The following is a 264513-nucleotide window of genomic DNA, read 5'->3' on the forward strand; positions in this document are numbered from 1 at the left end:
GTTTACTAACAAAGGGAAAGATTTTTGTCATTTTTGTTGTTTTTTTTTTTAACGCGTAATGGCGGCGATCTGCGATTTTTTTTGCGGTACTGCGACATTGCGGCGGACAGATCGGACCCTTGACTGACATTTTTGACACTTTTGGGGTTACCAGTGACATTTCTACAGTAATCAGTGCTATACATATGCACTGTTACTGTAAAAATACACTGGTAGTGAAGGGGTTAACTTTATTTGGAAGGGAGGGGCTGTGTGTGTCCCTAGGGGCGTGGTTTCTACTGTGATTGGCTGTGGCTCTAGCTGTAAGGACACTGATCAACGGATCTACATACCAGATCCGTTTTATCAGTGTCTTTGCAGCGAGGAGAATGACAGGCAGTTTGTTTACACAAGCTGCCTGACATTCTCCCTCTCCCCCGCCGATCGCCGAGTGACCGGCGGACATCGGGTCCGCTGGTCACACGCGCGGGGGGGTCCGTGACCACGCGGGAGCGGGAGCGCGCCCCGGGGGGCGCGCGCTCGCTCCCTAGACCCTCACAAGCAAGCAACGTAGCCCTACGTTAGTTTGCCTGTGAGGGGCTGACCGCCGACGTAGATAGTCGTGCGGCGGTCGGCAAGTGGTTAAAGAAACCAATCAGCTTCTAGTTTTTTTTGTCAAAACTTAATTGAACAAGCTGAAGTTAGAAGCTGATTGGCTACCATGCAGAGGTAAATCAGCTTTTACATTCTCCAGTTTTAGTAAATCCCCCAAAGTATTTTTAGTTTGTTGTAAATTATGTTATTGTGAACAAGAAGAGACACATCTTAGTAGTAAAGAGATTAAAAGTGTTATGTATAGTCAAAACTTCTTTTTATTTTCAGTTTTGGATAGAGTAGGGAAAGTTAGAATCCCTGCCAGGTTTTTAATGCGGTCTTTGTAAATCCACCTTCCGTATTTCTTCAGTGACTACTGTGATTAGAGATGCCACCCCATCCCTTTAAACCAGGACACACATTAATTACACAGGTTCTGAGGCTGATTAAGGTGGTAATTAAACTCACTTAGTGCCTTATGTGCATTATATCAGCCTCAGAACCTGTGTAATTCATATGTGTCCTGGATTAAAGGGATGAGGTGGTCCTGGCTTCATGTACACGGGACGTTTAAAAACCTCTCCCGCAACACTGGAACTTGACAGCTAGCAACCGACGGGTAAAAACGTCAGATTTTTTGCATTTACATGCCATGTTTGCATTTAGAAGCTTTTTTACATTGTAAAATGGTCAGAAACATATCCCCATTGAAAACACCTATAACCGAAACGCTCAAAAATGCGAGTTACCGTGTTTAGACGTGTTTACACGCTGTTACAAGCATTTGGCATTTCAAATGCCAAAAAACTTACGCCTGAACGCATTTTTTTTGCTTTAACAAAAAATGCCACTAAACTCAACTGCCTCCAAACGACTTTAAATGTCTCAGTGTACATGGACAGATAAGATAACATAGAGGAGAGTTCAGGGGCTGCTGAAAAAAACGCCCAACTGCTCCTAAACATCCATTTACCATCAGCAGTGTACATGAGGCCTAACTGTGATGTGTGTGAAAGTGATGACACATCCAAATGTTATAGTTGTTGTCACTAGAACAGGAGGTGGGAGTTTGTCTTCCATTGGGGACATCTGTTTGGGTGACACCTGTCTAAGGGCTTAGTTACACCATTTCAGTAATGTACGCTATGTGCGTTGGTGTTCTGTGGTGCCATTCATTTTGAATGCCCACCCAAGTACCTCCACCTATGCGTGTTGTGGTGTGCTGCGTCAGAAAAAAATACTTTTTATAGCTTTTTCTGTCAGCCCTGGTGCATTTGCAGCACACTCAAAATGAATGGGCTGCCAAGTGGAAGTAAACTCCCTTGGTTGATTTTTACCTATAGGTAAGCCTATGATAAGGCTTACCTATAGGTTCAGTAAATATCTCCTAAACGTGCACCATTTAGGAGATATTTACTTGTGAAATCGATGGTGCTCCTGCTGTTCCTTCAGAGCCCTGTGCGGTGAACAGTGACTCCCATTCGCATGCATAGGAGTGATATCATGGCGGCTCGTCCATTTAGAGCAGGGGTCTTCAAACTATGACCCTCTAGTTGTTCAGGAACTACAGTTCCCATCATCCCTAGTCATGTCTGTGAATCTCAGAGTTTTCAATGCTTTTACAATGGGATGTGTAGTTCCGCAACAGCTGGAGGGCCGTAGTTTTAGGATCCCTGATTTAGAGGATCAGAATCAGAGCTGGCAAACCCAGAAGGGAGACGAGGTGAATATGGAAGCTCGCAGCAGTGACAGCAAGCCACGGGAGGGCTTCGTTTTAAGGTAGGTTTCACATAATGTGCCAGTATGAGATGCATACTAGCACATTATAACATTGCCTTGCAGGAGTAAACATTTTTTTTTGTTTACTGAGTTTACTACCACTTTAATGCAATGCAATGTCGTATGCAATAAAGCAATGTACCAAAGCAAACAGATATGAATCGGCCCTATGAAATTAGGGCTTCCTCTTACTTCCTGTTGTGCCTTAGGGACATAATGCAAAGGTAAATATCCTCAGCTGGACATAGGAAACAAAAGAAGAAACCAACAAGACTTTTTGCCCTTTCCTGTTCTATCAGAAAAAGGAAAAAAGTTTTGGCTATACATACACGATAATCATGAGCCGATGAAGGCCTCACTGTACTTGAAACATTGTACAGTTTTGGGTCCCTGATGTAGAATACATGAGATAGCCATCAAACAGCTGTGATGTACCCCTAGTTTTTAATTGGTATTACATTAGAGGCCTGAGCCCAATCTGGTCACAAACAGCTGGATCAGGGTCATCACATATCTATGGCTAAGATTATTCTTTTGATCTATGTCCTCTCTTAGTCTAATGCCCCGTACACACGCATCGATTATTGGCCGGGAATTTTCGGCCAACGTCCGATCGGCCGTTTTTCGGCTTGTTAGTATGATGCTTCCGACAACCGACTCCGACTTTTCGGCCGAAAAAAATCTGGTGTGCAGGCTATAAAATTTTTGTTGGCCATCAACACAACGGCCGATTTTCCGTCAGTCAGTACAGATTTCGGCAGACAAAAATCTGATGAGCAAGACTGGGCATGCTCAGAGAAGAAAAAACACATGGAAAGTAAACCATCACGTGACATCACTTCAGAAGTAGATTTTTGTTGGCTGAGAAAATTCGTGTGCAGTCTAGGCACATTCCAACCAACAAAACACCACTCTGGACAAAAGTCGTACGATCGGTCGGCCGATAATCGTTGCGTGAGTACGAGGCATTAGGCTGGCCATAGAAGAATAGAATTCCGAAAATTCATAGGAAAAGAATGTTCTAGGAAAGTTTGTTTGTTTTTATAATCATTAGCTAGGAAAAGTCTTAGCAACATTCATACGAAAATTCTCAGTACAATTTTCAAAAAATTCTAATGGCATTTAACATTTGATTTTTGGAATAAATGAACATTCATGAAAACCACATACATTGCTAGAAATTTGTTTGTTCAAGAAAAAATTTCCATCCTGCTCTTTCCAATGTTCTCATTGCAGTGGTCAAAAATAAGGCCCCTTTCACACCTGGCGGTCCGTCGGCGGACTTTGTTTTTCTCAGCGGGGGAATGATCTGCCGACCCCCCGCTGAGCAAGCAGATGGCAGCTCTGTCTCCGCGCTGTGTGTGGAGACAGAGCTGTCAGGTCCCCGCTGTTCTCTATGGGGGAATCGGATGGGAACAAACCGTCTGTCCGTTCTCATCCGATCCGATCCGCTTGACGGATGAAAAATAGGGTTTCCATCCATCCAGATTTCAGGGATCAGATGTCAGCGGAGACATGTCTCCGCTGACATCTGATGTCCCATAATAGTGATGCATGGGGCATCCGTTCAGATCCACCAAAAAAATGGACAGGCAGATCTGAACTGTGTGAAAGGGGCTTTCATGTCAATTTGACCAGCTAATGATTATAAAAACAAACAAACTTTCCTAGAACATTCTTTTCCTATGAATTTTCATTCCAAATTCTACCCATCTATCACCAGCTTTAGTCACCACTCTTACAGAACTTTCTAGTAATACAACTACCACGTCTGGTGTATTCAGTGCCGCAATACAAAGAGCATCAATGATGTTAAAGTGCATGTATAGCCAACACTTTTTTCTTTTAGTTTTGAATAGAATAGGAAATAGTTTGAAAACTTGCCAGGTTTTTATTGCTGTATTGACTCTGAAGAGATTCACCCTCTCTACTTGTCCTGGTGACCATTAACATCCGAAAAATCAAAAATTTTACACCTGTCACCTGAACAAGAGGTGTGGGTAAATCTTCCAATGGGGACATCTGTTCCGGTGACAATTAAGATTATAATTCTCTGTTTGTAGAGCTTTCCTCTCACTCTTCATCTCTGGGACAAGAAACAAAGAAAAATATCCCCAATGGGGCATAAAATGACAGGGTAACCCTTCCTTGCTCTATCAAAGACTAAAAAAATAAATTTTGTCTATACATGCACTTTAAAATATGACTTGCACTGTACAAATACCTGTTGTACTTTGTAGTGCTTATTAATCTAGCCTGTATGTTTTACTACTAGGTGTAATCTAGGTGTACTTGGATGTCAACTCAAGACTTCAACAACTGAGCATCCATACACTAGCTGCACCACCAGGGCTGCTGTTAGAAATCACTGAGCGCCATACAGTCTACCTGGCAGCCCCCCCCCCCAATTTATCAAGACAATATTTTTACTAAAAATACACTGAAATCATTATTAGCGGACACAAACATAACAGAGAACCTGTGTGAATTAGCCCTTTTTTAATTGTTTTTTACATTAAAAAAAAAATGTAAAACTTTTTTTTTTTAAATGTTAAAAAGTTTTACAATGATTTTATTTTACAATTTAAAAAAAAGGGGGCACATGGGAGGGGGGGGGTCAGAAGCAGGCAGAACAAGGAGGGGGATCGATGTCAGAGAAGGAATTACGGGTATGATGCCCTGTGTCTGTGTCTCTCCCTGTAGCAGGTGAAAACTGGCAGGAGGAGGGGAAAATGGCTTTCAGCTGCTGCAGAGATCCACACAGGGCTTCCTTCTGTAATTGCCCCTCTGCCCGACTGCACCGATTCCTAGTGCTGTTGGGGGAGCCCACTACAGGAGGACTGGTGGTTGCCCCCTATCAGTGGCAATGTGCACTGCCATCCCACTCTACTAGATGGGGAAAAAAAAAAGTGCTTTGGATCTCACAGTCCTTACTCCAAAACCCACAATGTAACTTACACTTTAAAGAAATATAAAGTGTGCAGCTTCCTAACACTCTTTATTTTCTATGGACAGAGCTTGATGCTCCAGGTGGCGAAAACTGCTCTAGAGAAAGAAGAGGCTGACGCAGCTGCTGACAAAGAACGTTACCTGTCTGAAAACTGCCCCCCTCTGAGCCTCCCAAGTTCCTTGCAAGATCTTCAGGTACCATAGGATTTAACACTCCTTATCTTTCCGTTAGGAAGTGGTTTCTCATAGGTTGCCATTGGTGATTTCTCTTTCTTAGTGAATAAGACTGACAGCGCCAGTCTTCATTAGCAAAGATATTGAGGAAATACAGTCTGCATTGTGCATTGAAATCAGTCAAATTCTCCTTCCATACCTATGTTACAGATTCATTTCTTCTAGGTTTTGATAAACTAGGCAAAGTGATCTGATTATTAACACAATGTGGTTTCTACGGGGTACAGAAGGTTGAACAGATCAACGTTCTATCAGTAGTAACAGCTCAAGCTAAAAGTAGATTTTACTATATGGTACTGGCTTGGATTATCTAAATTTAAAAGTACAGTCATAAGGAAAAGTAAGAACGCCCATAGAAATTGTTGACTTTGTTAACATATTGGAAGAGGTAAACATTAGATCTTGATTCAAGTAGTGCTTAAAGATAAAGGTGACATGCTTGAACAAAAAATGCATGCAATTGATATGGTATATTCATTTTAATTATCTAAATTAACAAAAGTGCAGATTTATCATATGGAATAAGTAAGTACATCCCTACATTTACCACCACTTCAAATCTATCCAAGTAGAACCCAGTGTTTCACACTGGATGTAAATGTTTAGAACCTCCTAATGTCCGCTGTTCTCATTTCTATTGACATGTGTGGTGTTATCATGCCAAGATCAATAGGGCTCTCTGGGTCCCTCAGAAAATAAGTTGTGGATGCCTAAAGTCAGCCATAGACGGATCAAAATTTGGCAGGTCCAGCAGAAACTGGCGGAATTTCATACCTGTCTATGGGCAGGCTTCTTGTACTGAAGTTGATCCATCAATCAACTTCAGCACAACTAACCTGTCTGGGTTTTTTTGCCTGATCACTGTCAGGTGGCTATGTCCACCAACAGTGGTCATTGTATTCTACCCATATGGAAGGCTTCCCAAGCTCCATGTCAGCAGAACACAATTGCGCTGTGGGGGGATTCAACACAGTCAGTGTTGATGGGGGAATCAAGCAATTTTCTTTTCTTCAACATGTAGTTGAAAAAAAGAAATCTGCATAATGTATGGCCTGTCTTAAGGCATTTTTCTCTCTCATGCTCAGCGATCATAACCATTTTTAGTTGACAATATATAATGTTCACGAAATTTCTCGTCCAATTTTTTTTGTTTTTTTTTGGGACGTTTGTTCCTAGACTTACGGGTCGTCAGCAACTTCAGATCATGCGCGGTCTTTTGTATCCAATTTTTTGCGGATGTACTGCATCCACATTAAACGAAAATTGGTCGTGCTGGGGACGGAAGATAAAAATTTTGGTGTTTGTCCCTCCGTTTTTTTTTTTTCGTTGAAAATGTCGGCATCGGCTGCTGAAAGTTGTGTACACACTAACCGAAAATCGTACAATTTTACCTCGGGCGGGAATTTTCGGCAGATTTTCTACTAGTGTGTACCCCACTTAAGAGTCTGGTATCAATCAATCAACTGCAAGGACAATACTCCGCAATCATCATAGATTTCAAACACCTGATAATTAAACCCAAGAGCTGACAGGTTCATTTTAAAAGAAGTCCCCAAAAATCCTAAAATATCATTTTAGGGTGGTCAGTCAAAGTGCATGCAATCAGAAAGAGATTGCACCAATGCAACTTTCATGAGAAGTGTGTTAAGAAAAAGAATTTGCTGTCCAAAAAGAACATTAGAGTAAGGCTGGTCATACATGGATATGTGGGTGAGGTGGAAGGGGGAATTCTTCCCGCAATGCTTTTGTATTCTGATAGCAGGGATTTTTCCATTGTCAAAATACATTGATCAGCACTGCAGCCTGTTCCAGTCTCTGCGATTGAAAATTAATATCGATTTGACCCCGCTAATGATTACAAAAATGAACAAAGGTTCTTACATCAAAAAATGTTGAAGTAAATTCTACTTGTGTATACCTAGCTTTAGAAATACATTTTGTACAGTAATAGCTTTTCTAACAGTTTAATCTATTATTAAGAATAAAAAAAAACATTTCTTGGTAAATCAGTTAGTGTCATGTAGATTTTGATTACCTGTTGTGTATAAATCTACAACAATTCAGTTAGTGCAGAGTTAACATAGTTTTTTTTATTTATTTTGTTTGTTAACTTCCTTATCTTCATCCAGGAATTCTGCAAGAAGTTACATGCCAAAATTGATGTGGTTGATGAGGAGAGGTACGACATGGAGGTCAAAGTCCAGAAGAGCTCCAAAGAGGTACATTTTTGACTTATAAAGTCATGACTTTCTTCATAACTTCGTTATTATCAGACAGACTGCCTCTGAACTCTTAGGGGAAAACGAGCAGTTAGAAGTGGTTGGTGATGTATACGTACAGTGGTTGATAATGTATACTAATCTATAAATCAGAGGAATTTATCGAAGAACTAACAAGGACTGCAGTGGGTTCCAATGACCAGGTGACTTAATCAAGGATGGCCAGATATGTCCTTACACCTTGTTCTTGGGGGATATTTGCATCTATATTTATGGTTAAGTTGCTTTGGTAACCTACTGGATATACATTGACATTTTCAGATTGTATTGATTAGGTTTTTAATGATACCACTGTGAAAAACCTAATTAACATGCAATGTTTATCTGTGTATATGATTGCTGGGGTACCACTGCTTAAAGCAAACCAGTGTTAGGGAAAACAGGACAGTGCCACGCATAGATCAGGCAACTCCAGAAACCTACACATTGGGTATGATTATTTTCAGAGAGTCCACAGTCCTGATAAAAAGGATCCTCTGAGATTTAGTAAGCACCCTGGTTGAATGTGTCTTGCCCACCCTGTGTGCATCACTATTAGTTGGTAAGGATGCCCATCTTTGATATGCCATAAGGGTGTTGGAAGGGGCAAGCAGTGCTGGTGGATACTTGTATTGGTCACTTTTTATTCAGTTTTGGGGCTATTGGGGCACTGTACAAAAAAGGAGACCTAGGTGGGCACATCTGATTGTAGAAGTGGGAGGGAGCAGGCAGAGCTATTAATTAAATTAATGGGTTTTGAGCACTATACAGAGAAGTAGACACAAGCCAATGCATCTGGGAGATGAAAAGGGGCAGGGAGAGCTGGTGCCCATATGATTTGGTTGTTTTTTTCTATCAATCTAGTTTATGGACAGCCTATAGCAGCCTTTCTCAACCATTCCAAATAACTTTCCAGGCTCAGGGAACCCCTTAAAAAATACTATATCTACAACTCATGATACATTTGTGTGATGGTCAGTGAGAAGAATGTTCTTTACACTTGGGATCATTGGGAAGAATTCCCCCTTACAGATCGCTAAAAAGATTAATGGTGTCAGTGGGAACTTATCTGAGAGGCAGAAATTGCTCATTGTTCACCCTCCTCCCTTGCAACCTCTGAAGGAACCCTAGGGATCCATGGAACCCTGGTCTACAGGGAAGCAGACCTAGGCAAGCCCATGCTGTTGTATCACCCACTGCTTCATTTATCTTGACGAGGTATCACTTTCATGCTGCTGGATTCCCCAATAGATCTTTTTTTTTGTGTTGTGGAAAATCTATAAAAGTAGTGTTAGCCCCCGTTCACATTAGGTCGCTCCGACTTCTGGGGCGACCTGTGAAGTCGCGTGCACCGCGACTTGCACGGACTTCATAAAATGAATGTCTATGCAGGTCGCCCCGAAGTAGTACAGGACCCTTTTTCTAAGTCGGAGCGACTTGTGTCGCTCCTATTAGAACCGGTCCTGTACTACTCAATGGACCCGACGGTGCGCGACTTGCCAGGCTGACCAAGTCGCCTGGCAAGTCGTAATAGTGTGAACCGGCTCTTAGACTCTTATTATCTTATTATATAACTTTGTAATGGACATGGGAACTAAGCAGAACTAAAAATTCTAGTGACGATATGTTGCCATTTAAAGGCTATATAAGAAGCCAGCATGTGTATCAATTTGCCAGCAGCCACACAAAATTAAAATATCAGTCACGTAAAAGAAATGTGGTCTTGGAAGAGGGTGAAGAAAAAATGTATTTGGGATCTATATGTTTTGAAGCACTTTAAGTTTATTGGTTTCTAGTGTTTTGTGGCTCAATACAATCTGCCTTTGTCCATGTGTCAAAGAGTAGCACAGGTACTAGGGGCAAACAGAGAGAAATTATGATATATAAAATCCAAATTTGCACAACACTTTAAGGGAAGGAAAAAAAGTACAGAACACGTTTAGTAAAGTGAACAGAAAAAAGCTTTGTGCACCTTAATATAACTTCATAAAAGAATGAAACGATCTTAAACTAAAACTTTCTTTGATTCTGTTCACAGCTGGAAGACTTAAACCAGAAAATCTTTGACCTGAGAGGTAAATTCAAGAGGCCGGCACTCAGACGTGTGCGTATGTCTGCTGACGCTATGCTCCGTGCCTTGTTGGGTTCCAAACACAAGGTCAACATGGAGCTCCGTGCCAACCTCAAGCAGGTCAAGAAAGAGGACACTGATAAGGTGAGACTTCAGCCAAACACATTCCACCATTTTACTGAAACAATTTTTCCCCGTGTCCAGTTATGGAGATTCACCCTCTCTATTTGTCCTGGTGACTACTGTCTCTGGAACAGCAATAGAGGGGAAATCTTCCAATGGGCACACATGTACCAGAGACTTGTTCGATTTCCTTTCACTTACAGATTTGTCTCAACACAAAAAAAGAAAGGAATTGAGATAATGATGGCAAAAAAACCTGAACAGGGTTGCCAACTTTGAGTAAATTTACAAACAGTTTGTAAAATCCCTAATTTTTGCATCTGTCCATGAACGTCCATTATGGACATGCAGACTGCATGTCTTTAATAGATATTCATGGACAGATGCAAAAAAAAAAATGGGATTTTACATACTGTTCATAAATGTAATGAAAGTTGGCTACCTTGAACCTGATAGGGGTTTTAACTATTCTCTACACAAGGAGTCTCCAACCTTTCTAAACAAAGGGCCAGTTTACTTCAGACTTTAGGGGGGGAAGACTGTGGTCATTGGAAGTTGAAATTGTCCTGGCATCAGTGGGAGTAAACAGTTCATCGTTGGCATTAGAGGAAGAAATAGTGCCCCATTGTTGAGGTCAGTGGGAGGAATAGTGCCCCATCCTTGATATCAGTAGGAGGAAAAATGCCCGATTGTTGGTGTCAGTGGGAGGAATAGTGCCCCATCATTGGTCTCAGTGGGAGGAATAGTGCCCCATCTTTGGTGTCAGTGGAAGGAATAATGCCCGATTGTTGGTGTGAGTGGGAGGAATAGTGTCTTGCAGAAGTGGGGAGGAAGAGTGCCCCAAGGGCCGGATACAAACTAGCAAAGGGCTGCAGTTTAAATACCACTGCTCTACACTTTTTCAAAATAGAAAACCATTTCTTGACTAAACTAGATATTCTGTAATGGGCCTTTAGGTATGGAAAGGACAAGTATAATGAAGACAACTGTGCAACCAGTCAGGACACATTCAGTAAATGGTTGGAGAAAATATAACGCTTGAATATTTCTCTGTCCACAGGAGAAGGATCTCCGTGATGTTGGTGACTGGCGTAAGAACATTGAAGAGAAATCCGGCATGGAAGGCAGAAAGAAGATGTTCGAGACAGAAGCTTAAGCCGCTTTACCATGACCATAGTTATCTTCAACCCCAAGCTGCCAAAGACACCCGCTTCACCATATCACAGCGTTTCCCTGGCAACCCGAGGGTTAACCCCTCTGCTGCTCGGCTTACACACACTTTACGGCAGCCAAGGGGTTAATGAAGTCTTACTTCTTCCTTCTACTCTCCTCAATTTAAACCCAAGAGAAAGTCTTACAGTATGTTTTGGACTGCTGAGGGGGGCTGCAGAGTTCCCCTCTGTTTTAGCCACAGTCTGGTTCTGCAGGTGCTGTGTTATGTGGACGTAAGAACCGTGTAAATAAAGCTTGTGACGTCCTTTATGGTTTGTGATACCTGATGCGTAGATGACGTCACTTCTAATTTTTCGGGGTCACTGGCCGTGTCTCCTCTTTTCATTTCTGTCTGATGTCAGATCTTACTGCTGGAACCACCACCACTGCCACTGGAAGGAGGAATTGATTCTGGGGATAAGAAAACTCTGGGGCTGGGAAGGTGTCTTTCCTGAGTACATCAGTAATTACCAGGGCAATGTTTTATGGACAGTTTGGCGTTTATATGTCAAAAGCATATGACGCACAGGGTAGAAGATATATATTAAAATGTAAACAATGTAGCATGGAGGGTCATAGTATAATAGTGATAAATAACACCCCTTTCTTGGAATATCTGAAAATGCTGTTTGTAAATGGCTCAATACCGGAGTGTGCACCTCCAAGCCTGAGGATCGCTTACATGGCTAATCTTATGGGCTGTGCACATCCAAGGGCCTAATGCATAACAGAATCCTGTACATATGTGAAAAAGCCGGGGTTAACGCTAGCACTTAGAAATTCAGCTCAATACTTCTTTTGCATGCAGTGTGCCCGGAAGCAATTATAAGCATCAAGAAAGTGCACCCAGTGCCCTTTTTGATGCCTTATTCTAATCACACTGTATGTTTAATTTCTTTGGTCTTTTTAAATTAGTCATAACATGTACTGACAATGTTCAGAGCGCTGATTTCAATGACAAGCACTTAGAATTTATTACTTACAGATCTGACTACAGTAAACTTTCATATTATTGGCATTGCCGAGTCATTCACAAGGCAGCCTAGGCAGGAGCCCAGGCCCTAGTTCAGTGGTCGCCAACCTTTTGGATCTCATGGACCACAAAACTTAAAATTTTGAATCCCGCGGACCACTAACAAGAATTTTACATGTCTTACACACACAATGCTTCAGCTCTCTGCCCCCCTCGCACTCTGCATCACAATGCTGCCTTACACAGACTTATTGGATCTCACCTCCTTATCCAGCCTTGGATCTCACCTCCTTATCCAACCATATGCTCAAGCTCTGTGCTCCCTTCCACAGTTTGTGATCAGCACTGCTTTTGGATGTCCCCTCCTTCTTCACCTCCCACTCTCTTCAGTACTCCCAGCACCTCCCTCTGAGTTTAAAGGTGCTGGAACTTCAGAGGAGGTATCAGGTATCAATGCGCTCTGACAGTATTGACTGTCAGCGCACATTGAGAACAACACTGAAAGCAACATTAGGCGGTATACATCTGCCACATTTTTGATTTGCGGTGGAACCTTTGGGGGCCACCAACATTTTCTCACAGACCATCAGTGGTTCACGGATCACTGGTTGGGGACTGCTGCTCTAGTGAATGTCCAGGGGGCCAGCTACAACCTCAGTCTCAGTAAACCAGGGGGATCAAAGCTGTGCATCCACTTTTAGGCACTTGTGACTGATGGGGCAAGCCATTCCAGTACAGAAGACACAGACAGGGCAGTTTCAATGTGCATTGTAAATCTCTTATCAATTTTATTCAAAGGGATATTGGGGTCAAAACTGTCACCTTGCCCAAGGACCCATTCTGCCTTAATCCATTTCTGCTTATAGAAAGCCTGTCATAATAAAAATATATGGACTGCAATTACTTACCTCCTTTTAAAATTGTTAGTTGATTAGTTATCAAGCTGATCCTCTGCGTATGAGTCACTGATCAAGAACAAATTTGCAGCAAGCGAAGTCATAGCTCCTTATAAGCATACTTGTTCCAGGTCAGTTGTCGTATTAAAATTAATCTTTACTATGAGAAATATGAAAGCTGCCATTGCTGATCTCCCTTTGAAAATGCTATTTACCTGGCTAAGGTATAACATTTTGCAAAGAGATATAACATTTTGCAAAGTGTGGTTAAATAATACTGCATATAAAGCTAGCTATTCTTGCTAGGCCAAAATGTAACTCATTAAACCTCCTCTAGAGGAAATACGCTGCTCTCATATAAAAAGAGACAATCACAAGTCAGAGAAAATGTTCTGCTCCGCGAGAACATAGATTTGTGTGTGGGAGAGAGGTGAGTAAATCTACAGGTTCAAGAAAATACCTCTACAGTATTGCACATATGTCAGTGAACCTTCCTGTACTCATGAATGACGATAGGACATGTACAAACATTACACACTGAGAACATAGGTGTGCACAGCCTATTGCATTAGGGTGTGCACTCCAAAGCTGTGTGTGTGTGTATAGGTATATACTGTATATATACACAGTAGGGCAATGGACAGTGTCACTAGGGCAGTGGACGATATCAGTAGGGCAGAGAATATTGTCTGTAGTTTAATTGTATTATTATTTTTTTATGATTACTTACCATTTTATTTTTATTATTTTTTACAATTTTTTTTACAATCATTTTTTATAATTTTTTAATTTTTTACAATTTTTTAGGAGCCCTATTGGGGAGCTTTGGTAAAATGTCAGGGCTCTAAACAGACCTGATGTCTCACTTTTCAAAAAGAGATTCCCCAGTCCCTTTCTCTGCAGCCAAGCAAGCAGCAGAGGAAATCTGTGCAGCACAGGGTGATTAGGGTGTGCCCAGGCACACCTGGCACACCCTGTGCGCACGCCTATGACTGAGAAGTAACTCAAAGTAATAAAAAGAAAGAAAACCAACAGTTTTTTAAAATATATATATATTTATTTATTACAATTGCTTATAATAGCGCCATCAATTTACACAGTGCTTTTTACATAAATATAGTACATTCACATCAGTTCCTGCCCTCAAGGATCCTACTATCTAAGGTCCCTAACTCAGCATTCATACATACACATACTAGGAAAAATTTAGACATGAGCCAATTACCCTACCAGCATGTCTTTGGAGTGTGGGAGGAAACCAGGGTACCCGGAGGAAACCCACACAGGCACAGGGAGAACATGCAAACCCTGGGCAGGTAGTGCTATATATATATATATATATAGATATACACACATGTATACACACACACACTGTTTTTTTTTTTACTAAAGGCAAACCCACTGTACACTACACTTGGAAGTGCAGTCGCTGTGGATCTGAGGGGGAGATGCAAGGAAAATAAAAAAAAAACAGCATTTTTGCTTGCACATGATTGGATGATAGAAATTAGCAGAACTTCCCCTCATTTCGATCTTCCCCTCAGATCTACAGCGACTGCATTTTCAAGTGCACTTGTAGTGCACAGTGGATTTGCCTTTAGTAAATCAACCCCACTGTATATATAATACTTGAGTAGAGTTAAGGGCATCCTGATAGCAACCAGCCTCATTCCATTTGACATTTTGATGATGCAAGTTACAAAATCAGGATATCCAATTTTTTTAATCTGGGCAACAAACACGAGGCCATTATGTAACCATAGAAACATAGAAACATAGAATGTGTCGGCAGATAAGAACCATTTGGCCCATCTAGTCTGCCCAATATATCTGAATCCTATGAATAGTCCCTGGCCCTATCTTGTATGAAGGATAGCCTTATGCCTATCCCATGCATGCTTAAACTCCTTCACTGTATTTGCAGCTACCACTTCTGCAGGAAGCATAAATGCTATTTACTTCCAAAATATTTTTAAGAAATTTTTAGAGGAATCTGACTGGCTGCTCTGGGCAGGAACCCAGTTCTTTCACTTTAATAAATTCCACTGGCTGAAGGTTCATAGAGCAGTAGTCTGCAGCCAAACTGCAACCCAGGGGCAAGATGCAACCCTTTGCTTGCTAATATCAGGCCCTTGGCACTATTCCTCCCACTGACACCAACAATGGGGTACTAATCCTCCCACTGACACCAATGACAGGGCATTATTCCTTCCCCTGATACCAACGATGGAGCACTATTCCTCCCACTAATACCAGTGATGGGGTCATGTTTACTCCCATTGACGCCAAGTCATTTTCTACTTTCACTGAAAGACTGGCCACCAAAAGTATGATAAACAGTAAACTGGCCCTTTGTTTGGTAAGTTTGGAGACCCCTGATCTAGAGCAGCCTTTCTCAACTAGAGTTGTTCCAGAGGTTGCTAGGGATTCCATGATCAATGAGCAATTCCTGCCTCTCAGATAAATAACCCTTGAAGGCAATGATGTTTTTAGACCCTTGTAAGAAGGGGATTCTTCCCAATGACCATCAAAGTATTGAGCTTTCTTCACACTGACCTCCATGATTATGTACCATACGTTGTAGATACAGTAAATTGTCAGGAGTTCCTCCATGTTAAAAAGGTTGAGAAAGGCTGATCTAGATATATTTTTGTCATTGAGTGAACATTTTGTTGAGGAACTGGGGAAGTTTACAACTCTGGGAGCTTGGAGACTGATAAATGTTAACATAAAATACATTATATTACCAAAAGTATTGGGACTTTACACACACATGAACTTTAATGGCATCCCAGTCTTAGTCCGTAGAGTTCAATATTGAGTTGGCCCATACTTTGCAGCTATAAAAGCTTCAGCACTTCTGGGAAGGCTGTCCACACGATTTAGGAGTGTGTCTATGGGAATGTTTGACCATTCTTCCAGAAGCGCATTGTGAGATCAGCCACTAATGTTGGATGAGAAGACCTGGCTCACCATCTCTGCTCTAATTCAAAGATGCTCTATCGGGTTGAGGTCAGGACTCTGTGCAGGCCAGTCAAGTTCCTCCACCCCAAATCCGCTCATCCATGTCTTTATGGACTGGTCCAAATCATTTGGTGGAGGTGGGGATTATGGTGTGGAGTTGTTTTTCAGAGGTTGGGCTTTGCCCCTTAATTCCAGTGAAGGGAACTCTTAAGGCAGCATACCAAGACATTTTGGACAATTTCATGCTCCCAAAATTGTGGGAATAGTTTGGGGATGGCCCTTCCTGTTTTAACATGACTGCGCACCAGTGCACAAAGCAAGATTAAAAAAGACATGGATGAGCAAGTTTGGGGTGGAGAAACCTGACTGTCCCTATGGAACACCATTAGAATGAATGAGAGCGGAGACTGTGAACCAGGCCTTCTCTCCAACAACAGTGCCTGACCTCTCAAATGCTCTTCTGGTCAAACATTCCCATAGGCACACTCCTAAACCTTGTGCACAGCCTTCCCATAAGAGTTGAAGCTGTTATAGCTGCAAAGGGTGGGTCAACTCAATTTTGAACCCTACAGACTTAAGCCCCGTACACAGGATCAGATTATTGAACGATCTGTCGTCCGTTTTTTGTGGCATGCTAGTCTGATGTGAAAAGTGAAGAGGTTATTTTCATACGAATTTTCCCGTACGACAGAATTCTACTTCAGAATTGATGTCATGTGTTGGATTGCTTTCTATGTGTTCTTTCGTCTCTGAGCATGCCTAGTCTTGCTCTTAATATTTTTTTCCATGGAAATCTGTACTAATGAGACGAAAATCGGACGTTGTTTTGACAGACGACAAAAATTTTATAGCCTGCACATCAGGATTTTGTCGGCCGAAAAGTCGAAGTCGGCTGTTCAAAGCACCATACTAACAATCCGAAAATCAACAGATCGGTTGTCGGACGAAATTTCCCTTCAGATTTTCTTATCGTGTGTACGGGCCTTAAGACTGGGATGCCAATAAATTTCATGTATGTGTAAAGGCAGGCGTCCCAATACTTTTGGTAATATAGGGTATATATTCCTCCATCATTAAATGTCAAAAAGGATACAGATCAAACAAAGTTCTCCAACTAGAAAGGCATAGTCGCTCATCCATCACATGACATGTGATACATATTTTTGTATATCTAGGGAAAAAAATAGGAACTGTGCTAAAATAAAAGATTATGTCATGTTAGGAAATGTTTGGTTGCTGAATAATCATATTTGCAGCAGCATATTGAGCTGGTTACAGTCACCAACTTTAGCGACTACAACTTTTATCGTTGTCTTTCAAGATTAAGACCGATGTCATGTAGGCTACATTTACACTTTAGTGTTTTTCATGCGGTACTATGACAATACAGCAAGTTTGTAGCGGTTTCAGATCATTGACACTAAATTGCATGTTTAAGGGGGTTTTAAAAATAAACGTAAAAAATGAAAACATAATATATAAAAAGAATAATGAGAAATGAATATGTAACAAAATATTTATATTCAAAGTAGAACTTAGAGCCGGTTCACATTCATGCGGCTGCGGCGTTCGCATGTAATGTCGGAGCGCACTGCTCCGACATTACATGCGATTGGCTGTGCGGTGCGAGTTTAGCCATACACTTTGTATGGCTAAATTCGCACCACACCCGCAGTAAACATGCACAGGACCCTTTTTTTGCTGCCGCATCAGGATCGGATCGCACAGCGGTTCACACTTGTGCGATCCGATCCCGTGCAAACTGCAAGATCGCACTGCGATATGCGATCAAACTGGGGGTGTCGTTAAGATTACATTGACACCCCCAGCGTATCGCATATGGCAGTGTGAACTGCCGGGGGTGCGTTTGCGATGCGGGAACAGGCTGCGAATTCGCAGCCTTCCCGCATCGCATAAGTGTGAACCGGGGCACAAAGTTGCACATTATGCAGCAAAATTAGCAAGATTAATTGATATAATCTTAAAGCTTAATGGATAAGTCCACCCTAAAACGAAAATCAATGCATCTATAGACCTCCACGTTGTAACACTAACCTATCTAGCCCTGTAAAGAAGAAATCAGTATACTTACCTTTTTTGAAGCCGATCCGACCCGATCCCACGCAGAGCTGTCAGCTGCGGCTTTACTGTGGAGGCGGGTGCAGAGGACACAGCCGACAACGGAAGCCCTATAGTAAGTCTATGGGTGACGTCACAACAACCCATTCATTTCACAGCCGTTGTCGGCCGTGTCCTCTGCAGAGCTTCTGCCGCTGGAAATTGGGTTGGATCGGCTTCAAAAAAGGTAAGTAGTACAGTACACTGATTTCTTCTTTACAGGGCTAGATAGGTTCGTGTTAGAACGTGGAGATCTATAGATGCAGGGATTTAGTTTTAGGGTGGACTTATCCTTTAATTTCAGACAAACAAATAATATACATACAGTAAACGCCCCTCCATTGCGGGGGTTACGTTCCGGACCCAGCCGCGAAAAGTGAAAATCCGCGAAATAGAAAAACCCTATTAAAATGCATTGTAGGCATGTCACTGTACGTGTAAAAGCATTTTAAGGTCTTTAAACACACTTTTAAAACAATAGAAACTCATTTGAACACATAAAAGATACTGAGAGACATAGCAAGAGCTATGGAAAACACAAAAATATTTCATTTTTAATGATTTATATAGTAAAATAACATTACAAAAAAAACCGCAATATACCGGGACCGCAAAAACTGAACCGCAATGCAGCGGGGGTTTACTGTAATGGGATATGTTTTACCTGAAAAAGGATTTGTGCTACTGTCCTGTTCTAGGTTTTCCACTGCTCTGCCACACAGTCCAGCCCTGTCTGAGTTTAACCAGTTGCAGTTCAAGAAGAAGCAGCAGACTGAAGAGCCCATCTCTTGGTCATTCTGCTCTATCCTTCTATCAGCACATGAGCACTGTGACCAGAAGAGGATTGGGTTGGAGGTCAGGGGGGCATTTGCTGCCTAGCCCAGTCCAACAAACATATATTTGGCTAGTTGCCCTAAGTAATGATACATTTCCATTTAACATTAAGTGACGCATGATGGAAATGATACAGCTCCTCTCTCCTTGTTCAGACCTGTGATGATGGCAGCTGGCACTGAGAAGCCTTCCAACTTGAACTTCCTTTGCAGCTCCGAAATAATTTGTGACTAATGCCAAGGACTGCAAGGGAAGCTGATCTTTGGAGATGTGATTTTGTATTATGAAAGAATCATCTAGAATGTATTTGACCTCAAATCAAACGTTTTCGGTCCTACCCTGAGGCCTGGTTTACACCTATGTGTTTTTCAGTGCGTTTTCAATTTTGCAGAAACACATTACAGTCCATTTAACATGGTTTCCTATGGGTCATATTCACATCTGTGCGTTTTCCACCGGTGCTTTTTTACACTGATCGTCGGCCGAACGATCGGGCGTCTTTTGTCCAGGGCTGTCGTGTCTGTTGAAAATTGCAAAAGACTGCACACGAATTTTGTCGGCCAACAACAGCCGACTGCAGAAGTGATGTCATGTGATGGTTAACTTTCCTTGTCTTTTTTCTTTTCTGAGCATGCCCAGTCTTGCAAATCTGCTGTCTGTCGGCCGAAATCTGTACTGACTGGCGAACAATCGGCCGTTCTGGTGTTGGCCAACAAACATTTTAATGCCTGCACGACAGATTCTGTTCGGCCGAAAATGCGCTTCATCATACTAACAAGCCTACAATTGGCCGATCGGTCGTCGGCCGAATATTTACGGCCGACAATCGGTACGTGTGTACGGGGCTTTAGACTTACCAAAACCATATAATATGAGGTCAAACCTAAACACTTTCAATTTGTATGCAATCTGACAGGCCCTTGCACTACATAGAAAAGGTAAATCTGAAGGAAATCTAACCACAAAAGTTGGATAGTGTGTATCCAGCTTTAGGAACAAAAAATGCAACCTGCTGCAGGCAAAAAAGTCCCTGAGGCCTAGTTCACACCTTTGCGTTCTTCAGTGCATTTTCATTTTTTGCAGAAACACACTACAGTCCATTTAACATGGTTTCCTAGAGGTCACATTCACATCTGTGCTTTTTCCACTGGTGCGTTTTTTAGAAAGGGTCAGGGACTTTTTTTTGCAGGTTACACTTTTTGTTCCATAGATTTCAATGGAAATGCAGCAGAAACATATCAGAAACGCAGTGCTTGCATTTTTAATGGATTTCTGCTGCATTTTTGCTGGTGACTCCCGCAAGACAGCAGACACCTCCCAAAAATGCAAAACACTTAAAAAATGCAATAAAAATGCATCAAAAATGTGTGTGAAAAATGTAAAACGCACCCGGAAAACGCATCAATTGCAGCCTGCATAGGTGTGAACTGGGCCTGATGGCAGAACAACTGATTGGCTCATGCTGCTTCTCTCTCTTCAAGTCTGAGAGCTTTCATACTTGGGACTGCAAGAGGTTGATATCAGGTTGAATTTTATTTATTTACACTGTTTTCCTAAAAAATGCATTTAATGACATATAAGTCAACACAGAATTTGCCTGGAGTTCAACTATATACTGTAGATACCGTCCAGTCAGAATTGCCAAATAAACCTTGAGGCCCAGGTTCACACTGGTACGACATACGCTCTGACTTTAAAAGCAGGTCGCATGATGTGTATAAATCAATGGTTCCTTATGAGAGCCATCTTAAAGCAGATCGTCACTGCATCTGAGCACCAAATACGCTATTCATTCAATTTTAATATTAAATGCAAGCTCCCCCATCCATCCCTGTCTCCATGCTTAATTTTGGTGAGAAATCACTTTGAAAACCCCCACCTAGCATTTCTGGCCATGGCAATCTTGAGTAAAGCCCCTTACACACGTACCGATCGTCGGCCGAAAAGCTTCGGCCGACGACCGATCTGCCGATTGTAGGCTTGTTAGTATGATGCCTCCGACAACCGACAGCGCACATTCGGCCGAAAAGAATCTGTCATGCAAGCATTAAAATTTTTGTATGCCGACACCAGAGCGGCCGATTGTTCGCCAGTCAGTACAGATTTCGGCCGACAGACCGCAGATTTGCAAGACTGGGCATGCTCAGAAAAGGAAAAACACAGGGAAAGTTAACCATTACATGACATCACTTCTGCAGTCGGCTGTAGTCGGCGGACAAAATTCTTGTGCAGTCTTTTGCACTTTTCAACCGACACCGACAGCCCTGGACAAAAGACGTCCGATCGTTCGCCGATGATCGGTACGTGTGTACGGGGCTTTAGGGCAGATGATTTATGTAGCATTTACTTCCTGCCCTTAGCTCAAGTATGCATACAGAAAAGTGTGCTTAGCTGAGAAAACCCCTCCTCCTCTCTTCACCTCCTGAAGACTCCTGGGATGTATGACATCATTTTCCTAGGCAGGAAACCAGGAAGTAGCTGAAAAAATGTAAAAATAAAGTTTAGAACAAGTAAATATGATATACTTTCCTATCTATTTACTAATGCTAGCAGCATGAAGGTTAAAAATAATCACTGTTAAGTGGGAGAGTGAAGTTCACCTTTAACTCGTCCAATACAAGTCGGTCCGACTTTAAAAAAAAGTTTGCTGCACTACTTTGGCCTGACTTTGGTCCATTTTCAGCCCATTGAACATCACTGAAGTCGGAACAAAGTCAGGTCATCATCCTAACCAATGTGACTTGTGGCATGCGACTTGTGCTCTGAGGATCTTGAACACCATGCCAAAATGTAAAAAGAAAGCGGCGTGGGGTTCCCCCCCCCCCCATTCCATACCAGGCCCTTTGAGTCTGGTATGGGTCTTGAGGGGAAACCCCACGCCAAAATAAAAAAAAAATGGCAAGGGGTCCCCCCCAAGACCATACTAGATCGAAGGGTCTGGTATAAATTTTAAGGGGAACCCCCATGCAAAAAAAGAGAAAATAAATGGCATGCCCCCCCCAAATCCATACCAAACCCTTATCTGAGTAAGCAGCCTGGCAGGTCAGGACAGGTGGGGGGAGAGTGAGCTCAAAGGGCCTGGTATTGTTGGATCAAAATCAGGTCCCGTTTATTGAAGTTGCATAGAAGTTGGACATGAAGTCGTAGGGCAAAATCGGATCAGAAGTCATCTGACTTCCATGTCGGAGCAGTGTGACTCCGGCCTGATATGCATACAGAGAGCTATACGTGTTCGCACAGGGTCTGGCTGCTGACAGAACATCCTGATGGAAGCCACTGAAGTTACTGAGATTGCTCAACCTGAAGGCCCAGGTCAGTGCAGTCCACCACCTGTTATAAAAAACACTCTTGACAGGAGAAAAGCAGCTTCAAAAACGTTCAAGTTTTTGCAAATGCATTTAGACACGTTTAGGCGTGTCAAGTGCTTGTGTGTTTTTATTGACTTAATTGGCCAGAATAATAATTTATTCTAGCCACTCCAATAAATAAAGGCTCAAACACTGGCACTTAGGCCTATTTACACGCGTTTAGGTGTTTTTACAGCCAAAAACGCTCCTCTCTTGAATGCACAAGTGATATTTTTTTTTCTGATGCTTAACTCTTGTAACACCTATGTGTGCATGAACACATAGACTAGCATGCAGAGGTGAAAAAAAAAAAAATTTCAAACGCCCTCAAAAAAGCCGTTTTTTTAAGCTCAAGTGTGCATGAGGCCTAAACATTCAGATTTCACCATGCCTATCATGTTAGCATAGGCGTGCTGAGGGGGTGTGCCTGGGCACACCCTAAGCACCCAGTGAGGCGCAGATTCCCCCTGCTGATTTTTCACCAAAGCCCCCCAACAGGGCTCCTAAAAATTTTTTAAAAATAATACGAAAATAAAATAATAAAAATAAAAAATGATTGACACCAACCGCTACCTTTCTGATACGTCCATGTTTTGATTTGAACATTTTAAAATGTTTTTTTACATGTATTCATAAGAGTGTGTGTGTGTGTATACGCATATGTTTCTGAGCTTCGGGGTGCACATCCTAATGCCTTAGGCTGCGCACACCTATGCATGTTAGTTAGATACATCTTACAGTATATCTCATGATCAAATTTGCTCAATTTCAGAGCACCTCCAATAACTTACTCACTACCATTAGGCCCCGTTCACATTGCAGCGACCCGACTTTGCCGGGCAACCTCATAGGTCACGGTGCGCTGCTCGCCCCACGACCTCGGAGCGGCCGGCACGGACTTCATAACATTGAAGTCTATGCAGGTCGCTCCGGGTCGCCCCAAAGAAGCTCCGGACCCTTTTTCTAAGTCAGAGCGACTTGTGTCGCTCCTATTAGAACGGGTCCGCAGCTTCTCTATGGAAGGCGACCTACGGCGACCTGTGAGGCGACCAGGTCGCCTCACAGGTCGCCCCAGTGTGAACGGGGGCTTATAGTTCTTTTTTTTTTTCTTTTATTCTTTATTTTTCCTTTTTCCAAGGGACGTGTGTGGAATCACAGTGCACATAGGCATGATACATTGATACATTGACAAAATGAATAATGCAAAGCACAGGACAACCTTCCATAGGTCTAAATAGGAAATCAGCAGAACGGTTCTCAAGTGGTAATCATTAGTAAACCACAGCAGTCCAATTCCAAGAATCAACTGTCAGGCTCCATTCACACTTGTACGACTCCAAAGTTGCAGCGACTTTAGAGTGCAACTTTGACACAACTTTGGATGGGTGCAACTTGGGTACATCTTTGGCTTTGACCTGTGATAATAGACAAATGTTGCACACAAGTTTTGTATAACATGCAGGTATGTATTTCATGCAACTTCTGAGGGTTAACATTAAAGTCTATGGTCCTCAGGTTGCATGAAAGTCAGACCAAAGTAGTGCATGAACTACTTTGAAGTTGCTGCAACTTTAAGCTGCGAATTTATGAATAGTTATCATTGGAAAACATGGGGAACGGCTTGTCATGCAACTTTGATGTCCAAAGTTACATGACAAGTCGCACAAGTGTGAATGGAGCCTTGACCAGTATCGCACATTCTTCAAGAGTTCTATTTTTTCCCCTTTCTCAAAATAATCTCAGTGTGATCACCCTGCCATAATTCCTAACCTTTTTCCTGTTCACCAGAGAGTTTCGGATCTTCCTGACTTCCTTTGCATGTTCTAACTTTTCCTGTTGTATTGTACAAAATGTAAACGTAGCGCACCCCACGTAGGAGCAGCTGGTGAATAGGGATTCCCCACCCTGCACAGCCAGGCACACCAAATGGCTACAGTATCCCAGAGTCAAGAAGCAGTTCAGTGCTTGTTTTTTTATGTTTTATTGAGAGGATAAAACTTGGATAGGGAATAGAGAATACATGGGATGCCCACTTGACTTCAGAATTCTTCACGGACATTTTTGCTATTTACAGTCTATATTCACTCCATTCCTCCAGCACATCACTTATTTGCAGAAAACAAAACAGACCCAGCTGGAACACTCTTTGATGAATCTGTCAAGGCACTCAGGGGCCCCTTTGGTTGTGTAGAGAAAAGTCCAGTGTCCAGCTACATTCCTGTGGCTACTAATCCCAGCACCACTGCTTCAGGCACTACCAGCCCCACCTGGCTGCAGCTGCCTCTCTCACTAGCCCTCCTGGCTACTTCCCACAGTCCTCCCAGACTGCACACTCACCAGCCCACCCTGCTGACTTCTCCTGGAGACCTTTATGGTTGTGCTGACTCTCTCCCGTTGTCCTCACACCTGCTCCTGTGCATCCAGGACAAGATTCCTCTGTGTGTTGTAGAAGACCCCTCCAGCACCTGAGTCCCAGACTTAAGCCCCCCCCCCCAGACTAGGAAGCACCCTCAAGGGCCACTGACAACCTCCTCAGCACTCCATCTTCAACTCTACTGCTCTTTGCTGGCATGACCCTAGAGTATTTAAAAGGTGCCTGCCCCCTGCCAGCCCACTTGCTGGGGATTGGCTGGACCCCTCCTCAATACTCCAAGCAGCTCCCCCTAACCTCCTACCTATTCTTCTGGAACCTTTTCCAAGGTTCCAGCAAGTAGGGGGAGGTACCAGATGTGCTGCCTGATGAGTCATCCAGCCTCCCCAAATCACTCACCCTGACCCAGATTTAACATAAGCTTGGCTGCCAGCCAAGCCAAATTTACTTACACTAGCATAACTATATGAAACTAGCACACTAAGCTAAGGTTGCTACATTAAATTATTTAAAAAAAAATCTAAAAGTGACTGTGTGAACCCCTCAGTTGTGCAGACACTGCAGACCCATGAAACTCAAGAGCAGAGATTGTATCAATAGAATCTCCATGCAATATAGAAAAACGTTTATGTGTTAAAGTGACTTTGCTGCCACCAACAGAATTTTTGAAAAAAGCTGCATGGAAAAGAAGACCTGTCCTGCTGCTTACAGCTCAGATTTTTCCTGTATTCAAAAGTTTCTGCTCCTGAAGAATCTTCTGTATGAGTACCTAGTCCCCTGCTGCACACTGTGGTTCTATTCCTTGGTCAATACATCCAGGGCCGTCCCTACCATGGGTCCCGGTGGGACCATGGGACCCAGGCGACCCTTAGAGAGGGGCGGCCCCCGGCCTTCTTTTCTTCGGCTAGCTAAAAAAAAAAAGGGTCCGCGGCCGGCCTGACATGCACACTGCGCACTGCGCATACGCCGCCGCCCCCGCTCAGAAAAGCCCATAAACGTTCAACTATTTCCGGGAATAGCCGAACATGTACGGACTTTACCGAGCGTCGGCGCAGTGTGCATGTCAGACCGGCAGCGGACCTTTTTTTTGTGGCGCCGGGCGGCGCCATTTTTAAATCCTAAGGCGCCTTTTAGGAACAGGTAAGTGAGACTGCTCCACACACAGCCACACTACCTGCCATTATGCAGGGCTGCAGGCATACTACAGAAGATGCAGTGCTGCGGGCATGGTACATGCCCACAGCACTGCATCTCCTGTAGTATGCCCGCAGACCTGCTTTCTCCTCTACCATGCCTGCAGCACTGAATTCTCTTGCACCATGCCCGCAGCCCCGCATTCTCCTGCACCATGCCCACAGCCCTGCATTCTCATGCACCATGCCCGCACCCTGCATTCTCCTGTACCATGCCCGCAGCCCCGCATTCTCATGCACCATGCCTGCAGCCCCACATTCTCCTGTACCATGCCCGCAGCCCCGCATACTTCTGTATCATGCCCGCAGCCCCGCATTCTCCTGTACCGTGCCCGCAGCCCCGCATTCTCCTATACCATGCCCGCAGCCCCGCATTCTCCTGTACCATGCCCGCAGCCCCGCATTCTCCTGTACCATGCCCACGGCCCCGCATTCTCCTGTACCATGCCCACGGCCCCGCATTCTTCTGTACCATGCCCGCAGTCCCGCATTCTCCTGTACCATGTCCGCAGCCCCGCATTCTCCTGTACCACGTCCGCAGCCCTACATTCTCCTGTACCATGCCCGCAGCCCTGCATTCTCCTGTACCATGCCCGCAGCACTGCATTCTCCTGTACCATGCTCGCAGCCCTGCAGGGCACTGTGGCACTATAGACAGTAGAAAGCCTGGTGCGCTCATCTGCCCAGTGTCTACTGCTCTGTCCTGCTCTTGCTGTCACTCCGTACACACTCACACTCCTCTGACTGCTTTCATAGTCCTATAGAATGTGGGGGCCTCTTGGAGGGCGTGAATTTTTATTTTTTTTTTTGGGGGGGCAGCATTTCATTCTCGGACCCAGGCAGCACAATGTCTTTGGCAAGCCCTGAATACATCCATACTCTGTCCTAGGATCAACAGATGGACCCACAGAGTATAGAGTAGACAACCAACTCTCCTAGAAGTGTCTAATGTAGAGGATCCTTTTGACAATGGTTTCTCTTGAATACAGGGAGCAGCATGGGGAGCACAATAGAAAAGTATTAAAAGTCTTCTTATTTGCAAGTTTTTTTTTCTCTCTCTCTTAGGTGGTACCAGGGTCTCTTTAAAGTGGTAGTAAAGTCTGTTACACCACTTATACCTACAGGTAAGCCTATAATAAGGTTTGCCTGTAAATATTGTAAATATCTCCTAAACTTGTACTATTTAGGAGATATTCTGAGTGCATGCAGCTGGTGACCTTCAGAGCCCCTGCCCTTGCACACAGGCCGGGAGGAAGACTGGGGGAAGATGGAACCCCTCACAGCGGTGACAGCGTGGCGCTGGAGGGCTTCGTTCTAAGTTTCTCATAATTTGCTAGTCTGCGATGCATACTAGCACATTATGACATCGCCTTGCAGAGAATTTTTTTCACCAGCTACGTTTTTTTACCGCTTTAACTTTCCAAACTGAAATATTAGCTTTTATTGAACTGACTGTATAAAAGAGAATCAAAGAAATCATATCTAGTGGTCTATCAACAATTGGACTTGCTTTCTTTAGTGCAGGGTTCAATCCTTCAGGTATCCTCAGTCTGTACAGATTGAGGATTAAAGCAGTATTAAACCCAAAAGCAAACACATATTTTATTACAGTTTACCAGTTCTTAGCTGCCTGGTATGGCTGCATTCATTTTCTTTTTCAAGCTTTCTTTCCTTTATTTGTATCTGGTGATCCTGTCAGTTTGTTGTTTTCCAACAGAAAAATCTCTCCTGCTCTATTCCCTCTGTTTCCATCCCATCCTCTCTCTTCTCCCTCCTTTATGGTCCCCTCTCCTCTCCTTCCCCTTACATCCCACCCTTCCTTCTTCCTTTTCTTCTATCTCTTCTATTCCCTCTGTTTTTATCCCATCCTGTCTCTTCTCCTCCTCGATAGTCCTCTCTCCCCCTCTTCCACTTCACGTCCACCCTGTCCTTCTTCCTCCTCCTCATCTCCCTCCTCTCCCCCCTCATAATCTCTCCATGCAATCTTCAAATGTACTGTATTCTTCTGTCAACCCCTTTGCCTCCTCCTTCTTACCCTCTACTTCCCTCATAGCCCCACCTTTCTTCTTCCACCTTTCTCCTTCCCTGTCCTTTATTGTCCACCCACTCCTTCATCTTCTTCTTCTATCTATTCTTTTTCCTTTGTTTCTATCCCATCCTCTCTCTTCTCCCTTTCTGATAGTCCCCTCTCCTCCCCTTCCCCTTCACATCCACCCTCTCGTATCTTCTTCTGTCTCTTCTATTCCCTCTGTCTCCATGCCATCCTCTCTCTTTTCCCCTTCGATAGTCCACACTCCTCCCCTTCTCCTTCAAGCCCACCTTCTCCTTCTTCCTCTTCTTTCATCTCTTCTATTCCCTCTGTTTCCATCCCACCCTCTTTCTTCTCCCTCCTTTATAGTCCCCTCTCCTCTCCTCCCCTTCCCCTTCACATCCATCCTCTTGTATCTTCTTCTGTCTCTTCTATTCCCTCTGTCTCCATGCCATCCTCTCTCTTTTCCCCTTCGATAGTCCACACTCCTCCCCTTCTCCTTCAAGCCCACCTTCCTCTTCTTTCATCTCTTCTATTCCCTCTGTTTCCATCCCACCCTCTTTCTTTTCCCTCCTTTATAGTCCCCTCTCCTCTCCTCTCCTCTCCTCCCCTTCCCCTTCAAGTCCACCCCTTCCCCTTCAAGTCCACCCCTTCCTTCTTCCTCTTCTTCTATCTCTCTTCTATTCCCTCTGTTTCCATCCCATCCTATCTCTTCTCCTCCCTTGAGAGTTCCTCTTTCCCCCTTTTCCACTTGACGTCCACCCTGTCCTTCTTCCTCCTCCTCATCCTCTCCCTTCTCTCCCTCCCCCCCCCCAATAATCTGCCCATGCAATCTTTAAATTAGTGATCGACCGATATAGTTTTTTTTAGTGCCAATACCAATACCTGATATTTTGGTCATCGGATATCGGTATCGGCCGATATTGGTCGATGTTTTTGGACATTTAAAAAAAAACATTTTTTATTTTTCACAGATACTCTGGTGGAGGGATCTGGGGGTCTAAAAGACCCCAAACCCCTCCTCTGTACTTAAAAGCATTCAAAACGCCAAGTTTGGCTGTTTTGAATGCTCACATTTTATTTAATTTGCCGCCGAGTACCCGGAAGTGATGTCATGACATCACTTCCGGGTTTTTTACATGGAGACCCGATCAGAGCCGAATTTGACTTTGATTGGATCTTATCTTCGGCGGGCGTGCAGGTAGGATGACCAGGTCTCCCGGTGGGACGGGAGACCCGGGCGAGCTGCGGAAGGCGGCGGGAGGGGGGGAGACGTCCCCTCCCGCTCCTTGTAATAACAGCCAAGCGGCTTCTCAGCCGCATCGAATGTCATTACAAGACAACCGACTGTCGACTATGGACGCCGGTATCGGGGTGATGCCTCTAGCTGCAGGCATCACTCCAGTACAAGCACTTTCCCGAAATATCGCCAATATCGGTAACCTCAGGGGCCGATTCTGATATATCGGGGAAAGTGCATATCGGCCCCCGATATATCGGCATTGCCGATAATCGGTCGATCCCTACTTCAAATGTACTCTATTCATCTGTCAACCCCTTCCCCCCTCCTTCTTTCCCTCTACTTCCCTCCACCCTCCTTTTTCTCTTTCCCCCATAGCCCCACCTTTCTCCTTCCACCCTTCTCCTTCCCTGTCCTTTATTGTCCACCCTCTCCTTCATCCTCTTCTTCTATCTCTTCTATTTTATTTGTTTCTATCCCCTCCTCTCTCTTTTCCCTTTCTGATAGTTGTAAAATGTAAATAACTGCGCTAAGCTAAACAAACAAGAAGCTGCAGCTGTAGTGGGAATCACTATAGATAAATATGTAGATGGAAAAGCTGCGCTACACAATTGATGCACTGAAAAGTCAATCAGCAATAGTTCAAATGTTCAAAAATCATAATAAAGTCCAGGCAAATAGCACAGATTGAACATGTGTATTAAAATAGGACAGTCCAAGAATAAGGATTCCAAAGTGTATATGAAGAGATGGTAAATCCGCCACCAAGGGTCACTTCTAACAGCCGCAGTGAAGCATGCTTATGGGTATGCGCTTACCAGATGGAAAAGGGTTAACAGCATTATGTACTCTCAGAATAACCAGCTGCAAAGGGGACACCTCTCCTGACTGGGTCCTGTTGTGTACAGGGAACCGCCACGTCCAGCAAGAAAAAGCATCAGCCACCTCGTCCAAATCAATGATTGGCCATAAATATGTAGAGAAAAAAGGGGGCCACAATAGTGCAGATGGTAGAGAAACAGTTGCGGGTAGCAATCCAACAGCGCCTGCAAGAAGAGGGCGGTTTGAACATGTGTTGGTCACTTCAGATATGAAATCATTCTTTCAGCCGACCCATCGACATCTGTACTCTGGATCCAGCATCAGGGAATGCCTAGACCGACAGGTGTGCGACTACATTAGGTTAACGGCCAATGTGGAGCAAAGGTAAGGATAGAAGCCAGGGTCAGTCTGGAACACACACTTAGGAAACAGGAACAAAGTCTGTCAAACAGGAACTATCTGGAACATAGATCAGCAACAAGGATCAGCAATGAATTGATCTATGTTCCAGATAGATCCTGTTTGACAGACTTTGTTCCTGTTTCCTAAGTGTGTGTTCCAGACTGACCCTGGCTTCCATCCTTACCTTTGCTCCACATTTGCCGTTAACCTAATGTAGTCGCACACCTGCCGGTCTAGGCATTCCCTGATGATGGGTCGGCTGAAAGAATGATTTCATATCTGAAGTGACCAACACATGTTCAAACCGCCCTCTTCTTGCAGGCGCTGTTGGATTGCTACCCGCAACTGTTTCTCTACCATCTGCACTATTGTGGCCCCCTTTTTTCTCTACATATTTATGGCCAATCATTGATTTGGACGAGGTGGCTGGTGCTTTTTCTTGCTGGACGTGGCGGTTCCCTGTACACAACAGGACCCAGTCAGGAGAGGTGTCCCCTTTGCAGCTGGTTATTCTGAGAGTACATAATGCTGTTAACCCTTTTCCATCTGGTAAGCGCATACCCATAAGCATGCTTCACTGCGGCTGTTAGAAGTGACCTTTGGTGGCGGATTTACCATCTCTTCATTTACACTTTGGAATCCTTATTCTTGGACTGTCCTATTTTAATACACATGTTCAATCTGTGCTATTTGCCTGGACTTTATTATGATTTTTGAACATTTGAACTATTGCTGATTGACTTTTCAGTGCATCAATTGTGTAGCGCAGCTTTTCCTTTCTGATAGTTTCCTTCTTCCTCTTCTTCTATCCCTTATATTCCCTCTGTTTCCATCCCATTCTGTCTCTTCTCCTTCCTCGATAGTCCTCTCTACTCCCCTTCCCCTTCCCATCCAACCTCATCCTCTCCCTTCTCCCCCCCCCCCCCCTCCCATAGTCTCCCCATGCAATCTACCATCAGTCTCCACATGTAATCTAATCTTTACCCTACTCTTCCCTCAACCTCTATTCTATTTCATCTGTTTCCATCCTATCCTCTCCCTTCTCCCCTTCCAATAGTCCCCTCTCCTCCCCTTCCACTTTACATTCCACCTCTTCTTCTTTCTCTTCTTCCGTCTCTTCTATTCCCTCTGTTTCCATCCCATCCTCTCTCTTCTCCCCCCTTAATAGTCCCCTCTCCTCCCCTTCTCCTTCCTGTCCACCGTCTACTTCTTCCTCCCACCCATCCTCTCCCTTCTCCCCTACCCCCCTCATAGGCTCCCCATGCAATCTTAAAATTTACTTTATTCTTTCCTCAACCATTTTGCTCCCTCCTTCTTTCCTTCTACTTCCCTCCACCCTCATTCTTCCCTTCCCCCCATAGCCTCACCTTTTTCCCTTCTTCCCTCCTCCTTCCCTGTCCCTCATTGTCCTCACTCCTCTTCTTCCTCTTCTTCTATTTCTTTTGTTTCCATCCCATCCCAAACCCCCATCCAAAAGTCCCTCCTCCCCATCCCTGTTAGGTCCATTCTTCCTCTTCTTCTATCTGTTCTACATACTTTGTTTCCCTCCCATCCTCTCTCTTCTCCCATTCCGATAGTCCCTTCTCCCCCGCTTCCACTTCATGTCCACTTTCTCCTCCTTCCTTAAGCTCAACCTCACCCTTCCCTTCCCTATAGTCTCCCCAATCCATGTTCAACCTTACTCTATTATTCCTTCATCCCCTTCACCCACTCATTTTTTCCCTCTACCTTCCTCCAGCCCCTCCTTCCCCCATAGCCCCACCCCCCACTCCTTCCATACCCCCCATTGTCCACTCTCTCCATATTCCTCCCCTCTCAATAGTCCCCTCTCTTTCCCTTCAACCCTACCAACCTAGTTCTTCCCTTACCCCCATTGTCAACAATCTCCTTCTTCCTATTCTTCCCTCTCAACTGATCCCTCCCCCCCATAGTCCCACCTCCTCCTCCCCCCCACCTTGCTTTTCCCTCTCCCTCATCATCCACCCTCTCCTTCTTCCTATTCTTCCCTCTCACCCACTCCATCGTCTTCTTCCCTTTCACTCTCTCCTTCATTCTATTTTCCACTCTCATCCTCTCTATTCTCCCCCTTCATTCTCCCCTCCCCTGACTTCCCCACCTTCTTCTCCCCCACTCATTCTTTCCTCTCCCTCTACTTCCTTCCATTTTTGCCTCAGTCTCTAAGCCCACTCCTTCTACCCTTCCCGTCCTTCTCCCTCCACCCCTTCTTCCTTCCCTCCCCCCTCCCCCCCCACCTTCTCCTTGCCTTACTCATTCCTTTCCCCATTGTCCACCTTCTCCTTTTACCTCCCTTACTTCCCCTTTTCCCCCCTACCGCTTCTTCCTTCCTCCATGACCACTTCCTCCCCTCTTTCACTTCTCCTTGTCTTCCATTCTTCTTCCCCCAATCCCTTTTTACCACCCCACAACTCCACTCTCCCCTCCAACATGCCTTAATTCCTCCGTACTTTCTCCACCCTTACCCCCACCCCCACTTCTCCCCCCTCCACCCCTTCTACCTCCTTCACTCTCCTTTCCATCCCCCTTTCCACCCACTTCTCCCCCCCCCCATAGACCCACCTCCTCCCCTCTTCCCCCCTCCTTCCCTCTCCCTCATCGCCCACCCTCTCCTTCTTCCTCTTCTTTTATTTCATCTGTTTCCATCCTATCCTCCCCTTCATGTCCACTCTCTTCTTCCTCCTCTTCTTCTGTCTCTTCTATTTTCCTCCTATCCTCTCTCTTTTCCCCTTCCACTTCACTTCCACCCTCTCCTTCTTCCTCTTCTATCTCTACTATCCCCTCTGTTTCCATCCTATCACTTCCCACCCCACCCTCTGGTAGTCCCCTTTCCTCTTTTTCATTTCCATCCTCTCTATCTACCTCTTCTTCTATCTTTTCTACTTCCTCTATTTCCTTTCCTTTCCCCTTCCAAAAGTCTGCTCTTCTCCCCTTCCACTTCACGTCCACCCTCTCCTTCTTCCTCAAGCTTAACCTCTCCTTTTCCTTCCCCCATAGTTTCCCTACCCAATCTTCAACATTACTCTATTCTTTCCTCAACCCCTGCTTTGCCCATTCTTTTTTTCCCTGTACCTCCCTTGACGCTCCTTCTTCCCTTCCCCCTGTTGCCTGCATGCAGGGGAAGGGGGGTGGGGGGAACCCACATCTTTTGAAAGAAAAGAAAAACTATATGAAATGCTCATAGTAAACAAAAACAATGTGGCATTATCCTCAACAATGGGTTCTCAAAGATGGTACTAAAGTACAGTACTATTGGTGATAGAGTCATCTCAATGTGTCTACAGGGAAGACCAATCAATGTCACCCTCATCCATGTGTATGCAACAACAACAGACGTTGAAGAGGAGGATGCAGTATTGTTTTATGAACAACTTCAAAATACAATGGATCAAACAGGGAATTAAGATCTACTGATCATCATATGGGACTTCAATGCAAAAGTAGAATGTGCATCTGAAGATGCAGTGGTTGGAAAGTGTGGGTTAGGAGAAAGAAATAAGGCTGGTGATAACTTTGTAGAGTTTTGTAAAACTAAAGCTGGATATACACTATCCAACTTTTGTGGTTAGATTTCTTTCAGATTTACCTTTTCTATGTAGTGCAAGGGCCTGCCAGACTGCATACAAATTGAAAGTGTTCAGGTTTAACCTCATATTATATGGTTTTGGTAAGTCTAAAGGAAAAAGTCTTCAGAAAATCTTATAGTGTGTATGGCCCATAAGAAACAGTCTGTCATGAATACACAACCCCAGCACCACAAGCATCGGCTATACATAGGAAACCTCTCCAAATGGCAAGCATTGTAATCAAATTGACTACATCTGCATAGGACAGAGGTGAAAATCTGCAGTTTTGACAGCAAAGACTAAATCAGGAGCTTTACGTTCACAAGCTTTTGACATGCAAGATCATGGTAAAGCTTCTTAAAAAGATAATTGAAAGCCCTACCAGATATAATATTGAAAATATTCCACAAGATTACTGGATTAAACTGAACAACAGATTTGCGGAATGACATCAAAACCATAATTAGTGAAGAAGCTGAAAGAACAATACAAATGAGGAAAAAAAGCCAAGCAGTCACCTTGGATTTCAATAGAAAAGTGTCAAAACAAAGAAGACAAGCAAAAAAAATTTCTGCCGATTGAGTAAAAATAGCTCAAATGAATTGAATGATGCAATGCCACATTCAGAAAGATAAAGAACGATAGCTCAAGAATAGCTGAGAATGTAAAAGGAAAATCCACACTAGTTTTTACGTGCACTGGCCCAGATACAGACAGTGTGCATTGAGAGCTACCCACCTGCACGCCTGTCAAATTAGGATCTGCGGCACACATCCAAAATTCCATGAGTGACCCCCCTTCCCGCTCTGAAATAGGGCAAAAGACATATAAAATTGCCAAATAAACATCAGATCTAGTTCTGCTGGACATAGTAGCGGGAGGTAAGGGTTTGGGGGATGCATACCTAAGATTCAATGGGTGATCCCCTACTTCTGAAACAAAAGAAAAAACACATTAAATGCGGTTGAAATATTGGCAGAGTAACTAGAAATGAGGGTCTGGGGTGCGCACCTAAAATTCTACGGGTTAACCCCCCTTCCCCCCCCCCCCCCCCGCTCTATATAAAAGACAAATTAAATGCCCAAGTAAACATAAGGTCTAGCTCTAAACATAGATGCAGCAGTAGCAGGGAGGAAGGGGGTAGGGGGACATGCACCTAAAATTCCACAAGTGACCTCCCCACTTCTGAAATAGAAGTGTAGCAATATTTCCAAGCATTGAGCCTGATGTGGGTCTGCCATTGTTACCGGGAACACTTCCAACACATTGAAGTTGAAAACCCAAGTGTGAGAGCTGAGACAATAACCATTCCGGCATCTTTGGTTTGTTTTGTTTATTTTATAATGGGGATGGGAGAAGGGAATGAGTGGGATACTCCTCCGGCTCAACTAGGTTTAACTGGGACACTTTGTAGAAAAGAAGCTTGTTAGCGCTGTCCTGATGCCAGCTGAGTGTTGACCAACGCTTCCTGGCACTTGAAATACCGTTCTGCTGAAAGTGCTGAAACTTCGACTTTAACTCCTTGGTTAACTCAGAAGATCCAGGACTGTAATAATCCTTGACTCTTGACACTCTGTCTAGCTCAAAAGTCCTGCGTATGACTCCCTCCAACCCTTCACTGACTGAGGTAGCTTCTTGTAACTGTTTGTGCTGCTGCAACTCCTAACACTGCACTCTTGACTCTTCAGGGCCCAACCGCTGGCGCCCCCTATACACTTCCAGGGTCCTCTCACTAGGCAACCCCCTTAACACTTCAGGGTCCTTTCACTAGGCAACCCCCTTGACACTTGCAGGCTCCAGGATCCCTAGGACCTTCACCGGAGTGGCCCCCTCTACACTAGGCAGACCCCCAGGGGCAGTCCACAGTACTCACGACCTTGAAAGGCTTTCCTGGAACTGAACCCCTCTTCCTCCGCTGGTCCTCGGCACACCGGATCCTCTCTGCAGCTCAGCTCTCTCTCCCGGATTCTCAGGCAGCCACCCGAGACACCTGATCCTTCTGACAGGAGGAGAGACAGCCGTACCCTCCCTCCTGGGACTCTGCTTCCCGCCAAAGGCGCTGCGTCATGCGTTCCCCTCAAACATATACCCACTCCCAGAATCCTCTGCAGCAGAATCTGCCTTCTGGGGTAGAAACAGGCTTGAATGGGCCAATGATTTGGTTTCCTCCACTGCCCAATGAGAATCCTCTCATGGAGCCAGTGGGGAGACTCCCCTCACAGCAGCCACACCTGGGAGAGATGACAGTCCAGCTAAAAATCATGGCCCTGCTGTTAGGCAGCCAAAGTTCATTCTGCTTTTACCTAGCACCTACCTTGTAGGGTGCCACAGAAGAAAAAAAACACATGAAATGCTCAGATGCTTCCAACATATTGACAAAGTAACAAGACATGTGGGGCGGGCATGGGCATCTAAAATTCCACAGGTGACCACCCCACTCCCCGTTCTGAAATAGGGCAAAAGTTTACTCTCGCAGTTGGCCGTCAAACATGCATTGGAAATCATATGAACCAAAAATCCCTGTTTTCATGCAGAGTTTGCTAGAATATGTAATGGGTAGAGGTGTTCAATCAGATTTTTGTGTCAATTGGAATTTCATTAGCTGCGGGGATCACTGAAAATTCATCGGAGAATAAAAAAAAAATTTTAAATTTAATTTTGTTGTCTGAAGTCTCCCTTTTATCCAGGTCAATGTATATCTTGTGGTGATTAATGTATAACTAAAGGCAAAACATTTTCTTTTCTTTCAATAGACTGGAGAGGGATTAAATCCCGGCTAGGTTCTTAATGCCGTCTTTGCCCCTGTTAGGGAGATCCATCCTCTCTGTTTGTTCTGTTTACAGTTATCACCAAAAGTGAAAGAAAATCCCAAATTTTGGGCTGTCGTCAGAACAAGAATTGAGAAGAAAACTTCCACTGGGGACACTAGTTCTAGTGACAACCAGGGATTCCATCACTTCTTTCACTTCCTGTTTTGGCAATGGGACAGGAGGTAAAGAGAAATCTCCCTAGTGGGGATACAGATGGCAAGAAATGGAGAATTTATATACAGAAAATGATTGGTCAAACCTACAAGTGTTTTTCATTCATCACTACTTTTCCTTTATGTCAGCTATTTACTGTAACAGATAGTAACCCCCCCCCCCCCCCCCCCCCGGTTCGCTCCAGAACTCTTGAACATCGCAAATGTCTATGGGACCCGAATTTGAAAAAACAAAAGTCACCATTTTGAAGGCTTATATGCAAGTTATTGGCCATAAAAAGGGTATGGGGGCCTGGGTACTGCCCTGGATGACATGTATCAATGCAAAAAAAAAAAAAAACTTTTAAAAAAGATTGTTTTTTGAGGAGCAGTGATTTTAATAATTGAAACAATAAAATTGAAAAATTCCAACTTCCGGTTCCGGCGCCCATGTAGGAGGCAGCGCGGGACATCGGCTCCAGGACAAACCGGCCACATAGCCTGCATACTTGCCCATCCGCACTCGCTCTTGCTGCCATCGGCCAGCCAGTGACCCGGGACCCCGATCGCTATGGATCGATTCCTCCATCACGGCGGCGCTCCGCCGGCGGCCCAAATCAAGCCCGCGGCTTCAATTGCGGCCTACTCTGAGGAAGACATGGCAGACGCCGCCCCCCCTCAGGCGCCACTGACACAGCCACACCAGACCACCACATCCATCCCCGAGGCACAGATATCCTCCCTGGCACAGGCTGTGGCCACCCTGCTGTCCCCCACGATCAAGGACGCTGTGGACAAAGCCATCTCTGAGGGGATTGCCCAGATAAAGAAGGAGATAGGAGACCATGCACATCGGCTGACAGAAATAGAACACAGAATGTCTGACCTGGAGGACGAGCTACAGGGTTCTTTTGCGATGGACCAGCAGGCCAGGCAGACACAGAGGTATCTCCTAGATAAAGTGGATGATCTGGAGAACAGATCTAGGAGAAATAACCTCCGGATCATAGGACTGCCAGAGACCTATGGAGCAGAAACTCTGTGTGACATAGCTTCAGCACGCCTCCCTGCGGCTCTGGGGATCCAGGTGCCATGCTCTGTGGAACGCGCTCATCGCCTGGGGGCCCCCTCCAATGACAGACGCACACCGCGATCGATCATCGTGCGATACCTGAATTATATGGACCGGCAGAATATTCTAAAATCCTTCCGCAACTCCAAGGCTCTGCAAGTCAATGGCCATAAGCTGCTGATATTCGCAGATTACTCCCAGGAGGTTTTCCGCCGCAGGAAGGCCTTTCAACCGATTTGTCAGGCCCTGTTCCACAAGTCTATTAAGTTTACACTGGCATACCCAGCCATACTTCGCCTAGCGGACCTATCCGGAGAACAGAAATCCTTCTCGGCACCCGACGAGGCCTACCACTTTCTGGAACGCCACTACAAACTCACCCTGGACCCCCCCGTCCACACCGTCACCTCAACGCCCCCAGGGGGCTAGGGGACAGCAGAGCCCCAGAAAGGATCCAGCAAAGAAGCAACGGATCTCTTACCGCCACAGACCACGCTGATGGCCCACCTGATGCCGGACTGATAACTGTCTACTATGCTCCAACGAACTCGCTCTGTGCATATCCTGTGCTTCCCAACGTCGGTACCCCAGTCTGGTACCTGGTAACTATACGTGTCTAATATGGTTACACACAACTGTCATTTTCTTTATTCTTTTACCAGTTACGCTAGGATGAGTCGTAGCTAGTTCAGTATACCTGTCATGGCTGTTTGACCCCTTACGGGTCTCTTTACTGCATATTTGTTATTAGATGCCGTTTTAAATGCATAGGCCCGACCCGCCTGCGTGGGATATACCGTGCACGCGGGTCGCCGCCATTCTGTAGCTTTCCCTCTCCAGTGTTGTGTGACCCTGCTACTACTTCGGGGACCTCCCGCGTTTGTTCTAAGCAGCATCCCTCAATTACTGCTTATTGATCATCCAAGGCGGGGCATACCACACTGGACCTGGTAACGCTGTCCGATGCGTGAGCTCATTTACATGAGGAAAAAAGTGAAGTTCTACATGTTTATCTTTTGTTCCTTGCTGGTTTACCCTTTGGCTCACGTTGGTCCTACCCTTCTACCTTTGCCTATTCCCTTGGCATCTACCTTCACCTACCGTTCGTTGTCCTCCTTATCTGACCTATTTGACCAGTTGGGCATCCCGTCACGAGGCATAACACTAGGGGCGCTCCCACAGATAACCCTTAATCGTCACGAGTTGTCTCTCCCGTGGGACCCTCCATGAGTGTCATATCTTGGAATGTTAAGGGACTTAGATCACCTAACCAAAGGATGGCAGTTCTCAGACACTTGAAGCGTTTGAAAGCTGACATTGCGATTTTACAGGAAACGCACTTGGAAGCAAAGGACTTCCATCGTATGCGCAAGTTGTGGGTGGGACAGGTTTTTGGCTCTCCGGCAGTGAAGGGCAAGGCAGGGGTCCTAATACTCGTTCACAAGAACTTACAAGCTACCATCAAACACACGGTATCTGACGCGGAGGGACGCATAGTGATACTACACCTAGACACAGCGCGCCGGGAATGGGCAATTGCGGGTGTCTACGCCCCGAACACGCCCTCGCCGCCTTTCTTTCAGTCTTTAACCCAGACATTAGCTCCCTTCCTTCATCTACCGCTTTTAGTAGCGGGAGACTTCAACCAACTAATGGACCCGGCAGAGGACAGATCCCTCGCCGCTAGAGCCCTCCAGAACCCAAGTTCACGTCACTCCTCGTTGCTGCGGGAATTTGCAGATAGCGTACACCTCTCCGATGTGTGGCGATTACACAACCCTGAAGGGAGAGAATACTCCTTTTATTCTCACCCCCACCAGTCGCTCTCCAGAATCGATTACATTTTTGCGAATCCCACTGTACTTGCTTATGTGACATCCCCTCTCATACATGACATAGCGATATCTGATCACGCCCCAGTCTCAGTTGGCATCACCCTATATAACTCCACTCCTGCTGCGAAATGTTGGCGCTTTCCCTTATATCTCGCTAAAGACCCGGGGGTCTCCTCCCTCATCAAAGCTGCCTGGACGGAATTTGTTACACAAAACGAATCTCCCTCGGTATCTCCCACCCTTCTTTGGGAGACAGGGAAAGCAGTCCTAAGAGGTCGTCTTATATCTTATGCCGCGGCATATAAGAAGACACTATCCAAATCTTTTGAGATGGCCAGCTCTTCACTGAGAGCGGCCCAGGCTGCGCTCCACAGCCGCAACTCCCCTGAAAACATAGTCCGCTGGCGGTCTGCTAAGGCAGTCTTTGATGAGTGGGCCGAGAAGAGGGAACAGCTATATAGATCACACCAGGAATGGAAATTCCACTGTTATGGTAACAAACCGGGAAAGCTCTTGGCCTCTCTGTGCCGAGGTCCCTTTACCCCTACTCAGGTATCTGCTCTCAGAGACACTGATGGCCAAATAGTGAACGACCCAAAAGACATCAATAAGGTTTTTGCTCAATTCTACCAAAACCTGTACAGCCATGAGCCTATGGACGAGAGGATGGCCTCAGAGTGGCTCTCCAGAATTGGCCTCCCGACTATTACTCAGGACCAACTATCGCAGCTCAATGCCCCATTGACTTTGGAAGAATTGACCAAAACCATCAAATCACTAACACCGGGGAAATCACCGGGCCCCGACGGGTACACGCCAGACTTTTACAAGCTAGCAATGGAATCGGTAGCACCGACACTGCTGTCTGTATTTAACCATATACTGGATGGCCATCCCTACCTTCCTACGGGCAGCCAAGCCCACATCAAACTGATACACAAAAAAGGTAAGGACCCACTAGACCCGGGCTCTTATAGGCCGATCTCACTACTTAATGTAGATTCCAAATTGCTATCCAAATTGATGGCAGACAGATTGGCATCCATAATGCCTACTCTCGTTCACCCCTCACAGGCGGGGTTCACGAAGGGTAGGTCAGCGACTTCCAACATCAGGAAAGTTCTTCTCGCACTGGAGAAGGCAAAATCAGACCCAGGCGCAGACACAGCGATCATAACTCTCGATGCCGAAAAGGTGTTCGATAACGTTAATATCCAATGGTTGGATCGCGTGCTTCTCCAATTGGGCTTCTCCGGTAAATTTCTCCACCTGATCCGCGCGATGTACACGTCCCCAGCAGCACAGGTGGTGATAGCGGGACATATGTCCCCGTCCTTTCGTCTATTCAAAGGGACGAGGCAGGGGTGCCCGCTTTCCCCGCTTTTGTTCAACTTGGCGCTGGAACCGCTATCTAGGGCCCTCTTGGCACACCCAGACTTACATGGTATTGGGGTGGGCACCGAAGAGCTTCGTATTGCAATGTTTGCTGATGACGTCCTTTTATTTACATCGGCTCCGGGCCAGGATATACCCACAGTCCAATCCATATTTGCTGACTATCGTCTGTGCTCGGGTCTGCGCATTAACTTTACCAAGAGCGAAGTCCTGCCCCTCAACACGACGAGTACCCCGTCGTGGGCAAACACCTCAACCCTCCGTATAGCAACATCTCACATAACTTACCTTGGGGTCAAAATAGGCCGTTTCCCCTCATCAATTTATCACTTAAATTTTACGCCAGTCCTCGATAAAATGATAGCTGAAATGAAAACTTGGGCCAACTTACCGCTGTCCTTCTTCGGAAGATGCCATCTTTACAAAATGACTACCTTCCCCAAGTTATTGTATCCGCTGCAAACCATTCCCTTGCTTTTAAAACACACTGATGTCACTAGACTACACAAAGCGCTGTCCACCTTCCTATGGAAGGGGAAGAGACCTCGCATCTCCCTCATCAAACTACACCTACCGAAAAGAGAGGGGGGAGTGGATCTACCTAATACGAGATTATACAACATAGTATGCCTCTTGAGGGGATGTCTAGATTGGCTCAGCCAGGATTCGCGTTACACCAACTCGTCGCTGGAGACGCAGATGGTGGCCCCATGTGACCTCATAGCGCTGCTGCACTGTGGGATGGGGGATATACCGCAACCCCTTCGCAACAACATCTTGATAAGAGACACAGTGGCGGCTTGGCGAGAAGTGCGGAAGAAGCTGGGGACCCCCCAGCGGTTGTCAAGGTATCTACCCATACACCGCCACCCCGGGTTCCCACAGGCGCAGCAGCACTCAATTTATGAAATGTGGTCATCTAAGGGGATCGAGCGGTTCCACCAACTGTTTGATGTGCACACGGGCAGACCGTTGGCTTTCGCCAGCTTTGCGGAAGCCTACGGCCTTCCTCCAGGGCATTACCTCTATTTCAGGCAATGTATAAGTTATGTATCTGACCTGTGTAATACTCCCTCACAACGTTTTCGCTCAAACCTTTTGGACACATGGATACAACAGGGAAAGCACAGGATATCACAGCTATACAAGCCTCTAAATCAGGAACTCTTGAAAGGGATTTCGGCTTCCATAGCCAAGCCCTGGAACAAGGCGCTCCACTCCTCTGACGCACATCGGAAGATCCTTCAAGGATACACCACCACCCGTTTGTACGTCTCCAACGAATTCTGGAGGGAACAACAATTTAAAATCCTACATGGTGCGTACCTCCCGCACATTCGGTGGTCCACTGACGCCGCCCACCACTTTTGTACTCTATGCAATGAATAATTCCCTTCCCTTCTTCACAAGCTATGGTCGTGTATCCACATATCATTCTTCTGGGATAAGGTGACTAGGTATGTTGCCAAAATGACCGGGGTACTACTCCCCCATGATATATACCCTCTACTTTTTAACTGCTTGAACAAAAACTCCACCTCCTTGTCTCAGTCAAATTGGAAGCTTTTGTCCTTGCACAAATCCTGGATAGTGTCCTGCCTAATGTCGGCCCGCAGGCTGATACTCCGTCATTGGCTTTTGGACTCTGCCCCCACAATTTCAGAATTGTCCACTGCCATGTCTGCATTGAGAACCACAGAATCTGTGGGTCTCTCCATCGACCCAAGTCTGTCTCACAAAAAATTTGACAACAAATGGAACTGTCTATCGTCCACCTGCCCCATGAGAGCTGAAGGATACTTAGCTCCCGTCTCTGTTCGATCTAAGATCCCACCACTACTGACTTAGTGGACTACAACGCACCGGTGTACAGCACTCTCCACAACTGTAATCTCCCTATGTAGTATGAATAAGTTTTAGCCTCTTTTTACTGCCTCACTGTATGTATAAGTCTGTTCAGGTGACAACGGGCTCCTCTGAGCTTTCATGACTGGGCCGCTCGACTACAGTGGGCAGCCCAGTCCCAAACGAATAGCAACGGCGGTCTTGATACCCTACCAATACTAAATATGATGCCTACCACCCATCCTCCCTCCCCTCTCCCTCATCTCCCCCCCCCCCCATGTCATTCCTTGACACCAGGCTATACTTTGCTCCTTTTCTGTAAAGCCTCCCCCCCCCCAGAGTTACACAAAACACCCTAGGCTTTGCAGAAAATTGATCCTGCGATTTCACCCAGGAAATTCCTTGCGACCAGCATTGGCACTTGGCAGAGCGCGTTGTCACTAGTATTATACCGTTTGAAGTACTTTTGCTCCACTGCTCACAGTTTTGTTACTTGTAATGCTTTGAATTTCAATAAAATATTGTTTAAAAAAAAAAAAAAAAAAATTGAAAAATTCCTTTAACCTTCCTAGCGGTATTCCCGAGTGTGACTCGGGGTAAGATTTTAGTGCCAAAAGCGGTAACCCCGAGTCACACTCGGGGTAGCGCTAAGAAGATAACAGATGACATTTCATCTGAAATTCGATCAAATTTGAAAATAAATTTGAAATATAAACATATTGCTGATTTCCTTCAACGGCTATGTGTATTAATGTTAGAATATAGCTGAAATTCTAATTTTGAAAAGCATAGAACATAATAATACAGAATAGAGTATAATATAAAAGAATAGAATAGAAAAGCAAAGAATAAAATAGAATAGAACAGAAAATAAAGACATAGAATAGAATAGAATAGAATAGAATAGAAAAAATAGAATAAAAAAAAATAGAATAGAACAGAATAGAATAAAAATTAAAGAATATAGCCATTTTCTGGAATTTGAATTTTGAAAAGAATAGAATAGAATAAAATAAAAAATAATAGATTAAGGGCCAGTTCACACCAAATTCAGTCTAGTGCTTTTTTTTCTGCATCAGAAACGCATGGATAGTAGGTTATATGGTTTTCTATAGCATAGTTCACACCAGTGGGGTCAATTCCAGTGCGTTCCAGCTCCAGAAAACAAAGTAGAACATGCTGCATTTTTACTGCACTGGATTGTACTGGAATTTTGTAAAACGCATCAAAAAATGCACCGGAACTAACCTAAATGCACCAAAAATGCACTGGAACACACATGTCCTTATTTACGGTTAACATCATCAAAAATGCACTAAAAACAAAAAAAAAAAAAACCCACTAAAAACGAATCACAAAAACACACTGGACACACCCGTGCCATCTTAAGAGCATTATAGGCCCCGGGCAATGCAGTGCACTAGGGCCCCGCCTTCACAATCACCCACGAGAATAAAAATGCAAATTATCGATAAGGCGACATTTATTGATACAGCAGTGCAAGGCTAATGACAGCTTCCAAGTTGTGTGGGAGTCAGACCCGACTCTCCTGTGTGCGCCTGTTCCCGTGGAGGTGAACAGGCATTCTTGCAGTTGTGGGCTCCCCCTCCATAGCCCAAGTGGCCTGACAGCAGCGCAGGGCCAACAGGCGCTTGTTCCCTGCTAAGTTTGGCGGGATGCACATGGGAATCGGGACTAATGCTTGGCTGGGGCTGGGTCCCTGGACAGGTGGGGCACCCGGGCCCATTCGGTAAGATGGCCCTGACTGGAACGCATCAAAAACACATAAAAAATGTGCATGTGGAAAAGCATCTGAAATGCATCCAGACTGCATTTCCATTGTGTGAACTGGCCCTTAAACAGAACATAAAATAAGAGAATTTAAAAAAAAAGAATAGAATAGAATAGAAAAAAATAAAACAGAATAGAAAGAATGTATTGTCTTCCGAAATTCCAATGTCATATAGAATAGAACCAGCTATTCTTTACAATGAATTTGAATTGATTTGATATTTTGGATTCAAATTCAAATCAAATTCGATTCCAATACTTCTAATCCATTGGAAAATTTTTAATCCACTTCAAAATGAATAAATGAAACAAAACTAAATGAAACACATTTCGATATGAATGTATCAAATGAAATAAGTAATTTAACAAATCAATCTAAAACGAAATACATTTTTTTAATGCTGTACATGTCTAGTGTTCAGGCCTGATATTGACCGCTCTGGCTTAAACACTGTAACACATGCGCTCCTCCATAAGCATGAGCTCCAACAAAGCCATGAATGGTGAGGGGCCGTGAATCAGTTAGAATGCTGTTTGATGGGGCAGTTTGCATTCATGAATCATGAGGCTTTGTCCCTGTTTGAGCAGGTGACAGCGTCTCTTTCAGCAGTGCCCTGTATGTGAACCTTATTTGTTCATTACATATGCAACATATGTCTATTAGTCTACAAAGTCTGACATCAATCTATGCTATTTGCATTGTAGTTCAACCTCTAATATCAGTATTTATTCAGTAAGGATGTTGCATTCACTACCCAATATACAGATAATAAGTAGAGAGAGGAACTACAACCCTAGTATAGGAGGCAGACATGAAAATGCGGAACTGCAACCAAGTAAAATGTGAAATTTGTTTTCATATTAACCACATGACCTCCAGAAGGTTTTACCGCCTTCATGACTATGGTGTTTTTTGTTATTCAGCACTGTGCTACTTTAACTGGCAATTGCGTAGTTATGCAACACTGTGCACAAATGAGATTTATATCATTATTTTACACACTGAAAGTTTTGAAAAAAACAATATTTTCTACTTTTTGTTAAAAACATATCCAATAAAATCAAATTTCTTCATAAATTTAGGCCAAAATGTATTCTGCTACATGTCTTTGTTAACCGCTTGCTTACTGCCTACAGTATATTTACTGCAGCAGTCCGGCTCCTACAGGCAAAGCGACGTAAGTCTACGTCGCTTGCCTGAAGGCAGCTAGGGGGCGCACGCGAGAAGCCTCTGGGGGTGTCAGGTGGCTCCGATTGACGCCTAACACCGGCGATGGTTCCCCGCTGAGAGAGAAGGACGGTCGGCTATTGTAAACACATCCAACCGTTCTTCTCCCTGGAATGATCACAGAGCCCATGTGATCCTTCTATATAGGATCACATGTCTTTATGGTCATCTCAGAAGCCACGCCCCCCCACAGTTAGAATCACTCCCCTAGGGTCACATTTAACCCCTTGATCCAGGGCTGTATTTTGGCCTAGGCCAACAAGGCCCAGGCCTAGGGCGGCACTTTTCAGGGGGGCAGCAAAAAAGCTGCCCCCCTCCACCTGAGACTCTATTGGCCACTGGTTGCTAGAGCTGCCTCTTATCCTCCCTCTCTCTCACCCCCCCTCTCTCGCTCTTATCCCCCCTCTCTCTCTCTCACCCCCCCCTCTCTCACCCCCCTCTCTCTCTCACCCCTCCTCTCTCTCTCACCCCTCCTCTCTCTCTCACCCCTCCTCTCTCTCTCTCACCCCTCCTCTGTCTCTCACCCCTCCTCTGTCTCTCACCCCTCCTCTGTCTCTCACCCCTCCTCTCTCTCTCTCACCCCCCTCTCTCTCTCACCCCCCTCTCTCTCTCACCCCTCCTCTCTCTCTCTCTCTCTCACTCCTCCTCTCTCTCTCTCTCACCCCTCCTCTATCTCTCTCTCACCCCTCCTCTGTCTCTCACCCCTCCTCTCTCTCTCTCTCTCACCCCCCTCTCTCCCTCTTATCCCCCCTCTCTCTCTCACCCCCCCTCTCACTCTCACACCCCTCTCTCTCTCTCACCCCTCCTCTCTCTCTCTCTCACCCCTCATCTCTCTCTCTCACCCCTCCTCTGTCTCTCACCCCTCCTCTGTCTCTCACCCCTCCTCTGTCTCTCACCCCTCCTCTCTCTCTCTCTCTCTCTCACCCCTCCTCTCTCTCTCACCCCTCCTCTGTCTCTCACTCTCTCATCCCCCATCTTGCTCTCTCTCTCATCCCCCCTCTCGCTCTCTCTCTCATCCCCCTCTCGCTCTCTCTCTCTCTTATCCCCCCTCTTGCTCTCTCTCTCATCCCCCCTCTCGCTCTCTCTCTCTTATCCCCCCTCTTGCTCTCTCTCTCATCCCCCCTCTCGCTCTCTCTCATCCCCCCTCACTCTCCCCCCTCTCTCTCTCTCCCTCACCCACCCCCCCTCTCAGGGGTTCATTCTGGGACTTGTAGTCCTTCAATTTTGGAGGGAGCCACATCCGTTAAGAAAGGAGTGGGGCAAATTTACATAGGAGGGGGAGGGGAGGTGCCCAATTTTAGTCTTGCCTAGGGCAGCACAAAACCAAAATACACCACTGCCTTGATCACCTATACTGTTAACCCCTTCCCTGCCGGTGTCATTATTACAGTAACGGTGCATATTTTTAGCACTGATTACTGTAGTAATGTCACTGGTCTCCCCAAAAGTGTCAAAAATGTCAGTCAGGGGTCCGATCTGTCCGCCACAATGTCGCAGTCCTGCAAAAAATTGCAGATCACCGCCATTACTAGTAAAAAAAAAAAACAATAAAAATGACATAAATCTTTCCCGTAGTTAGTAGACGCAATAACTTTTGTGAAAACCAATCAAAATACGCTTATTGCCATTTTGTTTACCAAAAATATGTAGCAGAAAACAAATTGGCCTAAAATGTTAAAAGATTTTGATTTTTACATTTTTTTTTGAGAATGTCATATAGCAGAATGTGAAAAATATATAGTTTTTTTTTTTTCCAAAATTGTCGCTCTTTTTTTGTTTGTAGGGCAAAAAATAAAAATTGCACAGGTGATCAAAGACCGCCAAAAGAAAGCTCTATTTGTGGGGAAAAAGGACATAAATTTTATTTGGGTACAGCATCGCACGACCGTGCAATTGTCCCTTAAAGTAACTCAGTGCCGAATTGCAAAATAGGGCCGAGTCAGGAAGGGGGCAAATCCTTCCAGTCTTAGGCTCGGTTCACATTTATGCGATGCGGGAAGGCTGCGAATTCGCAGCCTGTTCCCGCATCGCACACGCACCCCCGGCAGTTCACACTGCCATATGCGATAGGCTGGGGGTGTCAATGTAATCTTAACGGCACCCCCAGTTTGATCGCATATCGCAGTGCGATCGTGCAGTTCGCACAGGATGGGATCGCACAAGTGTGAACCGCTGTGCGATCCGATCCTGATGCGGCTGCAAAAATGCCTCCTGTGCATGTTTGCTCCGGGTGCGATGCGAATTTAGCCATACAAACTGTATGGCTAAACTCGCACCGCACAGCTGATCGCATGTAATGTCGGAGCAGTGCGCTCCGACATTACATGCGAACCCGGCACTCGCACAAATGTGAACCGGGGCTTAAAGTGGTTAATTCCAATTTAAGACGTATAAGAATCCAGGGGTTGACTCAATCCGCCGAGACCCCTCTCTAACTAAATTATGCCATTGTGGCATGCAGAGCAATACAGAAGAACCAATCTATTGCCATATTTGTCTGACCTGATTAGTGTAAATCAAACCAGAATGCCTCTAATCACTTAATGCACGTTGTTCTTGCACTCTCAGTTTATAGACATTGTGATGCACTTTGTCTTTTTATATTGAAATATTGAAGAGACGTCCCTTTGTACTCTGATCTACTCTTTTCCCTATTTTATTTCTTTTGGCCCCCGTAGCCTGGGAAGCCTTTATTATGATGTCTCTATGTCTCTTGGCCATTCTCTATGCAGCAGACCCCACCCTTACATCCAATCTATGACTGTTTCCCAGCTTACAGCTAACGTATGATTTACTCCCCCGCGTTTACACCACATAAATTGCTACCGTGCAATCAACATGCAACTTGCCATACTTATTGCTCCTAATTTTAATCACCTTTATTATGTCTAATGACTTACAGATGCACTCTTTTATGTTGGGTATGTTTGTATGGGTTATGCTATGTATTCTATAAGACTTCAATAAAAAACTTATTGAAAGTGAAACCTCCAAGAGATATAAGTGCAAGGACTGGAAATCTAGACAGTAAAAATTGTCTTCCTTGACAGCCTAGCCCTGCCACATATGTTAGAATAATCATCTGGATTGCTTTCCTTTTATGTGCCACATAATGCTAGACTCTGTTCAAACTCTGCTGACCGGTGACGTTTTGTGAAACCATATACTGCTCTGAGACTAAGGGGGGTGTACGATCTATACTAAAGTCCAGCCAACTTGTTTTTTTTTTATCAGCAGTTACAGATATAAGATGAAAAGGCAGGAACTTGAGGGGAAGTGCAGAGGAAACAGAGGTAAAGTAGTGCGACTCATTACTGCTTTGTGGTCAGCAGCAACAGCACAAAAAGCAAATGCACAAAGGTCTCTGCAAGCTTAAAAAAGCAAATGCACAAAGGTCTCTGCAAGTACAAAAAGTAGTATGAACATAGCACTTTGCAAAAACAGATCAAGGAGAACAGTAAGGTTCAGTTTTGCACAGAGTAAGATATACACTATATTACCAAATGTAATGGGACGCCTGCCTTTACATGCATGTGAACTTTAATGACATCCAAATCTTAGTCCGTGGGGTTCAATATTGAGCTGACCCACCCTTTTCAGCTATAACATCTTCTAGGAACGCTGCCTACAAGGTTTAGGAGTGTGTCTATGGGAATGTTTGACCATTCTTCCAGAACTGCATTTGTGAGGTCAGGCACTGATGTTGGAGAGAAGACCTGGCTCGCAGTCTCCGCTCTAATTCATCCTAAAGATATTCTATCGGGTTGAGGTCAGAACTCTGTGCAGGCCAGTCAAGTTCTCCCACCCCAAACTTTCTCATCCATGTCTTTATGGACCTTGCTTTGAGCACAAGCCCAAATCATTTGGTGGAGGGGGGGTTACGGTCTGGAGTTGTTTTTCAGGGGTTGGGCTTGGCCCCTTAGTTCCAGTAAAGGGAACTCTTAGGGCATCAGCAGACAAAGACATTTTGGACAATTTCATGCTCCCAACTTTGTGGGAACAGTTTGGGGGAGGCCCCTTTCTGTTCCAACATGACTGCGCACCAGTGCACAAAGCAAGGTCCATAAAGACATGGATGAGCAAGTTTGGGGAGGGGAAGTCCTGACCTCAACCCAATATAACCCCTTTGGTATGACATGGAGCAGAGACCACGAGCCAAGCCTTCTCATCCAACATCAGCGCCTGACCTTACAAATGCGCTTCTGGAAGAATGGTCAAACGTTCCCATAGACACACACCTAAACCTTGTGGACAGCCTTCCCAGAAGAGTGGAAGGTGTTATAGCTGCAAAAGGTGGGCCAACTCAATGTTGAACCCTACAGACGAAGACTGGGATGCCATTAAATTTCATGTGCATGTAAAGGCAGGCGTCCCAATACTTTTGGTAATACAGTTTATAAGCTCAAGGTTCAACTACAGCCAAGGGTGCAGTCCCTTAGTAGCAAAGGATTAACCATTTGTTAAAGTTGAACTTAAAGCGGAGTTCCGGGCACAGAAACGATCCTCTTCTGCGTCCTCTTCTCCCAGAATGCACCTTCACCGGCCCCTCTTGTCACTTCCGGTGAGGCGCCACATTCCTACACAGCTTCTGGGCATGCCCAGAAGCTGTTTAGCAGGGAATGCGGTGTCGCACCGGAAGTGACGAGCGGGGCCGGTGCCATTGCATTGATTCCTGGGAGCGAGGACGTTCAGCTCCCAGGAATCATTGCAAACCGGAAGTGACGGCGCGGGCCGCGGCCACAGAGTTAGGAAATGAAAAAAGGTGAGTATTTCTTTCTACAATTACGAGGTAAGTAAAAAAATAAAATAATCCTAACTATCCAATTCCTTTTCAGGTGAAGCAAAGCAAGCGGATGGGCACAAAATCGATTAGGTCGATTTTGTGCCCGGAACTCCGCTTTAATGCATATCTAAACCCAAGAACAAAAATGTATAGTATTGCAGTTTACTGGTTCTTAGATGTGGTGGCTGTGGTATTTTTCTTTTTTCAAACTTTTTCTCCTTTATTTTAATTATGTAATTCTGCCACCCTAGGGTGACAATTGTACTAAGCAGTGTTGTCATAGGCCCCATTCGTCTGCAACCTAGACTTGTCCAGCGAGCAGGTGGTCATTGAGATGTGCTTACTGCTTATCAGTACCATCTGTGAGTACTTAGCCAGTTGGCAGGAGATTCATTGGTTACAGATATATAGTAAGTTACATAACTTGTTAGGTTAAAAAAGACATACAGTATCTCACAAAAGTTAGTACACCCCTCACATTTCTGTAAATATTTTATTATATCTTTTCATGTGATGAAACTTTGCTACAATGTAAAGTAGTGAGTTTACAGCTTGTATAACAGTGTAAATTAGCTGTCCCCTCAAAATAACTCAACACACAGCCATTAATGTCTAAACTGCTGGCAACAAAAGTGAGTACACCCCAAGTAAAAATGTCCAAATTGGGCCCAATTAGCCATTTTTCCTCCCCGATGTCATGTGACTCGTTAGTGTTACAAGGTCTAAGGTGTGAATGGGGAGCAGGTGTGTTAAATTTGGTGTTATCGCTCTCACTCTCTCATACTGGTCACTGGAAGTTCAAACATGGCACCTCATAGCAAAGAACTCTCTGAGGATCTGAAAAAAAGAATTGCTGCTCTACATAAAGATGGCCTAGGCAATAAGAAGTAGTGATCGTCCGATATTATTTTTTTATTGCCGATACCTATACTGATTGATATTTTGGTCATCGCATATCGGTATCGGCCAATATTTTCGTACATTAAAATTTTTTTTTTTGGACAGGTACTCTTGTGGAGGTATCTGGGGGTCTAAAAGACCCCAAACACCTCCTCTGCACTTAAAAGCTTTCAAAACGCCAAGTTTGGCTGTTTTGAATGCTGTTATTTTTTTAATTTGGCGCTGAGTACCCGGAAGTGATGTCATGACATCACTTCCAGGTTTGTACATGGAGACCCGATCAGAGCCGAATGTGGCTTTGATCGGGTCTCCTCTTCGGCGGCTGTGCAGGCTGGTTGCCCGGGTCTCCCAGTGGGACATCCCCTCCCGCTCCTTGTAATGATAGCCGAGCGGTTTCTCAGCTGCATCGGTTGTCATTACAAGACAGACGACCATCGGCTATGGATGCCCGTACCGGGGTGATGCCTCTAGCTGCAGTTATCACTCCGGTACAATATCGGCAATATTGGTAACCTCAGGGGCCGATTCCGATATATCGGGGAAAGTGCATATCGACCCCCGATATATTGGCTTTGCCGATAATCAGTCGATCCCTAATAAGAAGATTTCCAAGACCTTGAAACTGAGCTGCAGCACGATGGCCAAGACCATACAGCGGTTTAACAGAACAGGTTCCAATCAGAACAGGCCTTGCTATGGTCAACCAAAGGAGTTGAGTGCACGTGCTCAGCATCATATCCAGGGGTTGTCTTTGGGAAATAGACGTATAAGTGCTGCCAGCATTGCTGCAGAGGTTGAAGGGTTGGGGGGTCAGCCTGTCAGTGCTCAGACCATACGCCGCACACTGCATCAAATTGGTCTGCATGGCTGTCATCCCTGAAGGAAGCCTCTTCTAAAGATGATGCACAAGAAAGCACGCAAACAGTTTGCTGAAGACAAGCAGACTAAGGTGATGGATTACTGGAACCATGTCCTGTGGTCTGATGAGACCAAGATAAACTTATTTGGGTCAGATGGTGTCAAGTGTGTGTAGCAGCAACCAGATGAGGAGTACAAAGACAAGTTTGTCTTACCTACAGTCAAGCATAGTGGTGGGAGTGTCATGGTCTGGGGCTGCATGAGTGCTCCCATCACTGGGGAACTACAGTTCATTGGGGGAACCATGAATGCCAACATGTACTATGACATACTGAAGCAGAGCATGATCCCCTCCCTTCGGAGACTGGGCCGCAGGGCAGTATTCCAACGTGATAACGACCCCAAGCACACCTCCAAGACAACCACTGCCTTGCTAAAGAAGCTAAGTGTAAAGGGGATGGACTGGCAAGGCATGTCTGCAGACCCAAACCCTATTGAGCATCTGTGGGGCGTCCCCAAATGGAAGGCGGAGGAGCGTAAGGTCTCAAACATCCACCAGCTCTGTGATGTCGTCATGGATGAGTGGAAGAGGACTCCAGTGGCAACCTGTGAAGCTCTGGTGAACTCCATGCCCAAGAGGGTTAAGGCAGTGCTGTAAAATAATGGTGGCCACACAAAATATTGACACTTTGGGCCCAAATGGGACATTTTCACTTAGGGGTGTACTCACTTTTGTTGCCTGCGGTTTAGACATTAATGGCTGTGTGTTGAAGGGACAGCAAATTCACACTGTTAGCCCCCGTTCACACTGGGGCGACCTGTCAGGCGACCTGGTCGCCTGACAGGTCGCCTGGCATAGAGAAGCTGTGGACCCGTTCTAATAGGAGCGACACAAGTCGCTCCGACTTAGAAGAAGGGTCCGGAGCTTCTTTGGGGCGACCTGGAGCGACCTGCATTGACTTCAATGTTATGAAGTCCGTGCCGGCCGCTCCGAGGTCGTGGTGCGAGCAGCGTGCCGCGACCTGTGAGGTCGCCCCGGAAAGTCGGATCGCCCCAGTGTGAACGGGGCCTTATACAAACTGTACACTCACTACTTTACATTGAAGCAAAGTGTCATTTCTTCAGTGTTGTTACATGAAAAGATATAACAAAATATTTATGTAGCACCCTCTTAGGTAGGTGCTAGGTAAAAGCATTGTTTGCTCTGCCTGCTTCACAGGGGAGCCTGATTATTAGTTTTGCCTGTTACATGTGTCTATGTGTGATTCAGTGGACAGTGGAGGAAACCCGGCCAATGACACACAGGTTTTTGTGGCTGTCCCAGAGGGTTGGCACAGGAGTGGTTCATCCTCGGATCGGTGATAAAAGCAAGGGACATATGTGACAGGGGATCTTTGGGTGGGAAGCCAGGTCCCAGGAGGAGGGTGACGGCTGTCTCTCCTCCTGTCAGTGTAGAAAGTGGTCACAGGCGGTCGGCAAAGTGGAGTGTGGAGTCCAGGAGTGTGGTGCTGAGCCAGGAGGTCCGGTGGAGACTGACCAGTGGAGCTGAAGGCAGAGTAACCCAGGGAAAACAGTATCCGTGAGTAAAGTGAGAAGCTTGCCAGGGGTCTGCCCAGGAAGGGGACCGCTCCAGAGGAGAGTCAGTGGACAGGGGCTAGCACACACAGCAAGTTAGGAAGGGGGTGCCAAGTTGAGACCCTGAAGAGTATCTTTAACCACTTAAGCCCCGGAAGATTTTACCCCCTTCCTGACCAGGGCCTATTTTGTGATTCGGCACTGCGTGACTTTAACGGACAATTGCACGCTGTACCCAAATGAAATTGATGTCCTTTTTTTCCCACAAACAGAGCTTTCTTTTGGTGGTATTTGATCACCCGTGCGATTTTTTGATCATGCGCTATAAACAAAGAAAGAGCGACAATTTTGCAAAAATAACAATATTTTTCACATTTTTTTATCTGAAATTCCCCCAAAAAAATGTAAAAATCAAAACTTTTTAACATTTTAGGCCAATTTGTTTTATGCTACATATGTTTCGTAAAAAAAATCGCAAAAAGCATATTTTGATTGGTTTGCGCAAAAGTTATTGCGTTTACTAACTAAGGGAAAGATTTATGTCATTTTTATTGTTTTTTTTTTTAACGAGTAATGGCGGCGATCTGCGATTTTTTTTGCGGTACTGCGACATTGCGGCGGACAGATCGGACCCTTGACTGACATTTTTGACACTTTTAGGGGTACCAGTGATAACTACAGTAATCAGTGCTATACATATGCACTGTTACTGTATAAATGACACTGGGAAGGAAGGGGTTAACTTTATTGGAGAGGGAGGGGTTAAGTGTTTCCCTAGGGGCGTGTTTCTTACTGTGATTGGATGTGGCTTTGTGTGTAACAGCATAGCAGGTGTAACAGCATATATCCTACATATGCTGCGTAACAGCATATATCCTACATAGCAGGACCGAGTGATCTGTGCTTTTACACAGGGGAGAATGACAGGCGGCTTTGTTTACATTAGCCGCCTGCCTTTCTCCCTCTCCACCCGACGAACGCGAGTGACCGGCGGACATCGGGTCCGCCGGTCACACGCTCAGCAAGGCCCGAAGCGAAAAAAAAAAAAAAAAAAATAGCGCAGGGCAGACATGACCATGTGAAGAGGGGAGACAGGGCAGGTGTGAGTTAAATTAAATTGTTTTGAGTTGGGGGGTATTCAGGGATTGGTGTATCAGGTTTGGGAGGGGTTGAGGTACAGTTAGGAGGGGTGGCCCCTCAGATTGGAGGTCAGTGGAAGTTCAACGGACGAAGGAAGAAGAAGCTTGGTCACCCACCTTTTTCACTGCAGAGCATCTCACCTCAGCTTCCCTGGTCTGTGATGGCGGATTTGGACGTTTTGCTGGAGCAAATTAAGGCCGCTGCCGCGGTGAAGGGGACTGAGTGGCTCCGGTCCCAGGTCTCCACGTTGATGGGGGTTCAGGACTCTGCACAGGATTTGGAGGGGCTTGCGGTCCCGCGGGCTCGGCGGTCACGGCCGCCGGAGCGTTTTTCACCGGACCCTTCCCCTCGAGCTCAGCGTCATCCTAGGAGCCCCGACAGGGACCCTTCAGGGCCGCCGGCTAAGCGTACTCCTGCTGCGGCCGTGCGCGCCTCTGGGAGGAATCCTCTGCATGGACGGAGCTCTGGGGGTAGTGGGGGGAGGCGGCCTTCGGTCTCTCCCCGTCCCTCTCGCCGGGGTGCTACTGGACTGGCGGGCTCCCCTACTGGCGATGCTCCGGTCGGAGGGGTGCCTCGGCGTGGGAGCGGCTTCATGGCGGCCGGTGGCAGCAGTGATCGGCGGGACTCGGAGTCGGCCTCGGCTGGGCGCAGAGAGATGACGCGGCGGGGCAAGTCACGTGGCCGGGTCATCGGAAGTTCGGCTGGTTCACAGAGGTCTCTGTCGGGCGGAGCTGGAGTACGGGGGCGTGGACGCCTGTCGCTCGGCTCTGCAGATGGCGGGAGTGCGACACCTGGTGGACGGATGTCGGCGGTGCCCGGGGACGATCGTTCGGAAGGCGAAGTGTCCGGATCGGATGTGGAAGAGGATGTCGGTGGTCGGTCGGCGACGAGGGAGGCTGGATCGGCGGCTGGGGGCGCCCCCCCTGGGCAGACAGGTGAGGTCACAATTCCTTCTCTGGCTTTGTCTGATTTGCGGGGCTTGTTTGATGTGGGGGGTGGGAGTGCTGGAGGGGCTCGGGGGGTGGGGGTGTCCCGGCCAGTGGGGGCGGGGACCCCGGAAGGGGGTGATAATGGGGGTTTGAGGGGCTTCCTCCTGGGTCTACGGGACCTCTTGGGGCGTTTGCCCCCGGGGGACGGGGGCCGCTTGTCTCCAGCGGCGGCTTGGGTGCCTCCGGCGGGGGGCTCGGGCACGGAGCCGGGGGGGGCCCCGGGGCTGGCGGGGCCGTCTTCCACGGGGCTAGTTGCGGGGGGGGCTGGGGCCCCTCCCCAGGTTGTTGGTGCTCCGGCAGTGGTGGCGGTGACGGCCGGGGCGACGGGGGACAAGACCGGGACGGCGAAGGAGGGGAAGGCGGACGCTGTTCGCCTGGACGATTCAGCGAAAGGTGAGGTATATGTTTGTTTTGAGGGCCCGTTGGGGGCACATTTGAAGCAGGAAGTCCGGGAGAAGATCTGGAAGGGTGAGTACGTGGAAATCTTCACGCTGTTGCCCCTCGAGAAGTTTCACCTGGACAGGGTTAAACCGGAGGAGCGCAAGAAGGAGGACGAGGAGGCGCGACGCTATCGGCTTATCCCTCGGACCTTCGCCAATTGGCTGCAGGCCTTTGCCATTCTGGCGGGCGTCATAGGGGAAAAGGCGCCGGAAAACTGCTCGGCCCTGTTCTGCTACATGGACGCTGTAGGGGAAGCCTATCGGGTTTACGGGGGGTCGGCCTGGCTGCGGTACGACGAACAGTTCCGGCAGCGGAAGGCGGTTAGGCCGTCCTTGCGGTGGGACCACAAGGACATCAGCCTGTGGATGCGGCTCATGTCGTCTGCGAAGGCTCCGAATCAGTTTTTTCCAGGGGGGGCCGGTGGTTCTGCGACCCCGGGACAGCCGGCCGCAAAGAGGAGGGGTTTCTGCTGGCAATTTAATGAGGGTTCCTGTAAGTTCGGTGGCACATGTCGCTTCAAACATGAATGCTCCGGTTGCGGAGGTTCCCATTCCTTGGCTCGGTGTTTTAAGTCCGGAAAAGGGCGGTCCGGAGAGCCTTCGCACAAAGGGGACGACGCCGGTGAGGGTGGAAAGGCTGCGGCCTTTTCTAGATAGGTACCCCGATAGGGCGGCTGCTCGACTTCTGTGGGAGGGTTTTGCGGTGGGTTTTCGTATCCCTTGCTCTTTGGCCTCGGTGCCGCCGGTGGCGAGGAATTTGCGTTCGGCATTGCGCCACCCTTTGGTGGTGTCGGATAAGTTGCACAAGGAAGTGGCTCTCGGTCGCATGGCGGGCCCGTTCTCGGAGGTGCCGGTGCGTGACTTGGTGGTTTCGCCGTTGGGGGTGGTTCCCAAGAAGGAACCCAACAAGTTTCGCCTCATTCACCACCTCTCCTTCCCGAAGGGTGGGTCTGTGAATGACGCCATCGACCCGGAGGCCTGTACGGTGTCTTACATTTCCTTTGACGCCGCGGTGGCCTGGGTGCGACATTATGGGCGGGGGGCCTTGATGGCCAAATCGGACATTGAGGCGGCGTTCAGGTTGCTCCCGGTTCACCCGGACAGTTTTCGATTGCTGGGCTGCCGGTGGCAAGGGGCGTATTATGTGGATCGCTGCCTTCCTATGGGCTGCTCCATATCGTGCGCGCTGTTTGAGACCTTCAGTTCCTTTGTGGAGTGGGTGGTTCGGGAGGTTTCCGGTGTGAATTCGGTGATCCACTATTTGGACGACTTTCTGTGTGTGGGCCCGCCCGCTTCCAACGGGTGCGCGATCCTGCTTGCCACGTTGCAGCATGTGGCCGGGAGCTTCGGCATTCCGTTGGCCCCCGACAAGACGGAAGGCCCGACCACGGTGCTCAGCTTCCTGGGCATTGTCGTGGATTCGGAGGCCATGGAGTGTCGCCTACCGGAGGATAAATTGGGGGCTTTGAGAGCTGAAATTGAAGGGGTGCTGGGTTTGCGCAAGATTCAGTTGCGCAGCTTGCAGTCGTTGCTGGGTAAATTGAATTTTGCCTGCCGCATTATGCCCATGGGCCGGGTTTTCTGCCGACGGCTGTCGGCGGCGACTTCGGGGGTGAAGTTGCCCACTCACTTCGTCAGGCTCAACAGGGAACACAGGGATGACTTGCGTCTGTGGCACGGTTTTTTGGCCACATACAATGGTAGATCCTTGTGGATGGCCGGGCCGATCAGCAACTTTGATTTGGAACTGTTTACCGATGCTGCTGGTTCGGCGGGGTACGGGGCTTTTCACCGGGGGGCGTGGAGCGCCGCCCCTTGGCCGGGGGCATGGCAGGTGGCGGGGCTGGTCAGCAACTTGGTGTTGCTGGAACTGTTCCCGGTGGTGGTGGCCCTGGAGATTTGGGGGGCGGAGTTCAGGAACCTGAAGGTTCGCCTCCATTGCGACAATCTCGGGGTGGTTCAGGTGATCAACCGCGCGTCGGCTTCGTCTCAGCCGGTGGTGCGCCTCCTCAGGTATTTGGTTTTGCGGTGTCTACGGTTGAATGTTTTCCTGTACGCTGTGCACATTCCGGGGGTTAAGAATGATATTGCTGACGCGCTGTCTCGTTTTCAGTGGGACAGGTTCCGGGAGTTGGCACCGGCAGCGGAGCAACGCGGAGTCACGTGTCCGGAGTGGCTATGGGGGATTGCCTTGGGGTCCTCGCTGGATGGATCAGGAAGTCGGTGAGCGAGTCCACGTGGTCGGCTTATTGCAAGGTATGGTTGGAGTGGCTCGAGGTGTTGCGGGTGGCATCGGTGGATCCTCTGGGTCCGGAGGTCAGGTGGGTGTTACTTTCTTTTGTCTCTGATCATTTTGAGAGGGGCGCGTCGGCTTCCGCTGTGGCTCGCAAGTTGTCCGGCTTGGCCTTTCTGTTTAAATTTCTGGGTTGTCAGGATTACACGAAGGACTTCGTGGTGAGACAAGCGTTACGGGGCTATTCCAGGGCTTATCGGAGGAGGGACACTAGGCGCCCGGTGTCCTTCGCTCTTTTGCAGGACGTCTGCCGGCAATTGGGGGAGCACTGCGCCTCGAGTTACGAGGTGGTGTTGTTTAAGGCGGCCTTTTCTCTCGCTTTTTTCGGGGCTTTCCGGATTGGGGAATTGGTCAGTTCCTCCCGGACGGTGCCGGGGGGCCTATTGGGTCAGGATGTCTCTGTCGGTCGGGAGGGGGTTACTATCCTCCTTCGACGGTCCAAAACGGACCAGAGTGGCAAGGGGGTCCGTGTCCGGTTGTTCGCGGTGCCGTCTTCACCGCTGTGCCCGGTAGGGGCGGTTCGGGATTACTGGGCAATCCGCCCTTCGCGGCCCGGTTCATTTTTAATGCATGCGGACGGGTCGTCGTTATCTCGTTTTCAATTTGTATCGGTGTTCAGAAGGTGTGTGGGCTCTTTGGGTTTGGATGCCAGTAGGTTTGCATCTCATTCCTTTCGGATCGGGGCGGCCACTGAGGCTGCACGCTGGGGATTGAATGACGATGCGGTCAAACGCATTGGGCGCTGGGAGTCTAGGAGGTTCTTGTTGTACGTTCGTCCACAGCTGTTGGTGTAGGGTATGTACGGGGGGTGGTTTTGTCGCTGGGGGGGTGTGGGCCCGGCTGGTTATCTGATTATTGGTTGGTTTTCTTTTCCTTTTGTCCCCTTTTCTTGTAGGTTTGGAACCCTGCCTTGTTTGGATCGTGGGACACTCGTATGTTTTCTGGGGGGCCCGGGGAGCTGATGTGCGTCCTAATGGTAGACAACTTGGTTTTTCTCGGCACGAGGCTTGTGTCAGGTGGCTGGGGGTGCCGGGGCTTACTTGGGGCAGGGTCCTTCCCGAAGTGCATCGTTTCGCCCGGTTGGACAGGCAGCCAGATGTTTTGGTGCTGCATGCCGGGGGCAACGATTTGGGGGCTAGGTCCGCGCGGGCCTTGATCAGGGACATAAAGTTGGATTTCCTTCGGCTGCGCACGGCTTTTCCGGCGCTGCTTGTAGTTTGGTCGGATATGGTGGCCCGCACGTCCTGGCGCATGGCCAGGTCGGTCGCGCGCCTTAATAAGGCTCGGATTAAGTTGAACAAGGAAGTGGGGCGCTTTGTGTGTCGGAATGGGGGGTTGGTGGTTCGCCACCTGGAGTTGGAAGTGGACACATGGCGGTATCTGCGGGATGATGGAGTCCACCTCAATGCGGTGGGTATAGATTTATGGGCCCTGGGATTACAGGATGGGATCCAGCGAGCCTTGAGGGTTTGGAGGGGCACGCAAGGGTAAGGTGTCACCCTTGGGTGCTGGTGGCGTTTTGTTGGTCTTTGCTGGCGGGGGAGGTGAACAGTTTAGGATAAGGGTATGGTTGGGACTCATCGTTGGTATGGGTCCCTATGGTGCATTCCATTTAATGTCAGTTTAAATGGAATTCAAAATGGTGGCACTGCGGGGAGTGGTTTGTCTCCGAGCCGGTGACGCGGCTGGAGGCCTATCAGGGCACAGGTCCCGCAGTGCAGGATTTGGAATTATTTGGAGGAGCCTCAAAGACCAACAGGCCTAATGACTGATTGTTTTATGTTTGTAAGGAATGTTTTTTCTCCTTATGTTAATTTTAAGGTAAAAGGGTTAATAAAATGGCTGCTGTGGCCAATTAACTCCAAGCACGGTGTGGTCTCAATTATTTAGGTAAAGGGAAAGGTTTATGGCATGGGGGTGGAGCCTTTGGCTTTAAGCAGCCTAAGAGTTTGGGGGTGACATCTATTCTACATTGGTCAAGCAAGGCCCGAAGCGAAAAAAAAAAAAAAAAAAATAGCGCAGGGCAGACATGACCATGTGAAGAGGGGAGACAGGGCAGGTGTGAGTTAAATTAAATTGTTTTGAGTTGGGGGGTATTCAGGGATTGGTGTATCAGGTTTGGGAGGGGTTGAGGTACAGTTAGGAGGGGTGGCCCCTCAGATTGGAGGTCAGTGGAAGTTCAACGGACGAAGGAAGAAGAAGCTTCCCACCCGCCCTCCCTAATTTCTGGGACTGTTATGGTTGATTTTGATTCATGTCTTTTGTGCTTTCTGTCCTTTCTGGGGGAATTTTATATTGTCATGGCAGCTGGGCGTTTTGTTGGTCTTTGCTGGCGGGGGAGGTGAACAGTTTAGGATAAGGGTATGGTTGGGACTCATCGTTGGTATGGGTCCCTATGGTGCATTCCATTTAATGTCAGTTTAAATGGAATTCAAAATGGTGGCACTGCGGGGAGTGGTTTGTCTCCGAGCCGGTGACGCGGCTGGAGGCCTATCAGGGCACAGGTCCCGCAGTGCAGGATTTGGAATTATTTGGAGGAGCCTCAAAGACCAACAGGCCTAATGACTGATTGTTTTATGTTTGTAAGGAATGTTTTTTCTCCTTATGTTAATTTTAAGGTAAAAGGGTTAATAAAATGGCTGCTGTGGCCAATTAACTCCAAGCACGGTGTGGTCTCAATTATTTAGGTAAAGGGAAAGGTTTATGGCATGGGGGTGGAGCCTTTGGCTTTAAGCAGCCTAAGAGTTTGGGGGTGACATCTATTCTACATTGGTCAAGGCTTCTTCGGGTACGAGCGGGGGCAGGAGCGCGCCTCCGGCGGCGCGCGCTCGCCTCCGGCGGCGCGCGCTCGCCCCCTATTCGCTCCCAGGCTAGTGACGTACCGGTACGTCACTTTGCCTGGGAGCGGCAAGTGGTTAATAGGAGCATATTCAGCTATCTTCACTTCTGTGGCAAAGGTGAAGCAGCGGCCTTGCCGAATACACTGCAGCTATAATTCAAAGTTGGAGTATCCCACTCATCCCTTCTCCCATCCAAGTTCTAAAATAAAACACAAATCCCCTGGACTGTTCATTGTCTGAGCCATGTCTTAAAGTGATAAGTTTTACAGACTGTTGCTATGGGTAACCCAGGGGAATCCACACTCAGCAGCTCCCTAGGGGGCAGTGCTACATATACAAAAATGTGAGGTGTGTGCTCACTTTCGTAAGATGCTGTATATCTATTACCTTTAAAGCAACTCTGCACTTTGCCCACACCATCCCACACAGTCCTATTGACAAAGTCCATTATAGTAAGGGACAGGCCACCCCAGGTCTGGGTTATTTAACCCGTTTCTAACCTGGGCATCTAAAACTAGCCTTGCAGAGTTGGAGTGGCGTGGCCAGATATCCTCTTAAGCGCACCTGTGGAACCTGCCTGGCCACATCACTAACAGGCCTGCTATCACTAAACCACTACCTACTCCAATCCATCTGCTTCAACACTTCCAGGTATAGGGTGAGCTATTGGCCTCCTTCAGGCCTTTTCTAGCATCCCACTTGTGCAACACAATAATGAGGTGGTCTTTACTGAAAACAATTCAAATTAATAGTAACATAGAAGTCCATGTCATTGAGCACCACATTTTTGGTAAAAACATTCAAGATTAACAAAGAAAATTTCCAAATATTGATTTAGCTTAGGGATCGACCGATTATCGGCAAGGCCGATATATCAAGGGCCGATATGCACTTTCCCCGATATATCGGAATCGGCCCCGGAGGTTACCGATATTGCCGATATTGTTGTGACATCATTGCGTATGTTGCGCCACGCGCCCCTGCACACTGGGACACCAAAGGGTGCCAGCCAGCCAGCCACCCAACACAGGGTGCCAGCCACCCACCAAAGGCTGCCAGCCAGCCACCCACCAAAGGCTGCCAGCCAGCCACCACAGGGTGCCAGTCACCCAGCCATCCACCACAGGGTGCCGGCAAGCCAGCCACCCAACACAGGGTGCCAGCCAGCCACCCACCACAGGGTGCCAGCCAGCCACCAACCACAAGGTGCCAGCCAGCCAGCCACCCACCAAAGGGTGCCAGCCAGCCAGCCACCCACCAAAGGGTGCCAGCCAGCCATCCACCACAGGGTGTCATTCAGCCAGCCACCCACCAAAGGGTGCCAGCAAGCCAGCCAGCCACCCACCAATTTCAGTAACAGATTTGTGTCAAAAATTGTGTTTATTTTGCAAAACTTTAAATGTTCAAAATATCGGCCCATATCAGCCGATACCGATATGCAATGGCCAAAATATCGGTATCGGTATCGGCAACGAAAAACCTATATTGGTCGATCCCTAGTTAAGCTGCTACAGTCTCTGTGCTATATAAGCTATAAAGGACAGGTTGCTGGAACGGCACCAGCGGCCGTTCCTTCAGAGCGCATGCGCCAGTGACGTCACTGGCTGCATGTAAGGTAAATATCTCCTAAATGGTACATGTTTAGGAGATATTTACAGTACCTATAAGTAAACCTTATCATAGGCTTACCTATAGGTACAACTTGCAGAGGAGGATTTACTTCCTCTTTAATTCGCACCTGAACCGGACCCAAACATGAATCAGACCCTTTTGCAGTCCGGCTGCCCTGGACATGTGTGAACCGGCTCCACTGAGAGTCAGGCACATTGGATGCGGGGAAACCCGCATTAAATTTGCATATGTGTGAGCCCAACCTTTGAGTACGGGAAATCCAATCAGCAGAGGAGTGGCGGTATCAATGCATTAATAAGTATCCCCAGTAATATGAGATTGGGCATTGTGGATTGAGTTCACTACCTCTGACAAATATAAACAGCTGATGATGTACATTTTCTGTTGGATGTAAATTATGCTATACACACTGTATGTTCCTTATCGCAAACTTCATGATACTTCACAGGGTACTACTTGCATTGTTTCAATGCTCTATTATCTGTTGTGTGTTATTTTTCCTACCGACCAAGGTAGTTTAAGATTTGTTTTGTTTCTTGTTCCTTTATTTTATCATTTCTTGTCTCTCTTCTCCTTTTTCTTTAGATCTCTTTCCTGCTCCGGCTCCATACCCCTTGGTTTGTAATAGAAGTGGGAGGCCCCGGCATTGAATCCTTATCGGGTTTTCATTAACATATACTCTTTTTCCTTTCTTGATAAGCCCTACATACTACTTAGCTACTAGTGATGTTATATTATGCACCATTTTTTGGATTTTTGTAAACTGTTCGCTCCTGCCTGAGTGATCTCTACCTGGAGTTGGCCTTTAGCCTTTGTCAACTGCATTACATTGGAGTATGTTGTTCTTTAAGATTTCTTTTTTTTTTCCAAACCAAAGTTTATTGAACAAAAATAAAGGGAATAGTACATAGTCAAGGATGGGGTATACAAAATCCAGATTTAGGAATACAGTATCTTAGTCATGTGGTCTAGCAAATCTTATGACAATTAAATATAATACAATATGGAGTATGCAAGTAATAGGGGATAATAAGACAACTGATACATTAACAAAGCATCTTATGCTATGAGATATAGTTGGTGGGGTATACACCTCACTTTATCAGGTACACCTGTTCAATTGCTTGGTAACACAAATTGCTAATCAGCCAATCACATGGCAGCAACTCAATGTATTTAGGCATCTAGACGTGGTGAAGACGACTTGCTTAAGTTCTAACCTAGCATCAGAATGAAGAAGAAAGGCGATTTAAAGCGGAGTTCCGGGCACAAAAACGATTTTTTTTTTGTGCCCCTCCGCTAGGTAGAGCTCACCTGAAAAGGAATTGGATAGTTATTTTTATTTTTTTTGTTTACTCACCTTTTTATTGAAGATCGTAAATACTCACCTCTGACTGCTTCCTCCCTCGGAGCCGCGGCTTACCCCGTCACTTCCTGCCTCGCGATGATTCCTGGGAGCTAAACGTCATAGCTCCCAGGAATCAATGCGACGGCACCAGCCCCTCTCGTCATTTCCGGGCGACGCCGCATTCCCCTGCTAAACAGCTTCTGGGCATGCCCAGAAGCTGTTTAGGAATGCTGCGCGGCACCGGAAGTGACGAGAGGGGCCGGTGCAGTGCATTCTGGGACACGAAGACGCGGAAGAAGACAGAGAAGAGGACCGCGCCGGCTTCAGCTGCCCACAACAGAGATGGAAACGCTGTGGAAGAAATTTTCTAAGTAAGTATTTCTTCTAAAAGGTAAGTGCGAACCGGGACAGATCAGAGGCTAGCCATTGTGGAATGTGCTAGCCCTGACTGTCCCGGGGGTATGTTCAGCAAAAAATTATTTCTGTGCCCGGAACTCCGCTTTAAGTGACTTTGAACGTTTCATGTTGGTGCCAGACGGGCTGGTCTGAGTATTTCAAAAACTGCTGATCTACTGGGATTTTCAAACAAAACCATCTCTTGGGGTTACAGGGAATGGTCCGAAAAAGATAAAGTATCCAGTGAGCGGCAGATGTGTGGAGGAAAATGCTTAGTTGATGTCAGAGGTCCAAGGAGAATAGGCAGACTAGATGATAGGCAGTTCTAGATGATAGAAAGGCAACAGTAACTCAAATAACCACTCGTTACAACAAAAGGGTGCAGAATACCATCTCTGAACGTACAACACATCGAACCTTGAAGCAGATGGGCTACAGCAGCAGAAGACCACACCGGTTTCCACTCCTGTCAGCTAAGAACAGGAAATTGAGGTTACAATTCGTACAGGCTCACCAAAATTACACAACAGAAGTGTAGCAAGGTTTCCAGGCCTGTGGTCTGATGTAGGTCTGCCATTGTTACCGGTTACCTCTCCAGCCCATGTGAGCTGCGGCCCTGGGTGTGAGAACTGACACATTGACAACTCCGGCATCTTTGTTTGGTTGTTTTATTATAGTTTTTAGGGGATGGAAAAAGGGAATGAGTGGGATACTCCTTTGGCTTGACTATGTACAATTCTGGGACTCTTGTAGCAAAAATGCCCGTTAGCGCTGTCTTGATGCCAGCCGACGCTAGCCAACGCTTACTAACTCTTTGAACACACTGTATCTCTGAAAGCTGTGCTGGAACCCCGACTTAAGTCTAGCAGATCCAGGACTGTAGAACCTTGAACATCTGACACTGCTTGCACTGCAAGGTCACTGACTACTCTCTCCAGCCTTGCCCTGGCTTGAGGTAGCTTGCTGTGTATTCCTGTATGGCTACAACTCTCAACTGATGCACTCACACCGTGCATTAACTGTTCAGGGCCCATACTGCAGGCACCCCCTTTACTGCTTCAGGGTCCTCTGACTAGGTACCCCCTTTACCACTAGCTGACACTTGGATCCTAGAACCTTCTCCGGAGTGGTCCCCACTGACTCTAGGCAGATCCCCAGGGGCAATCCTCAGTACTCACGACCTGTGTAGGCTTTCCTGGGACTAGACCCCTCTCTCTCTCCGCTGGTTCTCGGCACACCGGATCCCCCTCAGCTCAACTCAGCACTCTCTGGATTCTCAGGCAGCACCCAAGACATCCACCTTCCTCAGACAGAAGGGGAGACAGCCGTCCTCTCCCTCCTGGGACTCTGCTTCCCGCCAAAGACAATGAGTCATGCTCTCCCTCAAACTTATACCCACTCCCAGAATCCTGTGCAGCAGAATCTGCCTTCTGGGGTAGTTACAAGCCTGAATGTATCCCTGATTGGGTTTCCTCCACTGCCCTATGAGAAGCCTCTCACAGAGCAAATGGGGAGACTCCCCCTTCAGCAGACACACCTGGAAACCATGACACCCTACTAAAAAGAAATCATGGCCCTGCTGTTAGGCAGACAAAGCCCACTATACATTTACCTAGCACCTACCTGTAGGGTGCTACAGAAGATTGGAAAAATATTGCCTGGTCTGATAAGTCTCGGTTTCAGCTGCGACATTCAGATGATAGGGTCAGAATTTGGCGTAAACAACATGAAAGCATTGATCCATCCTACCTTGTATCAACGGGTCAGGCTGGTGGTGTAATGGTATGGGGGATATTTTCTTGGCACACTTTGGGCCCCTTAGTACCAATTGAGCCACGCAGTAGCCTATGCGCCTTTTAACTATTGTTCCAATGGAGTCACGGCCTACCTGAGTATTGTTGCTGACCATGTCCATCCCTTTATGACTACAGTATACCCATCTTCTGATGGCTCCTTCCAGCAGGATAATGCACCATGTCACAAAGCTCAAATCATCTCACCACTGGTTTCTTGAAAATGATAATGATGTCACTGTACTCCAATGGCCTCTACAGTCACCAGATCTCAATGCAATAGATGTGGTGGAATTGGCATCATGGATGTGCAGCCAACAAACTCGCAGCAACTGCGTGATGCTATCATATCCCTATGGAGCAAAATCTCTGAGGAATGTTTCCAACACCTTGTTGAATCTATGCCATGACAAATGAAGGCAGTTCTGAAGGCAAAAAGGGGTCCAACCCGGTACTAGCAAGCAGTGCCATCTTAAGACCATTATAGGCCCCCGGGCAATGCAGTGCACTGGGGCCCTGCCTACACAATCACCCACGAGAATAAAAATGCAAATTATCGATAAGGCGATATTTATTGGTACAGCAGTGCCAGGCTAACGACAGCTTCCAAGTTGGGCGGCTGGGTCCGGTGAACACACACACACGGACAGGAGTCAGACTCGACTGTCCTGTGTGTGCCTGTTGCCGTGGAGGCGGACCAGCATTCGTGAAGTTGTGGGCTCCCCCTCCACGCCCAAGTGGCCTGACAGCAGTGCAAGACCAACATGTGCTTGCCACCTGCTAAGTTCGGCAGCGGGATGCACACGGGAATCAGGAGTAATGCTTGGCTGGGCCCCCCGGGCAACTGCCCGGCGTGCCCATTCGGTAAGATGGCCCTGCTAGCAAGGTGTACCTAATAAAGTGGCCGGTGAGTGTATGTGAATCTACCAGTTTGATAGTAGAGTTTAATTTCAAACAAGGTTCTTTAAGATTTCTTATTGTATTTTTTGTATACTCATAAATAAAGATTAAAAAAAATAAATGAAGCCACTCTGGGAAAGGCCCAAATATCCAATATACACGTTATATGTAGTAAAATGGCCTTTCATATGGCAGTGATTAGTCAGCAGTCCCACCATATGTGTAATTAAGTACCACACTCCTCCGAGCATTTCCAGCAAGAGCTTGGTGTTGATGTGTAAATGCAGCTTAGCTCTAAAGGAGTCCGGCACCATAGGGAGTTAATCTTGTAATAATAAAGAGGTTTTACTAACTAGGTTTACACATCCTTGAAGCGTAGTTGCTCTGAGCCCCCCAAATCTGAAGACATTTATCATGCCTGTTACACATCTTGTTTTCTGAGATTTGCATCTCCCAAGCTGTGCAGTATAAAATACAGAAGTTTGATATGTCCACAAAACCACATCCTGCATCTCTGCGAAGAGGTGGGGGGTGGGCAAGGAGGCTCACGATTGTGACACAATACAGGAAAGAAGAAAGAGGAGTTGTACACCGTGACACGACTCATATATATCCAGAGGCAACCGAGAGAGAGAAATTTGCAGAATAATACAATACGGTTCGAGCTGAGCCGAGCAAAGCCTCAGAGACAGCAGACACACCCGTATTGTCACTCTCACACAGAACTGTGTTGGCTGCAATAGAATAAAAGGAGAAATCTGAAAATTTGCTAACACCCATTCAGACGAGCACAAATCTGGACCACAGTACGACACATAGAATTCACACAGTCTGCCGCACCCTCACACACGGTCTGTTACATTGTGCCACACTGACAAGACAAGATGTCTGACAATGAGGAACCACAGAGAGAGGAGGGGTGCGAGGAGCAGATGTTTCAAGAAAGACTCGAGGAGACCGAGAGGTGAGCAATCTTTACACTTTATTTATTTGCCTATTATAGCTTATAGATTTTTTATTTTTGGTAAAACAACAACAATCCTATTGTGCAATAACCCAGCCTAACCCTGAGGTAAATCAATGAAAATTGAACGTGTGTCTAAAGTCAAAACTTTTGGTTTTGAATGAAGTGAGGGTTTTATTGCTGTGGTCATTCATCGTCCTTTGTCCTGGTGACCATTGTCACAGGATGAAAAGTGTGGGAAAATGTAACATTTTGAGAGGAATATAAGGTGGGGGGAGCAATCAATTTGCACCACCCCCACCTATTGGAGCATGGCAGACACAGATTGTTCTGGAATAACGCTGTTAGGTCATATAGCGTGCATACTTACCTGTGATCGGCTTGAAGACGTGTCACACGTGGAGAAAACGGTCCTGACACCTATATAAAGAAAATACATTACGCAGTTATAGGGGGATTTACTAAAACTGGTGCACACAGAATCTAGTACAGCTGTGCATAGTAGCCAATCTGCATCTAGGTTTTAGCCCCAAGTTACACAGCCGCAACTTGCCATGCGACCGACTTGAGAGTTCAAAGTCGCAAGACAAGTCACACCCCCTTAACGGCAATGGAAACTTTCTAATTAGTGCGACTCAAGTCGCTGCAACTTATATAAAGGTTCCTGCGCTACTTTTGGAGGGATTTCAACAGGACTTGCATTGACTTCCGGTAAAGAAGTTGTAGGCAAGCCGCTATGAAGTCGCACAGGGATGTGGGATTCAAAGTCGCAGCAATGTGAACATGGGCTAATTGTCACTTCACTCTCCCAATCAACAGTGAGTATTTTTAATCCTCATGCTGCTAACATAGTAAATAGATAGTAAAGAATAATATATTTACTTGCTTTAAACTATTTTTTTTTACATTTCTTCAGTTACTTCCTGGTTTCCATGCATAGGGAAATTATGTCATCCATCCCAGGAGTCTTCAGGAGGGGAGGAGCTTTTTTTTTTTTAGCTAAGGGCAGGAGTTAAGGGCAGGAAGTAAATGCTACATGAAACATTTGCCATTACTGAAGATGGCCAGGGCCAGAAATGCTAGGGGGGTGTTTTTCATAGAGATTTCTCACTAAAATAAAGCATTGAGCCATGGATGGATGGGGAAGATTGCTTTGAATATAAAAAATAATGAAACATAATTTTTGGTTTGTGGTGCTCAGATGCAGTGAAGATCCTCTTTAAAGTGGATGTTTTCTAATGCATTCCATGCATTAGGATAAAAAAACCATCTGTGTGCAACAGCCCCCCCTAATACTTACCTGAGCCCATCTTGATCCAGCGGTGTTGTACGAGAGACTCGGCTGTCAGGGACTCTCCCTGCTGATTGGCTGAGACACAGCAGCGGGTGCCATTGGCTCCCGCTGCTGTCAATTAAAGTCAGTGAGCAAATGAGGAAAGAGAGGAGGAGGGGCCAGAGTCTGAATAGAAACACGGAGCTGCAGTTCGACTCGGGTGCCCCCATAGCAAGCTGCTTGCTGTGGGGGCACTCAGCAGGAGGGAGGGGCCAGGAGCGCCAAAGAAGGACCCGAGAAGAGGACGATCGGGGCTGCTCTGTGCAAAATCAACTGCACAGAGAAGATAGGTATAACATGTTTGTTGTTTTCATACAAAAAAAAAAAAAAGAGACTTTAGTATCACTTTAACTGAACAAGCTTAAGGCAGATTTCACATGGTCCATCTGTCAGGTTTTCAGTTGGATTTGATCAGGACCTCCATTCTTCTCTATAGAGCGGCGGATGTCAGCAGACAAGTGTCCACTGATGCCCACCGGCATCCGATCCAATCTGGTCCGCTAAATACAGACACATGGGAATCCGTTCCCCAACCATCCGACGGATCTGATGACAATCGGATGGATACGAACAGGCAGTCAGCTTCCATCCGACTGCCCCATAGAGAGCGGGCTGTGGCCATGTCTGCTCTGCATTTTCTGGGTTGGACATGGAGCTGTCATCTTCCTGCTCAGCGGGCATCAGAGGTGAGATCCCCTGCTGAGCGGGCGGATCTGCTGCCGGCGTCTGCCCTGTGTGAAAGGGGCCTAAGTTGGAAGCTGATTGGTTACTATGCACATGCATCAGATTCTGGGTGCACCGGTTTTAGTAAATCTCATCCTCAGTGTCAGTTCGGTGGTTGACAACACAGAAAAAAGAAGTATCCCGCTCTCTCACCTTTGCCGTGGGTCTAGTTATGTGGTTTTGTCCCTTTCTTTCGAAAAGGGGCAATATTAATTATCAAGCTTATGTTACCTTGAGCTGTATTGGTTTAGTTATACATACATATATTGGTATAGAATAGTATATCACTTAGAAGTAGAACTATAGGCAAAACTTTTATTTTCATTTTGGATAGGGCAAGGGAGGGTTATAACCCCTGTCAGATTTTTTTTCGCCATTTGTGTCCCATTGAGGAGATTTCCCTTCACTTCCTGTATCATTGCCAAACAGGAAGTGAGAGGAAATCCCTGCAAATTAGGAGAAGAATTCTTCAGGGCCCCAGGTCTCCAGTACTAGTGTCCCCATTGGAAGATTTCCCCTCTATTATTTTTTTGGGGACAACCTAAAATGTGGGATTTTCTTTTACTTTCACTTTCAATGATAAGAATAAACAGGACAAAATAGAGAGGGTGAATCTCCGTAACGGGGGCACAGACAGCAATGAAAACCTGGCAGGAGGGCTAATCCATCTCCACTCTGTCCAAAACTAAAAAAAAAAAGTTTTGTCTTTAGTTAGACTTTACAGTGTTTACTTACGGTATATATTATTGATGTTTGTTACACTATATTGCCAAAAGTATTGGGACGCCTGCCTTTACCATACTTGCCAACTGTCCTCTTTTTGCAGGGACAGTCCCGGCAAATAGGAGCCTGTCCCGGGTAATTTACATTGTCCCGGCAATGTACTTATTTACACTTTGCACTTATTTAATGTACTTATTTACACTTTATTATATTTACATATTACATTTTATGTATGGTCACACCTGAGCACATTTGACACTATAGAATTGCAGGGAATATTGATGAGAATTTTAAACTTTAGGCAGAAGTAGTGCAGCTGAATAGGAGAATTATTCCAACTCTGCTACTTTGGCCTCAAGTTTAAAATTCCATGTCAATCACTTTGAAAGACACCCCCTAACATTCCTTACCGCAACCATCTTGAATAAGGGCAGATAATTCATGAGGCATTAGCTTCCTGGAATCCACCTGCCCTTAGCCCAGACATGCATGTAGGAGGGTGTGCTTTGCTGAGAAAACCCATCCTCCCCTTCTGAAGACTCCTGGGATGGGTGACATAATTTGCCTAGGCCTGGAAACCAGGAAGTAACTGAAGAAATGTAAGAAAAAAAACTTTAAAACAAGCTGATATATTTTGTTTATCTATCTATTTATTAATACTAGCATGAGAAATAAAAATAATGTTGATTAAGAGAGTGAAGTTCCGCTTTAATATGTACAGTGTGGAGGAAAGAAGGGAAAGGGGAGACATGGTTGACACATTTAAATACATCAAGGGGGTTGAATAAGGTTCAGGAGGGTAACATTTTAAATATGAAGCCAAGTTCAAGAGCATTGGGGTATAACCCCAAACTAGCAGGAGGAAAGGAAAAGGCTAATCCTAAAAGGTATTATTTACTGAAAGAGTAGTAAATGCTTGGAATAGACTTCCAGTAGAGGTAGTGAGTCAGTCAACAGTAATGGCGCTTTTCCACTGCATAGAACCGTACCGGCTCGGCACGCTTTTGTGCTTTTCCACTGCGGTACAGGGTCGGAACGGTTCGGTACGGTACGGTATAGGTTTGCTTTTCCACTGCATGGAACCGAACGGTACGGTACGGTACGGCTCTGAAAAAACAGTACCTACTCGATTGTGGTTCCAACAGGTACCAAACTGGTACCATATCCCACAATGCTTTGCATGCAGTCACTACTAGCCACTGATTGGTCAGAGAATCACACCCACCCCGTTGTTATCCCACCCACTTAACTTTAGTACTACTTTAGTGGAAAAGCAAACCTATACTGTACCGTACCGAACCATTCCGACACTATACCATGCGGTACCGCAGTGGAAAAGCAAACCGGGCCAAGCAGGGCCGAGTAGAGCCGAGCCGGTACTAGCCGGTACTTGCAGTGGAAAAGTGCCATAAGTGGATTCAAACATGCTTGGGACAAACAAAGATCTATACTCAATAGGATAAGTCAAGATACAAGTCCCCAAACCTCCCCATAGGAGGAAAGAAGGGAAAGGGGAGACATGGTTGACACATTTAAATACATCAAGGGGGTTGAATAAGGTTCAGGAGGGTAACATTTTAAATATGAAGCCAAGTTCAAGAGCATTGGGGTATAACCCCAAACTAGCAGGAGGAAAGGAAAAGGCTAATCCTAAAAGGTATTATTTACTGAAAGAGTAGTAAATGCTTGGAATAGACTTCCAGTAGAGGTAGTGAGTCAGTCAACAGTAATGGCGCTTTTCCACTGCATAGAACCGTACCGGCTCGGCACGCTTTTGTGCTTTTCCACTGCGGTACCGCATGGTATAGGGTCGGAACGGTTCGGTACGGTACGGTATAGGTTTGCTTTTCCACTGCATGGAACCGAACGGTACGGTGCGGTACGGCTCTGAAAAAACAGTACCTACTCGATTGTGGTTCCAACAGGTACCAAACTGGTACCATATCCCACAATCCTTTGCATGCAGTCACTACTAGCCACTGATTGGTCAGAGAATCACACCCACCCCGTTGTTATCCCACCCACTTAACTTTAGTACTACTTTAGTGGAAAAGCAAACCTATACCGTACCGTACCGAACCGTTCCGACACTATACCATGCGGTACCGCAGTGGAAAAGCAAACCGGGCCAAGCAGGGCCGAGTAGAGCCGAGCCCGTACTAGCCGGTACTTGCAGTGGAAAAGTGCCATAAGTGGATTCAAACATGCTTGGGACAAACAAAGATCTATACTCAATAGGATAAGTCAAGATACAAGTCCCTAAACCTCCCCATAGGGAAAGATTATGGGAAAAAGGGATTTTTAAGTGCCTGAAAGTAGTAATTACATAGTACAATATATATATAAAAAAAATCTCACATTTTATTTATACAAAGTTTAAAACATATAATTCCATAAAAACATATTGTAACAACACTAGAAAATTAATGTATTGCTTGTATTATTCATCAGCTATTAGACTTACCAATATTGCAAAGTGGATCCTGAAGAAGCCCCTCATCTGGGAGAAACGTGTTGATCCATACACATCATACCACACATTGTTACACAAAATGGTTATACTATATATTTATAGTGTTATTACATTTTTGTTCATGGAATTATATGTTTTAAACTTTGTATAAATAAAATTTGAGATTATATTATACATATTGTACTATGTAATAACTACTTCCAGGCACTTGAAAATCCCCTTTTCTCATAATCTCTTCCTAAAGGGCGGTTTGGGGACTTGTATTTTGACTTATCCTATTCCATATAGGGGTAGTGCCAGAGTTCTATACAAGACCCCCCCCCCTCCCCACCAATTGTCCAAAGATCTATATTCAGACAAAAAAAGTAAATTATAAAAGGAAAAAAATAATAAATAAAACGTTTGGCAAATTCAATGAACCACTTGGTCTTTTTTTCTGCCACCACTCTTCAAAGTTTCACCTACAATGGTGAGATTTCCTGTTGTTTCTATAGGACAGGAAGTGGTGACAAATTTCATCAATGTGACACAGATGTAAAAAAAAAACTGTCAGGGTTTCAAACCGTACTTTACTTTGTACTTTGTACCAGCATTTTTCTTTTTTCTGTCTCGGCATTCTTTACAAGTATGCAAATTCTCAAGACGCAGAGTTTAAAATGTAATAAACATACATTGTACTTGCCATCAATGGGATGGGATTGACCACCAGACTCTAGTTATTTCTTACATGACCAGATGTTTTCAAGAGGAACCATGTTGTTTTGTCACTTTTACCTATTGCCCTGTGTATGATGACTTTCATATCCCTATATTACGGACAACAAGATTCTATATTTGACTGATATGATCCCTGGGCAGCCTGGCATCACCCTCATCTCTCCTTTCACTATTCTAACAATAACACTTCAATTCCTCTTAGCACTCCTGTCTGTTTGCTAACTTATCTGGCAACCAATCAGAGCCCTTCTCTTATCTGCCACAGTGCTGCATGCAGACATCATCTGCATTAGTGATTGGCTCCCTGCTCGCTGCTTGTCCATTGGCAGGTAGTGGGCATGTGGGTGGCCTTCGTGCAGCAGGCAAGTATTTGCAGAGTGAATATGTATCTCTGGCAGCACCCAGTGTGTACAGCATTTGTTACAGAGCAATGCCCATGGGTGATGCCCCACTCGAGAAAGGCTGCTCCAAACAAAATGAAAAAAAAAGTTTAGGTTTTAGATAAACTTTAATTTAAGATTTGTTTCTAAAGGCTGCTGCAGATGCTGTTTGTCCTCCTAAGGCTCCATTCACACCTATGCACGATAACTATGTCCACCGCAGAGAAGTCTCATTACTTCCTGTCCCCATGCCCATTGTCATAGGATTGAACTTGTGGGAACGTACAAGATTTTAAGTAGTTACTGGAACAGTAATTAAGGTGATGTCCTCTAATGGTTTAAAAAAATGCTGTATAAAGTTGGTAGCCCTCTGAAGAATGATCTACTGTGAATTGCCTTTCAGCAGGCGTTTGAAAGGCAGTAAGTGGCATTGTGCCGTTTCCTCACTGCCTGTTTTAACCCCTTAAAGCATAGCACACAGTTGCAGCGCAGCCTCCTTCACTTGAATGGGTCATGCTTGGCAACTTAAAGGAAAAGAATAGCCAAAGCTTTTTTGGCTGTACTTCTTCTATGGATGACAGGAATATAGTTAGTTCTGCACTACAGTAAACCGTTTTCAGCCGACAGCGGGCAAAGCCAATCCAGGCACTAAAAAAAGATTCAGACCATATGGTCAGGATCTACCAAGATGCTTGGACCAGCAACTGCCTCAGCCTATCAGCGAGCCGCTGAGAGTCTGAGCTAGAAGCACCCGCTCCCTCCACAGCCCGGCGCTCCAGTGAGCACTGGAGGGGCAGAGCAGAGAGCCAGAGACTGACAGTCGCCACTCTTTGCAGCCTGAAGACCGAGAGGTGAGTGATCAGCAGTGTTTGATTACTCCGTTCTCAGTCTTAGAGCCGGTGGGGGAAGGATACAGTATCAGATCGATGCTGTATCCATCTAGGTGAGTAATTTCTTTTGTTTTTACCTATGCCCATACTTCTCTTTTAATGCAACATGTCATCAAATGTAAAGCCATAACCAATTTTTTGGGACATACAGCCCCTTTTCATAGATGACTATGCCCACCAGAGAGATTTCTCACCACTTCCTGTCCTAACAGGAAGTAAGGGAAAATCTCCCTAAAAAGCTTTAAAATGCTCAAATGCTTCCCCGCTCTCCCCATAATGAAGAAAACACTTTTGACTGAAGTTTGGTGGTAAATAATAATGATAAGCTGATTTTTTTTTTAATTTAAATTCTTTATTTAAAGCAGTAATAAAGCCCGCTTTGTGATTTTTACCTACAGGTAGACTTGTAATAAGGATTATCCGTAGGTAAAATGAATATCTCCTAAATGTGCACCATTTAGGAGATATTCACCCTGGATGCAGCAGGTGACATCCCTGGCGCATGCGCTCTGAAGGTCCGGCATACCTTGCCGGACCTTCAGAGCTTTGTGCCAGAATCGAGGGTTCCATGACGCATGCGTGGGAGTGACGTCATTGCGGCTCTGGCCACTCACACCGCAAACCCAGAAGAAAGGTCAGGGGAAGATGTCAGCCTTCTTAGTGGTGACAGCACTCCTCTGGAGGGCTTCATTCTAAGGTAAGTATTTCATAATGTAGAATATATATAGACCCCACTGAAGAAGTTAGTTTGAGAACGCAACGCGTCTGGAGGCAGGAGCTGACATTTGGCTATACCCACAACTATTGCTGAATTTTACGGCTGAAAGATGATATATACTAGGAGTATATTACAGCTGGCACGACTTTGTGCTACATTATGTGAGTGAGCTCTTTTCATTTGTGTGATAATAAAAGTCTTTACAGAGAGAACTAGATATATAGTTTTTGTTCCCTATGGTGGACCATTATGTATGAGGAAAAAACTGGGATCCAGAGACATCCATCCAATCCATTCAGAGTTTGACCATCCCTAATGGGGAACAGCGTTCTTTGACTCTCTGGTGAAACACGAGTCAAAGCTGGAGGAAAAACTGGGATCCTGATACATCCAGAGATATCCATCTATTTATCCATTCATTCAGAGTTTAAAGCGGTAGTATCCCGCTTTTTGACACTTTTACCTACAGGTAAGCCTAAAATAAGGCTTACCTGTAGGTACAATTAATATCTCCTAAACCGGCACGGTGTAGGAGATATTTGCAGTGCATGCAGCCGCTCACGCGAGCGGCGCATGCGCTCTGAAGGTCCGGGGGAACCTTCAGTTTTCCTTGCCGGGAGCTTGCCAGGAAAATCACTCCCTCGCGCATTTTTTTTTTTGGGTTTACAACCGCTTTAACCATCCCTAATGGGTAACAGCGTTCTGTGACTCTCTGGTGAAACAGGAGTCAAAGCTGGAGGAAAAACTGTGATCCTGATACATCCAGAGACATCCAGCCATCCATCCATTCAAAGTTTGACCATCCCTAATGAGGGACAGCGTTCTGTGACTCTCTGGTGAAACAGGAATCAAAGCTGGAGATGAGCTGCTAGGAATCACTGGTGGTGGAGTCTTTTTGAGCGCCTGTTTTTTTTTAATTGATTTAGGATCCTTTCACACAGGATTTCTGCCCGACAGACTCCGTTTTGCTCAGCGGGGATCGATCTGCTGATCCCCACTGAGCAGGCGGATGACAGCTCCGTCTCCGCTTACTGTGCAGAGACGGAGCTGTCAGATCCCCGCTCTCCTCTATGGGAGATCGGATGAAAACGGACCGCCTGTCTGTTTTCATCCGATCCTACTTGAATCCTCCAGTCAGATGGAAAATAGGGTTTTCATCCATCTGGATTTCATGCACAGGATCAGATCTGAGAGCAGCGGATGTCAGCGGAGATTTCACAGCTGACATCTGCTGCTCCATAGAGGTACATGGAGCATCCGAACAGATCCGCCTGAAAAACTGACAGCAGACCTGATTGGAAAGCTTGTGTGAAAGGGGTAGCAGGATTATCCGTTGATCCTTTGGACTGATTACATTTATTATCCCTCACAGAGGTAGCAGGATTCATTTGTGTATTTATTTATTTTTTTTTTTGATCAATTGAATGTCACTGGAGACTTTTTTCCTTTGAGAGTCGGTTCACACTAATCTGACTCGAAGCCGCCCTGACTTTGGGCGACTAATGAAGTCGCCCGCGCAGCGCGACTTCAGCGCGGCTTGCAACGACTTCTCATAATAGAAGTCAATGCAAGTGAGCGACTTGATTAGAACCACGTTATTTCTGGTCCGACTCTGCAGTGGCAGCTCCTTCAGTCCGCGCTGCTCGCGGGAAGAAGGCATACGGCTGTGATATCTTTCTGGTGGACATCTCGGAGTACCCCCGGCCCATAAGAGGACATTAGGACCCACTGCCATTCTAGGAATACCCGCAGTTAGGATCGCTGAGACCATTTTCCAGAGACCTACCGACCCAGAAGGAGGGGAGATACTGGGATTCTTTGATCATTATACACCCGCCTTATACCCCTGTGTGGGGTGGGTGCTTCTGGTGAGTGTGTCTTTCTACCAGAAGGGATCACCTAGCACCTCACCGCCTAGCACGGGGTCACCCCTCTAAGTTCACCTTCTCAGTAGTGTGTTTCCCACCTGATTATCCACCTGTCTTGGCTTATACCTTTTCACGTCATACATAGCCATTGGACTCTAGAGATTTCACCATATTGGACTGCTGAACCTTTTGTTGCACACTATTGCCAATCTGGACTGTGTCTTCATACTTTTTATAACCTAGAGTCAATTGCCTTTTTACTAGCACTTATAGCACTTATACCATACTGTTTGATACAGTTGAGGACTTTTTTGCACGTGCATGCCAGCACTTTATTTGTTAAGCACTTTATTTGAATATCACTTGAAGTGTGCACTTTATAAGTTGTGATAATATTTGCACTTGCCACTTTATCGCATTACCACTTTATATGTTTACATTATACACCGATTTCTTTATAAGTTGTGATAATATTTGCACTTGCCACTTTATTGCATTACCACTTCATATGTTTACATTATACACCGATTTCTTATTTACTTAAGGCAGCGCCAACACCCATCTCCTATTTATATCACATTCAGGCTCGGTTCACACTAGGGCGACCTGTGAGGCGACCTGGTCGCCTCACAGGTCGCCGCAGGTCGCCTCCCATAGGGAAGCTGCAGACCCGTTCTAATAGGAGCGACACAAGTCGCTCCGACCTAGAAAAAGGGTCCGGAGCTTCTTTGGGGCGACCAGGAGGCGACCGCCATAGACTTCAATGTTATGAAGTCCGTGGCGGCCGCTCCGAGGTCGCGGCGCGCTGCTCGCACCGCGATCTCGGAGGTCGCCCCGGGAAGTAGCGTCGCGGTAATGTGAACCGGCGCTCAGTCTCCGGACTAATATTCTGGGAGGCTGCAGCCTTATAACTACCTTTTATATTTATATATTTATATTTTCATCTATCACACACTTGCATTTTATATATTTATACTTCCACATTGTCACTTACATCTACACTTTTTTGTCCTTTGCACATTCAAATAGAGACTTTTTGCGCGAAGTTTATACCTTCGACTTGATTAGAACGGTTCCATTGCACAGCATTGGAAGCTACAAGTCGGATCAGTGTGAACCGGCAGTGAACATGTTGTAATAGATACTTTGTATGTTTATTTCACTTGGAGTTTTTTGTATTTAGCCACTTTGTATCGATCCTTACTCACGATACTAAAAGATCTTTTTATGTGGAAACAGTGTTGATTATTCACAGATGAGTTGAGATTGCACTGTATTTTTATTACAGTAATATTTCATAATGTGCTAGTATGCGATGAATACCAGCACATTATGCATCTGTCTTACAGGTTTTTTTTTTTCTTAAACTCTGCCGCGGTTTACTACTGCTTTTGGGATGCAACAAGACAATGTAGTATGACATGACCGCCTGTTCTCCATGATAACCATCAACAGTAATATATTATACGTGTACAAACAAGGGGTTAAATGACAGCAATAATGCAATAGATACAAGATCATTTACCATGTAAAGGGTAATGTATTGTGCGCAGTTAGCTGTAACAACCAATCAGAAAGCGCTTTCCATCGTTCTGATGCTGCAAACTGCTAAATGATGAAATGTGATGGGTATTGCGGGCTATTTTATTCCATTCCTATGGGCACTGCCCTGCTAGACAACCCAGACGGATGTCCGCCATAACTAACATATCATTGGGGTCTGATAGTCTGAGACACACTTTGTTGAACTCCATCCAGAAACCAGAATCTGTATGCCATTGGCTGTTGAATGACGAAGGGATGAAAGTAATTTGAAGCCATCTTCTTGTAGGGCGCCACCACATATCTCCAGGAGGATTCTGCCACTTGCTTCGTAGACAGCTGAATACACATCTATACATATGTGGGGTCATGGGGAGAGGTAAAGGGGACATTTCCAGCCTTGTAAAACCCAAAACACTCAGTTCATTATTTATCTGATTGACACACCCTCCATGATTATAACATGGCATGAAATCATACAAACATTGGGTGCAGAAAATGAAAACCACTGTGTAAGGCTGTAAGTCTGTCTTATATTAAACTTTCAACTGTCTAAAGCCTCGTACACACGAATCGAAAATCAGCAGGGAATTTTCGTCCGACGACCGATCCGCCGATTTTCGGCTTGTTAGTATGATGCTTCCGACAACCGACTCCGACTTTTCGGCCGAAAAAAATCTGGTGTGCAGGCTATAAAATTTTTGTCCTCCGTCAAAACACGTCCGATTTTCGTGCAGTCCGTACAGATTTCGACAGGGAAAAATCTGATGAGTAAGTCTGGGCATGCTCAGAGAAGAAAGAACACAAAGAAAGCAAACCAACACATGACATCACTTCTGAAGTAGAATTTTGTCGGGCGAGAAAATTCGTGTGCAGTCTAGGCACATTCCAACCAACAAAACACCACTCTGGACAAAAGACGGAGGATCGGTCGGCCGATAATCGTTGCGTGTGTACTAGGCTTCACTGTTAACTACGTGGCTGCTAATTTATAATCATACTGGATAGTCCCTTCTGGGACTTCAAGTGGAAGAAAAGCCTCAGTCTAAGCCCCGGTTCACATATGTGTGATGACAGACATCGCATGTGACACGGAGCGTGCTGCTCTGCAAATCACAAGCGATGTCTGTGCGATGCAAATTCAGCCATACAGATTGTATGTCTGAATTTGCATCGGATTCGGATACAACTCGCACAGGATCCTTTTTTGGGTCTACACCAGAATCGGATCGCATGAGTGTTCATACCTATGCGATCCGATTCATGTCCGAACTGACAGTTCGCACTGCGATATCCAAACTAATCTGGGGATGTTGTATTGACTTCCAGCGATTCGCATATGGCAGTGTGAACTGCCTGCAAGCTGAATGCGATGCGGGAACCCGCAGTGGATTGGCATGGTTCCCGCATCGCATATATGTGAATCGGGACTTAAGGCGCATGTATTTTTAAGGTAGGGATTACTAATTACCTTTCCAAACCTACCTACCTTTTTTTTCACGCAAAAAAATATTACAAATATGTGAAATACAGTTATAAAAATATGGAACAGCAAAAAAAAAAAAAAAAAGTGTAAGTATTTAATTGCACAGGTGTGTCCCTTACATTGGCCAGTTAGTGCGTGTTCCAAACCACTGGCTATGGATGTAAACTGCATCCAATGCCGCTCAGAAGCCCTATTCACATGTAATCACTGGTATGAACAGTGGCAGCCCCAGCTATTGATTTACATGGGGTAAAATTGTGGCTGTGGCTGTTCACACAAAAGGTGTAAGAATTGCAGATTCTTGCTGGTAGACTCCTATTTGAATGAGCCCTAAAGCTCCATTCACATCTGAGCGATCCGAATAGTGGGAGGAATCGCCATGATTCTGCCCACAGTTCAAAAATGCGGCAAATCGCGGGTAGGCTTGTGCAATGCCATTACTTCTCAATGCACACCTCCCAACTTTTTGAGATGGGAATAAGAGGTATCTATTGGCAAAAGTATGTAGACATAGGACCCACCCCCTGCCACGCCCCCTTAAAGGAGAATTAAATGATTGGTTAAACCCACCTGTGTTTTTTTATTTTTTTCGTTAACCACTACTATTCCTTTATATTGGCTTTTGACATTTACAAATGCAGCAATTTAGAAATTGGATGAAAGGTTTAGCAGTGGGGAAACACTTTTTGATAGATAAGTAGTGCATTTTATTTACACCTATATAGATCAGACCAAAATGAGGGACAAATGAGGAGGAAAGAGGGACAGAGGGACTTTGTTTCAAATCAGGGACAGCCCCTCGAAATCAGGGACAGTTGGGAGCTATGTCAATGGTACCCCAATCGCAGCGTGATTTTGCCACGATTGTCGCCCGAGAAATTGCGGTAATATCACAGAAACAAAATCGCTGGATGCCTGTCGCCCAAAAGAAGTTGCGTTTTTGGTTCCATAGACTTCAATGGATCAAAAACGTGTATTGAAAAATACAAAATGCATCTGGAATATGCATCAACTGCAACCGGCATAGGTGAGAACCAGGCCTAAAACTGTGAGCACATATTCCCTTTTGATATTTAGTTACATGTCTCATGTACCATGACGGGTCATCAACATGCCATTATAGCAGGATTTCTAGGCCTTGAGCCTAAGATGGGTCTGCCACTGCTACCAGTGACACTTCCAACACACTTGACTCCTGACACTGCTTTAGCTCAAAAGTCACTGAACAGCTCCCTCCAGCCCTGCACTGGCTGAGATAGCTCTGTGTAGATACTTGAGCTGCTGCAACTCTTAACCTTGTACACTCCACACTGTACACTGACTCTTCAGAGCCCAAACTGCAGGCGCCCCCTTTACACTTCAGGGTCCTCTCACTAGGTACCCCCTCTAATACTTCAGGGTCCTCTCACTAGGTGCCAGTGGCGGCTGGTGCGTTGGGGGCACGGGGGCGCCGCCCCCCCTATCCATTCATCCGGCCCCCTAATCTACATGCGGGGCGCTGGACACATGGAGTTCAATGGGGTTTTTTTTTCTGAATCACCTGCTTAGAGCCAGAGGCTCTAATAGGCTTCAGAAAAGGGTGGACCCGGGGCGCAGAGCACTGCGCCCTAGCCCACCCATTTGTGTGACAGTAGCGAATGAAAATTCGCTAAAAATCGCTATTGTCATACGGATCCTCCTCCTGGCCAATCGAACGAAAGGCGAACCCATGCCATTGGCCGAGGAGGAGGTGGGAGGACTCGAGGAGACGCGGGGGACTGAGGAGAAGCCGCCGCTGCAGGTAAGTGCACTGGTCTCTCTGCATTAAAGGGGGGGGGGCACGCTGGTCACTCTGCATTGAAGGGGGCATGCTGGTAACTCTGCATTGAAAGGGGCACACTGGTCACTCTGCATTGAAAGGGGGCACGGCACGCTGGTCACTCTGCATTGAAGGGGGCACGATGGTCACTCTGCATTGAAGGGGGACACGCTGCTCACTCTGCATTGAAGGGGGCACAATGGTCACTCTGCATTGAAGGGGGCACGATGGTCACTCTGCATTGAAGGGGGCATGCTATACCTTGATTACTGAAGGCCCCTTTCACACTTTTGTGACCTCAAAGTCACGCAATTTTTTACAGCGTTTGTTGCCGCAAAGCAATGCCTATTACATTTTTCTGTTTGCGCCCCCCCCAAAAAATTTTGAGCACCGCCGCCCCTTTCACAACTAGCTGACTCCTGGATCCCTAGAACCTTCTCCAGGGGCAATCCACAGTACTCACGACCTTTGTAGGCTTTCCTGGAACTGGACCCCCCTCTCCCTCTCCACTGGTTCTCAGCACACTGGATCCCTCTGCAGCTCAGCTTCACTCTCTTTGGATTCCCAGGCCGCCACCCGGGACACCCGCTTCCTCTGTCAGGAGGAGAGACAGCCGTACTCTCCCTCCTGGGACTCTGCTTCCCGCCAAAGACACCGTGTCATGCACCCCCGTCAGACTTATACCCACTCCCAGAATCCTCTGTGGCAGAATCTGCCTTCTGGGGTAGTTACAAGCCAGAATGTGTCCCTGATTGGGTTTCCTCCACTGCCCAATGAGAAGCCTTTCATAGAGCCAGTGGGGAGACTCCCCTCTCAGCAGACACACCTGGGAACCATGACAATCTACTGAAAATCATGGCCCTGCTGTTAGGCAGCCAAGACCCATATACTTTACCTAGCACCTACCTCTAGGGTGCTACATCAATATTTCAGAACGCAGCATTCTTCAACATACAATCCTACCCACATGCATCATATTAATCCTTTAAAACAGGGTTTCTCAACCAGGATTTCATGGAACCTTAGGGTTCCTCCTGAGGTTGCTAGGGGTTCCTTGAGCAATGGGCAATTTCTGCCTCTCAGATATGTTCCCAATGACACCATTGTTCCTTTTAGCTATCTGTAAGGGGGGGATTCTTCCCAATGATGACAAGAGTAAGGAGCATTCTTCCCACTGACTGTCACACTAATGTGTCATGAGTTGTAGAATTTTAAATTTTAGCAGGGGTTCCCCTAGATCAGAAATTTATTTCAAGGGTTCCTCTGTGTTGAAAAGGTTGAGAAAGGCTGCTTTAAATTGTAGAAACACCTCCAAAGCATAAACCTAAAAATGATCCTGATGCAGATACAGAGGAGTTGTTGATGTCAGCCACTTTATGCTCTTCCTGCTCAGGGCTGGACAGATCGCGGCGTCCCGCTGGGCGAGGTGTATTTTGTGCTGATACCGACATTTTTAGCCTAATTGCTATGGCATACGGAGAATGGACACCCTTCCTGGCTCTTTAAAATGTCACCCTGTCCCTGTGTCCTAAATTTGTCTGACATGGTCCTAAAGTTAAAGAGCACCTGTCTCCCGGTGCTGACGGGGGTGGGCTTTTTTTCTTACAAGCCTTAGCTGAACGCTATAGAATATAAGGGCAGCAAGTAAAGGAGGGGGCATCAACAAGCTTCAAAATGTACAAATTGTAAAGACCTTTTTCCTTATTTTTTTCAATCTTCTTATGACCTCTGGATAGTTGTAGCAGGTAGCAGGATTCAGCACAAGAACTGTAGGGTGCAGGGGTGATAAGAGGAGTTACAAGACTCTTTATAGATCAGGAAAAAAAAATCATGCTATCTCTCCGCTGTAATTTTTGATGGAATGTACAGTTTAACCTTAAGCCCCAGAAGGTTTACCACCCCCCTCCCCTTCCCACTTCATGGCCAGGCCATTTTTTGCAATACAGCACTGCGTTACTTTAACCACTTAAGCCCCGGAGGATTTTCCTGCTTAAAGACCAGGGCCTATTTTGCGATTCGGCACTGCGTGACTTTAACGGACAATTGCGCGGTCGTGCAATGCTATACCCAAATGAAATTGACGTCATTTTTTTCCCCACAAACAGAGCTTTCTTTTGGTGGTATTTGATCACCTGTGCGATTTTTACATTTTGCGCTATAAACAAAAAAATAGCGTAAATTTTTAAAAAATAACAATATTTTTCACATTTTTTTATATGAAATTCCCCACAAAAAAAATGTAAAAATAAATTTTTTTAACATTTTAGGCCGATTTGTTTTTTGCTACATATTTTTGGCAAAAAAAAAATCGCAATAAGCGTATTTTGATTGGTTTGTGCAAAAGTTATTGCATTTGCTAACTAAGGGAAAGATTTATGTCATTTTTATTGTTTTTTTTTTAACTAGTAATGGTGGCAATCTGCGATTTTTTTGCGGCACTGCGACATTGCGGCGGACAGATCGGACCCCTGACTAACATTTTTGACACTTTTGGGGGTACCAGTGACATTACTACAGTAATCAGTGCTATACATATGCACTGTTACTGTAAAAATGACACTGGCAGGGAAGGGGTTAACTTTATTAGTTAATAAAGCAAGGGGTTAGGTGTGTCCCTAGGGGCGTGATTCTAACTGTAAAGGGGCGTGGCTTGGGATGTAACCACAGAGACATACGATCCTACATAGCAGGATCGTATGATCTCTGCAGTTACACCAGGGAGAATGACAGACGGCTGTGTTTACATCCGCCGCCTGCCTTTCTCCCTCTCCTGTGGGAGATTGCGAGTGACCGGCGGACATCGGAGCCGCCGGTCACTCGCGCGGGGATGTCAGGGAACGAGCAGGGGCATGGTGGCGCGCGCTTGCCCCCTGCAGGCTCCTGGGCGAGCGACGTAGTACTACGTCGCTTTGCCCAGGAGGGGCAGACTGCCGCAGTAAATATAATATGGGCGGTCGGCAAGTGGTTGACTGACAATTTTGCAGCCCTGCGACGCTGTACCCAAATAAAAATGATGACTTTTTTACACAAATAGAGCTTTCTTTTAGTAGTATTTGATCACCTCTGCAGTTACATTAGCCAGTTAGTGCGTGTTCCAAACCACTGGCCCTGGATGCAAACTGCATCCAATGCAGGTCAGAAGCCCTATTCACATGTAATCACTGGTATGTACAGTGGCAGCTATTGATTTACATGGGGTTAAATGGTAGCTGCGGCTGTTCACACACAAAGTGTAAGAATCGCAGATCCTTGCTGGTAGACTGCCGTTTGAATGAGCCCTAAATCTCCATTCACATCTGAGCGATCCGAATCGTGGGAGGAATCACCATGATTCTGCCCGCGATTCAAAAATGCGGCAAATCGCGGGGAGGCTTGTGTAATGCCAATACTTCTCAATGCACACCTCCAAACGTTTTAGGATGGGAATGAGGGACACCTATTGGCAAAAGTATGTAGACATAGGACACGCCCCCTTAAAGGAGAATTAAATGATTGGTTAAACCCACCTGCGTTTTTTATTTCTACCACTACTATCCCTTTATATTGGCTTTTGACATTTACAAATCCAGTAATTTAGAAATTGGATGAAAGGTTTAGCAGTGGGGAAACACTTTTTGATAGATAAGTAGTGAATTTTATTTACAACTATATAGATCAGACCAGGCTTGTGCAATGCCAATACTTCTCAATGGCACTCCAATCGCAGCATGATTTTGCTTCGATTGTCGCCTGACAAATTGCGGTAATATCACGCAAACAAAATTGTGGGATGCCTGTCGCCCGAAAGAAGTTGCATTTTTGGCTCCATAGACTTCAATGGATCTAAAATGTGTACCGAAAACACAAAATGCGTTTTTTATTTTTTGCGCTATAAACAAAAAAAGACCAACAATTTTGAATAAAAATATATATTTTTTCATTTCTGCTATAAAACATATCCAATAGAAAAAAAAACGAATTTCTTAATAAATTTAGGCCAATTAGTATTCTGCTACATATTTTTGGTAAAAAAAAATCCCACTAAGTGTATATTGATTGGTTTGCACAAAAGTTATAGCGTCTACCAACTTTGGAATGTATTTAAGGAATTTTAATTTTTTTTTTTACCAGTAATGGCAGCGATTAGCAATTTGTAGCGTGACTACGACATTGCGGCGGACAAATCTGACACTATGGGCCTAATTCAGTATAAGTTTGGAGTAGAGCTGCTCACTTCTCCAGAAATAACTCCAGCCTAAACTCATTGCATCCTAATTAGGTAAGTGGCTGGAGTTAAACCATCAACTAGATGCTTTAATGAATTCGGAGTTGGAGTTAACTTAGACTGAATTCGGATTTGGAGTTAACTTAGGCTGAATTTGAGTTTGGAGTTAGCCAAATTCCCTTTGTGTTTTTCATAAAAGGAAATTTGTCTATTCTGAATCACTATTACACAGCAATGTAATTTATTATGGTTTATTTTAATTTTAAGGTATAGTTATGTATCTTATGTGTTTTAACCTTTAGATTTTCTAATAGCAGACTACACAGCTGTCTAATTAGCAGTCTTCATTCTTTATTCATCTGAAACTTTCAGGCATATCTGATTGTATTCAGCACTTTGGTGTAGTGGGCTAAGCTCACAGCTAAAGATTGCTAGGTCATGAGTTCAAGGCCCAACCATGATAACACCCTGTGTGCCATAATTTTTTTTTGGCCACATAGTAATACATTGGATACATCACCTAAAATTGCATGTCAATGGCCTTGTATATTCAAGAAACAAACATGCATATGTGCAGGGTGCAATTATGCATTTGCCAAGTTTCAGTATTTATTTATAGCTGTCAAAAATTTAAGAAGGTGATGGCACACTTGGGATTTGAACTCATGCTCTCAGTGTTTATAGCCAGGAACACTAACCACTAAACCATTGAGCTGAGCATGATTACCCCTGGAATATTTATTCCCATGTTTCAATAGTTAACCACTTCCTTACAGGGCAGTTACACCCCTTCCTGCCCAGGCCAATTTTCAGCTTTTTATACTGTTGCATTTTGAATGACAATTGTGCGGTCATGCAACCCTGTACCTAACACAAATGTATGACAGTATTTTCATAAAAAATAGTGCTTTCTTTTGGTGGTATTTGATCACTGCAAGGTTTTTTTTCTATTGGCAAAAAGAAGACCTAAATGTTTGACCCCTAAAATAATGTGTTTTTGTTTATGTAATAAAATTTGGTAAATCAATATGTTTTTTGTTGCACTGACGAGCATTGATGAGGCTGCGCTGGCAGGCACTGATGAGACACTAATATGCAGCACTGATAGATAGATAGGTGGCACTGATATGCAGCATTGATGGGCATTGATAGGTGGCACTGATGGGCAATGATTGGCACTGGTGGGCAGCACTGAAAGATGGTAATGATGGGCAGCACTGATGAGGAGGGCACTAACAGGTTCCCTGAGCACTGATTGGCATCAATGGTGGCATGGGTGGGCATCCCTGGTGGCTCTAGTGGCATCCCCCAAGGGTCTGCACTGGTAATCAATGCTCTGATTACAAGCACAGACCCCCCACACACACACACACTTACTTTGCATATGAATGCCATTTCTTCACAGCTGAAAGTGGCCCTCACCATGATTAGCCAGTTGATTGTGACCTCTTGCTGGAATGTGTGCAAGCCAATTTGGTGTCATTTCTGGTCCAGGGCGAACGCCAATGTGCCATTTGCAATTTATTGTAAAGAGATTTTGCTTTATTTTAAAAATGGCGCACACAGACAACTAAAATGTATTGGAAATGTTTTACCTAGGCCAGTGATGGTAACCCTTAACCCCCCCCCCCCCAAGATGTTTTTGCCCTACATTTCCCAAAATGCTCATGTACTCTGCAGTGTAGGTGAGCATCATGGGAAATGTTACAAAACACCTGTGTTGCCAAGGTTCATCACTGACCTAAGCCAACTAAAAAGGTGAGTGAGCGCTGTAGCAATCTTTTATTTAGTAATCATTTTTAGTGATTTTTTTATTAAATGTTTTGGTTACATTCATCCACAGCGACTGAATGGAAATTTTGTATTATTCCTTAATTTATATATTTTTAGCTAAATATATACATAAACACTTTAATTTTTTCTTACAATTTAGCCCACACACACACACCCCCCCCCACACACACACACCACCCACCCACACCCCCCCCCACACACACACACCACCCACCCACACCCCCCCCCACACACACACACCACCCCCCCCCACACACACACACACACACACCACCCCCCCCCACACACACACACACACACACACCACCCCCCCCCACACACACACACACACACACACCACCCCCCCCCACACACACACACACACACACACCACCCCCCCACACACACACACACACACACACACCACCCCCCCACACACACACACACACACACACACCACCCCCCCACACACACACACACACACACACACCACCCCCCCACACACACACACACACACACACACACACACACCACCCCCCCACACACACACACACACACACCACCCCCCCACACACACACACACACACACACCACCCCCCCACACACACACACACACACACACCACCCCCCCCACACACACACACACACCCCCCCCACACACACACACACACCCCCCCCACACACACACACACACCCCCCCCACACACACACACACCCCCCCCACACACACACACACCCCCCACACACACACACCCCCCACACACACACACCCCCCACACACACACCCCCCACACACACACCCCCCACACACACACACCCCCACACACACACACCCCCACACACACACACCCCCACACACACACACACCCCCACACACACACACCCCCCCCCACACACACACACACACACACACACACACACACACTTCGCTGGAGTAAATGGAGAAACCCTACCCAAGTTCATACTGTACTGCCATTGCACACACAAAAAATACAAGAAATGGATTACATTCAACAGACACAAAAGATATCTGAATTACATCTAGACAAATAAGAAAAGAAAACAAAAAACCAGGAGCTGTGTACAAATGAATAAGCTTTATTGAACATGTATAAAACATCAGTAATCACTCAAGCAAGCATGTGAAATGTGAAATGTGAAATGTGAAATGTGCAATGCCCCCCCCCCCCCCAAACCCCCAAATCAAGTAATTTTTATTCAAATTACAGTGCAAAGATACAACATATGATGGATAGATAGAGCTTACAATATCCAAAAGTCAAGCAAAATAAGTTGTAGACACCTTAGTATTAAGCATAAAACATACCCAACATACTTTTATGTTAATTGTTTGCATGAGCCTGCCTTTTCATTTAAATACCATCAAATCAGTAGAACATACAGCTACACAGAGGCATGAAAATAAAAAAAAAAAAACATGTATAGAGTACATAAAGACACACTTTGCAAAAACTATACCAAACAGTTAGAGCATGAAAAGTATTCATCCAACAGTATACACTTACTGCAATATGGATCATTAGGCATGCCAGCAAACCCCCACCCCAAAAGCAAATTCGGACATAAAGACCTGTGGCCCTTCCACAGGCCAAATGATATGATCTCATACATCCCTTTATATAACCTTGGTTAAACTACACCCACCCAGTATAGGAAACGCCCAGCAAAGTAATTAATTGGGTCTGTTGGTTCCTAAACCAAAATCACCAGTTCACTAATGAATGAGTGTTTGGCTGGCCATCCATGATCAAAGTTTCTTACAAGTCAACACACATAAGAAATGCTTTCAATAATCTCAGCATGAGCACAAAGTGGCTTTTTCATTTAGACTAATGCCTCGTACACACGTACTGATCATCGGCCGACCGATCGGCCGTCTTTTGTCCAGGGCTGTCCTGTCTGTTGAAAACTGCAAAAGACTGCACACGAATTTTGTCGGCCAACAACAGACGACTGCAGAAGTGATGTCATGTGATGGTTAACTTTCCGTGTGTTTTTTCTTTTCTGAGCATGCTCAGTCTTGCAAATCTGCTGATTGTCGGCCGAATTCTGTACTGACTGGCGAACAATTGGCCGTTCTGGTGTTGGCCAACAAAAATTTTAATGCCTGCACGACAGATTCTGTTCAGCCGAAAATGCGATGTCGGCTGTCGGAAGCATCATACTAACAAGCCTGAAATCAGCCGATCGGTCGTCGGCCGAATATTTACGGCCAACAATCGGTACGTGTGTACGAGGCTTAAGGCTGGCCATACATGTTCCAATTTTCTTACAATTTTCTGTCCAATTTTCTTGAAATTTACCTTCAAGTATGTAGTACAAAGGCCTGCCTAATTAGATACAAGTGAATGTGTTTTTTTAGCTTTGACCTCACATTATGTGGTTTGTGGTAGATCTACCAGAAAATTGTACAACAAAAGTTGAACATGTATGGCCAGCTTAATGGGCCATACACACTATAATGCCTCGTACACACGTACCGATCTTCGGCCGTAAATATTCGGCCGACGACCGATCGGCCGATTGTAGGCTTGTTAGTATGATGCTTCCGACAGCCGACAGCGCATTTTCGGCCGAACAGAATCTGTCATGCAGGCATTAAAATTTTTGTTGGCCAACACCAGAACGGCCGATTGTTCGCCAGTCAGTACAGAATTCGGCCGACAATCGGCTGATTTGCAAGACTGGGCATGCTCAGAAAAGAAAAAACACAGGGAAAGTTAACCATCACATGACATCACTTCTGCAGTCGTCTGTTGTTGGCCGACAAAATTTGTGTGCAGTCTTTTGCAGTTTTCAACAGACAGGACAGCCCTGGACAAAAGACAGCCGATCGTTCGGCCGACGATCAGTACGTGTGTACGGGGCTTAAGATTTTCTGAAGACTTTAGTCTAAATGAAAAAGCCACTTTGTGCTCATTCTGAGATTACTGAAAGCATTTCCTATGTGTGTTGACTTGATGTAGTAATTTTTTTATATATATATCTACATATCTTTTTTTGGGTTGTTGAATTCTGAGTTCTGGGGTTGCACTGCATATGTTCAATCAATTTGCAAATTCTCAGATTTGCAAACTCAAACACTGCTATTTTTCAGAGTGTAATGTGGCTCTATATAGGAAGCAACAGTAATATGGCCCCCCACTCAACAAATATAATAATTTCACACATATACAATGTTTTATTTTTGGGGCGTTGCTTGTCATATATAACAACAGACAGTTGTAGGTAGTTCAAGGATTTGAACACCCAAATACATTATTGCAAGGCAGCTGTGCTAACCACTTGGATATTTTGGTCAGTTTATTTAATCAAGCTCAAGCTCAATACATATTTGCAACATTTTTGCAAAACACAATTTACACAAACATAATCACTTTGTTACATTTATTTCATAATATATGCCACTGATAGTTTCTTAGCCTATCAATTTAAGTTTAAAATACTAATTTTTCACAGAAATAAATGTTTTAAACACCTATATATAATTTCCAGCATGCAGGATTATTTTTAAAAATTTGTTGATTATATACAGTTTTACTAAACTAGGTTAATTATTTGGGAATTGTGGTCTCTGAGGTTTTTTTTTTTTTTTTTGTTTCTTGTTATCTTTATACCAAGCATACATGCACTGGCACCTTAAGAGCCCATTCACATTGAGGCGACACGACTTCGGGGGGTGACCTGTGAAGTCGCGTGCACCGCTGTGCACCGCGACTTGCAGAGACTTCACATACTGGAAGTCTATGCAAGTCGCTCCGAGGTTGCCCCAAAGTAGTACAGGACCCTTTTTCTAAGTCGGAGTGACTTGTGTCGCTCCTATTAGAACGGGTCCTGTACTACTCAATGGACCGTGACATACCGCGACTTGTCAGGCTGACAAGTCGCCTGACAAGTCGCGCTAATGTGAATGGGCTCTAAAAATTAATATAGTTTGATTAAATTAGTCCATCAAAAAATTTTAATAAATAAAAATTATTTGAGCTTGAATTGGGTCTAAATAGAATATATATATATATATATTTTTAAAGTACAAATCACACATGCTTTGAAAAAAATGTCATTAGCTTTAGGTAGTTAAGTGGTTAGCACCGCTGCCTTGCAACAGTGTATTTGGGTGTTCGAATCCCTGAACTACCTACAACTGTATGTTGTTATATATGACAAGCAACACTAATACGGCTTCTCCCCAAAAATGAAACATTGTATATGTGTGAAATTAATATATTTTTGGGGTTGGTTAGATATAGGAAGTAACAATAATATATTGTTTTTTGCATATATATATATATATATATATATATATATATATATATATATATATGCAAAAAAACATATATTATTGTTACTTTCTATATCTAACCAACCCAAAAATATATTAATTTCACACATATACAATGTTTAATTTTCGGGGAGGAGCCGTGTTAGTGTTCCTTTTCATATATATATATATATATATATATATATATATATATATATATATATATATATACATACATACACATAGGCAAATCAATAAATAAAAAACATATATATATATATATATATATATATATATATACATACACATATAATTATTTTTTGGGTATCTATATATATATATATATATATATATATATATACATATATATATACACATACACACACACACATATATATCTATCTATATATATATATATAGATATATATATATATTTATTTTTGTGATTCATATATATATATAGACATACATAGATATGTGCAAAAAAAAAAATTAAAAAAAAAAAAAATTAAAAAAAAAAAAATAAAAAAAAAAATTTTTTATTAGCGCCGGAATAGCGCCGTTTTACCGCGAATTTGCGGCGGTATTTGCCGCAAATTCAATAAAACTCCCACTAACGTTTTCAAAAACGTTATTTTCAGCCTAGTTTTTGGTTTGGAGCATGCTCACATGAGCTATCTGCCAGAAATTGACTCTGGAGCTATTTTTGCAATTTACACTTTTATTAATATCTTTTTTTCTACTTAACATTTTCACACAGTTTAAAAGCAGTTTAGCTCAAAATCATATAACACATCTTTCCCACACATTTTTTATTTTTTTCCTGCCATATTTTGTGATTTTGAAAAAATTAGTCCACCTTTTAGCTGGACTGTTTTTAAGTCCAGTCCTGACATTAGTTGATCTTAATGAATCTCACAGTTGGCTTTATTTTCCGCCCGCCGTTCTTTGAATACCAATTTCAGACTTAAAAATTCACCGGTTCACAAAATCCAGCCGAAACGCCAATTCTCCGTACTATGAATCAGGCCCTAAGTGACAGTTTTTGGGGACCAGTGACACCAATACAGTGAGCAGTGCTAAATAAATGCGCTGTCACTGTATAAATGACACTGGCAGGGAGGGGGTTAACATCAGGGGCAATCAAGTGGGGTAAATGTGTTCCCTAGGAGTGCTTTCTTACTGTGTCAGGGGGGTGCTTTGACTGGGAGAAGATAGAGATCTGTGTTCCTGCTTATCAGAAACACAAGATCTCCATCTTCCCCTTTTGTTTACATAGGCAGACCGCAGTTCCGCCTCTAAGAACAATCGCCGGGTAACATTAGGTCCGCCGGACCCGCTAATGGGCTCCCGCTGTGTCCAATTACAGCGAAAGGGGGCAGGTGGTGTGTGCGCGCCCAACACCTACTGCACAAAATCACGTACCTGCTGCCCTGCCACAGTATATCTGCGTGGGGCGGTCTGGAAGGGGTTTAAAAAAGTGTTCTTGTAGATTTTTTTATTTTAGGTATTTATATAGCACTAACAGTTTACTCAGCACTTTACACATATACTGCACATTCACATCAGTACCTGCCCTCAAGGAGCTTACAATCTAAGGTCACTAACTCACATTCATACATATACTAAAAAGGGACAATTTACTTACCAGCATGTCTTTGGAGTGTGGGAGGAAACCAGAGTACCCAGAGGAAACCCACACAGGCATGGGGAGGACATGCAACCTCCAGGAAGGTAGTGCCAAAGTTGGGTTTGGTTGGGCCAAGCAGAAGTGCTAACCACTTAGCCACTGTAAAACACAAACCACAGGCTTAGCACATTCTACCATTAGATTTTACTAAAACAATCACATGACACAAAGGGCGGAGCTTGTAAAAAAAGGACATCATCAATCAGATGTAACTAGTGCTGAACTTCATCTATTAACCACTTGCCAACTGCCTGCCCGCAATGTAATGCAGGCAAACTCACACATCTCTGCCATTTACTCATACGTCGCTGCCAATTACTCATACGTTGTTGCCAATTACCGGGTTTAGGGCGTGCGCATGAGCCCCCCCACCCCCAGCTCCTGCTGTGATTGCACACAGCAGGAGCCTGTCAGCAAATAATTAATGGCCGGGACCTGCTGATCGGCTGTATGCAATCACAGCCTAGAGCTCTGTGTTGGTAAACAACACAGAGCTCTGTAAGAAGGGATCTGTCAGTTTCTCATCCCTGCAAAGGGATGAGAAACTGGGAGATCAGTTAGTAAAAGCAGCACTCTGTATACATTACACATAGTTAGACATATATTTAACCCCTTGATCGCCCCAGATGTTAACACCTTCCCAGCCAGTGTCATTATTACAGTGTATAGTATTATCACTGATCATTGTATTAATGCCACTAGTGATGTCAGTGGCAGTAAGTCAGTCCCCCCCTTGCATCAGTTAGTGTCAGATTGACCGCCGCAGTATCGCAGTCCCGTTATAAGTTGCTGATTACTGCCATTAGTAGTTTATAAAAAAATACAAATTCCAGTGTATACAGTATACCAAAGGTACACAAAGTCTGCTTTAAGTCCCTAAGGGCTCGTTCACACCATCCCTGCTGAACGCATCACACTACATAACAAACAGCAGCGTGCACATGTTATAGCCTGGGGGGGCGCTGTGAATAAGCCCAAAGGATTATGGGTATTTCCCATAAGTGGTAGGAATGTCTGTATAATTTTAGACCTGACTTTTAAATTGGGGGGAATATTTGAATTGCAAATGAGGGGAGAGAAGAAGAGAAGAATGTAATAAACAGGAAAACCTTCATTTACATGTGATCTGGTTATCTATTTATCGGGGCTATTTAGGCCGCAGTGGTTTCCTCTGGGCTCTTCTGCAGCAATATTTCAAATTTGGAACATGAAGTGGTTTGGGTTATATGCGACTACCTATCCGCTGTGATCTGACCCTGAGAAAGGATTATTCATATTCTCATCACATCCAGCATATTACATAGCTCTGTATTGTAACATTACTGAGTGCTTGTTAACCCCTGATAGTGGAACTGCAGCCATAGCCTTGCTTCACTCACTAACCTACTGTCCTGAAACTGTTCCACAGATTTATTTGAGTTCATTTAAGCACAGTTAGAATTCCAAAGCCCTGATGAAGGGGGAATATGTGTGGCCTCTGAAACCAGTTGTTTTTTTTTATGCTAGGTATTCATTTAATTTTAATAAAAACCTTGGTACTGAAGCGTGTTGCGTAGATAAGAATGGGCCACATAGACATTTATGGGATTCCTCTGCTCATGAAACAAACCGCAAGGTATGAACAGGGACTTAAAGCGGAGTTCCACCCAAAAGTGGAACTTCCGCTCTTTTGTTTCCTCCCCCCCCCCTCCAGTGCCACATTTGGCATCTTTCAGGGGGGAGGGGGAATGGGTACCTGTTTTTGACAGGTACCCTTCCTCACTTCCGGGATACGGCGCCACGGCGCTGTCCCTCTGAAGTTCGGCCCCCTCCTCCTTCCTCTGCCGCCGAGCCAATAAAAATGTGCAGCGTGCTTTGCGCATGCGCAGTATGGACCCGCCAGTGAAGCAGCAAGGCTTCATTGCCGAGTTCCCTTACCCGCAATGGCGGTGGTGGCAACACCCGGCAGCCGATGGAAACATCAGCTGCGGTGCCAACATCGCTGGACTCCAGGACAGGTAAGTGTCCTAGTATTAAAAGTCAGCAGCTACAGTATGTGTACAGTATTTGTAGCTTCTGACTTTTAATTTTTGGAGGGGGTGGAGGGGGAGGCAGAACTCTGCTTTAAAGCGATATGAAACCCAAAATCAAAAATGTGATATTTTGCACGTTACCAACAATCCTTAGATGTGGTGGCTGCTTTAGTTTTGTTTTTTTTAGGCTTTTTTTGTCCTCTGTTTTCACCTGGTGATCTGGCGAGTAACACACCTCATGTATTAGAGCGCCCCCACTCTGGATGAAAGAGTACAGGAGGCACAAGGACAGAAGCATTGTCAGTCTGGGGGGGGGGGGGGGGAGTGTTAGATGTACAGGCAGATTTAGATACACTAACAAATTAAAGTCAAACTCTAGCTCACATTTTCTTTTTTAACAATTCTTTATTTAAAGGTATGCCCAAAAAAAAAATACAGCAATTGTGACAAAACACAGGATCATAACACACAATACAGAAATATCAGTATGGGACCTGAAGTAGCTCACATTTTCTAAGCAGCAACAGTTTTGTTCCTTTTGCAATAAAGGTTTTGCATAAATAAATAAAAGCTGATCGTTGTGAGCACCCCTGTCTGATCCCTGTCAGCTGTAAATAGTTTGTCTCATCCCTTCATCTGCTACATATGCAAGGCAGCTTGTTCTGATGAAAAACAACAGACTTACTGGTCAGATCACAGGGTGAAAATAAAGGAAAGTAAGATTAAAAAGAAAATTAATACAGCCACCACATCTAAGAATTAATAAGCTGCAGAATAATAAATGTTTGCTTTTGTGTTTAATACTGCTCTAAAAACAAGCTTTGTAAATAACTTCAGCTGTATATCTCTGGATCCACTGACCATGTTAACATAAAGGGGTTGATTTACTAAAGGCAAATAGACTGTGTAAGGCTAAGTTCACATGTAGGCGTTTTTGGGGCATTTTTCTGCTCTAGGATCAGCTCAAAAAACGCCCAATAAGACAAATCCTATTCATTTCAATGGCCCCTGTTCACATCTGAGCGTATTTTTTTTCCATTGGTCACTTGTCAACCTAAAAACGCCTGCACAAAAACGCCTGTAAAAACGCCTGAAAAAACACCCATAAAAACGCCTAACAAAATGCCTAAAAAACGCCTGTAATTAGCAACGCCAAGATGTGAACGTAGCCTTAGGCTACATTTACACCTGAGCGATTTTACCGCGATTTTTACTGTGATTTACAGGCATTTTTTGTGCAGGCGTTTTAAGATTGACTAGAGACCAATGGAAAACGCCTGTAATCTGCCCAAAAAGAAGCTCATGTACTTTTTTGAGCATTGGGCATTTTGATCACAGCGTCAAAACGCTCAGATGTGAACAGGGACCATTGAAATGAATAGGATTTGTCTTGTTGGGCTTTTTGAGAGCTGATCCTAGAGCAGAAAAACTCCACAAAAACGCCCCAAAACGCCTACATGTGAACGGAGCCTTTGGCTGCATTCACATGTCATTCACATGTCACATGGCAGAATCGCCACGCGATCCAGAGATCATTGCAAATCGCGGGACGCCTGTGCGTTGCCCGTGATTTGCAATAGCACCCCAAACGCTGAGCGATGTTGCCGCGATTTCCGCCTGCCGAATCGCGGTAACATCGCGCAAAAAAAATTGCGGGACGCAATATGCTCCAAAGAAGCTCTTGTACTTTTTTGGGCGTAATGCGCCCCGCGATTTTTTTTTGTGCGATGTTACCACGATTCGGCAGGCGGAAATCGCGGCAACATCGCTCAGCGTTTGGGGTGCTATTGCAAATCACGGGCAACGCACAGGCGTCGCGCAATTTGCAACGATCTCCGGATTGCGGGCGGAATCGCGGCGATTCTGCCCGCGATCCATACGCTGACATGTGAATGCAGCCTTAACCCCGCTAGCGGTAAACCCGAGCGTGACTCGGGGTAGGAATTTTCTGCTATTAGCGGTATCCCCGAGTCACGCTCGGGGTGAATGGCAGAGCTATGCAGACAGCGCAGCGGAGCGTCTCTTACCTTATAAACAGGCAAAAAATTTGGGGGAGCATACCCATGTATTTCTAAAGCTGCTGCAGCTATGAACCAAAAGACATGTATATTAAAAAAGAATAGCGCGCAAATGCAAAAGAAATAACTACCAAATCTGAAGACAATCCATAAATAAATAAAAATGGATTTATGGATTGTCTTCAGATTTGGTAGTTATTTCTTTTGCATTTGCGCGCTATTCTTTTTTAATATACATGTCTTTTGGTTCATAGCTGCAGCAGCTTTAGAAATACATGGGTATGCTCCCCCAAATTTTTTGCCTGTTTATTATGTATTCGGTCTGACCAGACTATCGAGGTTGAGCAACCCTCCCCACCCCCCCACACACACCTGTACTCAATCAGTGTCCACCATCAAGTGGATATAGGAGGAGTCCCCTGTAGTGCATTTGCACATCCTTCCCAGCAAGGAGTATTATCTCCAAGGGTTAGAAAGGCTGGATTCATCTCTTTTTCATGGATAGTGTAGGACCCACTGATAATGGGGTACTTTGACGCAGTAGTGGGCTTGAGCACGATATGGCCATATGGTGGGACCAAACCCTCTTTTTTATTTATGGATCGTCTCTTACCTTATCCTGGCGATCCAGCGATGAGCTCTCATTGCTGTGACCGCCAGCCGAGATCTCCGCCGCTCGTCTGTCGGTAGGAGGACTTCCTAGTTCCGTTCCCTGCAGCAGCAATGCTGCATGGGAGCGGAACTAGGGAGGGAAATTAAAAAAAAAAAAACGTTGCACAAAACACATAACACATTCTATATTATATATATGCATATATATATATATATATATATATATATATATATATATATATATATATATATATATGCTAAACATTTCAATCTGCAGCTTTTTAATAGGGATAGACCGATATGGTTTTTTCAGGGCCGATACCGATATTTTGGTCACAACGTATCGGTATCGGCCGATATTTTGTACATTTAAAGTTTTGAAAAATAAAGACAATTTTTTACACAAATCTAGTACTGAACATGTTCATTTTTGTTTAATGCTTAATGGCTGGCTGGCACCCTGTGGTGGGTGGGTGGCTGGCACAGGGGCTGTGGGTGGCTGGCTGGTACAGAGCCTGTGGCTGGCTGTTACAGGGCCTGTGGGTGGCTGGCTGGTACATGGCCTGCGGGTTTCTGGCTGGCTGGTACAGGGCCTGTGGGTGGCTGGCTGGTACATGGCCTGCAGGTGGCTGGTTGGCTGGTACAGGGCCTGTGGGTGGCTGACTGGTACATGGCCTGCGGGTGGCTGGCTGGCTGGCTCGCTGGTACAGTGCCTGTGGCTGGCTGGTACAGGGCCTGTGGATGTGGGTGGCTGGCTGGCACCGGGCTGCTGTGGGTGGATGTATGGCTGTGATACACTCCTGCGAGACCAGTCCTGACTCCAGACAAGGCTGAGGGAGGTGGCCTAATAAGGCAGAATGACGTCACAAAAGTATCGTCAATATCGGTCAATTCCAGGACCGATACTGATATATCTGGGAAAGTGCATATCGGCCCTCGATTTATCGGCCTTGCCGATAATCGGTCTATTCCTACTTTTTAATCTAATTTTCTGAAAATACAATGCAATATGGCTACCTGGAGCTGTTCTGTACACAGAATTTGTACTGACCACACCCAGAAACATCATTTCCTGCTTGTGTGATTGGCTCAGCAATTTTCCCAGAAGTCTGCATAAGATACAAGTCAGATTTCTGGAATCCCCTGCAACAAAAATGTCATTTTTGATGATACTCCCAATGGGAACACGTCTAAAGGGATGCAGGCCCAGTAGCTTTCCTCATTAGAGCCCTGCAGCTGCCACAGCTGACAGATAATTATAAAACCACTCCCATTTGACCCACTCAGCACAGAGGCACAAACAATGATTTCTTCAGAATAACAAAGGGTCCTGTAGCCGCCTGCAACCCTTTTGGGCTGAGGTTTTACGCATCGCACAAAAATTCACAGACCATGCCCTCACTTTGGATCCTGCTCTCTTTCTCCTTCACCACAACAGTTTCCCGCGAGCATCCTACAAAAAATCCATTCTGCCGCTGCTCTTCACGGCTGCCAAGAGCTGTATCCCTCTTCTCTGGAAGCAGACCCAGCCACCTACAGTAGCTATGTGGTTGCGGAAAGTAGCTAGCATTAATGAAATGGAGGACCTTGTGGCTGCTGAACGGGGCACGAGGGAGAAGTTCCTCAAAAGATGGTACTACTGGCATGAGTTCAGTTTCTCTGCGGAATACAAAGACCTGGTGATCTAGCTCGTTTTTGGCGGGCCGGGTGGCCATCTCCCTCCCCCCCCCTTTTTTCTATCCCCTGTCTCCTCCTTCATCTCCCCCCCTCTCCCCCCTACTGTTTTCACCCTCCTGTCTTTCTCTCTCGTTGGGTGGGATCTCCCCACCCTCTTTGGGATAATATTAAAATATGAAAAGGAGAGGAAGGGAAATGTTAATCACCCTGCTTTCTTTTTTTTTTTGTTCCTCGATCCTTCCCTCACGGGCATACATGCAGGGGTTTCGCATAGCTGGCTGTGGGGAGATGGGCAACCGGGGTTGTTTTTTCTCCGCCTCCGTAGTCCGGCCATGTGACAGATGCCGGTGGAGGGGGAGGCCTCTCCGGGGACCTATTCCCCTGTGGCGGTCAGATACGACGTCTGATACCACTGCCCTCTGGTTTAGGGGCGGCTTTTGCTGTCAGTTTATGCTTGAGACTCTGAGCTGTTTGTCGCTATATTTGATGTATATGGACTTGTACTGCTGATCCTGCCTGTACTGTGTGCCTTTTCCTCTTCTAATAAACTTGTAATGTACAGAGATCACTCAGAGGGGAATGTTTTTTTTTTTTTCAACAAAAGTGGAGTTACTCTTTAAGGAAGTTGTGAAGCGATAGAGTACTAGCATGAAGTCTATTCTGGAAGTAGTACATAGCAGATGTATGTGATACGCCTGGTAACCTTCCTTATGCTGGATCAGCTGAAGTGCTCTATAACAGGCTCAGTAGTGGGTGGATGATTTGGGATGAACCCGCCACATGTTCACATCTGGATGCCTCCACCCTGCACTCAATGACTTCATCAATGACCTCACTGACTCAGCTGTTACATTACCATTGCATTAACTCTTTTATGGCCATGGGCGTGTACTAATTGTCCACCCAATATGAATACAGCCTATCTCTGCCCTATTGTTATTACTGACGGCTTCATATAAATGATCTGCTTGTAAAAAGTCATCCCTTTACATAGGAAGTGATCATATAAAATGGATTTAAATAACCTGACACCGCTGAATGTATAGGAAAGCTATAATGATGACACTGCAACATGCACACATAAAAGAATAGGAAGGACAATGCTTACCAAAAGAGCTAACACTCTAAAAGGTGAATGGCTGTCTACAAACCTAAAGGGGATGCACCAGTAGTATTTGTCTTAAAGCTAATAGTGTGATGATGAGGAAACGTGCCAGGGAGGTCCTAAGAGTTGTATCTCTGATCTGTAATGTATTTCCTATGGTTAAAGTGTTACTAGACCCAGGAGCTTGCAATCACTAAATCTGGTCTTTCACAGTACACAGAACATGGAAATGCAATTATTCTAGTAAATATAAACTGCTAAATACCTTTTCTCATCAGCAGTATACAGTAAACCCCCCTCCATCGCGGGGGTTACGTTCCAGACCCACCCGCAATAAGTGAAAATCCACCAAATAGAAATACCCTATTTAAATACACTGTAGGCATGTTTTTATAACTTTCACTGTACTATTAAAAGCATTTTAGTGCCGGTTCACACTCTTGCGGCTGCGGCGATCGCATGTAGTATCGGAGCGCACTGCTCCTTCATTACATGCGATCGGCTGTGCGGTGCGAATTCAGCCATACACTTTGTATGGCTAAATTCGCACTGCACCCGCACCAAAGTCGCACAGGACCCTTTTTTTCAGCCGCATCAGGATCGGATCGCACAGTGGTTCACACTTGTGCAATCCGATCCTGTGCGAACTGTAAAGATCGCACTGCGATATGCTATCAAACTGGGGGTGTCATTAACATTTCATTGACACCCCCAGCGTATCGCATATGGCAGTGTGAACTGCCAAGGGTGCGTTTGCGATGCGGGAACAGGCTGCGAATTCGCAGCCTTCCCGCATCGCATAAGTGTGACCCGACGCTTAAGGTCTTTAAACACAATTTTAAAACAATAGAAACACATTTAAACACATAAAAGATACTGAGAGACAGAGCAAGAGCTATGGAAAACACAAAAATAATTAACAATGATTTAATTTGTAAAATAATATTAATCGGTCTTACAGAAAAAACGCAAAATACCGGCACCGCGAAAACTGAACCGCAATATAACGGGGGTTTACTGTACAGTAAAACCTTGGATTGAGAGTTAGTTTTTTCAGGCGGACCTGATCGGATCGGATGCTCCATGTACCTCTATGGGGCAGCGGATGTCAGCGGTGACATCTCCGCTAACACCCGCTGCTCTCCGATCCGATGTGGTCTGTGAAATCCTCCGTCTGGAGGATCGGATTGGATCGGATAAAAATGGACAGGCTGTCCATTTTCATCTGATCTCCCATAGAGGAGAGCGGGGATCTGACAGATCTGTCTCTGCAAGCTCTTATTTAGGAACACAGGTGTTCATTCAGCAAGCCCACAGTTAGAAAGCACCCCCTAGGGACACATTTAACCCTTTGATCTCCCCTGGTGTTAACTCCTTCCCTGCCAGTGTAGTACAGTAAGACCCCGTTCACACTGGGGCGACCTGTCAGGCGACCTGGTCGCCTGACAGGTCGCCTGCCATAGAGAAGCTGTGGACCCGTTCTAATAGGAGTGACACAAGTCGCTCCGACTTAGAAAAAGGGTCCGGAGCTTCTTTGGGGCGACCTGGAGCGACCTGCATTGACTTCAATGATATGAAGTCCTTCCGGGCCGCTCCGAGGTCGCGGTGCGAGCTGCGCACCACGACCTGTGAGGTCGCCCCGGCAAGTAGCGTCGCCCCAGTGTGAACGGGGTCTTACAGTGCATATTTTTAGCACTGATTACTGTAGTGATGTCACTGGTCCCCCCAAAAGTGTAAAAAATGTCAGTTAGGGGTCCGACCTGTCCGTCGTAATCCCGCTAAAAATCGCAGATTGCCGCCATTACTAGTAAAAAAAATAAATAAATAAATTAAAATGACATAAATCTTTCCCCTAGTTTGTAGAGTGATAACCATTGTGCAAACCAATCATTATACACTTATTGGGATTTTTTTTTTACTAAAAATATGTAACAGAATACAAATTGGCCTAAAACTAATTTTTTTTTAAATGGGAATGTTATATAGCAGAAAGTAAAAAATATTGTTTTTTTTTTTTTTTAGAATTGTCGCTCTTTTTTTTATCGCGCAAAAAAATAAAAATCGCACAGGTGCTCAAATATCAGCAAAATACATCTCTATTTGTGGGGAAAAAAAGGACATCAATTTTATTTTTGTACATCATCGCACGACCACGCAATTGTCAGTTAAAGTAACTCAGTGCTGAATCGCAAAAAACAGCCTGGTCATTAAGGGGGAAAATCTTCTGGTCCAGAAGTGGTTAAGGAATGATGTACTAGTTGAGGAATTCATAATAAATTATGTGGCGTTAGTCTATTTAGTGAAAGGTTCCATCAGAAGGTGTTGCAGTTGTGGTATCAGCTTCTTTACCTCCTTATCTCTTCCTCCCGTCCAAGCCGGGGAGTGCTGGATGGCTGAGCCGTGAGCCACTGTCCTCCTCCAGCCGTGTCTCTTCGCTTCTGCCTCTTCCTGGCCACTGGCCAATAAGATTGCTTCTCTTTTTGGCCAATCAGGAAAGGGGTCTCACAACCCTCTTCCTGATTGGCTGGGAGGAGAGTCAGTGTGACAATAGCGAATATTCATTCGCTATTGTCACACAATGGGTGGGCTAAGGACACAGTGCTCTGTGCCCCAAGCCCACCCTCTTTAAAGCCCATTAGAGCCTCTGGCATGCTTAAAAAAAAAAATCCCCCATTGGAATCCATGGATGGGGGGGGGGGGCGGCGCCCCTCCGCCCCTAATGGACGGGCCGCCCCTGCTGTAAACGCACCTCTATGTTAGCCTATGTGTCCATGCACACATTGACTTGACTTGTACAGAGTGTTTACAGACAGAAAAAAAATCACCAGCGCATTTAGGAGAGTAGTGTCTGTGCAGAAAAAACGCAGAATGCATCTAAACGATAGATACATTTGTGTGTTTATACATTCTAATGGCCAAAATAAATGAATATTCTGGCCACCAGCATGCAATAATGCACATTTGTGCAACTGTGCACCAACACTTGTGCTATATGGGACTTTTACTGTGTTTTCAAGCAGCTTTTCACCTGCCAGGATAAATGCATTCAGAGAAGCTGAGCAAAAGCTCAGAGTGCATGAGGCCTAAAGCAAAGTCGCACCTCTGATCTACAATGTGTTGTCAACTGTTAAAGAGTAGCTGCAGTCAAATTTCTGAAATTTAAGTCAGCAGTTACAACAACTTTGGTCGCCGATGCCGGCATCTTAACTGTGGGCTTGCAGCTTCCCAGCTGGCTGCCCACTGTGCATGCGCGAGTCGTGCTTTGTGAATGTTCCTGCCGTCTTCTGAGACCTGCAGAAAACTGCGGGGAGGTAGGAGCAGGGCCACTGATGGGGGGGGGGGGGGGACCACCAGTCCTCCTGTAGGGGGCCCAGGCACACAGGGGGGCCCCAACAGCACAGAGAATTGGTGCGGTCGGGCAAGGGGATAATTACAGAAGGAAGCCCTGTGCGGCTCTCTGCAGCAGCTGAAAGCCAATTTCTCCCCCTCCTGCTAGCTTTCAGAGAGAGACTCAGACACAGGGCGTCGTTCCTGTAATTGCTGCTTCGACACTGATCCTCCTCCCTGTTCTGCTTCTGACCAGCCCCCCCCCCCCGTGTGCTCCCCCCTTTCACTATCACGCGGCACGCCCCCCCCCCCCCCCCCAGAGCTTGCAGGCTTCCCTGTCCTGTAAAAAAAAAAAAAATTCTAAAAAAAATATTAAACAATGTAATAAATAATTTAGGAAAATTGTAAAATAAGATAATTGTAAACATTTTTAACATTTAAATTTTATTTATTTTTTTATGTAAAAAGCAATTAAAAAGGGCTAATTCACAGAGGTTCTCTGTTGTGTTTGTGTCCGCTAATAATGATTTTAGTAAAAACATTGTTTTGATATATTCGGGGGGCCCTGCCAGGTAGGTTGTACGGGGCCCCGTGATTTCTAACAGCAGCCCTGGGTAGGAGACGTGGGAGGGGGTACCTATCAAGACCAGATATCCTTTTAACCAGATACCTGCTCCCCCCCAAGAAAGAAAAATTGGCAAATATTGCAAGGATGGAGGGAGGAGGAGGAGGAACAGCGGCACTTCTCTTTTGGGTGAAGTTCTGCTTAAATTAGGTAATTCCTTACTGAATGACATTTTGTTTGCTGTCCTTTAAAAAAAAGCACCTAAAGAAAAAAGAATAAATCGTCTTCAGAGGCCAAGAGGCACAGGACTTTTAAGGATGTGGAACTGTCACTGAAGTGAGCACACAATATTCTCATAAAAAGCTTTGCTTTATTATAAACATTAAAACGTTAAAATACAAATTGTAAAAACATTGTAGTTTATACAAACATGTATTGGGCACCGCGAGTCAATGTTACAAATTGAAAGTGCGTTATGAGGCCAGTGTTTGCTTCAAGTTACTCAAAATTCCAACGCGTTTCACAGAATACTTCTGCTTCTTCAGGGAATCTTTTTAATTATGTCTAAACATTATCAAAGTTCAAAAAAAGAAAGAAAAATTATATTACACTTGGTCATTTTTGGATACATTATTACAATATCTGGAATCATAACCAATTGATAAAATAGTGTGCCAGTCACAGTGGTAACATGATTGCCGATCCTTCCAGCCCCTCTGGACATTTAGAACTATGTGAAGGGATGCCGGGTGGGGCAGGAGGGGGTTAATCATAGCTGCACATAGATATTAGTATTTTACTCAGTCCAAATATTTTTCGAAGCTCTTATACGTCGATCATGTGACTTTTCCCTATACCTCTGCACCTCACTGTTTGATAGAGTGGTGGAGAGCACTTTCAGTGTCTGATGGGTCTTAGCAGGACATTCACCTCTTTATCCCCATGACCACAAAGAGCCTGTTGGCCAGCAGATGACAAATGTTTTTACAGGGACCACTATTACTCACAATGGTGAAGCCTCCCCACAGACAGAAGAAGAGGGGTCAAATGGTAATGGCTGCCACTCACAATGCTGGAGACACCACTCAGGCAGAAGAAGAGGGGGTCACATGGTAACCACTGCCACTCACAATGCTGGAGCCACCACTCAGGCAGAAGAAGAGGGGTCAAATGGTAATGGCTGCCACTCACAATGCTGGAGACACCACTCAGGCAGAAGAAGAGGGGTCACATGGTAACCACTGCCACTCACAATGCTGGAGCCACCCCACAGGCAGATAAGGAGGGGTCAAATGGTAAGGGCTGCTACTCACAATGCTGGAGCCACCCTACAGGTAGATGGAGAAGGTCACATGGTAACAGCTGACACTCACAATGCTGTAGCCACCCAACAGGAAGATGAAGAGGGGGTCACATGGTAATGGCTGCCACTCACAATGCTGGAGCCACCCCACAGGCAGAAGAAGAGGGGTCAGATGGTTACTGCTGCCAATCACAATGCTGGAGCCACCCCACAGGCAGAAGAAGAGGGGTCACATAGTAACCACTGCCACTCATAAAGCTGGAGCCACCCCACAGGCAGAATAAGAGGGGTCATATGGTAACGGATGCCACTCACAATGTTGGAGCCACCCCACAGGCAAAAGAAAAGGGGTCAAATGGCAACAGCTGGCACTCATAATGCTGGAGCCACCCCACAGGCAAAAGAAGAGGGGTCACATGGTAACGACTGCCATTCATAATGCTGGAGCCACCCCACAGGCAGCAGAAGAGGAGTCACACGTGACCTGCTGCCACCCATAATGCTGGAGCCAACCCACAGGCAGAAAAAGAGGGGTCACATGGTAACGACTGCCATTCATAATGCTGGAGCCACCCCACAGGCAGCAGAAGAGGAGTCACAAGTGACCTGCTGCCACTCACAATGTTGTAGTCACCCCACAGGCAGATGAAGAGTGGACACAAGTGACCTGCTGGGGTCACAATGCTGGAGCCACCCCACAGGCAGAAGAAGAGGGGTCACATGGTAACCACTGCCACTCACAATGCTGGAGCCACCCCACAGGCAGAAAAAGAGGGGTCACATGGTAACGGCTGCCACTCATAATGCTGGAGCCACCCCACAGGCAGCAGAAGAGGGGTTACAAGTGACCTGCTGCCACTCACAATGCTGGAACCACCCCACAGGCAGCAGAAGAGGGGTCACAAGTGACCTGCTGCCACTCACAATGCTGGAGCCACCCCACAGGCAGATGAAGAGGCAGATGAAGAGTGGACACAAGTGACCTGCTGCCACTCATAATGCTGGAGCCACCCCGCAGGCAGAAGAAGAGGGGTCACAGGGTAGCCACTGCCACTCACAATGCTGGAGCCACCCCACAGGCAGAAAAAGAGGGGTCACATGGTAACGACTGCCATTTATAATGCTGGAGCCACCCCATAGGCAGCAGAAGAGGAGTCACAAGTGACCTGCTGCCACTCACAATGTTGGAGCCACCCCACAGGCAGTTGAAGAGTGGACACAAGTGACCTGCTGCCACTCACAATGCTGGAGCCACCCCGCAGGCAGAAGAAGAGGGGTCATAGGGTAACCACGGCCACTCACAATGCAGGAGCCACCCCATAGGCAGAAAAAGAGGGGTCACATGGTAACGGCTGCCACTCATAATGCTGGAGCCACCCCACAGGCAGAAGAAGAGGGGTCACAAGTGGCCTGCTGCCACTCACGATGTTGGAGCCACCCCACAGGCAGAAGAAGAGGGGTCACATGGTTACGGCTGCCACACACAATGCCAGAGCCTATAAATAATAAATAAAAACATACAAATACATAAATAAAAATGACATAAATCTTTCCCCTAGTTTAAAGAAGCAATAACTTTTGCGCAAACAAATCAATATACACTTATTGGGATTATTTTTTTTTTAATTATTTTATTTCTTTATTATTTTCCATAAATATTGCATACATTATACATCCACTTCAAAAAGAGAGAACAAAAAAAAAAAAAAAACACTAAAAATAGTTATACATACATTACTCTCTTAACCATACCCTATTTTACTCCCCTTTTCTCTCTTCCAATCATTTCCACTACCCTGTGCTTCCCTAATTTCCCTCATCTCCTTTCCTCAAATTGATATATTCCCTTACTTTTTTAAACTCCCTCCAGTTTTCCCAGATATCTGCCCAATCGCCTCATCCACCCCATTATTCCTTAAATATTCCAGATTTCTCTTTTAATCCATTCTCCTATTGTCGGAACATCTTCTTTTTGCCAATATAGGGGAATTAAACCTTTCGCTGCATTCGTCAAATGTGGGATTAACGTTTTTTTTTATATTGTTTTACTGAGCTTTTTATACCATGAAATAAAATTGGGATTTTTTTTTTTTTTTTTACCAAAAATATGTAGCAGAATACAAATTGGCCTAAAAAAAATATGATTTTTACATTTTTTTTATTGGGATTGTTATATAGCAAAAAGTGAATCACATTGTTTTTTATTCAGAATTGTCGCTCTTTTTTTGTTTATAGAGCAAAAAATTAAAATTGGTGATCAAACACACCAAAAGAAAGCTCTATTTGTGCGAGAAAAAGAAGATCAATTTTTTTTAAGGTTCAGCGTTGCACGACCATGCAATTGTCAGTTAAACTAATGCAGTGCCGAAACGCAAAAAATGGCCCGGTCATTAAGGGGGAAAATCTTCCAGTCCAGAAGTGGTTAATGCATAGAATGCATTAAGATTAAAAAAAAAAAAACCTTCTGCATTTACAACTCCTTTAACCTTCCTAGCGGTATTCCAGAGTGTGGCTCGGGGTTAGATTTCAGTGCCAAAAGCGGTAGCCCCGAGCCACACTCGGGATACCGCTAGGAAGAACGCTGGATCCTGGTAGAGGGGTTACTTACCTTGTCACCGGGATCCAGCGATGTATCCCGGCGGTGTCCGGTGGCGGATCTTCCTCCCAATGCTCTGTGTGTCCCGGCTTCCGTCTCCTGCGACGTGACGCTCGCAGGGGGGTGGAACCGGTGGCAAATTCAAAAGTAAAACACACCGAACACACAGATACATTGAAAAATAAAATAAATTCACATTAGATTGCCCCCCAGTGCCCTTTCCTGCAGTTTTACTGTACTTTTTATGTATATATATATATACACGTGTGTGTATATATATATATATATATGTATATATATATATATATATATACATATATATATATATATATATATATATACATATATATATATATATATAATATATATATATATATATATATATATATATATATATATATATATATATATATATATATAATATGTATACGTATATATATATATATATATATATATATATATATATATATATATCTCTATGTATATATACAGTATATATATATATGTATACATACATACATACTTTAACTTATTTATATTTATGATTTTGTGTTTCAAACTTTATCATACCTGAGATGTTATAAAGAAGAATGCACAATAAAAAAAAAAAAAATCATATATAAATAGTTGGTTTGGGCTGCTCATTCTTAAGAATTACATGCAAAATAATTGTACCGCTTTCAGCACCTAAAATCGGAAATAATTATACTGCCAGGGAGGTTAAAGCAAAATGTGGTCTGACATAATACTGACATAAGGGGGGTGATCCTTTTTCCAACTCAGTGATTCTGTTTTTTTTATTTTTTATTTTATCCTGACATGTTGGTGTTATGTCTTTCACTTGGATATTATAGGTTGCACTAGTAAATACAGCTGGATAAAACAAAAACTGTGTCTTTCTTCATTTCAGGCTGCAAAGCAACAACATCTGATTATTTTAAGGGGGGGGGGGGGGATTCTTTTCCATACCCACTGTACAGTACAACATTGTTTACAAACAATAGCAGTAAATCGATGTACTGAAGATGTGAATGCGCCATTGAGGAGGAAGAAGGAGATAATACAGGAATAGAAATGAGGACTAATAGCAGTCCTCCCAGCATGCTCCGCAGCCACAAGCCTGTGTTGAGCTCCCTTATGTTATACTTAGTAACGTCTCTCCTAAGGCATGTGTGGAGTTTTTTGGAAGGGGCAGTTTAAGGAGATGCTGAGACATTGGGGACATATGCATCCGGCGGTGACGGACAGTGACACAAGGCTGGCCAGGCAGGGATATCTTGCCAGCTCTGCAGATCTTAGCTCTGTGGCCTTACAAGGAGAGCGCAGTAAGGGGGGGTTGGAAGGAATGGTGGGTGATGTAGGATGAGAACACAGATACATGTTTGAGGTGGTGGGTAACGTTCTAAAATTTCCCGCTGCTGTCAATATTTTACTGCCATTGCACTTTTATTGCCACTACAGGGAGAAGCGTTAGATTGTAAGCTTTTCAGCTCATGTCTTCCAAGAAAGCAACGTATACTGGGGGGGGGGGGGGGGGGTAGGGGAATAAGGATGGAATACCATGTATAAGTTTTCCAATCCCATCTTATGTCTTCAGCCTAAACAGGGTTAATGATGTCTGGCCGATCTCCTGTTCTAACAGATGGTAATGTTTAAAAAAGAATAAAGCAGTTCCTAATATATCACTTTCTACGAGCAGCTGTCCCAGCCTGGGGGTGACGGGATGATGATAACTTAGCAATCTTCAGTCTTGGCTGAAATAAAATGATTACTTTTTTTTTTTTGTAACGTATTCTTGCCAGTCATCACTGTACTTTTCCAAAACCACAAAAATGAAGAAGGAAAAAAAGTTTAAAAGTTTTAGGATCTAAGATGGCTGCAGTTGGCCGCAGTAGAGAAAGCTGCCATGATATAAATGAATAGCAGGATTAGCATTAACTAATCTAAATTGATAATTGTGCACATTGTATAAGGTTAATGTGTATGTAAACCCAAAATGATTTTTTGTTTTACATGTTTGGGGTCAAACAGTAAATGCATACCTCCCAACTTTTTGTCATGGGAACGAGGGACACCTATCAGCAAAAGTATGTAGGCATAGGACACACCCCCTACGACACCCCCTTAAAGGAGTATTATACAGAAAAAAACAGTTAGCTAAACCCACAAAAGCTTTTTTTTTTTTCTTTTTTTACAACTAGCATTCCTTTATATTGGCTTTTGAAATTTATGAATGCAGAATTTTAGAAATTGGATGAAAGGTTTAGTACTGAGAAATGCTTTTTGAAAGATAAAACGTGCATTTTATATACAACTTATATATATTTTATATATATATTTATATATATTTATATTTTATATATCTTTTATATACAATGTATATATAAATACAGAGCAAAGAGGTACAGAGGGACTTTGTTCAAAATCAGAGACAGTCCCTTGAAATCAGGGTCAGTTGGGAGCTATGTATACGGTTGTTTTTGTGAATCTGTTGCAAAGCATTATACTTGAAGATACTGCCAGTAACAGAACTTCCAGGTTGGCAACACTAGGCCACTGCTTGGTAATCAGCAGGGTGTTGTCAGCCTGACATCTGTGCAAATTCATAGCTCCCAACTGTCCCTGATTTTGTGGGACTGTCCCTGATTTCGAGAGACTGTCCCGAATTTGAGGGACTGGCCCTGATTTTGAGGGACTGTCCCGGATTTTGAGGGACTGCCTCTGATTTTAAGGGACTGTCCCTGATTTCGAGGGACTGTCCCTGATTTCGAGGGACTGGCCCGGATTTTAAGGGACTGTCCCGGATTTCGAGGGACTGTCCCTGATTTGGAACAAAGTTCCTCTTTCCTCCTCATTTGTACCTTATTTTGGTCTAATCTATATAGTTGTATATAAAATGCAAGTGAAAAACGGATAACCCCTGCGCTATCTTGAAAAGGTGAAACAATATGAAAATAAGAAATAAAGCTGCAACCACCAATCAGCCCATGCTAGGCTGAAACAATTGAGCTAAACAAGAAATTCAGCGTAACACATTTTCTTGTGTATATAAAATGTACTGTATATAAAATGCACTTTTTATTTTTTAAAAAGTGTTCCCCAGTGCTAAACCTTTCATCCAATTTCTAAATTGCTGCATTTGCAAATTTCAAAAGCCAGTATAAAGGAATGGTAGGGATAAAAAAGCACTTGTGGGTTAACCTAATCATTTTTTTTGTACAATTCTCCTTTAAAGGAGGCGTGGCAGGGGGTGTGTCCTATATCTACATACTTTTGCGAATAGGTGTCCCTTATTCCTATCTCAAAAAGTTGGGAGGTATACTAATTCAGTTTAGAATAAATACAGACACTCACCTTAGCTCTACCTCATAATGGAATGAATATGGAGCTGAGTGTCGGTGCTCAGGCTGCAACGTCCAGATGCATGCAATTGCTTCCAAGTAACAAGAAATGCCAGCACACGAATGCTTCATTTTGATGCGATTTAGTCCAGCATGACAGCATTCTAACGCATTTCAGCCATAGCCTTACTAATAGCTATGATGCTATGAGTAAGGTTATGACCAAAACGCGTTAGCATTTTGCTATGTTGTATAAAAAACACTTTCTGAAAGAAAAAAAAAGTGAATTTTATATACAACTATCTAGATCAGACCAAAATGAGGGACAAATGGGGAGGAAATAGGGACAGAGGGACTTTGCTCCAAATCGGGGACAGTCCCTCGAAATCAGGGACAGTGGGGAGCTGTGCACATCGGATTGCAAGCTTCAAATACCCTTAGACTCTGTTCATTTAAGTTTGTGCTAATGCATGTTGTATATACTGTACATACATAATATGTTGTATTTTTATTTTTTTTAATTGCTCATTAACACTGATATGTTTTACCGCACATTACCACGCTAACCATGGACTTAAATGGTGCCAGTCCACTACTGTGTGCCCGAAAAGCTCAATGTCCACTCTTTGATATGTCAACACACGTCAAAGGGTCTATTGTTGACAATGGCTATGCATGTACATGCGTTTTTTTAAGTTGTTTTGATGTGATTCCTTAGAAGTCTGAAGCCAAAAACGCACCATGACGTAAAAAAAGTCTCCGCACATCTTTCCAAAAAAGCGCACCAGTGCAAGCTGCATAGATGTGAACCTGGCCCATAGGAATGTTAAATGGACTGTAGTGCGTTTCTGCAAACACACTGCAAAACGCATAGGTGTGAGCCTAGCCTTGGCCCAATGCAATTTAATGTATTGGGGTGAACGGGTCCCATCTTTCTCACTCACTCTCTCTCTCTTTACATATATAGGTTACATGTAGAGTTTAACAGATTCAACATCCAACTAGTGCATACAGTAGGAGTAGGTAACTCTCTATCTCTAAGGTGCACTTACCAGCAGCAACCACAGGGTGGAGCACTTTGTCAAGTTTTTCCACCTATTACCCTCCACCCAGATAAATCACTTATGGTAGGGTACAGTAGACTCAATTCACTAAACTGGAGATGTAATAGTCATTATTTTTAGCAATAACAGCCAATGAGGGCTGAAGATATTCACATAGTTTAAAATAATAATTATTTATTCTAATAACACATGCAAAATAGCTTAGTGAATGAAGCCCCCCAATGACAATAGATGAAATGCTCACAGTCTGAACTGCTAACTGGAATGAAAAGAAAGCCCAGATACAGTGATCAGCACAGTAAGGGTAAATGCCTCTGACTTCAGGAGCCTAATGGGGAACAGATGTTAATAAGTGTCGCTGTTCAGATATACACACAGACTTGTGTCTCAGCTGATCTGCAGAGCCATTCCATTGCATGCCTGTGATCTGATGGCGAGACTGCCTGAAGGCAAACAATACAGTAGTGAATAGTTGAAATAATCTGGCTTTTTGGATTTCTACCCTTTAAACGGTTCTGTTTAAATTGCATTTCCACTCTTCTAGCCAAATTTCGGATATAGTACATGTGCGGTGTGCATGTTTAATGTGCGTTTCAGTGCATTTTTTGACATTTTTCTTGTTTTTTTTGGACTTTATTTTATTATGATGTGGCGCGGAGTGTTGCAATGCCTTACAGTGCAATGCAGCAAGCTGTCCGCTACAAAATGAAACATGTCCATATTTTTCCAACACACACCAAATGCACAGAAAAATAGAAAAAAAGGCTATTTGCCTTGTCCTTGTGTTGGGAATGTGTCGGAACTATCTTGGGCTACACAACCCAATGCATCCCAACACTGCTGGTGTGAACAAGCCCTAATCTGTACATTTTGGATGTTAAAGTGATTGTAAATGATCACCATGTAAAACAACCTATTCAATTTAAAATAGAAATCAAAGGCAAACCGTCTGTGTATAGGTATATAAGATAGATTATAAATACCTTTTTCCCCTTTTTTTTGAAGTGATCACATTCTCTCTGTTTTCATTAGAGCTGGGGGGAGGAGAAGCAGCAGCACACTGAACTTCCCAGTGAATGGCTGTGCAGTGGGGGCGTGTCAGGACAAGGCTGATCATTGGAGTGTTGCAGAGTGTGATCACTGGGTGCAGCGGAGTCCATTCAGATTGTGGAGTAAACAGGAACTGGCTTCTTTATTGGAACATAACACATAAAGCAAAGATGTCACCTCATTGTAATAAGAACAACAGACAGGAAGAGATAACCAACAAGTTCAGTACAGTGTACAGGATATTACAACACATCATAGAAATGCATAGCATATCACTGAGCATTAGCGACATCTAGTGTCCTATTTGTGAACTGCAGTTAATCTGCTAAGCTGAAAGCTGTTGTATCTCCAACATGGAGGAGAGCAGGCTGAGTTCCCTGTACAGCTAGAGAATTCACCATGGTGTATTGTCCTGCTTAGTGTGGTAAGTTATTAATAGGAAAACAGAGGGAACACCAGGGATTTCACATAAAGAAAGCAATACAAAGAGAACAGGATACTTTCTCATACAAGTGCATGGTACAGCCAGGGCCACTGATAAGGCAGTACAACCAACCCTACTGTGCTGGGCCTGAGCCCCATTAGTTAAAAAGGGGGCCCAGGCACCTGCTGAGCAAGAAGTCCAGCTGTACTGTCTTATTGCAGACACCAAACCATCTTCTGCCTCCCCCTCAGCGCTGCCAGCTTCTCCTCCACTTTCTCCCTCCGGCTGCACTGCAGGAGGGTCCTGGCACATGTGCCTCTTCCATTTTCTGTCCAGACCTCCCATGTGCCCCTTTCCCCCACAACTTTGCCGGCCTCCCTCCTCTCCCGCCACAAGCTACTATGGGCACACAGGGAGATGTTTCAGGATGGAGAGCAGGGGAAGGGGCCAGTAAATATGTAATTTACGGACCCCTTCCTTTCCTGAATGAACACAGTGAGCAATTTGTATCTATCACTATTGTGTTCATTCATCACTGAAGCATAGTAAACTGTGTCTATTATGCTTCAGTTTGTGAATGAGCAGGAAGCCTCAGAGCGCTTTTCCTATTCATTCATCTGTGCAGTTGAGGCTGCAAAGAAAGGAACTGATAAATCTAGGTCCTCAGTCACTTTCGGCCAGGGAGGGCCTGTCAGGTAGGCTGTATGGTGTTCTGTAATTTCTAACAGCAGCCCTGACTATAGCAGGCACATATCAGGAATATGAAATGTTGGGGTAACAAACACTTTAAGTAATACCCTTTATCAGGGCTGGGACAAGGGGTGGGCAGGAGGGGAGGTTGCCCTGGGTGCAGTGGTTTATTGCAGGGATGGGGGGGCACCTTGACCCTAACCCTAAGAGAAGAGGGGTCGCAGCTTGCCATCCTTGCCCTGGGCACTGGATGACCTTGTCCCAGCACTGCCCTTTATTGTCAAACATAAAGCAGAATAAAGTCCCTGCTCTTTAGTGCAAAAGAGACCTGCAATGATTCTTCTTCTTCAACCCTGCCCCTACCTGCCTGCAGCTCAGTTTACATTCTGGCAAAGCGCCTGTGAGCTGGGATGATTGTACTTCTGCACATGTGCAGGGTTGACGTCATCCCACGCTGGCTAATGAAGATTAACGCAGTTTGGCACCCAGAAGAAGCCAGGTAGAAGATGCTAGTGCCAGCAAGGGAGGTCGGATATCAATAAAGGAAAGGTACATTTTAGAACTTTGGATCTGTTTTAAGGTAATAAAGTTGCAGGTATTTAGAACCCAATGGGTTCCTTTCTTGAGCATTATTCAACTGTCACCCAAGTGGGGAGCATGCATAACCCCATTTAAGCTTTTTTCTCAAATAGTTGAAACTCAAACTGTCCATAGTTAGTCTTTTTTCATTCAAGCACCAGATTGCTTAACTAATAGCCAATCCAAACAATTCCTCCATCCACACAATCGAGGTTCTGTGGAATTTCACCCCCATTGTATTCTGCCAGCAGCAATCACAGCAGTTAGAATATAATGATCAGTATGGGAAAAACAAATTCCCCACAGGTCCCTTCAACAAACATCAATCAAGCAATTGACTTCTGTTGAGGAGGGATGGCCACACTCTAATCAAAATATGGCTGGTGCCTGCTAAACCAGCCAATTTCGATCAGTCTATGGCCAGCTTTATACAGAAGATTCCTGAAGATCTAGCAGTGGATGAGGGTAAGGCAGGCCATAGATTATGTGCTTTTCTTTCCTTCAACAAAAGAAAATCGCTTAATTCAGTCAGTGTTGATGGGGGAATCCCTTCCTTGCGTCTATTGTGTGCTCCCGGCAGGAGAGGAGTGGGAAGCTGTGGGGAGCCATCCTTGTCAGGATAACACAATGATTATTGCTAGTGGCTAAAGCCGGTGGCAAAATTCCCATGCTAGAAATCCAACATACTGGTTGTACCCAAGTCGATCAGTCAATCCGCCTGCCCATAGATGGATCAAATCTCAGCTGGTCCATGCTCAGCCATCTATTGCTGGGTTAAGACTCCTTTCACATGGGCGGTGCGTCTGACGGAGTCCGTTCTGCTCAGCCGGGGATCGATCCGCCGATCCCCCGCTGAGCAGGCGGATGACAGCTCTGTCTCTGCTCTTTGTGCAGAGACAGACCTGTCAGATTCTCGCTCTCCTCTATGGGGGATCGGATAAAAACTGACCGCCTGTCCGTTCTCATCCAATCCTATCCAATCCGATCCTCCAGTCGGATAGAAAATAGGGATTCCATCCGTCTGGATTTCACGGACATGATCGGATCGGAGAGCAGCGGGTGTCAGCGGAGATGTCTCAGCTGACATCCGCTGCCCAATAGGGCTGCATGGAGCATCCGATCCGGTCCGCCTGAAAAACTGACAGGCAGATCGGATTGGAAAGCCCGTCTGAAAGGGGCCTAAGAGGGTAGCACTGCAATGGTAAGACACCCCGGAAGAAGTCAACCTATGACGAAACTAGTCGGGTGGTTCCAGACGTGACGCAGCCACGCCCCCAACATTCGGTCGAAGCATTCATTGTATCTGCGGGACGCCGCAGCCTTGTATATGCTGTACACGCCACGATGTTTTCCTGTTACACGCTGATATTATCCTTTATCCAGTAAGTGTAATTTTATAATAAATAGTGTCACATTTTAAACAGTATCACGCTATGTGCTCCTTTCTTTCCTCCTTGGCCCATGCATGGGCTATACCTATATGAGAAACTCCCCACCCTTCCAATATTGGACCCTGGTGCCTTTGTGGGAGAAGTGTGTTTCTGATGAGCTCCATACCTGAGATACAGTATCTACCTGTCTGTGGTTACATATATGCCCGAAGACCTTAAGGGTCTGGTAAGCAGTTCTATATATCATTTTCCCACGGGTGATACACAAGGATTGTTTTTCATCGGATTTCACTGGGATTATGTGGTGCTTCTTTTTATTTCTGATTTGAACACATCCTTTTCATTTCCTTCTTTGGTTCAATCACATCAGAGGACTTTATCCCTTGTTATTCACTATGAACATTTATATATTGTTTTGAAGGAATAATTCACCCTCACTGGTTATTGTATGATTTTTGAATTTTTAGTGTTCATCAATCTATATCAAAATTTTGGTTCACAAAAAAAAAATAATTTTTTTTTGCACGTACATTAGCGCAACACAAATTGTTTTATAATGGTAAGTATAAGATGTTTACTTTACAATGCTTACTCTACTACTGCTCCAAAGTGAACCTGTTACTTTCTCTACCATGGGTTCACTTCAAGCTCATTTTCAAAAGTTTTTACCGAACTTTCATTTTAATCTTGCACATTACTTAGCGGTTTGTAGCTGAGCATAATAGATTATTACACGCCACTTCTGCCACCTCTGCTTCTCGCCTGCAGCTAATCTCTTGCAGCTAATCTGTCTTCTTCTGGCTCAACTTTACATAGTGTAGAAGTATCACTAGAAGAGGGCTGTCACCACTCAGGGAGTTTGTCCCTCTACAACACAGCAGATAGCTGAGCTCAGACAGATAAGGAATGGACACAGATTTACACTAAAGGACATGTTTCTGGTTTGCTCTGCTGTCAATGTACCTGATAATGTACTTTCAGAACTCTCAATAGTAAGTTATGCCAAGCATCGGTAACCCATGTTCCTAATTGCTTCAAGTGTCTGACTGTCATTCCAAAGGGTGCAGGCTGTAGTGTTTTGTTCATGTCACAACTGTTGTTAACAATAGGACTTATGTGCTTGGATGAAGCAATGCCCCATACCAGCCAATTGGGATATCTACTGTCACCAGAATTCAAAATTCTTGAAATGCATAGAAGAAATGCAGCCAATCTGGTTAGAGCTTCCATTTTTCTTTTAAGTGTTACTAAACTCACAACAAGAAAATCAGTCTGTATATTCAGTAAAGCATGTTTATTATACTGAAAGCAAAAGATAAAAAGAGGGCGCAGTGGCCTAGCGCACTATCCTCAATAAAAAGGTTTTATCAAATAAATTACAAATTCATACTTAGAAACATGAGTTTTGACAAAGGCGCATCAGTATTCATGTTGTACATCAAGATTGGCGCATCACAGATGTATAGTGCAATAGCGACTGGCTAACGTGTTTCGAGGCTTCGCCTCTTCCTCAGAGCCTATTGTACTGTATCGCAACTTCTCTACTTATACAACCAGACTGATGACAGAGAGATGGAGAACAGGGGCTGACCCCATCCAGGTGGGTGTGTAAGTACCCTATGGCAGTGGTCCTCAACTCCGGTCCTCAGGGCCCACTAACAGGCCAGATTTTAAGAATTACCTTGAGGAGATGCAGACTAGAGTACTGCAATCACTGAGCAGCAAATGAGATCACCTGGGATGTATTTCAGTTATCTTGCAAACCTGGCCTGTTAGTGGGCCCTGAAGGCCAGGGTTGAGGACCACTGCCCTATGGGACCACCCACCAAGTGTTGCCATGCACCCTTAGACCCCAAAATACAATTGCACATACTATGTGTAAATAAGAACATTGTCAGAGAGATATTTTAAAAAATACTCATACATACTTAAAAATGTTTTAAAAGCGTTTAAACTTATGAACAGTGTACAGATCCACAAATTGAATAGTTTGAACCATAGCCTGGCTGCAGTACTGCTTTAGAAAGAAGTCCCACGTTGGAGGAGCTTATACTGCCACACTCCACCGCTTTCATCAGGGCTGTCTTGGGATCTAAATCAAATCCCTTTGGTACCATGGACCCACTCCGTGTCCCAATGCTGGGTGCTGGAGTGCTCTTCCCAGCAACCATTCCCGGTATTTGAATGCCATACATTTACCCCTCCCTAAATTCTCCCAACTTCTGTTGGGAGGTGTGGAAGAGCTCTATGTATTCTGGATGCCTGGATTTACCTTTCTAAGCTGACTATAGACATTAAAGAGTATAGTGTTGTCAGAAAACACTGTCATTTTGTAATAAAGAGATGACATCCTCTCAGTTTAATGGGGTTACCTGCATACAGTAGGGATTAATAGAGTGCAACATTACCATTACATTGGTGAAAATATGTAAAGGATCTTCTTTTTTTTTTTTTTTTTTTTTTTGGTGTTTTGGGGTGTATTTAGAGCAGTATAGTGTTCCCTGTATGTGTTTTGTGTATTTAATTGTTATGTGTGTACTGTTGCTTCATACATTTTATTTTGTTATTTTTTCACTTTTTTTCTTTCTGCTAAAAATGAAATGACTAGGTTAATTTACGGTCAGGTCCTTACCACAAGAATGGGTACAGGAGAGTTGAAAGAAACTTCTTTAACTTTCAGAAGTTACTTAAAGCCCACTGCACACTTATCACTCTTTCATTTTGCCTTCCCCATGGACCATTTCCTCAAAATGGTGACTTTTTGCCGGAAATCTGCTTATTTTCAATAATTTTGCAGAAATTAAAACTTTCAGTTTCATTCATCCTTGCTGAGAAAAGGAAAGATGTACTTGGAAATCAAAGAATTAGCTTCACTCTAGTCTCAGGCAGTGATCTGGGCAAGTGGCATATCCTCATGGGTTGAGGTTTCAATCCCTACAGACAGCCGGAGCAGCCTGAAATAAATAATACGCAGTAAACGTTGCATTATAAAGTCATGGGTACCATGGTAACAAATTGCAAATTCCTGTCAGTCTGAGCCAATGTTTGACTCTCAATGTATATTAGGTATATTGTAAAGAATTTTTCATCCAAAACCTTGGATTTAGAACGTGAGAGGTCACCCCAGAGTCCAATGACCTGTATGAAGGATCTGGGTCTAGGGTACAGCCGAGTATTTGGTGTGTTTCGGGTGTAGTAGTTTCCAGCAAAATGCAACCTTCATAAAAATGAACTGATATGCACTTAAAATTCACTGCACCAAAACAGCACAACATGAAATGAATATATGAATATAGCACCCTAATGCTTTGAATTTCATACATGAGCTCTTCTTGTTGCCATAGCAGCCATTCAGTCTCTATATTCTTTTTCCCCAGGAAAGTATGAGAGCAAAAAGCTTGCTAACTCTTGTAGCTTCAAACCTCACACTTACCTTTTCTGTAATCCTAGAACTAGCCCCTCCATAACCCTACACCTAACCCTACCTGTAACCCCAAACCTTACACTAACCCTAGTTTAAATGTTATCCTAACACTAACTCTCTATTTAACCCCCAACCCTAACAATACCCCTCCTTATAAACCTTACACTAACCCTCTCTGTAACCTTAACGCTGACTCACTAACCATCCCTGTAATCCTAACACTAACCCTCACACTAAACCTCCCTGTAATCTTAACATCAGCCTTCCTTGTAAACCTTATACTAGCCATCTCTGTAACCCCAACACTAACCCATCCTGTAACCCTCAAACTAACCCTCTCCTTCACCCTAACACTGACTCACCTACCCTCCCTGTAATTCTAACATTAACCCTCCCTGTAACCTCAATACCAACCCTCCTTGTAACCCTCATAAATAACCCTCTCTGTAACCCCAAGACTAACCCATCCTGTAACCCTCCCACTATCCCTATCTATAACCATAACACTATCCATACCTGTAGCTCTCACACTATTCCTCCCTGTACCCCTATCACTAACCCTTCCTGTGACCCCATACTAACCCTTTTTGTAATCCCAACACTAACCCATCCTGTAACCCTCCCATTATCCCTATCTGTAACCCTAACACTATCCTTCTCTTTAACGCTTCCATTATCCCTATCTGTAACCCTAACACTATCCCTTCCTTTAACTCTCACACTAACCCTCCATGTAATCCCAACACCAACCCCCTTGTAGCCCTCATATTAAACCTCTTTGTAACCCTAAGATTAACTCACCCAGTAACCCTCACCCTCTGCCTCAGCAGGTCCTGGCAGAATATTGTTCATTGTATGGGACCCTCATTTTACAGAAGTTGGTCTACAGATTTACTTCTGTACAACCAGGCTGTCGGATAAATGCTGCTCGATAATCACTGCCATCAGAACACAATAGCTCAGCGGGAGTGATTTTCCCATCCACATTGAGTGTGTAGATGGGGGGGTTTCATTAAACCCACTGGCTGATTGAAAAAACAAACCCATCTATGGCCAGCTTTAATCTAACCACAGACTGAACAGAAGAAAATCAATTGATTTCTCCCTTAATGCTAAAGAGTGTAAATGGGGCAATCTGTACTGCCAGCTATTGTACCCAAGCACCCACAAATGCTGAACACCTGAATAGTGACTGTATCTGATAGGATGCAGCCACTGTTTAGACAATAACTTTTCCCTGGATAAATCAATTTTTAAAATTGTGCTTGCCAATTTTGCTCAAATTTTGGCCAATTTGGCAGTAATCGTCATAAATTCAAGCAATGTACGGCAGGGACTGACTGGCAACTTTCGGCCCAGGGGGCAAGTACAGTCCAGAGGCCCATGGTGCAGTGACTCGGCCCCCCCTCCCACTTTCCCTCTTCCTGGCCTCCTTCTGATCCCCATTCCAGGCTGAAACTCCGCTCCAGGTACTCCCTACCCACCGTCCAAATCCGGGTTCCCAACCTGGCCAGCAGGGAGCGGTTGGGGAGAGCTGGGACAGCTCGGTTAGGGCTGGCTGGGGGAGAGTCTCCAGTGGGGCATGCAACTGGCCTCTGCTCAGACACAGTTTACACCATCCATGCTGGGGAGGGGCCTGTGTTCTGTCCTTTTCTTCACCCTGCACTCAGTAGGTCAGCAGAGGGAACTTTTTACTTCTCTTCACCAGGAATAATTTAGGCATGTCGGTGGCGGAAGCGGTGCAGCCTTTTTACAGGGCATCAAAGTGGCCCAGGGGGCAATTGCCCCCATGCCCCCTGGCCCAGTCCTCCCCTGATGTACAGCCAGCTGCACCCTACATACTGCTAAGTTAACCTTGTGTTTGCATACTCACCTCATCTGCGCTGAAGTTCAACCTTCCTTATGGCAAATTATATTGGCGGCGAATTCCGGTAAGGGAATCCACAATATACAACGTGTGAGGCTCTGACTGATGATTACCAGCTCCAGATGTAAATAAACTATACTGTGACTGTGTGGTATGACCATGTGCCCATACCACCAGTTTACCTCTCCACTGTCTCAGGAAGCCACATAAGCACTAATATACTGTAGATTGACAGACATAACAATTGTTAACAAGACTTTATGAGGCTATCTAAAAAGGGTTGTCTCACCACTTTGGAATGGAAGCACAGAATACTTGGCTTCATATAGACTAAGTGAAATACATTACTGAGTGACAAATGTAAATACCTAATAAAAAAAAGGCTTATCCACTCTTTTAAACACTGATTTTACCAGCAGATGAGAACCATGTGGTCTAGGCATGTGGGCTTACAAGGAGGCTGAAGTACTGATTTGAACTGATTGTTCTTTATGTTGGTGGTAGGAGCACCAATCCCTATGCTCACAGCACATACAGTATATGCCATAGCAAGGCATCCACCTACCACTTCATGTTGCCTGTTAGGGAAGGGGGCAGGGGAGGACTGGCAAGGGGGGCAGGGTGGCAATTGCCCCCCGGGCCACTTTAAAAAGTGGTAAAAACTGGTAAAAAGGCCGCACTCAGGGTTGGATTAATGTAGGGGCCAGACACTGTATACAGCTGTCAGTCCAAAACCAGGTGTGCATGAATGGTGAGCTGATTCAATGGTTCAATGGGCCACTTGACTGGACTTGCCCCCCAGGCCAAAGCAAAGGCTGCCAGCCCTCCCCTGGAAGGGGGTCCTATGCAGGGTGGCAGTAGTATCTGATCCTCTGGACTCCATATATTGTGTAAAACTGGCCATATACCAGTAGACATTTGTTTGAAAATGTTAATTTTCAGGACATTTGATTATCTAATCATGTAATGGTTAGTGGGGTCATATTGAAGTTAGTTTTTTGACTGTAGTGGCAGGAAAACTCAAAGGAGCAGAATTAAATATTTATTTGCTTTTATTACTCTTAAAGCCCAACAGGGCCAATATACCAGAGGTAAGTATTACATCTTAATCCTTATCCTCTACCCTTAAAGAGCATTTAAGCCTTGCAGTGCAGGGGGGGCCCCAGTGCAAGGGTGTTTTTTTTTGTATTCCCAGGGGTGGACTGTAAGCTGGCCATACGCAGCCTACATTTCAGCCATGGGTGGCCTTATTGGCACCAACTGGCATGACAAAAGTAGATCTAAAAATCAACTTAACTGGGTGGAAAAATATTGGCTGAACAGTGACTTTATGGTATCAGATGTAGCCACTGTTCAGGTATTTAGGCAGCCATGGGTGTCACAGCTGCTTGAATACAATACCTGTCAGGGAAAAACTCATTCATCTAGAGAACAGATCCCCCACTGATCAGAGCAGAGCTGGCAGATGACAGGTCCGTGTCCATTCAGCCCGCTCTGCTCTATGGGTAGCTGGAAGTTAACTGATTCTGCTGTCCGTCTACACTCCGATCCAATCTGTCTAAATAGAAGAGGACTGCTCCCCTTAAGTGCCGGTTCACACTAATACGACTTGTAAGGTGACTTGGTCAGCCTGGCAAGTTGTGCACCGTCGCGGTCATTGAGTAGTACAGGATCGGTTCTAATAGGAGCGACACAAGTCGCTCCGACTTAGAAAAAGGGTCCTGTACTACTTCGGGGCGACCTGGAGGCGACTTGCATTGACATTCATTTTATGAAGTCCGTGCAAGTCGCGCTGAAGTCGCGCTGCACGTGACTTCACAGGTCGCCCCCAAAGTCGGAGAGACCTAGTGTGAACCGGCACTCAGTGTTTTTTTAAGAAGACCGGATCAGACCCATAGGTAGGTGGGTGTAAATACATTATATTACCAAAAGTATTGGGACGTCTGCCTTTACACACCAATGAACTTTAATGGAATCCCAGTCTTAGTCCGTGAGGTTCAATGCTGAGTTGGCCCACCCTTTGCAGCTTTAACAGCTTCAATTGCTTTAACAGCTTCAATTCTTCTGGGAAGGCTCAACATTGAAGCCTACGAACTAAGACTGGGATGCCATTAAAGTTCATTGGCGTGTAAAGGCAGGCGTCCCAATACTTTTGGTAATATAATGTAGACACAAATCCATTTACATTCGCCTGTCCATAGGGGTGAATGAACTGTCCAATCAGGCCCACCGAAAAGAAACTGACAGGTGGACCTGATCGGACCCGCTGTGTGAAAGGGGCCTAACTTTGTATGGCTAGCCTTAGGTGATACTAAATGAGATTGCTGAGTAATTAATTGCAAAGTAGTCTTGTGAGATCAACTAAATCAAGTACTTTAAGATCTTTCTTGCATAAAATGTGCATTGCAGGGGAGTCAATCTCCTAGTACAATTTCCCTCCAACATCATAGCCCCCACTTTTCTGGAAGTGTCCAATTACTCACTGTGCTGGCCCAGCTCCTCCTCCCACCTTTCTACAAAACCTTTTATGTAGGCAGCCAGGGAGAAGCGATAGGGAATACTACATATAGAGTAGAGGTCTCCAAACTTTCTAAACAAAGGGCCACTTTACTGTCTTTCAGACTTTAGGAGGGTCGGACAGTGGCCAGTGGAAATAAAAAATGCCTGGCATCAGTGGGAGTATACAATGTTTCAAGCTTGGTGGTCAGTAGGAAGAAAAAAAAAATTGCATAGCACTTGTGGTCAGTAGGAGGAGGATTCGTGCCCCATCATTGGTATCAGTAGAAGGAATAGTTGATATTAGTGGGAGGAATAGTGCCCCTTCATTGGTGTCAGTGGGAAAAATGATGCCTAATGCCTCGTACACACGCATCGATAGTTGGCTGTGAATTTTCGGCCAACGTCCGATCGGCCGATTTTCGGCTTGTTAGTATGATGCTTTCGACAACCGACTCCGACTTTTCGGCCGAAAAAAATCTGGTGTGCAGTCTATAAAATTTTTGTTGGCCGTCAACATAACAGCCGATTTTCCGTCAGTCAGTATAGATTTCGGCAGACAAAAATCTGATGAGCAAGACTGGGCATGTTCAGAGAAGAAAAAACACACGGAAAGTAACCCAGCACATGACATCACTTCTGAAGTTGGTTTTTGTTGGCCGAGAAAATTCGTGCGCAGTCTAGAGCACATTTCAACCAACACAACAACACTGGACAAAAGACGGCCGATCGGTCGGCCGATAATCGTTGCATGTGTACGAGGCATTACTGTTGGTGTCAGTGGAAGGAATACTCCCCCCATGGTTGATGTCAGAGGTACAATGCCCCATCCTTGGGAAAACTTATGTTTTACTGTTGGTGTCAGTGGGAGGAATAGTGCTCCAAGAGCCATAAAAAGGCAAACAAAGGGCTGCTCCTGGCCCAAGGGCATTAGTTTGGAGACTACTGCTATAGAGTGTCACTAGAGTATCTACACAAGGGAGACTTTTACAAGTAAATAACATGCATTAAACATATGAAATACTCGTTTAATTTCTGGGAAAGATTGTTTTTGAAATAAAAGGCCTGGTGACAAGGTCTCTTTTACAAGTGGACACTTAGGGCCTAATTCAGTATAAATTTGGATTAGAGCTGCTCACTTCTCCAGAAATAACTCCAGCCTAAACTCATTGCATCCTAATTAGGTAAGTGGCTGGAGTTAAACCATCAACTAGATGCTTTAATGAATTCGGAGTTGGAGGTAACTTAGACTGAATTCGGGTTTGGAGTTAACTTAGGCTGAATTTGAGTTTGGAGTTAACCAAATTCCCTTTGTGTTTTTCATAAAAGGAAATTTGTCTATTCTGAATCACTATTACACAGCAATGTCATCTATTATGGTTTATTTTAATTTTAAGGTATAGTTATGTATCTAATGTGTTTTAACCTTTAGATTTTCTAATAGCAGACTACACAGCTGTCTAATTAGCAGTCTTCATTCTTTATTCATCTGAAACTTTCAGGCATATCTGATTGTATTCAGCACTTTGGTGTAGTGGGATAAGCTCACAGCTAAAGATTGCTAGGTCATGAGTTCAAGGCCAGACCATGATAACACCCTGTGTGCCATAATTTTTTTTGGCCACATAGTAATACATTGGCTACATCACCTAAAATTGCATGTCAATGGCCATGTATATTCAAGAAACAAACATGCATATGTGCAGAGTGCAATTATGCATTTGCCAAGTTTCAGTATTTATTTATAGCTGTCTAAAATTTAGGAAGGTGATGGCACACTTGGGATTTGAACTCATGCTCTCAGTGTTTATAGCCAGGAACACTAACCACTGAACCATTGAGCTGAGCATGATTACCCCTGGAATATTTATTCCCATGTTTCAATAGTTAACCACTTCCTTACAGGGCAGTTACACCCCTTCCTGCCCAGGCCAATTTTCAGCTTTTTATACTGTTGCATTTTGAATGACAATTCCGCGGTCATGCAACCTTGTACCTAACACAAATGTATCACAGTATTTTCATTAAAAAAATAGTGCTTTCTTTTGGTGGTATTTGATCACTGCAAGGTTTTTTTTCTATTGGCAAAAAGAACACCTAAATGTTTGACCCCTAAAATAATGTGTTTTTGTTTATGTAATAAAATTTGGTAAATCAATATGTTTTTTGTTGCACTGACGAGCATTGAAGAGGCTGCGCTGGCAGGCACTGATGAGACACTAATAATATGCAGCACTGATAGACAGATAGGTGGCACTGATATGCAGCATTGATGGGCATTGATAGGTGGCACTGATGGGCAATGATTGGCACTGGTGGGCAGCACTGAAAGATGGTAATGATGGGCAGCACTGATGAGGAGGGCACTAACAGGTTCCCTGAGCACTGATTGGCATCAATGGTGGCATGGGTGGGCATCCCTGGTGGCTCTAGTGGCATCCCCCAAGGGTCTGCACTGGTAATCAATGCTCTGATTACAAGCACAGACCCCCCCCCCCCCCCCACACACACACACACTTAATTTGCATATGAATGCCATTTCTTCACAGCTGAAAGTGGCCCTCACCATGATTAGCCAGTTGATTGTGACCACTTGCTGGAATGTGTGCAAGCCAATGTGGTGTCATTTCTGGTCCAGGGCGAACGCCAATGTGCCATTTGCAATTTATTGTAAAGAGATTTTGCTTTATTTTAAAAATGGCACACACAGACAACTAAAATGTATTGGAAATTTTTTACCCAGGCCAGTGATGGTAACCCTTAACCCCCCCCCCAAGATGTTTTTGCCCTACATTTCCCAAAATGCTCATGTACTCTGCAGTGTAGGTGAGCATCATGGGAAATGTTACAAAACACCTGTGTTGCCAAGGTTCATCATCACTGACCTAAGCCAACTAAAAAGGCGAGTGAGCGCTGTAGCAATCTTTTATTTAGTAATCATTTTTAGTGATTTTTTTATTAAAATGTTTTGGTTACATTCATCCACAGAGGCTGAAGGGAAATTTGGTATTATTCCTTAATTTATATATTTTTAGCTAAATATATACATAAACACTTTAATTTTTTCTTAAAATTTAGCCCCCCCCCACACACACCCCACACACACCCCACACACACCCCACACACACCCCACACACACCCCACACACACCCCACACACACCCCACACACACCCCACACACACCCCCATACACACCCCCATACACACACCCACACACACACCCACACCCATACACACACCCATACACACACCCATACACACACCCATACACACACCCATACACACACCCATACACACTTTGCTGGAGTAAAGGGAGAAACCCTACCCATGTTCATACTGCACTGCCATTGCACACACAAAAAATACAAGAAATTGATTACATTCAATAGACACAAAAGGTATCTGAATTACATCTAGACAAATAAGAAAAGAAAACAAAAAACCAGGAGCTGTGTACAAATGAATAAGCTTTATTGAACATGTATAAAACATCAGTAATCACTCAAGCAAGCATGTGAAATGTGAAATGTGAAATGTGAAATGCCCCCCAAATCAAGTAATTTTTATTCAAATTACAGTGCAAAAAGATACAACATATGATGGATAGATAGAGCTTACAATATCCAAAAGTCAAGCAAAATAAGTTGTAGACACCTTAGTATTAAGCATTAAACATACCCAACATACTTTTATGTTAATTGTTTGCATGAGCCTGTCTTTCCATTTAAATACCATCAAATCAGTAGAACATACAGCTACACAGAGGCATGAAAATAAAAAAAAAACATGTATAGAGTACATAAAGACACACTTTGCAAAAACAATACCAAACTGTTAGAGCATGAAAAGTATTCATCCAAAAGAATACACTTACTGCAATATGGATCATTAGGCATGCCAGCAAACCCCCCACCCCCAAAAGCAAATTCGGACATAAAGACCTGTGGCCCTTCCACAGGCCAAATGATATGATCTCATACATCCCTTTATATAACCTTGGTTAAACTACACCCACCCAGTATAGGAAACGCCCAGCAAAGTAATTAATTGGGTCTGTCGGTTCCTAAACCAAAATCACCAGTTCACTAATGAATGAGTGTTTGGCTGGCCATCCATGATCCAAGTTTCTTACAAGTCAACACACATAAGAAATGCTTTCAATAATCTCAGCATGAGCACAAAATGGCTTTTTCATTTAGACTAATGCCTCGTACACACGTACCGATCGTCGGCCGACCGATCGGCCGTCTTTTGTCCAGGGCTGTCCTGTCTGTTGAAAACTGCAAAAGACTGCACACAAATTTTGTCGGCCAACAACAGACGACTGCAGAAGTGATGTCATGTGATGGTTAACTTTCCGTGTGTTTTTTCTTTTCTGAGCATGCCCAGTCTTGCAAATCTGCTGATTGTCGGCCGAATTCTGTACTGACTGGCGAACAATCGGCCGTTCTGGTGTCGGCATACAAACATTTTAATGCTTGCACGACAGATTCTGTTCGGCCGAAAATGCGCTGTCGGCTGTCGGAAGCATCATACTAACAAGCCTACAATCGGCCGATCGGTCGTCGGCCTAATGTTTACGGCCGACAATCGGTATGTGTGTACGAGGCTTAAGGCTGGCCATACATGTTCCAATTTTCTGTCCAATTTTCTTGAAATTTACCTTCAAGTATGTAGTACAAAGGCCTGCCTAATTGGATACAAGTGAATGTGTTTTTTAGCTTTGACCTCACATTATGTGGTTTGTGGTAGATCTACCAGAAAATTGTACAACAAAAGTTGAACATGTATGGCCAGCTTAATGGGCCATACACACTATAATGCCTCGTACACACGTACCGATCTTTGGCCGTAAATATTCGGCCGACGACCGATCGGCCGATTGTAGGCGTGTTAGTATGATGCTTCCGACAGCCGACAGCGCATTTTCAGCCGAACAGAATCTGTCGTGCAGGCATTAAAATTTTTTTTGGCCAACACCACAACGGCCGATTGTTCGCCAGTCAGTACAGAATTCGGCCGACAATCGGCTGATTTGCAAGACTGGGCATGCTCAGAAAAGAAAAAACACAGGGAAAGTTAACCATCACATGACATCACTTCTGCAGTCGTCTGTTGTTGGCCGACAAAATTAGTGTGCAGTCTTTTGCAGTTTTCAACAGACAGGACAGCCCTGGACAAAAGACAGCCGATCGTTCGGCCGACGATCAGTACGTGTGTACGGGGCTTAAGATTTTCTGAAGACTTTTTCCTTTAGATTTACCAAAACCATATAATATGAGGTCAAACCTAAACACTTTCAATTTGTATGCAATCTTGCAGGCCCTTGCACTACATAGAAAAGGTAAATCTGAAGGAAAAAGTCTTCGGAAAATCTTATAGTGTGTATGGCCATACATGTTCAATTTTTGTTGTACAATTTTCTGATAGATTAACCACAAACCACATAATGTGATGTCAAAGCTAAACAACACTTTCACTTGTATCCAATTAGGCAGGCCTTTGTACTACATACTTGAAGGTAAATTTCAAGAAAATTGGACAGAAAATTGTAAGAAAATTGGATCATGTATGGCCATACACACTATAAGGTTTTCTGAAGACTTTTTCCTTCAGATTTACCTTTTCTATGTAGTGCAAGGGCCTGCCAGATTGCATACAAATTGAAAGTGTTTAGGTTTGACCTCATATTATATGGTTTTGGTAAATCTAAAGGAAAAAATCTTCAGAAAATCTTATAGTGTGTATGGCCCATTAGTCTTAATAAAAAAAGCCACTTTGTGCTCATTCTGAGATTATTCAAAGCATTTCCTATGTGTGTTGACTTGATGTAGTAATTTTTTATATATATATATATATATATATATCTTTTTTTTTTTTTTTTTTTTGGGTTGTTGAATTCTGAGTTCTGGGGTTGCACTGCATATGTTCAATCAATTTGCAAATTCTCAGATTTGCAAGCTGAAACACTGCTATTTTTCAGAGTGTAATGTGGCTCTATATAGGAAGCAACACATATGGCTCCCCACTCAACAAATATATTAATTTCACACATATACAATGTTTTATTTTTGGGGTGTTGCTTGTCATATATAACAACAGACAGTTGTAGGTAGTTCAGGGATCTGAACACCCAAATACATTGTTGCAAGGCAGCTGTGCTAACCACTTGGATATTTTGGTCAGTTTATTTAATCAAGCTCAAGCTCAATACATATTTGCAACATTTTTGCAAAACACAATTTACACAAACATAATCACTTTGTTACATTTATTTCATAATATATGCCACTGATAGTTTCTTAGCCTATAAATTTAAGTTTAAAATACAAATTTTTCACAGAAATAAATGTTTTAAACACCTATATATAATTTCCAGCATGCAGGATTATTTTTAAAAATTTGTTGATTTTATACAGTTTCACTAAACTAGGTTAATTATTTGGGAATTGTGGTCTCTGAGGTTTTTTTTTTTTTTAGTTTCTTGTTATCTTTATACCAAGCATACATGCACTGGCACCTTAAGAGCCCATTCACATTGAGGCGACACGACTTCGGGGGGTGACCTGTGAAGTCGCGTGCACCGCTGTGCACTGCGACTTGCAGAGACTTCACATACTGGAAGTCTATGCAAGTCGCTCCGAGGTCGCCCCAAAGTGGTACAGGACCCTTTTTCTAAGTCGGAGTGACTTGTGTCGCTCCTATTAGAACGGGTCCTGTACTACTCAATGGACCCCGACATACTGCGACTTGTCAGGCTGACAAGTTGCCTGACAAGTCGCGCTAATGTGAATGGGCTCTAAAAATTAATATAGTTTGATTCAATTAGTCCATCAAAAAATTTTAATAAATAAAAATTATTTGAGCTTGAATTGGGTCTAAATAGAATATATATATATATATAATTTTTTTTTTTTAAAGTACAAATCACACATGCTTTGAAAAAAATGTCATTAGCTTTAGGTAGTTAAGTGGTTAGCACCGCTGCCTTGCAACAGTGTATTTGGGTGTTCGAATCCCTGAACTACCTACAACTGTTTGTTGTTATATATGACAAGCAACACTAATACGGCTTCTCCCCAAAAATGAAACATTGTATATGTGTGAAATTAATATATTTTTGGGGTTGGTTAGATATAGGAAGTAACAATAATATATAGTTTTTTGCATATATATATATATATATATATATATATATATATATACACACATATGCAAAAAAACATATATTATTGTTACATTCTATATCTAACCAATCCAAAAATATATTAATTTCACACATATACAATGTTTAATTTTCGGGGAGGAGCCGTGTTAGTGTTCCTTTTCATATATATATATATATATATACACATAGGCAAATCAATAGATAAAACATATATATATATATACATATAATTATTTTTGGGTATCTATCTATCTATCTATCTATCTATCTATCTATCTATCTATATATATATATATATATATATATATATATATATATATATATACACACACACATATATATATATATATATATTTATGTATAGATATATATTTTTTTGTGATTCATATATATATATATATATATATATATATATATATATATATATATAGACATACATAGATATGTGCAAAAAAAAATTTAAAAAAAAAAAAAAAAAAAAAAAAAAAATTTTATTAGCGCCGGAATAGCGCCGTTTTACCGCGAATTTGCGGCGGTATTTGCCGCAAATTCAATAAAACTCCCACTAACGTTTTCAAAAACGTTATTTTCAGCCTAGTTTTTGGTTTGGAGCATGCTCACATGGGCTATCTGCCAGAAATTGACTCTGGAGCTATTTTTGCATTTTACACTTTTATTAATATCTTTTTTTCTACTTAACATTTTCACACAGTTTAAAAGCAGTTTAGCTCAAAATCATATAACACATATTTCCCACACATTTTTTATTTTTTTCCTGCCATATTTTGTGATTTTGAAAAAATTAGTCCACCTTTTAGCTGGACTGTTTTTAAGTCCAGTCCTGACATTAGTTGATCTTAATGAATCTCACAGTTGGAGTTATTTTCCGCCCGCCGTTCTTTGAATACCAATTTCAGACTTAAAAATTCTCCGGTTCACAAAATCCCGCCGAAAAGCCATTTCTCCGTACTATGAATCAGGCCCTTAATAACTATTTTTCAAACACTCTCCTGTGTTATCAATACCTATATATGTATATTTTTAATTTTAATGATTTACTAATACTGCACATTTAGGCTGCACTGTAACAGGCAGAATTCCCCTCGGGTCCATCACTCAGGACGATTTTTTCTGTGGCTATGTTGCTGGAATTTATTAGAGCAGCAAAGAGTGAAGGCACGGAAAAGAACATATACACTGAAGGCAAACAAAGCGTTCTAATGTGAAATAACAATCATCATCTGATTTAATATGGCACAAAATATGAAGAGCTAGGATTTTGGTTTGTTTTTATCTCATCATTGCGCACGCATACCATACCCACAACCCACAACTTTCTGAGATGGTAACGAGAGAAAGTATGCAAGGAACGGACATATTCCTTCCATTCTTGCATTACATGGACCATGCAAAAGTAGTCATCGAAAACATCTGGCCAAAACCCAGGGCATTTTTCAGCAAGAACGTGGGGAAACGGGTGGGCAATCGGTGGGGTGAGGAGCCAGGAACGCCATTACAGGACCTGAGAAGAGGAGGAATGGGGACAAAACATTGCACAGAGCTGGTGTGACATGTTGTTTTTTATTTTGTTTTAGTTTGAATATTTACAATCACTTTCAGGCTAATCATGCATGCACAGATTTCCCTTAGCCCCGGTTCACACTAGGGCGACCTGTGAGGCGACCTGGTCGCCTCACAGGTCGCCGCAGGTCGCCTCCCATAGGAAAGCTGCGGACCCGTTTTAATAGGAGCGACACAAGTCGCTCCGACCTAGAAAAAGGGTCCGGAGCTTCTTTGGGGCGACCAGGAGGCGACCGCCATAGACTTCAATGTTATGAAGTCCGTGGCGGCCGCTCCGAGGTCGCGGCGCGCTGCTCGCACCGCGATCTCGGAGGTCGCCCCTGCAAGTAGCGTCGCTCATATGTGAACCGGCGCTTAAGCCCCATACACACGCACCGATTGTTGGCCGTGAATTTTCGGCCAACGTCCGATCGGCCGATTGTCGGCTTGTTAGTATGATGCTTCCGACAACCGACTTTTCGGCTGAACAAAATCTGGTGTGCATGCTATAAAATTTTTGTTGGCCGTCAATGGAACGGCCGATTGTTCGTCAGTCAGTACAGATTTCGGCAGACAAAAATCAGATGAGCAAGACTGGGCATGCTCAGAGAAGAAATAACACACTGAAAATAAACCAGCACATGACATCACTTCTGCAGTTGGTTGTTGTTGGCCGACAATATTCGTGTGCAGTCTAGAGCACATTTCAACCAACACAACAACGCTGGACAAAAGACGGCCGATCGGTCGGCCAACAATCGATGCGTGTGTACGAGGCTTTAGTCTGCAGGCAACAGAAACCAAATAAAATGCTCCATCCATGCTAAACTGCTTGGATGAAGGAATCTCCACTGCTGGCTATTGTGTTCTGACAGCCAACACCCACGGCTTCTGGCATTCCTGGACAGACATTGCTGGCATCTGTTTGGCCAACAATTTTCCACCAATTTCTCTTTCGAAGTTTCTAGAGCCTCACAAGATTTCACAGATCTCTTACTGACTTTGTAGACTTCTGAGTGGATTTATTCATAGACGATATCTGGAAAGGGAATTGCCTCTAACCACCCCTCTCCTACCTCTTTTCCTTCTTCTCTTCCTTTTATCCACCCCCCCCCCCCCCTTTTATCTATTTATTTTTTTGTTTTTTGTTTTGTTCCTCCTTTACATGCCTTACCCCTTTGCTTCTTCTTCAACACCCTATGTCCTCTTCCTTCAATATCCCAGTATCCCCTTTTGTCTGTTCTCCTCCTTCTGTTCTTACACATCTATTTCTTCCTATCCTCATCTAGCCCTCTATATTTAGCCCATCATATTAGCCACACCTTCAACTATTTTTGTTGAGGGCTCCTCACTCAAACCCTGTGTGACCTGATCCCAAGGAGATAAAACATTTCTTTTCTTTACTGCTATAACTTCATAATCTTGGTCTGATTATTTGTTTACACCTCCAATTTTCATGAGTGACCAAACTGAAACATCTCCATACCTTGCTTTCCATCTTTGCATACTACCTTTATCTGTGTATAAAACTTTTACATATATATATATATATATATCCACATGGAAGAAAAATATATTTAAAAAAAATTCATTTTTTCCCCCAAATATATTGGAAATATATTTGAAATGCTACAATTTTGGCCATATTCAATATATTTCTAAAAATGTTTCCCTAAATATATTGGAAATATATTTTTCTTCCATATGGGATATATATATATATATATATATATATATATATATATATATATTGTCAAAAGTATTGTGACGCCTGCCTTTACACACACACATGAGTATCCCAGTCTTTGTCCGTAGGGTTCACTATTGAGTTGGCCCACCCTTTGCAGCTATAACAGCTTCATCTCTTCTGGGAAGGCTGTGCACAAGGTTTAGGAGTGTGTCTATGGGAATGTTTGACCATTCTTCCAGAATCGCATTTGTGTGGTCAGACACTGATGTTAGGCGAGAAGGCCTGTCTCGCAGTCTCCACTCCAATTCAACCAAACGTGTTCTGTTGGGTTGAGGTCAGGACTCTGTGCAGGCCAGTCAAGTTCCTCCACCCCAAACTCGCTCATTCATGTCTTTATGGACCTTACTTTTTGCACTGGTCCAAATGATTTTGAGGAGGGAGGATTTTGGTGTGGGGTTGTTTTTTCAGAAGTTGGGCTTGGGCTCTTAGTTCCAGTGAAGGGAACTCTTAAGGAGTCAGCAAACCAAGACATTTTGGACAATTTCATGCTCCCAACTTTGTGGGAACAGTTTGGGGATGGCCCCTTTCTGTAACAACTAAACTGCGCACCAGTGCATAAAGCAAGGTTCATAAAGACATGAATGAACAAGTTTGGGGAGTCCTGACCTAAACCCAATAGAACACCTTTGGGATGAATTAGAGTGGAGACTGTGAGCCAGACCTTCTCATTCAACATCAGTGCCTGACCTCACAAATGCACTTCTGGAAGAATGGTCAAAAAAAAAAATATATATATAAATATAAATAAATATATATATATATATATATATATATATATATATATATATATATATATATATATATATATATATATATATACATATATATATATATATATATATATATATATATATATATATATATATATATATAGTCAATGACTAACAGAGCTTCACCCATAACTAAATATTAGTTTTGGGTGGACTGATCCTTTAAAAATATGCTCTTTAGTGCCAAAAACCTGTTTCCCAACCTCTGTGATGCAGTCATACGATCTGTTATTAGATGGCGATAAGACTTCTGGTCAACATAAACATTCCAAATGGAATTTTGGTGACCAAATGCTTTTCCATGGAAAAGAAAACAAAGCTTTCTGCACATCTGAGCTCCATCCACATGTAGGATGTGTAGCAGGGAGGGGATTAGACAGGTCCAGGTGCTCTGATGTAGGACAGGATAGACAGATGTCTTATCACCAGTCCTCACAATGAGACATCTGTTCCAATAAAGCCAAGCTTATGTTGCTCATACACAGTGCAAATTGTAACCAATTCTGATAATACAAAACAACTAAAAACATAAAGGCAAACTACCACCAACCTACCACCAACAATCTACCACCACCAGTATAGAACTATGCTAGAAGTGAGTTGTTTTAATCTGTTCAATAATTGTGATAAAAAGCTGCAAGTGGTTGAAATTTCTTGTAAATTACTTTGATGGTGGCCAGGACTTTTTTTCAGCGGGATCGTGGGGGAATACAGTTCTGACACCCCAGCTCTGACTGTATGCAATGGCAAGGGGTGCTGTAGTGTGCTGCAGGGTCTATGGATGCTGGCTGCTGGGGGATTTATTCCAGCAGGAGGGAATCTATTTTTGCAGGGGGGTCCCTTGTTGCTGAAGAGGTCTGTTGTTGCTGGTGGGGGACCTACTGTTGCTGGGGGGGGGGGGTCATTTGTTGCTTTGAGAGATCTACTGTTGCTGGCTAATGGAGATTCTATTGATGCTGTCTATGGGGAGATCTGTGGTTACTGCCGGTGTTCTGCCGAAAGCTCCAACTTGCCGAATTCTCCAATGACGTTATTTCCAGTGATTGTGCACCACAAATAATTGGACATTTCGACCACTTGGTGTTTTCACAGAACACCGGCAGCCTTTACACTCTGATAGATGCTATAATTAGTGCAGATTGTTAGTCCGCCCGCTAGTTGTCGCCGCCTTGGAGGCGGCCATGTTTTTGGTTACTAGCGGGCGGACTAACAATCTGAACTAATTATAGCGTGTACCAGAGTGTAAAGGCTACCGGTGTTGTGTGAAAACCCTAAGTGGTCGAAATCTCCATTTATTCCTGGTCTACACTCACCGGAAGTAAAGTTGTTGGAGATCTCGGCAAGTTGGAGTTTTTAGCAGAACACCGGCAGTCTATTGTTTCTAGGGGGAAATTTTGTTGCGGGCATTCCATTGTTGATAGGGGGATCTATTGTTCCTTGTGGGGGGGGGGGGGGTTCGATTTTACTTCTTTTCTTGTTATCATTACCATATTCCATACAAATTACTTAGCACTACAAAATGATACTTGGTTCTGTATTCTCCTAAAGGGCAGTACTAGGAGGTGGGTAGGGGATGGAACCAAGGAACAGTGCTCTGAGGTAGGTAAGGGTGGAGAGAAAGGGTGACTCAGAAAGGGGGAGTTCCTGCACCTATTTTCTGAGAAAAAAAGCCCTGATGGTGGCTGTACACATTTCAATCTACAGCTGACAACCCATTTGACCGATATACCCAGTGCTTTAAGTGGCCCAAAAGAGGTGCCGGTACTCTATTATAGCCTATAAATTTTTTCACACCCCCCCCCCACCCCATGTCAGGGTCCCCACAGAGCACCCCCCCTGGCCTGGGCTGGGACTCCGGAGCAGGGGGACTCACTGGTGGTGACTGGTCTGGCTCTGGAGTGTTAAATATTCTTGGGGGGGGGGGGGCAAATGAGGGCGCAGATGTCCAAAATGAGCGTAAGGCGCACGGAGAGGTGGTGGTATGCTCAAGAGACATATTTGGAAGTGGCGGTACTACCAGTGCATACCGGCCTACTTAAAGGACTGGATATACCATACATGGGGAAGTAGTTTGCAATCAGTAGTTAAGGTACGATTGTAACTTTATAATTTCATGATCTGGCTGAAATATGATCGTAGTCATGAACAACATTTTTCAGTGCTGCTGATGGATGCAAAACAATCGATAAATGTCTGCTCCGGCTTAATTCAATCCAATGTAGATTGAGTTTAAAACAATCAAAAGAGAAGTTATGACTATAGGTCACCATTGGCTCACCATACATGTCGTAATATGATTGTACAATCTTCTTTAGATCTACTAATTGAATAGACTGCTTAGGTCTGTCCTCATATAACATAGGAAAATGTACAGGGATTGTACAGATAGTATGGTATATGGCCAGATTATACTTCCAGGTGATGTGGAAGCTGTTTTAGTGTTTTACTAGCGTTTTTGCATGTGGATGCAAAAAGGTTTTGTTTTGGGGAAGAAAGAAGGAGGAGAAGCTGTTCAGGGGTAAAAGTACATTTAAGCAAAGTGCGTCCAACCGCGATCATCACTGAACCTATTCACCCTGGCTTTGTGAACAGGCATGAATAGCTGCAGCCACTGATGATATAAGTGCCTAATTGGCAAAAACCCCAATCAAATGCAGGCAATGTTTTTGTATTCTGACAGCCAGCTGTCAGAAAAAACGAACTGCAGCGGGAGAGTCGCCTATTCGCGCTGTTTAGCATTAAAGAGGTTGTAAACTCACATTTTTTTTTGTTCACCCTGCAAGAGAAACACATAATGAGCTAGTATGCATCGCATACTAGCTCATTATAAAATACTTACCTTAAAACGAGCCCCCGCCGTGCTGCCCGCTCACCTCTATGACAGGCGACATGTCCAGTCGCCCGTTTTCCGGGATCGCGGCATCCGGAGCCAACGGTCACGGCACGGGGCTCTGAAGGAACGGCACCAGCGCCAGTTCCTTCAGAGCGCATGCGCCAGTGACGTCACTGGCTGCATGAAATGTAAATATCTCCTAAATGGTACATGTTTAGGAGATATTTACAGTACCTATAGGTAAGCGTTATCATAGGCTTACCTATAGGTACAAGTTGTAGAGGAGGGTTTACTTCCTCTTTAAAGGAAGAATCTGTTCGATTATTTTTCTATCAGTGTGCAGACTGAACTAAAGATACACTATATAACCAAAAGTATTGGGACGCCTGCCTTTACACGCACATGAACTTTAATGGCATCCAGTGTTGGGGTAGTTACTCAAAAAATGTAACTAGTTACTTCTGTAAATTGTAACGAGATTACTTTACTAGTTACTGCATTTGAAAAGTAACTTCACTACTTATTACTTTACTGTACTCTTTCTTCATTTACCGTGTAGAAGAAGATACATGACACTCTTTCTGCATAGAGTTTATTGTATAAACACAGGCTTTGGGAAACATGAGAACAAAATCTGAAAAGACAGAATAAAACATAAAGTGCAACAAAAAGTCATAAACTTCATTCCTCTCTATTCTTCGAAATAACGATTGTATCGCACGGCTTGGATAACGCAGGAAAGCGCGTTCCTATAGCCTAGTAAAGTAGTGTAGTTACCTCCTATAGCCTAGTAAAGTAGTGCAGTTACCTCCTATAGCCTAGTAAAGTAGTGTAGTTACCTCCTATAGCCTAGTAAAGTAGTGTAGTTACCTCCTATAGCCTAGTAAAGTAGTGTAGTTACCTCCTATAGCCTAGTAAAGTAGTGTAGTTACCAATATTAGTATTGTAACTAGTTACTTTACTTAGTTACCAAAAAAAGTAATGTATTTACTGTAATCTGTTACTTTGTAACTAGTTACCCCCAACACTGATGGCATCCCAGTCTAAGGCCCCTTTCACACTGTCCGCTCCGTCGGCGGACTCCGTTTTTCTCAGCGGGGGATCGATCCGCCGATCCCCCGCTGAGCAGGCAGATGTGTGCAGAGACAGAGCTGTCAGGTCCCTGCTGTCCTGTATGGGGGAATTGGATGAGAACGGACCGCCTGTCCATTCTCATCCGATCCCATCCGCCAGACGGATTGAAAATAGGGTTTCCATTCATCCCGATTTGATGGACAGGATCGGATCGGATGTCAGCGGACATGACATCCGCTGCCCCTTAGAGATGCATGGGGCATCTGTTCAGATCCGCCTAAAAAACTGACAGGCGGATCTGAACGGTCCGCATGTGTGAAAGGGTCCTTAGTCTGTAGGGTTCAATATTAAGTTGGCCCTCCCTTTGCAGCTATAACAGCTTCAACTCTTCTGGGAAGGCTGTCTACAAGGTTTAGGAGTGTGTCTATGGGAATGTTTGACAATTCTTCCAGTAACCCATTTGTGAGGTCAGGCACTGATGTTGGACAAGAAGGCCTGGATCGCAGTCTGTGCTCTAATTCATCCCAAAGGTGTTCTATCGGGTTGAAGTCAGGACTCTGCGTAGACCAGTCAGTTTCCTCCAACCCAAACTCGCTCATCCATGTCTTTATGGACCTTGCTTTGTTTGCACTGGTGCACAGTCATGATGGAACAGGAAGGGGCCACCCCCAAACTCTTCTCACAAAGTTGGGAGCATGCAATTGTCCAAAATGTCTTGATATATTGATGCCTTAAGAGTTCCCTTCACTGGAACTAAGGGGCCAAGCCCAACCCCTGAAAAACAACCCCACACCATAATCCCATGAGTGAGTTTGGGGTGGAGGAACTTGACTTTGTGCACTGGTGCAAATCATTTAGTGGAGGGGGGGGGGGATTGTGGTGTGGGGGTTGTTTTTCAAGGGTTAGGCTTGGCCCCTTAGTTCCTGTGAATAGAACTCTTAAGGCGTCAGCATACCAAAACATTTTGGACAATTTCATGTTTCCAACTTTGTGGGAACAGTTTGGGGATGGCCCCTTCCAGTTCCAACAAGACTGCACACCAGTGCACAAAGCAAGCTCCATAAAGACATGGATGAGCGAGTTTGGAGTGGGGGAACTTGACTGGCCTGCACAGAGTCCTGACTTCAACCTGATAAAACATCTTATGGGCCATACACACTATAAGATTTTCTGAAGACTTTTTCCTTTAGACTTACCAAAACCATATAATATGAGGTCAAACCTAAACACTTTCAATTTGTATGCAATCTGGCAGGCCCTTGCACTACATAGAAAAGGTAAATCTGAAGGAAATCTAACCACAAAAGTTGGATAGTGTGTATCCAGCTTCAGGGATAAATTAGAGTGGAGACTGCGAGCCAGGCCTTCTCGTCCACATCAGTGCCTAACCTCACAAATGCTTTTCTGGAAGAATGGTCAAACATTCCCAAACACACTCAAAAACCTTGTGGACAGCCTCCCCAGAAGAGTTAAAGCTGTTATAGCTGCAAAGGGTGGGCCAACTCAATATTGAACTCCACGGACTAATGCTGGCCATACACTAGCCAAAAAATTGTTTGAAAATCTGTCATTTGGTCCGATCGTTCTATTTTCGTCCAGTTAATGGGCACAAACAGAAAATCGTTTTTAACTTTTCGGAGCCGAAAAATCGAAGGAACAGTTTGGAAAATTCTGCCGAACGAACAATAAATTGAAAGGTTAATGTGTTTCTCGGCCGAACTGTTTGCACTAGGTATATGTGACAAACTGAAGGAAAAACATCCATTGAGCGATTTATCGTTCGAAATTCAGTCATTACATGATGGCACGATCGTCTGCTCTCACAGCTGATTTTTCATTTTTCGAAAATGAGTTCAAACGATTTTTCGGCTAGTGTATAGCCAGCTTAAGGGCTCTTTCACACACTGTGTCCGTCAAACGGACTCCGCTTTTCTCAGCGAAGGGTCGATCCGCTGATCCCCCGCTGAGCAGAAGGATGACAGCTGTGTCTCCGCGCTGTGTGTGCAGACACAGCTGTCAGTTCCCCATGCATCTCTATGGGGGAAATCGGATGGGAACGGACCGTCGGTCCGTTCTCATCCGATCCCATTCGATCCGATCCGTGGGACGGATGGAAAATAGGGTTTCCATCCGTCCAGATTTGATGGATCGGATCGGGTCAGATATCAGCGGACATGTCTCCGCTGCCATCCGATCCCCCATAGAGATACATGGGGGGACCGTTCAGATCCGCCAAAAAAACGAACAGGCAGATCTGAACGGTCCGCTTGTGTGAAAGGGGCCTTAGACTGGAATGTCTTTATAATTAATGCGCTTGTGATGGTAGGCGTCCCAATACTTTTGGTAATATAATGTATATACAGTATATATATATATATGTGTGTATGGTCAGCTTTACTACTACTAATTTTGTTTCCGCAACAGTGCTGCTGGTCTGACCTCTTTCAGCCAGTGACAGGGTCAACTTATATTTATTTAAATCCCAAAAATTGATTGAACTTTGCCAATCACCCAAATATGTTATGGTAGCTTGCCTTCGTTCTTTCAGCTCTGCTTCACACTGAATGCGGCTTTGAAATCGTGCGACTTCACTTAAAAACGCACAATTTCAAAGCCGCATGTCAGTGCGACCTGTCTGACATCTGTGCGACTTCATGCCCAGATGTCTATGCAAGTCGCACCTGAAATCGCCAAAAGAAGTGCAGAAACGACTTTTTTTAAAAGGTGCGGCACCGATTTGAACAGTTTGCTTGCCGACAATAGGGTGCGACTTCTCATGCGATTTTCCCATTAAGAGCCCTTTCACACTTGTACTACTTCAATGCCGCGTGATTTTACTGCGATTTTGCCGCGATTTTGCTGCGAATTTGACTGGGCTTATAATCTTTTACTCAAAACGCATCAAAATCATGCCAAAAGTAGTGCAGGGACTACTTTGAAGTCGGTGCGACTTCAAGTCGCACTGATATGAATGGGGCTCATTGGAAATCATGGAGAACGACTTGTCATGCGATTTTGCAGTCCCAAATCGCATGACAAGTCGCAGAAGTGTGAAAGGGGCCTCAATTCGCATGACAAGTCGCACACGTGTGAAACACGGGCTCACTGTCACATCAGCTTGAGAAAGCTAGCTAAAAGTGGTTTAAATTGTCTGATTTGCCACAATAAATAAATATTATTTAAATGAAATGATTATTTATTCAACAAAAAAAAATAAACAATCCCTACATCCTCTTCTGTAAATAAAAAGAAAATATTTATGGGATGGGAATATGGAAGCAGATGGAACAATGGAAATGACACGCGCTGTCCGCTGTCTGGAAAGCACACAATACGGAGAGATAGGAAAACACGGCGAGCAAACAAAGCAACAATAATATAGAAAAAGAGGATACATTAAAAAATAAATCAATAGAGGAGAGAAAAAATACAACTCAGCTGTGATTAGAGCACCAGGGAAAATCTGTTTGCTGTAATAAAGGGGACTCCCCCAGAGAATGTGTAATGGGAAGGAGGGGGGGGGGGGAGTCAGACAGTGACATATTGTCACCCCCTCCCCTTCCCCAAACACAGGGCCAGGGAGGGTCCAGCTTCCTCTTACCTCATATCATCTCCCCCTGACTTCCCAACACAGGAGGAGGGGGGAGAGGGAGCTGGAAACAAAAGGGGGGGAAGGCATCTGCTCAAACTTCCTGAAAAAAAAAAAAAAGAAGAAGAAAGGAGAGCAGCATTACAGAGAGGAGAGAAGATCCACTAATGATCCCAGGGAACTGACAAAGACAGGACACATTGGGAACTGATCGATTGATCAGAGCTGATAAAGGGAAGGTGTGGTTTGGGAGGGCTGGGGAGGCACTTCTGCATACAAAGAATAGGGGGGAGGACAAAGAGGCAAAGGTGAAGACAAAGCTACGCTAAAAGGATGTCTACTTCACTTCTGAGAAAAGACAGCAAGAAGAGCCTACAGAATCTACTAAGGTGAGGAAGGCAGAGACCACTTAACACTCATCAATTCACATATCTGATAGACGATTGTGACTTTTGGGGGACAACGTAAGGATATGCCTGCGATTATTCCCCCCCAGATTCCTAGTTTTCATTATCTTATCAGTTAAGCTATGATTGTATCAATACAGGATGATGATCATTATCATTATCATATCATGTCAATCAGGATGTTGATGATGATGATGATGATGATGATCATCATCATCTTGATCATTCACTTTATCAAATCTCTTCACTAACTTCAGTATGTATCTACTAACATTCTCATCATTATTGGTTAACACTTATTGAAGAACAGCATGTATGGGATGTATGGGTGACCCTCTCGGATTGTATGAGGATGAGTGACAGATCAGCCCATGGTCCCCAAAGTTCTTTTGGAATTCTGGCAACTCTGAAGTCAAAGGCGATGATGGAGCCCACCTACCACAATGTAAAGTTGAAGCGATCGGCACAGCGTTAGGGTGGACTTGTATTTCGTGAATGACTTGCGATTGATGGAAATGAATGGGCTGGGAGGACTGAAGCGATGGTGGGAAACAACATGCATGTTGATGAGGAGGAAGGAAGAATTCATGTGGGGGAATGTGGAGAGGATGTGATGGAATGTCAGACACAAGAGGTGCCAGGATGGAGCCAGGTACCAATGTATGCCCTCCATTCCTGTGTACATAGGTGTCATAGGGATTATATGGGACAGCAAAGATTATTTTACCATTCCTGTGTACATAGGTGTCATAGGGATTATATGGGACAGCAAAGATTATTTTACGATTGCTGTGTACATAGGTGTCATCGGCATTATATGGGATGGCAAAGATTAGTTTAGATTTGAGTAAAAAAATAAGGAAAGCTGGTGACACTGCCATAGTATTTCTAGGGACAGTTTGCTTGCTGGTGTAAGGCTGACCATATACTAGTAGATTCTCAAACAAACGTTTGTACAAAAATTCTCAATACGTCTGTTCACTTGATGAATGATGTGAAAAGTGTTCCAAAATATGCATTTAATATTTTATTTTGGAATCAATTTTATTTTCCCAAACGAAAACCCCATTCAGCGTTGGAAATTTGTAGGAGAAAACATTTCCATCCTGATCCCTCAAATATTCTCATCAATTGGGTCAAAACCCAACATTGATTTGGTCTCACTAATACAAAATCAATGAAGGTACTTAAAGTGAAAAACTTTGAATGAAGTTTTGCTAGTGCATGGCCAGCTAAAGTCAGTTTTTGGTGTTGGTAGTCTGATGCAGTTGCTTTTGCTGCCAAAAATGTAAAAATGAAAAATGAGGTCAAACCAAAAAGTAAAACCAACAGATGTCCCATGAGCTCTGTTTAACACTTAACCCTTTAGTAACCTGCACCATAACACAAAAGCTGGCCACGCACTGTAAGATTTTTCTCATTCAGCCCTGCAGGCTGAACTGAAGAAATCTATTGATTCCCCATTTCTTTCTTTTGTATTGTATGGTGCCGAAGGTGTTGGAAGTCAGAATTCCCCGAACAGTGGCTGTGTCTGATTGGATGCAGCCACTGTTTGGCTGAAGTTAATTGTTCGAGTTTTCATATACTTTCTTTTAACATGAACCTAATGCTTAACTAAATCTTCTGTATAACCTTAACCTTCCTAGCGGTATTCCCGAGTGTGACTCGGGGTAAGATTTTAGTGCCAAAAGCGGTAACCCCGAGTCACACTCGGGGTAGCGCTAAGAAGATCGCTGGATGCTGGAGGAGGTTTTACTTACCTTTTCTCCGGGATCCAGCGAAGACTGCCAGCGGTGTGCGGCGGCGGAGCTCTCTCCCGATCGTCTGCGAGCCCCGGCTTCCGTCTCCGGCGACGTGACGTCCGCCGGGGGGTGGAACCGGCGGCAAATTCGAATGTAAAATGCACCAAACACACTGATATCGTTCAAAATAAAATAAAATCACATTACATTGCCCCCCAGTGCCCTTTCCTGCAGTTTTACTGTACTTTTTATGTAAATATATGTATATATATATATATATACATATATATACAGTATATATATATATATATACGTATATATATATATACACATATACATATATATATATATATATATATATATATATATATATATATACACACACACACACATATTATATATATATATATATATATATATATATATATATATATATATATATATATATATACACATATATATGTATATATATATATATATATATATATATATATATATATATATACACGTATATATATATATACACGTAATTCTTGTGAATGAGCAGCCCAAACCAACTGTATACATTATATATATATATATATATATATATATATATATACGTATATATATATATAATATATATATAATATATGTATACATAATATATGTATACATACATATATATATATATATATATATATATATATATATATATAATATGTATAATAAATGTATACAGTTGGTTTGGGCTGCTCATTCACAAGAATTACATGCTTTCAGCACCTAAAATAATGGTACCGCTTTCAGCACCTAAAATCCAAAAGAATCATACCGCCAGGGAGGTTAATTACCACCTGATACCATGGCACTTAAAGTGTTACTAAACCCACAACAGTAAAATCAGTCTGTATATGCAGTAAAGCATGCTTGTTATACTCACTGTGGAACCTAAGGGGTTAATCCTGCACATTGTGTAAAAAGGCTGTTTGATCCTGTCTTTGCTGCTCCTCCCCTTCTTCCACAGTCCCCAATCCATCTCCTGACAGTACAGAGTCCTGGGGGCACTTTGCACATGCTCAGTTTGTTGTGTATTGCTAGAGAGTTTTTTTTTTTTTTTTTTGGGGGGGGGGGTGCATGTGATCAGCACAGAGCCAGTCAGCACTGTCCAGATAGAGGGTCAGGAGTCATACAGCCTCAAAGGACAATCAGAGGAGAATAAAAACTCCTCCTACAAGCTTTACCCATTCACTGATAGAAGCTACAAGACTGCTATATACTACTGATGAGAAAAGATATTTAGCAGTTTATATTTACTAAAGTAATTGCATTTCCATGTTCTGTTACCGTGGGAGAACAGATATAGTGAATGCAGGCTCCTGGGTTTAGCAATACTTTACTTGCACCCTAATGATGGCTATATTTGCAATGATAGGAAATTGTCATGATGAAAAGATTGTGTTTCAGAAATCCATTGCATGCAACAATTGTTTCATTCTAGGAAATATAATTTTCCCCATAAAGGGGTGATAACCGATTATCCAGTTAAATTACTGTTACATTATCAGAGGATCAGTGTTAGGTTTGGGGTTATAGGGCTGGTTGCAGTGAGCATTTGTGCTGTAGGGAAAGTTACAAGTAGTGCTAGTGTTATGTTACCGCAAGAGTTAATGTTAGGGTTAAAAGAGAGGGTTAGAGTGCGGATTAGTGCTGCAGGGAATGTTACAGGTAGTGTTAATGTTATGTTAAATAAAAGTTAGTGTTAGGGTTAAAAGAGAGGGTTAGAGTGAGGATTAGTGCTGCAGGAAGCACTACTGTTAGGGCTACAGGGAGGATTGGTGTTAGAGTTACATGGGAGGGTTAAAGTGAGGATTGGTGCTACAGAGAATGTTACAGGTACTGTTTTTGTCATGTTACAGCAAAGTTAGTGTTAGGGTTAAAGTGGGGGTCACAGTGAGGATTAGTGCTATAGAAAGTACTAGTGTTTGGGCTATAGGGAGAGTTAGTGTTAGGGTTAAAGTGGGGGTCACAGTGAGGATTAGTGCTATAGAAAGTACTAGTGTTAGGGCTATAGGGAGAGTTAGTGTTAGGGTTAAAGTGGGGGTCACAGTGAGGATTAGTGCTATAGTGAGTACTAGTGTTAGGGCTATAGGGAGAGTTAGTGTTAGGGTTAAAGGGAGTGTTAGTGTCAAGTGTTAGTGATAGTGGCGTGTTAGGATTAGAAGGTTGTGTTAGTGTGAGGGTTAGTGTAAGTTATTAGTGCAGTGTTATTGTTACTATTAGGTTGGGGGTTAAAGAACTGGGTTACAGGGAGGGTTAGTGTTAGGGTTACATGATGTAGGGTTAGTATTCTTTTTAGAAGGTTGAGTTAGTGTTAGGGGTTAGCATAGAGGAATATTGAAGTGCTATTGTAAGGGCTAATATTAGGTTACAGGGAGTTAAGGAATTGGGTTACAGAGAGCATTAGTGTTAGGGTTATACTGAGGTTTAGCATGAATGTTATATGTTAATGTTAGGATTAGAATGTTGATTACATGTAGGGCAGGGGTCTCCAAACTATGGCCCTCTAGTTGTTCAGGAACTACAATTCCCATCATACCTAGTCATGTCTGTGTATGTCAGACTTGTACAATGCCTCATGGGACGTGTAGTTCTGCAACAGCTGGAGGGCCGTAGTTTGGAGATCCCTGGTGTAGGGGATTAATGGAGTGGTATTGTGAGTGCTAGTGTTAGGTTACAGGGGTTAAAGAAGTGGGTTACAGGGAGACTTAGTGTTAAGGTTACATGGAGGGCTAGCATAAAGGTTATTGTTAGATTAGAAGGTTGAGTTAGTGTTAGGGGTTAGTGTAGAGGAATAATAGAGTGTTATTGTGAGTGCTAGTGTTAAGGCACAGAAGGTTAAGGAACTGGGTTACAGGGAGGGTAGGTGTTAATGTTACAGGCGGGGTTAGAATGAAGGTTGGGGTTAGAGAGAATTTTAGGGTCAGAATTTGGGGATACAAGAAGTGTGAGTAAGGGTAAGTTTTAGATTACATAGGTGGTTAGTATTTAGGTTACAGGAAGGGGTACAGTGAAAGATAGTGTTAGGGTTATCACAGGGAGTATTAATGGGTTAGTGTTAGTGTTAGATTTACCAGAAATGTCAATGTGAGTACAGGGAAGGGTTTTTATAAAGGAGGGTAATAGAACAGGGCATAGTTAGGTGGTGACCAGCCAAATCACACCTATGAAAGCTAATGTATCATGAAGTTTGCTGTGTACATATACAAGGGTACATACATGATGGTGGTAATGGTACTTGTCATAGTTTGCTGTGAATGTATATCAGGGTACATACATGATTGTGGTAACGGTACTTGTCACAATTTGCTGTGTACATATACCAGGGTATATACATGATGGTGGTAATGGTACTTTTCCCAGTTTGCTGTGTATATATACCAGGGTACATACATGATGGTGGTAGTAGTACTTGTCACAACTTTCTTTGTACAAATACCAGCGTACATACATGTTGGTGGTAATAGTACTTGTCACAACTTTCTTTGTACATATACCAGGGTACATACATGATGGTTGTAATGGTACTTGTCACAATTTTCTGTGTATGTATTGCAGGGTACATAGATGATGGTGGTAACGGTACTTGTCACAATTTTCTGTGTATTTATACCAGGGTACATACATGATGGTGGTAACGGTACTTGTCACAATTTTCTGTGTATTTATACCAGGGTACATACATGATGGTGGTAACGGTACTTGTCACAATTTGCTGTGCTGCATTATTAATGATGTGTGATGATACATTAGAGATGAAATGTGGAATAAGTCAGTGGAGGGAAGCAGGGATGTCTGGCGCAGTGCCTGTGATTCAGCAGCCAGTAAAGTCAGTTGGTGGAGTGAAGTAAAGTGACACTGTGAGGTCTGTTTATATATCTTTAATCTTTTTGTAAACCCCCCAAAGATACAGCTGGTGATAAATGCTTTGGCCACATTCCAGTGATCCTCAGACACTCGGGGTATGTGCGTATACTGTGTGTCATTGCATGTCTGTACTACTATGTCATAGCAATGCAGACATATGTGTACGTTTGGCATGCTTTGTGGTTTCTTGTGGTGTCATTTATAAGACTTTCATTTATGGTAGAATATAAATTATTAGAGCAAAGTAAACCTAAAACCTGACTTAGGGTGGCCAATGACCATGGGTGGTGTAATCTGTTGAGCATTGATTGCAGCATGCAGCCCGTTTAAAGTGGAACTAAACCCATTGATTTTACGGTTTCACAAAACAGTTACACTCAAGGCAGTTATTGTATCCCTTACTGCCAAGAGGTTGGCTTCCATGGCTGTAAAGGATTGGACGGTTTTGATTCACTTTAAGGGGTGTGCTTGTGTGTGAAAAATGTGACAGGCCATCTAATCTGAGAGAGATTTAGGCCCCTTTCACCGTTCAGATCCGCCTGTCTGTTTTTTTGGCGGATCTGAACGGTCCCCCCATGCATCTCTATGGGGGATCGGATGTCAGCAGAGACATGTCCGCTGACATCCGATCCGTCAAATCTGGACGGATGGAAACCCTATTTTCCATCCGTCCAGCGAATCGGATCGGATGAGATCGGATGAGAACGGACCGACGGTCCGTTCCCATCCGATTTCCCCCATAGAGATGCATGGGGAACTGACAGCTGTGTCTCCACACACAGCGTGGAGACACAGCTGTCATCCTCCTGCTCAGCGGGGGATCGGCGGCTCGATCCCCCACTGAGAAAAATGGAATCCGGACGGATAGTGTGAAAGGGGCCTTATGCTAAAATGGAAAATGGTTGTATGACTAGTGACTGCATCCAATCAGACGCAGTACCTGTACAGCAGCACCAACAGCTACAGGAGCCACAGCTATCTGAACACAATAGAGATTCCTTCATCCACGCTTGTTGGACTGAACTTCCTAAAGCCTCGTACACACGATGAGATAATCGAAAGATCTTGCATCCAATTTTTGTTGCATGCTAGTCTGATATCGAAAGTGAAGAGGTTACTTTCATACGAATTTTCCCGTACGACAAAATTCAACTTCAGAAGTGATTCATGTGTTGAATTGTTTTGTGTTCTTTCGTTTCTGAGCATGCCTAGTCTTGCTCTTACGATTCTTGTTCGGATGAAAACTGTACTAATTAAACGAAAATGTGGAAGTTGTGTTGACGTATGATAAAAATTTTGTAGCCTGCACATCCAGATTTTGTCGTCCGAAAATTTGTAATCGGCTGTCGAAAGCACCACACTAACAATCCGAAAATCAGCAGATCGGTCGTCGGACGAAATTTTACTTCCGATTTTCGTATCGTGTGTACGGGCCTTTAGTTCGAACCATCCATGCCCAACCTTACTTTTCATTTCCTTTTCTTCTTAAAAGATAAAAGTTGAACTTTTTCATATAACATGCTTCACCAGAACAATGTCTGCAATGTTTGAGGTCCTAGTGCTACAAATTTTGACCAAGTATAGACAGATTTCTTAGCAATTGCAGAGGGCAATCAAAAACACGGGCTTGACCAGTCCTCAAACACCCATTCCAGGTGCCAGGTGCATCAACATGACAGCTTAGCAGAGATGTATAGTAACGAAGTAGAACTACTTCACTACTGTACTTAAGTACCGAAAGGCGGTATCTGTACTTTCCTAGAGTAGAATTTTTTTCTCCTACTTCTACTTTTACTTCACTACATTTTTTCAATGATTTCAATACTTCTACTCCGATATATTTTTTTATGCTGCATAGTTACTCGTTACTATTATAAAAATTACCACTGCCAGAACAGTAGATGGCAGGTTTCATGAAGCTCAAAACATGTGTATTATCAGCGCATACGAAAATAAATGCTACTGTATGTATAAATAAAAGCTGCATTTGAAATAATAAAAAACAATATGATGTTCAAACTTTTGACTTCTTTCTTTAATAATTACATAACACAGTACTTGTACTTTTACTTTCAGTACTTGAGTAGCAAAATTTAAAAAAAAAAATACTTGCAATACTTAAGTACAAAAAATGTTGAATACTTTAGTACTTCTACTCAAGTCACTTTTTGATCGAGCACTTCCACTTCTACTCAAGTCACTTTTTGATCGAGCACTTGTACTTTTACTCAAGTATGGGTTTCGAGTACTTTATACAACTCTGCAGCTTAGTTTACCTAAAGCCTGTCATACACAATTTTGGCCAATTCCTGCTGAATCGTCCAATATTCAAGCCATGGTTGAAACCACCCGGCCCAACAATCTTGAACTGAGCAATCTAAGAAGCTGGGAGGAAAACTCATCTGAACATTGACTGCATTTATTCAGGAACAGTCGCTGTTCAGCTATTCAGACAGTGATGGGTTCAGAATACCATAGCCGGAAAAAGAAATGTCTCCATGCACACTGCTTAGTATGGATAAAGGAATATTTTATCCTGTAACTGCTTGATTGGTAAACTCTCCTAAGAGCTATCAAAAGTTTGGGGCTATAGACATGATCATGGCATGATGAAGTTGAACTTACCTGTATCTGAGCACCACAAACTGAAGACACTGTTTAATTCATTTTAAATATTCAAAGTAAATTCACCCATCCATGTCCCTATTTTTTTTTTTTTTTGAGAAATTGAAAAACACCCCCTAGCACATCTATCTGTGACCATCTTGAGTGAGGGCAGATAATAAATGTAGTATTTACTTCCTGGAATCCATCTACCCTTATGCCTCGTACACACGCAACGATTATCGGCCGACCGATCGGCCGACTTTTGTCCAGTGTTGTTTTGTTGGTTGAAATGTGCTCTAGACTGCACACAAATTTTCTCGGCCAACAAAAACCAACTTCAGAAGTGATGTCATGTGCTGGTTTACTTTCCGTGTGTTTTTTCTTCTCTGAGCATGCCCGTTGTGGTGACAGCCAACAAAAATTTTATAGCATGCACACCAGATTTTTTTCGGCTGAAAAGTCGGAGTCGGTTGTCGAAAGCATCATACTAACAAGCCAAAAATCGGCCGATCGGACGTTGGCCGAAAATTCACGGCCAACTATCGATGCGTGTGTACGAGGCATTAGGCCAGGCATGCAGGCAGGAGGGTGTGTTTAGCTGGGAAAACCCCTCCTCCAGAAGAAAGAACACAAATGCCCATGAAGACTCTTGGGATGTATGACATTATGTTGGCTAGTTAATATTGATTGAGAGAGTTTAGTTCTTCTTTAATCAGTATAGACAAATGAAAGTCATCTGGGGATTTTTAAATCCACCTGATCAATGACTGGGCTCTTGGTGTTGCTCTGATATGATTGTTTTTTCTGCATACACAAGCACATTGTAGTGTGATCCAAATGTTGTGATCACAAGGACTGTGCCCTGATTATCAACCTCCAGGGGCCCCTGCAGCTCTCACTGGCTCCTCCCTCTGAGCTTACATCACTGTAGGAAACAGTGGTGACATGAGGTCAAGGGGAGGATCCAGTGAGAGATGCGGGGGAACTTGTGAGGACAACACTCCCTGAAGTCCAGTTCTAGTAATTAGAGAAGCGTTCAGCGGCATGGCAACTGGGAAAGGTGAGTATGGATTGTCTTCTCTCACAGGTAAGAGGGGCTTTCAGAAATAGCATTTTGCAAAAGCCTCTCCTTAAAGCCCATTACACTTTATAAATACTACCTTAATCACTGTCCTGCTAACCCAAAAATGGCACAATTTTGACAAAATCTTTGGCTGTGTCCATGCAACCGCTGCACCTCCATAGACTTGAATGGGCTACCGGCATGCAGCAGCTTGTGGCTCAACCCACATAAACACATGGCCCATTCACAGACTATATGACTGTGTGAATGAGGCCTAAAGAGCAAAAATATGTTAAGCCATTCATGGGAGGCCCGCAGTTAGGAAAAGAAAAACATGAACGAAGGCCCGGCATGGCAGGGGTTAAAGGGTTTGTGTGCCGGAGCTTAGATAATAAAAGAAAGAATATATGCAGTTTAAAATAGTTCAGGATCGGGTACAAGTAAGGGAGTGGGAGGAGTTGCTAGGGGCTTGTTAGGCAGAAGTGGGGGGCAGGTCTTCTGTCGGAAAGGGAGATCAGCCAGGGAAAAACTTCCCTCCTGCCCGCCCTGTTATTTTACCCCCCTTTTTTCGGTTAAGCAACTTATTGTGGGATTGGGGGTTTGGGTTGATTGTTGTAAAGCAGCTATCGGAGTGCAAGGTCCTCAGGGGAGGACTGGGCAAGGGGGCAGGGGGGCAATTTCTGATGCTCTGTTAAAAGGCTGCACCACTTCTGCCACAGACATGCCTAAGGCCCCTTTCACACTATTGCAACGCAATTTTGCCGCGATTTCGCGGCGCGATTTTTGCCGCGATTTTGAAAGCATGGGCAAGGCTATATGCCTCAAAATGCATTAAAATCGTGGCAAAGTAGTGCAGGAACTACTTTGAAGTCGGTGCGACTTCAAAACGCACTGATATGAATGGGGCTCATTGAAAATAATGGAAAACGACTTGTCATGCGATTTTGCGGTCCAAAATCGCGGGACAAGTCGCACTAGTGTGAATGGGGCCTTAAGGATTTCTGGTGAAGAGAAGTAAAAAGTCCTCACTGCTAACCTACTGAGTGCAGGATGAAGACAAGGACAGAGTGCAGGCCTCCCCCCCAGCATGGATGCTTTAAACTGTGTCTGAGCAGAGGCCGGTTCCCCACTGGAGACTCTCCTCCCCCAGGCAGTCCCAGCTCCTCCTGCTTGCCAGGTCGGGAACCTGGATTCTGTTGAGTAGAGAGCACCTGGAGCAGAGCTTCAGTCTGGAATGGATTTCAGGAGGAGGGTGGGAAGAGGGAGAGTGGGAGGGGGTCGCTGCACCATGGGCCTCTGGTCTGTACTTTCCCCCTGGGCCGAAAGTTGCCAGTCAGCCCCTGAGTGTCCTTACTGTGGGCACTAAAAAAGGTACTTGGTAGGGGCCCGTCTGAGGTATGAATCCCAGTTGTTCTAATGGAGGTATCTGCGGCTGGTTGTCTCCGAGTCGTGGTGTTGTGGCTGGAGGCCTGTTTTAAGTAGGTCGCAGGTATTTTTCTTGTGAGTGATGCCTACGAGGACCTTGAGGCTTCAGTTCTACTGTATTTACATTGTATTCACAATGTTATTTATTACTTTAGGTAATAAAAGGCTGCTTTGGCTATTAACCCAAGCTGGTTGTCCATGTGATTATTAACCACTTGCCGACCGCCGCAAGTACATATACTGCGGCGGTCAGCCCCGGCCAGGCAAAGTGACATATATATACATCACTAGCCTGTCACCGGCTTGTGAGCCAATAGCGGGCGAGCGCGCGCCCGCTAAGGCGCGCGCCCGCCGCGGCTCGTTCACTAAGGAGTCAGTGCGTGTGACCGGCGGACTCGATGTCCGCCGGTCACTCGGCGATCGTCGGTAGAGAGGGAGAAAGGCAGGAGGCTAATGTAAACAAGCCGCCTGTCATTCTCCCCTGTGTAAAAATGGAGATCAGACGGTTCTACTATGTAGAACCGTTGATCTCTGTTTTTACAATAGTAGACATGTCCCATCACAGTTAGAAACACGCCCCTAGGACACACTTAACCCCTCCCTCTCCAATACAGTTAACCCCTTCCCTCCCAGTGTCATTTTTACAGTAACAGTGCGTATGTATAGCACTGATTACTGCAGTAATGTCACTGGTAACCCCAAAAGTGTCAAAAATGTCAGTCAAAGGTCCGATCTGTCCGCCGCAATGTCGCAGTCCCGCATAAAAAATCGCAGATCGCCGCCATTATTCGTTAAAAAAAAAAACACCAAAAATTACAAAAATCTTTCCCTTTGTTAGTAAACACGATAACTTTTGCGCAAACCAATCAAAATACGCTTTTTTTTAATTTTTTTTACCAAACATAGGTAGCATAAAACAAATTGGCCGAAAATGTTAAAAAATTTTGATTTTTACATTTTTTTGGGGGGAATTTCATATAAAAAAATGTGAAAAATATTGTTATTTTTGCAAAATTGACGCTCTTTTTTTGTTTATAGCGCATGATCAAAAAATCGCATAGGTGATTAAATACCACCAAAAGAAAGCTCTGTTTGTGGGAAAAAAAGGACGTCAAATTAGTTTAGGTACAGTGCCGCACGACCGCGCAATTGTCCGTTAAAGGCACGCTGTAAAAAATCGCAAAAAAACCCCTGGTCAGGAAGGGAGTAAAATCTTCCGGGGCTTAAGTGGTTAAAGGTTTAGAGGGTGTGGTATTGGTCAAAGCGGAAGGGGACAAGATATCTTTAGTACCCTAGTCATGTACCTTTTACATCTGTAATTGTTATAACTGGATTCTTTATATGTAGCAGCTTTGGGTTTAGGGTTGGTACCCCTTTTATAAAAGCACATTTATGTGTATTGTATTTACAGCCAATATATTTGCAGCATAACACTGTGAATCCAAGTCCTAGAGGGGTTATATGGTTACGTGTCAGTTCTTCTGTTTTTCATTCACACCGAGGATGAATCAGCCTGCTGAATCTGCAGAGTATTACACCCTCATCTGCTCCGTGAACAGCTCAGAGCATCATTTATTTCTTCACAGCTTTGGATTATTCCGCCTTATCTCTCAGCAAGCCACTGTTAAGTATTACATCCTTTGCAAACACCGTGCCAAGTTTTGACGGGTTGCATGAAAGGTCAGATGCTGGCACGTGTCCACCAAGTCTTCTGGACGATGATGTTAAATTGAGCTGCTAGACCTGAATTTTAAAGAACCAGAAAAATGCTAGCTAAAGTGTATTCACATCCAAGAAGAGGGGGGAAAATATTGCGGCATACCAGTGGGGGCTGCTGTATTTATTTCTTTATTTATACCTAGCAATCCTACCAGTAACACACTTCCTGTTCTAGGGTGACAACACAGGGGGCGAATGTTGGGCGGCATCAGCCGGTTCAACAGAAACCGGCCGACATTTGGCCCGTGTGTACGGCAGCTGGTCCGACAGAAAAAAAATAGTAGTTTGTAAGAGGCTTAAATGTACTTTATTTAAGGTGGCTCACCCTAGGACACCCAGGGTCGACACCAGGTTAATGCAGACCTTCAGACTCCCCAAGCACAATCCCTCCTTCTGTCCTCTGCAGGAATATGGATTTTCTCCCCCTCTTTTGTTTACCTCTTTCTTTTTTTTTTTCAAATATAACTTTATTAGGGCCCAAGAATGGCCAAATCAATCCATTACATTGATTACATACAAGTTAGATAAGGAAAGAGAGAAATAAAAAAAAATGAGTAGTACATTTAAGTAATATACAACATGTCTAACTGTAGGACAGTCTGGAAATACATGATTCATCAATGGGAATATCCATGGGAGGAGGATTTCTGTATCTTGGAGAAGGTATAAGGCCCATTTCACACGGGCTTTCCAATCAGATCCGCTGTCAGTTTTTTCAGGTGGATCTGATCGGATGCTCAATGCATCCCTATGAAGCAGCGGATGTCACCTGCTGCTATCCGATCCGATCCTGTCCGTGAAATCCAGATGGATGGAAATTTTCCATCCATCTGGAGGATCGGATCAGATAGGATCAGATGAAATTGGACAGGCGGTCCGTTTTCATCCAATCTCCCCATAGAGGAGAGTGGGGATCTAAAAGGTCTGTTCATAGTAAGTGGAGATGGACCTGTTATCCGCCTGCTCAGCGGGGTTTGGCGGATCGATCCCCGCTGAGCAAAACAGAGGACCCTAAATCAACTATCAGATGAGCTTTTTTGCCCTTTCCCCATCTTGATTTTCACTCTTCTCTCCTTTCCTTCCTCCTTTTCTTTGTACCTTCCCTTTTTCAAAAGATGGGATGAGGCTTGGGATAAAAAGGAGAAGAACCCCCCCCCCCCCCAAAAAAAAAACCTTTTTTTTTAATCACTTCTGGACCAGAAGATTTTACCCCCTTAATAACCAGGCCATTTTTTGCAATACGGCACTGCGTTACTTTAACCAGCAATTGTGCGGTTGTGTGACACTGTAACCAAATAAAATTGATGTCCTTTTTTACCCCACAAATAGAGCTTTGTATTTGATCCCCTCTGCGATTTTTTTGTGCTATAAACAAAAAAAGAGTGACAAATCTGAAAAAGAATAATATTTTTTACTTTCTGCTATAAAACATTCCCAATAAAAAAATGTAAAAATCAAATTTTTTCATAATTTTAGGCCAATATGTATTCTGCTCCAAATTTTTGGTAAAGAAAATCCCAATAAGTGTATATTGATTGGTTTGCGCAAAGTTTATCGCGTCTACAAACTAGGGGAAAGATTTATGTAATTTTTATGTATTTATTTATTTATGTTTACTACTAGTAATGGCAGCGATTAGTGATTTTTAGCGAGACTACGACATTGCGGCGGACAGATCGGACACCTAAATTACATTTTTGACACAAATTTTTTTAGGGGGGACCAGTGACATTACTACAATAATCAGTGCTAAAAATATGCACTGCTACTGTAATAATGACATTGGTAGGGAAGGGGCTAACACCAGGGGAGACCAAAGGTTTAAATGTGTCTCTAGGGGGTGCTTTCTAACTGTGTGGGGGATGGGCTTGCTGAATGAACACAGAGACCTGTGTTCCTAAATAGGAGGAACACAGGATCCCTGTGTTTATTACTGACAGAACAGCGGTCTGCCATGTTTACAATGACAGACCACCATTCTTTATCCATGGGGAGCAATCGCAGATGCCCTGCGAAAATCGCGACCGCCAGATCCGACAATCAGCGCGTGCGCGCGTCCCCCAGTAGCGGTCCCGCAAAACAATGTACAGTTACGTCTTTTTGTGGGAACAATGCTGACCTCCTGCAGTAAATGTACTGCTGGCAGCCGGCAAGTGGTTAATAGAATGTCTTCCCCGCCTCCTCATGCACGTCACTCGCCTTAGGCGAATGATGTGCAAACTGCCAGCGCTGCCTCCCGGGATATGTATGTCACATATCCCAGCAGAAATAGCTTTTCATCGAGAAGAGGAGGAGGGGGCGGTCCTGTCTGCGTGTCATCGGGAGGCGTGTCGGCTGAACCCAGACAGCTGGCAGCCTAGCAATGACGTCACAGGGAAACATGGCGGCACGGGATTGAGCACTGCCAGAAGAAAAGGAGCTCTCAGCTTGACAACGCTGGATCCGCTGGGTGAGAGAGTATCATAAGTTAGCAGAACTCACCACCAGGTAGGTACGTTTTTGGAAAAAAAAATGGGAGTTGGACGAGGTAAAGTTCCAATTTAGGCCCCTTTCACACATGCGGACCATTCAGATCCGCCTGTCAGTTTTTCAGGTGGATCTGAACGGATGCCCCATGCATCTCTATGGGGCAGCGGATGTCAGCGGAGACATGTCCCCTGACACCCGCTGCCATCTGATTCGATCCTGTCCGTCAAATCCGGACGGATGGAAACCCTATTTTCCATCCGTCCAGCAGATCAGATCGGATGGGATCGGATGAGAATGGTTAGGCGGTTCGTTCTCATCTGATTCCCCCATAAGGGACAGCAGGGATCTGACAGCTCCTCCTCCGCACACAGAGTGGAGACAGAGCTGTCATCCTTCTGCTTATTTGGATCGGCGGATTGATCCCCTGCTGAGCAGAACGGAATGGAGCCGTGTGAAAGGGGCCTAAAGGCGGCTTAGGTAGCCGCCCTAGGGCACCAGGATGGGGGGGGGGGGGGTAAAATCTGAATCCCCAGCCATGTGTAAATTAACAGGAAGCCGCTCAGCACAGAGCACTTCCCATTCATTTACTGCCCAAGGCGGCTGAGGCTGCAAAGAAAAGGAACTGGGAAATCTCTGCCCTCAGTCCCATTCTCTGTCTCAAATTTAGGGATGGGCTCAGGCGTGTTCAGATCCTAGCCCCAAACAACCTAGGCAACCCGCCAGTAAGCCATCACTGCACACTGCCAATTATGAACAGCATCTGTATGTGCAGCTGTGGGCTGGGAAATGCCTCACTGCCTATGATTGGCGGTGTGCAGTGGTGGCTTCTTGGCAGGGTTGCTCAGGTGGTTTGGGTCCAGGATCTGAACATGCCTGAGCCCATCCTTACTCAAAATGAACCTTCGCTTATGTAGATAAAAATCCTTGTACATGCCTTGGCACTAAAATTTCAGAAAACCTCCCGTTCTTCTTATCACCATAATTGAAGGGGAGGGGGGGGGGGGGTGGTGATGGTCAGTAGTACACACAGAGAATTGGGAACTATGCTAATTAGCAGTGCCACTAGCTTTGTGGCGGGATCAGCACTTTTTTTCAGTTGCTTTTATCAGATAAAACAAAAGACTTTTAGTGATATAAAAGTGATGTATTCCAGAGATAAAACTATAATCCTACCACTTTATAAAACTCTGGTCCAACCGCATCTGGAGTATTCCGTCCAGTTCTGGTCGCCAGTCCTCAGGAGGGATGTGTTGGAGCTGGAGAGAGTCCAGATGAGGGCAACTAAACTAATTAGGGGATTGGAGGACCTTAATTATGAAGAGCGTCTGCAATCGCTTGATTTATTCTCCCTGGAGAAGAGACGCCTGAGAGGGGACATGATAGCAATTTATAAATATCTCAATGGTGATCTCAGCATAGAAAAAAAGCTGTTCAGTCGAAAGGATTGCATGAGGACTCGGGGGCATACAATGCGATTAGAGGAGGAGCGTTTTAACCTCAGGCAACGTGGGGGGTTCTTTACTGTTAGGGCTACAAGATTGTGGAATTCTCTACCACAAGTGGTGGTTTCTGCGGTTGGATGGTGGCTTTCAAAAGTTTCTTAGACGTACATCTCAAGGAGAAAAACATTCAGGGGTATGAGAGATGATTACACACACACCTACACAGGTTGAACTGGATGGACTATGGTCTTTATTCAACCTCACCTACTATGTAACTATGTAACTATGTAACTATTTAACAGACAGAAAGGATTTACATGTCATTCAACTAACATTTCAATTAAAGATGAGTTTGTAAAATTTCCATTATCTGTACAATAACTACATAACTATGGCCTACCTTAACAATCCACTTAATTTGTATTCAGTTTTTACATAGATCTAAAGGTCATTGTCCATTCAAAGTGTAATGTATATGGCCAACGTTATAAATGGCCTATTCCTACTAAATATTTCACATCTGGTATAGATTGACCTATCCAGGGCTATCCTAGTGGGAGGGAAGCTAACAATTTTTTTTTGACCATCATTATCACTGATTATGGAACACAGTGTTTGGAAAATCCCTGAGCAACAGGCAGATCTTTCATTTTTCTAACTGAACAGAGGGAAGAAAGTAATTGACCATACCTAACCCTCCTCTGTCTGCCAAGTCACATAGTGGCGTGTTTCAGGGTGGGCAGATAATCTACTGTTCTCAAGGAGATCTCATATCTGCCTCATTTCTATACTTTCAGTTTACTATTTCTTTGAAATGAATGCTTTATATTGTTCATTTATAATTTGAAGATATTTATATAGCACTGATATATGACATATCGCAGTACAAACTGCTTACAAAGCAAGTAAGAAGTACAAGAATATGCTGAAAGGTCACATTGGGGTTGATTTACTAAAACTAGAGAGTGCAAATTCTAGTGCAGCTCTGCATAGAAACCAATCAGCTTCCAGGTATTATTGTCAAAACTTAACCACTTACCGCATACTAACGTAGGTCTACGTCGGTAAACTTTGCGGTAGTGTACCGGGATGATGCCTCTAGCTAGAGGCATCATCCCGGTACCGTGGTTTAGAGCCGACGGTTGGCTTTCCGTCGGTACCGACCGATGCGGCTCGGGAGCCGCTCGATCGGTACCCGGGGGGGCGGGAGGGGACGTCCCCCCCCTCCCGCCGCCTTCCGTGGCTTTGCCCGGGGCTCCCGTTCCACCGGGAGCCCCGAGCACCCAGCCGGCACGTCCGCCGGCTGGATGGAGTCCCGATGAATGCCGGAAACGGCATCGATCGGGTCTCCGATGACGTAACCCGGAGGCGGCGTCCATGACGTCACTTCCGTGTTACTGTGCTGCAAAAGGCGGCAAATTTGAAAAACGGCTGTATGCAAAAATGCCGTTTTCGGCGTTTTGCATACAGGGAAGTGTAGTGGAGGGGTCTAGGGTCTTTTAGACCCTCGATCCCTCCATAAAGTGTACCTGTCACTACATATTGGTGTCACAAGGGATGTTTACATTGCTTGTGACAGCAATAAAAGTGATCAGATTTTTTTTTTTTTAAAACTTTAATAAAGTTAAAAAAATAAATAAAATAAATGGGAAAAAAAAAAAAAAAAATTTAGCCGCCCCTGTCACCGTTAGCTCGCGCACAAAAAAAAACGTATACGGAAGTCGAGCCGCAAATGAAATCGCTGTTCAAACCACACATGTGAGGTATCGCCGCGATCGCCAGAGCGTGAGCAATAATTTAAAAAAAAGAGCTACACTCTAACTCAAAACTGGTAACCGTTAAATAAATTTAAAGCGTCGCAGATTGAGATCTCTATTGACCGTAGTTTGTCGCGATCCCACGGGGGGGCGCAATTTTAAACCGTAACATGTTGGGTATCTATTTACTCGGCGTGACATGTTCTTTCACAATATACAAAAAAAATGGGCTAACTTTACTGTTTAGTATTTTTTAAAATTAGTGAAATGTGATTTTTCAAAAATTTTCCAAAAAAATGGCGCTTTAAAGACCGCTGCGCAAATACCGCGTGATAAAAAATATTACAATGACCGACATTTTATTCTCCAGAGTCTTTGCTAAAAAAATATATATAATGTTTGGGGGTTCTAAGTAGTTTTCTAGGAAAAAATACTGATTTAAACTTGTAAACAAAAAGTGTCCGAAATAGGGCTGGGGCTTAAGTGGTTAACTGAACAAGCTGAAGTAAGAAGATGATTGGCTACCATGCAAAGCTGAACCAGATTCTAAGTGCTCTAATTTTTGTAAAGTGGGGTACACACTATAAGAAAATCGAGCGAGCAATCGTCTGATTTTCCTCGCTGTTTCACAGCAAATCGGAACCGTTGAACGAAAATGCGTACAAAAATTCTGGTACGACAAAGGCTTTTTTGATGTTGTTTATTGTTTCTGATCATGCACATGTCTTTCTTTTCTGATTTTTCTTGTACAAAAATGGTACAGTACACATTAAACGAAAATCATTCTTTTTTTTTTCCGTACGAGAAACATTTTGGAGTTTTTTCCCTTTCGAGAATTTTCATACGAAAATCCAGAATCGGCTGTCGAAAGTTGTGTTGCACATACGAAAATCGTAGGAAAAGTCTCTAGACGGAAATGTTTGCCTTATTTTCTTATAGTGTGTACTAGCCTTTAGCTGTAAACTTCTGTTACAAAGTTGTTGGATAGATAGTAGAACATGACTGTGTAGGATTTGTGTACGTGGTGAGCTGTGTAGGTATACACTCAAAGGGCATATTGTTCAGTTTAGGAGCTGATGGTTACATTTGCACTCTGTATCATTACGGAATACTGTTCACCCCCCCTGGACGTGATGGTCAGAGGTCAGCAGGATGCAGATGCATGAGAACACGCATGTGTACAATGCCAGAAGACACTGAGATTCCTGGGAGTGGACAGGGTGTGCAAGGGACAGCTAATGTCACTGCTGATCAGCTGCCAGTCCTAATTCGTTGGTAACACACCCTTCTGGGGTATTAAAAAGGTCAGAAGCGGAAGTGGGGGGGGGGGGAGTTCCCTTCGGATTTCCTTCTAGAATAAAATACAGCAAGCAATACAAAAGTGACCCTTTGTATGAGAATAAATCAAACCTGCTGTTAGCCACTTTTTTATTTTTATTTTGGTATTAATATAGCACCAGTGGCAGCCTGTCCATTGAGGAGGCAGGGGCGCCGCCCCCCTGTCCATGCCTCCAGCCCCATCCATAATCTACATGCAGGGTCCCGGACGCATGGATTCCAATGGGTTTTTATTTTTTTGAAGCACCTGATTAGAGCCAGAGACTCTAATAGGCTTCAAAAAAGGGTGGGCTCGGGGTGAAGAGCACTGCGCCCTGAGCCCACCCAGTTGTGTGACAATAGCGAATGAATATTCGCTATTGTCAAATGGATTCTCCTCCTGGCCCATCAGGAAGCGGGTCCTAAGACTCGTTTCCCGACTGGCCGAAAGGTGAAGCCATGCTATTGGCCAAGGAGGAGGGAGGAGACGCAGGGGAAGCCCGACCCACGGAGAAGACTGAGGGGGAAGCCGCTGCTGCCACCTCCGCTGCTGCAGCCGCTGCCTGCCAGTCCAGAGTGAGTGAGCTGGTGACCGGGGGGTGGGCATGGTGTGTGAGCTGGTGTGGTCGGGAGGGTATGGTGTGGTTCGTCTGCCGCCCCCCCGGCCCATGGAGCACTAGCCGCCACTGTATAGCACCAACAATTTATGTAATTTATGTAGCTCCTTACATACTGTACATTCACATCAGTTCCTGTCCTCAAGGAGCCTACAATCTAAGCTCATGCTCACTGTCCAAATCTTGCCGCCTCAACCTCCTTAACATCTCCAAAATACGCCCCTTTCTAACCAATGACCCAACAAAGCTCCTAGTTCACTCCCTGGTCATCTCACGCCTCGACTACTGCAATTCCCTTCTCATTGGCCTACCTCTACACAGGCTATCCCCCCTTCAATCCATCATGAATGCTGCTGCCAGACTCATCCATCTTACCAATCGCTCAGTGTCCGCTGCTCCTCTCTGTCAAGCCCTCCACTGGCTTCCACTCACCCAACAAATTAAATTCAAAATACTAACAACATCTTACAAAGCCATCCACAGCTTAGCCCCCAGCTACATCACTAGCCTAGTCTCAAAATACCAACCTAATCGCTCTCTTCTTTCCTCTCAAAACCTCCTGCTCACTAGCTCCCTCGTCACCTCCTCCCACGCTCGCCTCCAGGACTTTTTCAGAGCCTCTTTAATCCTATGGAACTCCTTACCCCAATCTGTCCGATTATCTCCTACTCTATGAGCTTTGGACAATCCCTGAAAACCCTTCTCTTCAGAGAAGTCTATCCTACCCACACCTAACAACTGTACTTCCATTTTCTTCATCAGCCCATCCCTCACAGTTATTGCCTTTTGTTTCACTTGACCCTCCCTTCTAGATTGTAAGCTCCAACGAGCAGGGCCCTCTAATTCCTCCTGTATTGAATTGTATTTTAACTGTATTGTCTTCCCTCATATTGTAAAGCGCTGCGCAAACTGTTAGCACTATATAAATCCTGTATAATAATAATAATGCTCTTAGTTGATTGGTTAGCTCTAGCTCTGACTCAGTGGACAGTGTGTTGGACCTCTGCAGAGAGACTGCTGCTTCCACACAAAAAACAAGGGTCCTACTTTACAGCAGGCTGACAGATGACAAGCTTTTCTACTTAAGCTGTGTTTGCTTTCTGCGGAAAACCAACTATAAGGCCCTTTTCTCATGGGACGGATCCGCTTGGCAGACTCGGCTAGCTCAGCGGTGAGCACTCCGTTGATCCCCGCTGAGCAGGCGGATGACAGGTCCATCTCTGCTCACTGTGTAGAGACGGACCTGTCAGAGTCCCGCTCTCCTCTATGGGGAGATCAGATGAAAACGGATGAAAACGGAAATCTCATCCAATCCGACCCGCTGGACAGATGGCAAATGTATCCCCATACGTCTGTTTTAAGCGGATCTTGTCGGATCGGATGACAGACGGGTGTCAGCGGGCACATCTCCACTGACACCCGCCTCCCCATAGAGTAGAATGGGTGGCCTGACCAGGTTTGCCTGAAAAACAGACAGGCGGACCTGATCGGTCAAATCGCGTGAAAGGGGTCTAAGACTCTGCACACCTTTTATTTTGATACAATTGGAATCTAGCTGATTAAACTGAAATTTTGTGGTACAGTTCTATAAAGAGAGCGGCTGATGTGCACTATCCTTCCAATGTGTTTATTGGTTGTAAAAAGTTTATTTGATGGTCTGACTGTACTTAAAGTAGAACTATAGGCAATACTTTTTTTTTTTTTCATTTTAGATGAGCAAGGGAGCGTTATAATTTTTTTTCTTTTTTTCACCACCTGTGTTCCTTTGCAGAGATTTACCTTCACTTCCTGTCTCATAACCAAACAGGAAGTGAGAGGAGATCCCTGCAACTTAAAGAAGAACTTTGGGGAATAAAATATTTTCCCATGCAGTGAAACTGGGCCCGCACTGCATGGGGTAACTGCTTGGTTTGTCTAGGGGATTTCAGAGCAGAGATATACTTACCTAATCAGCCGATTATCTGAGCGCAAGACCAGTCCCGCCACTCCTGTCGCCCTGCACGCCAGCGGTCCTGAGAATGGACTGTTCCTGATGTCGTCACGCCCATACACCGGCTTTGGATGTGTGGACAGCAGGAACAGTCCACTGCTAGATGTGGGGGAGCGCAGTTTTCCAGAGGATCAGAGGACCTGGTAAGTACTGCTTTTCCTTGTGCCCCTAAACAAAACAAGCAGTTAACCAATGTAGTACTGGCAGAGCCCCAATGCATGGAAGAATACAATTTTTTCATGGAGTTACGCTTTAAGGGAATTCTTTGGACACCCCCAGGTCACCAGAACTAGGGATGATCGAACTTTTGAAAAGTTCGGTTCGGCCAGAACATCCAAACTTCCCGAAAGTTCGGCCCGGATTTCAGAACCCCATTGAAATAAATGGGACCCGAACTTCGGTAATCAAAAAACACCATTTTTAAGCCCTAAAACCTAATAAATGCCCCTAAAAAGTGCCTAGGGTTCTGGGTCATGCCCCATTAACTATTAATCACATAAAAAAAAGTTCTTAAAAATTGTCATTTTTGATAAAAAAGCCAATTATTGGAAAAAAAAAGAGAGATTTTTTGATTTTGACTTTGGATTTAGTATCTGGGGGGGTCTAAAAAGTGTACATGTGAAGTTTCAGCTCTGTAGCATGTCCAGAACCATGAAAAAAAAAAGATAATTTTTCAGTAGAACAGGGATGTGGGACCCTCCTTTAACACCTATATGATCTTTTTTTCTGGTTCTGGACATGCTACAGAGCTGAAACTTCACAGGTACGCCTGTTAGACCCCCCAGACACAAAATCACACAAAAAAAGTTCTTAAAAATTGTCATTTTTGATAAAAAAAGCCAATTATTGAAAAATTAAAAAAAAGAGATTTTTTGATTTTTACTTTTGATTTAGTATCTGGGGGGTCTAAAAAGTGTACATGTGAAATTTCAGCTCTGTAGCATGTCCAGAACCATAAAAAAAAAAGATTGTTTGTATTAGAAAACTTTCAGCACAGGAGGTTGGCTTCGCTGCTGTAACACCTTGCCGGTTTAATAGAAGGCATTTTTTTGGGTTCTTTGCAGTCAGGAAAAACATCTGAACTTGTGTATAGTGGTACTATGCACAAGTTCAGATGTTTTGCCTGCCTCCAAAAACCCCCCAAAAATGCCAGCAAAAACACACCTGGGCATTTTTTTTTTTGACGCTAGCGTTTTTTTTTGGCATTTTTTGGGGTTCTTTTGAGGCAGGCAAAACATCTGAACTTGTGTATAGTGGTATATATACACACATAATTATATGTATATAGACACCTAGCCATATATAGGTGTGATAGTAGCAGAAATATATTACTGTAAATGATTTCATTAGCGCAAGCATATATTTCTGCTACTATCACACCTATATATGTCAAGGTGTGTATATAAATATATGGATGTGTGTATATACACCACTATACACAAGTTCAGATGTTTTGTCTGCCTCCAAAACCCCCCAAAAAATGCCAGCAAAAACAACCCTGGGCATTTTTTTTTTTGACGCTAGCGTTTTTTTGGCATTTTTTTGGGTTCTTTTGAGGCAGGCAAAACATCTGAACTTGTGTATAGTGGTATATATACACACATAATTATATGTATATAGACACCTAGCCATATATAGGTGTGATAGTAGCAGAAATATATTACTGTAAATGATTTCATTAGCACAAGCATTTATTTCTGCTACTATCACACCTATATATGTCTAGGGGTATATATACAGACATATATGTGTATATATACCCCCTATACACATGTTCAGATGTCATGTCTGACATCAAACATGTCCTCAAAAAAGCACTGGCAGTGGCAGCCCCTGCAGCATAAAAAATGCTTGGCTGGTGAGAAGCCATATTCCTGTGCCGAAGCAATTCAGAGAAATGATCATTTCTCTATAGCGGTCACCCTGCTATGGAAGGGTTTTGTCACCCTGCCATAGCAGTCACTGCCAGTTCACCCTACACTACACTACGGTCCCCTTACACTTAACACTTTCCCTACAGAAACTAAATTTTTGAAGCTAACTTAAGTGTAAAGGAGCACTCTAACTACACTAGATATCCCTTTCCTCACACTAATAAATGCTAAATGACACTTTTAAAGTAAAATTAACAGAACTGCTTCCATTCTCATCCATGTCCAGTATAACAATGCTAGGAATATGGCGGGGGCGATCTTATATACTGGGGGGCGTATTCACTAATGATTGGTCTAGGGAATGATTGGCTTTTGCTAATGGTTCTGGTCCAATCACAGGCTTTTAAAGCCCATTTCCTGAAGCATTGCATTTTGGGCGGTTCTGGTTGCCGAATTCCGAACTTTTTGGGCAAAAAGTTCTAAATTCGGCCGAACCTCGAACACCCAATGTTCGGGCCGAACCGATGGTCAACCCGTACCGTTCGATCATCCCTAACCAGAACTACTTTTATGGGGACAACCCAAAATTTGGGGTTTTCTTTTACATCACTTTCAATGATAATGGTAAACAGGACAAATGGAGAGGAAGAATCTCCTTAACAGGGGCACAGACAAAAAGCAATAAAAACCTGACAAGCATTCTAATCTCTCTCCACTCTATCCAAAACTAAAAAAAGTTTCACCTTATAATTTAATGTAACCATATCAAGTTTATGTGTATTGGTATTTTAAATGCTGATTCACAGTAAATTATACAATAATTGCATTGTTGTGAAATATAAAATTGCTGAAATTTAATGTTATATTATTCTATAAATAATGTGGTTCTAGGATTCATTTCCTGATGCTTTGACAGCCAATCAGATTCCAGTTGTCATTTTCTGGTAAATGAAAATAAAAGGTATTATAATGGGCAATATATAGGGCTGTCAATTCTTAGTTTAATAAAATTCGGGGGAAAAAATGTTTTTTTAATAAATCTCCCCATTGAGTCAAAGGTTTAGAAAAGGTATATCGATGGATCCTTTTGACTTTTCCCCAACTTTCCTGATTTGCATACTTACTCCAGGTCAAAAAGTACCGTATTTAGGCCAATGAGTCAAATTATTTTCAGATAGCTGTTACTATTGGAAGGAAAAAACAATCATGGCAGAGCCTGGATGCCCAAATTTGGTTGAGTATGGAGAATAAAGACAGTGATGGAGCACTCAAAGCTTCTCAACTTTCCTCCAAAATAAGGCTCATTACTGGAAAAAATGGTAAAAGCAACCGATTCCTGAGGTTTGAACTGATCACTGGGGCCTTGAGGGCATTAGATCCTCCAGCACTGGCAATACTTTCCTATTGGTCTTCAGGGAAGATTATACAAGTAGCTGAGCAGTGTTCTTATTTAGTGTTATTGTATTCTCTTGTGTATGACAGATTGACCACTCAGTGGAGTGTGGAAGATGAGGAGGAAGCAGCACGGGAGCGTCGTAGAAGAGAGAGACAACAGCAAGAGGGATGTGAAGGACAGTCTCCAGACAACCTAGATGATGAAAACTGCATGCAGACAGATAACCAGTAAGAGTGTGCATAAAATTCACTCTCTGTTCCTTACAATGCTCTAAGGCCAGCCATACACTGTGCAAATTTTGTAGATACCCCCCCCCCCTCCCCAACAATAGTGCTGACAGTGAAATCCCTCCTGCCAAGCTTTTATTTGCCACTTACACTTATGACACTGGCAGGGAAGGGGTTAACATCAGGGGCGATCAATGGGTTAAATGTGTCCCTAGGTGGTGCTTTCTAACTGTGAGGGGAATGGACTTGCTGGATTAACACAGAGACCTGTGTTCCTAAATAGGAGAAACACAGGAGCCCTGTGTTCATCACTGACAGAACAGCGGTGTGCCGTGTTTACATCTGCAGACCGCCGTTCTGTCTTCACGGGAAGCGATCACGGGGCCCACCTGTGACGGCGCACACGGCGCATAGCTGTCTCATAAAGCAATGTGCAGGTACGTCGTTTTCATGGGACAGAGCTGACCTGCCGCAGTATAAGTACGGGGGCTGGTCGGCAAGTGGGTAAAGGACTTACAAAACTTATCTGAAGAGTGCTGTCTTCATTATGATGCTAGATGCAGACTTAAAGTGGAAGTAAACCTTTTCTGTAAACTTGTACCTACAGGTAAGCCTACTTACTTGTAGGTTTTATGAATGTCTCCTAAACCGTGCAGGTTGAGGAGATATTAACACTACATGCAGCCGGTGATCTCACCAGGGCATGCGCTCTGAAGAGACAGTATACCTGTGCTGTCCCTTCAGAGCTCCATCCTGCAGTTCACGACCCCCACACGTATGCGCGGGAGTGATGTGCAGCGCAGGCAATCAGACAGTTGGAGGATGCAAACCCAAAAGGAAGGCCGGGTAAAGATGGAAGCGCCTGTCAGCACTGCAGGGCGTTGTTCTAAGGTAAGTATTTCATAAAGTGCTTGTACGCAATGCTTACTAGCACAATATGCCTTTAAATTGCAAGGTCTAAACAAAAAAAAAAAAGAAAAATTGGTGCGTTTTACTACCGCTTTAAGCCTAGTATGCACTATGGGAAAATCGGACGACCAATCATTAGATTTTTCATAAAAGTGCATATCATGATGTTGTCGGTATGGTATTGACTTGTATGAAAATTTTCGGCCGATAAAGCCAAGCATAGGCAAACGTAGCTACGTACTAGCGTAATAGAAGAAGTGTAGGGTTGTTCTCTGCTTCTGAGCATGCGCATTTTTTTCTATTCAATTATTTCCGTATGATTATTGTACACATTGAACCAAAATTGGACGTTGTGTTAATTTACATTAAAAATTTTCCAGCCTGCAATTTAAGTTTTTGTTGTCCGAAAAGTCGGATATGATCTTCTTATCGTGTGTATGGGCCTTAAGGCTTCTGCAAGGAGAGGGATGCATGGTTTAGAAGTGTGGAGGAGGTGTACTTAGGTTTTCATAGGGCAGTGATGGTGAACCTTGGCACCCCAGATGTTTTGGAACTACATTTCCCATGATGCCCATCTACATTGCAGAGTGCAAGCGCATCATGGGATATGTAGTTCCAAAACATCTAGGGTGCCAAGGTTTGCCATCGCTGTCATAGGGTAACTCAGGGGGGTCAGTTTGAAGGTGGCAATGCCAATCAGTCAAGAAATATAGTAAAATGTAGGCTGCAGTCGCTGGCCTCTCCTGAAAATACTAGGTGTCATGCAGTGGCTTCAAAAATTTTAAGTCGCTGACCCAAAATAAAAATGCAAATCAGGAAATCTCCATTCACTCTGACTTTCTAATCTGTGTGTTTGTTTTGGGTCAGCGACTGTAGGAGGACTGGGCCAGGGGGCAGGGGGGCAATTGCCCCCCCGGCCGCTCTGATGCTCCGTAAAAAGGCTGCACTGCTTCTGCCACAGACATGCCTAAAGGAGCTCGCACATGTGCAGTGGGAAAAACTCTAGCTGCTGTCTTTTAATAACCAGGCACTCACCTGTCCCCCGATCCAGCAGTGCACTCACCCCAGCTGTTTTGTCCCCGTGTCCTCCCTCAGCGGCGCATAAAGATTTTAGCTTTCAAAACATTCATTTGATTTTCTAATGGTTAGTGGGGTCAAATCAATTTGTTTTTATCAGTAGTAACGAGAACATTGGAAGGAGCAGGATGAAAGATTTTTCTCAAACGAAAAAATTCTAACTGTGAATGTGGTTTTTATTTGGGAAAAATCACACATATTGTAATGAAACTGTGATAGCATGCTAAATAGGGCTTATATGCGATGACTGACATTGCATGTGATTCGCAGCGCACTGCTCTGCAAATCACATGCGATGCGAATTCAGCCATACAGATCTGAATTCGGACCAAACTCGCGCAGGTCCCTTTTTTGCCATTGGCTGATACACTGATCAGGATTTGGTCGGCTGCTGGTTTTCCAGCATGCGCATCCGACAGAAGCCAGCCAAACGGCCGGCTTCTGTCTGACAGACCGACATTCACGGCCGGCTTCTGTCTGACAGACCGACATACACACGGGCAGAATGTGGGCCATTTTTTTTTGTCTCCTGACATTCTGCCCATGTGTACAGGACTTAACAGAGATCTAGCTGAAAAGAAATCAGAAGTCAATCAGAACCTGCCTGCCTTGGTGAAGTAACAATCATCTGACAGCGTACGGCCATATGTTTGTTGCTGGACATTTGTTTGGAGATACCAGATCATTTGTTGAGTCTTAAAAAAAAGATTTGCTCATGTTTGGCCAGCTTATCTCAGCCTTGCGGACTTCCAGGAATTGGAAACCTGCAGCTTTTTGTGGTCTTTGAATACTAATCTCTTGTTTGTATTTGTATCAAGTTAAAATGAGATTGCGGAATCATCCTTCCTAGTTTGGGGAATTCTTCTCCCATGTGTTGTCAAGCTGGGAAATGGCTTGTTTGCTATTATTGTGTGCGTGATTGCTTAATCCGCAGCTGCAGTTCCAGGCGGTTGTCTCCAGAAGTTTTCCACGACTTTCTTTCTTTATGAACCAACATACAAGTCCAGATCTTTGAGACTCGATTCACACTAGCGCGACTTGTCAGGCGACTTGTCAGCCTGACAAGTCGCGCTCCCTCGCGGTCCATTGACTGCTACAGGACCCGTTCTAATAGGAGCGACACAAGTCGCTCCGACTTAGAAAAAGGGTCCTGTACTACTTCGGGGCGACCTCGGAGCGACTTGCATTGACTTCCATTATGTGAAGTCCATGCAAGTCGCTCCGAAGTCGTGGTGCATGGGAATGCACAAGTCGCCCCCGAAGTAGTAAGGAGTCGTGCCACCCCAGTGTGAACCGAGAAGTGTATTTCCACTTTGCTTACATTATCCTTGTTACATGTTCTTGTAAACATTTTAAAAAATGCTACCCTTTTTTTTCCTTGCATGATTTCCCTGATATGTAATTTTCAGAAGGGGGCTGTAGATTAGTCCCGGTTCACACATATGAGATGACAGACATTGCATGTAAATCACATGCAAAGTCTGTGCATTGCGAATTCAGCCATACAGATTTTATGGCTGAATTCGCATCACATTCGGACCAAACTCGCACAGGACAGAGGATCGTATGGGTGTTCACACCTATGTGACCTGATTCATGTCCGAATTGACAGCTCACACTGCAGTATGCGAACTGGTCTAGGGGTGTTGTTAACCTTGTATTGACACCCCCAGCGATTCGCATTTGGCAGCGTGAACTGCCTGTGAGTTGAGTGCGATGCGGGAACCCACAGTGGATTCGTAAGGTTCCCGCAATCGCATATGTGTGAACCGGCCCCTAATGTTTAATCTTATTAACCCTGTCTTTACTTGTATTCACACTTCTTCATTATCAGGTGTAAACCATATTTGAACACTGTACCAATAAAGGGTTAAAAAAATGTGAAACCCGCCCTCCTGCACTGTATGTTAATAAGATATAGCTCACCCTGTGTGGGGACACTGTAAGATTGTTGTGACCTTCTTAAGCTTAATAAAAGAAAATAAATACACCACAATTGTGGGTCAGTAAGGCTACATTCACACCTGAGCGTAGCGTTTTTGCGCGTTTTTTTACCGCAATTTTACCGCGATTTTTACCGCGTATTACAGGCGTTTTTACAGGCGTTTTTTGTGCAGGCGTTTTTTGTGCAGGCGTTTTTAGATTGAATAGAGACCAATGGAAAACGCCTGTAATCTGCCCAAAAAGAAGCTCATGTACTTTTTTGAGCGTTGGGCGTTTTGCTCACAGCGTCAAAACGCTCAGATGTGAACAGGGGCCATTGAAATGAATAGGATTTGTCTTGTTGGGCGTTTTGAGAGCTGATCCTAGAGCAGAAAAACTCCCCAAAAACGCCCCAAAACGCCTACATGTGAACGGAGCCTAAGCTGGGATATATTACATTATTATTCTTGAGTTTAGCTATACTTTTGGCTTCGGGAACTTTTTGTGTTTACCAACAAAGATGCCTGAGCGTGGTCAGATTGTCCCTTTACGTCTAGTCCAGGGGTCTTCAAACTATGGCCTTCCAGTTGTTCAGGAACTACAATTCCCATCATGCCTAGTCATGTCTGTGAATGTCAGAGTTTTACAATGCCTCATGGGATGTGTAGTTCCCCAACAGCTGGAGAGCCGTAGTTTAAGGATCCCTGCTCTAGTGTATATGGCCAGCTTTAGACGTGACCATTGGATAGACCAGTGTTTCTCAATCTTTTTTCAGTCAAGGCACCCTTTCAAATGATGGATAGTCTCGAGGTTCCTCATTCTAAAATGTAAAAACTATTCCAATGGTTTTACACGATGCAGCAAAATCAATACACGTAGGACACCCAATGTTAGAGGTGGTTTATTCTTCCAAAGCAAATACACTTTTGCACACTGGTACAGACTAGTATTCCAGTGTTTATCTTCTCTCTCAGTTTTTCTCCATCACTTAGCTAATGAGACCCTAATGCTGAAGAAGAGGGGCAGGAGAGGGTCAAACAAGGATGATATGCAGGCAACTGGCATCCTCCTTATCAACTGATGATGTCATTGGTCGTTGGCAGCTAAAATGTTGTAATGGTGCAAAATGAAAACCCATTGCTTTGTGTAACTAAAGGGCAGGTTTCATCCACCTACTGGCTTGTATACATTTTTTGGGCAATTTCTAGGCATTTTGCCAAGGCACCCCTAAAGAAACATCAAGGCACCCCAGAGTGCCTGGGCACCCTGGTTGAAAAGGGCTGGGGTAGACCTTGTATGAATGCACAGAATTCCCTGTCAATTTTTTGTGTGCTTAGATTGTGAATAAATGTAATGGAAGAACCCAACCCATATGCCCACATCTCCCTGTGGTCATCATATAACTGTTTCTATTTTCTTCTGGCATGCTCTGAAAGTTTACTAGGAGTGCACACCTAGATGGCCAAATCCATTAAAGGCCAAGTTGTAAGACAAGGCCCAGACAGTTCAAGCAACTCTTTACATGTTCATTATGGCCAAAATGCGTGTGTGTGTGTGTATGTGTGTGTATATTCGCAAATACAATTGTTTTAAATGCTACATTTTTAGGATTAGATAAATACGGTCATTGCAACGCAATTTACAATGAAATTCTATGAAAGCTCCACAAATACAGTATGTAAACATACAACCTCAACATACACACATGTAAACAACTACGCCCCCCATATAAAAAGCCAAAAGGAACCCCTACCATAGCAACAAAGCCAAGTCACTTACAGCTAGATAATATTATTCAAAATTCCCATGTAGGGCCTTCATAGCTCTTAGAAAGTAACTTTCCTTGAATTGGTTTGTCCTCACCTTTATATTTCTGAACATCCTGCCAGATGGCAGTAATTCAAAAAGACAGTTTCCAGGTTGGGACGGGTCACTCACTATTTTGCCTGCCCTGCTGACACAATGGGACTTGTAAATTTAATTCAGAGAATTAATCTGCAGCCTACCTTTATTATTTCCTGAAGGGAAGCCTTTTCTGAAAGTGTGCAGTTGGAGTACCAGGCTAAAATGCAGTATGTCAGCACACTCTCAATGGAGGAGGAATAGAAGGATTCCAAGATGTTTTTCCCCAGGCCATGTTTCCTCAGAAGTCTCAAAAACGATAAACTTGGCTGACACTTCTTGGCAACAGCTGTCAAGTTCGATGACCAGGATACATTTTCTAAAAAATGAATACCTAAAACCTTAAAAGCAGATACCCGCTCTACAAATTCTCCTCTGATGTAGAGTGGAATCATGTCACTCATACTCTTCCTAAAATCAATAAATAATTCCTTGGTCTTCCCAGTGTTTAGGGACAAATGTTTTGCCTTATATCACTCTACTAGATTAGCTACCTTTTCCCTGTAATGCTTCTTATCCCCTCCTGTGATGCAACCTACTATGGTGGTATCATCTGCAAATTTGGTGATACAATCACAAGTGTATAGAGAGTAAAGCCTAGCACACACGGGCTGAATGTCGGGGGGCATCGGATGATTCAATAGAAACCGGCCGCCATTCGTCCCGTGTGTACTGCAGCCGGCCAGACAAAAACATGACCGAAAAAAGTCTGCCCATTGCGGTGACTAAAGTGTTCTGGCAGGGGGGCTGTCCCCATGTCAGAACACAATAGCACAGCAGGGGAGATCGCTGTACTAACATTGCATAGTTAGTTCAGCAGCTCCCTCTGAGCTGTCAGTTTATTTTTTGTTCAGCCCTGCTGGGTTAAACGAAAAAAAAACAAAAAACGAATAGTGTGTATAAGGTTTTGTTAAGCTTTATAAGCTTGTCTGAGAATTTTAAAAAAGGGGGCGGAGAGCTGAAGTTACACTCTGCCAAATTCAGTGAGCAGAGCTCTGAGAGCTGATTGGAGGGAAGGGGCACACCTCCCTCTACTCAGAACGCAGGAACAAAGCTAAGGCTGTCAATCATCTGGAGCTCCCTCCCCTGTCACCTTTTTTCTCTTGGTGTCAGGAAAAATCATCATAAGTGATTCATGCTGATAGCAGAGGAACAAAGCAATAGGTAGAAATGGCACTTAGTGTTTTTTTTATGAAATCTTTATTTGGGTTTAAAAATAAAAAATGAAACATAGATCAGCATAACAGGCATAAACATCATGTCCCATAAATCAAAGCATGTTCACAAGACACTTAGTGCTTTTAATTGAGACAGATACACACTATAGCATGATATGCTTTGTTCATATTTAATGTCTGAGGTTTACAACCACTTTAAAGTTTTATGTTATATATAATGTCTGGGTACTCTAACTTCTCTTTCTCTTTGCACCCTCAATTGCTTGATATGGATGACCAATTGTCGAAGCCATACAACAACATGTAATTGTTGTCTTAATTATGGCTTACACATTTCCGGGACAAACCCTACTTTCCTAGACCCCTAAAGAAGATGGTTTGCCCTCTAAATGCGTATTCCATGATTTACATTTAAGGAAGTGATTACCGTATATTCATTGAAGGAGTTTTTTTTTACAAACAAGGTTACTCTTTATTGAAAAACAAGGAGGAAACATACAGAATACAACAAAAAGTGTAGCCAGTGTACATCATCACATAGGAGGGGAAACAGGTTTACAGGTAGAAGAAGCAAGCATTCAGGGGGGGTACCCCAAATAACATGAAATACACAGAAGATACCATAAGCAGAATACAAGAGAGTGTGGGCAAACATGGCAATAAAAATTACACACAAATAGTCTTTAACAATCCAACCAGGGTTGCCAGATTTTCTCATACTTCTGGGGGCAGTTTCTATTGATATAGGTGAGTTTATACATTGGGAGGGCCCCGTTAACCAGGGCCTCCCACAAGGCCGTCGGGGGGGGGGGGGGGAGAGACCTAGCGTAGGACAATCTCCTTCTTAGCATAATAAAGTAGCAGGGAAATCAGTAAGCGAACACCGACCTCCAGAACTCAGCCACCCGTGGGCATGTCCAGAACATGTGGAAGTACAAATCCTCTGCGGTATGACATTTAGGGCAGGTAGCTGATCTTGCAGGGTACACTCTGTGCAGTCTCTGAGGGGTGAAATACACCCTGTGGAGGAACTTTGTTTGGATTAGTTTATCCCTAGACGCTATCACCAATTTGGAACAGTTCCCCAGGCAGTCTTCCCAGTCCTCCCTATTCAGGTCAGGTATGTCCGTGGACCACCGCTGCCAGAGACGCTCCAGCGCAGGTGAGTCCGTGGTCAGCAGGGTAGCATAAATGGCCGATAACGGCTTAGGCAATTCAGGCTGCACCAACACATCTTTCAAACGGTCAGTCTGTAGAACAGGAGTAACAGGGAACTGAGCCCTGATCGCATCGCCTCAGATGCAGATAGCGGAAGCCTATCCTTCGGGGCAAGGCAAACGAGCACTTTAGGTCCAGGAGTGTACGGAGCATCCCAAGGGGCATGATATCCCGAAGCCGTTGTATACCACACCGGGCCCACAGCTGCGGATCAGGAAGCATCCGCAGATGGGGCAGCGAAGGGTTGCCCCACAGAGGATGATAGGTATTGGGTTGGAGAAAATGTGCCTGAGCTGCCGTCCAAATCCGCAGGGTCACTCTAGTGGGGAGAGGGAGGCACATAGCGACCCACATAGCGACCCCGAGCCTCGATAGGCCAGATTACCGAGCCCAGCCAGGGGGCCCAGGAAAGCCGCCTCAAGGCATATTGCCGCAATCGACCGGGAACCCGAGAACCAGCAACGAATGGTTACCAACATGGCCACCCAAAAATACAATCTAAAATTAGGGAGGGCCAAGCCCCCCGAGGTAACCGGGAGTTGCAGAGTAGACCAGGCCAAGCGGAACTGCGCCCCAGCCCAGAGAAAGGAGCCAATACAGCCCTCCAAGTCCCGAAAAAAGGTGCTAGGGATCCACGAAGGGGAGTGACGAAAAACATAAAGGAATTTCGACAAAAAAAAAACATTTTAATGATATTAATTCGGCCCAGGACATTCAGGGGCAAGGTAGCCCAGTCAGCACAGTGTGCATGCAGACGGTTCAAAATCGGTAGAACATTGTTACTAAAGTACGCCTTGAGATCCTCAGTGACTCTGACTCCAAGATATTCAAATTCCTCAACCCACAGCAGAGGGGTAGGAGCCGCCAGGGCCTTGGAATCAGGGTCCAGTGGAAATAGCACGGACTTACCCCAGTTGATCCAAACACCCGAGTAACCACGGTAAGTCTCAAAGATGGTCAGGGCTGCCTGCAAGGAGGAGGCCGCGTCAGCCAGGTACAGGAGAGTGTTGTCCGCATACAGGGACACCTTCTCCTCAAGGGGGCCGATCTGCCAACCCTGCACATCCCCGGAATTACGGAGCAGGATAGCCAGCGGCTCCAGCACCAGGGCAAAGAGCCCCGGCAACAGGGGGCACCCCTCATTGAAGGAGCTTGACAGTTGGTCATCTGTATTCAGAGGATCAAATGAGTATCACCTCAAATGGAACCTTATTTTATGAGCTTTTGTTTTGTACTTTTGGAGGTATAATGAAGTTCACTTTTAGATATCAATTTATACCAATGCACTTTCTATTTATTTTATAGTGCTGTATGTTTCACTGTCCTGTAAAAAAAAAAAAAAAAATTATAATTAATTAAGAAAAAAAAGAGATCTTTCTGTTTTTCTGCAGATGGTCTATCCTAGAAGTGCAGATGTGAATAGTTTTCTATGAAGTCATACTCATGTTTTGTGGTTTTCAGTGTGGGGCTAAAGCCAGCTGGTCCTTGGGAGACGGAGGAGGATGAGGGATTCAGTGACTGGTCTCAGAAACTGGTGCAGAGGAAGCTAAGAGGAGCTGCGCAGGCCGCAGAGGAGCAAGAAGAGCCCAGATTTACAGACGAGGAACAGACAGAGCAGACCAGAGGCACGGAGGAGCTCCATACATACAACACAGAAGCACAGGTGGAGGAAGAAGATGAAGGGACAACCCGCAATGAAGAAGTAGAGGTACTGGAACAACGGAAAACAACTCTGAGGAGGTTTCATTGCTGTAGGGTGACCATACATTTTATTGAGAGTAGTCAGAAATAAAAAGACAACCTAACTTCTCTAAACTGGTTTTAAATTAACAATCTGTCAAACTCTGGTGGTTGAGTGAGGTCTTGCTTGACAGAAGCTCAATTTCCAGCAATTACTTTAGATTATATTTGTGAGTGAGTCCCAGTGGACAAAAATAGTTGATATTAAAAACTGCCACATGCATGGTCAGCTTTAAAGTAGAACTATGAGCAAAACTTTTTTTCAATTTTGGATAGAGAAAGGGAGGGTTATAATCCTTGTCGGATGTGTTTTCGCCATCTGTGTCCCATTGCGGAGATTTTCCTTCACTTCCTGTCCCATAGCCAAACTGGAAGTACTAGGAAATTCCTGCAAATTCAGGGAATTTCTTGCAGACCCATAGGTCACCAGAACTAGTGTCCCCATTGGAAGATTTCCCCTCTATTACTTTTCTGGGGACAACCCAAAATTTAGGGTTTTCTTTTAGTTTCACTTTCAATGAAAATGGTAAACAGCAGAAATAAAAAGGGGGAATCTCCTTACGGGGGCACAGAAAGCAATAAAAACTGACAGGGGATCTAATCTCTCTCCACTCTATCTAAAACTTAAAAAAAGTTTTGCCTTTAGTTATACAGTAAAACCTTGGATTGCGAGCATAATTCGTTCTGGAAACATGCTTGTAATCCAAAGCACTCTTATATCAAAGCGAATTTCCCCATAAGAAATAATGGAAACTCAGATGATTCGTTCCACAAGTCCTTCAGTTTATAGTCTATATACAAAGATTATAGCAATGTGATAGGTTGTGTAACCATAAAATGTCTATCCACAATATGCAGCCTTTCCAAGGGGATTAGAAGCCAAATCTAGCAGAGCTACATAATATAAGAGAGATGAGAGGCACCTCTAAGTGTAGCAATATGGTTACATTTAAGGTTCAACATTTAGCAACTCACATGGTTAATGATTAAAATAGGCACATCTAAGGATGCAGGCATCCGGGGTAAAGCTGTCCACATAGACCATCTTCTAAACCACCGGCTCTCACCACTGTCAGTCTGCAATCCTGACCGGTAAGAATAGCCTGCAGTAGAGTGATCTGAAAGTGAGGCTTTGAATCACTCATGGAGTGCAGCGGGGAATGGATGATGAAGATGGCTGTGCACAGGATGGTCTATGTGGACAGCTTTACCCCAGATGCCTGCATACTTAGATGTGCCTGTTTTAATCATCAACCATGTGAGTTGCTAAATGCACTTTAGAGGCTCCTCTCTTCTTTTTTTATACATGATGCTACTTGTATATCAAGACATCGCTTGTATATCAAGTCAAAATTGATTTAAAAAATTTGCTTGTCTTGCAAAGCGCTCTCAAACCAAGTTACTCTCAAACCAAGGTTTTACTGTACTTTAGGTTGATTCGTATGCACAACACGACAGTGCCAACAGAGTAGAAGGATGAAGGATGGTGTCAGATGTCACTCTACTTTGATTAGAAAGGTATTCTAACCTGTCTGATCAATCCTTACCCTCTGTGAATGTGCAGGCCTTAAGCAGCCCATAGATTATGCGATTTTCTTTCATGGTAGAAGGAAATAAAATTACCCCATCAACACGGACTCCCTCAGCGCTATTGTGCTCTGCTGGCAGGGAGCCTTTTTGGTTGGCAGAGCACAATGATTATGGCTAGCAACTATAGTTAGGGCCGGATAAGGGATGGGCAGGAGGGCTGGCTGCCTTGGGCGCAATGGTTTACTGTAGGGATGGGGGCACCATTCATCTGTTCCAAGGCTGACATGGCAGCTCCAAGGCAGTGATTTTGACAAGAGAGTGATTGGGTGTAGGTTCCCCTAAGCTTGCACATCATGGGGGGGGGGGCGCCATTTGGCATCTTTGCCCTATGCGCTGGATGACCTTGTCCTGGCACTATATAGTCACAGTCGCATGTAAAATAAATCAGACAGGCTGGTTGTACTCAAGTGGGCTGACGGATCAACTTCAGCCTACCCATAGATGGATCAAATCTCGACCGGTCCCTGCTGAACCAAACAATATTTGATCCATCTATGGCCCACATAGATGGATATGCCATTAACAATTAATTGGCACCCCCTATGTGTCTCGCGAGGGCAGTGCTTCCCATGTGATGAGGGAAATGCACACAGAAGAGTAAAGAACGAGAAGCCCAAAATGTTATTTTGTATACAGTATTAAAAAAAAATTTGAAGGTCTTGTGAGATACAATGTTACCAGTATTTATAGTAAACATTGTAACTTTTGGAACTGTGTTATGAACCAAACTACCTTTGAATTCAGCTGTAATGAAAGCATTGCTCCCATGCACTGTGTTTATTTTATGTTTGTAGTAAAGATTTACACAAGACAAGTAGAGTATAAATAACGGCAATCTGGTGCTTCACACAGGCGACGGACAAGAATTTGCGTATATATATTTAACTATATTTGTAGGGTTGTGTAGAGACTTTGGGCACATTGGCCTGGTTGTTGGTATCTCAGCATGATCAAAATGGAAAAGTGTAGTGCTAATTGATAAACATATATAAAAGCACAATACACGTTAGGAGGGGAACCCTTGGGGGAATCAAAAATGGAGAAGGATCTGGGAGTCTTGGTTGATGATAGACTAGGCAACAGCATGCAATGTCAAGCGGCAGCTGCCAAAGCCAACAGAATATTAGCATGCATAAGGAAAGGGATGTATTCCAGAGATAAGACTATAATCCTTCCACTTTATAAAACTCTGGTCCGACCGCATCTGGAGTATTCTGTCCAGTTCTGGTCGCCAGTCCTCAGGAGGGATGTGTCGGAGCTGGAGAGAGTACAGAGAAGGGCAACTAAACTGATTAGGGGATTGGAGGACCTTAACTATGAAGAGCGGCTGCAATGGCTCGATTTATTCTCCCTGGAGAAGAGACGCCTGAGGGGGGACATGATAGCAATTTATAAAGATCTCAATGGGGATCTCAGCTTAGAAAAAAAGCTGTTCATTCGAAGGGATTGCATGAGGACAAGAGGGCATACCATGCGATTAGAGGAGAAGCGTTTTAACCTCAGGCAACGAGGGGGGTTCTTTACTGTGAGGGCTACAAGATTGTGGAATTCTGCTGGAAGTATGGTGGCTTTCAAAAGACTCTTAGACTTACATCTCAAGGATCAGGACATTAAGGGCTATGTGAGATGATTACAGCCACACAGGTTGGATGGACTATTGTCTTTATTCAACCTCACCTACTATGTAACTATGTAATGTAATATATATATATAAAATATATATGAAAATGTGAACGTTCATAATAAGGTCCACATAATTATGACAAAAATAATCCAAAAGATAGAGGAAGTCCCCATTTCAACATAGTGCTCAAGTGAAGATATTTAAGAATCAGAATCCCAAACATAAATATCCAGATGTCAGTGGTCACCAGTGTGACAAGCCCACCACCACAGATGTAGAAGTTATGCTTACCAGAGGTATTGGATCCAGGTACCATATAGTAAATGGGTCATACAAGCAGGAATGGTTAACCACGATATATGGAATGCTGGTAGCTTAGAGATCATCAACTGGAATAGCCATAGATGTGTCACCACACTCTGATGAAGATGGACTTCGTCTTAGCTGTACTGTGTCTCCCGGTTTAGATCAGTATGTAAAGACAAGCCAAATGGTCGCAAATAGTGTAAAACCATTTAAAATACATCTATTTAAAAAGTACAGAACACTTACAGAAATCTGCAGGTATACAGCTCGTGTAACATGGAATGATTACATGCGAAATTGGAGTACCCTGACACGTTTCGTCATATATGACATGCTCATACGCCTAGTATCTCAGCATGTACTGTGACCTGTTCCCTCTGATCTGACAAGTTGATGTACTTTGGCACACCTACCCTAATACCCAAAGTATATATCGGTATATATTGATCATAATCAAAGCTTGCCCTAAAATAGTATTTATGAGAGTTTATTTCCACTTTGGTAGATGTCTCCCTGTCTTTAAGGAAGCACTTGCTTGTCTATGAGAAGGTTTATGCTAAGTCTACCATTGCATATTCAGTGTTCCTCTGCTTAAGTCAGTACAATGCTTAGTAAATAAAGAAAAAAAGAACAGATATTGTTTCTAGCAAAGCCTTTGTATGCATCCTCTCCAGACAGTGTTAAAAGGACAGTCAGACAATATCAGATAATACTGTAAGTAGAGGTCGTGTATTTTTCCCAACACAATCCCTGCAATGTTTGCTCGGGTGTTGCAAACACGGACAATCACACAGAACAGAAGCAAACACACATAACACTCACACGGCCAGCAACAAAGAATTTTGTCTAAATCACCAAAACACTGGACACCATTCAGATCTATCCAAATAATCAGACATTTACACGGATCAGCCATAACTTTATGACCACCCACCTGATATTGAGTAGGCCCCCCTTTTGCTGTCAAAACAGCCCTGACTTGTAGAGCCATGAGGCATTGAGGAACCACAAGACAAAGCAGCCCACTGTCTCCACCGGCTTGCCTTCTTCCAATGGTGCATCCTGGTGCCATCTTTTCCCCAGGTTAGCAACTCACATGTATCTGCCTGATCACAAGATTTATCAGACCAGGCCATCTTCTTGTATTGCTCTGTGGTTCAGTTCTGATGCTCACATGTCCATTGTAGGTGTTTTTTGCTGTGGACACGGGTCAACTTTGGCACCCTTACCAGTCTGCGGCTACGTATCCCCATACAAAACAAACTGAAATGCACTGTGTTCTGACACCTTTCTATCAGAACCATCATTAGACCTCATTCACACCATGGCGCATTCTGTAAAGACACAAAAAAAACAATTGTTCACTATCTTCCCTGTTCACACCACAACACTGGTATCATTGGCTGACAGTTGATCACGTGGTAAGGGGCCGGTACCAGCCCCTTACTCAGATCTGTGGTCAGCCGAGCTCATGGACTCGCTGATTACAGAGCCAGCCGCGCGTGCTCCGCCGGTAGCGCGCAGGCAGCTCATGCACAGGAGGACATACATGGACGCCCTCCCAGCAATTAAGGTCCGTGCTGTAGCCGTCTTTCGGCTATAGCGTGGACGGGAAGTAGCTAATCAGTACCTTTTTTTGGAGTAAAATACAATACAAATAAATTACATCACTTCAGGATTTTTATTCTGTCGTACGAGAATTTTGGTATTTTAGTAATCTGTTTGTTTTCGATATGAAGACTAGCATGCAAAAAAAAATGGATGATTTTTTTGTCTGATAATCTCATTGTGTGTCCTAGGCTTAACTGACATTCATACATACACATGCTAGGGACAGCTTAGATGGGAGCCAATTAACCTACCAGCATGAATTTAGAGTGTGGGAGGAAACCCATGCAGGGAGAACATGCAAACTCCCTGATGCTACTAGGTGGGAGCACTAACATCTTAGCCACTGTGCTGCCCATTTACATTTATCTGTTTTTTTCCCTTTAACAGGTAAATGATGAAGCAGAACTCTGCACAGAAGAGACAGAAGTCATCTCTTCCAGCCAATGGGAAACAAGGTACAATTAATATCTTAGATATCATGAAAAATGTAGAACACAATAAATGGATCCATTCTATACAACCAATCTTATCTTACATTTCAGTATGAAACTTATATTAGGATCAAAACACAGTACAGCGTTCTAAATCCGATGGTATCTACGCGTTTCACTACCTTTACAAATAAAAAAAAAAATAATTCCCCCCTTATTTTAGGATGATAGGTAGAACCCCATAAATCATTCCTTTTAGCCCACCTTACTATAAACTGTCTGCACTATATTTAGTTCCTCCCTGATATAGAGGGTATGGCGTAGCTCTGACATATTGTGTAGATATAGAAACTGGTTCTTGCTATTGATGTGGTTTCCCATTCTATGGAGGATGGACCAAAGGGACAGTTTGCATATGAAAAACTGATTAATGACAATTTGCATGGTGTTATTCCAGAGAAATAATTAAGGATTACAGACCACCGAGTCCAAGAGTTCCCGAAAAAGAGTCTGAAGAACAAGAGGAAGAAGAAGCGAGATATGAGCCTGCTAGGCATCAGGTAAATTTCTAGGTGCTTGTTCACATGTGCAGCTTTTATTGCTGCCCCTCTGGAAAGTGATTAGCGGAGGGTTGCTTTTCAGAGGGCATTTGTCAGGCAGTGATGGGGCAATATGTTGCCTCCTCATTGACTGTTTAAACTCTTAAAATGTTGACCCACCACCAGCTCAGCCACTTTCACTACCACCCACAGAATGCAACATGCTGTATCATTTTTAGGGCAGCTGTGACGTGTACAGCCCTAAGTGGCTGCAATTTTGTGTTTTCGTGGGTGGTAAAACCCCAGCTCAATCACCTGCTTTTATACCCCCTGGCTGCCTGTGGAAACAGGCCCATGTCATTCAATGTGAACTCCACACAATAACAGAAGTCAATAAACCGCAATTACTGATCCCCTGATGAAGTCACGTGTTTGGTGACGTACCGCTTAGTGCGGGGCTGATTATGTCCATTCGCACGCCCGGAAGTTTGCAAGCCGCCATCTTGTGAGTGGCTGGAGACCAGTGATCATAAAAGGGAAAGGAGCTAATATACTGTAGTGGATCAGTTACACACTGTTTAATGTGCGTTTTTAATTTTATTGAAAAAAAATACTGGTGGGAAGTGGTTTTTACGCTATAAGGATCTGTTTTGTCTGAGCTTTGGAAAAAGAATAAGTCACGAGAAGGATGGAGATGGATTGTATTCCAGAGGGATTCCTGCTGTGGAGAATACCTGTGGATACTATTATAGTAATAGAAGGACACTATTATAATAATTTTGGTTGTATTGCACTATTATTATTATGCATTGTAGAGTTCCCATTGAATCGCATAAGTGGTATGAGAAAGCGCTGCACTTAGATAATGTTTTACCTCCTGTATTAGAGTGCCCCCACTCTGGATGAAGGAGGACAGAAGGTACAGCAGACATCAGCAGTTCTGACAGTCTGTCAATCACAGCCAGTGAGAAGATAGAGGGGCGGGGCCAAGCCGTGGCTCTGTGCCTGAATGGATAGGCCAAGCAGCGACTTGGGAGCGAGCTTACTCAGGTGCCCCCACAGCAAGCTGTTTCCTGTGGGGGAACTGGGCAAGTTGGCAGGAGGGAGCCAGGAGCACTGGCAGGGGACCCGAAATGAAGAGGATCAGAGCTGCTCTGTGCAAAACCACTGCACAGAGCAGGTAAGCATAACATGTTTGTTATTTAAAAAAAAAAAAAAACTTGATTTTAATATCACTTTAAAAAGACACTTTCAGTGCCAATTCGCACTTATGCGATGCGGGAACCCTGCAAATCCACTGCGGGTCCACACATAGCACTCGACTCGCAGGCAGTTCACACTACCATATGCGAACTGCTGGGGGTGTCAATACAAAGTTAATGACACCTCCAGATCAGTTCGCATATCGCAGTGCGAACTGTAATTTCGGACATGAATTGGATCGCATAGGTGTGAACACCCATGCGATTTGATTCTGGTGCGGACCCCAAAAAAGGGGTCCTGTGTGATTTTGGTTCGAATGCAGTGCGATCTCAGCCATACAATCTGTAGGGCTGAATTTTCAACACACAGATATCGCACGTGATTTCCAGAGCAGTGCACTGACTAGGGATCGACCGATTAGAGGGCCGATATATCAGAATCGGCCCCTGAAGATACCAATATTGCAGATATTTCAGGAAAGTGCTTGTCCCGGAGTGATGCCTGCAGCTAGAGGCATCACCCCGGTACGGGCGTCCATAGCCGACGGTCGGCTGTCTTGTAATGACAACCGATGCTGCTGAGAAGCTGCTCGGCTGTCATTACAAGGAGCTGGAGGGGACGCCCCCCCTCCCTTCCGCCGCCTTCCGTGGTTGGCATCACTACTTGCACGGCCGCCGAAGACCCGATCAAAACCGCATTTGGCTCTGATCAGGTCTCCATGTACTCGGCGCCAAATTCATAAAAATGACAGCATTAAAAACAGCCTTTTGAATGAGTCTTTTAGACCCCCCAGATCCCTCCACAACAGTACCTGTCTAGTAAAAAAAATAAAAAAATATTTTTTTTTTAACCGGTTGCCGACCGCCGCACGATTATATACTGCGGCGGTCAGCCCCGGCCAGGCAGAGTGACGTATGGATACGTCACTCGCCTGTCACTGACTTGCGAGCCAATTGCGGGCGGGCGCGCGCCCGCCGAGGCGCTCACCCGCCGCGGCTCGTTCACAGACAAGTCAGTGCGTGTGACCGGCGGACTTGCTGTCCGCCGGTCACACTACGATCGCTCCGGTGAAGGGAGAAAGGCGGAGCGGCTTATATAAACAAGCCGCCGTCATTCTCCCTGGTGTAAAAATGAAGATCAGACGGTTCTACTATGTAGGACCGTTGATCTTTGTTTTTACACCAATAGCAATGTCCCTGCACAGTTAGAATCACGCCCCTAGGACACACTTAACCCCTCCCTGTCCAATAAAGTTAACCCCTTCCCTGCCAGTGTCATTTTTGCAGTAACAGTGCATATGTATAGCACTGATTACTGCAGTAATGTCACTGGTACCCCCAAAAGTGTAAAAAATGTCAGTCAAGGGTCTGATCTGTCCGCCGCAATGTCGCAGTACCGAAAAAAAAATCGCAGATTGCCGCCATTATGCGTTAAAAAAAAAAACACCAAAAATGACAAAAATCTTTCCCTTTGTTAGTAAACGCGATAACTTTTGCACAAACCAATCAAAATACGCTTTTTGCAATTTTTTTTACCAAACATATGTAGCATAAAACAAATTGGCCAAAAATGTTAAAAAAATTTTGATTTTTAAATTTTTTTGGGGGGGAATTTCATATAAAAAAAAGTGTGTTATTTTTGCAAAATTGACGCTCTTTTTTTGTTTATAGCGCATGATCAAAAAATCGCACAGGTGATGAAATACCACCAAAAGAAAGCTCTGTTTGTGGGGAAAAAAAAGGACATCAAATTCGTTTAGGTACAGCGTCGCACGACCGCGCAATTGTCCGTTAAAGTCACGCAGTAAAAAATCGCAAAAAACCCCCTGGTCTTTTAGCAGCCAAATCCTCCGGGTTTAGGTGGTTAAATGTCCAAAAATATCAGCTAATGTCGGCCGATAACGATATCCGATGACTAAAATATTGGTATGGATATCGGCATTAAAAAAACGATATCGGTCGATCACTAGCGTTGACATTGCATATGTGTGAACCGGCACTTATGCATCTCAGCTTCCACATGTTTCCTTTTTTTTTTTTTTTTTTTTGCTTTGGGCAGGTTGGTAGGCGCTGTCAAAAACCTTTATAATGAACTACGATGTATGAGAAAATGGACATGATCTTTTATGGCCAACACATGTCAATGCAGTAAATGTACGAGGTGTGACAATTTAATTCCCGACGGCATAGCACTATGGTGGTCACACTCGATTGTGTTCTGACATGTTCCAACTTGCACTCGCCTAGGTCCTAGACCAGTTTACTCTTTACAGGGTAGAGGAAGAAATAACAGGTGTGTGCATTGCGCTGTTGGCGGAGACAGGAATCTGGAGAAGCAGACTAACATCGAATTTGGATAGAGTGCGAATTCTCGCACGTTTATGCTGTTTTTTTTTTTTGATCACAAGGGAACAATTCACATTCAACCGGCATTGTTACTTGGAAATTCTGAAAATGGTAATCTGTTCAGAGGGAAACACAAGATCTCTGGCCTTACAAGTAGATTCTCCACCGTGACAATCCTCCTGCACATTTTTTTTTTTTTTTTTACAGTCCCTTCCAGGAATTAAATTGTCACATTTCTTAGGTGAACTAGGCCCGGCTATATACAGTTTGAATCTCGGCCACCTTAGCAGGAACCGGCTGAGATTTGAACCATTAATGGGCAGGCTGAATGTACCAAGTTGATCTATTGATCAGCTTGGGTACATCCAGCCTGCCAGATTATTGGTTGTCGTTGATTTAATAAAAATACAGTGGGTACGGAAAGTATTCAGACGCCCTTACATTTTTCACTCTTTGTTATATTGCAGCCATTTGCTAAAATCATTTAGGTTCATTCTTCTTCCTCATGAATGTACACATAGCACCCCGTACTGACAGAAAAACACAGAATTGTTGACATTGTTGCAGATTTATTAAAAAAGAAAAACTGAAATATCACATGGTCCTAAGTATTCAGACCCTTTGCTCAGTATTTAGTAGAAGCCCCCTTTTGATCTAATACAGCCAGGAGTCTTTTTGGGAAAGATGCAACAAGTCTTTCACACCTGGATTTGGGGATCCTCTGCCATTCCCCCTTGCAGATCCTCTCCAGTTCTGTCAGGTTGGATTGTAAACGTTGGTGGACAGCCATTTTTAGGTCTCTCCAGAGATGCTCAATTGGGTTTAAGTCAGGGCTCTGGCTGGGCCATTCAAGAACAGTCACGGAGTTGTTGTGAAGCCACTCCTTCGTTATTTTAGCTGTGTGCTTAGGGTCATTGTCTTGTTGGAAGGTAAACCTTTGGCCCAGTCTGAGGTCCAGAGCACTCTGGAGAAAGTTTTTGTCCAGGATATCCCTGTACTTGGCCGCATTCATCTTTCCCTCGATTGCAACCAGTCGTCCTGTCCCTGCAGCTGAAAAACACCCCCACAGCATGATGCTGCCACCACCATGCTTCACTGTTGGGACTGTATTGGACAGGTGATGAGCAGTGCCTGGTTTTCTCCACACATACCGCTTAGAATTAAGGCCAAAAAGTTCTATTTTGGTCTCATCAGACCAGAGAATCTTATGTATCACCATCTTGGAGTCCTTCAGGTGTTTTTTAGCAAACTCCATGCGGGCTTTCATGTGTCTTACACTGAGGAGAGGCTTCCGTCGGGCCACTCTGCCATAGGGCCCCGACTGGTGGAGGGCTGCAGTGATGGTTGACTTTCTACAACTTTCTCCCATCTCCTGACTGCATCTCTGGAGCTTAGCCACAGTGATCTTTGGGTTCTTCTTTACCTCTCTCACCAAGGCTCTTCTCCCCCGATAGCTCAGTTTGGCCGGACGGCCAGCTCTAGGAAGGGTTCTGGTCGTCCCAAACGTCTTCCATTTGAGGATTATGGAGGCCACTGTGCTCTTAGGAACCTTAAGTGCAGCAGAAATCTTATTGTAACCTTGGCCAGATCTGTGCCTTGCCACAATTCTGTCTCTGAGCTCTTCAGGCAGTTCCTTTGACCTAATGATTCTCATTTGCTCTGACATGCATTGTGATCTGGAAGGTCTTATATAGACAGGTGTGTGGCTTTCCAAATCAAGTCCAATCAGTATAATCAAACATAGCTGGACTCAAATGAAGGTGTAGAACCATCTCAAGGATGATCAGAAGAAATGGAAAGCAGCTGAGTTAAATATATGAATGTCACAGCATAGGGTCTGAATACTTAGGACCATGTGATATTTCAGTTTTTCTTTTTTAATAAATCTGCAACAATGTCAACAATTCTGTGTTTTTCTGTCAGTATGGGGTGCTATGTGTACATTCATGAGGAAGAAGAATGAACCTAAATGATTTTAGCAAATGGCTGCAATATAACAAAGAGTGAAAAATTTAAGGGGGTCTGAATACTTTCCGTACCCACTGTAATTCCAGCCTGCCAGATTCTCTTATGATTACCGCTTGGGGCTGCTATAGCTGCTAGCGGTAATCACTGTCTTCTCCCGCGGGGGCTGCTTCCCTCGCCCACTCCCCCGCTGGAAGCAGACAATTGCTCGGCAGGAGGGATTCCTCTGTCAGCACTGTCTGATGGAGGAATTGTGAGAATTTCTTACCTGCAACCCATAGCAGCAGGAAAGAAATGTTCACCATGTATTGGCTGTCTAATGATTAATTTTTAATAGGAAACCTCTGCCCATTTTCAGGCAGTAAAACACATTTTTCTGCCTAAGTATGTATTTCAAATATAAATCAAATTCTCTCCTATCTGGTTGGTTCAGATCTATGTGCTACAGTTTAGCTTGTTGTTATTCATTCAAACCTACACGCATTTATTACCACACACACTACAATAGACACACTTAATTGTGAATGGTCCTCAGTGGTACCTTACAGTAAAACCTCGGTTTGAGAGTAACTTGGTTTGAGAGCGCAAGACAAGCACATTTTTTAAATACATTTTGACTTCATAAACAAGCAATGTCTTGATATACAAGTAGCGTCATGTCACAACTTGGTATAAAAGAGAAGAGAGGCGCCTCTAAGTGTAGCAATATGGTTACATTTTATGAAGGTACAACATTTAACAACTCACATGGTTGATGAATAAAACAGGCACATCTACGTATGCAGGCATCCGGGGTAAAGCTGTCCACATAGACCATCCTCCGCACTGCCATGGATGTCATTCCTTCCACGCTGCACTCCCCAATGCTTCAAGCCTCGCTTTCAGATCGCTCTACTGCAGGGTAATCTTGCCGGTCACAACTGCAGACTGATGGCAGTGAGAGCCAATGGTGAGGAGGACGGTCTGTGGACAGCTTTAACCCGGATGCCAGCATACTTAGATGTGCATCTTTTATTTATCAACCATGTGAGTTGCTAAATGTTGTACCTTCTTTAAATGTAACCATATTGCTACACTTAGAGGCGCCACTCTTCTCTGTTGCTCCTGCTGGATTTTGCTTCTAATCCCCTTGTGGAGGCGCCATTTGTGGATGGGCATTTTATGGTTACACAACCTATCACATTGCTATAATCTTTTTATATGGACTATAAACTGAAGGATTTATGAATAAATGGCTGTGGAACGAATCATCTGAGTTTCCATTATTTCTTATGGGGAAATTCGATTTGATATAAGAGTGCTTTGGATTACAAGCATGTTTCCGGAACGAATTATGCTCGCAATCCAAGGTTTTACTGTATATTTATTGGACAGGGAACTTGGAAAGAATTGCTGCAAGAGTTACACAAAGAACAAAAAAAGATTGATGTAGTATACATATGAATATTTACTACCCTGTTTATTTTGGGCACCATGTACAGGTAGAGGAGTACCAGGAACGGTGGGCAACAGAAGAAGTGGAAAGCCGGAGACGGTCAGTGAGCAGTGATGGAGAGGAAGGAGATGGCACCATCACAGTGAAGGTGATTTTATAAAGCTTTAGCTCTCCTACATTTTCCTAGTGGGAACCTATGTGCCTGTGATTGGTTTCACAGAAAAATGTCCACACTAATCAAAACCTGTTTAGCTCAGAGAAATCTGATTGATCTACCTGAAACAATTATGGGATTGTTTTAAGTTGTTGATGCCTCCAGCAAGAAACTTTGGTCCTCCTTAACCACTTGACCTCTGGGAGGTTTATCCCTCCTTCATGACATGCCCAGGCCATTTTTTGCTATTCAGCACTGCGTTACTTTAACTGACAATTGCCCGGTCATGCAACGCTGCACACAAATGAAATTCATGTCATTGTTTTCCCACAAATAGAGCTTTCTTTTGGTGGTATTTGATCATCACTTGTTTTTGTTTTTTTTTTTTGCGCTATAAATAAAAAAACTTTTGAAAAAAAAAAAAACAGTATTTTTTACTTTCTGCTATAAATCATATCCAATAAAAAAAATGTAATTTAAATTTTTTCATAAATTTATGCCAATATGTTTTCTGCTACAAAACCTTTTAGCTTTAGAACATAGGTGTGGGCAGCCTATTGCATTAGGGTGTGCACCCCAAAGCTCGAACATGCCTTTCTCTGCAGCCTCAGCTGCACTGGACAGGGAATAGGAAGTGCTGTGTACTGAGCGGCTTCCTGTTCATTCACAAACCGAAGCATAGTAAACACAGTTTACTATGCTGCAGTTATGAATGAATTTAGAAAACAAAGGCACTGGTAAATGACATATTTACTAGCCCCTTCCCCCACTCTCCATCCTGAAACAGGGTGAAGGGGAGGAGAGAATCCAGCAGCACTGAGGGTTGGGGGGGGGGGATTAAGCACAGCACGTAGTGATTAGGGCGGGCACAGGCACACCTGGCACACCCCCTGTGCACGCCTATGCTTTAAAACCTGTTTAACTAAACCCTCTATCTCAGGTTATTTTTTGCTGCCTTTATCCCATTTGGAAGATTCACCTCCACTTCCTATCCTGCAGATGCAGCAAGAAATGAGAGGAAATCTTTCCAAAGTAAAGAGAATATTAAGCAGAGTTTACACACATCGTCGTTTTTCTTTTAACCAGCAGGTTGAACAGAAAAAAAAAAACCTCACAGATCCCTAAACCCACAATGCTTGTGTGGATCTCTCCCACTGCTCTATTGTATTTTGACCCCCCCCCCCCCCATCAGAATACACAGATCAGCTCTGCAGTCATTGGCTGCAGCAGCTGATCAGATGCTGTTTTTCCAGCAGGACCATTCAATAGAAGCTGGTCATTAGACTGGCTTTTGGTGAACAGAAAAAACACTACACACTGCAGATGAACTGGCCAAATTTAGATGCGTGTGTGTCCAGCTATAGTGAGCTGTCATAGGGACAGGTGTCCGAAATGTTCTACTTTTCAGCCAGTGTGTGCTGTGAATGCTGTCTACCCCCTGTGGGGAGAGCCTTTTGGTGAGTGCAATAAAAGAGAGGGAGCAACGTGGAAGCACCAGCACAACGCAAGATCTTATGAAAATATACACAGTTGTTGAAGCGCTATATTTAGACTTATTTGGACTAAGTGGCGGTTCACACTATAGCAATGTAAGACATTGCATGTGATTCGCACTGCACTGCTCTGCAAATCACATGCGATGTCTGTGCGATGCAAAGTCAGCCATACAGATTGTATGGCTAAATTCGCATTGCATTCGGACCAAAGTCGTGCAGGACCCTTTTTCCGGTCCGCACCAGAATCGTGTGAACACCTATGCGATCCGATTCCTGTCTGAATTGACAGTTCGCACTGTAATATGCAAACTAATCTAGGGGTGTTGTTAACTTTGTATTGACACTTCCAGCAGTTTGCATAGGGCAGTGTGAACTGCCTGCGAGTCGGGTGTGATCCAGGAACCCACAGTGGATTCCCAAGGTTCCCGCATCACTCCAATGGGAACCGCACTAATATGAAGCACCAGTCACTTTATTCTGTCAACCAAATCATTTATAAATTTATTATATTGCTAAGTTTATAGCAACTCATCGCTTTGCATTTATATTTCAGCACTTATCACTTTTTCATTCAATGATTTATTCCTTTTTGAATTTACTTATTCTTGTGTCTATATTAATTGGCAATACACTTATATTAGTGATCGACCAATATCGTTTTTTTATTGCCGATACCGATATTTTGGTCATCGCATGACGGTATCGCCCGATATTGGCCGATATTTTCGAACATTTAAAAAAATATTTTCTTTTTTTTTTATTTATTTATAATTTTTTTCACAGGTACTCTTGCGGAGGGATCTGGGGGTCTAAAAGACCCCAAACCCCTCCTCTGCACTTAAAAGCATTCAAAATGCCAAGTTTGGCTGTTTTAAATGCTGTATTTTTTTTTAATTTGGCGCCGAGTACCCGGAAGTGATGTCATGAAATCACTTCTGGGTTTTTACACGAATGCGGCTTTGATCGGGTCTTCTCTTCGGCGGCTGTGCAAGATGGTTGCCCCAGTCTCCCGGTGGGACGGGAGACCCGGGCGAGCCGCGGAAGGCGGCGGGAGTGGGCGGACGTCCCCTCCCACTCCTTGTAATGACAGCCAAGCTGCTTCTCGCATTGGTTGTCATTACAAGACAGCCGACTGTCAGCTATGGATGCCGGTACCGGGGTAATGCCTCTAGCTGCAGACATCACTCCAGTACAAGCACTTTCCCTAAATATCGGCATTCGGCAATGTCGGTCACCTTGTTGGCCGATTCCGATATATCGGAGAAAGTGCAGATCGGCCCTCGATATATCGGCTTTGCCAATAATCGGTCGAGCTCTAATTTATATATTCTTATTTTATTTTTGGAGGATACTTTTGCACATGCATGAATTGCAGGATTTTAATTTTAACACTAATTTATAAATAGAAACACTTGTCACGTTCTTTGTTTACTCAACATTTTGATTGATGTGCGTCTCTAAGCTACACACAATCATTTTAGGGTTTTTTTTTTTTCACATATATTTATTTTTGTGAACACATGATCAATTAAATGGATCAATAGGCTTCAATTTACATTTTTTTTCACCCAATCACAACTTACCTTTATAAAGCAGTGCCACACCCACTTTCCATTTACTAATAAACTGTGACTCTGGCCTGGTGGTTGTACAAGTGGAGACAGCAGCTTTTCTGCCCATGTGTACTGGAATCCAAATATTCAACCATAGCGCGCAGCTGTTCTATTTATTTATGTCATCTGAAATGGAGGATTCTACCTTTCTTCTTACTCAGGTGACAACTTCAACATTTCCCATCACTTTTTGTCTAAGTAAGACCATGCTCCCCAATACACATAGAGGGGTGACTCTTCTCAACGGGGACACAGAGAGCAATGAAAATTTGATAGAGGGTGTAACCCTTTCCCAGTCTATCCAAAACGAACTAAACAAATGTTCCATTTACCTTCACTTTAAAAGCAATTTGTAATCTAGAACAGAAGCAGCTGGGTAAATCCCATGATGAAAAAGGATCTGGGAATGATTAGCATGTGTTCGGTATGTTCAGTATCAACAAGTATGTTTCAGTTTTGAGTATTCCTGCAGGTAGAGCCCATTGAGTGCCGGTTCACACTAGTGCGATGCCAGACATTGCATGTGATTCGCACTGCATTGCTGTGCAGATCACATGCGATGTCTGTGCGATGCAATTTCAGCCATACAAACTGGACTTTTTTTTTTTTTTTTTTTTTTTTTTTTTTTTTTTTGTATTCGCACTAGAATCGGACCGCATGGGTGTTCACACCTATGCGATACGATTCCTGCACCAATCTTAGTGCCGGTTCACAATAGTGCAATGCCTGACATCGCAGGTGATTCACACTGTATTGCTGTCCAGCTCACATGCAATGTCTGTGCAGTATGATTTCAGCCACACAAACTGGTTGAAATTACATTGTATTTGCACCAAAATGGTGCAGGACCCCCTTTTTTTTTTTTTTTTTTGGTTTGCACTGGAATCGCATGGGTGTTAAGTGCTAAAACACCTATGCGATGTGATTTGTGCACCATTTGCACTGTGATCTGCGAACCAATCTGGGGTTGTCATTCATTTATACATTGAAACCCCTAGCGATTGGCAGATCTCAGTGTGATTCTGGTGCGATGCTGGAGCAGGCACTGAATTGCAGGGTTTCCTGCATTGCACCAGTGTGCACTGGCACTGAGGCATGTTTTGCTGCAGCAATTATCACTCCTGACTACTAGTGTTACAATGGAGTGTAGCATGTAGAAGCAATGAATTGATACAATTTGTGTGACCGTTCCATAGTACATGCAACTGCCTGGGTAGTGACTGTTTGGAACAGTCAAGGGCGATGATGGCTCTAGTTAAAATTTCCTTTGTGTGCTCAGCCTTAATTTACATAGGGACTGGGAAGGGTAGAGAAAAAAAAAAGTGATTTTACTAGGGGTATGAAGGACTTATGGCCGGCCATTGTTTCTGGCTGCTCTCAGGGACATCACGGGGCAGACAGACATGTAAAGGCTGTGGATAGAGGCGGGGGAGGGGATGCACTGCAGATCCCTCCCAACATTTTTCTTTCTGTTTGATTATTTCCAACCCGAACAAGCATTGCCTGACCGTGCCTGATGCTTCTAGACTTCTAATGTGTAGTCCTGGCTTCTTTAACACTTGGCATTCGGGGGTGATAAAAACAGGTGGTTAGCCTGTAGTTTACCACCCCAATTGCACTCTTCCTTAACAGAACACAGCGGCTGGAGGGCAATGTACACATGGATCGCTGTTTAGAGTGAAGTACAAATGTTAATGAGCACTAACTCTTTTGAAAAAAAAAAAAAAGTTTCTAATCTAAATGAGACCTAACCACCTCCAAAACCGGTATATATGTTTTTTTTAATAAGTAGCGGAATAACTGTCAGCTGCACCTGTGCTGTTAACCAGCAGGATTGCATAGTTGGCACTGGAATATAAGTAGGAATGAACCGATGCCACTTTTTTTTTTTTTACTGTCGAGTATGAGTTCATATCGAGTGCCAATACTTTTGCAGTGCGATTTGAGCCCATACAAACTGAAAAGGCTGAATTCTTACTGCAAAGAATTTGAATGCGATTTTTAACAGGAACGTGGTGCTGTTCCTGTCCGACTCGCATGCGGTTTCCTGCACAGCTCCTGTGTGAACCTAGGCTTGTCATAATGACTTTGCAGCTCATGCTTCTCCCCCCCGCACCAGTTCAGCCATTCAATGGATTTGAAATCCCCCCCCCCCGGCTTTCCCTACTCTACTTGTACTTGAAGTGCTGACCGTATGGGCTAGAGAACTTCCAATTGGTCAACGCCGTGACGGTGCTGACCAATCAGAAGTTGTCTAGCCCATACTGCAAGGAGAGGGGAGAAAGCCGTGGGGATTTCAAATCCCCAGACCTGTGAATTGGATTTTCCTTGTCTGATGTTGGGGAATCATCAGGTACAGTGGGACCGGAGGGGGTCCAGTGGATGCCTGGAACCACTGAAGGTTAGGGGGGGGGTGAGAGGCAGGAGGAGCCACAGCTACTTATGTCCATAATGGGATCAGGATCTGGAGCTGGTGGAACCCGTCACAGCTCCTTTTTGAACTCAGGCTCAGTCACACAGGAGCAGTGCGGGAAACTGCATGCAATTCGGACAGGATTCGCACCACATTCCTGTTCAAATCGCATGCAATTCTTTTCAGTGCAATTTTAGCCCATTTATTTTGATACCTCAAAGGTATTGTGAGCATTTGCAAGTACTCAATATCGATACCGGTATCAGTGCAACCCTAATTACAAGGATTGATTACAATGACTCCATCCACTACCAAATAAGGTAACTTTTGATGTTGGACATTTTTGATGACTAGTGGTAAGCTTGGGCATGTTCAGATGAGGCATTCCCAACCCTGCAGACTCGTATATATTCAAGGGGCATGTATGTGTGCGGCTGAGGGCCAGGAAATACCCTGGCCACAAATGATTGGCCGGGACAGTTGACCGCTTCTTGGTGGACTCACACATGGGTTGGGATCCTAGTCTGAACACACCTGTGCTCCTCACTATGACATATAGCTCCAACTATTGAAATAAGTGAGCCTTGAGAGGAAAAGCAGTAATAAAAGCAAAACCGAAGCTGATAATATGAGGATAGCGCATGTATTTTGTGTCACAATGTGCTAGAAGCCCTCTTGGAGAGGTAATGCGAATGCCAGCTTTCTGATGGGTACTGTTTGTATTTAGATCCCTTTTCAGCCATGGGTATGCAAAGTGTGAAAGTATTGCAGAGCTGTGGAATTATGGAGACCCTTACAAATGAGCAAATGTTTTTCCTAAAATATATTAATTGGTATTCATTATGAATTTATGGTGTAGTGACACACACAAGTAGGTTGATTAAACAACTCTGCTTGCTCTTAGGGCCAGAGTGGTGTGTTTTTGTTTTTGTTGAAGCAATTTCGGATGCATTTTAAAATGGTTAGTAGGGTGACGTTCAGATTTTTTCAAATGTATTTTTGTTCCTTTTTAACAAAGCTGCTCAAGTGTTAACCATACAATCTGTGTGCAGCACCTCCAATTAATGAGGCTCCCTGAGCCCTTGTGCAAAGGCCACCAACTAACTGTAATCTTTGGTTATTGCTGGACATGGATTTGTTAATTTTGTAAGAGTGACTGAATAATATAAACTAAAGTGTTCTATTTATATCCTTCTTTTTAGGTAACTGAGAGAACAGAGATTCTGAATCGTTCCATCCAGAAGAGGTATGTGTCTCACCTTAATAAAATGTTTAAAATATTCTGATTTAAAGCCGAACTAAACCCATTGATTTTACAGTTTAAACAGGAGTTGTACTCCTGGCATGCCTAACTGTTACATCTGCTTGTGCTCTCAAGCAAACTGTCAAACCATCAAATGACTGGTGTCATAACTGATCACATGTGCAGAGGCAAAGATGGCCGCTTCCTTAGCTGAAAAGAACAGGAGGATTTAGTTCCACTTTAAGGGTCACCCAGCTCATCTGTTTGGGGTGCCAAGTCTCCTGCTGGCATATTAGACTTCTTTGGGATTTAAGTGATCAAATCTCCTAAAGCAGGGGTCTCAAACTGGTGGCCCAGCCCTCCAGCTGTTGCAGAACTACAATTCCTCATTGGAACTACAATTCCAATGAGGCATTGCAAGGCTGACAGTAACAAGCATGACTCCCATAAGCAGAGGCATGATGATGGGACTTGTAGTTCAACAACAGTACGAGACCCCTGTCCTAAAGCAAATCCATAGCTCCACTCATGACACGCTCCTCTTATCATAGCTGGACAATCCAGTAGTAGCCCATCTCCACTCTCCATCAAAGATTTATTTTATTTTTTCCCCACAAAAAATGTATCGAAATTAAACGGATACATCAGAGATAAATACAAAAAACAACCAAACGGGCCATACCAAACAACCTAAGGAGTAAACCTAATGCACGGGTGGGAGGCAATCCCAAAATAATTGTTCATTACAATTGGTCATTAATAGAAATAGTTTGTGTAAAGAAAAGATTACTCGGGAGAGCCAGGTAAATAAGAAGAAATGGTAACAAAAAACAAAATTTAAAACCAGGGCCCCCATGTAAAGGAGGGGTTGACTGGATGAGGAGCGTCATGCAATGAGTCAGAGTCCTGATGCAGTGGGGGCCTAACGTCTGGAAAACAAAGGTTTTCGGGTAGAAAGTTACTGCAGCAGGCTGGTGTGATGTGCATGGGAGGGGGTCAGGGTTGTAATAGTTTGGCCATCAAACTCCACAGGAGGGAGAATTCCAGCAAGAGAGGGTCAAGGAGAAGGCTTAGGAGGCAACAGCAATAGGGGAAAAGTGGTGGGGAGACATAAGAGAAGTAAGGTGAAATAAAAGAAGTCCTCTCTTAGATGGTTGCCCCCTTTGAAAGATGTTGTGCTGGTGACAGTCACTTCCTTCTATGCACTTCCTGTTTGTGCTACTTGAAGGTGGCTGACATCAATGTGTCTCGGATCCTGGAGGTAGAAATCTGGCCAGAATGATATGATCCTAGAACCTCAAGCTACTGTGTTGCATACAGAAGCATGAGGCATGAAAAAAAATGTGAACTGGTCTGTGCATACAGTTGGGAATCATTTTCTCCAAAGGAGAATAACTGAAACCTTCACCAAAAAGCCACACTTCAAATTGTTTGTTTTCCTGTAATGTCACTTCCCTTTTAAAAATAAGAGTTTGTGGAGGAGTTTTAATGCACATCAAACGTGTCAAAACTGTGCATAGGGTGTTTAGGGAGTGTTTTTAATGGAGATGCACTGAAATTATCGGCATTCTGCCAGTAAGAAAAGGTGCTGATAATGGTGCCGAAAATGTGCGCTTTTATTGTGCTTATGTGTTTTTCATAGGTTGTGTGATTTAAAAACATAACGCGTATTGATGCATTCTTGCTGCGTTTTTGGTGCGTTTTTTTTTTTTTTTTCTAACCAAAAATGCAGCAAGCAGGATTTTTAACACCAACAGAAGCACAATGGACCAGTGTGAGGACCTACAAAGAATTTAAAGAGATACATTTTTCTTGAGCTTTTCCTGTGATAAAGCTTGATTTCATTTATGCAGTTTGCGATTGGTGCATTCTACAGTGCATTATGCTGTGTTTTGCATTTTTGCACATGTGATTTTTTTACAGCAATTTTGCCATGTTTTTCATCTTTATGCCCTTTTTTTTTTTTTTTTTTTTTGGCCATTTTGTTGTTGGGCAGATTAAAAAACACAAATTGCAACAAATGCATTACATGCTTTTCTGCAGCTTCTCCATTGAAGTCTTTGGAACCAGAAAACCACTGTTTTGCCTTTAAAGTCCCTGACCCTTTCCAAAAACACAGCAGCTGAAAAAAGCATTGCTGTAAACGTGTCCCATAGGGAAAACATGTTAAATTCACTGTAGTGCGTTTTTGGCCAAGGGCCTCCTGCATTTTCGGTTTTAGTTTTGGCTGCAACATTTCCATTCGGTGCACCTCTAGCTTTTAACTCGTCATAAACACTCGTAAAACTCCAGTCTAGTGCCCATACTAAAGGGCATTGCCGCCAGTCTAGTGCCCATACTAAAGGGCATTGCCGCCAGTCTAGTGCCCATACTAAAGGGCATTGCCGCCAGTCTAGTGCCCATACTAAAGGGCATTGCCGCCAGTCTAGTGCCCATACTAAAGGGCATTGCCGCCAGTCTAGTGCCCATACTAAAGGGCATTGCCGCCAGTCTAGTGCCCATACTAAAGGGCATTGCCGCCAGTCTAGTGCCCATACTAAAGGGCATTGCCGCCAGTCTAGTGCCCATACTAAAGGGCATTGCCGCCAGTCTAGTGCCCATACTAAAGGGCATTGCCGCCAGTCTAGTGCCCATACTAAAATGCATTGAAGCTATAGGAGTGTTTTAAGAGTTAGTAATTTAGTCAAGTATGAACAAGCCCTTGTAGTCCTGGTGGTAATGGTCTCAGGTCAATTCATGGGATTGAATCTTCCCAGCAAAACATGAGGTTCTAACCATCTTCCACTTTGTTTAGAAACACTTAAACAACCAGATATTATAGTTTAGATACAAATTGTTGTTGGGCAGATTAAAAAACACAAATTGCAACAAATGCATTACATGCTTTTCTGCAGCTTCTCCATTGAAGTCTTTGGAACCAGAAAACCACTGTTTTGCCTTTAAAGTCCCTGACCCTTTCCAAAAACACAGCAGCTGAAAAAAGCATTGCTGTAAACGTGTCCCATAGGGAAAACATGTTAAATTCACTGTAGTGCGTTTTTGGCCAAGGGCCTCCTGCATTTTCGGTTTTAGTTTTGGCTGCAACATTTCCATTCGGTGCACCTCTAGCTTTTAACTCGTCATAAACACTCGTAAAACTCCAGTCTAGTGCCCATACTAAAGGGCATTGCCGCCAGTCTAGTGCCCATACTAAAGGGCATTGCCGCCAGTCTAGTGCCCATACTAAAGGGCATTGCCGCCAGTCTAGTGCCCATACTAAAGGGCATTGCCGCCAGTCTAGTGCCCATACTAAAGGGCATTGCCGCCAGTCTAGTGCCCATACTAAAGGGCATTGCCGCCAGTCTAGTGCCCATACTAAAGGCCATTGCCGCCAGTCTAGTGCCCATACTAAAATGCATTGAAGCTATAGGAGTGTTTTAAGAGTTAGTAATTTAGTCAAGTATGAACAAGCCCTTGTAGTCCTGGTGGTAATGGTCTCAGGTCAATTCATGGGATTGAATCTTCCCAGCAAAACATGAGGTTCTAACCATCTTCCACTTTGTTTAGAAACACTTAAACAACCAGATATTATAGTTTAGATACAAATGGAGTTAAAGTAATAAACATTCAATGACTATTTGAAATATGCTTCTTGCAATTTAGATCATTTCACTCCTGGTCCTTGTCCATACCACAGTAGGAGAAATTGCTCATGTCTTTGGACCTCTTCCCGAGGCCTCTGGTAGGAAGAGTGTGATTGACCAAAGGGCTTTAGACACATTGTTTGGCTTTACATCATGCTGTGCAATATTTGTCTCACCAACATAACTACGAGGGACAGAGCTCAATACAAAATCATAGCGCACCAAAGTGGAGACGGAGTCTTTTATGACCTGAATCTATATAGTAATAGGAAGAGGGCCTGTCCGCTTATGGAGAGCTGCTTACTTCTCGTCAACACAAATGTTTGTAGGCCATGAGCCAATGTGTTCTTTTTTTCACATTTCTCTTGCTATGTCTATCTTGTCCAATTTCTAGTGTATTGAAATCATTATACTCTCTATTACCTACAGTAACAGTATGAAGAGGAGTGAACCACCCCTTCCAATACACAAGATCGATGACCGCCTGGAACAGTACACACATGCTATAGAGGTAAATGACAACATATCCGCAATCTCTCAGAGATTCAAGTAGGCCTGAGCAACCAAGCTGGGACTATATCAGAAACTCAATAATTGTGGTTCTCTAGTTGTGGCTTGATCTTTCCTTTCTATAAAGCTGCATGCACATTGGGAATTTAGTCCTGGTGCATGAGGCCTATCAAACTCGTTGTGGCTGGACAGGGCTGGGCGTTGCATTTAATGGTACTTCTGTTTGGAGCAGTTTGCACTCAGGGACAAAGGCCCAGAATGCTGACTGCTTGTGATCTGGCCATTCGCTCCTGGGCACATACTGCCCTAATTGTACATACCATCAGTCGCAGTAGCTTTCACTGTCATAGACAGCGAATGTGCCCTCCCACAGCTAAGTGCAGGAGTCTCGTGTGCCAGAGCTAAACACCCAGTGTCCAGAGGACTAAGCACTTGTGGTAGCCCTCTGAGGAGCAATCTGCGATCTATTGCTTTACAGAAGGCATTTGTCAGGTGGGGTGGAGGCAGTCTATCGTGCCCTTAACCACATGTTCTAACCCCTGCACCAACCACATGTTCTAACCCCTGCACCACCGCAACTGCATGCATTGCAAGTGTTTATGGCATGGCCCCTTTCACTTGAATGAGTTGCATTTGGCGGACAGCACTGCCTGCTAAACATGGAAGGGATCACCATTGCTGCATCATGATGAAAAGCATCGCAGCCGCGGCAGATGTATACTCCTGTTTGGCTGTCTTTGCAGCTTGTTGGTGGGTGGTTGGAGGTGGTAAAAATGCAGCTCAACTGCTGTTTACTGCCCTTCAACTACAAATGTAATCTAGGTCTAAGCCCGGCCATAGATAGATCCAAATTTCGATCAGACTATGGGCAGGGTGTTTCAAATCAACACAGTCGACTTCAATACATCCAGCCTGTCAAGTTTTATGCATGTGATCACTGCCGGTGGCTATAGCTGCCAGCATTGATCATTGTATTCTGTCTGTGGGGAAACCTTTCACTGTCAGTACACTGAGACTTCAGGGCCCCAGTCCCAAGAAACCATAAAGGGCCCCCTGACCGGGGCCCTTCCCACTAATCCCAGGGCCCTTTACTCCCATCATGGGAGCCTTTATTACGATTCCACAGTGGGCTGCCATCTTGTGGTTCCCCCACGGTGGCGGAGAGCCAGAGCCCACTCGCAAATGCGACTTATGCGACCTTTGCGACCCTGGTGGTTCAGCCACTGGTGTCGGTAGTTTATTGTTTTTTTACATATTTTTTTTTTAGGACCCACATTGGGAGGCTTTGGTGACATATCAGGAATCTAAACAGACCCCTGATGTCTCACTTTTGAAACAGAGGGACTGAACAGATTCATCAGTCCCTTTCTCTGCATTCTCTGCAGCCTCAGCAGGAACAGGAATGGCTCTATACAGAGTACCGATCACTGACTCTATTTATTAGAACAAGGAAGGAGCCAGTATGACGCATTTACTGTCTCCTTCCCTGCTCTCCATCCTGACAGATCCCCCCCCCCTTCCCCCCAACAGCAGCCTGTGGGATATGGGAGAGGGGCAACCTGGCAGGGCTATGGGTGGGGGCAGGGAAGCACACAGGAGCCCAGAAAAGCAGGACAACAATGAGGTAGCATGTGGAGGAACTGATGAGCCCCATTTACTTCCTGCAGCTGCTGAATAACTGCAGGAGGGAGAGGAGAAGCAGGCATTTAGTGGCTACATGGGGGGGGGGGGGATCAGTTCCTCTATATGCCACCCTCCTATCCAGACGTACAGGGAGTGCTGCACGTGCCCACTGGATAATAGGACCGGATCGCATTGGCGGCCCTTGTATGTACGCCCCTGGGGGGAGTGATTCACCGATCAACACAGACTGTGATGATAGGGGAATCAAGGCAGGCCATAGAATATGCAATTTCCTTTCCTTCCACCATGGGTGAAAGGGAGGAAAAAATTGCTTGGTTCCCCCATCAACACAATCAGTGTTGACAGGGGAACCCCTTCTGCCGGCAGAACACAATGATTAGCATTGCAGGCTATAGCTAGCAGCACTAATCATTCAGGGAAAAATGACAGGCTGGTTGTATACAAGTAGAATGATAAATCAACTTGCGTAAAACCAGCCAGCCCATACATGGATAGAAATTTGGCCAGTCCCTGCTGAACTGGCCAAATTTTGATCCCTGTATGGCCAGCTTAGGGCTAAGGTGTTAAACAGCCGACGATATATCGCCTCCCCACCTGTCAAATGCCCCACTGAAAGCGATCACTCTTCAGAGGGCAACGCTTGTGTAAACGAGCCCCAACATTGCTACGTTCTGCACACAGCATCTGTTTCTACTTTATGGGATGGAGCAGTCCTCCTCCTCAAATTGCTACAATAAAGCGATGTCCTAATACACTGTATGAGCTGTTTTGGTCTTTGAATACACACGGAGGTTAGCTGACACTTTTGTATTTGCATACACATATACCTCCATGGTTGTTGCTTTTCTGAGATTTTCAGGGTCACATATTAGTATAATCCTGCTGCTTTTTGCACAAGAAACTGTGATATTTGATTCTTTCTTTTTCTCCTTGTCCCGCAGACTTCCGCTAAGCCAGGCCGCTTAGTTCGGCAGCCATCTTTAGAGATGCTTAGCCCTTCAGATCCTGTAGCAAACATAAAGAACCGATGGGAGGCTGGGGATATCACTGCAGCCTCCAAGGCATCCCCTTGTAAGGTATGACCTCTATTTACAGTACATGCATGTACTATGTGCTTCATTTATAGTTCATACTTCAAATGCTTCTGTTTTCCTGCACAAAGCTAAGTGCAGTGCGTTGTGCTTCTGTTGATTTTCAGTGTTGTGGTGCACTGGCAGCCAATTGATGATAATAAAGGGACTGCCTAATGCAATGCATGCTAAAACGAACAAATATTATATGATAAATGTGCATGTGGACACAATCCTGTAAGTGGACTCTACACATAACCTGTTCTGAGAACAGAACGGAAATTTGCCTTTCCAGTTGAAAATGCTAGTTGCCTGACGACTCATGCCTATGCAATGGCTTCAGTACTTTGTCACTGACCTGTAGCAAATTCCGGAGTCCTGTCTCCACTCGCACTACTTGCTTTATGCTTGTTCTGTGTATTGACCCAGAATGTATGGAAGCCATTGGATCAATGACAGCCAGGTAATTTGCAGTTTTCAAATGGGGTCAGCAATGGCAATTGAAAGCTAACTGCAGGTTAAAACAGGTCATTTGTAAATGTCATTAAATTATAAAATGTCTAGTGTGCCAGTAATATAAATTATTTGGTAGATTTCCTTTAGGCTGCTTTCACACTGAGGAGTTTTTCAAATGATTTTGCAATAAAAAAAAAATAAAAAAAAGCGCTTTGCTCAATAGCAATGCTTGCCTTTACAATCAATGAATGTGTTACACTGGGGCGGTGTGCTTCCATTGTGGCAAAAAGAAATTGCAGCATTTTTGAAGCATGTTTGGGTAGTTAAAAAAAAAAAAAAAAAAAATGGAACTAAAAACACACCTTCCCATTGAAAACAATGAAAAATGCAGTGAAACCCCACCCGCGATGCATTTTTGGTGCGGTTTTTGAGTTGCATGTCTTTTTAAAAACCACACTGCAAAAGGGGTAAAATCAACTTTTTGCAGTGGACCAGCGTGAAAATAGCCTTAAGGAGAAACCCTGTCCCCAGACTATTCATTTCAACAACAATCTGCTCAAATCATTATATGTGCATTTAAAATGTTGTTTACCTGTACAGCCCCCCCCCCCTTTACATACACATCCAAATACCTTGAGACTGCTGCAGAGTCCCGTCATCGTAGATGTGATGTCAGGAGACTGTGTTGTCTCTCAAGTGACCCTATACTAGGCATCTTCAAACTATGGCCCTCCAGCTGTTGCGGAACTACACATCCCATGAGGCATAGTAAAACTAAATTCACAGACATGACTAGGCATGATGGGAATTGTAGTTCCTGAACAACTGGAGGGCCATAGTTTGAAGACCCCTGCTTTTCACCTTCTCCCCTCCCCCAGCTGCTACATAAGATATGTAGGTAGGTGATGTGTGGCGGAGCTGGGCCAGCACACAGTAATTAGAAACTCCCCGAAGAGTTCAGGGCATTCAGCATAAGGCCCAAAATGCAAGTTACACTCGATACAGTGTTCATCCCAGGCGAGCTGCAGCCTGCCATAGACTTTGATAGGGGGACCAATTTACCAGGATGGGATGTACGGGGTGCTAAATGCCTCACGTGTAAGGACTGGAGGCCTAACAGTGTCCATATGCACTCCTTACCACCTGATGTATCTAATAGCTTTTTCTATGACCAAACCTGTTAAAATGGGGAGATGAGGCTGCTATGCCATCTCTATTCCATGTAAATATTGGGGGAAGTTTGCTAAAACTGGAGCACAGAGTCTGGCATAGCTGTGCATGGTAGCCAATCGGCTCCTAACTTCAGCTTGTTCAATTAAACTTTGCCAATAAAACCTGGAAGCTGATTGGTTACTATGCAGAGCAGTGCCAGATTCTGTGTGCACCAGTTTTAGTAAATTCCCCCCCATTTAGTTTACTAAAAGGGAACACATGGGGGTGGGGGGCGCTAGCCTAGGTGCAGCAGATTAAAACAAAAATGTATTCATAAAAAGTCAAATGGCTACCTCGGGTCTCCCATTGGATGTCGCCTCTGGCCCCGGCCCTCCGTGTGTTCCACGCTTGTTGTGGCTTACCTGGCTGACAACTCCCGGTTCAGACATGCCTGGCTATGAGGGGCATACCATCTGTGGCTTACACCAGGACATCTCCATCTGGCCCAGACCATATTAATTGAGATATGCCTATTTAAATCCTGCTTTTGTGAGTAGCCGTTTGACTTTTTTATAAATAAATCTTTGTTTTAATCTGCTGCACCTAGGCTGGCGCCCCCCATTTGTTCCCTTTTGGTTTCTGCAGAGATTTGCTTCACTCTATGGGGAGCTGCCGCTAGCATGGTGTACCTCCACATATGAACTTTATTATTTTATAACCATGGACTCCTGTTAAGGACTTTAGAATCTTAGCCATCCAGTGTTTTTACTATTTTCCTGCGCCATTATCCTTTGTCATTTAATTTACTGTGTTAGCTTCTTGCACATTGGATTTATTGTTTTGTTTAAACAGGATACAGAAGGCATCAACATCGGTGTATCAGACATGATCAACCAGTGGGGTAAAGGAAAGGCAGAACCAGATGGGCAGGCATCCCCTCCAAAACTCACAGTAAGCTAATGCACTCACTGCAAATATGCTTCGCCATGCGGACTAAGTGATATCATCATAAGTTGTGATTTCCATTTGCAGGAAGTGAAGCCAGGAGATGTACTGAGCAAGAAGAGTTTGTGGGAACAGGGCCCCAAGTCCGGACAATTGGATAAGGTGACATTAAAATATCTGTGCAATCGAAAAGCATTTTATGCTTCATTGATTCCTATTAAGGCTGGGTTCACATTGCCGCACAGAGCGACTCACAGTAGGGGTCCAGTGTGTCCCTGTTCAACGTTTCATGTCTAATTACGGTCTGAATTTTTGGCTGAATTCTGACCTAAAATGGACCAATAGATGCACAGGACTGCTGTGCAATTCGCATTGGAGATATGTGAACCGGCTCAATAGAGAGCCGGTCACAGTCTTCTGACATGCGCATTAGATGCATGCAAACCCGCATCCAATTCGCAATAGTGTGAACCCAGCCTTAGTCTTGTAAAAGTGACCCTGTGCTTTGCCCATGCATTTTAATTAGCTATCCCTAGCATATGTTTACTTTTCTCTCACTCCTCAATCACCGGGATTGCCACATAGGTCACATGCTGCTCAATACATGGGGTTTGCATTTCTCCCAATGGCTAAACTAAGCAGCAGTGAGTGAAGATAAACTGATAATGTGAAGAAAAGGCTTTGAGGCCAACCTGTTGCTTTTGCACTGCATGGGTAAGGCACAGGTTCACTTTAAAGCAGGGTTCTCAAACTGGCGGCCCTCCAGCTGTTGCAGAACTACAAATCCCATCATGCCTTTGGAGTCATGCTTGTATCTGTCGGCCTTGCAATGCCTCATGGGAATTGTAGTTCTGCAACAGCTGGAGGGCCACCTGTTTGAGAGTAAGTTAGTTTTCCCAGTTTTATCCTGGCAGAGATGTCTTGCTGGAAGAAGTACTGCTGACTGCTTTAATGGTACTCCAAGCTCCCAAATGGCCCTAATTTGTAGGGACTATCCATCTTTTAGAACCAGGTTCCTGGGTTTCTCTTTAGTTGTCCCCCTTTCTGGTCTGATGTGTAGACCTCTGCAAAATGCACCATTTAAGCTGAACTCAAGGAATTATTTGAATTCATATTTGCATTGGTCCAGCTTGACACAATGTATGCATATCTCTTACCTGAAGAACCGCTGGGGAATCACTCTGGAAGTCAACATTACTATAGTGATAGCTCTATTTTGAATCTTGGGTTCTATGCAAGTGGCTGCTCCACTGCACACTGACTACAGGGCACCGCTGCCATTCATAGAGCGCCTTGTATTTTCAGTAAATAGAAGACCTTCTCTGATTGAACAAGGTGGAGATTGTGAAGCTATTGCATATCCTCTCAATCTTGTCCAGTCAGAGAACACTTTGTATTCATTGAAAAAAAAAAAAAAATGCAAGCTATTCTATCAATGAAGGCACTGCTCAGCGAGCGACCCACATGTGGTCAGCATGCAGTGGGGCATCGAATCTGAGTAGGACCTAAAAACCTTTCTTTGTATCAGTACTGTCTACTACAGTGATTTCTTTCCCCAGCAGTTCCTCCTGCATTAGCAATGCATACTTACAAGCTGGACAATACACATTGGGGTTGATTTACTAAAGACAAACAGACTGTGCACTTTGCAAAGGGAAGTTGCACTCTGGAAGTGCAGTTGCTCCAGAGCTTTGTAAATGAGCAAACATTTTGCTGACTTCATCATCCAATCATGTTCGAGCAAAAATGCTGTTTTTTTTTTTTTTTTGGGTATTCTTTGCAAAGTAAGCTTTACCTCACTTAGCTCTGAAGCAACTGCACTTTGCAAAATGCACAGTCTATTTGCCTCTAGTAAACCAACTCCATTCGGCAGTCCCCCTGGAGAACGGGGTTTGCCAGGTCTCGGCCAGGCAAACCATAGGAAGTACCTCAGTCCCTGTCAGGAGTCTTGCGCCCCGGGGGATCAAGGTATAGGTCCAACCTCTTCGGAGGCCAGACCATTTTCGCACACCCTGTGCAGTTTTTGTGTTTCTTCACGTTTGCGTGTGTGCACTTTTTCTGCACCGGGTGTTAAGTCTTTTGAGTGGGTTTCACACGCTACGGGCTTAAAAGAAAAAAAAAAACTCCATTATTCCTGTCATTAAAGAGGTTGTAAACTCGTTTAACTTTGTCTTTCAGGTTGTAAAAAAAAAAAAAACACATAATGAGCTAGTATGCATCGCATACTAGCTCATTATGAAATACTTACCTTACAACGAGCCCCCGCTGTGCCGCTCACTCACCTGTATGACGGGCGACATGTTCAGTCTCCCGTCTTCCGGGATCGCGGCATCCGGCCATCTGATTGGCCGGAGTCGCGGTGACAACACCCCTGCGCACGCGCACGGGAGCCGACGGTCACGGCACGGGACTCTGAAGGAACGGCACCAGCGGCCGTTCCTTCAGAGCGCATGCGCCAGTGACGTCACTGGCTGCATGTAAGGTAAATATCCCCTAAACGGTACATGTTTAGGAGATATTTACAGTACCTATAGGTAAGCCTTAATATAGGCTTACCTATAGGTACAAGTTACAGAGGAGGGTTTACTTTCTCTTTAAGTTAAGCTTTAATGACCAAAAGTGTAATTTTACATTGATCCAGTTGCTAAATTATAGCATTTGTAGTTTAAACAAAGTCATTGTATAGGGAATGTAGTACTAGGAAAAAAGAATTTAACCCATTTTTTTTTTTTGTATTGAGGGGTGTGTCCTAAGACTGCATATTTTGCCCCAATTTCTCAGCTCAGAAAGTTGAGGTATGTTGCCTCTCATCTAATCTGACTCCTCTTGTGTGTAAAGTTTACTTTGAGGTACTGAGCGCTTTAAACAACCAGTGTTAAGGGGAAAAAACCTGCAAGATCGTGCACAAAGTGCCACCTGCTTGCGGTATATAAAATTCAAAAATATTAAATATTTTATTCTACATTCTAATTTACTGGACTTCTGGCAGGATCAAGGGATATTTTTGCACTTTTCAAACCGATATAACAAAACACTTTTAAAGGTATAATCAGACAAAAAAGGAGAAAATAAGAAAAGTCCAGTGTTTGGTTTAAATATATTTTATTAAAAAAAAAAATGTACAAGGTTTATTTTTTGTCAGCTAGACTTAAAACAGATTTGAGGAGCGTAAATGTTCCTCCTGGAAAATCTCTTAAGCACTCTAGATACTGTTTTCAGCTAAATGCTGCCAGCCACAGCCAAAAATACACTTCTATTCATAAACTAAAAAAAATGCTCCCTACCCCCAGAGACATTTCAGGTAATGGGTTTCCTACAACTGCTGACTAGGCGCTGGCTAGACTAAGCCAAGTATAATTTATGGTGATATTAGCTTTCAATAAAAAAGGAAGCGGAACGCCTTTAGCTCTCCAGTTCTTGCGCAATTAAATACAGTTCTGAGAATGCTGGAGACACACTGGGCTTGATTCACAAACATGTAAAGTGAGTTAAAATCGCATATAAGCTTTATTATGTTAACCTAATTTGCATTAATATAATACCTGGTGATCCTGCCATGAATATACTTGTTCAGGCATTTCCTGTTTTTGAGGTGGCAACACTGTTTCTGTCTTCTAGTTGGGTCTAAAGTTAGGCTGAATGAAAACCGATTCCTCCATCCACCGGGCAGATAGATCTCCCTCTGTGGCTTTTGTATTCTGACAGCCATAGTCCGCGCCTGTCAGAATGCTTAAGAGCAGCTGCATCTGATTGGATTCAGGCATTGTTTGACTGACAATTTTCCGCCCAGCTCAATCATGTTTTTTTTTTTTTTTTTTTGGGGGTGGGAGGTGGCCTACGGAGCCACCCACATAGCGAACGTCGTCTGATTTTTCATTCAAGCTTCAAATAGTGTGCACACGCTGCAGTCATGGTCTACTGTCATCAGTATTAGGAAACCCACCCAGGCCATGCAGTTATTGCTGGAGTGCAGGAAGTGGCTGCAACACCGACATGCAAAAATGTATCGGCTTTGCAAACAATAAAAAAATAAAATAAATAAATAAATTTGTTTAAAATAAACAGTGCTTTAAATAAGCAAGAACTTAGAAAAATATGGATTGTGCAATTGCTGATATCCTTTTGGAAATGCTTATCCCCTGGCTTCACAGCCTTCGGAGATGCTGACCTAGAACAAGCATCCAGATCAGAGTCACAGCCTCAATTTTTGCTCCAGGTCAGTCTTCTTGGAAAGTGGTGAAGCTACTTTCATCATGGCAGCCAGGGAATTAGTATTTCCGGAAAATGAGGGTAGCAGGGACAACTTCTATACTACCCCAGTACAGGGTTTCCTCCAGGTTAAGTGAATTAGGCTGATTCTGGACTTTCTGATTCATTAATTTACCCTCTGTTGCACTCCACCAATGCTGTATAAAGCAGGCCATAGACGATTCGAATTTCGTACGATTTATCGTTCGATAAACGAAAGCGGCACTCGTGCACATCATCGAGTGTACCATCAATGTGAGCCGAAAATCGTACGACAAAACACTATTTTTTGTGCCTTTTAACCACATCTCTACCGGACACACTCCCTACTGTTCTGTGTTTTGTTAGGCGAAATCATACAACTCCCCCACTAATGATACGAAATTCGGCCGATTTTCGCAAAAAAACCCAACATGTTGGATATGTGAATTTTTGCTGTCGTACGAAAATCGAACGTTTTACATACCACACTAACGATACGAAAATCGTTCGATAACACTGCCATTTACGATTTTCGAACGAAATTCGAATCGTCTATGGCCTGCTTAAGACCTGGACCACACATAGGATGTGCATGTGTTTTTATAGGGGCAAAAAAAAAAAAACAACTTACAAGTATAAAGCTGTTCATGCGTGCTTGCAGTCTATCCCTGAACTAACAGAGCTCCTATAGAAAACAACAATGTTTGTCATCTTCTGGAGTTATTGCCTTAAGCCCCGTACACTCGATAAGAAAATCTGTAGGGAAAATTCGTCCGACGACCGATCTGCCGATTTTCGGATTGTTAGTATGGTGCTTTCGACAGCCAACTCCTACTTTTCGGCTGACAAAATCCTGATGTGCCGGCTATAAAATTTTTGTTGTCCGTAATACAATGTCTGATTTGCGTCTCATTAGTACAGATTTCGACGGGAAAAAATCTTAAGAGCAAGACTAGGCCTGCTCAGAGACGAAAGAACACATAGAAAGCAATCCAGCACATGACATCACTTCTGAAGTATAATTCTGTCGTATGGGAAAATTCGTATGAAAAAAACCTCTTCACTTTCCACATCAGACTAGCATGCCACAAAAAACGGACGACAGATCATTCGATAATCTGATAGTGTGTAACGGGGCTTAAGAGTCCTTTCACACGGGCTGTCTGATCAGGTCCGCTTGTCCAAGTTTCAGGTGGACCTGATCAGACCTTTCAGTCTCCCATTGGGAGCAGTGGATGTCAGCGGACACATTGCCGCCATCCGATCCGATCCTGCTTGCAAAAACCAGACGGATGGTGGTCTTATTTTCCATCTGGATCGAATGAAAATGGACAGACGGTTCGTTTCCATCCGATTTTCCCATAAAGGGGGGCGGGGCTATGTCCGCACAGCAGAACAGACAGAACCTGTCATCTGCCTGCTCAGTGGGGATTAGCGGAGCGATTCCACCGCTGAGCAAGCTGGATGCGCACAGCCAAGGCACCCATGTAAAAAGGGCCTTAAAGTATACCTAAAGGCAAAACTTTTTTTTGTTTTAGACAGGAAAAAAATCTGACGGGTTATAAACCTCCCGTACTGTATCCAAAATGAAAAATAAAGTTTTTGTCTATAGATCTACTTTAATTTCTCTGGCAGAGCTGATGGAAATTTAACACCATCTAGAAAGACTATGTAATGATGAGCAAGCCGTGGGAGGGGGACATCCCCTTGCGCTGCATGTAATAGCTAGCCTATCTGATTGCTATTACAAGAGAGCTGACTGCCAGCTCTAAAAACGGTACTGGGGTGTTTTCTGTCAAGCGCAGGCATCATCCATCCCGGTACAACCACTTGAAGACTCAATAACTGCACTGCCAATAAGGTCGCTGGCTTCACATCCAGGCTGTAATGTTCAGTAAACTCACCGCATAGTAAATTGTGTGTTGTACCACGTTACTGCAGTGCACAATCGGTGGTGTGCTGCTGTACGGATGCATGTTGCTTACACTGCAACCGAGATACATTTAGGCATTGTAGTATGATGAATTAAAAAAAAAGGTTTGGTTTTAGGTACATTTTGATGCTAGCAGCCCATTATAATTAATAGGCTGCCTTTAAGTGACCCGCCTTAAGTGACCTTATCGACAGTGACTTGCATTTCAAAAGCATACCTGCTAAATGAAGAGGCAATATACCAACCTTTCTGGCAGCCCTGGTGTTAAGACTGCCGTTTCACTGCTCCTGACAAGAATTCTGACAGGTGGGTCAGTTGAATACCTGTCTTCCTAGGCCATCAGGCGCAGGATTTCTCACACCAGATACTTGTAAAGGCTCAAACTGGAGAGCCACAAAGTGGCAATGTTTTAAGAGATAGGCTGATGGAAAGGGAAGTCTATTCCCTCTTTTAGCGGGTATGGTTTTAGCTACAGCTAACCCTGCACTGATAGGGTCCTGTTAATGCAACACACGATGTGTGGCATACTGCATGTTGACATGGCATGAGGCAATGCACTACAACTTACCACAGGAATATGAATAGGCTCCAACTTACCATTCTGCTGAAAGTGACATTAGATCCTAACTTTCTTAGAATACAAAGGCGTTTGTCAGCCGACAATTTTATTAAGCACATGTATGCATGTACTAAGCTATATATATTATTTCTTACAGGAATAATCCTAATGCACTCTCAGACTTACAATAAAAGGGCAAAATCAGGAATTGTGACTTGCATAAAAGACTTAATATGAATTCATGGAAAATAGAACTTAATATGAATTCATGGAAAATAGAACACTCATTCCTGAATTGACCTCCGACTCTTTCTCTCCCGCAGAATGCGACTTCCTCTAAAAAGTACAAGTTTGTTCCAGTTGGACATGGAAAATATGAGAAGATCTTAGTGGACGAGCCTTGATGAGGTATTTAAAGATGTCCATGGCATTACATTCTTGTCTTTCTGTACTTCCTTCTTATATTTATTCAGATCATATCATTCACTTTCTTTGTTTCCTCTCGTGTTCCATTTAATTTGTCCTTTCAGTCCATGCAGAAAGGGGTAACTTTTGCATTCCAACTTTTCCTTGTGAGCATCTATCTACCAGCTGAGCACCATGGGAGGTGTACTTTGAGTTATCTGATATTGATGTGCTCATGTCATTAAAATGACGAAGGCAAACTGGGAAACTGGACAATGCATTTAGAACCAGGCCACTTAAAACTGATATGGTATTTTGGGTATAGTGGAGAGTGGTTGTCCCTGCCTTCTTCTACATCTGGAGGACCCCCAACAATTAGATCTTCTTTCTATAATTGCCTACTTTTCCTTTCTGCTTCCTAAATTCTGTCCAACCTTTGCATGTTAGTATCCCATTTTTCCCCCTTTATAATATAAAAGAAATAATCTTGCTTTTTAATTGCCGCCAAAGGTGTAAAGGCAGAGTACGAAAATCGTAATAGTAGAAATTGTGAGTTGGCCTGAAGGCCAGCTCCGGGTGCAGCCCTCCTGCCGCATATCACCCCCTTCCTTATGTAGGTTTGTTTTTATTTATACTAACCTTTTTAGATGTCATCAGGTTGGTCATGTGATGCACGGTCCTCTTCCTCGGGCATCCTAGGTGGACTTCGATGGTGCAGAGGATGGAGTTGATGTGATGGCAGTGCTGATATCTAACTTTACACTGAGTGTAGGGCATTGTCGTGACACACCCTGCACTCGCATGGTAATCTCTCTGCTGTGCATCATTTAACCCAGAGGACAGAAGACAATTTGTAGCAGACAGTACTGTGGAAGACCGCTTCAGGTTGAAGATATTGCATGGAGAACACCGGAAATTAGGCTTGAATTCCAGCATCTAGCAAATGCTGACATATCAGTTTTGGGTGGACTAACCTTTCTAAATGTGTGCAGTCAGTTCCTTAATTGTACATATAAGCATTAGATTTTTATTGAACAGGTCTATGCAATGCGGATCTTGTTAATCAGCAATTAGAACTGAACTCTTGAACTATGTTTTTTTTTTTCTTTTTTTTTTTTTTACCCATTATGCTGATCTACCATGTAGTGCATGTTGGGTGACCTTCAAATAAATCCTCCTTAGACACTACAGCACAGTGCTAACTTATCTCTACTACATTAACAGACTTATAATCCAAAGAGTGTAATCTTTCCATCTAAAAATTCTGAGACTGCCTTTTGTAGTCCAGCTAAGTGGAGAATTTTTTTTTTTTAGTTACAACAAAATCATCCCATATATGATCACCCAAACATTGAGCCTTCATGGAGCCCTTAATGTCAACATCAAATAAGATTTGATGTAATATTATTTTAGAGTAGTATGCAATCTGCAGGCAGCACTTGGCCGGCCATCAATGTGAGTTAGGACCTTGGGTATAGGGTACGGTGGTGCATCATCTACTTGCACAGGTGCACTGGGTCCTGAGATGCTTTGGGGTTGATTTACTAAAGGCAAATAGACTGTGCAAAGTGCAGTTGCTCCAGATCTTAGTAAATGAGATAAAACTTTTCAAAGAATACTTAAGAATCATATGCAAGGAAAATAAAAAAACTGTATTTTTTTTTTTTTTTAGTGATCTAGCAAACTGCACAGTCCATTTGCCTTTAGTAAATCAACCCCTTTGTGCACAAGTCTGTGATGTCACCAGTACTGTGAGTGTTAGAAAATGTTGATTCAGCTGGCAAGACAATGCTTTCCAAGGGACAGGTACAATGTAGCTCAACTAGCAAAAACATTATTACAAACTAAAGAGCAAATTGTCAATGCACCTGCACATTTTGCTGATGTATTTACCTCTCTACCTTCCTAATATTTTTTTATTCCCACCCTCATCAATTGGTATGTGTCCATTGTCGCCTTAGTAGAACCTGCAGTGCACAGAAAAAGCAGAGAGCAGATCCAATAGGAAAAGACTTGAAAACATAAAACAAGATATATTAAACACCTACTCGTTTTTCACAAGTGTAAAAAGACTGTCCTAGAATTGAGATAGCCTCGAGTGTAGCCTCTTATAATACATTCACTGCCATCTTAAGACTAAAGAAGGCTTAAAATGATCATTGAATTTATCAGTAACTGGACAGGAAGACAAAAAGATATTAAGGAATATCCCTCCCACTATATTACCAGTTATTTCTGTTCTGATTTAAAGCCAAACTCCAGACAGATCCAAAAACACAAATAAATGCAGTCATATATTCATTAAAAAAACTAAACACCACAACAATTACATTTGTATGGATATATTGCCCTACAAACGCATATTGTACCCACTTCCCATTTTGTACCTAGAAATACAAAAATGGAAGCAAGGCAGGGACATTCATAGCTACTCCACGCAATCAAAAATGTCTTTATTTGCTAGACGAAAAATAACACATGCTGGCTTATGCAAATCGTAAAACCTCTCCTCAATATATAATGAACAAATACTAGAACAATTGCTTTACTTCCACGCTACCAAGCCTCTATATCAACCCATATAACTCAGCATTTCCTTCCAATGAGGATGATCATTCTGTTAATTGTCTTGTCAATAAATTAGGGATTACTGATCAGGAGATATGCAGGTATATGTTCCTGTACACAATTCTTAGATAAACTGTCTACTTCCCCAGGAAATGAATAGGAGATGAATATTGGAATAATATAGTTGCTTATTAAGGCTAAAGATTATGGCCCCGTACACACGATAAGAAATTCGGCCGGGAAATTTCGTCCGACCGATCTGCCGATTTTCGGCTTGTTAGTATGGTGCTTTCGACAGCCGACTCCGACTTTTTCGGCTGACAAAATCCTGGTGTGCAGGCATTAAAATTTTTGTCCTCCGTCAAAACACGTCCGATTTTTGTCTCCATTAGTACAGATTTCGATGGAGAAAAATCTTATGAGCAAGACTGGGCATGCTCAGAGATGAAAGAACACATACAAAGCAATCCAACACATGACATCACTTCTGAAGTAGAATTCTGTCGTACGAGAAAATTCGTGTGCAGTCTAGAGCACATTCCAACCAACAGACACGCACTCTGGACAAAAGACAGATGACCGGTCGGCGGAAATTCGTTGCGTGTGTACGAGGCTTTAGGCTCTTGCGGAAAACGTGTTAACGCTTTTTATGCCGATTATATGTAGCCAATAAATATTGCAACACGTATATCAGAGTTACCGGCTCCTTTACATTGTTTTGTTACCTGCAGTGTGAGAGAACACTTTCAGCCTAAGCATTTGTATGTGGATTCCATGTCTGGACATATAGTTGCTATTCTTATTAAAATCTTAGTGGTAGTCCCACGTCTGGGTAAACCAGGTAGGAAAGCTGCAGAGGACCATATTGGAGTCTAGCTCACCCATCACCTCTTATCCAATAATGGCATATCATGCGGGTCCCCTTACTTCTGTAAACCTAAGTCACAGTTACCATCTCAAAATATTCCAATGTGTGTGTATATTTAGTCTATTTGCTATTGAGATCTTGATCAGCTCTCTAAACCTCTGGATTTCTGTATTACCCTCATCCTTCACCATCGGGATTGTGTGGAGTACCTATGAAACTAAATACAACAGTCTGCTGTCACCCCTTCACTGTCTAGTCATAGGCTTGGAGGCAGGGAGGTGACCAAGGTATGTTACTGTAGTAAAAACTTGAGGTCACCAACCAAACTCTGGACTGACAGCATTAAAAATTCTTTAGCTTTCAAAATAGCTTCTTTATACAGCATGTATTTCAATTGCACATTGATTTAGTTGCCTGGAGTTTGGCTTAGAACATGTTTATTCTTAAGTGTTTTTAAAGAACTATATTACATAAACCAACTTGTTACTTATGTTCAGCGACCATTTAATACTTGGACACAGCACATCAATACATGATTAGATATGATGTTTGTAGGTATAAAATGCCATGTAGGGAGTAAGCAGCACAAATGGAACACTACACGCCTACAGAGCATGTGTATTAATGGCTTGGATGGATGATATTCTTTTTACTCTTTTTTTACTTCTGCTGTATCCCCTTTTTGCTGCTCAGTATCCTCTTTAATGCTCCAGCCTGATGCTGTCCTGTTAAATGTGCTGGTTGATTTTTCTGTGACTCTCCGGTGGAAGAAGGCGGTGAATTTGCGTAGTGGTCGGGCTGCCGCCTCCTTTAGTTTTCTCGCATCAAATCTAGGCCGATGCAGAAGGAGGGGTAATCGAAAGCGCAGAAAAGGAAACTGAGAGGGAGCTGGTGCTGATGCTGCATCAGGTTTTGATTCTTCCGCTGATGCAGGCTTCTCTTGCCCCTTGCTGGATGTGGCCATGTGATACAGTAGCGCATCCCACATCTTGTTGGCGCGAAGCCCTTTGCTTTGTTGTGTAGTCTCGGTATCTGCTACTTTGGCTTCTCCTTTTTTCTCTTCTATCCCCTCTGTCTTATTTGATTCAGGAAATTTTGGTTCGTCAGGCTCAACTATGAGATGTTTCATAAGCCTTGCCCATCCTCCAGGCTTCTTCCGAGGTGGTTTTGCCCGTTCCGGGGATTTTAACATGTTCCCTTCCTCTAAATTGGGAAGTTTTGCAGAGGTGGATGCATCAGTTTCTGAGATTGCTGGTTTAGTTTTAACTGGTTTTGGTACACTTTTAACTTCAGGAGGAGGACTTTTGGTTTTGACGTCTGCAACTAATGGAAGGCCTCCATCTGTGGTATGGGCTGGAGTGGTTGCCTGAATAACATCAGTTGGCATTAAAGGAAGAGTTGATGTGTTGCATATAGTTTCTGTAACTGTCGAACATATCTCTGTTTTATTTATTACTACTGAGGTTGCAGATGCAACTTGCAGTGTTACTGGATTGTCCTCTAAAATAACTGTACTACAACTGATGGATGTGTTTATAGGCCTTTGCTGATCAGGCAGTGAACTATTGAGTGTGGAATGACCACTTTCTGTATTTGGGACATTTATGTTGCCCTGATTTTCTTTTAGGTTTTCGGCTTTGTTTGGAAAATCAAGTCCATGTTCTGTTTCAGCCACAATAATAATAGGGAGATCAGAAACCGGGATGAGGGGTACTACTGGTTGTGTATTCGGTGTTGGATTAAAAGTAACATGTCTTGGTGTGCAAGGTCGTGGACTGGCATCGGCATTGACTCTTAGTGAGCCGTGGTCAGAGATGTTTCCTCCTGAAGGAAATAGGAAAGGATTGTCGTGGGCACTAAATCCAGAAGGCTGAGGAGAAGGTGTGTCAGGAATTGGACTAGGACTGAGATATTGGTTCAAACTCTGTTGCTCGGGCACAGTAAAGGTGAAGCTATGTTTCGGGTAAGGAGATGGTACCCGGTGGGTAACTCCCCGAAACTGAAAACGAGGAGGTAGCGTAATAGGAGGCGGCAGGTTTTTCTGTGCAGCAGCAGGTTCAGGGCTTTCTATGTCGCCTTCTGTGACTGGAGAAAGCGTTGAACGGAAGGTCTTAGGGGACTGTGTTGGAAGGGGCTGTGCTCCATTTTTCTTTGCAGCTTTACGCATGAGACGTTGTAGGCGTGCATTGTCTTTGCCTGGCTTAGGAGCTGTTGGAGGTGGCACAGGAGAAGGAGGTCCTGGATTCTCCAGGGGGGTCACTGTCAGCAGCATTGTGGCTCCTGGTAGAAGGAAATAAATAAATAAAAAAAGTGTGTATTAGGAAAAAAGTTTGGTTGCATATAAAAAAACATGAGCTAGTGTGCTTTTTTTTTTTTTTTTTTTTTTTTTTTTTTCAATGGCTGCCTTTCACTCCCTGCCTGGCCTTTTTGATTGTAACAATTGTTGATCTTAACCTACTACATTAGATGGTGGTTCTTCCTGTATGTTGGGCACAAACCCTAACCATTAGATGTCACCAGTTCCAGATTATGGTTTTGTTTAATAATCATATCTGTTGCCAGTCATGCAAACTCCACAGATACCTCTGAGCCTATTCCAGTAACAGAATTTAGAAAATGGGATATGCAGTGTGCATATGTATACCACAATCTTTCAGAAAACCACGTGTTTGGCATTTGGGACTTCTGATTAGTCCCTCTTGTCATAGGGTACCTTTTTTACATGATGATTTCCTGAATGCCCAGCCAAGACTTTCCTTTGGTGTGAGGAAAATGGATTATTGGACAAAAATTGCCATCCTGGCTGATCAAAGGTTTTGAGCTCTTTCTGTGTACTGTGAAAATAATTTCGGTCTAGTGTACAACCCAGCTGCAGTCTGAACCTACATTACCCTATACATACGTCTACAACAGGCTCATATTCAGGTCTTCACAAACAATATTCAGTATATCAGTGCTCAGGCTTTCACATTAAATAATTCTTTGGACATCCCTGTAACACACATGGTACACTACCACCATCCTTGTATCTGTTACAGCTTTGGCACTTTACATTGCAAGTTGGAACCTTAGAACCATCTAATCTATGGTGGGCTATAAGAATGGTTATGACCCACAGCCCAAACCTAGGCCCAAGGCTTTTTCTATTCATAACCCAGTCTGTTTACATGGCTTCCATTTAAAAAGAAGAAATAAATAACACATGTAGCATATGTCAAAAATGTTTTAGATTTACCTTCTACATTATTCCTATATACCTTAATAAGCATTGTCGTTGTCTTTTTTTTCCCAAGTTGTATATTGTGTATGGCCTTTGAATTGAACAGTTTTTTTTTTCTTGCTTTTTGTAAAATGCTGTGAAGTGTTGCAATGTAATTCTTGATACAAATTACTCATGGAAATTAAGTGGTATTATGAATACCTTGTATAATTTTGTATGGCAAAGCATATTTAATGGCAGTACTTGCTGTAGTGTTTACTTGCCTACCATTCACTACCTTCTTGCTTTACTTGGCCCCTGGGAGAAAAGAAAAATACTTGTGATTCACTCCATTTCCTTCCAAGTGACAGCACTGGTGCTTGGTGATTAGTACTGGCCCACGGGGATGTGGTGAAGGTCCCCTGTATAGCCTCTAAAATGCAACTAGGAACTTACACAGGGTTAACTATATGCTCCTGTGAGTGGAATGCAGAGGGCAAGTAAATTTCTGCAGTGGAGGGGAGGAGTTGATGGCTGTTGAGGGCATGGCAGTGTACTTGTTGGTTTTGCCCTGCATGGTCAAAGCACAGGGTTTACATCAATCAAGACCTTTTGTTCTTTCAATGGCTAAATGTGCTTAAGTGCCATGGAATGGTGCCCAGTTTAACCTCAGTCATTGTGTAGAGCTAGAAATCCTAATTCTGAATCTCTCTCCAAACCACCCTTGGTGCTCATTAGGAATATGATATAAGTTTTGCCCAATACAGAGAATAATCAAACTGGGAAGCAATTCTATGCATGCAACATCTTCAGGCACCCCCTTAACCTACCAAAGTAGAAAGAAAAACTGACAGTTCAAATAGATTTTCCTGAAAGATCCTTATGTCCCAGATAGACAGATTTCTAAAAATGGGTCCGCATTCATCAATTCAGTCCAGATCTGATAGAATGCCAAGATCATCATAGATGTAAATATACTTACTACTTTATTTAGTATCATGTGTTCCAAGATGCTGCGGCTGAAGAACAGAACTAGTAATGGGATACATTTAAAAAACAATCCCAAAAGCTACACTAACCCAATTTTGCAGCCTTTCCTGCATTCCCACTTTTGCTGCGTCTGAACACAGCCAGTGCCTCATACTCAAATACCTTGGGGCATCTGCTTTTCAAAATGTGGTCATTTTGTGGGTTTCTACAATCCTGGCACTAAAGAACCTTCAGAAATGTAAAGGCTAGGAAACCAAATGAAAGCCTGAAGGTTCTCTTTAGGTTTTTGGCTCTCTATGCAGGTAGTTAGCAACAAAATCTTACATGCGTGGTATCTCCATATTTACGTTCACTGGGTAAAATATATTTTGTGGTGCAATTGTAAGTATTCCCATACTGTGTAAAAAAAAAAATCACTTGTTAAAATGACAACTTTGTGAAGAAAATCTAATTTAATTTTACTTTTTTCATTTTCTAAAGTTTTAGCAAAAAACTACTCACCATGGCTATTACTAAATAATTTGGGGTATCTGTTTTCAATAAAAAGGAAAATGTGGGGATGTTTATATTGTCCTGCCATTTTAGAGCCTCCTAGAAATGTTAACAGAACATCAGGTTTTCAAATACATTTATATATATTTATATATAGTTTAAATATAAATCTATCATAGCCTTATTTAACACATATACTCTTTACAAAGAAAAAAAAAAATTTGACCTACATTTCTGAAAAAAAATATTGGATACGTTTTAATGACAGTAAGGGTAGTGTGTGTGGTCTGTTCAGTCCCCCCTCCTTTTTATATAGTAAAAAGAGTGGTTAATAGCACCAAAGGAAAGCCAGGCTATTACCTATGCAAAATTACACTTTAAAGTCACTAGACATGTTTCCTAATTTCAAATAATGGCTATACTATATATTCCAATAAGATCTCAGTAACATTTTCCTCTTGTTCTTCTTTTACAGAACTCTGAAGTCATCTTGTCATGAGAATCTGCTCCAAAATTTCCACGCAATTCTGAAAACTTACAGTAAAAAAAAAATGGTGATGCCAAGTTGCCTTATCTTACCTCAGCCCCATCAGTCCAACTTTTCTGTCCTCTCATCTCATAAACATTAAAGCTATGTACTAAAGTGATGCAGTGAGAATAATTGCTGTACAATGAAAAGGTTGCTTTGTGCTGAGTTTCTGGAGCATTCATCTCTAAAAAAAAAAAAGGAATCTGTGACCGCTATGTTTTATGCTGAGAAATCAATGCATGGCCACCATTCATAGTGCATGCTGCGCATTGACTAACACCACTGCTGATTATAACTTTAGGCCTATGTCCAGGATGCAATAGCTTCTGATGGCAGTATTGCTAATTCTTTCTATGCAGCTTCAGCGTTCTTTCTTACAGATACAGCAGCTTCATTAAAAAAAAAATTAAAAATTGCTACAAATCTCAGATGGAAACTGGAAACCGTCATATTGAATGTCATGATGGGGCAAACGGGACCAATGACAACTGCAGCAGGGTTGTCATGTCCTGCACATTTTAGTACATAGTACACTCACTGACCCAGTGAGAATAATGTAGAAATGATACTGCATGTCATGTGCCATCCAAACTCCCTACTGCACTGGGTCTTTTTTTTTTAAATACTTTTTATGCTTTATAAATAAAATTAAACAAATACAGCTTGCTGTTTTTGTGAATGTGTACATGGTTAGTATCGGTCTATGTTCTAATCCTAATACCTGAACCCACTCAATGGGAATTTTATATGCAGTAATGTACTTACACTTAAGCTTATGCAGCTTAGCAGATGACATTGGGATGGGTCACATGAAAGGGTTGGAAATCCCATCAAGCTGTAATTGGGAACCCCCTTGCCAGGGGCACAGTATCTGCTTGCCCAGAAAGCTAGGGTCAATATGCTCAAGGGTATGATTGTAAAATAAGAAACTAGCTTAGGATTAAACTACATCTTAAATAATATATCAGGCACTGCATTGAAATTGAGAGGTTTAGTGACCAAATTAACAATGTATATTTAGGCACTACTTACTACTAGCCTTTATAGGCCTTCATGCTGTTTCACTACATAAAGTTGAATTCCCAGTATGGATTTATTGGTCCAGCTCTGACCAACGGAAGTGTGCGTACTCCATACTTGGATCCTGTGATACTTTTCAGAGTCTTGTGCCGAGTGACTGTCCTGCTGCAGGGGTCGCTTGCTTGACACAGGTGTCATTCAGAGAAAGCCTCGCATTTTTTTCAATTAACACAAATGATTACCTAATTGGATGACGGGGAGGGGAAGGGCAGTGGCGGGACAATCTCCACCTTGTCCAAATGAAGAACACCTTGGAATTGACTTACACCAGCCTTTTTTAACCAGGGTCCATTGAGGTTTATTCAGTTGTGCCTTGGCAAAATGCCTAAAAAATTATATATAAGCCAACAGGTGGATGAAGCCTGCCTTTTAGTTACGCAAAGCCACAGGTTTTCATTGTGCATCATTACATCCTTCTAGATGCTGGTGTCCTAACCAACTAAGGCAGTGATGGCAAACCTTGGCACCCCAGATGTTTTGGAACTACATTTCCCATGAGGCTCATGCACTCTGCAGTGTAGTTAAGCATCTTGGGAAATGTAGTTCTAAAACATCTGGGGTGCCATGGTTTGCCATCACCGACCTAAGGCATCAGTTGATATGGAGGATGTCAGTCAACTGCACAGCATCCTTGTACTCCCCTCTCCCGCCCCTCTCCATCAGCTATGGGGTCACATTAGCTAAATGATGGAGAAAAACCGAGTAAGAACATTGGAGTACTAGTCAGTACCAGTTTGTAGAAGTGTACTTGCTTTGGAAGAATAAATCCCCCCCCCTAATGTTGGGTATCCTACTTGTGTGGATGTTGTTGCATTATGTTAAACTATTAGTATAGTTTTTACATTTTTAGAATCGGGTGCCTCGAGACTGTCCATAATTTATTAAAGGGTGCCTTGAGATTTCCATGATTTTTAAAGGGTGCCTTGACTCAAAAAATGTTGAGAATCGCTGATTTACATAAACTGGAGAGTGCAAAATCTGGTGCAGCTCTGCACAGAAACCAATCAGCTTACAGGTTTCTTTTTTTGTCAAAGCTTAATTGAACAAGCTAAAGTTAGAAGCTGATTGTCTACCATACAGAGCTGTATTAGAATTTGCACTCTCCAGTTTTAGCAAATCAACACCCTTATTTAGTGGAAGAAAAATACAAGGCATTCTTTTAATGGCACCTGTGCCAACAAGGCGAGCCCCTTTGTTTACTATGCAGCAGGGCCGCTGCTTGGCATGGAGAGTGGGAAATGGTGAGGATTACTGTAGTAGTGACAGCTATTACAGTGATTATCCACTTCCAGAGTGGTCCCACAGGTATAGAATATGGTCTAAGCTGGATGAATATTGATAACAAACAAACAAACAAAAAAACTCATCTGGAATTCAGCTTTAAAGGGCATTTTTAAAGTACATTTTAGTACACCTACCCATTTTTGAGCCCCTGGCTCCCAGTACGTCAGAACAGGTTATACTTACCACAAGCCTGCTATTCAGGGTTATTTATTTTGATGCCTGTCCAGCACCACATAGCTTTGCCTCAATGGAAAGACCATCTGTCAGGCTGTATGCAGGCATCCCACTAAAGTGAATGGGGGACATGCTACACTAATGCTCTTGAGATTTGAATAAAAGAATATGCAGTACTATCTATGCTCAATAAGGAAGAGTTAGGGGTTACAGGTTTTGGGTGAAGGGGCAGTAAAATACTGAAGTTTATTTAAATAGTTTCATAGCAGTCCGAAAACCAGCCCCTGAAATATTAAGTATACACAATTTATTCAAAAAATAACTTGCCAAATTCTGGACAGTAAAAGCAGGTTATAGTAAAATGGACCTAAAGGAATTATAAAGCTACCTACTAAACCAGTGCAGAGTACAGCAGGGCCTCCTTTATCGTGCTTCTTTTGTTAAAAAATATGTTTGTTTTTTTAGTGTCCCCTGCAAAGAAGATGTTATTCACCTTTCTCCACACTTGCATCACTGTTCCATTGTACTGATAAGGTATCTCATAATGTGGAACCTTCAGAAGCCAACACTTCCAGAGTCTCAGATTCCTGTTCCCCCATTTCCCTCTGTGGTTTCTCCAGCCAGACAATGCACTGTAGAACCCAGCAGTCCCATTGTGGCTGCCAAATCATACCCCTGAATGCAGCGGGCTTCAGGAATCCAACACACCCATAAGTGTTGCAATTTGCAGGTTCTGTAGATGGTGTGATTTTTTTTTTTTTTTTTTTTTTTTTTTTTTTTTATGAAAGCCCAACTTAAGGATTAAAATAACTACCCTTGCAGTGGAGCTCTCGCACTGCAAAAGTTAAATGCTTGTTGAGTCTAAAGTTAAAGCAGTAGGGTATAATACTTACCTTATCCCTCACCCGGACATACTACCTACATCTGTGCAACCTGCACCCAGAGCCTTTTCTCTATGAAGCTCTAGCCGGCTGTTAATGATGATGTCAAGAAGTACAACATAGGACAAAATCCCTACATGTAAGTGCGGACAACAAGGGACCACCTACAATCTGGATTGGAGAGGCGTGCCAGAGCCTGCCTGAGCACAGAGTAAGGAAAGTATTACATATTTTTCCTCATCCCCTAGAGCAGTGGTCTTCAAACTATGGCCCTCCAGTTGTTCAGGAACTATAATTCCCATAATGCCTAGTCATGTCTGTGAATGTCAGAGTTTTACAATGCCTCATGGGATGCGTAGTTCCGCAACAGCTGGAGGGCCATAGTTTGAGGATCCCTGCCCTAGAGTTATCATTTAACCCTTGCAGTGCTGATGGGCACTACAAGAGTCGTTTTATTTGTAAATCCCATAGTTGGACTTTAATATGGCAACAAATGTGGATGACAGGAAAGGTTAGTATTAACTATTTTGTTATAAAGGGGCACTTAAACAGAAGGTATCTGCTTGTCTCACTTCAGTCACAACCCCCCCCCCCAAAAAAAATGGGTTTATTCCTCAATTCCGGCTCAGCTGTGCATAGCATACAGAACTGCTGGTAACAGCACAGATGAAGCTAATTTTACCTTCTGTTTTATGAAATCTCTGCAGTGCTTTGCCACATACTATTGGATAAATAATTATACAGGCATACAGTCATTTGCCCTATTACCTCTGTATGCTCCACTACAGCTGGAATTATACCCCCTGGAAAAATGGGTCTCAAAAGATGACTTTGTATGAATGCAACACGATAAGGTCACATATGTAGCAATGACTCAATTAACAGAAGCCTCTAATGTTCTGGAATCACTGGGTTGCCATGACAGTCAGGCAACCTGCATTTTCAGGATGGAATGTTGCCAACTGCATTCTCCATACTTCCCCAATGCAGATGAGTGGAAATACACTAAACAAAATTATAAACGCAACACTTTTTCCTGAGCTGAACTCAAAGATTGAAGACTTTTTCTATGTACACAAAACGCCTATTTCTCTCAAATATTCACAAATCTGTCTAAATCTGTGTTAGTGAGCACTTCTCCTTTGCCTTCCACCTCACAGGTGTGGCATATCAAGATGCTGATTAGATAGCATGATTATTGCACAGGTGTGCCTTAGGCTGGCCACAAAAAAAGACCACTCTAAAATGTTCAGTTTTACTGTACGGGGGGGGGGGGTCTGAAAACCAGCCAGTATCTGGTGTGACCACCATTTGCCTCACGCAATGCAACACATCTCCTTCGCATAGAGTTGATGAGGTTGTTGATTGTGGCCTGTGGAATGTTGGTCCATACCACTTCAATGGCTGTGCGAAGTTGCTGGACATTTGTAGGACCTAGAACACACTGTTGTATATGTTGAGCCAGAGCATCCCAAACATGCCCAATGGGTGACATGTCCGGTGAGTATACTGACCATGTGATTGTGTATAGATCCTTGCAACATGGGGCCCTGCATTATCATGCTGCAACATGAGGTGATGGTCGTGGATGAATGGCACAACAATGGGCCTCAGAATCTTGTCACAGTGTCTCTGTGTATTCAAAATGCCATCAATAAAATGCACCTGTGTTCGTTGTCCATAACATACGCCTGCCCATACAATAACCCCACCGCCACCATGTGCCACTCGATCCACAATGTTAATTGCAGCAAACTGCTCACCCACACATCGCCATACATGCTGTCTGCCATCTGCCCTGTACAGGGAAGACCGGGATTCATCTGTGAAGAGAACACCTCTCCGAAGTGCCAGACGCCATTGAATGTGAGCATTTACCCACTCAAGTCGTTCACAATGAAGAATTGCAGTCAGGTAGAGACCCCGATGAGGAGGATGAGCATGCAGCTGAGCTTCCCTGAGATAGTTTCTGACAGTTTGTGCAGAAATTCTTTAGTTATGCAAACCGATTGTTGCAGCAACTGTCCGGGTGGCTGGTCTCAGACGATCTTGGAGGTGAAGATGCTGGATGTGGAGGTCCTGGGCTGATGTGGTTACATGTGGTGTGTGGTTGTGAGGCTGGTTGGATGTACTGCCAATTTCTCTGAAACTCCTTTGGAGATGGCTTATTCAATTCACTGGCAACAGCTCTGGTTGACATTCCTGCAGTCAGCATGCAAATTGCATGCTCTCTTAAAATCTGGGACATCTGTGACATTGTGCTGTGTGATAAAACTGCACATTTTAGAGTGGCCTTTTAATGCGGCCAGCCTAAAGCACACCTGTGCAATAATCATGCTGTCTAATCAGCATCTTGATATGCCACACCTGTGAGGTGGATGGATTATCTCGGCAAAGGAGAAGTGCTCACTAACACAGATTTAGACAGATTTGTGCACAATATTTGAGAGAAATAGGCCTTTTGTGTACATAGAAAAAGTCTTAGATCTTTGAGTTCAGCTCATAAAAAATGGGGGCTAAAACAAAAGTGTTGCGTTTATAATTTTGTTCTGTGTATATGTATTGCATTTGCCACAAAAAATCTATACTAGGAGTTTCGCCTGTCTACAGGCAATCCTGGTGTGTTTTGTGAGGCTGCAAGGTGTAGGTTCAGGGTCTAACCCCTCTGCCAGCAGCCTGTAAAAGTATATACAGTGCCCCTGCAGAAGCCACTTGGTAATTTGGGTTCCCTGTTCTAAGCCTCAACTGAGCCCCTCTGACACACTTGATTGAGTGAAAGTTACTGCAAGCACTTATGCTGTGAATTAGCAACAGGAAATCGACACAAGATTGTTTGGTGGTAAATTGGCTTAATGTATTGGTACGGGTTTGAATGTTGGTTTGAGCATAAATAAACACACAGAAGGTAGGTTCAGACAAAGTCCACTAGACAGTATAATTACTATTCCAAGATAACTTAGAATAGAGTTCTGTACCGCTAGACTGGGAATAACTCGTGATTCAGCAAAGTCAGCAATAAACAGTGAATATAAGCATTAACTGCAATATGAATTATAATACTATAACTAAGCTAGAGTGCACTTTAGGAGAATGGCTAGGGTATGGTGCAATGTCCCCTGAGAGGTACCTCTTAGTATAGGCAAAAGGTGAAAGTCTCTGTGTAGCAGCTGTAAAAGGACAGTCTTTAGTCCTCAGCCGGCTAGTGTTTAGGCCCAGTTGTACTGTTGATGCACATGAAAACAGTCCCAGCAAAGCCTGCAGGCAGCAATAGAGCTATTCAAAGGTTGTATGGACAGTTCATAAAGGGCTCCCTCTCTTTAGCAGCAAATAGCAAATCCACACAGCAGTAGCCCACCATCTGGTCACACACCGCAATTAGTCCACTCTCTGCTATGCACCCAGGTCACTCTGGCTGTCTGCACCCCTGAACTCAATTCTAAGGATGCCGCTTAGGGCACTGATATGCAGCAGTGATGGTCCACACTGGACAGCGATGTGCACTCTATGGTCTACCTCAAGGCTCTGCACAGCCTGAGAAAACTTCCCCTCCTCCTGGAAATCTCACTCTGGGAAATGCAGTTCAAACATTCCTGACCACAGTAGAGTGTCTCGCCTCTGGACAACAGCCCCCACAGTGCAGTGCTGCCTGACTCAGTTTATTAAACTCTTACTGCCCATCAGCTTCTCCTCCTGCCGATACAGCTGCCAACCAGTTCAGCACCACAGGGCAGCTGCCACAGAGAGCAACCACAGCCAGGGCCCCTTTCATTCTCCATTCCCAGTCAAGTACGTGGCTACATAGACAGTATGAGAAGCTGAAAGCTGCTGCGGCTGGACAGGGCCTGGACATTGTACCCAATGTCAAAAACGTTTAGGGCCTTATGCACCCAAGATTGAGATGCATTGGTGTCAGTGTATGCAGCAATAAACCCTCAGCATTTGGGTACAGCTATAAACCCCCAGCACTGGTTTCAGTCACTACAGCAATAGCCCGCCCCCCCAGTATTGATATTAGTGGGTGCAGCAATAAAACAGAAAAAAAGGATTCAGCAATAAACCTCCATCATTGATGTCAGTGTGTGCAAAAAGTAAACCAGCAGCATTAGTGCTATTTGGTGCAAGCAGTAAACCCCCAATCAGGGGCGTAACTACAGGGGTTGCAGGGGTTGCAATCGCTACCGGGCCCCATGCTCCAGGGGGCCCGGTAGCAAACCAGTGGGTGAACTTCCAGGATCGCAAAGGTCACACTTGCGACCGGACCCTGGCATTGCACCACTGTGGGGAGGCCCCAAGATTGCAGGAAGGGGGCCCACAAGATTGCAGGAAGGGGGCCCACTGCAGAACTTGTGAAAGAATCCTGCTGCGGGACCGTAATAAAAGGCCATGCAACAAGTGTAAAGAGCCCCAGGATTAGTGGGAAGAGCCCTGGGCTTGAAGGTAAGGGCCCCGGCCAGGGGTCTGGGGGGCCCTTCATGGTTTCTTGCATCAGGGCCCTGAAGGTTCTAGTTACGCCTCTGCCCCCAATACTGATGTCAGTGGGTGCAGCAATAAACCCAAATCATAAGTGTCTGAGGGTTCAGCCATAAACCCAAATCATAGGAGTCAGTGGGTTCAGCAATAAAACCACATCGTTGGTGTTAGTGGGTGCAGCAATAAATCAACAGCATTAGTGTTACTGGGTTCAGCAATAAACCCCCAGCTTTGGTGTCAGGGAGTGCAGCAATAAACCGGAAGCACTGGTGTCAGTGAGTGCAGCAATAAAACTCCAGCATTAGTGTCATTGGGTGCAACAATAAACCCCCCCCCCCCCAGCACTGGTGTTAGTGGGTGCAACAATAAACCCCAAGCATTAATATCAGTGGGTACAGCAATAAACCCCCAGCATTAGAGTCAATGGGGGGAGCAATAAACCTCAAGCTTTGGTGTCAGAGAGTGAAGCGATAAACCCCAAGCATTAGTGTTTGTGGGTGCAACAATAAACTCCCCTAATCCATTCAAATAGGGCAACTGTTTAATCACATGTATGGGTGCCTTTATTACGGTAAGTAAGAGTACGTATGAGCTACGGATACAAAACTATATGTGAAAAAATATAAAAAAACAAAAAATATATGACAAGTACAGTGATATCCACATATATGTTTGATAAGTAGATGTGAAAAGGACACCTGTCTGTCACATTCAGGAATAAAAAGAAGACTTAAAATCCTCAGAGCTGAATCCTAAAGCTGAATTCTAGATCTATTTTTTTGTATAGTTCCCTACCAGACAGATTCTTGAGGAAGCAGAGAATCACTGTAGTAGCTGCTGCTACTACAGTGATCTACTCTGTCTTCCAGGTCCAGTGCCGAGCAGTTGCCCTTCTGCATAGTAACCACAGTGGGACACTCCTTAGGCACAGGAGCCATTCAGAGAAAGCCTTGTGTTTTTTTACAATTAATGAAAAGCGATCCCTGATTGGGTAAGATGGAAAGAAGGACACCACCGTGCTCTTCGCATCGTCAAATCCGCAGTCCACAGCGTCTCAGATGGGGGAGGGATTTGGCCCTGGACCTCTCCGAGACGTATTGGTCCCACATTTACTATCATTTGCAAAAGGGATCCTTAAACGTCTTCGCTCAAGAAAAACGATATCAAGATTTTTACTAAATTGTACAGGACCCCTGACATACTGCATAAGTTCTCTGCGAGGGGCTCTCCCAATTGCTGGAGGTGCTCCCAGCAGCGAGGATCCCTGTTACCCATTTGGTGGGAGTACCCCCGTATTCAACCATTCTGGCAGGAAGTTCACTCCCACATCTCTCACATTACCACCTTTACCCCTGATTTTACCCCGGCTCAATATCTGCTACACCACACCTCTATACCCTACGCCAGATATAACAAATCCCTTGCTTTACATCTTATCAATGCTGCCAAAATGTGTATCCCTTGCCATTGGCTATCCATCCCCCCCCCCCCCCACTATTGCAGAGTGGGTCCAACGGGTCGCTGAAATGGAAGATCTTATATTTCAAGCCAGGGACTCTCCGGACAAATGCTACAACATTTGGGCCCCGTGGCTGCACTTCACGACTTCGCCCACGTACCGCACGATGATCACGTAGTTACCATAGCTGCACCCTTGAACTTATCTCACCACCTGCCCTACAAGCCTCTTCAGATCAACCCTCTTCCCTACACCCCCCCTTTTTTTGTTGTTGTTCTTCTTCCTCTTTTCGCTCTCTCTCTCTCTCCTTCTCTCTACCCTCCCCTCGCTCTCTTCCCTCCCTCCCTCCACTTCTTCCACCCTCCAAGACACCCACGGAACAACCAAAAATGTCATAATGCCTCTCTACGAGCTGGTAACCCCGGCAGAGGCCTCTTAGTATAGGGGATTTCTTTTACTGGCTGACGACCATCCTCTGGCCTCCGACACAGCAAGTTCCCCACTGGGGGTGTCGGAACCCAGACTGGTCCGCCGCATTCCTCAGCATGTCTTCACACCCCTTTTTTTTATTCATAGTTGGGATATCTTTTCATATATGACTTTGTACCTTCTATTTAAGTACTTGTTTCATTTGATGTCTCCAGGTTGCCTTATTGTTCTTAATATATACTCTATATGGCCATGTTTTACGTACACTTACCTTCGGCTGTGTTCTCACTGTTTTCGTTTTTGTATCTTTCAAAATGTTCAATAAAATGTTTTGACAAAAAAAAGATGGGAAGAAGGGGTGGTGACATCACAATCTCTGCCTTATACAATCAGAAACCACTTTGCATTAATTGAGAAAAATGCAAGGCGTTCCCTGAGCGGCTCCTGTGCAGTGCAGGTGAGGTTATCTCCCCTGAGCAGCAACTCGGTATGGAACAACAATGATTGATTCCTGTGGAAGTGGACAATCAGGTATGGAATATGTATACTTTCATTGGTCCAAGCTAGGCCAATGTAACTATGCAAAAAAAAAATCCATACCTGGAATTCAGCTTTAAAATCCCATGTGTTTTTCGGCTTTTGCAAGCTTGAAGCATGGTAATAATGACTGTATCTACAGTCTACCATACATGGGTGTGATGGTCAGTGGGAAGTGGTCTCCTTACATTTGTAGCCATTGGGAAGAATTCCCCTCCTACAGACAGCTTAAAATATAACTGTTTTCAGTGGACTTGTAGGCAGGTGCCGTCTATATTCTCCACTGCAGGTGGTGCTCGTCTGCAGTGGCAATGCAGATAGGGTTGGATGTTGAGAGGAACCTAGTTTCTCTATGGTTTTCTGAATCACAGGGAGGCAGTTATTCAATTGGATACTGGCAGCCCATGTGACTTTGGTGGCCATCTTGGGTCAGGCAGAGTCTATTTAAGACCTTGGCTCCTGGGTTTGGGTGCTCATTTTTGCGAGTGGCAGTGCAGGGACAGGATATCCATCTGTCAGGGACAGTGCTTAATAGGTTCCAGAGGAAAGTGCTCCCTGGAAGCCTCCCCATTTGGGTACAGACTGGCCAGGCTCCATTCTGCTCCTAGAGACAGGGACGCTGTCGGCACCTCTGACATTTTAATCTACTGTTCCATTGCTGTACAACTTGTGAGTGATTCCGGAAGGGTAGCCTTCCCGCCTGGTCAGCTGTGTATTGCTGAACATTTGTTACAATATATTCCTGTTACCCCACTTGGACTCAACATGTGTTTTTTGCCTGCTGCATCATGCTGCACCTATCCACAGACCTATCTGAGAGCCAGAAATTGCACATTCTTCAAGGAACCCCTAGCAACCTCTTTGGGAACCCTAGGGCTCCATGGAATGGAATGGTAGGTGAGAAAGGCTGTTCTACAGTGTATGGTACTACTCAATGCAAACCTTTGATTGGCTAGTGGCACAGACCAATCAGCAGCTAGTATTCAGCAGCCACATGCACTGCATAGAACTCTGTGGGGGAGATTAGGAAAACAACACCCTCCACATTTACATTTTTGACAGATTATGGCTCCCTCATTCTTTCAGCCTTGGAAAGCAACATGGGGATAATTTTTTGCAGGAGCTCAGGCACCATTAAGCCAACCTACAGCCACCCCACAAATACAAATATCAAATAAATTAAAAATGTCCAGAATATAACCACAGCCATGCAAATAAAAGGCCCATAAATATCCCTTATTCTATGTACATGCACACAGTGACACATAGCTATGCAGTGAAACCTAAGGCAGTGTATCCCAAAGGGCATTAACCAGATTATCACACGGTAACTTGACCCCTCTCTACTATGTTGAGAGAAATGAAAATAGCAGCAAGCCATATGGTCACGTGACCTGTCAACTCCTGATTGGGTGAGAATTGTTTTCCACCTGGAAATTAATAGACATTGACCAACCAGATAGCATATTAAGGCCACATCCAACGAGTCCCAAAGTTACCTAATTACAATTGTATCCTTCGAGTATTTAGGAGATATTTGAAGGACAAAAGGTATTTCATTAGTGAGGGGCGATAATCTTCAGAAAGCCCTGTAAAGCACTAATACCCCATCACAGACCAGGAAAGCACCGCTGACCAACGACTAGCAGACAGAAACTGCACAGACTACAGAAAAAGCAGATTCAGCATCAAGGACAGCAACAATTTGGATGCAAAATACTTACAAAAACATTTTATTCAGACATTTCGGAGGCTTCTACAAAAAAATAATCTAACTACGTTCACCAAACAAGTGCCAATTAGAATTCTTAGATTACATTTTCCTTAAATATCATCATTACAGCATCGTTACACAATCTGGCTACGTGTTCCTGTGAAAGCCAATACAGTTTACAGTTACAGTGTATCTGCATCACACAGTAAAATAATAATTAATCTGAGATGAATACATTGATGAGCATATAACCAAACTAATCTCTATATTAAAGCAAGGCTATATAAGGTAAGATTAAAGCAATATTTATTTTCCTGTCTCCGGAATTTTATATTATCCTGGACGGAACTTATATTTTTCTTTTTTTATTATTATTATTATTATTATTATTAATAATAATAATAATAATAATAATAATAATATTATACAGGATTTATATAGTTCAAACAACTTGGTTGGTGCTATACAAAGTAGAACATTTGCTAGCATTATTTATTTGCATATTTCTTTATGATCAGGGCCAATAAACTACCTAAATTACAGTGTGCAGGAATTCTAATTTCCTTTTTTTTTTTATTTTTTTTATTTTTTTTTTTTTTTAGCATGCGTGGGGGTAGATTTACTAAAACTGCAGCACTCAGAATCTGGCATGGTAATTTTTTTTTTTTAGCATGCGTTGGGGTAGATTCACTAAAACTGGAGCACTCAGAATCTGGCATTGTAACCAATCAGCTTCTAACTTCAGTTTGTTCATTTAAGCTTTGGCAGTAAAATCTGGAAGCTGATTGGTTTCTATGCACAGCTGCACCAGATTCTGTGTGCTCCAGTTTTATTAAATCTCCCCCAATTATTGTCAACATGCATTTTTACTATGACGAAGCCCCCGTTCACGATTTGTCATGTGTTACCAGAAATTGACAATAAGATTTCTATTTTATTCTACAGGCTCCATTTACATGTGATCGATGTGACGTCACTTGTTGCGCCAAAAAAAAAAAAGATGCAGAGTTACAGGTTTTTGGCTAATAGACTTCAATGGGAGTGCCAGAAAAATGAACATAACACGCTTTTTGCACATTTGCACACCTAACAGCCATTCTCTTCCTTCTAGTAATCCTTATTTCACTGGAACAACAAAAATGCTTACACACCGGAAAACGTGCAAAAAACATGCAAAAAAAAATAAAAGCTTAAAAAATGCCCAAAAAAGAAGCTGAGGATCAAGCGTGAGCCTAGCCTTAGAGTGCTTTTTGCTTCATTTTTTGTGGGTTTTAGGGCCAATTTACACCTATCCATTCAACTCCTGCTTTATAATGCACATCAGCACGTATGCACAGGTTAGTCATTGAAAGGTTATAGTCCACACAGTGCAGTTCGTTGACCTGCGTTGTCAATTTTTTGATGCATCAAAGCTTTTTATAAGGTCTCTTGTTGGCAATGGCAGTGCATGAAAATGAATAAATGTCAATAACACGTGTAAAATGTGAAAATGCACAGTTCAATTTCAGCCTGCAAGACACGCACATGCATTAATTAAATAAATGCATCAAATCACGTTAAAATGCATGCAGTGAAAGGAAGGGAACATAATAAACGTGCGCTGCATTTGTTTTTAAAGGCTACAGTGTACCTTGAGGGAATATCACACATTGTGAGATAATCCGATGCGGGTAATTTAACCATTTACTATCATATTATTTCATACATAGATAATCCTTTGTATTTTCATTGCAGGAAGATTAACCCTTTCCTATAATAATATTTAATGCATAGATAGAGTAACCTTTGCACCCTAGTTACAGTTAATTTGACACTTCATAGCATTTCATGCATAGATTTTTGACCTTTAGCAAGTTGAACCCCTATATCTCTAGTGTAATGTCTGCATAGATTGTTAACCCTTAGCAAGTTGAATCCCTATATCCAATGTGCATCGAATGCAGAGATTGTTAACCCTTAGCAAGTTTAACTCCTATATCTCAAGTGCATCGTATGCAGAGATTGTTAACCCTTAGCAAGTTGAACCCCTATATCTCAAGGGCATCGTATGCAGAGATTGTTAACCCTTAGCAAGTTGAACCTCTATATCTCAAGGGCATCGTATGCATAGATTCTTAACCCTTTGCAAGTCGAGCCCCTATATCTCAAGTGTATTGTATGCATACATTGTTAACCCTTAGCAAGTTGAACTCCCTATATTTCAAGTGCATTGCATGCATAAACTGTTATCCCTTAGCAAGTTGAACCCCTATATCTCCACTGCATCGTATGCATAGATTGTTAACCCTTAGCAAGTTGAACCCCTATATCTCAACTGCATCGTATGCATAGATTGTTAACCCTTAGCAAGTTGAACCCCTATATCTCAACTGCATCGTATGCATAGATTGTTAACCCTTAGCAAGTTGAACCCCTATATCTCAACTGCATCGTATGCATAGATTGTTAACCCTTAGCAAGTTGAACCTCTATATCTCAAGTGTATTGTATGCATACATTGTTAACCCTTAGCAAGTTGAACCCCTACATATCAAGAGCATTGTATGCATAGATTGTTAACCCTTAGTAAGTTGAACTCCTATATCTCAAGTGCATCGTATGCAAAGATTGTTAACCCTTAGCAAGTTGAACTCCTATATCTCAAGAGCATTATATGCATAGATTGTTAACCCTTAGCAAGTTGAACCTCTATATCTCAAGTGCATCGTATGCATAGATTGTTAACCCTTAGCAAGTTGAACCCCTATATCTCAAGTGCATCGTATGCATAGATTGTTAACCCTTAGCAAGTTGAACCCCTATATATCAAGTGCATCGTATGCATAGATTAATATCCCTTTGCAGTTTTGCAGCAGGTAATCAGCTCCTTTAACTTCAATGTATTTCGTGCATAAAATGTTAACCCTTTGTAAACTGCAGCTCTTCCCAGTACAGTAACCTTTCATAGGTAATTAACCCTTTCCTCGTTAACTGCAGAGGACTGCCCCAGTGCTAATAAGGATTAAGGAACAGTCTGCAGTAACATTTGAAAAAATATCATTTTTCTTTGGAACTGTATTAATAACATGCTGATCAATATCAAGAAGTTCTGATTGGATGTACCCCTCCTATTTATTTTTTTCTGGTTACCTGCTGAAAGCTGTCAGTTGCCAGCTCCTGTGCCCAGCTCCCTTCTTCCACTTGCAACTGGAAGAAAACGACCCCCACACCTGGGGCAGCAAAACTGAGAACCTGGGGGGAAGAAGGGGGGCTATGAAAAGGTCAGGGGGAGGGGGAACACCCACTCTTATGCTGGATTCTGGCCTCCCCTACTGTCCAGAAACAGCATAGACATCACTACAAACTACAGGCGAGCGTTCCATAGGCATCTATGGCAGAGAGCTAACAGATTTTCTTTTCTTTATTAGCATGCTGCAATTATGTTTATAATAAATGAATCACATACTAATCAAGTACATAAACAAACTGATATCAATGAATTGGGCATCAGATGTCACCCTGGAGTATTTTTTTTAACAATAACCCTTGGCTGGTTTAGGAATGAAATATCAGACGGCTTTTTTTGTTATATAGTTATACAGCTAATTCAGAGCTTTTTTGCACTTTCAACACTAAAAATATTTCACCTTACTTTCTTTCAAAATTCAGAAAAATTGTTCGTCAGTGCATTTGATCTTCCCAATATTGAGATAACTCATTTCATTCAAAAGCCCTTAAAAATCCATTCAGACTTGCTACTTGAATAGAATCCCAGATATAATAGCCAGGTTTCTTTTGTGCGCATTAAATGTAAATCACATTTACGGTTTCCGATCCGGTCCGCTGTCAGTTTTTCAGGCAGACCTGATCAGACTCTCCATACACCCCTATGGGGCAGCAGATGTCAGTGGTGACATGTCCGGTGACACCCGCTGCTATCTGATCCGATTCTGTCCGTGAAATCCAAACGGATAGAAACCCTATTTTCCATCTGTCTAAAGGATCGGATGGGTTCGGATTAAAAAGAACAGGCAGCCCATTTTCATCCGATCTTCCATAGAGGAGAGCGGGGCTCTGATAGGTCAGTTTCTGCACAGTTAGCAGAGATGGACCTGTCATCCTCCTGCTCAGCGGGGATTGGCAGCTTGATCCCTGCTGAGCAAAACGGAGTCTGCCGGGCAGAAAGCCCGTGTGAAAGGACCCTTAGCATTTTGTTCGTTCAGATAAAAAAACAAGAAAAACTCTATCCTGTTCCTTCGAATTTTCTCATCACTAAGGCCTCTTTCACACGGAGCGGACCATATTGCGATCCGCTCCGGCACTTTTTTTTTTTTTTTTTTACGTACACGGATGACATTTGTGTCATCCGGTCCATATGTCCGCATATCATCCCATCCGTTTTCAGATGATATAGGGACATAATGCATTTCTATGGGATTGCGGATGTCAGCGGATGACACTGCTGACATCCGATTTTGCGTCCTTTCCGTTTATTAAATAATAGGGTTCTGTTCTGTTCCAAAAAAACGGAACAGAACTGAAAGGACGCAAATCGGATGTCATCGGATGGTCATCCGCTGACATCCGCAATCCCATTGCCATGCATTATGTCCGTATATCATCCGCAAACGGATGGGGTGATATACGGACATACGGAAAGCCCGTGTGAAAGAGGCCTATGTTCGGAAATGATCCTTGATATGACCGCTCACATTCAAAACAAATGTTCCAAAAACAACAATTTTCTAACTTAATTCTATTGGTGTATGCCCATCCTTTAAAGTTGGTCACACGTGAACAGCGATTCTTCATGTTAGGCAGGCCAAAGATGGTGTGATTTTCTTTCCTGCAGCCACGGGTTGCTGGAAAAAAAATCGCGTGATTCCCCCCATCAACACAGTCAGTAATGATGTAGGAATCCCTCCTATGGAGCTATGATGTTCTCCCGGCGGGGTTGTGCAGGAAGCCACCCCTGCTGGGAGAACACAGTGATTATTGCTAGCGGCACTAGCCGCTGGCAATAATCGCATGTAAAAATCTGACAGGCTGCTTGTACCCAAGTCAATTGATTGATTGACTGGGGCAAATTCAGCCTGCCCATAGATGGTTTGAATTTTGGCCGGTCGCTGCTGAACCGGCTGAATTTCGAATCATCTATGGCCGAGCTGTAAGCCAGCCATAGACGGTTCAACTCTTGGCCGGTTCAGCAAGGGCCTGGCCGAGATTTGAACCATGTATGGGCATGCTGAATGTACCCAAGTCAATCTATCAATCGATGTGGGTACAACCAGACTGTCAGGTTTTTTCATGCGATTATTGCTAGCGGCTAATCTTGGGGCAGGGACGGCTTCCTGCACCCACCCCCCCTCGCAAAGAAAATACAAAAGCTCAGTGGGAGAATTCCCCCATCAACACAGTGATGTCTGATGGGGGAATCGAGCAATCTTCTATGCAATCAAAATCGATCCATCTTTGGCTGGTGTACCCTGACATGCCAAATCATGATAAAACCTGCAAGAAAGTACTTGATAGTCAAGCAATGCTAACATAAAAGATGATTTGCAAACTTTCAGCATGTTCTTCTTGTTCTTTATCAGTTGACTAGAGATAAGCCAGCACCACACTTTACATCACCGCAAAGTTCACCCTTCTGGCACTTAAGATCGAATCAGATCAGAGGGCTTTGTTTATGGGTTATATATGTATAACAACAGTTGTCTGAGCAATTATAAAACAGGTGATTAGAGAATTTAGAATATAATTAAATCATGCCCAGTAAGGTATTTCGGCATTCTGGGGGCAGGATAAATGTACGTAATCAAATTGGTAAATTATCTTTCTCAAGGTTGCCATACACTTTACAATCTGACTGTACAATCTTTGTACAATCTCCTTTAGTTTTTCCAGAACTATGGCCAATGATTGGATGAAAAACAGGAGGATGACAATAACAGGCACTTCTGGCTCACTAGAAAATCTGTGTGAGTCTCTGCTGATTATTCCCATGTTTTTGGAGAAGAGAAAAGCCATGTTTCACTATGTCACTCATTGGTCAGGTTGGAGAACGCATCAGATCTGAACAGCACAGAGATGTGATAAGGGTCTGAAAGATTTTTTACCACCCATCATTCTTGGCAAGACATTTACCTGTATATGACCAGCCTTGGGTACAAAGAATTCCCAGTTTTCATCTTTTTCTAACAAAACCAGTGTGATGAGGATACAATTATCAGAGGCGTAACTAGAACCTTCAGGGCCCCGGTGCAAGTAACCATGAAGGGCCCTCGGGAACCCTGGCTGGGGCCCTTCCCTTCAAGCCTGGGGCTCTTCCCCTGGGGGTGACCAGGGGAGCACACAGGGGCCCATAGACAGCAGAACACAAGTGAACTGGATAGGAGGAGTGGCGGGAGCAGCATACAGAGGAGCCAATCTCCTCCATTTTCCTCTTGCAGCTACAGGAGGAGAAAGGAGGACAGTGATTTCTCTACATGCTGCCCCCTGCCGCCCCTCCTATCCAGGTGTACAGGGGAGCCGCACAGGCCCCCTGGAGAATGGGGCCCGGTTGCAATTGCAACTCCTGTAGTTACGCCCCTGACAATTATCCAATGTCTATGGGCATATAAAATTGTTTTGAAGAATATTGTTCCACAGGGAAGGATATATCAACAGAAATGTTATCTGACATAAGTTTTCCAATACATGGACATGCGTGTGTAATGGCAACCGGATCACCCATCAGGCAAACAAACGTGACAGCTCGGCTCTTGTGAATGGAGAAGAAAGGGAGATCCTAGCTAAATCTGGCCAAAAGCAGCAAATCAGATGACTTATCTCATGTCTATGGGTATTAGGCTGCCTGGAGACACCATAAAGCAGAAGGAGAGACAGGCACAACCACCTGACTACCTTTTAGGCACAAATACCAGCCAACGCATCAATAGAGCCAACGGTGGCATCAGATGTTTCATGTGTAGGCCTATAAAACAGGACGGGGAGGTGCAACCGAGACACCTCCAGTTGTGACTTATCAGGAGTAAATTACTATGGGCTGGACATAATATTCTCCCTTGGCCAATTGCTATCGCCCTTGGTGAGCCTCAACCATTAGTATAGTGGGTGCCTGATCCAACCAATAACGACTGTCATCTGATGACTATTACCACCATATTCCTGAGCAGTGTAGATTCTTATCTGATCAATACAGTGATTGGATTGCATGTCACTGATATAACGGTTTGTGCCTTATGGCATTCTTTTTCTATTGCTGGAATGTGACTGAAAAAAGAAGGGTTTTGTGCACACCCCCTACCATGAAGGTGGTCTTCTTAATTTAACAGCTCCCCACACACACGCATATATACACTCACAAGGGAACATCTCCAAATTCTGCTGTCCTGCTTGGTCTATAATTAGTGAGTAAGTTGAGCTTAAACTCTAGTGAGCCCCCTCCCCTGTAACCTGTGTTAAGCAGCTGTTCATACACTTGTCCTGCCCCTCCTGTGTGCCACTCCTCACCCCCCTGACAGCCTGTCCAATCCTGGTGGGGTGCAGATCACATTTCTGTATAATTGCAAGACATAACCAGGCCGGTGGGCGATTGAAAAGTCTCACAACTGCTCCGACCCCCAGTGCTGCTCTCTGCTCTCGGGCCTCAGGTAAGAGAAGGGTGAGGGGGGCCTGAAAAGAAACCCCTTCAATAAGTGGCAGCATCACTTGTGTGAAGGGAAGGGAGACAGCACCTACAAAAAACATTAACTTGTCAGGGGGTCTTGTAATCCTAAACATCCCTCTGACAGTAATAAGAGTGGATCTTTAAATTCATATGTAGCATATTTTTCATTCTATGTATTCTTAGCAATAGAACAATTCTAATAGAAGAGAGACGATAGAATGACTCGATAATTGGGCTGTCACCTAAATAGAAGGTGACAATACCACTGCACCTTCCTTGTTTCCAAAGATCAAAAGGATTCTCGAAAAAGGAACCTGCTAATACTTTACTTTATTAGTAAGATCCCTAATTTAATCCTCATGTGAGATCCATACACAACTGCTCAACAATGCAATCCAGGCTAAGCTTTGGAATGGCAAGACCGGTGTCATTAATGTGACCCTGGCCACAGTCCAGCAATGTCATGTGCTGTGTGCCACCTAAATGCATTGTCTGAATGGAACTGTCTATCTATCTATCTATCTATCTATCTATCTATCTATCTATCTATCTATCTATCTATCTATCTATCTATCTATCTATCTATCTATCTATCTATCTATCTATCTATCTATCTATCTATCTATCTATCTATCATCCCCATCTTCCTATTTACAATCTACTTTATTGGCTTCTTTTCTTCTAATCTTGACATCATATAGGGCTCTTCCTATTTAAAATCTATTTAATGATGTCACTATTTCTCAGACTAGAACAACCCACAGAACAAAATAAGACTTGATGTCCACGGTGTTGAATAAGTTATCATATTTTATTCTCTGTGAAATTCAAAGATAACTGGTTGATCACTGCGATCAACAACTCCTCTAATTTTTTTTACAAGTTGCCTCTTCTCCTTTACTTGAGTCTAGTACTAGGAAAAATGAAATGCCTTTTTCTTTTCTTTTTTTTTTACAGATAATGTGTATTGTAAAGGTTTAGCTGTTGCCATGTGTTTGAAATATGTAGAGACATCATTGTATCTAGGGGGCATGTTACCAAAAATTCATTGTATTTAGGCGGCATGTTACCAAAAAGTCATTATTTATAGGGATCATGTTCCCAAAAAGTCATTATTTATAGGGAGTATGTTTCCAAAAAGTCATATCTAGGGAGCATGCTACCAAAAAGTCTTATATCTAGGGAGCATTCTACCAAAAATTATTATATTGAGGTGGCATGTTACCAAAAAGGCATTATATCTAGGGAGCACGTTACCAAAATGTCGTTATATCTAGGGAGCATGTTACCAAAAAATCATTATGTCTAGGGAGCATGTTACCAAAAAGTCATTATATTTAGGGAGCATGTTACCAAAAAGTCATTATATTTAGGGAGCATGTTACCAAAAAGTCATTATATCTAAAGGGCATGTTACCAAAAAGTAATTATATCTACGGGGCATGTTACCAAAAAGTAATTATATCTAGGAGGCATGCTACCAAAAATGAATTGTATCGAAATGGCAGGTTACCAAAAAGTTATAATATCTAGGGGGCATCCTACCAAAAAATATGCACAGAGCCCATTCAGACAGGGGCGACACGACTTGCTGGGGCGACCTGTGCACCGCGACCTCGGCGTGACATGCACGGACTTCATATAATTGAAGTCAATGCAAGTCGCCTCCAGGTCGCCCCAAAGTAGTACAGGACCCTTTTTCTAAGTCGGAGCGACTTGTGTCGCTCCTATTAGAACGGGTCCTGTGCTAATCAATGGCAGGCGACCGACCGCGACTTGTCAGGCGACCAAGTCGCCTGACAAGTCGCGCTAGTGTGAATGGACCCTATGTTATCAAATATTTATTATAGCTGGGGGAATATTATCAATTACTCATTGTATCTAGGATGCATGTTACCAATTATTTATTGTTTCCAGAGGCATGCAGGATACTGGAAAGCTGAATACCTGAAATGCCCATGTTTTGGTGGTATAACAATGACATAAGCCCTTTGTTGCGGTGTATAATGCATAGACAAGGAACAATGATCTTTTATGGATCTCACAATCCAGGACCCTAAAGATGCTAGATATTTAAATTAGTGAATTGTTTGATATGTAATCTACAATAATAATCTGTTATCAGTGTTGAGGCATTTGTGAATTGTCTTTTAGCTGTTAAAATTGTCCCAGATTCCTGAGTGGATGACATTTATAGAACAGGTTGTATGTAGGTTGTTAGGACCAGCTGTTAGTTTTGTCAGAGATGGGGGTGGTAGCACATGTCATATTATATGGCAGACAGGAGCTATGGTGGTCTTCAGTCCCCTTCACAGATTTTCACTCATGTTTTGCTTTTTTTCCTTCAGACCCTTAACTGGGAGGTGCAAAATGTGATTACATGCAGAAAAATGAGACGTGCATTCCTATGACGCTCACCTTTGAAGTATTGGAAGTGTGCAATAGGAAAAAAGGCGTTGACTATTGTAAACAGTCCACAAACATGGGGCAGATAAGATGCTAAGTTTCATAAACAACTTGAAGTCACGGCACTTATCTAATGTCATTGGAAATTTTCTACTGTCTTGGATACACACCTCACAAGTGGATTAGACACCCCATAACCTAAATGTTAAAAAAGAACATCCTGCCATCATATTGTCTCTCGCCCAGGTCCAGATCACCTTTAAAGGACATTCCCAGGGGCTCCCAAAATAGACAAGAATGCCCAGTTGTCCGTCTCTTATACCAGCCCGCCCCTCTTTGCTATCTCATGTAACATCTGAGTCATGCAAACTGCAGCCATAGGCTCCCAAGTTTTCCTTACAGGGTGGGAGACCTAAATTAAGCCATTGGGTGACATTGGCCTTGTGTCTGGTACTGCGTTGGCAGAGTTGTTCTGCTTCAGGGATATTGCTAGGTGGGATTATAAATTAATGCAGAATAGATCTCCTATAAATTAGATATATTAATGAAATTAATACTTTAAATGAATGCATTAACACTTTACAGTACAACCATTCAGATTGCAGTGAGGCTGTATAAAAGGATCTGAAAAGGCCACCTACTTTGCAATATGGTTATTTGCTTCTTGTCTGGGTTTCTATTGTTAGAATATTCTATGCATTTTTACTGCTTGTGCTAAGGTAATGAAAGTGTAGAGTATAGAAGACATTAGAGGTTTCCGTACTGTCCCATTTTAAGATCTACATTTGGCCTTGGCTTAGAAACATCACAAATAATTCAGACAATGCAGTAATGCTTAAAGGGTCAGTCCATGCAAACTCTGTGTTCGTTTTCAGTAGATTTTGGTGAGTTGGACATCCACCATCTTATTCTCTGTCTTTGGAATTCCAATTATTAAAGCTATTTAGATTAAAAAAACACAAGCATGCCACTTGAGTTCTCAGATCTCCCCACTGCCGCAGCCCAGGAGCAGCAGGAGGAGTGAGACTCAATGACAGGGAGGTAAAGCTAGGAATTTTGGTGAGATGATCTTGATTTTTGGATCTCCAGCTATGCACAGGCGATGGTTGATATAGCCACCTGCTTTAGACACATTGCTGAAATATCAGATTATGGTAAATACATTATTTATGCAATAACATTGATTGATCAATCATCAGGGCATGATTCATACACATAGTACTGAACCAAAGTTATGTATCCACCACATATTACATATCTGATCTGGGAGCACAATGCTCTCAGCCTAAATGCTTCAGGAAAAAGTGAAACCATTATTACTTTTATAGTTTTTCCTATACGGAAGATACTTTTTCATGATATTAACCTTCATCTTCCCTTGTAAGTTTCCTTGCTATCATTGCAATTGGCCTAACAGTTTACATGACAATAAAACCAGTGTATCTAGTCTTCCCCTTTTTATGGGGAAGGAATAGGGCTCATTCAGATTTTGCTGCATTGCAGTATTGCACATGTGCTAACATGTATTGTAATAGGGCAGCCTAGGATGGGCTTGCAAAACACCAGAAAGCCCAACAAACATACACTATTTTTGGTAATGCAGAGCACCACAACACTTGGCAATGCATTGTGATGCCCTGCAAAGCATGTGCAGTGGCGCTGTGTTGTCTTAGTGTATTGGCCCCATTATTCACTATCGTACATAACATGCATTAACTTGTGATAGTGCAACACAGTGGCAAAGTGTGTTTTGACCTTTAGACCGCATTCACACTGAAGCAGCACGACGTCGGGGGCGACCTGTGAAGTCCCGTGCACCGCGACATCGGCGCGACTTGCACGGACTTCATATAATGAATGTCTATGCAAGTCGCTCCGAGGTCACCCCGAAGTAGTACAGGACCCTTTTTCTAAGTCGTAGCGACTTGTGTCGCTCCTATTAGAACGGGTCCTGTACCAGTCAATGGACCACGAGGGACCGACAAGTCACCTGACAAGTCGCGGTAGTGTGAATGGAGCCTTAGAACTCCTGTCAGAGTTTTACTGATATCTGGGGCTCAGTTATAGAGATTTGCCCTTACTCCCCCTTTTCACTAGTGATTAAGTGAAGGAACTCTTCAAAAACAACACAGACAGTAAAAAGTCTTATTTTAAATTCAGCAGGGGAGAGTTAGAACCCCTGTCAGCTTTTTGTTTTACTGTAGATTTTTCTTCACTTCATGCCGGGTCATTCATTGATCCCAACACAGGAAGTGAGGGGAAATTTCTCAAAGCCAAGATTCACACTATCATTCACATGTGAATCGCACCGCATTCCTGTGCAATTCACATGCGATTCAGTGCAATGCATTTGGAGCCTATTCATTTTGAATGGGCTCAAATTGCACCGCATCACATCAAAAAAGTGCAGGCACCTTTTTTGGAGCCACACATCAACCGCATCACGTGTTTTTTTTGTACAATGCGATCTGGTACGAGCAAACTGCACTGCGTTTGCACTCCATTTGGGGTGTCATTACCTTTGGAATGACATCCACAGCAGATCACAAATACAAATTGCAATACAATGCGGGAAATGCACAGGGATTGCTGCGTTTCCTCCAACGCATATGTGTGAACCTAGGCTAATGGAGCCCCTAATAAAAGTAAAACTGGACAGGGTTGCCAACCTTTGCCCATTCTATCCAAAACTAAGAAAAAATGTTTTGCCTTTACATACACTTTAAAGTCTCAGTCCAACGAAAGCTGATATGTCAAAATCCTGAAAATCCTGGAGGCCTGTATTGGTCCCAGGAATGCACACCTGCTGTGGATAATATGAGGGTATCCCACTCTCCCTGCTGGAATTATTTATTTTATATCATGGATAGTTCAACAGGGAGTGTGTGAGCACACAAAGATGGGAACATCGAAATCTCCCAGGTGGACAAGAATAAAGTTGGGAATTGGCATCAAGATCTCTCAATTTGCTTGTTCACGACATTTTCCCTGCTCTAAAGTTGCCCCCTAGTGCAGCCTTGCTCAGCCTTTTTACCCCAAAAGAAACCATAAAATCATTTTTATGCCAAAGCGAACCTTTACCAAAACAAATTTATCAGGGTTCATTTGTAAAAATGCCTGTTATGTTGGTGGTCAGAAGGAAGACTGCAAACTAAAGCTGGTCATAGACTGTTTAAATCTTGGCCAGTTCAGCAGGAACCCAAATTCGAACCATGTATGAGCAGGCTGCATGTACCCAAGTTGATACTTCTAACCAAGTTGGTACAACCAGCCTGTTGGATTTTGTATACAATTACTGTTAGCGGTTGGTATAGCCACTAGCAATAATCACTGTGTTCTCCTGGTGGGGATGGCTTTCTCTGCTCCCCCTGCCAGGAGAACACAATGGCTCCGCAGGAGGGATTCCCCTGTCAACACTGTCTGTGTTGATAGGGGAATCAAGCAAATTAAACCTGTGGTTGCAGGAAAGAAATTCACTCTGTCTATAGCCGGCGTTACAATGGTGGTCAGAATGTCACCCTTATGCCCCATACACACGTGCAGATTATCTGCAGACTTTTGTCTGCAGACTTACCAAAACCATATAATATGAGGTCAAACCTAAACACTTTCAATTTGTATGCAATCCGGCAGGCCCTTGCACTACATAGAAAAGGTAAGTCTGCAGACAAAAGTCTGCAGATAATCTGCACGTGTGTACGGGGCATTACAGACAGCTGCAAAACAGAAATTGGTATCATGGATTTTTGAGTACCTCCATAATTGGGGAGTTTGAGGTCCCACTTACCCCTTTATCCCATTTTTTCACATTGACATTTTCCTGGAAGTTGGTACCATTGCTCTATATATTACTATAGGCATCCAATACAGAAATTGGTATCATACTTACCGTAACTATCTTTTCCTGGTTCCTACTCATGGCAGCATACATGTCAGGCACCAGGAAAGCAGAAAATTGTATCATACTTACCGTAATTTTCTTTTTCTGGTGCCTATCCTTGGCAGCCTACTGACATGTATGTTGGCATGGCGGCACCAGGAAAGATAATTGGTGTCATACTGATGATTTTGCCAAGGAACTATGCAGGCAAAATAAAGTCAATCAGCCCCTAGGAACCACTAGAGGAGCCCTAAGATTCCACAGAACCCAAGTTGAAAATAGCTGCCCTAGTGTGTTCTTAGATCTTCTTTAAAGACTTGTGTAAAACACCTGTGCAAAAAGATCTTGGCATGGCCATATGCTTTGTTTTATTTTTAGTCCATTGCAGCTGGTGCTGCAGAAATAGCAGTAGACTGCAACACTAGCACTCAATATAAGCCTCACTTTAAGGGAAAACTTGGCTCTGCACGCAGGTAGACTGAGGTTGTCACTATACCAGTTATATGTATTTGAAAATTATAATCCTGCATTTTTAAATAGCAGTTGTGTTTGGAAGGACGCCAACAAAGATGTTTGGTTTACAATGCGTTCTTAAGTTTCTCTTCCTTTTTTTTCTCTTTCCAGCCGACCAAAACCCAACATGTCTGACACAGAGGAAGTGTAAGTATCTAAAACAGAATGCGTTGCTAAGTAAACAGCGGTCAACACAAGCATTTTTGTATATACATATGAAAAATACGCAAACACCCATCACACACCCACATATTGACCATTTGGACAAAGAGGAATTAGCTACAACAGTGTTTCTCAAACTGTGAGACTAGGCTTCTGTCTAAGCTAGTGAGGCATGATAGTCTTTAGATTATAAAACATATCTAACATTTTTACTTTTATTTATTGATTTTTTATTTTTTCTACACTTTTTATTTAAAATGTGTGCATAAAATGGACAACAGATTGATTTTAGTCCACATCTTGAAGCATGTTTAATTTTCACTGATAACCTATAAGATAGGTAAGGTCAGGGTGACATCTAAGACAAGTGCAAATAATTCTTACTGGTCAGCATTTGCCTTATTTTAGCTGCATGCCTAATAGTGTGTCTTGTTATTGCTCATTTATGGGCTTATTTATTAAGAGTCAATGCAAAGAGCAATGATGAGGCACATAGTGAAGTCATAGCTCTCCTTATTTGGAGGGACTGTCCTTCTTTCGGAAAAAAAATCTCCAAATTTTGGTCTGGTGCTTAGACCTCAATAATGTCTTAATAACCCACACAGAAGAAAAATATATTTAAAATATATTTTTAAAAATTTATTTTATCTTAATTTATTTTTCCCAAATATATTGGAAATATATTTGAAATGCTACAGTTTTGGCCATATTCAATATATTTCTAAAAATTTTTCCCTAAATATATTGGAAATATATTTTTCTTCCATATGGGAATTATTGGTAATTATTATGAATTTATTTTTTTTTTTACCAAGAGCTTTATACTACAGTAAACCTTTTATCCAACCTCATTTGCTATATTTATTAAACAAAGTAGTGAACATAAGGACTTGTGGGTTTGACCAGTCATTTTTTGCTTATCAGTTCTTCATGGTCCCGGGATGTGTTCTTTGCTTACATACTATGAGGTTGATTTACTAAAGGCAAATAGGCTGTTCACTTTGCAGGAGGACTTTAACTTAATTTATTGAATGAAATGAAAATTCACTTTGCAAAGACTGCCCAATCATATGTTAAAAAAAAAAAAAAAAGTAGTATTTTTGTTTGAACATGATTGGATGATGGAAATCAGAAGAGCTTCACCTCAATCCCTAAGATAAGCGAAAATTTGCCTGCAGAGTAAAAATTCCCTTGAAATGTGAGCAGTCCATTTGCTTTTAGGTTAATCAACCCCTTTATGTTAAAATATATTCCTCTTTCTTTTTTAAAAGTTTGGAGTTATGGTGTAGTACCAAATTAAATTTTAAATTACAGAAAGATAATTTTTTTTTTTAATTGTTTTTATTAATTTTACAACCTTTTTTTTGTTTTCTTTGCTTTTATGGACTTTAGAATCAGAAAGATGCATTCTTAAGCTAGTCTTTTTTTCGTTCAACCCGCTAGGTTTTACAAAAAAAAGACTGACAGCTCAAGTCAGAGCTGCTGTACTAACAATCTGATGTTAGTACAGTGATTTCCCCTGCTGAGCTATTGTGTTCTGACAGGTGGGCGCCCCCCCCCCCCCCCGGCAGAACTTTCCGGTCAGCGCTCTCAGCCATTGGCTGAGAGAGCTGATCAGGATCTGGTTAGCAGATCTTTTTCGGTCATGAGCCTTTGACAGAAGTCGGCTGCTATACACACGGACCAAATATCAGCTGGTTTCTATTGAACTGGCCCATGCGGGCCGACATTTGGCCCATGTGTACCAGGCTTCACTGGCTAGTGGTTCAACACTTTCTACACTGGCCTCATCAAATAAGTCCAATGGTAGTCACATCCTAAATACATTTTGATTTTGATACTTAATGTTTTTTTTGGAATAAGGAAATAACTGTCTCTTCCCATTTTTCTTTCTTTTTTTTTGTTCTGTTTATTTTGTTTATTTCCTGCATCAGTGATCAGGTGGAAGGTGAGTACGGAGCTGTACAACCTATGCACCTATGATATTGCATGCTAGTTAATGTTATAAATTTCTTTTTTTTCATAAATTTAATACATTTCATAATTTCATAAATTTCATATTTTTTTTCATAAATGTCATGACTTTGTACTCAGGGCAAGAGATTTGTGGCTTTCCAACTGCTGCTGGAATGCAATACCCAGCATGAACTTTACCAAGCATGCACTATTGCCAATCAGTATTTAAAGATAGCCACAGATTAAATGAAGTCATGTGATGATTAAAAATCAAAAAAAGTTTTTTTTTATGATTGAATGCATGTTATTGGGCTGCAAATATTTCTCTGCAAATAAACTGATATTTTAATATATTTTCATTAGCCAGGATTTATTTAATATTGTATTTGGCTTTAACCACATGTCTATGCTGTGTCTTAGATATGACGTAAAGCAATGATATGGAAATATTTGAAATATGTTTATATAATTGCACTTGTATGGGACTGCCTGATAGACTTAGATGTTGTGAATGATGATCTTTGCATATATACTGTATTTATATTTTATATTTGCTACATTTAATAATGTTTCCCTTAGAAAACTTATCTATATTTAACTCTCCTTTTCCCTTTCTGGTGTCGTCCTCCTCTATAACACTGTACTACAGTATGAATATCCGACCTCAAGCACCCCACCTAACAGTAGCACATGTTTTATGGTTATCCTAAAATGAACACAGACGTAGCACATCCTTTTTTTAACCTGATGCTGAACTCAGTCATCCTGGCAATCGGCTATTTTGGGTCGACACTAAAATCTGTCTACATAGAGATAGTGTATCACTTCCAATGCCATAAGAAAAATGGAACAGAACCCTGCGTATTAATAGCCGAAGGAAGGAAAAATGAATAGTCGTAAAGTAAATGGCAGCTGGACTCTATACTGAGACAGCGATAGGAGTTCAACAATAGACACTTACATTATAATTGCTCCTATGATAGATAGATAGATAGATAGATAGATAGATAGATAGATAGATAGATAGATAGATAGATAGATAGATAGATAGATAGATAGATAGATAGATAGATAGATAGATAGATAGATAGATAGATAGATAGATAGATAGATAGATAGATAGATAGATAGATAGATAGATATACAAAATATCCTCCGATTTTTCTCTCTCATGCTCAGCGGTCATAACCGTTTTTATTTGACAGTGCATAATGTTCACAAAATTTCTCTTCCGATTTTTTTTTTTTTTGGGACATTTGTTCCTAGACTTTGGGTCATCAGCAACTTCAGATCATGCGCGGTCTTTCGTATCTGATTTTTCGCGGATGAAATGCATACACAATATACGCAAATTGGCCGTCTGGGGACAGGCGATAAAAATAAAATTTCGGCATCGGCTGCTGAAAGTTGTGTACACACTAGCCAAAAATCGTACGATTTTACCTCGGACGGGAATTTTCAGCAGATTTACTAGTAGTGTGTCCCCACTTTAATGAGGCTAATTGACATGTGCAATGTTAAGGATAACCCTAAAACCTGTCCTGACAGTTTGTACTCACTCTTCAGACTTTCTTTGATACATGTTCCTTCATTGACCTATTCTTACACCTATTCCTGTGCTTGGATAACATTTTTTTTCTATTTCTCTTATTAACATGTTATCTTCTACCTTCTGATATTCTCTCTCTTAGCCATACCACCATTGTAATCCAGGCCTATATAATGAATGTATCTTATCCTCAGCTGCATTCAGTTTGTGCACGGTCAATATTAAACAGTGACTGCTCCTTTTTCATCTTACTAACAGGGTCCACTCCCGTCTGCTGACCACTTTATGAAATCTGTTCATTTTGAATGACTTTGACTTTTACCTAGGGCTCTTTTGCAGCTGCAGACTCTTCTTGTATGGTGTATATATGTCCTAAATGTGTTACACTGTCAGAGACTGCTATGATGTTGTTCTGAGTATTATACATGTCTCTTGTTTATACGTGTTGTACTGTTTATTTGGAACTGTAAGAGGAATTAAAATGTACCTTCCAAATCCAATCAATTGACTTTAAAAATTTATATAAAATATTTTAATTTCTCTTATGCACTTGAATGTTCTTTTGATTTTTTTGCAGATCAGTGTGATGCATATCAATGTGATATAGGTTGTCTTTATGTTTTTCTTTTCTGCTATTAAAGACTGAGGGTTATCTCTTCTGCCACTTAAACCCAGACAGGTCAAATACAATAAATGCAATTTGTGAGAATGCAGGTCTTTTATACCCAGAGACAAATGATAATGGCAGCTTGGAGCATAACCCATCAGCCATACTTTTTGGCCATGTCTGGATTTAGGGTGGAAGTTTTGGGAATCGCAGTCTGTTTGTTGTCCTTTTGTTCTTGTTGACGTTGCTGTTTTATTTTCTTTTATGTCTACTCAACAGAAGAATACGAAGAAGGTAAAATGGGTCAACTTACTAAATTCTTCATCGCTGACCACCAGACCTTAACTCCATAACATTGCAGGATCGAATGGATCAGCGGGATCTCACTAATGTTTATCATGTCCCCTAACCCTTTCTCTGCCCGACAAGTCCATCATAGTGCAAATTTGATGTTTCTTTACACCGGATAGGTTATGGTGCCAGCTGATATATTATATATTCAGGCCTTCTTTTTAGTAAGGCAGTGCAACAGGTGATGTGTGCCCCATGCAATAGCCAATCAGACTTTATCTTTTATGAGTTTAGGGCGGACAGAGGCACTAAGAGATAAATACTGATTGGTTGATATGGGGTTTTGCATACAAGGACCATCAAATGTCAATGGGCTGTGTCACTAAATATACCGTGTGCGTATTTCTGCAGTGAAAAGAGTTAATTCTTTCATATATCTGTTTTATTTTTAACTTTTAACTGTTGACCCTATTGTAGATTTTACATTTTTAGTTCACTTTTTCCCTTACCTTATTTTATCCTTGTTCCCATTCATGGCGATAACAGATAATACTTTTATTTGCATTGCTGATAGTGATAGAGCTCAGAAAAGTTTGGGCTTAATTTAAAAAAAAAAAAAATCTGGCTAATGATTTATGATTTTGATCTGAAACTATATTATTGGGTTTCGAGAAAATCTCAACTTCTAACTAAAATTCTCAATCAACTAGCCATTTTATCAAATTTATGTTCTTAATTCATGAGGAACCAATAGTAAGAGTAAGCCATAAAGTAGAATTACTGAAAGATAATTTATGCTGATGAGTGGGAATGATGATTTATTTAGCATGACATTTTATCCAATCACAGTTTTTACTTTAACACCATCAAGTGTTCCACAACTTTATATGTAACTGAGTAGTCGTAGGAGTACCCGCATGTCACTACTTGTTTGTATCCTAGTCTGATGAATGAAACAATTGTCTCTGTTGCCAAGACAATTGGTCTCTCCATTTTTGGTTTCCATGAAACATGAAGGAGAGAATGAGATTGGTAGGTAACTTAGACACTTGTCATTTTAGAGAAATTCATTCATAAGGACTGCTGTCTCTTGTGATACTTTTCAATGTTTTTGGTTGTAGTGATTGTAGAGCAGCTGCTTGGTGTAATCTGTTACAGGTTGTGCTTATTTCTAAGGTACCGTGTGATTTAAGCAATCCTGTGCTCTGTAGGTCTCTGTTGATGGCTAACCTGTTCTGTTTGTCTATTTTCTTGCTTCTCTGCCCCGCTCTTGCTACACTGTCAAAATGTATGAACAGAGGAGGCACAAGAAGGTATGTACTGCTCTCTTGGTCTAGTTTATTAGTTGGGTCAATGTTTAGCTAGTGGGATATGTTGATGTCTACTGTTACCGAAGGAACAAAAAATGATTCATGGAGGTCTCCAAACTGAATTAGCTATCTATATGAAGTGTCTGAATCATACATAGAATAAAGTGATATTTATAAGTTGGGAAGATACCATATCACTTCTCCCCTTAGGGCTCTTTCACACGGGCGCTCCGTATGTCTGTATATCATGCTATTTTTTTGCGGATGATATACGGACACAATGTATGTCAATGGCATTGCAGATGTCTGCGGATGACCATCCGCTGACATCCGAATTTCGTCCTTTCAGTTCTGTTCCGTTTTTTGGAACGGAACAGAACCCTATTTTTTCTTCTGTTTAAAAAATGGAAAGGACAGTAAATCGAATGTCAGCGGTGTCATCAGCTGACATCCGCAATTTCATTGACATACATTATGTCCGTATATCATCCGCAAACGGATGGGATGATATGCGGACATACGGACCGGATGGCGTCCGTAAAAAAAAAAAAAGTGCCGGAGCGGATCGCAATACGGTCCGCTCCGTGTGAAAGAGCCCTTAGTGAGAGCATAAGCCATACTTAATAAAGTACTTGAAGGAAGAACTGCCTACAGCAACAAATCTGTCTTTCCATTTCTGGTTGGTATGGACCATCTCTAGACAGTCTGGGTGCAATACCAAAGAAGTCAGGTTTAGAGGGGCAGCAAGCTGCTTATTTCAGCAGATTAGTCTTCATTTCCTATTGTTACCTACAATAAAATTAAAAGAAATCTGAATACTGAGCAGATAGTTTGAGTAGTAACAGTTTTAAAAGCATTTTTACTACGAACTTTAAAAAGCAGTGTAATATGTTTATACATTTTCTAACTGCACTTTTATTTCGACCTTGATTATCTACACATGGTTCATTGCCCATTACCACAACAGTTTTTGGCATATGTACACAATGGTGTGTAGTTATTCATTCTGAATGGCACCCTAATTCATATATTTATTGTAAAAAGCTTAGACCCGAACCACAACACACAGATGTTAATGCGCTGCGGTGCTCTGTGCTGTTAAGAAGTATTTTTTTTAATTGCATTGTAGCTCAATAAAGCTGATAGAATACCAGCTTTAAAAAATGTCTCTCTATAACAAAAAGCTCTCTTGAAGAGCTACAGTGGTTGTAGAATCTTCAGCATGTGCTACCCTTTATGGAGTTTCAGGTGCCCACGGGGCACTGCGGTTTTATCTGCCAGTCCCTTCAATACTACTGTGTCCTGTATTGAAATATAATCCAGTGCATAATAGCAAAGTGTACAGATGGGAACTGGCCATCCCAGGGCTGGCCCAAGACATAGTGCTGCCTGGGTCCAAGAATGAAATTCTGCCCCCCCCCCCCAAAAAAAAATCACACCCACCAAAAGACCCCCACATCCATTATTTTATATAAATATAAAAATTATATATACTGTTATCTTCTTCCATAACTCACCACCGGACCGATCCACCAAACACCCACTGTCTGTCCTCAGTCTTCCTGTCACTTCTGGGTCTACTGCACCCACCGCCCTAGAAGATCCAGCCTGCCTTGCATGAGATGGAGTGCGCTGATGTCTGACATCACTGTGCACACCACAATCACATGAGGGACGTTCCCCAGAGAAGACGCTTCGCCTCCTCATGCTCATCAGTTTGCACTACAGGCGGCAGTATAAGATCGGGAAATGCTGCCCATAACGCGCCGCAAACTGATGACACACAAAACTGCTGGAAAAAAAATCCTGGGAGCCAGTTTGCTGCCCCTCTCCAAGTGCTGCCTGGGTCCAATGGACCCAGCGGGACCCATGGTAGGGCCAGCCCTGGGCCATCCAACCCTAAAGTGTTGGATAGTGAGGATTCTTCCCTGTAGCAGGTCAGATGTGTCCTTTTTTTACAGGGAGGCTTTATTTTACAGCTTTTAGTGTAGCATCTGAGTCTCTGTAAAGTAAATAGGCTTAACACACCTTCAAGGCATAAAAAAATGACATGTTAATGTGGGAAAAGATGTGAATAGAGCCTAAAATAAAGAGGAATTGTTTTGATGTCTATAGGATTTATAGGTTTTGGTAACAATACTTTACAGGGTGGAGGTGGTACTCAACAAAATCTGGTCAAGGTTGGTTGTCAATAGTTTAGTACTTGTCCATCACTAGATAGAATCTCAGACATAACACTCTATATAACATTCTGCGCTATGTGCCATGTACTTGTGTGTCTGTTAATGCTATTTGTAGCAGGGGATAAACCTTGCATCTTATCTGGTGCTTCTCCGCTCTAATTCCTATTCTTCTCCTTAATTTTTAACCTGCACAGTAGAAGAAGTCCATGAGGAAGGTATGTGGTCTGTTCATCATCATCATCATCATCATCACTTCCCATAATCTAGGGTGACTCACCCAGGAATTTGAGTGTCCTTATAGTCCAAATTCCCTAAGCATATCTGAAATCAGAGGTGACCAAATGCAGGGTAACCAAAATGCTTAGTTCCATAACCTGGCTACTCTGCAAAGTCTAAATACACATCATTATACATGGTCAGGTCACCCTAGTGCTTGATGCCTGCATTGATGACCTCTTTCCTAGGGTCACGTATCATCTGATAATTTGGATTGTGCTTGCTGGCATCCATATGAAAGTAGATGCATGAAGCACGCTATGGCCTTGACACCAAGTGATGAATTTTGCATCTTGTAGTCATTGCTGAAACAGGACAGTAATATTCACTATTGTTAAGCATCCACAATGCTTCCATGCTCTGTGGCTCAGCCAGGGGATGTTTACTACTGAATTCAGTGCCAGATACTTTTCTGGTACTACATATAATAGAAGATACTATTCTATAACCCTGCTTTCTATAAGTACAGCATGAACATATACAATTTGCATCATAGGCCATGCTTTATTATTAAAAGCATTGTTCTTGCAAAGTTGTGTTTCCACAAAGTTTGGTCAATTGTGTAGCACTGTTGCCTTGCTAGCTATTGTTGCAGTAACTGGATGGTCATGGCTAAAATGTGTCCATAAGAGGTCACAACCCTTCCTGCTTCTCTGCAAGTTCATTTTTCACCTCCCCCTCATTCTCATCCCCCCCCCCCAATAGTCAATGCTCTAGCTGTCAAAATATGTCCAATAAGGTTGTTACTCTTACCAAAATTTTCCTGGAAGACAAGGAAACAGAGTGATCCAGTCCAGTAGTGAAAACTTAATTCCCAATTCCCAAATGAAAGCATTTCTAGAAATGTTAACTACTGTTAACATGCATTTGGATTTGCCATGAAAATCCCTTTAACTTTCTCTGTACAGCAAGCCTCACTTGATGGAATGTAGATGGCTATAGTGTTTTGGCTGCTGGTCTTGGGTGCACAACTGCAGAGTCAAGTTGCACGCAGGTTGACCAGCTGTGCTATACATAACAGTGGTCAACTCCCAAGAGGTCACCAGATTTACACACATAAACAGTTTACAGACTGTCAAAATGGTACCAGCAGATCATTTCCTAAAGCAGTATTAAAGCCAAAAACATTGTAAAGCGCTGCGTAAATTGCTGGCGCTATAGAAATCCTGAATAATAATAATAAAAAAGCAAACATTTATTATATTACAGCTTACCAATCATTAGATGTAATGGATGAATTTGTTTCCCTTTTTAGGCTTTATTTCTTCTTATTTCATCTGGTGATCTGACCAGTAAGACTGTTGTTTTTCTCAACAGAAAAGCTCTCTTGCAGTTACAGGGATGAGACAGACCATTTAAAACTGACAGGGGTGCTAAAAATGATCAGCTTTCATTTATTTATGTAATACTTTTATCCCAAAAGGAAAAAAAAGTATTAGCTGTAGATCAGCTTCAATTTGTTAGCGTATTTAAATATGCTAGTACTTCTTACACTTCTCTCCCCCAACGCTGACAATGCTGCTGTCCAAATCTGACCCTGCGCTCATTTATCCAGTGTGGTGTCTGTATAACGCAGGAGGTAGGTTACTGGGCAGAACACCATGGAAAACAAAGGGAGGAAAGCTTAAAAAAGAAAATGAAAGCAGCCACCGCATTCAATGATTGGTAAGCTGCAATATATTCAGTTTTTGGTTTTGGGTTTATTACTACTTAAACTATAAATGAGCAATCCAGATGGACTTGACCTTTCTTTCCAAAAAACTTTAAAAAGCCTGGACTTCAAATTTAAATCAGTAGACTATCCACCTATTAATGAAATATAACGCTAGAGCAACTATTTTTCATACATCATCCATTAAATCCAGATTTTTGCCATGTACCATCTAAGATGGATATGTAAGCAACCCCCAATGGCTCATGTCCCGCACTTTGGGAAACACTGCTGTAAAAAATTGACTGTGCATCCTCTTATGTACTGTTATGCTTTGCTTTCATGTCCTCCTTCTCTCTTCTTTGCTTGCTGCTAATATTTCCTTCTGCCCTACCCCTATCTGACTCTGGCTATTGTGTGACTGCTTGAACTATAATCCCATGCCTCTGCAATTTGCTTCTGAAGAAGAAGAGTCTGCACAAGTTGAGGAGGAGACAGTTCAAGAAGAGCAAGGATATGAGGGGGCCGAGGAGGAAGGTAAGACTGTTAACCAACCTTCCTCAAAGGTCGATATTATATATCTGGCCTCCAATAATGGCTCTGCTTCTCACTCTATCCATCTGAATGTGTGGATGATGCACAGAAGAGAATATTCCTGAAACTATGGTACCTTTTCCCCTTTAATACAAGCAACTCTTGGGTAAAGGATAAAATATCCTGATTGCACTGCCATAGCAACTATGACTCCAAGTACAACTTCAAGATTGACAAGGATACGATTTGCCATGCCTCTGCTTGCTTGAATGTTGTATTGCATGGCAACTGCATTTGTCACACTGAAACAATGGGACAGACCAGTATATTTTTACAAATCTGAAACAAAACCTCATAAAAGTAGGCTTTATTTAATTGTGCAAGGGGCTGTGGTGTTTGGTGAGTCCCCAGTAAACAATCAGAAATCCACTTTCATTAGACTAAAGGCGCTTTTCCACTGCATGGAACCGAATGGTTTGGCTCGCTTTTGTGCTTTTCCACTGCTGGTACCACATGGTATGGTGTAGGAACGGTTCGGTACGGTACGGCGGCACTTTTCCACTGCATGGAACCGAACGGTACGGCTCTCAAAAACAGTACCACCTTCCAAGAGGTACCATACCCGGTACCATATCCC

General features: G+C 43.5%; 4 protein-coding genes across 6 annotated transcripts in view; 3 read left to right on the forward strand and 1 right to left on the reverse strand.

The window, feature by feature from the left end:
* TNNI2 (troponin I2, fast skeletal type) overlaps positions 1 to 11520 on the forward strand; it is a 17331-nt gene extending 5811 nt beyond the window's left edge. For both annotated transcript variants that reach the window (XM_082270619.1, XM_082270620.1), the window contains exons 3-6: positions 5368 to 5496; positions 7665 to 7754; positions 9832 to 10008; positions 11048 to 11520. In XM_082270619.1, the coding sequence (XP_082126745.1) occupies positions 5368 to 5496; positions 7665 to 7754; positions 9832 to 10008; positions 11048 to 11143 (492 nt within the window). In that variant the 3' untranslated portion in view covers positions 11144 to 11520. The remainder of the gene's footprint in view (positions 1 to 5367; positions 5497 to 7664; positions 7755 to 9831; positions 10009 to 11047) is intronic.
* Positions 11521 to 57608: 46088 nt separating this feature from the next.
* LOC309565948 (uncharacterized protein) lies at positions 57609 to 64264 on the forward strand (the record flags this gene model as incomplete). The annotated part of the gene is made up of 3 exons (XM_082270977.1): positions 57609 to 57989; positions 58320 to 58449; positions 64248 to 64264. 3 exons carry the CDS (start codon positions 57609 to 57611, stop codon positions 64262 to 64264), a joined length of 528 nt encoding a protein of 175 aa, XP_082127103.1.
* Positions 64265 to 68546: 4282 nt separating this feature from the next.
* Positions 68547 to 227052, forward strand: LSP1 (lymphocyte specific protein 1). Its single transcript, XM_082269886.1, has 13 exons — positions 68547 to 68948; positions 171651 to 171791; positions 181460 to 181706; positions 187257 to 187324; positions 187758 to 187860; positions 194834 to 194935; positions 201666 to 201709; positions 205759 to 205840; positions 208425 to 208559; positions 211014 to 211112; positions 211194 to 211268; positions 218152 to 218236; positions 226826 to 227052. The coding sequence occupies exons 1-12, from the start codon at positions 68869 to 68871 to the stop codon at positions 218230 to 218232; spliced, it is 1257 nt and encodes a 418-aa protein (XP_082126012.1). The 5' UTR covers positions 68547 to 68868; the 3' UTR covers positions 218233 to 218236; positions 226826 to 227052.
* PRR33 (proline rich 33) lies at positions 222201 to 242155 on the reverse strand. 2 transcript variants are annotated; one of them, XM_082269884.1, is made up of 2 exons: positions 242037 to 242155; positions 222201 to 223949 (listed from the first exon to the last, which is right to left on the reverse strand). In XM_082269884.1, exon 2 carries the CDS (start codon positions 223939 to 223941, stop codon positions 222319 to 222321), a length of 1623 nt encoding a protein of 540 aa, XP_082126010.1. In that variant the 5' UTR covers positions 223942 to 223949; positions 242037 to 242155; the 3' UTR covers positions 222201 to 222318. The 2 variants fall into 2 exon arrangements, with proteins under 2 accessions (XP_082126010.1, XP_082126011.1); XM_082269885.1 differs by lacking the exon at positions 242037 to 242155 and adding an exon at positions 238918 to 239018.
* Between the last annotated feature and the right edge of the window lie 22358 nt (positions 242156 to 264513).

This window comes from Pelophylax lessonae, assembly GCF_965119305.1.
Source record: "Pelophylax lessonae genome assembly, chromosome: 10".
NCBI lineage: Eukaryota > Metazoa > Chordata > Amphibia > Anura > Ranidae > Pelophylax > Pelophylax lessonae.

What these genes read in the sequence shown, in the direction of transcription:
- LSP1 (XM_082269886.1), top strand. Translation starts at nt 68,869, where the DNA reads ATGTCTGACAATGAGGAACCACAGAGAGAGGAGGGGTGCGAGGAGCAG. An exon ending in ATGAGCCTGCTAGGCATCAG is followed by an intron (nt 187,861 to 194,833) that starts GTAAATTTCTAG and finishes CACCATGTACAG; the next exon opens with GTAGAGGAGTACCAGGAACG. An exon ending in ATGGCACCATCACAGTGAAG is followed by an intron (nt 194,936 to 201,665) that starts GTGATTTTATAA and finishes CCTTCTTTTTAG; the next exon opens with GTAACTGAGAGAACAGAGAT.
- PRR33 (XM_082269884.1), bottom strand. Translation starts at nt 223,941, where the DNA reads ATGCTGCTGACAGTGACCCCCCTGGAGAATCCAGGACCTCCTTCTCCT.